Source organism: Chiloscyllium plagiosum, unplaced genomic scaffold, assembly GCF_037043375.1.
Source record: "Chiloscyllium plagiosum isolate Xiang-an unplaced genomic scaffold, Cpla_swu_hap1 HiC_scaffold_7, whole genome shotgun sequence".
NCBI classification, from domain to species: Eukaryota; Metazoa; Chordata; class Chondrichthyes; order Orectolobiformes; family Hemiscylliidae; genus Chiloscyllium; species Chiloscyllium plagiosum.
The window spans coordinates 20242028-20490158 of NW_028270145.1; the positions used below are offsets into that span (position 1 = coordinate 20242028).

Genomic DNA, 248131 nt, shown 5'->3' on the forward strand with positions numbered 1-248131 from the left:
TACAATCACAGCTAATTGAACACTCAATTCCTTTTTCCCAGCCCATTCTCATTATCCTGCACACCATTGGTAAATCAGTAATCTATCAATCTTTAGCTTAAACATACTCAAAGAATGAGATCCCACGGCCCACTGAGGTAGAGAATTCCAAAGGTTTGCAATATTCTGAAACTGCACCCCTGGTTCTAAACAACAAGCAGGAGAAACATTTTAGCTACACTCACCCTAGCTATTCCTGTAAGTTCAAACAAGATCACCTCTCATTCTTTGAAACTCTGTCATTTTATGACAACCTATTCACAATCACAATTCGGCTAATTTAATTCCACATTTTTAAAACTCAAATTTCACTACATCCCAGGGTGGGACTCAAACCCATGTCCTCAAACATTAGCCTGGGGCTCTAGATTGCTAAGACAACTCAATTTATAAAGCACACTGTTACTGTAGAATATATGGATACAGTACATTAAGTTATAGCAATGGTTTTATTATGCCACATTGTTTATGGGGTAATAGATCATAGTGTATATCTACTCCATGTTTTCTCATTGACCACTGCAACGATGATACAAACTGTCTCTCTTAGCTTAATCCTCTGCTTTTTCCTGTGCAAAGTCACTGGCTTACTTATCCTTCCTGTCTTCCTGATAAAGATGTGCCGATTGTTAAACAATCAGGTTTACTTAAGCTGTACAAACTGTTACTATAAACAAAATCAGCAAACATTCTAATATATCACTGACCACTGCCACATTAAAGGAGAGGAAGCTCACAACCATGATTGCTCATCCTGTGACACTACTGTGGGTCACAACCAAATTCTCTTCACACCTCAAGGCCACGTTTAAACATTGATCAGTACAAGTTCAAATAGCAACTCAGACCAGCAATCGGCATTGCCTTTCCTTTTGAGGTGTCTTCTTGCACCATACAAAAACTATAATATTGTAGGTGGTAGATAGAATCACGAAGTTAGATTATTATTTCAGTGAATAATGCCTCAAATAAAGTAGAACAGTGATGTGTATACCGTCTGCGTTGTTTCTATTTGTGTGTGTTTTTACATTGATTCTGTGGACCTCTTGATCAATTGGAATATTTGATCAGTCAGCACACTCCTGGTCTCATAGGTCCTGGTTAATAAAAAGTTTGCTGTCTTTATTCTTACAATGACTCGGTGGGTAGCACTCGTATTGAATTGAGGTTGTGGATTCGATGCAGAGATCTAGGCCTACACCAGGGTATAAGCAGGACCGAGTGAATGCTGCACTGTCAGAGATTCTATCTTTCAGACAAGTTGAAAATCGTACAACATCGGATTATAGTGTTCTTCTACAAAATCTCACCCTGGGATCTTTAATGCACAATTCGGGCCTTGATTTAGATGTCTTATCTGAAAGATGATGTGGCGGCGCTGGTGTTGGACTGGGGTTAAAAATACAAAGTTAAAAATCACAACACCAGGTTATAGTCCAACAGGTTTATTTGGAAGCACTCGCTTTTGGAGCGCAGGTCCTTCATCAGTTGGCTGTGTTGAAAGAGCAGCATTCCTAAAGCTAGTGTTTCCAAATAAACTTGTTGGACTATAATCCGATGTTGTACGATTTTCAACTTGTCTGAAAGATAGAATCTCTGACAGTGCAGCATTCACTCGGTCCTGCTTATACCCTGGTGTAGGCCTAGATCTCTGCATCGAATCCACAACCTCAATTCAATACGAGTGCTACCCACCGAGTCATTGTAAGAATAAAGACAGCAAACTTTTTATTAACCAGGACCTATGAGACCAGGAGTGTGCTGACTGATCAAATATTCCAATTGATCAAGAGGTCCACAGAATCAATGTAAAAACACACACAAATAGAAACAACGCAGACGGTATACACATCACTGTTCTACTTTATTTGAGGCATTATTCACTGAAATAATAATCTAACTTTGTCTTAAATAAAATTTACTGACAGCCTTCTCACTCGCATCCTCAACTGACTGCTCTAACATCATGAAAGTACAGTTAACTTCTGGTATAGGAGATATATAATTTTTGCTGGTTTATCAAGAATGCTGGTTCATAAGGTGCAGGTTAAAACAAAGTTTGCTGTATATGTTTAATTGTCTATCCGAGGGATAGTTAGCTTAGTTGGCTGGACAGCTAGCAAGTAGTTCTGAATAACACCAACAGCACAGGTTCAGTATTTGCTCCAACTAAGATTCACTCAAGGGTCTGGTCTCCACCCCCTGCCCCAGAGCGTGGGCACTGGTAAATCCACACTGACAAAGACCATCAAGCACACAGCCCAGGACAGAGCATCAATGGACAACAGCCAAGGATCAGGCAGACCATTCACGAGTTATTTTTACATAGAAAATATCCTTGTGTTGCATGGAAATTTGTGGAGGTTCTACAACTTGGGGGGGGGGGGGGGAAGCACCAATGAAACATGAAGATTGAAAATCTCCGATCTACTGTGCACAACTTCATAGAACCCCTATAATGTGGAAGCAGGCCATTCAGTCCATCGAGTCCACACTCGACCTCCAAAGAGCATCCCACCTAGACCCACCCATCCCTGTAACTCTGCATCTCCCATGGCCAATCCACCTAACCTACACGTCTTTGGATTGTGGGAGGAAACTAGAGCACCTGGAGGAAACCCAGACACGGGGAGATTGTGCAAACTCCACACAGACAGTTGCCTGAGACTGGAATCAAACTTGGGTCCCTAGCACTGTGAGGCATCAGCGCTAACCACTGATTCACGTTGCAATTTTCTTGAAAGAGAAAACAATAAGCAAAAACCTGGTAACCTATCATAAAGCAGTTGCTAAGCATACAGGTAGTGAGATAACAATTGACAAGGTATTATTAATGGAGGTATTGTTACGGTTAAGTTTAATAAATATGTATTTCATTAGCCACAAACTACATCTATGCTTTTGGTTAATAAAAGTTACATTCAGAAATGTTGCTGAGTCAGGAAATAAAGCTGAAACCCTGCTTTGTTGCAATGTTACCTTTAGCAGCCCTGAAGATCTGCAAGGCCTCTTCATTCACCTTCATCCGTCCCATTGTTTCTGCATCCAAACCCTCCCAATTAACCAGGTTCAAGTTAGCACCGAAGTCAATCAAAAGTTTTACAAACTGTGCGTCGCAGCCGTGACGTAGAACAGCATCGAGAACACAGACCGGCGATCCACGGGGAAAGGCCGTCACGTCTACCTGGCCCCAGTAGTTATAATCGGGGTTCGCCCCAGCTTTCAGCAACAACTTGAAACACTGGAGATGCTGATAGGCAGAACTGATGTAGAGAGGACACACGCCCAGTGATGTGAATCTCCTGGCAGCAGGCATTGAGACACGACTAGATACATGATGATTAACATCGACATCCGCACCGTGTCTGAAACATAAATGTAAACTGTGAAACGAACCATTCACTCATTCTGAAGTTGAATCTCAATGACATGCATGTCCACGGTGTAAATGCTTGAGTATGATGTGGGAAAATGGTGAACTTGTCCATTTTCTCAGGAAGGATAGAACAGCAGCACACTATTTCAATGGAGAGCAATTGCCTTACTCTTGAGGTGCATAAGGATGGATACCTTGCAACATGAATCACAAAATGTTACAGTGGAGGCACAGCAAGTGATCAGGAAGACAAAGGAAATGGAATATAAAAGCAAGGGTGTTTTATAACAGCTGTATAACATGCTGCTGAGGACACATCCATACCATTGTGTACAGTTTTGATCTCCTTATCTAAGGAAGAATGTAAATGCATTATAACCAGTTCAGAGAAGGTTCACTCGATTGATACATGGGACAGGCACCTTATTTTATGAGGAAAGACTGGAATCTGGGCCTGCAACCATTGCAGTTTGGAAGAATGAGAGGTAATCTTATCGAGACATACAAGGATCCAAGGGGGCTGAACAGAAAATAAGCTGACAAGATGTTTTGCCTTGTGAGGAAACTATATCTCGGGGACAGAGATTAAAAATAAAAGGTTTAAGATGGAGGTAACAAGGATTTTGCTCTCTCAGAGGGTCATGTTGTGAGGAGGGGTTGGTGGGAAAAACGGAATTCAGGCCACGATCTTGTTAAATGGTGGCGCAGACTAGACTGGCCTATTCCTGCTCCTAATTTGTATGTTGGTATTTATACATGAGATGGGATTGCAGCAAGTACAGCAGAGAATGCTAAATGGATGATTTAACAGAAATGTGCAACATCATGATATAGTAAAAAGGAGAGATTACTTCCACTGACAGGAAGGTCAGTAACCAAAGAACACGGATTTAAAACCATGAATCTAATTGGCAAAAGATCACGGGCAAAATGGATTTTTTTTTTCTCATGTTTGTTCAGATCTGAGATTTTACTTCTCATAGATGCAATGGAAGCAGATTAAAAATCTCACTTGCAAAAGAAAATTGGGTAAATACTCAACGAAGAAACATTTGTGGCATAATGACAGGGTGCGTGTAACTAAATGTATAGTTCTTTTTAAACAGCCAGCCCAGGCATAATAGGCTGTATGGTTTTCTTCAGTGCTGCTTCATTCTCTGTGATACAGTGTTAAACCACACAAAGAAAATTCCTGTCCTCCTGACACAGTGGTTTGAATGGTCTCAGTATTTTAGCTAGAAATAAGTGAAGGCGAGAAAGAGTCATTGTTCAAGATTTCCATTTGCATTCGTATCTGAATTAATTCTGCTGCAAGTGTGCAGCGTATGCACATTTGGTGGATTGTGTCTCTCACTGTTCACCATCAGGCTGAGGGATTAAGCATATCAGGAATGGAGGATCTGAGGTCTACAATACAATGGTCTCTATAACATGCAGGAGAGCTTGCAGTGAGAAGACTCAGGTGGGTGGGGGAAGAGGAAAAAATCATATAACACACCACAAAATAAAAATGAAAACATTATGAACGGACATGGAGCAGAGGGATCCTTAGAAAATAGACAACAGAGGATCTGGATCAGCGCAAGCTTGGAGGACCAAGGGCCCTAAGGGCCTGTTCCTGTGCTGTAATTTCCTTTATTCTTTGTAATATTAACAAATCCAAATCAGTCTATGAGGCAAACCTATGAAGCACTTGAGGTCAACATTCTACACTGAAGGTCAGAGTCACAGAGATGTACAGCATGGAAACAGACCCTTCGGTCCAACCCGTCCATGCCGACCAGATATCCTAACCCAATCTAGTCCCACCTGCCAGCACCCGGCCCATATCCCTCCAAACCCTTCTTATTCATATACCCATCCAAATGCCTCTTAAATGTTGCAATTGTACCAGCCTCCACCACACCCTCTGGCAGAGAGTATTCATAGCACAAGCTGATAACGGAATTATAGCATGGTCTGCACAGCAAGAGGTCTTTCGATACATCTTGTCTCCGTAAACTCTCTGCAGGAGCAATCCTCCTGGTGCCATTCCCCAAGCTTCATCATTTAAAATAATGCCCTGATTCCCTTGTGAAGGCCTCCACCAAACTCTCAGACAGTTCATTCCAGATCCTCGGTCCTCATTGCATGAAAACACTTCTCATTTTTTTTAAAAACCAAATTATCTTAAATCTGCGCATTATTATTCTCAATCCTCCCAGCAATGTAAACAGTTGTCCCCTCTCTCTACTCTGTCCAGATCCCTCAGGATTTTGAACACCTCTGTCAAATCTCCCCTCAAACTTTTCTGAGAAATCCTCTCCAATTTATCTCTATAACTAAAGTACCTCAACCCTGGAATCGTTTCTGAACTCTCGTCAACCCCTTCACATCCTAACTAAAGTGCTGCACCCACAAGTGAGCACAACTGAGGCCAAACTAGTGTTTTATAAAAGTTTTACATAACCTCCTCTCTCCTGAACTCCATGCTCCTACTAATAATGCCTTGACTGCTGCACGCTTTATTTATGTTGTAAAGTCGCGATAGTCCCAGAGGCTGCTCTCTCTCATTAGAGAGAGATGACTGCTGGTGAGTTCAACCTGAAGGTCACTATTCCTCAGGAAAGGTACAGGTTGAAAAGTCAAGACCTTCATGGTAGCCCAAATTAATCAGACTCTCAACAAATATCTATGGGGGACTAGCAAGGTACCATAGAGGACAGGCACTAATTATTTTCTAATATCCCACACCAGGGCAGGCTTTCCTTCCTTAACATTAGAACTGGGCCATTCAGTATCTCATTTTCTGCTTGGGGGGCCCTGCAGTGTTAAGAACTCATTATTGAGTTCAATAATGATGGAACCTGAACACCTACGTCTTTTACCCACACCCAGGCTCTGCATTCACATGGGCAGCTTTCAGCACAGCTTAACCCACTTACGCTTTCCTGTTATCAGCCTGGCTTACTATCATCAATCCCTTTGCCTGACTCTCATTCTCTTTCTCTGTAGGCTCACTCTTCATCTATCTGCTCACTCCCTCTTCTCTGCATCCCCACCCTCAACCCAAACGCCTGTCCTCAATGTACATAACAGTTTTTCCAAGCTACTATCAGTTCTGAAGAATGGTTTCTGGACTCGAAACATTAATTCTGCTCTCTCTCCACAGATTGGAATTAGATGAATTTAGGATACCTGGTTGGCATGGATGAGTGGTACCAAAGGGTCTGTTTCTGTACTGTATGACTCCACGCTGCCAGACCTGCTAAGTTTCTCCAGCAATTTGTTTTTGTTTCAGATGCCAGGAAACATTTCCTTACATAAAGGATAGAGGACATCCAGAACTCTCTCCACCATAAATCAGTTAAAGGGCAGGAGGTCAATTGAATACTTTTAATTGGTGATTGATAAGATTTTTTTTGTATGGTTAAGGGCGAGGTTAAGGGAGTTAAGACACATCAGCGACGTACCAAATCAACAGCAGAGCAGGTTTGAGGGGCAGAATGGCCTATTTTTCTTTTTATGGTCTTAGATAAGAGGGCAGAAAAAATCTATAAAACATATTTTTTTAAGTGAATAGTAGGGGGTTTTCATTGTCTTGATTGTACACTCAGCCAATGTATTTTGCAGCAGGGATCACTGATAAATGGTACAGAGAAGGGACCGTCCTTTTATCTGGGACATCTCAACCCATCCCAGAAAAGAAACAAGTGTTCACCGGGATTCAAACAGCTGACTCAAAACACACCGAAGACAGGGAAGGGAAATCTGCCTGGTGTATGATGGTGCGGTTCCACGACCACCCTCAGGTCAGATAGTGTAACCAACCCACAAATGGTATCCCACACCCCTGTTATTGTGTCCTACACCGAGCCTTCCCAAACTGAAAGTTTCCCAGGGTGCGATTCTGGTGGGGTGTGGCTTCTGAGCGCGGAGGGCTTGGACCGGCTTCTGAGGATTGCGAGGCCAGTTTTACATCCCTCGCACTTTTAGATTTAAAATTAGTTTGCATGGCCTGTGAAGCCTGACTGCCGCTGAGAGAAGATACCAGGCTGAGAGGGGAGACAGGTGCTCCCTCTTTCTTGGAGAAACCCCACCATTTCGTTGTCAACTTCCCCTGCCACTCAACCTCAGTCAAGAGGTAAAGTCCACTCTCTCCCCTCTACAACTCCCCCTGGCCAGTTGCCTCTGCCCTCCCCACCACCACTCCTACCCATCACCACACCCCCTCCCTGCCATCACCCTCCCCATCACCACAACCCTCCCCCCTACATCCCACCCCTCCCACTACATCCCACACCCTGACCGTACCCCGTCACCATCACTCTCCCTCCACCTCACACCCCCTCCCGCTCTTGCCTCGTCCGCCTCACACCTCGTTCCCACTCCCTCCCCACAAGCCCATTCCACTCCTTCCTCCTCCCCTTCACTACACCCCCACCCCACTCCATCCTGCTCCCTCTCACCACACCCCTTCCCATTCCTCCTCATCCTCACCACAACACCCTCCCCATCCCTCATTCTCACCACAGACCCCCCCATCCCTCCTCACCACACTCCCCTCGCCATTACCCCTCCACCTCAACACATCCCCTCCCCACTCCCTCCTCACCCCTCCGCATTTCTTCTCATTCACACCACAGACCCCTCCCCAGCCTGCCTCCTCCCCCTCACCAACCCCCTTCCCACTCCCTCACCACCCCCCTCTTCCTCACCACACTCTCCCCATTGCTCCTTCTCATCAACACACCCCTCCCCTCCTCCCCCCCCCCCCCCCCCCGCCGCCAACTTACTTGATGAGCTCTTTGAGGATGTCTGCTCGTCCCACTCGCGAGGCATGATAGACGGGCGTGCTGCGGTGGTGGGTACTTCCATTCGGGTCAGCCCCCGCCTGCACGAGAATCCTGGTGCAGTCCAAATGACCGTTCAGGACAGCCACATACAGCGCCGTCTGCCCCTTCACATCAACCAAGTCCACCTCAGCCCCTTGTTTGAGCAGGTAGTCCACGCAGTCAGCATGGCCAGCTGTAGCGGCAATCCGCAATGGCGTGCACGGTAACCAGCCGCAGCACCAGACCGATTTCTCATTGATTCGCCTGGAAAACAGAACAGTCCCTTTTTGAACACACCCCACCGAGTTTCCACTTGCTGAGATCGCTAAAGGACGTTGGTCGGTTTTTTTTTTTTGCTTCCCTTAGCATTCCTGTTAGACATTTGCTCAGTGAGTCTCTGCTCTTGTTGGCTTGTTACTCGTCAATAAAGTGTGCAAGGAAGGATGGGAAGAGGCATATAAGTCTAACAGCATGACCCATCCGGACAGGATGTAGCTGACATGCACAAACAACCCAATATCCTGACTCATAACCTCTTGCAAAAAGTAAAGCAAAAAATAAAAACCAAGGATTCTTGGATAAATTATGCTGAGAAATCTCATTGCTTTTAATTTTGGTTCCATCCACCTTCAGCTCTTCAATCCTCTTAAAAGATTGGACTCCTCCAATTCAGACCTTTTGAACATCCAGTATTCTAATGGATCTACCACTGTTGGCCATGCTTTCAAGTGCTCAGGCCCTAAACTCTGAAATCCCTCTCAAATCTCTTTCTTCATTTAAATTGCAACTTAAAATTTATATCTGATCAGTGCGCTACAGTATTGTGCTGGGAGTGTAACAGGCAGAGTGTTACAGTATTGGGCTGGCAGTGTATTACAGTATTGAGCAGGGAGTGTAATGTCTCCTGAAGTAGCTCCACGTTAAATATTAATTCTCCTGTGAGCACTTTGGGACGTTTTACTCTGTTGAAGATGCTAAATAATACAAATTAGTATTAGATTGTTGGCATAGAACTTGATTATTGCCGGGAAAAAAAAGGCATGCTGTCGACTCATCAGGACACACACAGGAATGCCAAATTCGAAAAGGAGGAACAACGTATATACACATGAGGATAAGGTGCTAATTGGTTGACAAATTGATTCTGATATTTTTTTTTTTAGGCATTGCTAAAATGCACTAGCAAACTAGTAATTCCCAAGCTTTTGGTTAATTCAACAAAAGGAGCAATGCCTGGACATATTCCTTTTGCCTGCAGAGGACAGGTCCCTACATATGAATACATACGTCAACACTGCCTCCTTTCTGCTCCCAATAATTTTCAGTTGATCTGAGGTTTGCACCTGACACTTAAGGTCTTCATCTCATTGGCAAGGCCACTCTGATTGCAAATCAAGGGGAAATTATGCATCGTACATGACTTGTTTTATCCTTATACCAAATGCTTCATGATGCTGTAACAGTGCTTGCGCTGAGCAGGAGGTCATTTAGTTTGAAGGATGTGGACTAGTAGTTGAGGTCCCTATGAGAATAGAAATGGAGTTGTAAAGTTGGTGAATTGTCACAGCTCGTAAGGAGTAGGCGACTGATAGTTCTGAGTAAGGCAGTGGGATGTGTTTTCTCAGCCTGATAACGCTGTTCAGTCAAAGCAGAGGCTGGAGACTTCACACTGAGGAGATGTAACCACCAGAAACCACTGCATTCATAGATGCTTATAACATCAGATCGTGTGCCGAGGTGATTCACAGAACTGTTATTCATCAAATCTGCAATCAAGCCAAATAATTAGGAATGGTCAGAAAAGAGGTAGATTTTTAAGCATTTTCTATTTAAGGAGAGATAGAGGTCAAGGAGAGGTTTATGAACAGACCTGCAGCATCTAGGGCCTGGATAGTTGTCATCATGGCCACCACCTGGGAGTCAAAGTAAATGGAGGATAGACAACAGAATTTGAGGAAAGCGCAATTTTGAGAAGGTTGCAGGATGGGGTGGGGTGGGGCACATGGTGGTCTCATTGGCGGGGAAAGGCTTGGTCACAAAGCAATTCATCCCAAACCTCTCCCCACCAGTGACCCTATTTTAAGCCTTAGGAATTGTCATGATCCCTCAGTGAGAACAGAGAGAGGGAGGGAGGGAGGGAGGGGGAGTACAGAGAACAGGGGAAGAGTCAGTAGGCACAAAGGTGATGGATCCATTACAGGTTAGAATACGAAGAACAGAACTTTGGACGAGGCTGCGTTTACACAGTGTGGGAAGTGGGAGAACTTGAAATTATCCTGTCCAAAGATGATAAAAAACACGGATGAGGCAACGACGTACTGGAGGTGGAAGGAGCCGGCTTCTGTGATAGGAAAGATTCAGAGTCAGAAGCTCAGCTCATGCACAAATAGGACATCAAACTTAAGAAACATGTGGCTCAATCTGACACAGTGGCAAGGGAAGGGATGAGTGTGAAAGAAATGGCTTTGTTGGAGCTCAGACAGGACATGAGGCAAGACACTAGAGAAACTGGAGACGGATGCAGATTCAAGGCTAGATCAGGGAAAAACATGAAATCAATAGGCCATTCAGACATTTATGTCTGTTCAGACATTCAATTAGATCGTGGCCAATCTGGACCTTCATTTCAGTTATTCAGCAAATTTCAGTCAACCTGGCTTAGTGGAGAAAGGAAATGAAGGGATGCGGCAGAGACAATGCAACAGCAGTTCTTAGGCTTAATGGCAAAGAAGTCCACAAGATTTTTGTTGGAGCTGAGAGTGGAAGGGGCAGAAGAGAAGGGTTTAAAGGGAAGTTTGATACTGGAGCCACACAACTAGAACAATACTAGAATGCAATGAGCATTTATGTGAGTGAAGAGCAAGGCCTCATGGGTGGTGCGATGGGGAACTCAAAACTGGAGAAGGTGCCATCATGGTCAGGTAGAGCGACCAAGGTAAGAATGAGGGTTACACTCCCATTGTGGTTGCTTGGGTGGGGCAGGTAATGGAACATGTAGCTGCATAGAGAGGTTTCAGGACAAAATAATATGTTATTGTCCACAGGCCAGGTTTCCATCAAAGTCATGACATCAACGCATTTATCCACAATAAGATCCAGGGTAGCTCACATACAAACATACATTCTCAAGCAAGAAGCGAAGTGCAGAAGGAGGAAAAGCCAGGACAGGTCAGAGAAAGTAACAAGGGAGGAGAACGGGGCAGTTTGGGTTGCAACTCACAACAAGGCCTCGATGGTCCCTTCAGAGAAAGCTGAGAGAGATACAGAGGGAAGCAACAGACTTTCATGCAAATTTAATATTGGATACAAGTCCAAGTTATTTACTAACAAAATTAGTGAAATGTGGTGTAGTTGTGTAGTCTTGTATATGAACAAGTTGCTCTACAATCAGGAAAACCCCAACTGCATTGACTCTCTGGTTCTTGAGCATATGTATTTGTAACAAACATGTTTAGTAGTTTATAACTGATATGTAGTTGACAGCATTTGTTGTCTTACAAGCCACAGACCATGAGAACAACAAACAACTCCACATCAATCAGTCTAGTGAATGATGACAGCAACAAGGATGACATCCCTTGCTAATAATGGTGCATTACCAGATACTTGTATCAAACTAACATTCCAGAATGCTATATAAGTGATTATTGTATAACTTGATGGGATTAATGAATTACCTCAGAATAAAAGGCAATCCTAGAAAATAGTGATTATAATATGATTACATTTTATATCTGGTTTGAGAAGGGAGAGGAGCGGGTCTACTATTTTAAAATTTAAAAAGGCAAATGTGTCTGCATGAAAACTAGAAAGAACTAGAATAATGTAGCCGATGGGTCAGTGAAGTAGCAGTGGCAGACTTTTACAGGGCTACTTCAGGATACTATGAATAAGTACAAGTACATTCTTACCAAAATTAAAGATTCCATGGGGAGGACTCACCTTCTATGGTTAACTAAAGGAGGTAAGGAGGACATAAAACTGAAGAAAAAAACATAACTGCACAAAGAATGGCAAGTTAAATGACTATTCAGAATACAAAGGACAGCATATAGTTTAATCAGGATTAATCAGTTAGAACAGGAGAGAAAGCTAGCTAGAAATGTAACAACAGATAGCAAGAGCTTCCACAGGTTTCAAAAAAAGTAAGCAAATTGAGTATTGGTCCTTTAAAGAGTATGAATGAGGAGTTAACAGTACATGGTAAAGAAATGTCATGAATAAATGTATTTTGTTTGTCTTCATAATAGTGATTATGAAGTAAATCCCACTAAAACCTAGAAATCGTGAGGTTGAAAGAAGAGAGAAACTTGGTTAAAAAAAAGTAATCACAAAGGAAATGGTACAGACTAAACTGATGGAACTGCAGGTTCCTGTCTCTGGGTCTTCATAGAGATGTACAGCATGGAAACACCCTTTGGTCCAACCCGTCCACGCTGACCAGATATCCTAACCCAATTTAGTCCCACCTGCCAGCACCTGGCCCATATCCCTCCAAACCCTTCCTATTCATATACCCATCCAAATGCCTCTTAAATGTTGCAATTGTACCAGTCTCCACCACATCCTCTGGCAGCTCATTCCATACCGTACCACTCTCTGCATGAAAAAGTTGCCCCTTAGGTCTCTTTTATATCTTTCCCCTCACCCTAAACCTATGCCCTATAGTTCTGGACTCCCCGACCCCAGGGAAAAGACTTTATCTGTTTATCCTATCCATGCCCCTCAATTTTGTAAACCTCTATAAGGTCACCCCTCAGCCTCCAACACTCCAGGGAAAACAACCCCAGCCTGTTCAGCATCTACCTATTACTCAGATCCTCCAACCCTAGCAACATCCTTCATCTTTGGACGCTAAAAGTAACAGCTAATGAGGTAGTAGTTGTATCGATGTTAATTTTCCAAAATTTGTTAATATTCTGGAAAGTTTCATTACAGCAGAAAATAATAATATAATCCCTCTATTCAAAAAGGAGACAGAAATTGGAACATTTGCAGTTAGCCTGACATCTACCACAGGGGAGCTGTTAGAATTGACCATTAAGGGAGCTTATAACTTGGCATATGGAAATACTCAAGGTAACTGGGAAGAGTCAGCAATGGTTTTGTGAATGGAAAATTGTGTTGAACCATTTTTTTGGAATTCTTTGAAGCAGTAACACAATGTGGATGAAGAGGAGCGAGCTGATGTACTGAATTGAATTTCCAGAAGGCATCTGATAAGGTGAATAGGAGCTCATGGCATAGGGAGTAACATGATTGGCTGGATGGCAGAAACTTGAGTCTGCAATAATGGACAGGATGTGGCAAACTGAGTCCTGCAGAGATCAGTGCTCAGCGTGGACCTAAGGAGGGAGTCGCGGAGGGAATCATCTCTGTGGAACGCAGATAGATGTGGGGAGGGAACTATATCTCTGGTGGTTGAGTCTGATGGTAAGTGGCAGAAACGGTGGAGGACGATGCATTGTGTCCCGAGATTGGTGGGGTGGAAGGTGAGGACGGTGGGGGGGGGGGGGGGGGGGGGTCTGTCCTTGTTACGATTGAAGGGGTGGAGTTCAAGGGCAGAGGTGTGGGAAGGGGAGGAGATGCACTGGAGGGCATTGGTGACCACAAGAAAGGGGAAATTGCAGTCCTTGAAGTAGGAGGCCATCTGGGATGTTCTGGTGTGGAATGGATTCTCTTGGGAGCAGACACGGCAGAGGATGCAGACAACATAGAAGTGTTACATGACTATAAACAAATCTGGCAGATGGAGTATAATAAAAGAGAAGATCTGAGGATGTTCAATTGGCAGGTGGGACAAAAAAGCTGAGTATTTGTTAAATGGTGAATGACTGTAGAATTCCAAGATGTAGCAGGATTGCAATGCTGTCATGTATGTGTCACATAAAAATAGTATGCAAGGCTAATGGGATGCAATCCTTAATTACTCTCAAATTCCATGCTCAAGTAAAGATGTCATCCTGCAGTATATAGGTATTGCAGAAACCACATTTCGAATACTGTGTACAGTTTTGATCTCCTTATTTAACAAAGGATGTAAATGCATTAGAGGCAGTTCACAGGAGGCTTACTGGATTGATTCCTGGAATGAACAGGTTGTCTTATGAGGAATGATTGGTGGAAACAAGCCTAGCTTGCACAGAGTTTGGAAAAGCAAGAAGCAATTTAACTGAAGAAATTGAAAGTTCTTGATAGGGTGGATGCGGAAGGGATTTTTTTCTCTAGGAGGTTGGTCCAGAACAAGGGGGATACTGTTCTAAAATTAGCAGCACCCCTTTAGGCAGATTTGAGGGGAGTTTTTTTTCCTCTCAGGAGCTGCACACCTCAAAACTCTCTGCCTTTGAAGGCAGTAGTGTCAGGGTCTTTGAATAATTTTAAGATGGAAGTGGATGGATTTTTATTAGATAAAGGAAGGGATGAATGTGAATATGGATTCAGAACACAAACAGGGCAGCCATTATCTTATTGAGTGGCGGAATAAACATGAAGGGCCGAATGACTTACTTCTGTTTGTAATTCATATGTCCATATCATTTTTTTTCCCCCACTGAATCTGATGGAAATATCAGATTAAACATTAAACCATGAAAGTGGATTTTCTTTCTAATGCTTGTCTGGATCCACAACTCGATGTCAGACAGTTCTGAAGAAGGGTCACCAGACCCGAAACACTAACTCTGCTTTCTATTCACAGATGTGATTTTCCAACAACTTCTGATTTTGTTTCTGATTTCCAGCATCCACACTTCGTTTTTTTTTATGTCAGGCTACAGTAAGTCCACATTCAGTCTACATGGCCTTTGTAAATAGTACCATATACTACATTAGCAAAAAGATCCTGCTTTACAAACTGTACTTATCATTGATTAGAATTATATCTGATGTTCTGCCACCTAATCTACAAAAGACATCAAAGGCCATGAGGAGGGCAAATTATGAGATTTACTAAAACTGATACCTGAGAAGATTTGAGTAATGAGGAAAGACTGGTTGGTTTGGTGCACAGTTGGAAACATTAGCTGCCCATCTTCTTACCTGTCATCCAGGCCAAGGGAGTAATTGGGAAGGGATCAGTAAAAATTGCTTCAAAAATGTAAAAAAAGCTAGTCTCTTAAAAAAAATGCATTAAAGAAAACAAAAGCCTTCCTCCAGACCAAAGGGGTAGCCATGGACACCCGTATGGGCCCCAGCTATGCCTCTTTGTTTGCTCCGTAGAACAGTCCATCTTCCGTAGTTACACCTAACCCCCCCCCCCAACCTCTTCCTCCGCTACATTGATGACTGCATTGGCGTCACCTCGTGCTCCTTTGGAGGTTGAGCAATTCATCAACTTCACCAACACATTCCACCCCGACCTTAAATTCACCTGGACCATCTCTGACACCTCCCACCCCTTCCTGGACCTCTGCATCTCCATTAATGACTGGACACTGACATTTTTTTTTTTTTACAAACCCACCAACTCCCACAGCTACCTGGGTTACACCTCTTCCCACCCTACCTCCTGCAAAAATGCCATCCTGTATTCCCAATTCCTCTGCCATATCTGCTCCCAGGAGGACCAGTTCCACCATTTAACACACCAGAAAGCCACCTCCTTTAGAGACACAATTTCCCTTCCCACGTGGTTAAAAATGCCCTCCAATGCATCTCATCCACATCCCGCACCTCCGCCCTCAGACCCCACCCCTTCAACCGTAACAAGGACAGACCCCCTGGTGCTCACCTTCCACCTTACCAACCTTCGCATAAACCAAATCATCCGCCGACATTTCCGCCACCTCCAAACAGACCCCACCACCAGGGATATATTTCCCCACCCATTTCCACCTTCCACAAAGACCATTCCCTCTGTGACTACCTGGTCAGGTCCACGCTCCCCTACAACCCAACCTCCCTTCCTGACACCGTCCCCTGCCACAGCAGGAATTGCAAAATCTGTACCCACGCCTCCTCCCTCACCTCCATCCAAGGCCCCAAAGGAGCCTTCCACATCCAAAGTTCTACCTACATATCCACCAATATCATTTATTGTATCCATTGCTCCCGATGCAGTCTCCTCTACATTGGGGAGAGTGGACGCCTCCTAGCAGAGCATTTTAGGGAACATCTCTGGGACACCTGCACCAATCAACCACCCTGTGGCCCAACACTTCAACTCCCCCTCCCACTCTGCCGAGGTCATGCAGGTCCTGGGCCTCCTCCACCACCGCTCCCTCACCACCCAACGCCTGGAGGAAGAATGCCTCATCTTCCGCCCTGGAACACTTCAACCCCAGGGCATCAATATGGATTTCACCAGTTTCCTCATTTCCCCTTTCCCCCACCTCACCTCACCCCAGCTCCAACCTTCCAGCTCAGCACCCATGACCTGTCCTATCTGCCTATCTTCTTTTCCACCTATCCACTCCATCCTCCTCTCTGACCCATCACCTCCATTCCCACCCCCATTCACCTATTGTACTCTATGCTACCTTCTCCCCACCCCCACCCTCCTCTCATTTATCTCTCCACCCTGCAGGCACCCTGCCTCTATTCCTGATGAAGGGCTTTTGCCCGAAACGTCGGTTTCCCTGCTCCTCGGATGCTGCCTGACCTGCTGTGCTTTTCCAGCACCACTCTAACCTAGAGTCTGGTTTCCAACATCTGCAGTCCTTGTTTTTACCCTTACATTTCTAATACCTTTGTCTTGCCCACTAATGTCGGCCAGGCCAGGAATGATGCGTGGAATATTATCAGCAACAACAGTGCCCTCACCTCCTGAAGTTGTCCTCTTGGAGGAGACTGGTGATGGTGTCCAGGTCGCCCACATAGGTGGCATCGTGCAGCCGGGTGTCCTCGCCCCCTTCCATGGGACTGTCACAGAATTGCTCCCGCAGCCACTCCTTGAGATCCCGGCCAGCCCTGGCTCCAGCCGCGGCAGCAGCTTCAGCCTCTTCCTGCTGCTGCTGCTGACATTCAGCGCCGCCGGGGAAGCGAATCCCGTCCACCGCATCCCGATCCGACATGCTAGCCGGCTTTCCCCCGCACTTATTGCCCGGAGAGGATTGCAGCCATTGCAAACTGAAGAAGAAAAAAAACTAATAATACAACAGGGCTACTTCCACACCCAGCACTGTCTTACTTTGCATTAACCCCGGTCCCAGGAACCTCCCATGTTGCTTGTGCATCCTGTCGAGTGGCTCAGCTCCTCTGTGGTCGAATACGGTGCCACTCAAGTCGGTACCGCTCCTCCTCCCCAGCAACGGAGCTAATGCACAATTCAAACCCATCGGCCTCGGCGAAGGTGCTGCTATTGCTTGCTGCAGGACATCAGAACCTGGAACTGATTGGAGCATCCCTTTGCAAATTTTTAGTAATCTATTACCAGACACCTCCAACAATTAAGCAACAGTGCTCAAATTCTGCATAATAAATTGTATTTTGAATTACCCTTTTAAAGAAACAAGAGAAGGCCATTCGTTATGATCATGGTTGGTCATTCAACTGTTCCGCTCTCCCGCCCCCAATACCCTTTGATCCCTTTTGTCCCTTGTGCTATATCCAACAGGTGATTGCAGATGTTTACTGGAAACAGTGATTTTCAACTGGAGTTCCCCAGGGCCCTTTGCTTTTAGAATACAGAAGAGTTTATCTCAGGTCAAAAGAACTAAATTGAAATAATTATGATATGCCAGCAAGCTATAATCCATAATAATATGTTACAACTATCTAAAATTTAAGACTATGATTTAGTTTTTCATTGTTTTAATAGAAGAGAGGGTTGGAATTGTATAGAAATTCACACTATATTTTCAAGATTTTTATCAATAAAGGTTGGAAACCATTAATTTAGAGGTTACTTGCATATATAGCAACTTTCATGAATCATAGGTGAGACAGACTGTCCTCTTTGCTTGCATCTTCCTTCTACCTAAACTGCATTGCCCACCCCCAAGACCAGCCAGTCCACACATCTACATTATTACTCAGAACGCTAGAAAGACACTGTGAGCCCCTGCTCGAGAATCACTGATCTCTATATGAATCGGGTCCTAAATAAAACGAAGATCTTTGTGCTCAGTGTGGGATTTTCATTAAATATAAATGTTGTTGCAAGTATATAGCTCATGACTCATGTTTTCAAGTTTAACTTTTGGCTGTGAATTATTTTAGGAAGTAAACATAAATTAAGTTGAAGACAAACAATAAACCCTGAGAGACAAATCCCGAGACTTCACCTGACCAAGGCTTGTGACTTTAAATAAACCTGTCGGATTATAACCTGATGTCATATGACTTCTGACTTTGTTCATCCCAGTCCAACATGGGCATCTCCATTTCTTGAGAGGTGCTAATGGCCATTAAGGATAATGAATCTACCAGTCAGTTTGAAGACAGCCCAGAGAAGGTCACAATGCTCTCTGGTTTCAATTTATCGGCTGGAAGAGGTTTGTGGTTCCTTTTTGGTGTTCATGTTATTTGCACCTCACTCAGAGAATTCAGCCAAATGAATGTGAGACAGACCTGCACGGTAAATAGAGTAAAATCCTAACTTCATCATTAACCGTGTGGAAGATGGGTGAGGTTTAATCTCAGTTTGAATCCTTTAGAAAGAAAAGCTGGAGAATTGTCTGGTTTGAAGCTAGTGAGAGAATCCACAGTAGACCTCATGCAAAAGAAAGTAGCCAGCAGGTTAGCTTGGAAGTATTGAAGAGTAACGAGAACAAGGGACTTGAGGCCTCCATTGCCAAGAGACTGTAAATGAAATTACTTATGGCTGGTTCCTACAGAAGTTTATAAACTTCAGAATTATGTGTCTTATAGGAAAATTCTTGGGAATGTAATTGACCTGTGTACTTAACATCTACAGCTAAAAGCCATAGTATCAAATTAATATTGCTGGATTTATTAAATTATTTTATACGTAATACAAGTTTTTGTTTAAAAGAAATACACTATCTTGTGGCATCATTTTAATGGGGCAAACAAAGTATTTGGATTTTTTTTCAAATGTTAATGGTCCTTAACCAGATTGTAACAATATATAATTTTAATATTGGTGGAAAGGAGAGCTATTTTAGAATTTCAATCACTCATTTTTCTTTTGCATTCCACATTACAGTGTTGCATTATAGCCAGTTCTCTAGCCTTGGTTATCTCTTTAGTATAATCCTTTGAAGATCAGTTGGGTGTTGTTGTAAAGCAATCTTACATTTATATAGCAACTTTCACAGTCATCAGTTGTCATGAAATATACTACAGCCAATGAATCCCTTTGCAACATAGGAACTGCAGAGGCCAATATGTACACAGCAAGCTTACAGAGCCAATGTAGAAAAAGTAAATTTTTTAGTTTGTATTTAGGTCTATAGATTTTTAAATACCTTTAAAGTATTCAATTAAAATTATGATTAATATTGGTATAAAAAATTACAGTAACACATAAACAAAGGGGATTCTTCAAGAGCAAAATGCAGGAATATAAGAGAAATTCATTCATAAAATTAAATAAGATAAATTAGTGGTGGCAGGACTGGTTATGTGTCGCTGCCATAGTATGTGGAAGCTGCTGGTCACCAAACTGATCAAGAGCAAACACATCTTCAGTAATTGTTTGCACCTCAAGAAAATTAGGATCCAATAAGGGAAAATTAGAATTAGTGGAGAATCAGGAATGTGAGCAGCAGGCCATGTGTCATATCGGGGAAGTAGCAAGTTACCTGGTCACTTTGTTCCATGAGGCAGTCACACCCCTCAGATTAGGTCATTCTAATTTGGCCAGTGAACAGGGACAGGAAGGTGTCACTGCAAGTGAAGCTAGTCTGAGACCTGAGGGTAGTGTTTGAAGAGCACTGATTCCTATGACTGTCCAATAGTTGCTGAGCTCTTGCAAATTATGTGGACAAGAGCACTGCAGGGAAGATGACCATGGTACAGGGAACTCAGGGGGAAGATATAGGAAGGCAGTAGTGTATAGTTAGGAGGATAGATAGTGTTCTCTACAGCTATGGGCATGAATCCTGAAGGCTATGTTGCCTGCCCAATTCCATGGTTAAAAATGCCTGCTCAGACACCTCAAGAAAAGGAATTCATGGAATGTCTACAAGATGGTTTTTGGAGCAGCTGTGGTATCTGCAGTCATTGTTTTTACCCCAATAAGGAACAGGCAATTCTGGATTTGGTGATGTGAAATGAGGCAAGATTGATTGGGGTGCTTCAGATGAAGGAACCCCTCAGGGGGCAATGACCTAAAAATGATAGAATTTGCCCTGCAGTCTGAGAGGGAGAAGCTGGAATCAGACGTAATGGTATTACAATTGAGTAAAGGTCACTACAAAGACATGGAGGAGGAGCTGGCCAGAGCTAATTAGAAGGGAATATTGCGGAGCAGCAATGGCAAGATCTTCTGAAGGTATTTTGAGAGGGCACAGCAGAAATTCACCACAAAGAAGAAGAAATATACCTAAGGGGAAGATGGGGCAACCATGGCTGACAAGAGAAATCAAAGACAGCACAAAAGCAAAAGAGAAAGTGTACAATGTGATGAAGATTAGTGGGAAGTCAGAGGATTGGGAAGCCTTTTAAACCCAGCATAGAAATGTGCGAGTATTTAGATGTACATCTGTGATGCCAAGATATATAAGGGTGTGGGCTAAGTGCTGGAAATCGGGATTAGAATAGTTAGATGGTTATTTTCACCAGTATAGGCACAATGGGCTGAAGGGCCTTTTTGTGTGCTGTAGATTTGTACAGATCTATGAATCTCAGAGCTGGAGTAGGCCGTTCAGCCCTTTAAGACTGCTCTGCCATTCAATATGAGCGTAACTGATCCTCTGGAGCTGTAGAGAGGGGTTTAAACTGAATAGGAGGGGAGGGGTCTGGAAAAGGGAGATTTCAGCTTACAAATCAATAAGATGTGGCAGCACTGCAGGGCAGGAAGGGACAGAGTGTACAAACATTAAAACAAATCAAATAGCATCAAAGGGGGTAAATGATTAAAAGACAAAATTAATAGCACTATATTTAAATGCATGTAATATTCAGAACAAAATAAATGATATAATGACACAAATAGAGGTCAATGGATATGATATTATAACTATTACAGAGACACAGTTACAAGGAGATCAATAAGTATTCAGCAGTAGTGATTGTTGGACAGGACAGACAGGAAGGCAAGGGTGGTGCGGTAGCTTTGTTAGTAAAAAATAAAATAAGTACAACAGCAAGGAATGAACCTGGGTTGAAAGATATAACATACATATGTGTTTTATAAAAATAACATAGAGAAGCTTATTCTGATGGAACAGACTACAGATTCTCTAACAGCAGCTATACTGATAACAGAGAATAAATCAAGTGATAATGGGGGTGTTTTTAAAAAAGCAGTATATTAATTATGGATAACTTTAAACTTTATATAGATTGTGAAAATCAAATGTAGTTACTTACGTTAATATCCTAGGATGCAGGGAATTCCTAGAGGCATGGCATTCATCCACAGATTCAATCAATAAGCACATCGACCTGGACCCAATATATCGGCCACCGCAGCGGACAGCTGGAACTGACAACCGGAAACGGCAGATACAAATCACTATAAATGCCGGAGGAAACATCACAGAAGCGCTTCACAGGAGGCTCCCAAGCTCTGAGGATGTCACATAGACAGGGGACGAAACGTCTGCAACACAAATTCCCAGCTCGGCGAGCAGAACCACAACAACTAGGATGCAATCCATCATGTCCAGGGAATCTATCGACCTTTAGCCCCATTAGTTTCCCAAGTATTTTTTCTCTAGTGATAATTATTGTATATATTCCTTTCCAACTTTTGCCCTTTGATTATTTACTATGTTTTGGAATGCTATTTGTGTCTTCTACTGTGAAGACAGATCTAAAATCTTCATTCAACTCTTCTGCCTTTTCTTGGTTCTCCTTATTATTTCCGTAGCTTCATTCTCTGCATTCCCTTTGGGGTGTATCTTTCTTTTTACAAATTTAAAGAAGATCTTACTGTCCATTTTAATATTACTTGCAAATTTATCTTCAAAGTTTAATTTCTCCCTTTTCAGTCATGTTTTGTTAAATTAACGTGTTCCCAATCTTCTGGCTTACCTTTGCTATATTCCATGTTTTTTTCCCTTTTGATTTAATACTATTCTTAACTTCATTGGTTCACCATAGTTAGTTTATCTCCTAATCAAGTTCAGCAGGTAATAGGGAAGGCAAATCAAATGTTGGTCTTCATTGCAAAGAGAACAGAGCTTCAACAGTTTCCTGATTTCCCCTTCCCCCACCTCACCCCAGTTCCAAACTTCCAGCTCAGCACTGTCCCCATGGCCTGTCCTACCTGCCTATCTTCTTTTCCACCTATCCACTCCACCCTCCTCCCTGACCTATCACCTTCATCCCCTCCCCCACTCACCTATTGTACTCTATGCTACTTTCTCCCCACCCCCACCCTCTTCTCATTTATCTCTCCACCCTGCGGGCACTCTGCCTGTATTCCTGATGAAGGGCTTTTGCCCGAAACGTCGATTTTACTGCTCCTCGGATGCTGCCTGAACTGCTGTGCTCTTCCAGCACCACTGATCCAGAATCTGGTTCCAGCATCTGCAGCCATTGTTTTTACCTATGAATATAGGGAAGTCCTGTTAAATCCATACAAGTCTCTAGTTGAACCAGAATACTGTAAAAAATGTTATTCCCCCTCTCTAAGGAAAGATCTGCTGGCATTGGATGCAGTCCAGAGAAGGTTCACTAGGTTGATCCCAGATATGGAGGAATTTTCTTATGAGAAGAGGTTGAGAAGATTGGGTTTATACTCATTGGTGTTCAGAAGAATGAGAGGCAGCCTTATAAACACACACAAGCTGAAATAGACAGATTTTTAATCAAGCAATGTGGGAATAAGGCAAATAAGTGGAGTTGATGATTATCAGATCAGCCATGATCTAATTGAAAGGCAGAGCATGGGCTGAATGACTCACATCTACACCTACATCTTATGGACTAAACAATATGTTATTTATTTTGTGCTGGTGACTAAGGCCTACCTATTGGCAAGACACCAGGGATAATTCTCCCGTTCTTCTTTGCAACTGTGATTTGTGTCGACCTGAGAGGGAACCTTACCTAAAAGGCAATGTGTCTGACAGTGCAGCACTCCTTCAGTGGCACACTGGAATGTCAGACTTGATATAAGGTCCTACCAAGTAAGCCCCACTGACACGCAGTAAACAAAGAGGTCAACTGACTGTAAAGTTGGTGTTCTCCATAATCCATTAATATTCTAATTTTCTGTGCAAGCAATGTTTGGATTAAAATCTTGAACAAATATAGAACTATTTTTTAAAACCCACATTTACTTGCATTTGCTTACTCAGCACCAATAATATTTTACAACATTCAATGGTAGTTTCAGGGTCACCATTGCTGACATTGAGTCTGAATTCCAGATCTTATTAATTGACTAAAATTCTATCAGCAGGTTTTCTGAGATTTGAACCCTCCCCCTCCAGAGCATTAGAGGTCGCTAGTCCAGTGACAGTTCCCCTGCAACATTATCACCTGTTTTGTTGGATAGTTAACAGTACATTCATAATACCACTTTCAGACAGAATAGAGCAGTATGACAATGGGACACAAATTCAGAGTTCTGGAAGGCAAATTTAAGACAGATGTTGGTAATTCTTTACAGAGTGAACAACAGCTGGAATAGTTGCTAGGAAACATGGGTGAGGCCGGGTACTACACTGATTTACAAAACAGTCAGCTGTTCCCTTGGGAAGTTGGCAGGACTGGTTTGTAGAACGATGAAACCCAGTAGGCTGGCACACCTTCATCGTCCAAAGCAACCCCATGAGTGTTGTAAATATTTAACACGCTGGAGACAGAAGAGTTGTGTAAAGTTTCTCAGATTGTGCCATTTTTCATAGTAGCAAGCGCCATCTGGCTTTTCAGTGTCTGGGCCTCTGCCCATTACAGATCTTGAATTCACAGTGAAGAAAACACTTACCTTAAGCATACGAAGTCTCCCACAAACTGAAATCTCTGCTTTTCTGCCTCCTGTAAACAACATAGGAGGTGTTTACTCTGAACATAGAAAATGTCCACATATCAGTGGATGGAATTTTATAAAGAGATGGCAAGCAGAACTCCGTTTGCCTATTTTGTTTTAATGGCTGTTAACTGGTTCAAGGCAAGATTTCCACCACCCTTTGGGAGTAAGTCTTGCCTCAACGAGCTGCCATCAATGAAAGAGCTGCAACTCCTGGACAGGCGGACAGACCCCAATGACAATCAATGCTGGAGCAGAATGAGAGGGTGAATGGAATACTGCGCCGGGGCCCAGGCTGTCTGACCCTGGTGAGGTGGGTGTAAGGGCACAGAACCATGAAGGGTATGGAGTTGGACACACAAGGGTTACAGTCATTTGTTTGGGGGTGGGGGGGGGGAGGCACTGCTGCGTCTCAAGGGTGACAAACAGGAGAGAATCCCACAGCTCCCAGCAAAACAAAATCTGGCCATGACGAGTGGACCTCGTCCACCACTACAGGTAAAATCCCAATGATGGTGACAAGTAGCACAAGGCTAGAGGCCAGGTGAAAGAAGAGTTGGACAAGAGCTCAGGAGATGAAGCAAGAAGACGAGAAGGCTGCATTGAAGGAGAAGGGATGGCAAAGACACGTAACAGACCAGAAGAAAGTTGGAGGCCATGGGAAATTAAACCAATACAGCACATGGGCCAGAGACTACACTTCAGACCAGCCAAGGGAAGGAGCTGTGGCAGGAAGAATGGGATACAGATCAGGGAACCAGGAGGTTTACAATAATAAGGAACAAAGGCAAGTAGAAACAGACCAAGGAAAGGTGTTTTATTTCTCTGCTGGGCAGGGAACAGCATGGTCCTAGGGTGCGCCTTGGACAGAGGGAACAAGAGCAGCAAAATTAAAGAGCAGGGGGTGTGGGTGCAACAAATGGAAATAATGCACATCAGCAAAGGTAGTGAAGAAGACACCTGGAAGAGACAGTGAGAAAACTTTGCAATACTCATATAAAAGACAATGGGGGAAACAGCACAGTCACAGGATAATCCAGAGAGAAATACAAAACAAAGGAGCCGGAGAAAGAAACACGTGATAAAGCCTAAAATTTATAATTAAAATAAAACATTTCAACTGAGGAGAAACATCACTGTGAAAATACTCATCAAGGGGATCCAAGATGGCGGCGATCTGAGCAGATCTGCCTTGCTGAGCTCTGCACCAAAGCCCTGCAGTGGTGATATTTTTACACCCCCACCTTACCTTTTTTTTGGAGAAAATTGATTTTAAACGATTGTGAAACCATTTGAATCCATTCGCAATGGAGCCTCGAGTGTCCAAATGAGATGGGCAGGAGTATTTTGTTTGGATGATTGGGCGGCTGGAAATAAGTGGTAATCTATGAGTGTCGGTTGTCCGAGTGTTTCTCAATTATCCGGCAATGCACCCCATAATGCCATTTAACTGATAACCGAATGCTGGGTTGCCTAGTGACCTTTTTGCAGATCTTGTTCGATGGTCCAGGATTTGGATTGTTGATGTTCAGATAGTCGAGGTTCTACTGTAAACCTTTTTGAGTGAGCGATGACGACAAAAGTTAGGCCAAGCCCCAACACATGGGACATTCACCAAAGGCATTGAGTGTGCCCATGACTGCGACTGTGGATGTGGCTGCAGCTGCAACTCCCTCAGCAGCTGTGAAAGAGATATCTGCGCAGCAGAATGTCACTGAAGAACTTGTGGAGATCCGAGGGACGATCAAGGAGTTGATGGAAGTCAATCATACTCAGCTGGAGCCGATCTCGGCCATGCTGCAAAAGCACAAGAAGGAGTCGGAAGGGCTCGGGAAGAGAGTTGAAGAGTTGGAGCAGCGGACTGTGGGGTCGGAGACAGAGGTCGAGTCCTTGGCGGGCGGATCCACGCCCTCGAAAAACAGGTCTGGACCTTGACTGAACAAATCGAGATCTGGAAAATTGAGGTCAGAGGAAAAATATCTGGGTCATTGGGCTGCCGGAGGGAGTGGACAGTGGGCAGCTAGCAAGCTTTCTTGAAGGCCGGCTGCCACTGTCTCTTGGCTGGGATGCCAAGGCAGACCGGGTGAAGGTTGACAGAGTTCACCAGGTTGTGGTGCACAGATCGCGGCCCCGCCTGGTCCTGGTAAGATTTCAAAGCTACAGGGACAAGCAGAGAGTCCTGGAATCTTCTAGGAGGATGGAGAAAGATCCACAGGTTCTGACTTATCAGGGAACTAAGACAATGTTTTTCCATGACTTTTCTGCAGTGGTAGATCCATAAAAGGAAACCGTTTGATGAGATCAAGAGAAAATTAAGGGACCTTGGTATTCAATATTCCATGAGATACCCAGCGGTGCCTCATATTACTCCTGAGGAGACAGTGCTGTCATTTGACTCCTTGGAACAAGTGAAAAATTTCTTAGCCACTTCAAAATAATTCGGATGGATATATAGCATGGACAATAATGTTTGGGTTTTTTTCTCTTGCTTTGTTTCTTGTATTGTTAACCTTTTCTTAAAGAAGCTGCTGTTGGTGTGTTTTTTTTCTCCGATTAGGATTGGTGTTGGTATATAGTTGGGGGTGGGCAGAGTGCTCACTATTTTGTCTGTTTCCTTCTATTGCTTGGGCCTGGGGTGCGGCTCGAGCTGGACAGGGGAATGGAGATGTGTGTGGGAGGTGTAAGTGCCATCTATGGGCAGGGGGTAGAGACCCCATTAAGTGCCTTTTATGTTTTGTAGTTAGTTTAGTTTTTTGGTTTTTCATAAATAGACTCCACAAGTCTCCTTTTGTATATGCTCAGCGTGCTGTTAGTTGAATTCTTCCTCTTGGCAGGTCTAAGGTGTTTGTAAAGGATCATGGCCGAGCAATGTTCGTACATGGTGCACCTGGAATATTAGAGGGATCCACTTGCCAGATAAAAGGGAAAAGGTGTTGTTGAGCCTCAAATAGGAGAGGATGGATGTTGCCCTTTTGCAAGAGACTCACTTTAATGACAAGTTAAGGTTGGGTTTGATTGGATGTTTTTCTCATCCTTTGACATTAAGAGCAGGGCTTGGCCACATTCGTCCGGAAGAATCTTCCATTTAATTTAACAGATTGTGTTAAAGATGAATATGGTCGGTTTGTTATTCTTAAAGCCCTAATACATAGCGAGGAATATGGTATTTTGAATGTCTATTGTCCTCTAGCCCATAAATTTCTGACAGATGCACTATCTAAGCTGATGGCCTTTGCATCGTGGCATATTATTATAGCGGGGGTACTTCAATTGCCTTATGGATCCTGTGCTGATAAAATGCCCAAAGGCCGCCCAAAGCTTTCTTCACAATCTAAACAGTTGGGTGATCTGTGTGTGGAACTGGGGTAGGTAGATGTTTGGAGACGTCTCCACCCTATGGGCAGGGACTTCACATTCTTTTCCAATCCTCATAAGGGCCATACAAGGATTGATTTTTTTCCTAACTCCCGCAGCTCTTCTAGATCTGATGGTCTTTTGTTCAGCTGGGAATATTGCCATCTCTGATCATGCAGCAGTATATTTAGTGGTCGAGATTAAGGGTAATGCAATGAGCTCTCGGTACTGGCGAGTGGATCCCTTCATCCTCAAGGACAGCAAACTCAGTGGGTACTTTTCCAGGGAATTTGAAGCATATCTGGCCACCAACTTGGGTACAGCTAGTAATCCATCCATTCTTTGGGAGACTGCTAAGGCCTATGCTAGAGGGATAATTATCTCATAGTCAGCCAGTCAGAAGGAACGGAATGGAGAGCAGCAGTGCCTGCTCAAGGCACAGTTGAAGGCAGCTGAGATGGCATATTACAGAAGACCGTCAGTGGCTAAGCTGCAGCTGATCACAACCCTTCGATCCACCTTAAACACCATGCTTACGCATACAGCCAGGAAGGAAGTTTACTTTGTGAAACAAAGAATGTTTGAGTACAGTGATAGGCTGGGTAAATACTTGGCATATCTGGTTAGGAAGAAGAAGGTCTCCCAGTCTATTGTTTGTATTAGGGGAGGGAATGGGACACTTACCAGTAATGCTAAAAAAGATCAAAGCAGTGTTTTGGAGGTTCTATTCTGAACTGTATCAATCTGAATGTTGTGAGGATAGGTGGGATATAATGGAATCTTTTTTTAGGACCTTGAATCTTCCGGAGGTGTCTGCTGAGCAGGCGTCGCTCCTTAGAGCTCCATTAACAGCACAAGAGATACAGGAGGCGGTGAGGCAACTTCAAAGTAGAAAGGCGCCTGGTCCCAATGGTCTTCCCAGTGAGTTTTATCAACAATTTGTAATCATCTTGTCAGGACCAATGCTGGACATTTATAACTATTCATACAGACGTGATCGCCTCCTGCCATCCTTGAGGCTAATATTTCTCTTAACCTCAAGAAAGGGAAAGCCCTGGGAGGACTGTGCTTATTATAGACCTATCTCACTCTTAAATTCTGATTATATAATTTTGTCTAAGACTTTGACATTGAGGTTGAAAGAAATGTTGCCTTTTATTGTTAAGGAAGATCAGACAGGCTTTATAAAGGGTCGCAGATCCTCTAATAATGTTAGGAGGTTGCTTAATATGATTCAAGTGTGCCAGCAGCGATTGGTTCAAGGGTTAGTGGTCTCGTTGGATGTGGAGAAGGCATTTGATCGGGTTGAATAGCTGTATTTTTAATATCCTGAAGCAGTTTGGTCTGGGTGCAGTGTTTATTAGATGGGTAAAGGGCCTTTACAGTGAACCTCTGGTGGTGGTTCTCACCAATGGTGTAAGGTTTGACGATTTTAACATTGGTAGAGGCAGTCGGCAAGGCTGTCCCTTTCACCTTTGCTTTTCACATTGGTGATTGAACCATTGGCAGAGGCCATTCATGGGGACCCTAATATAGCTGCCCCAAAGGTGGGGTCCAAGGTGCATAAGATTACATTATATGTGGATGGTGTTCTTATTTTTCTTTCGAACCTGTCAGTCTTGGTGCCCGAAGAGCAAGAGAACCGACGTTTCGGGCATAGGCCCATTCCTGATGAAGGGCTTATGCCCGAAACGTTGATTCTCCTGCTCCTCGGATGCTGCCTGACCTGCTGTGCTTTTCGAGCACTACACTCTCGACTCTGATCTCCAGTATCTGCAGTCCTCACTTTCTCGTAGTCTTGGTCCCCTGTTTGATATGGTGTATTAATTCATTTGGTTCTTTCTCAGGTTACATGATCAATTTTTCAAAGTCGGAGGCTATGCCTATTGGGGGGGGGGGGGGGCTTAGGGGAATACCTGATGTGGAACGTGGGTTCCCGTTAAGTGGGCACAAGGAGATTTTCTTTTCTTGGGCCCCTCTGTTACCCCTAGCTTTGATCAGTTATTCAAGGCTAATTTTGTTCACTTGTTTGACAAGACCTTCAAAGATGGAGGGCCTTCCAATATCATGGTTGAGTCAAGTCGCTCTTATCAAAGTGAATGTTCTTCCTCTCTTATTGTACTTTTTGCGGATGCTCCCTTTGCTCTTTCCTATGCAAACATTTTGGAAATTGAATGACGCTATAAGTGGCCCCTCATAGAGTTTGTGAAACTGCAATTGCCCCAGGGATTGGGGGAAGTGGACCTCCTGGACATTAGAAGACATCAACTGAGCTCCTTCATATCTTTTGTAAGTGACTGGGCCTGTGGGAACTTGGCATCGACATGGTTGGACATTGAGGCCTCCCAGACGAAGTGTCCTCTTATCAACCTCTTGTTTTTAGACAAATCAAGGATAGTTGTGCAACATGACTATAATCTAATAGTTACTAACATGGTCAAAGCATGGAGGGCAATGAGACAGACGGAGAGTAAGATGTCTAAAACATCTTTTCCTACTCTCTTAGTTGGTAGGGTTTCCGGCCAGGGACAATGGATCCCACGTTTAAACTTTGGGCGGATGGAGGAGTCTCTTGTTTGGGTGATCTGTTTGAGAGGGAAACATTGATGACATTTGATCAAATAACTCGGAAGTATGGATTGTTGAGTAGGGACCTCTTCCGTTTCTTTCAGATTAGAAATTTTATCCGAAAGGAGACCACGCTCTTGACTGAGTGTGATAGATCTGATACAGAAAAGAGGGTGCTTCAGGCAAAGAGCACTCTTCCGGTGAATACTCTCTATCATTTGTTTGTGGGGGGGTTTCTCGGGTAACACTGAGTGCCTACGTGAAGTCTTGGAGACAGAGTTAGGAGTTGAGATCGCTTCAGAAACATAGAAGGACATTTGTGAGAATGCGAGGGTTCCGATATGTAATAGGACCCAGGCTATGCAGGTAAAGGTTCTTCATAGGGCTTATCTGGCCCCAGATCATCTTGTGAAATTTAAGCAGGGTGTGTCTTCAATGTGCCCAAATATAAAATAAACTCAGATTCCCTTACTCATTGTCTGTGGTCCTGCCACAAGCTCTGTCTGTATTGGAGAGCTACGGTAGGAGTAATAGAGAGAGTCTTGGGGGCCAAAGTCAAGGTGGACCTGGTCTCTTTGTTCCTGGCTCTGCCGAATTTGCCTCCCTTAGGGGTACATGGGAAAAAGCTTTTTAACATTCACACTTTTTGTGTGAGGAAGTACATTCTGATGTGTTGTGTGTCTGATAGCCCCCTTTGGGTCTGTCGGGGTGGCGTAAGTTAATTGTGGAACACATTCCTTTAGACTCTGATACAAATATGGTGCACCAGAAAAACGGACAACTTTTACAAGATGTGGCAGCCCTTTTTGAGTTATTTGGAAGCAGATCTGTCTGCCATTTTGATTAGGGCTTTTGTCTAGCCATGAGGGAAAGAATTTCGAACAAATGTTGGTTTAATAATTGATGCTCTCGAAGGTTGAGAGCTCTGGTCTTGTTGCGCCGAGCAGTGTATTTATTGATTTGTAATAAGTATAGTTTTGATTTCTTTTATAGAGTAATATAGTAGTTGGTTTATTGTTTATTGTGGATTAGTGGTGCTGGAAGAGCACAGCAGTTCAGGCAGCATCCAAGGAGCTTCGAAATCGACGTTTCGGACAAAGCCCTTCATCGGGAATAAAGGCAGTGAGCCTGAAGCGTGGAGAGATAAGCTCGAGGAGGGTGGGGGTGGGGAGAAAGTAGCATAGAGTACAATGGGTGAGTGGGGAAGGGGATGAAGGTGATAGGTCAGGGAGGAGAGGGTGGAGTGGATAGGTGGAAAAGGAGATAGGCAGGTAGGACAAGTCCGGACAAGTCATGGGGACAGTGCTGAGCTGGAAGTTTAGAACTAGGGTGAGGTGGGGGTAGGGGAAATGAGGAAACTGTTGAAGTCCACATTGATGCCCTGGGGATGAAGTGTTCCGAGGCGGAAGATGAAGCGTTCTTCCTCCAGGCGTCTGGTGGTGAGGGAGCGGCGGTGAAGGAGGCCCAGGACCTCCATGTCCTCGGCAGAGTGGGAGGGGGAGTTGAAATGTTGGGCCACGGGGCGGTGTGGTTGATTGGTGCGGGTGTCCCGGAGATGTTCCCTAAAGTGCTCTGCTAGGAGGCGCCCAGTCTCCACAATGTAGAGGAGACCGCATCGGGAGCAACGGATACAATAGATGATATTAGTGGATGTGCAAGTAAAACTTTGATGGATGTGGAAGGCTCCTTTAGGGCCTTGGATAGAGGTGAGGGAGGAGGTGTGGGCACAGGTTTTGCAGTTCCTGCGGTGGCAGGGGAAAGTACCAGGATGGGAGGGTGGGTTGTAGGGGGGCGTGGACCTGACCAGGTAGTCATGGAGGGAATGGTCTTTGCGGAAGGCGGAAAGGGGTGGGGAGGGAAATATATCCCTGGTGGTGGGGTCTGTTTGGAGGTGGCGGAAATGTTGGCGGATGATTTGGTTTATGCGAAGGTTGGTAGGGTGGAAGGTGAGCACCAGGGACGTTCTGTCCTTGTTACGGTTGGAAGGGTGGGGTCTGAGGGCGGAGGTGCGGGATGTAGACAAGATGCGTTGGAGGGCATCTTTAACCACATGGGAAGGGAAATTGCGGTCTCTAAAGAAGGAGGCCATCTGGTGTGTTGTGTGGTGGAACTGGTCCTCCTGGGAGCAGATCCGGCAGAGACGGAGGAATTGGGAATACAGGATGGCATTTTTGCAAGAGGTAGGGTGGGAAGAGGTATTGTGTTTTTTGATGTTATGATGCTATATTTTCATGTTTTTGTAACTTTCCAATTATGCAAAGAAAATTTTTTAAAATAAAAGTATTTTAAAAATCTCATAAAATAAGGCAAGACATTTATTTCTCAACACCATCCAGTATTTACATATATAGGAATAACCTGCAGGATTCTGTCTCTCTCCTCCTCTCCTCTCCTCTCTCAGCACAGGGAAGGCAAGGTATAACACTTCTGCTCCATAAAATGTTGAGTCAACAAATTGAAATGCACCTCAGAGTATCCACGCCTGGAAGGAAAGGCCCAAAGTGCAAGTGATTTTAATCCCCAGGCCTCAATTATCACCTAACCTGTGCAGCTACACAAAGCTAATGCTAGTTCACTGATGAGGAATGAGACACTTGTATTTATATAATACTTTTCACACTCTCAGGGTGTCACTGCACACTTTCCAGCTGATGAGGGAGGAGTATAGCCGTAATATAAGAAAAGGAATGAAAGGGCTCCAACAGCAGTTCCAAGATAAAGTCGCCAATGGAAAGGGAGACAATTGGAAAGCCATTGGCTAACTCCTTGGGCCTGAAGGGAAGGCAACGAGGACAAACAGCACAATGGAGGCTGGAAATTCATTTGAAGCAGAGGCCTTGATTGGAGAGAGGACATTGCTAGGAGGAGCGATTAACCTCATGGTTTGAATGTGGATTTGGACAGAGAACCCATCGTTGCAGATGGGACTTCAAACTGACGCGAGAACCTTTATTTGACTGTACAGGGCATGCAATGACTTCTTGAAACCTGCACCAATATGGCAGAAAATGCATTCCTAAGCATGTGCAATGAACGCGTGCTTCCTTTTGTCATATTGGAAACTTAAGTGACCATTTAGTCCATGAATAATTGGAGGTTCTGTCAAGCATTTAAGCCCTAGTTTCAAGGCCAGGAGTAGAAAAATGTGAACACTTTATGAGCAGATTTCCTTAAAAAGATGATAACTAGGAACAGCAGTAGGTCACATGACCTATCAAGTCTGCTCTGTCTTTAAATAAAGCCTTGACTGATATTCTGCATTTGCACTACTTTCTCGCACCATCCCTATTCCTTTTGATTTGTTTTGCACCCAAATGTCTATCAATCTCCATCTCAAATATACTTAAAAGCTAAGCATCCATATGTCTCATGGGCAGAAGATTCTGAAGATTTTCTTTTCTAACTGACTGGGCCATGGTCCTGAGGTTGTGACAAATTGGTTTTCAACTGTCCAGCCAGAGGGAACAGCTTCTCAGCATCTACCCTGTCAAACCGTACTATGCATTTTATACATTTCAGTGAGATCACCTCTTATTCTTACAAACATCATTGGGTTTAGGCTGATTGTATTTAATCTCTCCTCATAGAATACACATTCCACATTCCAAATTTAAAATATAGGTAACTAGATTACTAGATATAATCCCGCTCATTCGGTTTTAATAGGACTTTTGCAGACTTGCACAAATTATTTACTATCCACTTACAATGAAAATATTCTTGTGTTTCACCCCTGAATACCAATGAAACAAGATTCCAGCTCAGTGAGAAATTACCATCTCTTGCTAAACCATGAAAATCTAATATTTCTTCTCAAAGACACACCTTTGTGATATGTTTCCGGGAGCAGTATCTGAATTCCAATCATTTCATGAATTCAGCAAACAGGTTTTCAGGGTTTGATACTGATGATGTATTTCACTGTAATTCAGACTAAAATTTAGTTCATTAAAACAAACAGAAGTGTTTAATCAGCCAGCTCCTAATTTAGCCAGGTCTTGACTTGCATAGCATATTTTACTATATAAGAACAGTGGGAAATTACACAAGGCAACGCAGTCTGAGTAATTGCTATTAGTTTGAACTGATGAGTATGACAGACAAATAACTCATAAAAATAACAATTATATTTCTATTCAATTTTTTGAACATCTACTCATTCCATGGTGTAATTTAATCATTGTATTTGTTACTATGTGTATTGTTTGCTAGCTATGTTGTGCCTCACTGCTTCCAGTGCCAGGGTCTCAGTGAAAATCCTTTATTATTATCATGTGAACACACTGGAGTGGTTTCATTTAGTTCTCAAGAAGCATCATACACAAAACGTCAACTGTGTTTCATCCTCTACAGATACTGCCAGACCTACTGAATTTCTCCAACATTCTCTGTGTCTGTTTCATATTTCCAATATTTTCAGTATTTTGCCTTTAATTATTTAGTTCTTAATTGTATTAGAAACTAGCATTACATGCAGACAGTGAACTCTATGCTAATCTGAAGAGGTTATGAAGGAGAAAATATACTCAACCAGCAAAAGGCTAAAGAGACAACCCGATAGTCACGTTTGACTTCAGATTTGGTCCCAGCTAGGAGGTTCTATTGTAAAGTTAAACCCTTCTGAAGCAAGCTTGCACTCAAGAATATTCATGTTTCCTTTCAAAACTGAACTATTACAGATGCCTGGAAAACTGAAACAAAAATGCAAAATGCTGGAACTCCTCAGCAGGCTTGACAGTACGTGTGAAGAGAGAAAAACAGAGTTTGAAGTCATAAAAGTTTGACAAGTACCAACAGACTTCAGAACAGCGTCTTCCCTGCTCTTATCAGACTTATGAACAGACCTCTCATATATTAAAGCTGATCTTTCCCTACACCTTCTCTGTAGCTGTAAAGCTATATTCTGCTTTCTGTTCTGTTACCCTGATGTACATATGTAAGGTCAGATGTCACTTCACCTGGCAAAGGAGCAGTGCTTTGAAAGCTTGTGATTTCAAATAAACCTGTTGGACTATAACATAGTGTGTTACCTTGTCTGACCTTGTCCATCCCAGTCCAACACTGGCACCTCCACATCATACTTAGTTAAGGTATGATCTGTTTGGTTAGCATGCATTACAATACTTTTCACTGTATCTCGGTAAATGTGACAACAATCAAATCAAACATACATTATGACAAACCAAATAATTTCTGTGTGTCTGTGGATATAGCTGGCAGACCTACAGGCAGGCAGAGTTGCAATGTTGTATATATACAGCACATTCAATCCTTACCAATGATTTTTCTTAAATCAAGGTACGCTGACGATGTCTCCATTTTTTCCAAAAGGAGGTTTAATTATTTACAATAACAAGTCAGTCGCTGAGTCTCTGTAACATACAGCAACTTCCTTATGTCCAAATTATGTGATGGTGACTTTGCCTGAAGATGTCATTAATTGCACACAGTTGTCAATAATATTGTCTGTTGTCAAGTTTTTGTGGCACGGATTTCAGTTGTTGTTCCAGAATTTGCTTATCCCAAAGCACTACAGCCAAACTTTGTTCCAGATCAGCCACTGACTGGTCGTGTTCCTCAAACTGTTCCAAGCTGTTCAAATTTTCTTGGCATTTACCGTTTTGTTCCCTAAGAGCTTCCAAATCATTTTGAAACTTCTGATTTTACACCCTGGATTCTTCCAAATTAAAGTTTAGCCTTTTGCTGGTTGAGTATATTTTCTCCTTCATAACCTGCTCCAATAACTGTCCAGCCTCTTCAACTTCTGTTTTTGTTTTCTTCAAAGCCTGCGCCTCCCCTTCCCTATTTGCTGCTTCGATGCCTGTTTGGCTTCCTTTGTGACCTGGTTTGAGTTCTTTCTCCTGATCATCATTGCCGGCATTTATTTCAGTAAGGCCAGAGACCTCATTGTTACATAAGTTTGTTTCATCCTGCCCTAGCTGTACAGCCTTTATTTTTGAACTTCTATTTTCCTCTCTACTGTACAGAGTTGAGATTGTAGATCCACTGATTCAAAAGAAAGTGAAGTGCTCCATTCTTATTGCATCATCAGTTCCACATGTATTTCTTGAATAATCTGCTGTAAATTCTATTATGTCTCTGGTGTTTGACTGATTCCCTAGGTTGTGACTAGTGTTGGGTCATGACATGCTGGTATACCTACAATTGCTGGTCCAGCAGTGTCTACATGTCAAATATTTGCTGCATTCAGGCAGATTGATTGTCCTTGCGTTCTAGCATCACTGATGCCCCAAATGGAATTGGCAAACTATTGTATGCTGAAAGTTTTACATTCGTAGGTTTCAAGCATTTTAGAATTCACAAGAGTGAATTGACACTTGCTTCTACGTTTGGGACACCACCCATGCCCTCCACCTGCTCCATGATTTTCGCTTCCCCGGTCCCCAACGCCTTATTTTCACCATGGACATCCAGTCCCTGTACACCTCCATCCCCCATCACGAAGGACTCAAAGCCCTCCGCTTCTTTCTTTCCCGCCGTACCGACCAGTACCCTTCCACTGACACCCTCCTTCGACTGACTGAACTGGTCCTCACCCTGAACAACTTCTCTTTCCAATCCTCCCACTTCCTCCAAACAAAAGGAGTAGCCATGGGCACCCGCATGAGCCCCAGCTATGCCTGCCTCTTCGTAGGATATGTGGAACAATCCATCTTCCGCAACTACACTGGCCTCACCCCCCACCTTTTCCTCCGCTACATCGATGACTGTATCGGCGCCGCCTCGTGCTCCCACGAGGAGGTTGAACAGTTCATCCACTACACCAACACCTTCCACCCCGACCTCAAATTCACCTGGACAGTCTCAGATTCCTCCCTCCCCTTCCTCGACCTTTCTATTTCTATCTCAGGCGACCGAATCAACACGGACATCTACTACAAACCGACCGACTCCCACAGCTACCTGGACTACACCTCCTCCCATCCTGCCCCCTGTAAAAACGCCATCCCATTCTCCCAATTCCTTCGACTCCGCCGCATCTGCTCCCAGGAGGACCAGTTCCAAAAACGCACAACCCAGATGGCCTCCTTCTTCAAGGACCGCAATTTTCCCCCCCGACGTGGTCGACGATGCCCTCCACCGCATCTCTTCCACTTCCCGCTCCTCCGCCCTTGAGCCCCGCCCCTCCAACCGCCACCAGGACAGAACCCCACTGGTCCTCACCTACCACCCCACCAATCTCCATGTACAGCGCATCATCCGCCGTCATTTCCGCTACCTCCAAACGGACCCCACCACCAAGGATATATTTCCCTCCCCTCCCCTATCAGCATTCCATAAAGACCACTCCCTCCGTGACTCCCTCATCAGATCCACACCCCCCACCAACCCAACCTCCACTCCCGGCACCTTCTCCTGCAACCGCAGGAGGTGCAAGACTTGCGCCCACACCTCCCCCCTCACCTCCCTCCAAGGCCCCAAAGGAAACTTCCATATCCGCCACAGATTCACCTGCACCTCCACACACATCATCTATTGCATCCTCTGCATCTGATGTGGCCTCCTCTATATTGGGGAGACAGGCCGGCTACTTGCGGAGCGTTTCAGAGAACACCTCTGGGACACCCGGACCAACCAACTCAACCACCCTGTAGCTCAACATTTCAATTCCCCCTCCCACTCCACCAAGGATATGCAGGTCTTTGGACTTCTCCATCGTCAGACCACAACAAAACGATGGTTGGAGGAAGAACGCCTCATCTTCCGCCTAGGAACCCTCCAACCACAAGGGATGAACTCGGATTTCACCAGTTTCCTCATTTCCCCACCCCCCACCCTGTCTCTGTCAAATCCATCGAATTCAGCACCGCCTTCCTAACCTGCAATCTTCTTCCCGACCTCTCCGCCCCCACCCCAGTCTGACCTTTCACCCTCACCTTGACCTCTTTCCACCTATCACATTTCCGACGCCCCTCCCCCAAGTCCCTCCTCCCTACCTTTTATCTTAGCCTGCTGGACAAACTTTCCTCATTCCTGAAGAAGGGCTTATGCCCGAAACGTCGATTCTCCTGTTCCCTGGATGCTGCCTGTCCTGCTGCCCTTTTCCAGCAACACATTTCCAGCTCTGATCTCCAGCATCTGCAGACCTCACTTTCTCCTCTCTGTTAACCTTAGCCAATATTGAGCAAACACCAATTTTCTGAGGACAGATAATCTGAAATTTAACAAACTCTTCAGATGGTGTGATTACATTAATATCTTTCCATGAAATTGACAATGTGAAACATGTGTTCAGCACCCTTTGTCTCATGGTTTACATTGTCAGTTTTTGGACTGTCAAATGCTTCATATATTTGGCTCTGGTGGGATACCATATGGTCTTTATTATCATTTGTGAAGATATTCCTCTTGTGTAGTTTATTTGGGTAGAGTGCACAGCTCTTTGTGCCTGCGTCATTCTTTACTCTGGTGCACTGCGTTTGGCAACGGCTTTTTCTGCTACATCTCTTGCAAAATTCAGTGAAAGCTTTGCATTGTCTTGATGTATGTCGAAGCTACCTACATGATTTATTGTGTTTGGGTATTCTAGTTATTGCATCAACCATTGAATTTTTATTTAGGACCTGGAAGCTTTATCAACCTGCTATGTCATACATAAGGTCCATCTTACAGCTACTTTTCCACGCTGTAAATCTTCAGTTGGTCTGGCAACATTTTCTAGAAAGTTCCCATGGGTGTGGATGTGACCTCCAACTCAACAATACATTTTCCTCATTCCACATCCGAAAATTCACATTTTCTTTCTCTGCATCTTTGGATTCTATAGGCTTCTGTCCAAATGACATGAATTCTGGTCAATGAATATGGAAGTTTAATTTGAATCTAAATTGGTCTTCTAATGTAGCCCAAAGCTTTTCTGGCTCTTTTAGCTCTTTGGTTGACAAGATAAGTCTGTGTAGAGATTTAATTCCAGTTGCTAAGCAAATCTTAATGGTTTGCTTTTTTGCATTGGACACAACCAAATTTAGCTTTGGATGCTGTCAAATAATTCAAGTTCTGTCAACTGCAAATTTGAAGTAAATTTAAAATGTCCTTCCCTTGCTTTCTAGTCATCCAACAGACATCCTCATCTCTTGCCTTTCTCAAGTGAGTCAAACTGGCCTCTCAATAAGGAATTGTCTATCTGCCAACAAGCTGTGTTTTCAGCACTTTCTACCGCTGTGATGAACAATGACATTGAGGGTTACCTCATGTAGGGTAGGACAGTGGCTCAGTGGTTAGCACTGTGGCCTCACAGCACCAGGACCCAAGTTCAATTCCACTCTCGGGCAACCATCTGTGTGGTGTTTGCCCATTCTCCCCATGTCTGCATGGGTTTGCTCTGGTTTTCTCCCACAGTCCAAAGATATGCAGATGAATTGGCCATGCTAAATTACACATAGCGTGTAGGGTAGGTGGGTTAGCCATGGAAATTGCAGGGTTACAGGGGTGGGGTGGGTCAGATTGGAATGCTCTTCAGAAAGTCGGTATGGACTGAATGGCCTGCTTCCACACTATAGGAAGTCCATTATATGCCAAGTCTATGATGATATGTACTTTAGACCACTCAATACTATTAACCATGTATTTGAACTGTGGATTAACTTTCTCGATAACTGTTGAAGCATGATTTGCTTCATCGACACAGTGTTTTCCACTGCTATTAATCACGATATGTTAATGATAATGGTGTAATAACCATTCTCTTGTCTAGACCTTTCCATGCCCCTAGCCAAGCTGGACCAGTACGGTTACAACACTGGTATTACCCAATAATGTGAAAAATTGCCCAGAATGCCCTGCACACAAAATGAAGAACAAATCCTACCCAAAAGGAGTAATCAAGCAGCAATAACTCCTTAGTGATGCTCAATTTGGGTTCCTCCACTGCAGTCAGATCTTGGCCTCATTCTAGCCTTGAACAAAAGAGCTGTAGGAAGTATCTTGAGTCAGAAAAATATATCATTTTGTGCACGGATAATAAAGTTGCCAATTGTTTTTATTTTAGGGTGGCACATTGGCTCAGTGGTTGGCACCAGGGTCCCAGGTTCAATTCCAGCCTCAAGTCACTTCTATGTGGAGTTTGCACATTCTCTCTGTGTCTGCGTGGGTTTCCTCCCACAGTCCAAAGATGTGCAGGTCAGGTGAATTGACCATGCTAAATTGCCCCTAGTGTTAGGTGCATTAGTCAGAGGGAAATGGGTCTGGGTGGGTTTCTCTTTGGAGGGTCGGTGTGGACTTGTTGGGCTGAAGAGCCTGTTTCCACACTGTAGGGATTATAATCTTTTCAATACTGTACTTTGAATAATTAATCAGGTGTTTTGCTGTTTGTTTTATACAACTCTGCTCACCACAACTGCTTTTCATCTGGGAATTTGTTTGTTTATTTATTTAATTTTTCTTGTTCATTCATGGCCTCCCATTTAATGCCTATCTCTAATTAGTTTAGTAAAGGCAGTAGAGAGCTGTCTTCTTGAATCACTGCAGTGCTTGGGTGATAGGGGACATCCACTGTGCTGTTAGTGAGAGATTTCTTGGACTTACATCGACCAACAGTGAAGAGAGGAAGATAGAGTTCCTAATCAGGATGTTGTGTGACTTGGAGGAAAACTTGCCAACATTGCAGTTCCCATGCATCTGCTGTCCTAGTTGGTAGAAATCACAGGTTTGAGTATACTGCTGAGGGAGCCTGAATCATTGCTCAAATGCCAATGTCTCTATTCTTGTCCTTTGAATTAGAAGAGGTTGAAGACATGGAAGATTCTATATTTAAATGAGGAATCATAGGTATATAAGAGGATGGACAGACCTTATTTGGTAACCTCTGTTTCAATACTTGCAGGATTCATAGAATTTGAAACTTTTCACCAATTCCTTTAAAGATTCTGGTATGTATCCATTATCCCAGATGAGTTGAGCTAAATTGGGACATAGATGGAATTATAGAATCCTTGCAGTGCAGAAGGGTGCCATTCAGCCCATCGAGTCTGCACCAATGCTCTTGGGAGCATCCCACCATAAACCATCTTCCCTCCATCCCTATAACGCCACATGATATTTTTTGCTAAGACAAATCCACATATCCTTGGACTCTACAGGGCATTTTTTTCTTTTACCATGGCTAATCCATTTAACCTGCACATCTTTGCACGGAGGAAGGAAACTGAAGCACACAGAGGAAGCCCAGATAGACACAGGGAGAATGTGCAAACTCACACACACAATGGCCAGAGGCTGGAATCGAACCCAAGTCCCTGGCGCTATGGGGCAGGAATGCTAACCACTGACCTACCCTAGAAGCAAACAGAGGATCTACCAGATCTAATGTGAATGAATCACACAAGGGAGGACACAATAATGTGAAGTAGACTTTGTATTCCAAGCTTCAGACAAGTTTAAAGGTACAGCAATCATGTTTGTGCAGACGCCTGGCTATATGGTCCTCTGTTTGAACTGGTAAGATTTTGATTATAACTGTGTGTAATTCATTAAGTTTTGAGTCCATTGAGAGAGAATAAGAAACATGAAATATCCATCTGAGAAACTTTGCAGCTGGTTTCACTCAGTTGAATTTGACAAGGAACAATTAGCCCTTCAGAGAGTGGGAACTGCTCAATTCAGCTCTTTGCTTTTGTGAAATTGTGTTTGGTTTCTCAAATCAAACCAAAATAAAAAGATGCCAGAGAGAATAGAATTAAAAGTCTGGCACATACGTCAATATGTCAACTCTGAAGTAGGTGGCACAGGATCTGAAAGATCCAGAAAGACGCAACCAGATGGCCACTTGCAGGACTGAGACAGTGACTTCTGCCACTAATGTCAACACGGACTTTTTCTGCCTTTTCTTCCTCAGTTGCTGCAAATCTTGCAGATCCCTGTAATTAACTTTCTTTTCTTCTAGAAGTGAACCTGCAGCTGTTGTGGTCAGCTAATTAATGGTACCTATTGCTATTGATTTGCAAGTAATGACAAAATGATTGCAATCCTCGGAGATCATAATATAACTTTTGTTTTATTTTAAAAATTCAGTTTCCCCAAAAGAGACTCCTTTGGTAATTTGAAAGAATTTGAATTTCAGAAGGCTGGTAAATGTGTCAGATAAACCTTGTCAAAGTTGACAAGATGTTACTGTGGCAAATACATTATTAATGTAATTCAAATTCAAATTGTATTCATTTACCACACTGCAGATGCTACCCTCTTAAAGGAAACCTATTAAAATATTGTGTTTGTTGCCTTTCTATAAAACTGTAGAGCAGGTTTTAGATACGAAGCTGTTTTTTTCTGTACTTTGCACCATTGTAACACAATTTCGTTTTTACACACGTCTCCACTATTTGTTATTTCTTCAATGCAGAAGAAAGGCTCCCAAAAGAGCCTATTAATATGATGTGCCTATCCTGCTCACATGTTGTTTTCAGAACTGACTCCAGTCTCCCAACCGAGTGCCTCCATTACACTCAGCTAGTCTTCTGGCTCCATGGCAACACCCATAGTTTGTCAGCCCAAGAGCAACTCGGCAAGTTCACTCCCCTGCCCTTCCCACACAAGCCAGCAATTTGTTTTCTCTTTAGGTGCTTATCTAATTTCCTTTTGAAAAATAAGAATTGAACCTGCCTCCACACCTTCTCAGGTAGTGCTTTCAGATCCTTGCCACCGCTGCATAACAATATATTCCATCACATTGAATTCTTGAAATTGCCCATTGAATTCCTCTGATAATTTCCTCAGGTGTGCACAGAAAGTTTCTGGAGGGAACAAATTTTCTTTGACTTTGACTTTTTTTCTCATATTTTCTCCAGACTCGGAAAGTGTTGCAGTATTTTATTTTTAATTGGGTGGACCACAGATCCAGTTTAAATCTGAATGCATTCTGAACACTAGGTGCTAAGTGTTTGTTTTTTCCCCTGCAATTCCCAGTTCAGCTCATTCAATTTCAATGGTACATCTATAAGGAACCTGAAGTCGAGCAACCACGCATAGTCTGACATCTCACTACACACTTCACTCCTTAAATTAAAGAATGTGACGATTTAAGACATCAGATCAAAAAAAAATATTGTGGGACTTTCCCTCAACTTAACCATTCCACAGCAACATGGAGGATTAATTCACTGTAGGCAGCATTGAGTCTGTTCAGTACGGATTTGAACAAGCAGTGTTGAAGGGCTCTTACTCAAATAGTTTACAATTTTAACAACAACTTTCATGATATGAGAAAAGTCTATGACTTTCCTCATTGATGCTTGCTGGTGGATTGTACAGTGGTAATTGTCAAAAGAGGGGAAAGCCAGGATCATTTCTGTGCAATGCAACAAAGCCCACATTTCCAAGTGTGGCTGGTGCACCCTTCCTTAGTTATGATGGAAACCAGTTTCTTGTTTGGAATGTTTTTCCTTAAGCATGTTCCTTTTGAATTTGTTGCAGATCTCCTTACCCTTGTTCTCTCGTTAAGGAGCAAAAGGAACTGCTTTAGTGATTATGTCTTTTAAAACCACGCACACATGTTGGTGGAGTCATTGAACTGCAGTGACAAGTGTTCACAGCCCTTCAGCTCCTGCTCTAGTTGCTTAATCTTCGGACAAAGATTCCACTCATCATGTTATGGTGGAAGTAGCAAGTGACATGTTCTGGATTGCCATTATTATTTCTTCTTTGTTCTCAACTGCAATCCTGGGTGACTTTAATGTATCTATAGATTGGACAAACAAAACTCGCAATGGTATAGTGGAGGATGATTTCCTGGAATGGGTTCGTGAAAGTTTTTTTTAGACCCGATATGTTAAAGAATTAGAGATCAGGCTATTCTAGACTGTGTACTGAGAAAGGATTCATTAACAATCTTGTTGTGTAGGTGTCCCTTGGGAAACAGCAATCATAATATGAAACCTTCCTTCATTAATGTGGAGAGGAAAGTAGGCACATCCAAAACTAGGGCCCTGAATCTAAATGAAGAGATCCTCAAGAGTATGAAGTGAAAGCTGGCAAGGATGGACTGGGGAGCTTACTTCAGGAGTTAATGGCGGACAGGCAATGGTTCATATTTAAAGAACATGTGCATGAATTACAACAGTTATTTATTTCTGTCTGGTGCAAAAACAAAAGGGTAAGGTGGCTCAATCATGGCTTACAAAAACAAAAAGAGACAGTACTAAATCCAAAGAGGTGACATATAAAATTACCAGAAAGTTGTTTTACGTCCTTGGTGGTTAATGCCCTATCCACAGAACTGTACAACTGTCTGTATTCACAGAAACCAAAGCTGCTTAAGAGTTTTAAACTCATTCTTTATCCAAATTCTCTATTGTCCAAAGTTGCTGTCCAGTTAGTCTTTAATTTGTTTTCCAAATATCTATCACCAAGCTATTGGAGTCTTATGTAGATGACTGCCACTGTTACTATGAGTGAGTTTGTCTCCAACACAGTGCTTTACCTACTGTGGTTTGGTTTAGGTAAGCACCAGCAACATACAAAACTGAGCATGGATATCATGGGATGAAAAATCCAACAGACATTTATTAGAATTAACTATTATGTACAAACATTTCATCCCTTAGCAATGTAAGTGTCTGGGATAACATTAAGCTACTAGGTTTACAACAGAGAAGCATGCTTCAAATAGAGTGTCATGCTTCAAGTGGTATGAAATAAGAGACATTTATAGCCTCAGGTCACATGCAGTGTTGATATACAGTGATAATATCATGACCATGTCTCTTAAAAGTCATACTGACCATGGAACCTAACACTAACAAGGGCTTTCCTTTAAAATGGGGGCTGACACTACTTGAGGAAAGGCAGGAACGTTTCCAAACATTTGTCCTGCAGTAACATTGTCTATTTGTTGGGTTTGGCTGTGAAACAGTGATACTATAGCACACAAATTACATTTGCAAAAAGCTTTTGGCAGATGAAGCAGTTTCACAAATAAAACCGGGATGCACATTTGAAGGCAAGATAAAATGTCACATCAGTGAATACTGAATCTTCATTCAATCCTCATTGCTGGCGGACAAGTCAATCTAAAGTATCCCTGAAGAATACTAAAACTTTTACCTTTGTTTAAACTTTTATAAATGAATGCGGTATATTATTGGGGAAGTTATATTTTCAAATTTAGACACTTGAGGGTGGTGTGGGGGTGGGGGTGGGAGATCATTTTAACAATAACTTGCTGGGCTGGAATCTTCCTTAAGTTGGGTGGGATGTTGGCTTTACACCTCATGAACAATTACTTGATTAAAATCAAAAATCACACAACACCAGGTTATAGTCCAACAGGTTTAATTGGAAGCACACTAGCTTTCGGAGCGACTCTCCTTCATCAAGTGATTGTCACCTGATGAAGGAGCGTCGCTCCAAAAGCTAGTGTGCTTCCAATTATACCTGTTGGACTATAACCTGGTGTTGTGTGATTTTTAACTTTGTACACCTCAGGCCAACACCGGTATCTCCAAATCTTGATTAAAATCAAGTGTTCTGTGAAACCAGTGCTGCACCCAAGCTGAGTAGTCTGACAGTGTTGTCTTGGTGCTCAGTGTAAACTGGTGTAAAATTTCAATGAATCTATCCTGGTGATATATATGTTACCCCTCTGCCCAGTCAGAGCAATATGTGAAAATTTCCACTTTACACAGTAGCCATTTCTACCATGTCCCATGTACCCATAATTGCAGAATTTTTTGATCAATCTCTAACACAAGAAAATATACAATCAACAGTTTCAAGTGTTTTCTTCCACACAATCATTTCTTTTATTTGCAACTGATAATGATAGGTGCACATTGGAAATGTTTACAAGGGCCAGCGTACAAACTGTAGGGAGAATCACTTTTTTCTACCCATTGGCTCTTACACAAATGTTTCAACTGTAGCAGGCAATGCATATTAAGAGAACACATTTTGCAGTGTTACTGTGAGATTTAAACGGATTGCTGCATTTAGCTCCTGCAGCTGCAGACACTTCAGAGTAAACCAACTCTTTTCATAAAACTCTGAGCACGAGCTGTTTAAAGCAAATTAACTTGTTTGTAAACCCTATTGGGGAAGGTAGTTCATTTGAACAATGTAGCATTAACAGAAGCAGTGCTACTGCAATAGCTGTTTTACATTTCAATCAGTCAACCTTTTGTGCTAACTTCTTGGACTTCACACAGGAGGTATGTGATTATGAAACTAATTATTACACTTTTTCAAACATAGTGCAACTTAAAATTCAATTACCTTTCATTTATTCAATGAATAATTCATTCCTCTTAAAATTCTATATTAACAAGTTTCTTTTTTGAGAGCAAAGAGGAGAAAATAAATACTTGTGTCCACCAAGCCCAGGAATGGAACACTACACCTGCACAGAACATCAGATAAAGTATGGTACCCCTGTATAACAGAAGTTCCCAGCTCAGTGGTACAACATCTTGAAGGTTGTCCACTGGAGATTAACCCCAAAGAAGTGTCTAGAATTTAAGACAGTGAATGTAGTGATCATGTTCAGTATTAAGAAAGGTAGTAAGGACAAATCAGGGAACTATAGACCAGTGAGCCTAACGTCGGTGGTGAGCAAGTTGTTGGAGGGAATCCTGAGGGACAGGATGTACATGTATTTGGATAAGTAAGGACTGATTAGGGATAATCAACATGGCTTTGTGCATGGGAAATCATGTCTCACAAACTTGATTGAGTTTTTTGAAGAAGTAACAAAGAGGATTGATGAGGACAGAGCAGTAGATGTGATCTATATGGACTTCAGTAAGGTGTTCGACAAAATTCCCCATGGGAGACTGGTGAGCAAAGTTAGATCTCAAGGAATATAGGGAGAACTAGCCATTTGGATACAGAACTGGCTCAAAGGTAGAAGACAGAGGGTGGAGGGTTGCTTTTCAGACTGGAGGCCTGTGACTAGTAGAGTGCCACAAGGATCAGTGCTGGGTCTACTTCTTTTCATCATTTATATAAGTGATTTGGATGTGAGCAAGAGGTATAGTTAGTAAGTTTACAGATGACACTAAAATTGGAGGTATGGTGGACAGTGAAGAAGGTTACCTCAGATTACAACAGGATCTGTACCAGATGGGCCAATGGGATGAGAAGTGGCAGATGGAGTTTAATTCAGATAAATGCGAGGTGCTGCATTTTGGGAAAGCAAATCTTAGCAGGACTTATACATTTAATGTTAAGGTCCTAGGGAGTGTTGCTGAACAAACAAACCTTGGAGTGCGGTCTCATAGATCCTTGAAAGTGGAGTCGCAGGTAGATAGGATAGTGAAAAAGGCGTTTGGTATGCTTTCCTCTACTGGTCAGAGTATTGAGTACAGGAATTGGGAGGTCATGTTGCGGCTGTACAGGACATTGGTTAGGCCACTGTTGGAATATTGCGTGCAATTCTGGTCTCCTTCCTATCGGAAAGATGTTGTGAAACTTGAAAGAGTTCAGAAAAGATTTACAAGGATGGTGCCAGGGTTGGAGGATTTGAGCTATAGGGAGAGGCTAAACAGGCTGGGGCTGTTTTCCCTGGAGTGTCGGAGGCTGAGGGGTGACCTTATTGAGGTTTACAAAATCATGAGGGGCAAGAATAGGAAAAATAGACAAAGTCTTTTCCCTGGGGTCGGGAAGTCCAGAACTAGAAGGCATAGGTTTAGGTTGAGAGGAGAAAGGTACAAAACAGACCGAAGGGGCAACTTTTTCACACTGAGGGTGGTGCATGTATGGAATGAGCTGCCAGAGGAAATGGTGGAAGCTAGTACAATTGCAACATTTAAGAGGCATTTGGGTGGGTATATGAATAGGAAGGGTTTGGAGGGATATGGGCCAGGTGCTGGTAGGCGGGACTAGATTGGGTTGGGATATCTGGTCGGCATGGACAGGTTGGACCAAAGGGTCTGTTTCCGTGCTGTACATCTATATGACTATGACACAAAAGAAGATGGTGTAAGTAAATGGACAGCAGCTTACATTCCGGCTTAGTGATTTTGATATTGGAATACCAAGTAAAACTTCAAAATTTGCTAATGATTCCAAACTTGGGAAATGAGAATGGTAATGACGGACTTAAGTTGGACAACAGAACAGGCTGATGTAGCGATGGAACTTAATATAGAGAAATATCTGATATTGCATTTTGGCAGAAGGAATAGGGAGAGACAATGTGGATGTGGTGGAACAGTTCTAAGGAGTTTTCAGGGAAAGATGGAACTGTGTGTTCATGTGAATGGTTCTTTGAAGGTGATATTGAAAAAATAAGTAGCAAATGTGCAAGTGGTAATGACCTTGAACTGGTCACCTTGAATGATGGCAGTAGAGGTCATGATGAAGGTATTTGCATGGATACCTGACAGAATTATAGTTGCAAGGTTACACGGATAGAACAGGGGAATGAGACTGTTTATGGAGGGCTATTGGCCAGGAGCAGGCAGGTGGGACTAGTTTAGTTTGGGATTATGTTCAGTATGCGCTGGTTGGACCGAAGGGTCTGTTTCCATGCTGTAGGACTCTAGGCCTGGGTTGCTGTACATAGACATGGTATGGACTTGGTGAGCTGTCATGACTCTCTGATTGTGGAAATGACAGGGTCTCAGCAGCTGGCTGGAATCCAAAGAGAGCCACATGTTGCTTCTTTTCAGGATGACCTCCTGGATCTTGTTCAGTTCAGGCACTTCACAAGTCAGCTGTGGGTCCTTCATGGGATTAAGGAATCTGGGGGTGGAGCCCCGCTGTCCAAGAGCCCCATCACCTGATGCCAACTCAAAGAAAATGGCTCAGAAACAGGACATTGTTGACAAACCAATGTGTTCACCACATTTATATACACGCTCAGCTGTCTTCATTTTTACTGTGTGTTCAGGTGAACTTAAAACCGGGTGCCAAATTATCCAAACTATCTTACTAAGCTTCTAAGGGGACAATGTGACATTTAAACAAAAACAGAAATTGATGGCAAACTCTGCAGGTCTGGAAGCAGCTGTGGGCAAAAATGCAGAGTTAATGCTTTGAGTCTGGCGACTGTTCATCAGACCTGATGGCAGCAAGGAAAAAGTGCGATTTGTGTTGAAGATGAGGATGGGGGAGTGTGTTGGTTAAGGTGGGGAAGCAGAGGGATGTGCAGGGGAATGGTGAGCGATAGAAATGGAACCCAAAGACAGAGCAATATGAAAGGTGTAGGTAGATGAGGGGATTATTGAAAGCAGGTCAGGACAGAAGAGAAGCTGACTAAGTGATAATGAGAGCTGAGAGTAGGAGAGAATGGGTAGGCCGAGCTGAAAGCAACCCATGCCATAACAAGGCCAGGATGTGGAGGTGGTTAAAAAAAAATGGAAGGATGGAATCAGGCTCTAAAATTATTGAGCTTGTGGTTGAGTCCTAGAGGCTTCAGGGTCGCCAAGCAGAAAATGCATTGCTGTCCATTGTGTTTGCGCTGAGGCTTGCAATGTGACATCGATCTGTTCTAAAAATATGTTCAATACCTTCAAGTTCCAGTATCTTATTGCATGCTTTTAATCCTCACTGAATATATTCATCTTCCTAAAGGTTTATGTGATGCATTTAAAACTTAACTCAAAGTCTCCAAAGTTATTTACGAACATCATTCCAGTTTGAATCTGGAGGACACGGAAATATTTTTACATTTTACCAACGTGCCTTTAAAGTTATGCAAAGTGATGAAAGAAAATGTGTCTTATTTTAACTTATGTATCAGCAGATGTAATGGTGATAGAAAATCAGCAAATTGAAATCCTGCCCATGTGGTTAATTTCTGTCGTGTTTAAGGATCAATCAAATAAACAATAGACAGAAGTGTGGAACTTAAACTTCCAAACAAATCAATATATATCAGCTAGTCCTCTTCAAATATACTTATGTAAAAATTGAAACGTTAATGTGCTGTATAACGTTCAAAATTTCAGCAAAAGAAACATTAATCTTGTAGAGGGAATTCTGAACTGCAGCTGTCACAGCATGTGTTTCACATGGGAGTGTTAGAAGCCAAGAAGAGTTTGTTTACCCTTTCCTTTGGTGCTTTCTGCTCTGTTCATGAGCAGGATTGATGATACTGGCAAATAATTCACTTCACAATAGTCTCACGATCTGGCACTCCCATGTCAGACATTGGAATTATTTGCGGTTTAAAGATTTGCTAATCTCCTCTAATCTTAAAGTCGGAACACTCCCATAAATGCTTCAAATCTTGCAACAGCCAGCCAGAAGGTCCAGGTTTGATCAGGTTTTAGACTAGGAAGATTCCATTCAATCAAATTCCTTATGGAATCTAATTGGCTAAACATTTGGATCATGGCCACAGTAGCCTTTTCAGACCCCACGTACTCCCTCCTTGAAGTTATTCAACATCCCTGCAACACGGATTATGAAATGTGTAACTTTAATCTAGTCATTTTCACAATCCAGACACCAAACCAGCCCTTCTCAAGCCAAGTTCAACACTGGTGCAATTGTCAGCTTACAACTCTTTTGGTCTGTTCATGCTTCTAGAGCTGTGGCCCTGAATGTCTGCAATAGCCTTGCTACATCATGAGGAAGTTAGAAAAAGAATTGATGGCCTCACTGGATAAAAATGTTTTGTTTAAAAAAATCATGGAATATTTATGGCCAATTGTTTAATTATAGGTCAGAGATGGGAAAGCTCTCTTATTGATGACACATTCAGGAAACTGTGTTGCACTGCTCTCAAGTTAACTTCAAAATCCACTAGGTGGAAAATAGAAGACAGTGCCCATTCTTTTCTGCATTTAGTGCATTGTAACGTTATGCAGTTGTGATTTTACTGTCACTAGTGACTTCTACTGGAAATACACAGTAATCTCACTGCAATAACTTAGTTTATTGAAAGACATTGATTTCCCATCCTATCAGCAGTAAATGTCTTTAGTCAGAATAAAGGACATGTTAAACATCAAAGAGATTAAACCTGCATCTTTGGAAAATTGCTGATGGGCTATATTTGATATCGTTTTTGTGTGCTGTTGAGACATGGTCAACAAACAGACAATTGTTATGGATCAGGCCAGACCCCTCAAAACATTTTAAGAAGGTAGCCCAGACCCTAACTTTGCTAGTTGTTTTAAGTAGGTGTAGCGTGGATATTCCAACAGAGAATCAGCTGGTCAAACCACTTCATTTTAAACAAAACAGAATTTATTTACAAGATTACTAATGAAACACAAAGAACAGAAAACAGAATACCAAATAACCTACCCTATCCAAAAACCCAACAGACTATCCCAACTTAATGACGCTGTTCCAAAATACTTGCAACAACCCCCATCAGCACCTTTTGGCACAAAAGGTAAAAGCAAACACAAGTTCATACAGAATAGACGTCAGAGAGAGAGAGTACAAGGCTGGACTTGCTTCTGGGTCCAGCAGCTTTTCCACATTACTGCTGAAATCCAAACCAAAACAGACAAAAGCTGAGCTGGGAGAATTGGCCACTCCCCTTTCATTGTATGTGTGTGTTTTGTTTTAACATGAAAGCCTTCTGCCTGAGGCAGTATCTGTTAACTATTATCAAATAGGCCCTAAAACCCATCCAAACTCAGACTTTTTGGAACCTGTGTTTTTACGACCTCCTGAAGAAAAAAAACAAGGACAGCATAACCTTGTTAAAGGAGCAGCATCATCACACCAATGATGGTGTTCCCTATAATCCACACCAAATGGTAAATGAGGAAGTGCTGGAAATGCCTGGAGACAAGAAGAAATATATTCACGATGTCAAAAAGAGGAAGATACAATACCTCAGTCACATCATTGGAGTAGACAGTAAACAGTGACAATTATTGGAAGGGAAAATGATTAGAAAACATAGGAAAGACAAGCAGAGGTGAAAATGGATGATGGACATAAGATCATCAGTATTTAAGATATTCTTATATTAAAGAAAGTGGTGTCCAGGAGGAGACAGCTAACTTATTATAGACCAATGGGATTGGATCTGGAACTTTTTTCAGTCAGTATCATGCAGCTTCTTGTTCTGTAAGGTTGCAGGAACACTGAACCCATTCGTACATTCTTCTAAAATGTGGATGGTATAGTCCACTGGTCACTTATGGACTCAACGCTCGTTCACCAACCCTTTCGTTGTTTTGTACTCTGACAAGTTCAGAATCCGATAGTTCATAGCGAGTACAAAAATGGCAGGTGATTGAAATTTCCATTTATTTCAGGCATAGTTCAATTTTGGGAAACATCAAGAATTGTTCAAAAAGATACCTCTTTTGTTTGTCAGATTTTAGTAGAATTGATGAAAGGACTCATTGTTTGTTGAAACTTGGGGCTTAGGCACCAAATCCCTAATTAGACATTAGACCAATTCCTTCTTACATTTGTGAATTTAGATCAAAGTTCTGCTCCATATTTTTGCAATGTATATCAGGAGAAAAGGCAGTGCTAAGTTTTGGAAGATGACATTTGCAACTAGTCTGGGTGAGCAAAACGGCTGAGTGCATGCATAAGACAAGTGAAAATAAAAGCAATCAACAATGCAACTACAGATGAATTCTGTGTTGTAGTACTGTACAGCACTTGTTGCTGCCTGCTGAGAGCAAAGATTGAAAACTTTTAAGTAGAAAGGTCACAGCACCTTCTGCAGGTTGCTTTAAGATGATGCAGCACGAACCTTACAAATCCAAAACTTCGAAGCAACATGGAGATACTGAAGTACATGAAACATGCAAAAAGAATTCGCATTGTTGATTGATTGCTCAGATAGACCCATTGCTGAATTTTTTACTTAATCCTTTTTTGATTTTTTTTAAAGCTTAGTTTCCCATTGCTTTTCAAATACCAGATTAAAATAAATGTCGAATAACACTATTATTGCACTTGGAATACATTTTGAAAGACACATTTTGTCCTTAAAAGCATATCATGTACTTGGTAAATTCACAGACACTATTGAGACTCCACAAGTGTTTCCCGTTACAATGTTGTAACAGTATTGTAATTCAACAAAACATGACAGTTTATGTAACCTCTGCCAATCCGATTCATTGTGTATTTCCACGTGCTACATATAAACATAGCTGTTTTTGTTGAACATTAAAGAAGAGTTACATTAGTGTATTCCCAAAATTAATCAAAGGCAGAAAACCCCATTACAAATTTTAACTGCAACATAATCTCTCCTCGTGGGTGGGCTAAATGACAACTAGGGAACTAAAGTTTTCTCAGGAGGTTGTTCCAGTAACTGAACCTGGCTGAAATTGCCATTAAAAAACAAACACACCCACGTATCCATTAATTTATGAATCTGCCAGTTTCTAATAGCTTTTTTTAAAAGTGGCTGTCTGATAAAACAAGATCAGTATCTGGCAAAATCCTGCACTGTGCCAATACTTTTTGTGGAGAGATTCATCAAACATATTCTACACTTAGTAGTTTCCATTTACAAAGGAAAATTGTGACTAATAACACCACTTAAATTGATTCTGGCCATGTAAATTGATGGTCAACACAAAGCTTCTTCCCCAGTAGAGAAGGGCTGCAGGTGAATAGTAGTCATGCTCACAACATCTAAGTGATTTGGGTATACAGTTGATCTGTTATACAGCACTTAATTTATTTTTCTACTTTACAGGCATTTTATAAATACAAGCTATTATGAACATCTTTCTCGATATATAAATGGACCACATTCAGCACAAAGGCAACTACTCTTTGGAAAGATTCCATTACGTAAAAAGGTATGTTGTCTTATCTCTAAGGAAAATGTGCGGGATGTTCATCCATGCACCTTTAACAGAATCCTAATCAAAGTTAATCTTCATCAGATATTGGAGCAATTGGTGTTATTGGAGCCATTTACTCTCCACATATCAACACCCTAACTGCTTTTAATGATTTGACATAAATACCATGAACACCCAATGCCCTATCATTAACTAGACATGGTCTGCAGAAACCATTTCCTCCCACTGAAATAATTAATGAAGGCTTATGGTCTGTGCAGTCCACTACCAAGCCTTCAAAGCTTTGGTATTTCCAAGCATCGGGCACAAGGGCCCTCCTCATTGGCTCATTGGGTCAGATGCAATATGAACAAGTGCTCTCTCAATCTTGAGGATCTGTTGGAGAAAGACGTGTCAATACGAGTGCATGACCAAAGAAAAGAGAATGTCACTCAATCTAGATGAAAGAACTGAGAGTTTTGTTGCTATGTTTACAGATGACACAAAGAGAAGTGGAGGGACAGGTAGCATTGAGGAAGTGGGGAGGCTGCTGAAGGACTTGGACAGGCTAGGAGAGTGGGAAAGTGTGAGGTTATGGACTTTTGTAGGAAGAATAGAGGTGTGGATTATTTTCTAAATGATGAAAGGCTTTTGAAATATGAAGCACAAAGGGACTTGGGAGTCACAATTCAAGATTCTCTTAAGATTAACATGCAGGTTCGGTTGGCAGTTAGGAAGGCAAACACGATGTTAATATATATTTCAAAAGGCCTAGAGTACAAAAGCAGAGATATACTACTGAGGATATATAAGGCTCTGGTCAGAGTGCATTTGGAATATTGTGAGCAGTTTTGGAGCCCATTTCTAAGGAAGGATGTCCTGCCTTTGCAGGAGGTCCAGAAGAGATTCACAAGAATGATTCTGGGAATGATGGACTTGTCATATGAGGAGCAGTTGAGGACTCTGGATCTATACTTGGAAATTAAAAGCATGAGGAAGGATCTCATTAAATCTTACAGAACACTGAGACACTTGGACAGAGTGGATTTGGAGAAGATGTTTTCACATGTAGGAGAGACTAGGACTCAAGGGCACACCATCAGAGTGAAGGGACAACCCTTTAGAACTGAGATGAGGAGGAATTTCTTCAGCCAGAGGGTGGTGAATCTGTGAAATTCAATGCAATGGTATGCCATGGAGGCTAAGTCATTGAATGTAAGAAATAGATAGGTTCTTGATTAGTAAGGGAATCAAAGGTTACAGAGAGAAGGAAAGAGAATTGGGTTGAGAAACATATCAGCCAGAACTGAATGACTCACTGGGCCGAATGGCCTAACTCTGCTCTGATATCTTATGAACACTTCAAGCCTGCTCTGCTGTTCAATATGATCATGACTGATCTGATTTTAACCTCAACTCTACATTCCTCAGTATTTCCAATATTTCAAGATGGTGGCATGGGAAAGGTAGGCAGTGTCCAGGCTCATGCGCCCATCCGCTCCAGACCAGCTACTTCTTTCTTTCTTCCTTACCTCTTTGGTCTTCCTTCTTTCTCTTCTTCATCTTCTTCCTTTGACAGTGGCAGAGAATGTGACATCTTCAGAGGAGAGCAACCGATTGAGACGCTTGGCATTTGTGGGGCAGTGGCTGCACCGGCAGCACTGTGGTATGCCCAGAGCAGGGGAGTCCTGGACTCAGAGGCAGCAGCAGAGCCAGGGACTCCTGGTGTGCTTGCAGTAGGTCTGGAGTGGTGACTCCCTGGTCATCAGTGCGGCGGCAGAGTCAGGGCCTCTTGGTGGTGGGGCAAGTGTGGTTCAGCACAGGATCCAGCATTGGCATCACTGAGGTAGGCCCAGCGGCAAAGAGATAGCACCTGAAGAGCAGTGATTCCTACCTTGGTAGTTCCAGCGCAAGCAGTTGGTGGGGGGGGTGGGAGCGGGGGCAGGACATGGTGACACAGGTGTCATTGGTGATCCAGCCCAGGACTCAGGGTAGTGGCAGTGGAATGAAGATAGACTCTCTGAATTTTTTTTCTTTTTGTTCTTTTTATTTTTAAACTATTCAAAATGGCGCCAGATTGTGGTGATAGTTGAAGCTTTTCACTATTATTAATTGTAAAATGCAAATGACAATAAATCATTCAAGTCAATTCTCTTTCATCTTCTTGGCAATCAAGAATCTATCTCTACCTTAGAAATATTTAAAGATTCTGCATCCCCGTTTCAGAGATTTTCAAAGACTGTTAATTCTCAAAGAATTTTTTTTTCCTTATCTGCTTAAATGTGTGAGCCTTTGTTTTTAAAAAATGATCCCTAGTGCTAAATTATTGGTGTTATTTTATGGCATAAACTCCAAACACTTACCTTTAAGTCAATTAGATGATGTTATCACATGACATTCCCATATAAAGGTATCCACCTTGCCTTCAATCATTCTCCCTGAGTAGTGGAGTTAATGTATACAGTCAGCTGTATGTGTTTAAAGTACGGAAACTGATAAGTATAGAACCCAGACTGTGCACGTAACAGACCCTGTGACATTGTAGCTTTGTAATTAATATTACACAGAACATAAAACATAACAGTGCAGTACAGACCTTCAGCCCTCAATGTTGCACCAACCTGTGGAACCAATCTGAAGCCCAACTATCCTAAATTATTCCATTTTCATCCATATGTTTATCCAATGACCATTTAAATGTCTTTAAAGTTGATGAGATTACTACTGTTGCAGGCAGTGTATTCAGGCCCTGACTACTCTGAGTAAAGAAACTACCTCTGAGGGATCTAAGATGGTGGCGATCTGAGAAGATCACACTGCAGAGCTTCGCATCGCAGCAGGAGCAGGACGGTCCTTTAACCCACCCAACCAAGGTCATCAGGATTTCTTGGGGTGTTGGAAAGATTGTGGAGCCCCAAGAAACATTTAAAAATTGACTTAACTGTATTTTCAGCTGTCCAGAAATGCCTAAAAAGGGAGAAGGAGGATCTGAGGCCGGGCCTGCAGCTCAGCCTGCAGCAGCCTCAGAGCAGATTACTCTCCAGGACCTGGTGAACCAGCTCTCGAAATCTCGCAAGATGTTGGGGAAACAGATTGAAGATAAGCTGACTCCAGTCTCTCTCATGCTGCAGAAGCATGAGCAGCAGCTGGGAGACCTGGAGAAGAGGACGGATGAGGTGGAGCACAGGGTCGCAGTGGTGGAAGCTGATGCCAGTTCATTCAAGGATGAGATCCAAGCCCTGAAGACGCAGGTTCGTAATTTGCATTACCAAGTGGATGATCTTGAAAACAGGGGCAGGAGAAAAAACATTCGGATCATCGGTCTGCCCGAGGGTAAGGAAGGTGAGCAGCCTGCGGAATTTGTTGAAGATTGGCTTCTGAAATTCCTTGACTTGGAGACTGGCATGAGAGGATTGAAGATAGAGAGGGCTCACCGGGTCACAGCACGGAGGTCAGGTCTGGGTCAACGCCCTCGTCCTTTCCTGGTGCGGTTCCATCATTACCGGGATAAGGAGAGAGTCATGGAGGCTTCCAGACTCCAGGGGAAGGATCCAAAGGCCCTAACTTACGAGGGGTCTAAGATCATGTTTTTTCAGGACTTTTCAGCGGCGGTGATCCAGAAACGAAAATCGTATGATGGTGTCAAGAGAAGATTGAAGGAGCTTGGGATTCAGTACTCCCTGAGATATCCAGCAGTGCTTCGGATCACCTTAGATGGATCCATGCATTTCTTTGACACATCGGAGAAGGCAAGAGACTTTGTGGACAAACTAACCTAAGTTAAACAATTGTAGTATGTATAAATATCGTTACTTAGGTATGCGTTTATCATTCTGTAAAAGAAATGGAGGAAATCCGGTTGGAGCTTTGTTTTTCCTCTTTTTTTACCTCTATTGATAATAATTTGGTTCAAACTATGTCTGGTGGTGGTTAAGATGTACATTTTAAATTTCTAAGTTAGGACATACCAAAGGATGGGTGGGGTATTTATTCCCCCTTTGTTTATTCTTTTTAGCTTGTGCTTGCGATGCGGCTCTCGCTGGGAGAAGTGAAGGTGGTTGAGATAGTTAGATGCCTATTTATGGGCAGTTCGGGACGGGTAGTTGCCCCTCCGGGCAAGGGGTAAGTTCCCCTACTCAGCGCTATTGGCGCTTTATATGTTGGTTTGTTTTCTGGTTTTTGTTGTTTTTTATTTTTAATAATTTTGTATGTTTGTTAAATGTAGTGTTTTTAGTTTATGTAGTTTTTATATTCGGTGGATCATGCAACACTAAGGCTCAGCAATTTGTGGTTCGGGTTCCTCCCCTCTGGAATTTAAATGCAATTGCAGAAGATTATGGCTAATGATTTGATTAAATGGTGTACCTGGAATATCAAGGGACGTCACTCACCAATTAAGAGGACGAAGGTACTCTTGAGTCTTAGAAAGGAGAAGGTGGATATTGCTTTGTTACAGGAGACACATTTGGATGAAAAGGAGCATCTGAAATTACAGCAGAATGGCTTTGACCGAGTTTATTTTTCATCATTTAATACCAGAAGTAGGGGAGTGGCTATATTGGTTAGGAAAAATCTCTCATTTAAATTGTTGGAATGTGTTAAAGACACATACGGGAAGTTTGTAATTCTTAAAGCCTTGATAAATGGGGAAGAATATGGCATTTTAAATGTTTATTGTCCCCCAGCTCATCCTCTTAAATTCTTGGTAGATGCTTTTTCTAAACTGATAAGTCTCAAGTCTCGGCACATCATTATAGGGGGAGATTTTAACTGCCTCATGGATGCCACAGTAGACAGGTTGCCTAAAGGTCCCTCGATACCCTCTGCACAAACTAAACTGTTATTGGGTTTGTGTGGGGAATTAGGATGGGTGGACGCCTGGAGGTGTCTCCACCCTACACGTAGGGATTTCACGCTTTTGTCCAATCCGCACAGATGTCACACGAGGATTGATTTTTTTCTGACCCCTGCTGTAATCCTGGATCTGGTGGCATCCTGTACAATTAGTAATATTGCTATCTCTGATCATGCTCCAGTGTACCTCATGGTTAAAATTAAGGATGTTACAATGGATTCAAGGTACTGGTGAATAGACCCCTTTATTCTCATGGACAGCAAGTTTGTGGAGTATTTCTCTAGGGAATTTCGGGCATTCCTAGACATCAACATACACTCGGTTGATAGCTCATCTGTTCTCTGGGAAACTGCCAAAGCTTATGCCAGAGGGTTAGTTATTTCATATTCCACAAGTAGGAAGCGGCAGAAGGGTGAGCAGCAACGTCTCCTTGAAGCACGGTTGAAGGCAGCCGAGAAGGCTTATTTTGACAGAGCCTCGTTGGTCAAACTACAGAGGATTACGGCACTGCGGTCTGCACTAAATTCCATGCTCACGCAGACGGCAAAGAAGGAGCTGCTTTTGCAAAGCAAAGGTTATACGGGCATGGTGACAAGCCAGGCAAATACTTAGCAAACCTTGCCAGAAAGAGAAGTGCCCCACAAACCATTACAGCGATTAGGGAAGGGTCTGGAACCTAACATGTGATTCTAAAAAGATTAATGTGGCGTTCCAGAGATTCTACTCTAAATTATATCAGTCTGAGAATTGTGAGGAGGGGCAGGCCAAAATGGAATCCTTTTCTTGAGATCTGAAGCTCCCTGGTGTGACTCCTGAACAACAGTCCTTTCTCAATGCCCCATTATCAGAGCAAGAAGTGCAGGAAGCTGTGAGGCAGCTTCAGAGTGGAAAGGCGCCCAGTCCTGATGGACTTCTCAGTGAATTCTATAAGGAATTTATAAGTATACTGTCAGGCCCGATGCTGAATATGTTTAATGATTCATACAGCCATGTTTGTCTCCCACCATCTCTGAGAGAGGCCAATATTTCACTTATCCTTAAAAAAGGGAAGGATCTGGAAATATGTGCTTCATAAAGGACCATCTCGCTCTTAAATGTGGACTTTAAGATCCTTTCTAAGGCTCTTGCGTTAAGGCTGAAGACTGTGTTACCTTCTATTATTAGAGAGGATTAGACGGGCTTCATAAAGGGTCGCAGATCCTCCAATAACGTTAGGAGGCTGCTTGACGTAATTCAAGCATGCCAACAGCAGTCAATACAGGGATTGGTGATTTCTTTAGATGCAGAGAAGGCATTTGACCGAGTTGAGTGGCCGTACCTTTTCTATACTCTAGAGGAGGGGTGGCACGGTGGCACAGTGGTTAGCACTGCTGCCTCACAGCGCCAGAGACCCGGGTTCAATTCCCGGCTCAGACGACTGACTGTGTGGAGTTTGCACGTTCTCCCCGTGTCTGCGTGAGTTTCCTCCGGGTGCTCCAGTTTCCTCCCACAGTCCAAAGATGTGCAGGTCAGGTGAATTGGCCATGCTAAATTGCCTGTAGTGTTAGGTAAGGGGTAAATGTAGGGGTATGGGTGGGTTACGCTTCGGTGGGTCGGTGTGGACTTATTGGGCCGAAGGGCCTGTTTCCACACTGTAATCTAATCTAAACCGGTTTGGTCTGGCCGAAGTTTTCATAAAATGGGTAAAGGTTCTCTACAGTGTACCTCTCGCTGCGGTCATTACCAATGGGGTACGATCAAGCAATTTTAATATTTCTAGGAGCAGCCGGCAGGGCTGTCCCCTTTCACCATTACTTTTTAAGTTGGTGATTGAACCGTTGGCAGAGGCCATTCATGGGGATCTCAATATATCAGAAGTGGGGTCAAAATTATGTAAGATCTCACTGTATGCAGATGATGTTCTAATTTTCTTGACAAATCCAGCAGTTTCAGTGCCTTGCCTGATGCAATGCATTCACCCAGTTGGCACTTTTTCAGGGTATAAGATTAATTTTGCTAAATCAGAGGCTATACCTATGGGTGGTCTTATGAAAGAGTTGGCTCTTGAGAGTGACTATAGATTCCCATTTAGGTGGTCACAGGGGGGTTTTGTGTATTTGGGCATATTCATTACTCCAGTTCTGGATTGGCTGTTCAAAGCCAATTTTACTCAATTATTTTAAAAAATTAAACAAGATCTCCAAAGATGGGAGGCACTTCCAGTCTCATGGTTGGGTCGGATAACGCTTATTAAGATGAATATTCTCCCTCGCTTGCTATGCCCTATACGGATGCTCCCCCTGATTTTCAATAAACAAACACTCAGGAGACTGAACACTTGGTTCAGCTCCTTTATCTGGCACTGTAAACGGCCCCTCATTAAATTAGCCAAACTGCAGTTGCCTCACAGATTGGGGGGAGTAGACCTTCCGGACATTAAAAATTACCAATTAAGCTCGCTTTTGACCTACGTAAGTGATTGGGTTTGTGGGGACCCTCTTTCAATATGGCTATATATCGAAGTCTCCCAGGCAAGGTGCCCCCTTACCAGTTTGCTGTTTTTGGACAAGGTGAGGACAGTTAGGGAATATTGCCATAACCCAATAGTCATCAATACTGTTAAAGCATGGAGGGCAATTCGGCAGAGGGAAGGTAATATTGGCAAAACATCTTTGTTTACACCTTTAGTGGGTATGTCGAGTTTTCAACCAGGTATGATAGATTCAGGATTTAAACGTTGGGCAGCTAGGGGTATATCTTGCATGGGTGATTTATTTGAGGGAGATGTAATGATGTCCTTCGATCAGTTAGTACGGAAGTACGAGTTACCTAATAGAGACCTCTTTCGTTTTTTCAAGTTAGGGATTTTATTCAAAAAAAGACCACACTTTTGACTGATCCCTACAAATCTGACATAGAAAGAGGGGTACTAAGGGCTAAGAGTACACTCTCTGTCAGTACTCTATATCACCAATTGGGGGGTGCCACCTCAGATGAGTCTGATCGACTCTGCAAGATGTGGGAAAGAGAGCTGTGTGTTGAAGTTTCTTCAGAGGCATGGGAGGATATTTGGGAGAATGCAAGGAAGATATCAATTTGCAATAGGACCCATGCTTTACAGTTGAAGATTCTCCACAGGGTCCACTTAGCCCCAGACCGTTTGTCAAAATTTAAACTCAGGGTATCTTCAGCATGCCCCAAGTGCAAGGTCTGTACGGGTACTCTTACCCATTGTCTTTGGTCTTGTGACAGGCTTCAAACATATTGGAGCGCTGTGGTGGGTGCAATGGAAAGGATTTTTGGTGTAGGGATGGAGAAGGACCCTATTTCGCTCCTTTTGGGCCTACCCATTGTATTTCCTGCAGACACGCATAAGGCAAAATCTTTCAGTATTCTTACATTCTGTGCAAGGAAGAATATCTTGCTAGGTTGGATATCAGAAAACCCCCCAGGCCTGTCAGGTTGGCAGATGATTGTTATGGAGCATATTCCTCTGGATTTTCTCTCAAATATGGTACACCACAAAACTGAGAATTTTTACAAGACATGGCAACCCTTTTTGAAATACCTGGACACAGATTTATCTGCCACACTAACAAGGGCTTTTATATAGCCGGAACTATTGTGTTTCATGAGTCCAATATCCAGGGAGGAGGAACTGTGAATGTAAGTGTTTTGTTTGGCTGGGCTGAGTTATTACTATTTATTTGTTTCTTGTTAGGTATTTATTTAGTTAGTTAAATAGCTAGTTTCGTTTTTTTTTTTAATTTTATACTTCTCTATATATGTTTATACATTCGTATAGGATGGTGGGTTAGGGAATTCTTTTTATTATTTGGGTTTAGTTTTATACTATTTTTGTACTGTTTTGAATTGCATTGTTTTGTATTTGTTGAAATATTTAAAAATCTATTTTTTCTTAATAAAAATATTATTAAAAAAAAATTTTAAAAAAAGCAACTACCTCTGACATCTGTCTTATATCTATCATCCCACAATTTAAAGCTATGTCTCCTCGTGCGAGCCATCATCATCTGAGGAAAAAGGCTCTCACTGTCCATCCCTATCTAACCCTCTGATTATCTTATATGTCTCAATTAAGTTACCTCTCAACCTTCTCTTGAACAAAAACAGCCTCAAGTCCCTCAGCATTTCCTCATAAAACCTGCCCTCCATACCAGGCAACATCCTAGTACATCTCCTCTGAACCCATTCCAATGCTTCCACATCCTTCCTATAATGCGGTGACCAGAACTGTAGGCAATACTCCAAGTGCGGCCACACCAGAGTTTTGTATGGTTGCAGCATGACCTCGTGGCTCTGAAACTCAATCCCTCTACCACTAAAAGCTAACACACCATATGCCTTCTTAACAACGCTATCAACCTGGGTGGCAACTTTCAGGGATCTATGTACATGGACATCAAGATCTCTCTGCTCATCTACACTACCAAGAATTTTACCATTAGCCCAGTAGTCTTTACTCCTCTTGCTCCTTCAAACAATGAATCACCTCACACTTTTGCTCATTAAACTCCATTTGCTATCTCTCAGACCAGCTCTGCAACGTATCTGTGTCCCTCTGTAACCTACAATATCCTTCAGCACTATCCACAACTCTAATGACCTCAGTGGCATCTGCAGATTTACTAACCCATCCTTCTACACCCTTATCTAGGTCATTTATAAAAATGACAAACACCAGTGGATCCAAAACAGATCCTTATGGTACACCGCTAGTAACTGAACTCCAGGATGAACATTTCCCAGCAAACACCACCCTCAGATAGCTTTCAGCCAGCCAATTTCTGATCCAAACTGCTAAATCACCCTCATTCCCATGCCTCCATATTTTGTGCAATAGCCTACCGTGGGGAACCTTATCATTTGCCTTACTGAAATCCATATACACCACATCAACTGCTTCACCCTCATCCATCTCAAAAAATTCAATAAGGTTTGGAGGCACGACCTACCCTTCACAAAATTGTGTTGATTATCCCTAATCAACTTATTCCTCTCTAGATGAGTAAGGCTCACTGGTTTATAATTACCAGGATTGTCTCTACTCCATTTCTTGAATCAAGGGACAACATTTGCTATCCTCCAGTCTTCTGGCACTATTCTTGAAGACAATGATGACATAAAGATCAAAGATAAAGGCTCTGCAATTTCCTCCCTGGCTTCCCAGAGAATCCAATGATAAATCCCATCTGGCCCAGGTGACTTATCTATTTTCACACTTTCCAGAATTTCTAACACCTCCTTCTTGTGTACCTCAATCCCGTCTAGACTAGTAGCCTGTATCTCAGTATTCTCCTCGACAACATTACATTGCATTCACACTGGAAAAAGATGAAAAATATTAATTTAGAGCTTCCCCTATCTCCTCTGACTCCACGCACAACCTCCCAATTATATCCTTGATTGGCTCTAATCTTTCTTTAGTCATTCTTTTATTCCTGATATACCTATAGAAAGCTTTAGGGTTTTTCTTGATCCTACCTGCCAATGACTTCTCATGTCCCCTTCTGGCTCTTTTTAGTTCACTCCTGGCTAACTTATAACTCTCAAGCTCCCTACTGAGCCTTCATGTCTCGTTCTCACATAAGCCTTCTTTGACCTGTTGACAAGAGATTCAACTTCCTTACTAAACCACGGCTCCCTCGCTCGATCACTACCTACCTGCCTGACAAGTACATACTTACCAAGGACACGCAGTAGCTGTTCCTTGAATAAGCTCTACATTGCAATTGTGCCCATCCCCTTTAGTTTCCTTCCCCATCCTATGCATCCTAAATCTTGCCGAATTGCATCACAATTGCCTTTCCCCTAGCGATAACCCTTGCCCTGCTTTATATACCTATCCCTTTCCATCACTAAAGTAAATGTAACCGAATTGTGGTCACCATCACCAAAGTGCTCACCTACCTCCAAATCTAACACCTGGCCGGGTTCATTACCCAGGACCAAATCCAATGTGGCCTCGCCCCTTGCTGGCTTGTCTACATACTGTGTCAGGAAATATCGTACCCGCATTGGACAAAAACTGGCCCATTTAAAATATGCAAACTAAAGTATTTCCAGTTAATATTTAGAAAATTAAAGTACCCCATATCAATTACCCTGTTACTCTTGCACCTATCCAGAATTATCTTTGCTATTCTTTCCTCTCCATGTCTCAAACTATTCAGAGGCCAATAGAAAACTCTCAACAGGGTGACCTCTCCTTTCCTGTTTCTAACTTTAGCCCATACTACCTCAGTAGATGAGTCCTCAAATGTCCTGCCACTGTAATACTGTCCTTGACTAATAATGCCACACTTCCCCCTCTTTTACCATCTCCGTTCTTTATGAAACATTTGAATCCCAGAACCTGCAACAACCATTCCTGACCCTGCTCTATCCATGTCTCCGAAATGGTCACAACATTGAAGTCCCAGGTACCAACCCACGCTACAAATTCACCCACCTTATTCCGGATGCTCCTAGCGTTGATGTAGACACACTTCAAACCGCCTTCCTGCTTGCCAGTGAACTCTTGCGACCTTGAAACTATATTTCTGACCTCACTACTCTCAACCTCCTGGACACTGGAACTACAATTTAGGTTCCCACCCCCTGCTGAATTAGTTTAAACCCTCCTGAATGGCATTAGCTAATTTCCTCCACCCTCAGAGTATTGGCACCCCTCTGGTTCAGGTATAGACCATCCTGTTTGTAGAGGTCCCACTTATCCAGGTATCCAAAACCCTCCCTCCTGCATCATCCCTGTAACTATGTGTTCAGCTCCTCTCTCTCTATTCCTTGCCTTATTAGCACTGGCAACAAACCAGACATAACAACTCAGTTTGTTCCAGTACTAAGCTTCCACCCTAGCTCTCTGAATTTCTGCCTTAAATCCCCATCCCTTTTCCCACCTATGTCGTTAGTACCTACGTGGACCACGACTTGGGGCTGCTCCCTCTCCCGAAAACACAATCCGAGACCTCATGAATCCCGGCACCTGGGAGGCAACACACCAACCGTGAGTCTCTCTCATTCCCACAGAACCTATCTGTCCCCCTAACAATGGTGTCCCCAATGACTAATGCTCTGCTCATCTCCCCCCTTCCTTTCTGAACAACAGGGACAGACTCTCCGCCTCCCGAATGATCCGAAGTTCATCCAGCTCCAGTTCTCTATTGTTTTTGAGGAGCTGGAGTTGGGTGCACTTCTGCAGATGAAATCAGCAGGGATATTAGTGGTGCCCCTTTACCTCCCACATTCTGCAGGGTAAACTTTCAACTGCCCTCAGCGCCATCCCCACTGTTCCAAATTCCCAAAGAGAATAATAAAGAAAGACAAGTTACCTTACCAATCCGGCTCAGAGAACCTTATTTTCTCGGTTAGAAGAGGAGGCTGGGTGGAAGACATTACCCAAGTAGTGTTTCGGGTAATGCAACCACCCAAATACATTAGTTCACTTATTTAGGAGTACCGTGTTCGCTCCTGCTCAGCATGTGCTCTCTGCCTATTCACGAGGAAATTTACCTTCCCAGCAAGCCAATGTGCAATCCAAGCTAGTGTTATTTAATGTTGTAAATAAACTTCAAGACATTTGTCTCACAAGAACCCAGCCTCCTTGTGGTATATGTTATGTGGAGTAAAATATTGTAACCCACAAATAATTTTAATTGACACCAGAGCAGAGGGATTCCTTTGTGATAGGAAAGAGACTTCAGCCACTAGAATAAGCTGCATCATCCTAAACAGTTCACTTTTTCTAATAGGGTCTGAATATACCTCATCAGGAGTGCTATCAATTTGCTACCTTTATCTTCACAAAGCAGAGAAATTGAGAGCTCTACAAATCTTTCCCTTTCAATAATGGGCTTTGCATCAAGGTGCAAATCATCTGGATACAGGAGAAAGAAAATTAGTGTCAGCTAGCATTACATTTTTAGGGAATTATAGTTAAAAAGAGGCAAGCTTTGATTTCAACTTGAAACATGTCTTTTACCTTTTTTATCACTCACATGGAAATTGCCAAGTTGGTCTGAATTTGACTCCCAGGAGCATGTTACATTGTCTTTTGTCGATAACACTGGTAGAAATTGGGCTTAAAAGGTATGATTTACTAACTCTCAATCCAGTATAGATGCTGGGCCTTCTGCAGGAACTACTTCTCTTCTACAGTGAACATCAACAGCAGAAGAAAAACAACTGGAGACCATGCAGATGGAGTGTAAAGGGGTACTTTAAAAAATGCACATGGCTTTGCAATGAAAAGTAGAATGATTGACTTGATCAGCACATTGCATCGTTTATACATCACATGTTGTGTATAAGATAAGTAATGGCACTGCCTTAGAGAAGGCTGAAAGGCGATTTGATAGAGGTGCTTAAAATTATTAGGCCTAGCTGGACAAAAACCAAAGGATACACTTTAAATCTGATTGGCAACAGAGCCAAAGGTGCATGACAATTTTTTTTTTAAAAAACACAACAAGTGATTGAGGTCTGGGGTGCACTGAATGGCAAAGGTAGTGGAAGCAGATTCAAATATGGCTTTCAAAAGAAATTATATGTTCACCTGAACATAAAGAAAACTGCAGGGTTAGGTGGAAAGGACAGGGGTGGGAGAATTCCTCTTCTAGAAGGTTTACATGGACTCGACAGGTCAAAGTCTTCTGTGCTGTAACCATTCTTAGATTTGTGTTTTAGTTCACGTTAAACCTAGCCAAATTAGAGTGCATAAGTTACAGCACTACATTTTCAATTTTCATGAATCAGAGCGAGAACAATGAGAATTTTGACAGCATGTTTTCCATCATTAATCCATATTGTTTTATTTGATAAAACCTTCATAAGAAGCAAATAACATAGCTAATGCAAAGTGGTTTTCAGTAAAGCCACACATTTTATTTCACTCCACTACAAAATTATTTTTTAACTATGTTACAGTGGACAAAATTTACATAACTGTACAATAGCGAGTTCACAATACATTAACACATTAAGTTCTGTAAAGCATTTCACGTAGCAGATAAAGCCAATGTGTAATCCAAGCTCGTGTTATTGCAAACTTGCAATCACCAGTAGTTCAGTCAAAAATGTTGGCTACAAAGTCAGTGACTTTGTTCAGTTAGAGCTGGAATTGTGTTGCTCTATTTAATTATCAAGTATTGTTTAAAGTTCCATTTATCTTCCAATCATCTTGAAAGTACTGGAAACCAACAATCATCTGAATACATGTCTTGAGGTAAAAAATAATCACTATCATTAATTCAGCTTTAGAAACATGCCAGTCATCGTTTTAACTTGTATCGGTCAATATCTGTACTATACTAATCTGGAAATAAACATAGCACATCTGTTTAGTTGTGAGAAAGAATACTTCACTATTTCACGTGTTGTAGAAATTACTTACAGTTACATAGTTTTTTTGGGGGGGGTTGGGATGGGGGAGGGATGTAGACCTCGATATTAAAATTTTAACTTGAAAACTGCTACTGCAGGAGATTGTACCAAAAACAACTTTAAAATGTGCTATTGTGCCAAACACTTAAAAACCCTTATTTAAAGCCAAACAAATACAAGTGGTTTTAATGTCTCCACAAACTCTCTTTTTCATCATTGACCCCAAGCAAATCTTCAAAATGTACATCTTGCTCTAGTTTAAAAACAGCCAAGAGATTTAACAAAGGTCAAATTATTTTTAAGTTTGTTTATTCCCCCTCCCAGAGGTGCAAATACTTTGCCATTTTTTGTGCACGAGTATAAACGTTTGCTCCAATTTTGTATAATTTTAAAAGTATAGGGGAAACAAAAAAGCAATTTATCAGAGCAGACTGAGGCAGTGGCATAGTACCAATAGATTTTTTAAAAAGTTCTTTGGAAATCATTATAGTTAATGTATTACACAGCTTACTTTAAACTGCAATTTTACACCAGCGAGGAAGTGAAGAAACAATTATCTTCAAGTAAGTTTATAGAAAAACGGCCACACCACATATGAATGGCATGAAGGTTCAGAACGAGTGGCATAATCTCTTCACCATAATAGATCTTTCTTTAAAAAAAACTCAGTAAAGTTGCTCAAATTCCTTCATGTTATGAATGTAATTTATAAAACGTGTGAAGTAAGCAAGCCTTACTACAATCATACAAGGCATTGGTAGGATCACACCTGCAGTAACGTGTGCACCTTTGGTCTCCTTATTGGCTACGGACATTTCTTTAACATTTCCCTCCAGGGTGTGTAATGAGGGTCGTCACAACACTGGTTCCTATGCTAAGATGATTTTCCTCACAGGAAAATAGCTAGTTGTCTGGGCCTCTATTTCATTTTGAAGTTTAGAAGCAAGTGAAATAAAACATTGAATTCTTCAAAGGCTTGGCAGGGTGGATGCCGAGAAAGTATTTCCCACAGCTGGGGAGTCTTGAATACAGAGATCATAGGATCAGAATAAAGGATCAGCCAATTAGGAGCAAGTAGAGGAGATACTTCTTTACACAAAAGGTTGTGAATATTATGAATTGTTGAGAATATTTGACAAATTCCTAGATTTTTGAGTACTAAGGGAATTAAGGGAAATAGGTTTCCAGTCATAATATTGCTGAACTATAGAGCAGGCTCAAAAGGTCAAATGGTTTCCTCTGGCTTCGATGAAGTAAAGAAGATTTTAAAGAAAACAAAAAAAAGTTGCAAACTACTAGATATCAAGTCATCTAACGATTAAAAGTTAGATGACTTGATATCTAGTAGTTTGTGTCATTGTCACAAAGAATGCATACACTGTACACTCAAAATTCAAAGTAAGACAGCCTTGTTGAAAATACTTGTTTTCCAAGCAGGAAAAGAAAACATTTTTCAAGCTTTAACTACGTTTAAACGGCTTTAAAAAAATTGTTGATTTTAAAGAGTTCTTATTGTTGGCTTGGAATGTTTGAGGGTTAAAAATCCTGTGCAACATTTCTACTCAGTTCAGCTACAAGATCAATTAAATTGCTCTGGATATACAATCAACTTACAACAATGCATTTCTGTTGAGACAGTGTCTGTAATCTTCAAATGGTAAAACTGGGTATGATCAACTAAGAGAAAGTGAGGACTGCAGATGCTGGAGATCAAAATCGGAAAGTGTGGTGCTGGAAAAGCACAGCCAGTCAGGCAGCATCCGAGGAGCAGAGAGTTGACGTTTTGAGCATGAACTCAATGAAGAGCTCATGCTTGAAACGCTGGCTCTCCTATTCCTCGAATGCTGCCTGACCGGCTGTGCTTTTCCAACACCATACTTTTCAAAACTAGAGATATGAGTGAAGGCAATCCAATAGAAAAAGTTATTGAGAAGCATTTGGCAATAAATAGTTGGGGCCTGATTAAGTGCCCAAATACTTAAGATAATTTATTTTTCAAACTGGCAAACAGATTGATCAACAAAACGTTTGCTTTTAAAGAAGTAAAACCCTTGGCACTGCTGTGATGTTCTAATGCTCTGACCCCATCCAAAATACCACTGTTAGCAGGAAAAAGGATAAAATGTAACTTCTATACACGTTTTCTTGGCATACACTGGTGGTTTTTGGGAATATGAAGGAATTTTGTGGTAACAGCATTTTTTACATGCTCACCTTTAAAAGTAAAAATAAACATGGTTTTTCATTTTGAAGAATACCACATCAATTCCAAATTTAGTCTTCAGTCTCATCATTATCCTTATTTCTCAACCATCCCATGTTTAACAAAAATTATCAACAGCTGAGGGCTGGAAATGTCAGTTATTGCTTTTATAGCTAAAGATGGGACTGAGAATACCTCATGTCTTCTATCAAGGAGATGTACTCAAGCTCTGCAAATCAAGGGGCTAAATCTCACCAACTAAAGCTCCCAAATAGAGTATTGTTAATGAAAGGCAATGTTTTCATCTGGAGTGCATTGCGCAGGGTTCTGTAATGCAAGTGGGCACCAAACTATTTCACTCTGTAATGAACCCATATACTTATACCAATGTAAATGAATTGGAACTATTTTCATTTAGCAGGTTGCCTCACTCCATTTGCTTCACAGAAACACGAATTCTTGTATTTTTAATCAGTGCATGGCTAAGAGTTGAGAGTTTTTGCCTGCACTTGACATTTTGCAACCAATAGAACATGGTTATATTTGTAACTCATCATGGCTCCACAATCAATTACAGTTTGCCACTTAAAAGATAACAGGTATTTCTTGGTGATTTAACTGAAATGATTACATAACACTTTAAATCATTGTGACAAAGTTCTGATCACCCAGATCAGACTGCTAGTTTCACTTCAAGCTTCCACTATTGTTATACAAACTATTAAAGTGCTCCATTTGCATTATTTACACATTAGAACCTGAGAGTAAATCAAACTTGTAAGAGCTATTGCCATATTATTAAATCCTAAACTGTAAATTACAAGAAAATTCATTCCCTTGGGTGACTTTTCAAATGATGCAAAGTATCAGTAATATCCAATTATTTTGTTATAAAAGTTTTCATATCTGTAATTGAAAAACATCCTATGTGCAGGGGGTCTAGTCCACCAGCTTTAAGTGATATGGATGAACACAAGTTCATCCTAGCCTCAAGCATAGGTATTGTCTAGTACCATGGGAATTGGCTAACAGGTTGGACTGTTGTATTGCCTTGGTGCCACAATGATATTCATTCCTGCAGAGAACACTGTAGCTCAGCAGAAAACATTCAGAGATTAATGGGAAGACTAACTATCAGTTAAACATTAAAGGGAGTAAAATTCCTCCAATTATATTATCATCCTGCTTTGTATTCACATTGACTATTTTGCTAAAATCACCATCAAGAATTTCAGCCCAAAGAAGGTAAGCAAGAAAGAAAATGATATAAATCCTGTATTCAGAACTGCAAGCTATTTATAAACATTGCTTTTATTTGATGTACATACTTGTAATCTTAAACATGCAAGATAATAAGCTCCCTGATGGAGAAATAGGAATGCAGAGAATTTTTAAAAAAAATCCATGTACACATTATTTGTCAGCCTGCTGTCACACAAGATTCCTCCCCCCTATCATTTCTTCACCTTATTTGCTGAACTGACTGTGCAACAGCCTTTCCTCCCTCATGATCTTGAGGAGAAGTTAATACTTGAAATCATCTTCTGGATCTTATCCTCATTTTTCAGTATATTTGCCTTGACAGCACAATTCTTATCCTGCTGATCCTTGATCAGTTGCTCCAGTTCAGCAAGTTCAGTCTTTAGTGGCTCCACAGCTGTGTCTGTGATGCTGAAAGGACAATAAATAAACTAACAGATTCAAATATGTAATACAGTTATATCCACAAAAATTGAAAAGCTAAACAGATTTCCACATTGAAGCTGGTGAAAGAAGAATAATCACAGTTTTATTAATGTGGCTCAGAGTCTAAGCAGCAATTGCTTTAAGGGTTATGTGGGATTGCTGTCCATCATACCACAGTACTGTACAGAGCTGGTGAGTGATTCTTTCATTTACATTTATCCTCCATATTCTGAAGATTCTGCCTATGTACCCTGTCTGGAAACTTAGTAAAAGAGAGGGGTCAATATTGTATTTTAGATCTGAAAATGCCCAATGGCTGCGAAAACATGGAATGCACAACTCCAGTATTACAAATGCAAAATCAATTAACATCTTTATTTGGAAAGCACATGAATGGATGTACAGAAATGGAAAGGAATTAGGAGCAAAAAGATGAAAAACCATCTTTCATATAAAAAAAAAAGCTTAACAGCTGTTCCCTATGGACCACAGGTATGTTTGAACAGTAAGTCAGCCAAGGGCCACAGGTGTACAATTCAGTGACAGAAATGTTTAAAAGGTAGAATTCTAGTCACACTATTATGAAGGTACCACTAACCACCACATCTAGTTTATAACACAAGACTTAAATGGAGGTATTTAATTACGCTTTGGAGGCAGTCTAGAGAAGAGTCACTTGACTGATCCCTTGTAATACAAGACTGAATTATGATATGGTTTTCATGTAGAAAATAACTGAATGTGGCCTTATAGAAGTATATAATTTTTTTTTAAAAACTGTTCAGAAAGTTATATCTAGAACAGGACGTCAAATATAATCATAACAAGCTTCAAATAATAAATGCATATTTAGGACTATCAGTACATGGAATAATCAACATGGAGAATGAAAGCACTTCCATGAAGAGTGATGGTGCATATGGTTTGAAATTATTGAAGAAACAGAGGACTGCAAAGTTTTACGATGACTCAACGTGGGCGAAAAGGTCTTTCTCTTCTACATAAAGCATACGACCTGGGAGAGAAGAATGAAAACCATTCAAATCCAAATCTATTCCGTATTAAGTGTAGATTAGAAGTATGAACAGGAGGCGAGTCTCCATTACCAATTTAACTGAAAAGGTTTGCTAATATGGAATATTTAAAAAAACATGAACAGGGCGTAAACCTTCTGGTCGCTCAAGCCTATTCCACCAACCAATAGGATCATGGCTGATCTGATGTGGCTTTAACTCTGCTTTCCGGCCTGGTCCCCATAAACTTTTACCCCCTTGTCAATTTTGTCAAAGTCAGCCTTGAGCATATTCAATGATCTTGTCAGCACTATGTGCTAGCGAGAGAATTCCAAAAAGTAACAACCCTCTGAGAATAAATTCCTCCTCATCATCTATTTAAGGGGAATCTCTTCAGATGTGGGTAGACTGGGCGTGGGGAGAAGATTACAGGCAGTAATGCTGATGAAAAGGAAGAGAGGAGAGTGTTCCTATGATCACTCAGCTAAGCAACAGGTAAAAGTTCAATGGAATGAGCAGCACAGTTATTGTTGCATTACCAACAATGTGATTAGGGCACTTTTTTCTTTTATTCCAGCTGAGCACGTGTAACATGAGTGCAAACATTTCTCTTGGCTAGTTTCTGAATGTCATTCACATCCACTGATAATTGATGCTTCGTTGAAATAGAAAACAAATTATTCTTTCTATACCCCATTCAAATTAAGATAATGACAAAATTGTATAGAGGCTGATTGAGTACAATGATTACTGGTTTTAAAATAGCCTCTATAGAGAATAATAGTCACACAGCGCCATCTGGAGCTCTTTTGTTTACTTTCTAGTTCCATACCAAACCCTATTTTACTTTCGAAATTCTAGCAGATCTTTTTGTCTTAAATGCAAAACCATTATGCAACTATTTATGAATATTCCACACAAAAGCAGCACAAACTCTACATAGTGTATGAATTTGTCCCCCCCCAGGAAGAAAAATTACCAGTAAGCTGCCCTTTAACGGAAACTTATGGCCTGCACAGTTATGTGATTGTCTTCTCCATTCTAACAGTTTTGACATCAAAAAGAGGATCAAAACAACAGAAAACAAGAGCAATCTTTGTTTCAGAAAGTCAATATTACAGATTTAAAGCATGATGGTCATAAGAAAACAAAGCAGGATGGAAACATAAGAAATAGAAGGACTTAAATAAAAACTCGAAGTGTTAGCATTCCTTTCTTCTCAGATACTGCCAGACCTGCTGAGTTTCATCAGCAATTTCTGTTTTTGTTTCAGTTCTCCAGCTTCTGCAGGTCTTTATTTTATTTGAGGTCATTTAAGCCACTTCTCCATTCAGTATCATCATAACTTTTATCTTCTTGCCCTATCCCAATATCTCTTACTTCTCTTGGTATCAATCTTTGTCTTGCATATTCTCAACAAACAAACATCCTCAGCTCTCTGGGGCAGAGAATAGCAAAGATCCGTAACAAAGATTTTGAACAAAGATAGGGAGCCTTCTGGTAAAAAAGTCATGTTCTTCAAAGAAAGAGGGCTCTATCAAACAAAGTAGCCAACATCTTTTCAATTCATTCATTATTAGATTGATGAAAGTGCATCAAGAACTGATGATGATGTCTAATTAGTGATTTCTTAAGCTCAGGTTGGATGATAGTACTGTCATAGCATGTATTATCCGGGATTATCAAGAAAGATCATTATTATGCTGAGGAAAGCATGTAGATTCATCCAGACCATTGCAAAGGATCCAAAGTCAGATATCAATATTTTTAAATGACAAATGGAATGCATCTGCCCCATTAAATGTGTCAGAACCTAAATTTAAATTGATGCCAAAGAAGCCCAGCTCATAAAATTTGCTGACATCCTCCCCTTAATACTAAGCAATAGGCAAGATGAGGAATGTGCAGAAATAATGTTAGAAATGAGATAAGGCAAGTGACACGTTGCTTGCCTCACCCAATAAACAAACACTATATTCTATGGCAGTGCATGAAAGAAAAGAGGACATAAGTTCTGTGTAATAGAATTCTGCTCAATTTGCCTATCTAGTTAGGAAATCAAGGTTTCACTAAGATGACTCATGCCAATGGAAAAGGAGATCTAAATATAAGGATGTGATTAAGACTTATTGTTATGGCTTATTGTTAGAACAGAAGGGAGCTTTATCTTGTATCTGGTAAAGGTAATATTTCATTGGAAGTATCTTTTTTGGAAACAAGAAACATATGCTTTAAAATCAGTCACATTAGTGAGTAAAAGTAATTTTACAAAAGTAAAAAATCAAAAACAAAGCTAGTTTCTGAACAGTTTGTAATAAGATCTTCAATCTATGCCAACAAAATAACCAAGTTCAAAATTTCTGATTCCCTGGTTAATATGTATCCCTTAGCCACCACTTCAAACAGTTCAACTGCTTATTTTCGCCATTGCTGTTTGTTGATCTGTTGCTGCTACATGTCTTCATGTTAGAGTGTCTACACAATTCAATGAGTTATTATTGACACATTCATTCAAATACTGTACTGAAGAATGATAGAACTACTGGAAAATTCAAAAGAGTAATTTTTAAATGCAGGATTAAACAAAAATATATTCTTAGAAAATATATTTTGTTCTCTTACTTTCCCTTTGCTAGATCATATATCAGTTGCAATGAGATTGGGAAAAATCTCCAATAATTATTGTAACTTTAATTACTCAATCAAAAATGGACAGAAATCAAAAATGGATGGAAATCAAAGAGCAAAGTTCTGTGGGTGCTGGGAATACTCTGATCAACCAGTATCTATATAGAGAGACACAGTTGATGTTTCAAGTCAGTGACCTTTCTTCAGAATTGGGAATATTTGGAAATGTTCTAAGTTTTGAGCAAGTGATGACAAGGACAAAAAGAAGGTCTGTAATAAGATGGAAGAACAGGAGAGATGGAATGGCGTGATGGGTAGTCCTCCAAATCCAAATAAAATGGCAAATGAGGAAGAAACAAAGAAAAAAATACGTGCCACTGATTAAAAGCAAAAAATTCAGAGAAAAAAATGAAAATAAATGCAGCAGAGACCATGATCTGAAATTGTTGAACTCAAGCCCGAGTCAACAAGACTGAAAAGTGCCTAACTGAAAGATAAAGTATTCTACCTCAAGTAGAAAGCAGATGGGCTCCAGTAGACTGATATTAAGATTTAGTTACCTGGGTTCAGGGTTTCAAATTCATCCATTTGCTCTAATAGTGGTGCTGTGTCAATACACTGATAATTTGTAATGTATAATTGAAAGCATAGGCTTCAATGGATTGAGAGAGTCAAAGATTCAGACGTTCGATAAAACCAAATTACAAGAGAGACAGTCTGTGCTTCTGGTGAGTCGATAATAACAAAACTGATAATAGAAACTTCAATAATCAAAAGATCATGTAGCAGCACATCACTGTGCTGAATTACAATTCAAGATCCTGGTTCCTTACAAATGACTTGTTTATATCTGATCACACTCAATGGCAACAAATCATTACAAATTTGAGAATGAAAGGGTGCTCACGTAAGGCAGAATGAAAATGTGCACAGCATGGGCAAAATTTTGAATAAATTCATCAAATATTGTCAGTGTAGTCGACCCTGCAAAATTAAAAATTTTAAGTTTTTGCTATCTACATCAGTAGACCATCTGGCCCTTCAAGCTTGCTCCCCTATTCAATAAAATGGCTGATCTTTTTGTGTACTCAGCTCCACTTACCCGCCCTCTCACCATATCCCTTAATTCTTTTATTGTTCAAAAAAAGTCTATCTTAGCTTTAAAAACATTTGCTGAAGTAGCGTCAACTACTTCACAGGGCAGGGAATTCCATGATTCACAACCCTCTGGGTAAGAAGTTCCTTCTCAATTCAGTCCTAAATCTGCTCCCCCTAATTTTGAGGCTATGCTTTCTTGTCCTAGTTTTACCTGCCAGTGGAAACATCCTCTCTATTTCTATCTTATCTATTCTCTTCATAATTTTATATGTTTCTATAAGATCTCCCCTCATTCTTCTAAGTTCTAATGAATATAATCAGAGTCTACTCTGTCTCTCCTCATAAGACAAAATGCTCAACTCCAGAATCGACCTAGTGAACCTCCTCTGCACCCCGTCTTGTGCTAGTACATCCTTTCTCAAGTAAGGAGACCCAAACTGCACACAGTACTTCAGGTGTGGCCTCACCAGTACCCTGTACAGCTGCAACATTAGCTCCCTGCTTTTAAACTCAATCCCTTTAGCAATGAAGGACAAAATTCCATTTGCCTTCCTAATTACTTGTTGTACCTGCAGACCAACCCTCTGTGATTCATGTACAAGGATACCCAGGTCCCTCAGCGTAGCAACACGCTGCAACTTTTTACCATTCAAGTAACAATCCTTTATACTGTTACTCCGACCAAAATGGATGATTTAACATTTATTAATGTTGTATTCCAACTGCCAGACCTTTGCCCACTCACTTAAACTATCTATGTCCCTTTGCAAAGTTTTACAGTCCTCTGCACACTTTGCTCTGCCATTCCTCTTAGTGTCATCCGCAAACTTTGACACACTACATGTGGTCCCCAACTCCAAATCATCTATATAAATTGTGAATAATTGAGGTTCCAACACTGATCCCTGAGGCACACCACTAGTTACTGATTGCCAACCAGAATAGCACTCATTTATCCCCACTCTGCTTCCTGTTAGTCAACCAATCCTCTATCCATGCTAATACTTTACCTGTAACACCATGCATGTTTACCTTATGCAGCAGCCTCTTGTGCAGCAGCATGTCAAAAGCCTTTTGGAAATCAAGGTACACCACATCTATGCAGTCCCCGTTGTCCACCTTGCTTGTAATGTCTTCATAGAATTCCAAGAGATTAGTTAAGCATGACCTGCCTTCATGAACCCATGCTGTATCTGCCCAAAGGGACAATTTTTATCTAGATGCCTTGCTATTTCTTTCTTGATAATAGGCTCAAGCATCTTCCCCACTACAGAAGTTAAGATAACCAGTCTATAATTCCCCATCTTTTGTCTACCTGCCTTTCTAAACAAGAGCATCACATTTGCAGTTTTACAATCTGCTGGAACTGCCCCAGAGTCCAGTGAATTTTGGAAAATTACAAGTGCACTTGCTATTTCTCCCGCCATCTCTTTTAGTACCCTAAGATGCATTTCATCAGACTTGTCTATCGTTAGCTCCATTAGCTTGCCCAACACTACCTCTTCCATAATATTGATTGTTTCCATAATAATGATTGTAGTGAAGGCCCTCACCTACCTTTGTCTCTTTGACAATTACAGGCATGTTATTCATGTCTCCACTGTGAAGACCAACACAAAATATCTATTCAATGCCTTGGCTATTTCATCATATCCTATAACTAAATGCCCCTCTCATCCTCTAAAGGACCAATGTTTACTTTAGCCACTCTTTTTTATTTTATGTATTTATGGAAACTTTTTGCTATCGGTCTTTATATTCTGTGCTAGTTTTTATCTCAAGTTCTATCTTACTTTTCTTTATAGTTCTTTTTGTGGCTTTCTGTTGACCGTTAAAGTTTTCCCAATCTTCTTGTTTCCCAGTGATCTTGGCCACTTTGTATGCCTACTCTTTGAACTTGACAGCCTCCCTTATTTCCTTGGACATCCATGGCAGATTACGCCTTTTCTTACAGTCCTTCCTTTTCACTGGAGTACACTTTTGCTGAGAATTCTGAAAAATTGCTTTGAAAGTGCTCCACTGCTTGTCAACTGTCCCACCATAAAATCTTTGCTTCCGGTCTACTTTAGCCAAGTCCTCCCTCATCCTACTGTAGTCTCCCTTGTTTAAGCACAGGACCCTGGTATTGGACTTTATCTTCACACTCTTCATCTGTATTCTAGATTCAACCATACTATGATCGTTACTTCCAAGAGGATCCCTAACTATGAGGTCGTTAATTATTCCTGTCCCATTACACAGGACCAGATCTAGGAATAACTTGCTCCCTTCTCAGTTCCATTACATACTACTTGGGTTCTGACTCCATTTTACTCATCAGTTTAATTAATGCTGTCACCATGTGTTGTATGGTAAGTGAAATCTGTTGAAAGCCACTAGAAATTAGTGTAGCAGGCAAACAGACAAACAGAAGTAAAAATAGAGAAGAAAGAAAGATTAGAGCAGCATCTTTCTAAGCTTTCCAATAAACTAGAAACTTATTCTTGGCAGGCTGGAGAGTAGAAGTTTCCAGCCTTGATGAGAAGATTAGTAAATAGGATCCTAAATAGAGTCATATTGAAAATATTTCATAGAACATTAACAAATTCTCAAATCAGGTCCAGATTCAAGAATTTGCAAATATTGTCAGATTTTAACCATTATAATCTCTGTTTGGACAGGAAATTTTGTTTATTTAATTCTTAGAGAGGTCAAAGCTAAAAGAACAACAGCCTAGAACCAGTTCTGACATTTTATGTCATAAAAGAATAGATCTTTGCTCTGCTATGTGCTTCAGTCCATGCCTTATAACTGACATTTGCTGCAATTTAATAAAAGGGTTGACTGTGTTAAAGAATTCCATTCAGGAAAATTTAGAAGGATGAACAACCCTATAACAGTAATTATCAGCTTTCTCCTGCAAATATTTTCACAGATATTCTGCAATTCCTAACCTTTGTTCTCTTAGAAGAGATTCTGCATGCATCTTGTTTTCTTTGCGCCACATTGACAATTCATTCTGCATGGAGTCCATGTCTTCCTGTATGTAGTCCATTATTTTTCCCAGAGGCAAGGCACTACGGCATAGGGTCTGAATGGATGTGCGTAGCTTCTCTATTTCCTTGGCCACAAGTTCCCTTTCCTTCTTTTTCGCTGTTTCAGAAATGATAGTTTTCTCCTGGAAAATAATTTTGCAGCAACATTACGAAACCTGCCTTCAACATTATTCCCAGTGATGTGAACTACTAACAAATTTAAAATTACGAAATGCAAAGAATCAAAAATAAGTAATATTCTTTTAAATTAAAGAGGATCACAACTAATAGTTTGCTTAATATTAGCCCCTAGGTTACAATATCAGGTGTCGCTGGTTTAGTACATCTATTCTTTCAATGTACAATATAATACAAAATGGGATAAGACAACTTGTAAGTTGGTTTTACAACACTTAATTGCTATGGAATTTTGATAACTATTATTTCTAATGTCACTCAGGATTTGCTAAGGAAGGAGCAAAAGGAACTGCAAAGGGGGTGCATGAGAAACTGAAAGCAAGGGGCAAAAGGGACCAAAAAATGTGGAGAAAAGGGGGAGAAGAAGGGGACTATGAAGGAATGGGGGAAAAAGGGATTGTAAAGGAAATGGGGCAAAAGGCTACAGGGTGGGGGAGGAGGATGAATCAGTAATTGGTGGTAATGGAGAAAGACTACAAGGTTGGGGTGGGTGAGGAAGAGACATTGCAAAAGGAGTTGGAGGTAGAAGAGGGACTGCAAAACAGGGGGATGAAGAGGGACTGCAAGGGGCTGGGGGGGTGGAGATGAGGTGCAGAGAAACTGTAAAAGGGGGGGTGGGGAAGAGGGACTACGACTACTATAAAAAACACAAATAGGAACAGGCATCACCACTTGGCCCCCTCTAGTCCTTCTCCACTATTCAATAAGATTACGTCTGATCTACTCCAGGCCACAACTCCTCGTGTGCCAGCTTATCATAGCTCTCAATTCACCAGTACTGCAAAAATCTATCTACTTCCTTTTTAAATACTTTCAGTAATTTAGCCTCCACAACTCTTTAGAGCAGTGAATTCTTTCACATCGCCCTTTCAAATGGGTGTTCCTTCATGACTATGTCCCCTAGTTCGAAGATCCCTCACTAATGGAAACAACTCGTCAACATTTACCTTCTCAGAATCTTGTATGTTTCAATGGAATCACTTTTTTTTTGTTCTAAACTCTAATGAATAAAGGCCTAGCTTGTTTAGCTGTTCTTGATAAGTCAATCCCTTCATCCCAGGAATCAGCCTAGTGAATCTCTTTTGAACTTCCTTCAATGTCAGTACAACCTTCCTTAAACACGAAGATCAAAAATGTACACAATACTCAAGGAGAGGTCTTACCAATGTCATGTACAAGTTGTAATAAACTCCTCTTTTTATACACTTCAACCACTCAGCAATAAATCTCTTAACTCCATTTGCCTTCTTAATTACTTGCTTCATCTATATGCTAACTTTGTGTTTCATGCACAAGAATACCCATGTTCCTTTGCGATGAACTTTTTTTGAGTTCCACTCTATTTAAATAGTGATCTGCCTTTTGATTTTTCCCATCAAAACGCATGAGCTCACACTTTCTGACATTAAACACCATCTGCCAAGTCTTTGCCCACTCTCTTAACCTATATATCCTTGCAGAATTCTTATGTCCTCATCACAACTTGCCTTCCCACTTGCATTGTCGGCAAATTTGATTTCATTATATTCTGCTCCCTCTTTTCCAAGTCATTGGTATAAACGGCAAATAATTGAAACACTAGGTCTGATCATTGTAGTACTCCACTAGTTACATCTTTCCAACCTGAAAAAGACCTATTAACCCTGATTCTCTGTCTTCCGTATTTATCAATCATCAATCCATGCTTATATATTACTATCAATACCGTGAACGTTTATCTTCTGCAATAACCTTTTATGTGGCATCTTATCAAATGCGTTCTGGAAATCTAAATAATTACATCTACGGATTCCCTTTATTAACTCTGCACGTGATATCGTCAAAAAATTCTAGCAAATTTGTCAAACATGACTTCCCTTTCACAAGACCATGCTAACTTTGTTTAATTCTGTTAAGCTTTTCCAAATGTTCTACTAGGTTTCTTTAATAATGGATTCTACCATTTTCCCAACAACAGACAACCACTGTTAATTGGATAATTTAATACTAATGGTTTTATTTCAAAAAGATTTACATAATATGTATTCACATCTTAAAGCCTCTACCCATACATTGTCAGAGACAAACATGCTACTGTTCAGCTGTGATCCCATTTCTCCATGAAGAACATGTTTATAATTAGTCATAGACTTATACAGCATGGAGACAGACCCTTCATTCCAACTTGTCCACACCAACCAGACATCCCAATCTGACCTAGTCCCATTTGCCAGCATTTGGCCCACATCCCTTTAAACCCTATACACGTATTTATCCAGGTGCCTTTTAAATGTTGTAATTGTACCTGCCTCCACGATTTCCTCTGGCAGCTCGTTCCATACACACATCACCCTCTACTTGAAAAAGTTACCCCTCAGGTTCTTTTTTAAATCTTTCCCCGCTCACCTTAAACCTATGCCCTCTGGTTTTGGATTTCCCCACCCTAGAAAAAAGACCTTGGCTATTTACCCTATCCATGCTCCTCTCAACTTTATAAACCTCTATAAGATCACTCCTCAGCCTTAGATAATTAGAAAAATTCAAGACAATTGGGAAAAGTCAGCATTGCTTTGTGAAAAGGAAATCATGCTTAACCAATTTACTGGAGCTCTTTGAAGGACTACAATGCAGCGGGGTAATGGGGACCTCATTGATGAACTGTATTTGAATTTCCAGAAGACATTTGACAAGGTACCATATAAAAAGCTATTGAGCAAAGTAGAAGCACATGGTAGGGGATACCTTACGAGCATAGATATAGAAACACATCAATCTCTAACAGCCAGCCAATCTGTTTCAGACTGGCCGGATGTGATGAGTGGGGGACCTGCAGGGCTCTATGCTGGGGCCTTACTTTTGATAATTTATATCAATGACTTAGATTAAAGGATCAAAGGCATGGTGGTTAAACTTGCAAAGGCAAAGATAGGTGGGACAATATATTGTGAGGTTGCAGATGAATACAGTTAGATTGAGTGAGTGAACAAAGAGAAATCTGGCAAATTAAATAGAATATGGAAAAATGCAAAATTGTTCATTTTGGCAGGAGGAATAATAAAAGCAGAGCACTACTTATTTCAGTAACAACTGCAGAATTCCAAGATACAGAAGGATCTAGATGTTCTAATACACAAGTTACAAAATGTTACCTTGTAGGCACAGCAAATAATTGAGGAGAATAATGGAAACTATCCTTTATTACAAGAGGAATTGAACACAATCAGGAAATTATGCCTCAATTATACAGAGCATTGGCAAGACCACATCTCAAATACCATGCAGTTTTGTCTTCCTTATTTAAGGAAGGATGAAAATGCATTGGAAGCCAAAAACAGTTCAGAGACAGTTTACTGGATTAGTTCCTGGAATCAGTGGGTTATCTTATGAGGAAAGGTTGGATAGATGGGGGTGTTTCCACTGGAATTTAAGAGTAAAGGATGATTTGATTGAAATATACAAGATCCTAAACTGTCTTTATAAGGTGGACCTGGAAATGAAGTTTTCTTGTGGGTGGATCCTTAACTCCGACAAAACTGTTTTAAAATTAAATTTAAAATTTAGGAAAAGGAGATAAGGAAATTTAGGATAAGGAGAATATTTTTTTCTTAAATGGGTTATATAAGTTTGAAACTCTACTTCAGAACATATTAGACGTAGAAGAGTAAAAAATTGAATATAGAATAGAATCCCTAGAGTGTGGAAACAGGCCCTTCAGCCCAACAAATACACACTGACCTCCGAAGAGTAACCCATCCAGACACATTCCCCTACTACTCTACATTTACCCCAGACTAATGCACCTAACCTAAACATCCCTGAAAACTATGGGCAATTTAGCGTGGCCAATTCATCTAACCTGCACATCTTTGGATTGTGGGAGGAAACCAGAGCACCCAGAGGAAATCCACACAGACACGGGGAGAATGTGCAAACTCCACACAGTCATCCGGGGCGGGAATCAAACCCAGGTCCCTGGCACTGTGAGGCAACAGTGCTGACCACTGAGCCACCATACTGCCCTTAATATTTTTAAGGTCGAGGAAATCAGAAGTTAGGAGTAGCTGAGAATACAGAATTCGAAACAGCTTCAAGTCTACCGTGACCTTAGTGAATGCGGAGTAGGCTCGAGACAGTCTGAATTTTACTCTTAATTCTTATGCTTATATGTCTATAACTAAATACGGAGTCTGTAACATTATGCGTCACATAAATATTCTTAGCAGAATTATTCTCCTCCCTTCATAATAGGAAGTTTAATCTCAGAAAGCACTGTAATCTTTTGTGGTGAATTTCTACACTGAGATGCACTACAGTTCATGTTCCCAGAAATGACAACATTAAAATGCAATTTACATTTTTAAACAAATGAAACCAAATGACATGGTCAGCATCAATTAGGTTACAATTTGCCTCAATGTAAAGTACACGTTCCAAGATATCTAATATGCTATTTTTAATAATTCAAATTGTATTACAGATAAACCTTAGTTGCACATTTTAACTCAATAGAAAACTACAATTTTTTGATGATGGTTCATCCATTTTTCACATTTCTTCCATAGTCAAGAACACATTTCATTTAATTATTCTAATATCAGACCCAAATCCAGAGAGACCACCATGTGATATTTTTTGTTACACCAATCAGTATCATCAATAAAATGTGAATAAGCAGATGACTAATATTTTGAGGCTTAGCCTGCCTCTCAGTGATGGCCTTTGCCAAGTCATGTCATTCTGTCATTCCTCCCTCCCCCTTTCCCCAACACCATTCCCTCGCCTTGGCCGTTTCCTACTCAAGCTCTGTACTATTTATACAGCTGTGTTTGTTGGCCCCAGGGAGACCTGCCAAGTGCACCCGGTGCTAAAGTTGCCTCCTGCCCATTACCACACTAAGACACACACACATTTCCATCAAGAAATGAAACAAACAGCAGTGCAGACAGTATCCAGACTGAAGTTTATTCGCTTGCCATCAATTTTATAAGCAATTCAGTGACACGCTATTTCTTTCCTCATTTTTATACAAATATGTGGGATCGCCATGAAGCTATTAACATGTACGGGGAGTACGTGGGTGGCTTTCTGTAGTGAATTCCAACGACAGACACCCATAAAAATAAATCACAGTACATCTCTTTCTTATAACAAGGGAATAGAAATAGTTCAGACCATTTATTCTCAGTCTATACCGCCTCCTTAAACCACCACTGTCCTGTCTGGACAGCAATAACTCAACCATTTATAGGTTCTCACCATGGCCTACAAATTCTGGGTTCCAATATTTTTATTATCTTTCAAGAGGCACCAAGAAAAATATTTATGTTCAATGCAGCAGAAACAGTCCAATTTCCCCCATTACCTCATTCAATGAGAAAAACACTGTTCCCAAAGGTGGCAGGTGGCTAACAGACAACTTTTCTTTTAGAAAAAGCTTCTAAGTGCCCCAATTTGCTTAATATGAACATATCCAGAACATTTGATTTTTAAAAATGAAACAAAATAGTTAGATGTTAAAAGCTCAGTGGGGAGCAGAAGATCAGACATGCTGATGTTAAATATTTTCATACAAATTTGTCTTTGACAATTTTGCAAAATGTTTTTCCATTAAAGTTCTTTCAGATAAGTATTGCAGTATTATTGCAATTTCTAGATAATTCAATTACTAAAACTCTTGTCCTACTTCCAAACCAACTGAAAATATTGTACCAGTCAATCAGCTATTCAGACTAACTACCATTAAAAGCACCAACCCAAACGTATCACTTGGTGATGCAAACTGCTGACACACATTAATTGATGAGAGAAAAATTATAGCCTTAATAATTGTACAGCCTTGAAAATCCTTTTGTTACCTTTAAGCACAAGCAGAAACGTTAAAAATAGGAAAGACGTAAGAAGTGGCAATGAATAAGGAACTTCACATCTTATGTTCATAATTCTGGATGTTAATACACTGCAGTATAGATGAATGTGAAGGTACCAATTCCAAACTGACAATAAAATTATACAACTTACATTCCTGCACATTGATCTGAATTAGCTGCTCATCACGTAGCACTACATTTGTTTTATTTTCCTCCAAATGATAAACAGGTTGAATGAGTTCTTTCCACTAGCAACATGGGTTCAGGTATCAATTCAGGTATTCTCATCTCAATTTTCACCAGAGATCCACAACTCTGTGTAAACTGGGAATTCAGTTCTGACAAGCTAAAAAGCCTGATTTATTTCAGAACTTGCAAGATCACACTGCTGAAAAGGAGGGAAACTTCTAAGGCTGGACATAAGCCAGAGAAAAAGGACTTTCATCTTTACACAGCCCGTAGAATATCTGAGCTAGAATAACCTGATGGTCACACCTGGTGGAAGAGTTTTCAGTTTCCCAGTATTGAAATTCTTCACCTTGAGATTTTTTTTTCATCAAATCATTGATACTCAGAAAAAAGCCAAAATGAACACAGCCCCTTAGAGCTTTAGAAATAATAATGGGAACCCAGAAATGGCAGAAAAGTTGGATTAATACTTTATATCAGTCTTCACAGTAGAAGACACTAATAGCATTTCAAAATTACAAACTAATTAAGGGGCAAAAGGAGAGGAAATAAATATAATAATCATCAATAGAGAAAACATGCTAGGGAAACTAATGGGGCTAAAGACTGATGGGAAATGATACATTGTAGGATATTAAAGGTAAGTAGCTACAAAGATAGTGGATGCACTTGTAGGAATCTTCCAGGAATCCTTAGGTTCCAGAATACTGTAGTCCCAAAAGACTGTTGCATTTGCAGTTTTCCATTGTTATTTATAAAGGGAAGGAGACTAAAATCAGGTAACAACAGGCCCCTTTGGCTTAACATCTGTTATTGGGAAAATGTTACAGACTCTAATAAAAGTTGTAATAACAGAATATTTAGAAGCACATAATATGAACAAGCAATCAATGAGTCAGAATGGCTTCATGAAGGGAAAACCATGCCAATCAACTTTACTGGAACTCTTTGTGAGGTTGTAAGAAGCAGAATAAAGAGGAAGCAATGCCTTTCAGAAGGCATTTGGTAAAGCAACACACTATATGTATATTAATAATACAAAACCCATGATGTTGGAGGTAGAATATTATCATTCAGAGAGGATTGGCTAACCAATAGAAGAAAAAGTGAGATTAGGGTGGCATTTTCAGGCAACTGCAACTAGTGCAGTGCCAGAGGGATCAGGGCTAAGGCCACAATTATTTACAATATATATTAATAACTTGAATGCAGAAAGTAAATGTACTACAGTCAAGTCTGCAGATGACACACAAATAGGTGAAACACAAGTGGTGAGGATGACATGAGTTTTCAGAACGATATAGACATGTTAAACAAGTGGGTCAAAACTTGTCAGATGGAATATAATGCAGGAAAAATGGGAGGTTATTTATACACTTTAGCATAAAGGTCTGAATATTAACTAAATGGAGAAAGACTGCTGGATGCTACAGCACAGAAGGATCTGGGAGTCCTCATCCATGAATCATAATTTTGCATCCAAATTCAGCAGATAATAGGGCAGGCAAATGGAATGTTGGCTGTTATTTCAAAGGAAATGGAGCATGAGAGGTTTTGCTAAAACTATACATTGCACTAATCAGACCACAGTTGGAATACTGTGAACAGTTTTGGTCTCCTTATTTAAGGGGCATTAGAGGCAGTCCAGAGAAGGTTCACTAGGCTGGTAACAGGTATGGAGGAGTGATTGTTTTACAAGGATTTTGAACATGTTGGGCCTATAATGAATGGAATTTAGAAGAATGAGAGGCAACATTGTTGCAAAATAAAAGATTTTGAGGACAGTTGAGAGGGGTAATGCAGAAAGGTTGATTCCTTTTGTGGGAGAGTCTAGGACTGGAGGGCATTATCTAAGAATAAAAGTTTGCATATTTAAGAGAGGAGGAATTTCTCCCATGTAGATGCTCCAGTCAAGACGGCACAACAATGCCTCTCCTTCCTCAGGAGGCTAAAAGGAAATTAGTCATATCCATAAGAACCCTCACCAACTTACAAGATGCACCATAGAAAGCATTCTACCTGGATGCATCACAGCTTAGCAACTGCTCGACCCAGGACAATAAGGAATTACATAGAAAGTTGTCAACACAGCCCAGGCCATCACGCAAGCCAACCGCCCATTCCTAGAGTCATGTACACTTCTCGTTGCCACGGAAGGGCAGCCAACATTATCAAAGACCCCTCCCACCCTGGCTCTACTCTCTTCCATCAGACAGAAGATACAGAAGCTTAAACACATGAACCAACAGGTTCAAGAACAGTTTCTTTCCCCATTGTTAGACTGCTGAATAGACCTCTCTAATTTCAAATCTCATGTTGATCTTGCTTTTGTGCACCTCTTGTGCAGCCATTACCTTGTATGCCTCACTCTATCAAAACACCCTATGATCTATTTCTCCTTGAAATTATGATTTGCCTGTACTGCCCACAAAACAAAACTTCTCACTGTACAGGGGAACCTCGATTATCTAAATGAGATGGGCAGGCACTATTTCATTCGGATTATCGATTTTTTGGTTAATCGATTAAATGCCCTTTCCTCTGGGGCTCAGAGTTTTTAAAGTCTGCTCCTCGTTCAGGAGGCAGGATCAGCACACTGCGTGTGAGGGCCCGCCCCCATCCAACCTTGCCCCCTGCTCCAAGACTGTCCCCCCACCCCCAACTCCGCCAACACTGCCCCCGGCCCACACCGCCCCCTGCACCCAAACCTGCCAACACCACCCCCAATCCCGTCCTCGCTCCTGTGCAACACCCCAATGCCCCCAACTCTGTCAACACCACCACCCCCGTCCGCCCCCCAACCCCATACACACCTGCCCCTCTCCGGGGTAGCCAGACTGGACACCAACAGCAAGAATGCTGCAGTTGCCTTTGTGGGGTAAGTTTCCAAATAATGTGCATGCACACACACACAAACTTTTTAACAGGTTCATCTGGTGGTGGTGGGGGGGGGGTGGTGGTCTAGCCTCTGTAAATCTGCAGGGAAAGTGTGGGGAGAGAGAGAGAGAGAGAGAGAGAGAGAGAGAGAGAGAGAGAGAGAGAGAGAGAAAAGGAGGTCAGTCATTTGGAGACGGTGCCTGTTTAATCACTTAAACAAAAGACGCGATCACTGTTGGAACCACGTCTTTGATGCAACGTTTCCATCGAGACCTAGAGATTACCTTCGGATCATCTGTTTTTCGGATAATTGGTATTCGGATAATTGAGGTTCCTCTGTATTTAGTTAAATATGACGACAATAAATCAAACCAAATCAAATCTTCTCTCAGAGGGTAGTGAATCAGTGGATTTTTATATAACCATAGATGGCTGTTGAAGTTGGGCTGTTAAGTATATTCAACATGAGATTAAAAATATATGTCTATCAGTAACGGCATCAAGGGTTATGGAGAAAAAGCAGAAAAGTGGAGTTCAGGATTATCAGATCAGCCAGGATTTCACTGAGCAGAAGCAATAAGCTGAATGGCCTATTTCTGCTCCTACGTCTTATGGTCATTAAGAAAGAAAGAAAGAAACAAAGCACTCAGTAAATTAGTCATTGGCAACTAAATTATGGACCTTTACCAATTGATGCTGACATATGATCAATTAATACAAATTTAAAACCTGGACAAATTATGCAGCAAAGGGAATCTGCTGAAACTCCAGATTTCTATGTAAAGGAGTAAAAGGCACCAAGATTAAGTAGCAAGAAGACAAACTTGACTGTGGGTATTGTAGCCAAATTTGCTGATCATGCATATGTGGAAAGCAAATTGTTAGGAGAAAAGAAGAGAGTCTGCGAAGTAATAAAGAGAGATGAAGTGAATGGACAAGAATTTGATAGATGGAGTTATCCATTCTGGCAGGAAGATCAAAAAAGCAGAATGTTATTTAAATGCTGTAGTACAAATAAATCAGACAGTTTTTGTATACAAAGTCATAAAAACTAGCATATAAGTATAGCAAGTAATTAAGGAGGCAATGGATTTTTGCAAAAGGAATGGATTATGAAAGTAGGGAAACCCTGTTGCAATTTTGCAGTGCGTTAAGACTGCACCTAGAATATTGTATGCTGTTTTGGTTCTTTATTTCAAGAGAGATGTTTTTGCATTGGAAGCAGTTCACAGAAGGTTAATTTGGCTGATTCCCGATATGAACAGATTGTTTCATGAGGAAAGGTTCAGCAAGCTGGCCGAATGTTCACTGGAGTTCAGAAAAATGAAGGATAATTGTATGAAAACACAGAAGATTTGTGTAGCATTCACAGTGTAGTTGCAGAGAGCATGTTTTCCCTCAGGGGAGAATCTAGAACTAGGGTTGCAATTTAAAAAGAGTGTCCCATTTAAAATTAAGACAAGGAGGAATTTCTTCTCTCAAAGAAATGTTAAATCTTAGAATCCTCTACTGAACATCCTCCAGTGAACATTGGAGGCTGAGTCATTGAACATATTCAAGGCTGAATTAGATGGATATTTGATCTCGAGTGAGTTAAGGATTATGAAGCAGGGAAGTAGCGTTGAGGCCACAATCAGAACAGCCATCTTTATGAATGGCAGTGCAAACTCAAGGAGACAAAGGTCCAGGCTACTCATATTTTTTGTTCCTATTGAAAACTCTCAATAGTTGAGCTCTGAATGTTCAAAACATCCTTCCCTGCTTTAGCTTAGTTACTTAATAACCTAGCAAGGCTAACAGTAATTAATGCTACACTACAGTGCTTGTTACTTTCAGTCCAATTACCATTTTATGTGATGCAACTAATGTGGAAATACACACAAAGTAGCATTTGTTGTTATGGTTAATAAGCATTGCATATAAAAGGGTTAAGGAGGGTCTCCACACTGGCATGTTCATTAACCAGCTACAAATTGTAATTATGTTCATTTGGTCTTCAAGAAACCTTCAAGCGTAATTTTACACATAGAAATGTCATATTAAGACATGTAGACTAAAGCATTTTCCGCAGCAATGTGAAAGCTACAATGAGAATGTAGTTTATGATAATATATTAAGTGTTTGAGTCACATTTTTTTTTAAAAATCACTCTTTAATTTAATATTGATTAGTTACACCAGGAAATAAGTTCCTTCAAATTTATAATGTCTAAATTTGTATCATAAAATACTAAGAACACATATGGCTATTACTTCCATGAAGTCATTTACTATATTTGGAGTTATAGATATCAAAAAAACTTTGGAAATTAATTTTAGTATCTGTTAATTATACAGTCACAGATGAGAAGGCCTGCATAAGCATGCAAATCACGTAGAAGTGGTCAGAATGTTTTGGATATCTTTTATTACAATATTTGCCATCCATAACACAGTTCGAAAGAACTAGTTATAACCATCAAAAAGCACCTGCAGCACTACATGCTGGGTATACACATAATTTTTGTGGGTAATTTATTGTCTCTGCCTCTTATTTTATTTATTAAAATGTTACAATCACACAGAAATTGTAAGAACACAATTAATATAAGAAGTAGGAACAATGGGTCATTTGGCCCCTTAAGCCTGTTCTGCCACTTAAGACCATGGCTGATCTGTCTCAAGCCTCAATTCCTCTTTTATGGCAGCTCCTCATAGCTCTCAACTCTGCAATGTATCAAAAAAGTATCTGTGTCCACTTTAAGTACTTTCAATGACCGAGACTCCACATCTTTGGGTCAGAGATTCCAGACATTCATTACCCACACAGAGAAGAAATACCTTCATCTTTGAGTTTTAAGTGTGTGCCCCCTTAGTCAAGATACTCTCACTGGTGAACAAAATCTTCTCAATATTGACTCTGTCAACCCCATCATTGTATGTGTCAATAAGATCCATAGAGTAAACAGCCTGTAGAATTAACAATCAGAAAGTAGTACAGGACAAAACATTATATAATTTCAAGAAGGAATTGAAGCACTTGGGACTAAAGGGGGTCAAAGGATAAGGAGAAAAAGCAGAAGAGGCTATGGGGTTGGATTATCAGCCATGATCATTATGAATGGTGGAGCACGTTCAAAATGCCGAATGCCTACAGCCAAGTCATATTCTGTGTTTTTATCTCCCTCATTCTTCTAAACTCTATTGAATAAAAGCCTAACCTGCATTGGTTTGGCTTGCTATCACTGTGTCATAACACCAACCAGAAAAACATTTATTAATGGCAACTGCCTTCTATGGGTTAACCAATTCTCAAATCATATTAATAATTAATTAAATAATAATTAATAATACTTATGCTATGCAATAACCTTTTATGTGGCACTTTACTGAATGTCATGTTGTGCCTCTGTCTCATCTGTGGGGTTACTACTGCAAGTGGTTTAAGTACTATAATCAAAGCATAAGTAAACAAATAACTTTCTACCATGCACACCATTGCCAAATTGCATGATGGCAATTAAACTCAACTTGCTCTAGATTTTTGCATGCTAGCAGAGTCGATGTGCTTTCAACCAATTCACTTTTTCCAAATTTAATGGCAATCCCAATTTCTTATTTATGCTTAGTCACACTAGAGAGTCGGCCTCAATTTTTCAGCTTATAAATGTATGTTTAGGAGTAAATTTGCCTTATAAGTTGGCAAATGGCATCAAGTAGGTGATAGATACAGTGCTGCCAAAAAGATGTGCAAAAGCTTAAGGCATGCTCACAAACAGTAAACTGCAAATGGTGACTGATGAACGAAATTGTTTTAGTTTTCAAAATGGTAATCACGGATTGTGTATAAATTGGTTTTTGGAAGCTTCAAAGATCAACTAACATGTTGCAATCTTTCCATCTTTTACAAATATTATAGGTCAACAATATCAGAAATTGCATGAAGATCTCACAAAGTAGTACTGCCTGCCTCCATATTAGAAAATCATTACATGACCAGGGAATAAGTTGAAACATTTGTATTGATTACTAGTTTGGTTTTAAAGTAGCTCTTCGGAAATATTTTCACAAATACTAGTTCAGAAGAACATAAACAAGGCTTCTCAATTTATTAGATTTTCCAAGTACTAGAATGACATTGTGTCCATTTTAAATCTTTTACTAGTATTACATTTCTTCATCCGTTGTTGGGAGGGAGTGGAGGAGGGAACGTAAGCACTTATTGGTGAAAGATGTGAGCAGTAATAATGTAATGTTAGGGTTGGCTTTTGGTGATAAAAAATGTTAAAAGTGATTAAGCATTGGACCACGGACTGCCAGGTGACATGCTGCTTTCATGATGTGGAGGAGGCGGTGTTGGACTGGGGTGGACAAAGTTAAAAATCACACAGGTTATAGTCCAAAAGGTTTATTTGGAAGCACTAGCTTTTGGAGCACTGCTCCTTCGTCAGGTGGCTGTGGAGTATAAAATAAGACATAGAATTTATAGCAGAAGATTACACTGTCATACACAGTGATATATTGAACAAACCTGGATTGTTAAGTTTTTCATCTTTTAGAATGGGTTGCAGGTTTTGGTTCATTAATATGTAAATCCCAGAACATTTTTGAAGTCACTTTCTCAAGATAACTTAGTTTTATAACAAAAAGGTGACATCTCAGCTCAGACAATGCATTCAAGTTGTGAGATCAGAGTCCCTCCGTATCTTAAAAAAAGACTTAACAACAATCTAGGTTTGTTCAATACAGTGTTTATCATTGTATGGCACTGTAATCTTTTGCTACAAATTCTGTCTCTTATGATCTTATACTCCACAACCACCTGAAGGAGCAGTGCTTTGAAAGCTAGTGATTCCAAATAATCCTGTTGGACTATAATATGGTGTTAAAAGCAAAATACTGCGGTTGCTGGAATCTGAAACCAAAACATTTTGAGTCTAACTGACCCTTTGTCAAAACTAAAAAAAGGGAGAAATAGGGAGTGCACTGTCATTATCACCTCTTTATTGCTACCTTTGCTTCTGGAGCCATGACTCACCTTCTCTCAGGAGAAAGTGAGGACTGCAGATGCTGGAGATTAGAGCTGAAAATGTGTTGCTGGAAAAGCGCAGCAGGTCAGGCAGCATCCAGGGAACAGGAGAATCGACGTTTCGGACATAAGCAAAAAAATAGCTTATAGTTTTGAAGGATCTGGTTACAAATTAATTACGTGTACTTCCATTTGCTCTTGCCTCTGTCAAATAGAGAGTTCTACCCTGTGGTGCATCTAAAGAAATAATTGCACAGAATTCAAAAAATGCGATTCGTAAAAGCAAATGAAATCTTCAATCTCTAAGTCAGGATGATCAGCAATGACTCTTTACTGAGAGGATATCAACACATGCATTAACATTTGTGGTTATAAGTGTCTTTTAATTTACAAAATGAAATCCACAAATTAAGTGCAAACCTATAGCGATTTACAATTCCTGAACATTATGTGAAAGTACGCAATGGGAAACAAAACATTTGCATTTTGTACAATCGAATAAATCATTTAATTCAATTTGATCATAATTAAAATGAGATTTATGAAAGACAACTACTATATACATAGATAATATTTGTAACCTATTACTATTTTTATATATATAATTTTGTGTAATGGTAATGCAGATGTAAAAAGTTGCATAATTGCACTACACTTTCTTGCTACTGCAGTGAAAAGAGGTGCAATTTGTCAGAAATTTTAAACTGAAGTCCCATGTTCAAATAGAAGTAAAATATCCCATCGTTCTATATAAAAAGTGCAGGAGTGTTCTGGTATTATGGGCAGGATTTACTGCTATATAAATACATATAAAAGTGCCCTTTTGTCTTCTCCCACTAACCCTTCCCAAATAAATTAGTTTAACAGTATACCATTATGTAGGATTAACACCAGGCTAACAATGCAAGAATTCCCTCAGCATCTGACACATAATACAACACAATCTTTTCCAACCTTGATGTGCACACACACATCTGAATTATACTCCTTGTACACAAATTGTACTTGAAAGCCAGAATGACCACTGAACATGTACATTGTGATATCCTGCTTCACAAGAACACAGAGCACCAAATATGATCTCAGCCAATACTATGGCCCAACTTTTTTCTCATTTACAACACAGTCATCCAGGTAGTTCACACCATAACAACACTTTCAATACCATTAAATATTTAGAGACTAATTTATTTAATCAGCTTACTTACATTCTTCTAAAATGGAGCTCATCAGGACAGACAACACTTGGTCAGTAAATGCATGAGTCTCTGTCATTAGTCCATTTTCCTCTAAAATTGAGTACTCCACAATTGGATTCATAAGTTTTGACATTTAGACAAGTTAAGGTGCTCATTAGTTCCTTGGGAAGTGTTATAGGCACATTGTGAATTGCTTTTTTATTGCTACTATTAATAAAATTGCATTTTAAACCTCCACTCGCCAGTTTCCATTAACAGGTAATAAATTAAGAAAATAAAGCATTTCTGTTTTTTATTTGAAGAGAAGAAAACCTAGCCTAGGCTATCATTTTTTTTAAGTTTATCAATGTCAACATATAGTATATTACTAGGAAACTCTAGGGTTGTAGATGCAAATCCAGATTTCTTTTACAAAATATTGTCTAGAATGTTTTATACACGTTTCTCTCCCAATTGCAACCAAGTGAGAAACTGAATTGAGATACAGAATATTTCAAGCAGAATTGAGAAACACAGATTTAGGTTTCTTTTGTTTAGAGAAAGGGCCATGATACCATTATATTGTAGCAGACTAATTTTATTCAATTACATTTTACATTGGATCCATTCAAATCAGGAAGGAAACAATTACAGCTGCCTTCAGCTGACTACACAAAATAACTCCTCCAAATTCTCTGAGAGTGTAATGATCTTAATGAGGACCAGTTGTTCCCAGCCACTGATCTGCTAAACTTCGTTTTACAACTTATTTAAAGCAGAGCAGTCTCACCTCTGACCAATGCACTTGTAAATGTTTCCCTGTTAAACTTCTGTTTGCTTGGGTCACAATTTTCAATACTAGAAGATTAACCCAGAGCAGGTGAATGGAGTCTACTCAATTTAGGCAAACAACCAACTACTGAATGTTGCAGCTGTATTAAATTCATAAGGTAAAAAATTATTGTTTATTCACAGTGAGATTATTTCTCACCATTATAAATAAAAAGTGAAATTATCCAAAATATGAACACTGATAATATATTTGGAGCATTAGGTAGAACAGAAAATAAGTGATTTAAAATGATAATGAGAAGAAAGGAATTAAAACAACAATTACGCGCATTAACTTTGTGATTCTCAGAACTTTTCACATTCTTCATTAATTCAGCATCCTTACCCTGCTCAGAATTTGGTAATTGCCAAATGTCAGTTTTTAAAATAGAAAAATGATTCATCAATATTAATCTTTAAAAAACATACAGAAGTATTAAAAAGGACAAGCTCATTCTACTCCATTTCCCAAGTTTTGGGAGTGGACAAAAAACTGCCAATCTTAGAAAAACTTTTGAGAAATTCCTCTCAGACCCCTAAAAACAATCAAGTAAGTTCCAGGTATTAAAACCATGAAGGAACGCATTAGTAATCGAACCCCACTGTTCCACTCATTACATCATTCATATCAATGTGTTGATTCAATTAGCAAAATGGAAAATTGCTTCTCTTTTGTTCTATTAACCAGAATGAGAGACTTACATGAGCTCAAACTATCTGTTTATTAGAACATAAAACATATTCTTAAAATAAATGGCACACACTGGTAAATATCTAAGTTTGAAAATAAATCTCGGAGTAGAACTATATCCTCTTAATCGCAACATACACAGGTACAACACAAAAGATAACCGTCTCTGTAGAAATGATTTGGAGATGCCGGTATTGGACTGGGGTGTATAAAGTTAAAAATCACACAACACCTGGTTATAGTCCAACAGGTTTATTTGGAAGCACTAGTTTTCAGAACGCTGCTCCTTCATCAGGTGATTGTGGAGAATAAGATTGTAAGACACAGAATTTATAGCAAAAGGTTACATTATGATGTAACTGAAATTATATATTGAAAAAGACATGATTGTTTGTTACGTCTCTCTTCTTTTAGAATGATCATGTTGGTATCAGTTCTTTCATATGTAAATCGTGAAATGTTTTTTTAAAAAAGTTACATTCTCAAGTGCACTTTAACAACTGGTGTCATGTCGGCCCAGATAAGGTATTGAAGATGTCAACTCCCTGTGAGGCTGTCTGTGCCACAATGGTCAAACTGATTCGAATCTAAAAAATAACAGATTTTCAGAATCTTACATGGATTCATGCAGTTTTTGAACAAAGTAAAATGTAATTCTGCAAGAACAAATTCATCCCACAAACTTTTGTTTGTGTGTGTGTGTGGGTGGGTGGGGGGAAATGAGTGTCTGTGAGAGTGTAAAGAACTTTAAGTCTGTGAGACGGTGTGTGTGGGAGTGTATGTATGAGTGTATGAGAGAGGGTGTGTGTGTGTCTCTGCGTGTATAGTGCAATGGGGTCATCTGTAGTGTGACATGAACCCAAAGTCCCAGTTGAGGCCATTCCCCTGGGTACTAAACTTGGCTATCAGCCTCTGCTCGGCCACTTTTCATTGTTGCCTGTCCCAAAGTCCGCCTTGGAAGAGGGTCACCCGAAGGTCCAAGGTCGAATGTCCCGGACCTCTTAAGTGTTTTCCAACTGGGAGGGAACACTTCTGGCTGTTAATTGCTCTGCGGCGTCCATTCAGCCATTGCAGTACCTCTGTTTGGTCTCGCCAATGTACCATGCCTCAAAGCATCCTTGTCTGCGGGCATATGAGATAGACAACATGGGCTGAGTCACATAAGTACCTGCCACATACATAATGGGAGGTGTCTCCATGCATAAAGGTGGTATCCGTGTCAAAATTCTGACACATCTTGCAGTGCCCACTGTGACAAGCTTGTATGGTATTGTCCTGAAAGCCGGACAATTTGCTATGAACAAACGATCTGTTTGAGGTTCGGTGGCTGTTTAAAAGGCGAGAAGGTGTGGGGAAGGTCTTGATGAGGTGCTCATCCTCAATGATAATGTGTTGCAGGCCGCAAAGAACAGGGTATAGTTTTTCGGCTCCTTGGAAGTACTGGACAACGAAGGTTACCCTGTCGATTGCACCTCATGTCTGTCTCCTGAGGAGGTCATTACGGTTCCTCAGACCTTTGGGTGACCGTCCTTCAAGGCGGACTTCGGGACAGGCAACAACGAAAAGTGGCAGAGCAGAGGCAGATAGCCAAGTTCGGTACCCATGGAAATGGCCTCAACTGAAACCTTGGGTTCACGTCACACTATAGGTGACCCCATTGCACCATGTGCGCGCGCGTGCACACACACGCGCGCACACACACACACACACTTAAACCCCTTTACACACACATACACACACCCTCTCACAGACACTCATAACATCCCGCCCCATGCACACATACACGTGTATGTTTGTGGGGTGAATTTGTACTTGCAGAATTACATTTTACTTTGCTCAAAACTGCATGAATCTGAAAATCTGTCTTTTAGATTAGAATCAGTCATAGAGTCGTAGAGATGTACAGCATGGAAACAGACCCTTCAGTCCAATTTGTCCATGCCAACCAGATATCCCAATCCAAGCTAGTCCCACCTGCCAGCACCTGGCCCATATCCCTCCAAACCCTTCCCAATCGTATACCCATCCAGATGCCTTTTAAATGTTGCAATTGTACTAGCCTCTACCCCTTCCTCTGGCAGCTCATTCCATACACATACCACCCTCTGAGTGAAAATGCTGCCCCTTAGGTCTCTTTTATATCTTTCCCCTCTCATCCTAAACCTATGTCCTCTAGTACTGGACTCCCACACTCAAGGGAAGAGACTTTGTCTATTTACCCTATCCATGCCCACCATGATTTTATAAAACTCTATAAGGTCACCCATCAGCCTCCAACGCTCCAGGGAAAACAGCCCCAGCCTATTCAACCTCTCTGAGCATTGTGGCACAGACAGCTTCATAGGGAGTTAACACCTTCAATACCTTACCTGGACCGACATGACACCAATTGTTAAAGTGCACTTCAGAACGTAACTTTTAAAAAAAGGTTTTGTGATTTACATAGGAAAGAACAGATACCAACATGGTCATTTAAAAGATGAGAGACTTAACAAACAATCGGGTCTTTTTCAATATATGATTTCAGTTACATCACACTGTAAACTTTTGCTATAAATTCTGTGTCTTACAGTCTTATTCTCCACAATCACCTGATGAAGAAGCAGCGCTCCGAAAGCTAGTGCTTCCAAATAAACCTGTTGGGCTATAACCAGGTGTTGTGATTTTTAACTCTGTAGAGATGATGCTTAAGAAAAAGGGCAGAAGGAAAACCACTTACGTGCAAGGATTTGAAACAAAAGATGAGATTTGATGATTTCACACTGTCCTAGGGCTTCTTGTCAACCAAGTCGAATTGCTGGCAACTGAAGACATCTTCAGTTCAGACTAAAGTCAAGAGGGATCAATATCTTTCAAAAATGGCCACAATACTTTTTTACAAGGAGTCAGAAAACCTGATATTTGGAAACTTTATTGGATGCTCAGAGACTTCTGCAGAGAGAGAAAGAGATTTGTAGCTTCTGGCATTTCTTCCTTACTGACAACGTTGGTTTTGATGTGGAGGTGCTGGTGTTAGACTGGGATGGACAAAGTCAAGAACCACATGACACCGGGTTATAGTCCAACAGGTTTATTTGAAACTACAAGCTTTCGGAGCCCCCGTTCCTTCCTTGGGCAGCTAGAGAGAGAGAATACTTTGGACACAGAACTTATAGCAAAAGATCAAAGGGTTTACAACTTATGGGAAGGTGTGTTCAATACACTTGCATAAGATGTATGACTCTTTGATATTTTACTATAAATTCTGTGTCCGATGTATTATTTCTTACTAGTTGCCTGAGGAAGATTGGGGGGGGGGGGGGGGGGGGGGGGGTTTAAGAAAGCTTGCGGTTTCAAATAAACCTGTTGGACTCCAGGATTAGAGAGAATGAGCTATAAGGAGGGCTAGAAAAACTCGGGTTGTTTTCTCTGGAGCAGTGAGGGTCTGTTAAATTATGAAATGAATAGATAGGATCAACAGTCAGAATCTTTTTCCCAGAGTTGAAATATATAAAACTAAGGGGAGAGGGGGCAAGTTTAAAGGAGCTGTGTTATGAAGATGTGGGTGTACTGTACCTTTAAGAGAGTTAAAAGCAACAGAACTACCTGATAGAACCAAGTGTTCTGAAAATAAAAAGTAACATTTGGTGGAACAACTTGATTAGCTGGTTGCCTGGAAACAACAAAATAGATTCAAAGTAGGCCAATCCATTTAAATTATACCCCCCAAAAAACAAACTCCAATCCAGTATGAATTTAGTATATTGACAATCTTAAACGCCAATGACATAATCTGATGTTTGGGGGGGGGAGGTGGTATAAGACCGGTGAAAATTGAACAGTCGAGAGGAGAACTGCCAAGCCAATGACATCTACACACTGCTCAGAAAATAGCTTTCTTAAAAGGTACCTTTATTGATCAGTAACCTGTGAAGCAGGATCCCCAAGGAGAAGAAAAGACTGAAATACCAAGAAGAATGAAAGCTGCCTGATTTTGAGATAAGACGTTTTGTTTTGTAAATTGTAATCGGGAGTTTTATCGGATGAATATTATAGAAGGAAAGGTAAAAGAAAGCTAAGAGTAAGGACTTGTAAGTAGTTGCTAGTTAATTATTCTCTGTTATAATTTAAGAAATAAAGTTGTTAATTTTTACCTTAAATAGTATTTGGCCACCCAAATTTTAACAGATTACTGCGCGGGATAAATCTTTTCTGTGTTGCTGGTTTTAAATTAAGTAGGAGGGTTTACCTCGTGTTGTATTGTTGTGAGGGGCAAGTCTTTTTGCACAGAATGGTAGGAGTCTGGAATATTCACCAGGGATGGTTGTGGAGGCAGATGCGATAGGGGCATTTAAGAGACTTTTAGATAAGAACATGAACATGGAAGGATATGGACCAAGGGCATGCAGAAGGGATTAGTTAATTTTGGTGTCATGTTTGGCACATCGTAGGCCGAAGGGCCTGTTCCTGTACTGTACTGTTCTATGTTCTACAACCTGGTGTCATGTGATTTTTACCTTGGTTTTGTGAAACAGAAGCTGAGACCAAAAAGGATGGTTATGCAGCCATTAGCGTAGAGGCCACCATCGTCTTCTCAAAGCCATGTTCCCTGAGTTGGGAGTGAGAGCTGATGCTCAGCAGTTATAAATAATAAAGCCAATGCAAGTCAGTGACGGGAACTAGTACTGCAGGTATTCTGGGAGGATCTATTTGCCTCAAATCATGCTTTGAGTTTTGTTCAACAAGTGGAAAAATCCACTGTACCAGGTAAACAAACAAAGATAGCAACTCTTTGATAACCAACCCGGAATGTCACTGCTAAGTGCACAGAACTGACAGCTGGTTGAAAACATGCTCAAGACAACTATGATTGACATGAAACTTGAGAGGGAAGTTATGTCAATGGTCAACCTATTAACAGACAAGGCTCACCAAGAATAGATCATTAACAGAAAGCATATATATTTACAATTTATAAAAAATGAGCAAGATGTAGACTTCAGTGTAAGAAACACCCCACAAACGCTTCAGGAAGTGTTCTCTCCATCAATCTTTCGGCTCAAATAGGGCCAGTTAATGCCATGAGTTTCTCTGCTACAATGCCAATTTCCACTTCAAAGGCAAAAGAGTTAGAGGAGCTTGACATCGCGTTTAGATGAACTCCAAGGCAAGATATCATTACCTGCTGGGTGTTTTCAATGCCAGAATTGATGTAGGCCATAAGACACGATCCAACTGCCTCAGACATAAGGGAATGGAATGATCAAGAAGAGCAGATGGAGACTACTTCAGCTTTACCACTACCACAATCTTTGTGTAACCAGTCCCTTCTCTCAAAGCAAACCAAGCCACACAGTGTCTGAAGATATACAAGATCAGCGCATGGCACCAGCTGGGTCTGGTCATGCCCAGACATAATTCTGAACAGTGTTCTCAACATGTACAACTACTGTAGTGCTGAAAGATTGCAGATCACCCCTTGGTGTGCACCAAGGTTAGCATGCAACCTTGAAGATTTCTCATTCAAAACAGAAATGGTATCCTCATATTAACATCGGCCATGTTTGTCTACCAAGATAAAGCCAACAAAGTTCCTCAAAGTGATTGAAAGAATGCTGTTTGGCATTCTCATAAAATTCAGATGCAAAATGGAACATACATGGACACTTACAAGTGAGTTATGAAGATGGCAGACATTGACAATTGGGAGACAGTTGATGATGGTCATGATCTCTGAATGCCAAATATTTGGAAGAGCATATATGAAAAGCCCAGCTTGTTGAGAAGAGGATGGAAAGTAAACAGAGCCCAATGAATTGTGCACTCTATCATCTCCCTCAGCAGCAAATATGGTAAAAACTGCTATGCCATTGTGGAACTTCTGAGCCACACCAACTGATGCTCAACAAAGTTGATGACCATAACACAAACAAAAAGTTGCCACCACTAATGGTACTATACATAAGGTTTTAATCTTATTTATTCACCAATCTTAAGCTTTGAATTAAGAACCTTAGACTAAATGTTTAAGCTGCAAGATAGTACAAAAAGGATTTTAAAATGAGAATTAAGCACAAAAACAGTTTTCAGCTCTTTTTAAAAATTATGTTCCTTAGTTCTGTTTCAGAGCTGAAAATGTGTTGCTGGAAAAGCGCAGCAGGTCAGGCAGCATCCAGGGAACAGGCTTATGCCCGAAACGTCGATTCTCCTGTTCCCTGGATGCTGCCTGACCTGCTGCGCTTTTCCAGCAACACATTTTCAGCTCTGATCTCCAGCATCTGCAGACCTCACTTTCTCCTCGGTTTCAGATATGAACAGCTCTTAGAGGGAATTGTCTCAGGTTTGTTTTCTGGTCATTATTTGCATCACAACATATATTTATGTGCGAAAAATTACAGAAATCTGCCTTCAACTTTCCAACTGTAACACTCCAACGGGCAATTTTATTTAAAAATCTCTGAGTTTGTTAAAAAAAAAACTATTTTCTTTGGTTCAAATGGTTTACAAACAGCTAAAACATCCTTGCTTTCAATTTCTTTTAGTTCTTGCTTTGAATTTCACTTCCTTCTTTAACAACAGCATCATCTAGAGGATAACCTATACGTTACAATATTCCTCCAGTAAATGTGAAAATCTGTAAATACATGCGACATACAGCACTAACTTCAACCTTTTCCAAGTATAGTATCCTTGTTTACATAGATAGGATCAAAACTATTTTATCTGCAAATCATCACTTATATAGCATCAAGAAAGCCTTAAAGTATGAATATATTTAATCAAAACAAATAGTTTTAGTATGAACATCTGTACTATAACATTAATAATTCGTAAAGCAAATAAATGTGGTAATTACTCCCTCATTATTCTGGTCATCAAAAGGATGAAGGAATATGTTTAAAAAGGAAACCTCTAGGCATCAGAATGTTCTGCCTTAGGAAGTTAGGCACAACACAAGAGAAAACTTGACAATGCAATCTCAGAGGACAAATCGCTTCCTGCATGGCTTACTTTCCCGACACAACCACAATCCTGGCTATCTCAGAATGCAAAAAGATTTGGATCAGACTTCTGGTACAGAACACATTACCAGAGACTTGAGTACAAAAGTTATTTGTTCCAGATAGATCTGTATCTCCTTTCTTTTGACTTGGAAGAATTCAGACCTGCTGCCCATAAGATGAATTTCACCATTAAGATAAGGTAGCATTTAGCAAAGCGCATATCACAGAACATTAATAACAAAGAAAGGGCACACACAAAACTATTGCTATTAGTTTGTTGGTTAAAAGTTATTTGGAGCAAGTTTTTATGCTGAGTAGCAACATTGAGCAAGACAATTTTACATTACCCCATTTAAACTCTACAGTATTCGTGTTACTTCGAGACACTGGCACATCTTAATTTCTTAGGTAGCTTAATCTGCCTGTTGTCTGGAGAAATGACTCGAACAGGTGAAAGAGGTAGTGATATATGGTGGGATATTGGCAGAATCTTAGTACTGCTTAGTCAGGCTATTGTGTTTGTAATAAATGGGTACATCAGCTGATTGGTTGGCCGTGAAAATTGAATGTTAGTGTGTTTCTTGAATGAGGACAGGCAGATGAAGAGAAGATCATGACATTAGGAACTGATGTGGTTTTGGGAGATGTACATGACCTCTCAATGATTCTATGTCCTCTTTTAATGAGAATGTTGGAAATCAAATGGAGTGTGAAGGGATGATGGAAAGATCAATAATTAATGACAACAACATCTTCCTCTATAGTAAAATCAATTGTTGGCAGTTAATATTCTGTAGAAAACTATGATGTTCTCTCCTGTTGTATTGAATGTTCTCAGAAAAGAACCCTAGATTATAAGGGAAGAAGTGAACATTCCCCAAATCCTGCTGGAAGCTTTTTGCTTTGACTGGTGACTTTGGAATTCAAACAAAATACAATGCTTTGTTCAAGGATTCCATAAAGGCCTCGTACTGATCCTTGAATCAGTTACTGAATTAATACATTACAACTTTTATTTTCTTTTTCATTCATCCCTTAACTATGTGTATCTATTTGCATGCATGAATGGGGGGTAATAATCAGTGAAAATCAATGAATTTAAATCATACACCTTAATTACCTTATCTTGCTGTTTAGTTTTGCTCTGTTCAAGTTACAAAAATAAATTGTTAATTTCTATGAGTTGTAACCTTGGTGTCTTATAACTGTTATTCTTAATGTCTGGTTAGGAATAACTGGGCAATTTTGAGGGTCACGAAACTTTTTAATTTCATGTTGTTGCAAATCCAATGTTGATGAGTCTATTTTGGTTTGGCTTGCTATCCCAGTGTCATAACAGAACTTTGTTTGGAAAATATAAACTGGAGGATAATTTCAGAGGATGGAACTCAATAATTAATGTTATTTCAGAAAAAGATCAAATAAAACTATATATGTGGAGTGAGTCACAAAATTAAATTTAAACCCGGATCACAAAATGAGAAAGTATACTGAAAGCAGATTTTCTTTCTAAACCATGTAGTACTCAATAAAAGGTTCATTATAACTGTATCCATATTATAAAATGGTTTCACAAGTACCATATTAGATTACAGTAGGTGTACAATTTTTCCTTACGTGGTCTTTGGATTTTGTTACAGACTTAGAAGATTCATAATCTTTCTTTGTTTCTAAAATCTTCCTGACAAGCACACCTGTAAGAAAAAAAGATTTTTCTTAATGTATCCTGTCAGAATGAAATTTACATTGTATAAAATTCTTCCAGCCGTTGTAAGATTTTTTTCAAATTTAAGTTGATGAGAAAACAAGACAGAGTAGAAGGAAATTGGATTTTATTTTTGCAGTCAGTACCAATACCATACAATACAAAAGCAGCTTAGATTTATATTGCACCTTTAACACATTAAAGCATCTCTAGGAGGCTTCGCAGGAGGTTAATCACACTTTTTTAAAAACCTAGGTGTCGCATTTAAAGCTCCCTCAGACTTTGAAAATGACATTCTATTTTCATGTTACTTAGCAGAAAGTTACAAATCTACCAAACTGTGATTTATTTTCTTTGTAGATTCACACCCATAGGGAACAAAGATATTGGACAAAGTCATTTTGTCTGACATGGATTAAGTCTACTATCAGATTGACATGACAAAATCAGATGAGATGGGAATTTGCCAGCAAACTGTGTAAGACAACCACTGAAGGTTCTTCTCCATTCCACTCACATACGCATGTTTAGATAGTCCAAAGTAAAACTCTATTAAAACTTATTTTGTTAAAAATCATTATTTAGTCAAAGCAAAGTGTTTTAAAAGCTATAAGTCACCATTATATGGCTGGAATTGCACTTGCTATTGCCAGCTACATGGTACTTGTAAGGCTGGAAGTCAGAACAATTATACTTTGGCTTTGGACCAAGAACTTTTCTCCCTTAGAATTTCAATAAGATCAAAAACAAGTTCCCTTAAAACTGTTGATGTCAAGGTGTTTGGATCCAGATGTACTCTGAAAAACTTCTCTGCTCCTCTTTGCCCAAAAAAGAATTTCATGAAGATCCCAAAGAAAACACAATATACCAGATAACTTCAAAACAAACCAAGAAAGACAGGAGGAGTCATAGAATGCAATAATTACTTTGTTTGAGACAGAAATTAGGGTTTTTCAAAAGGTTATCAGTCTTTGAAAATCATTTGCCTAGAGATTAACAGAGTCACTGATTATATTTAAGGCTGCGCAACACCGATTTTTGATTGATAAGGGAGCTCAAATCATCATAATCTTACTGAATGGATAGGTAGCCTTCTTAATGGGCCAAATTGGCAATTCCTACTTCTTATGACCTTGTGAAAACAAATACACATCAAAAAAGTAAAGTTTCCTTTTCATGCAGCAAGTTAAATTTAACACATATCTGGTATATTTACATGGGTTTTACCCAGTTTAGAATGACAAAAGCAGGAGGCCGAGCAATAAGCGTATCATGGATAGCATATAAAGAGTACTTTCCTTCTGAAACCTAGGGGGAAAATCCAATCATAAATTCATGATTCCCACAACAGTCTATGGATTAACATTGTCTAGTGGAAGCAGGACACTTTCCCACACACAGAAGCTATGGCAAACAGTGGCTACAAATATTGATACATTATGGTGGCATCTTGCTACTAAATCTGCACACATGGAATGATGCATTTTAACAAGTAATTACTATTTTACATCAAAACAGATTTAGAAAGGTATGAAACGTTTTTCTCTTTACTGTAGAAGATTCCCTGCAGCCTATTAACTAATCCCTGAGGTTTAGATGTGAAATATATTTTCACACATCTCTAACTCACTTACAACCATTCAAACAAAACAAAAAATTGGCAAATACGAGGAAGTAACAGATGTTTGGTGATTCAACTGCACTCTTGTTTTCTGGACTTCATCCATGAGAGTTAACAAGTTGTTCTGGAATGGAAACTAGTCACAACCATAGAATAAACAATGGTCTTCAATACATGGAATTTCAGCACACAAATATTTAAACTGCAGGGCTGGCAAAAATGGATGCATAAGTAGCAACTCCCAAATAATACAACATTTGCTATTGAAGTATTCCCCAACAAACATTCAACAGTTTAACTCTAATCATTACCAATCTGCAGCAACATCTTTTATGATCATGTCTACTCATACACAAAGGCAGAGTAATATGATTCATGATTGACTTATTGTTGTCACATGTACTGAGATACAGTGAAAAGTGTTTTGTGTGCTATACAGGTAGACCATACCATACAAAGCGCATGAGGGTAGCAGAACAGAGTGCAGAATACAGTGTTACAGCCACAGAGAAGGTGTAGAGAAAGAGATCAGAATTAACATTTGAGAAGTCCATTCAAAATTTAAAAACTTTTATAACAATAACAAAAGTAGGTTATTTGATTCGATCATGTGTGATCTGTTCCATTATTCCACCTACCTGCTTTGTTTCCATATGACTCTAACAAAAGTCTCTCAAATCTTGAAGCTTTTAACTGAACCCTCAACCACAGCCTTTTAGGAGTGTGTTCCAGATTCTTGATATTAGCCTACATAGCCAAATATTTAAGATTATGTCCCCTTACTCTGGACTAGTTTACCAGAGCAAATTGTTTCTCTGTACCTTACCAACTCCTTTGATCATCTCAAAGATCATCCTTTCAATGTCTATACTTAAGGAAATAGATGCCTGGTCCATATAACCATATTTATTCATTATTTAACCTTTTAGCTCTGACACTATTCTAGTGCATCAGACATGCAGTTCCTCCAAAGCCAACTTGTCTTTTCTGAGTTGAGATGCTGAGAACTGAAACTGGTTACTGCACATGAAGTCTAACCAGAGCTTTTCACAAAAGTACCAATCAAACTTTTTTTTGTATTCCAGATCTCTTTAAATACAAACAACATTTTATTAGCCTTATAATAATTTTTATACATATCCAAAAGTTTTTAATAGCTTCTGTTCTTGGGACAGTGTCTCTGCTCATCCATAGTTGCTTGTATTTTGATATTAAGAAAATACTCTGATCTGTCTTCATTAGATCCAAAAAGAATCATGTCACTGAGCTCCAGCAGCATTTGTTGCCCCTACACTTAATCTACCAATGTCCTTTTGCGATTTTCTTCTCCCAATTACTCACTCTACACACTGTGCCAGCTAATTTAATGTTGTCAGAAACTTAGATGTACAGCCATATACCTATATTCCTTTATCCAAGTCTTTTATAAATATAATGAAAAGCGGAAGCACACAACTAATACTAAAGAAAAAGAAATCGAAATATCAGATTCAGGAATGTATATTAGCTATACATACCATGGTCTTCACTGCCATGCAAATCCACTACTGTAGCCTGAAAGAAAAAGTAAAAACATTCAATTGATCATTGTAGTCTAAATACATTGCTGGAGATACATGTTGGAGATTATTCATGGTATAAAAAAATTAAAATGTCCAATATAACTGTCCATAAATGTCCAATGAGGAGAAAGTGAGGGCTGCAGATGCTGGAGATCAGAGCTGGAAATGTGTTGCTGGAAAAGCGCAGCAGGTCAGGCAGCATCCAGGGAAAAGGAGAATCGACGTTTCGGGCATAAGCCCTTCTTCATTCCTGACCTGCTGCCTGACCTGCTGCGCTTTTCCAGCAACACATTTCCAGCATAAATGTCCAATGGCTGATAACAGTCATTATTGTGAAACACATGTTTTCCCAGCTTTAAAGCTTAAAAACCTATTATTTTACAATCCTAGGAACAAATTGGTTGCTGTGGCAGCAATGAAAGGTAATTCTTAAATTTTCCTTCCAGAAAGAATGGATGACTAGCAAACATTCCTTGAGTTACATGAGGTTTATGAGGACACTACTGTCAAGGACAAGAGTAACCCAAGGTTTCCTTGTAGTCCAGAGGTGCAACTGGCTCACAAGGAATAAAAACAAACTTCATCTCACCTCCTTTTGCATCATGTTAACCTAAAATCGCTATCAGAACCCGATATTTGTATTTGAACAAAGACCTTACTCTCTTCTGCCCTATCCGCTTTCCATAAAGACTGTTCCTTATTCCATTCCTCGTCAGGTCCATGCCCCTCACCAACCCATGCTCCCCTCCCGGCACCTTTTCCTGTACACTCCCCCCTCACCTCTATCCAAGGCAGCTTTCCATATCCATCAAAGTTTCACTTGCACTTCCACACGTCATTTACTGTATTCGTTGCTTCAGATGCGGTCTCCTCTACATTGGGGCGACAGGACGCCTACTCGCAGAGCACTTCAGAGAACTTCTCCGGGACACCTGCGCCAATCAACTCCATCACTCTGTGGCCGAACACTTCAACACCCCTCCCACTCCGCCAAGGACATGTAGGTCCTGGGCCTCCTCCATCACTACTCTCTAACTACCTGACGCCTGGAGGGAGAATGCCTCATCTTCCACCTCCAACCCCATGGCATCAATGTGAATTTCACCAGTTTCAATATTTCCCCTCCCTTCTATCTATGATCCAACCTTCCAACTCAGCACCGCCCTCATGACCTGATCTACCTGTTCATCTTCCTTCCCACTTATCCGCTCCACCCTCTTCTCTGACCTATCACCATTACCTCCACCTACATCTACGTATTGCACTCTCAGCTACCTTCCCCCCAACCTCAGCCCTCCCATTTATCTCACCACCCCCTCAGCTCACAGCCTCATTCCTGATGAAGGGCTTTTGCCCAAAATGTTGACTCTCCTGGTCCTCAGATGCTGCCTGACCTGCTGTGCTTTTGCAGCACCACACTCTCAACTCTGTCACACATCATCCCAATTTTGCAAAGCAGCTTTTTAAATTGATCTAATCTGTTAATTAGCAAGTTGCAATAAGGGTGCTGTATGTGTGTACTTGTGATTAAATTACTGATGTATATTTAATACATTACAAATTTTAATTCGAAACGCACTTTGGAGATCAGTACTGACTAACCAGGAACATATTTTTAAATCTGCTCAAGACAGATCAATATAAGAGCTAAAAGAAAACTGCAAATAAAAATAATAATGTTAAGGTATAGACATTGTCCAGATTTTCTTTTTTTATTATTTCTGGCTGCAGCAGTAGGATTTTCCCCTTCCTCTCTTAATATTTTATTCCTAGCTGAACTGTTCAATAGATGATTCTCAGAATGTCTACTCTGTTTTATGAGTGAGGCCTTCATCAGTCCTTCATCTTTAACACTTTCTTATTCATGCTCATTTTAAATGGTAATTTCTCAAAATGACAGGAGATGTATATTCTGCTTCACTGAGATTAGCTCAACATTTTTCTATTAGAAAATGATTGTTTTTCAGGAATGTCTAGGGATTATCAAATGTGCCAAGGAAGTACTGTTGACCAGGAAACAATTCCACAATTCTGCAAGGCCCGCCAAGTGCCACTTGCTCTTGGGCAAAAGTAGAGACAGAAATCAGAAGACTGAAAGGTAAAGGAATCATCAAACCAGTCCAGTTTGTGGAGCGGGTAGCACCGATGTGAATCCCAATGTGTTGGTTTGCCTTTGCGGGGATTTTAAACAAATGGTAAAGTGCTGTCCACAGCTGGATACATACCCAATCCCTCACATACAGGATTTATACACAAAGCTGGCATAGCTGCTGTCCTTCGTGAAGCTGGATATGAGCCATGTATACTTGAAACTGTGATGATAGAGGAATTGAGCCATAGAGATGTACAGCACAGAAACAGACCCTTTGTCCAACTCATCCAAAATTAATCTAATGCTATGTGCCAGCATTTGGCCCTAATCCCTCTAAACATTTCCTACTCATATACTCATCCAGATGCCTTTTAAATGTTGTAATTGTACAATTGTACCACTTCCTCTGGCAGTTCATTCCATACATTCACCATCCTGTGTGTGAAAACGTTGCCCCTTAGGTATCTTTTAAATCTTTCCTCTCTCACCTTAAACCTATGCTCTCTAGTTTTGGACTCCCCCATCCTGGGGAAAAGACTTTAACTATTCTTCATATCCATGCCCCTAATCATTTCATAAACTTCTGTAAAGTCGCCCCTCAGCCTTTGACGTTCCAGGGAAAATAGCCCCAACCTATCCAGCTGCTCCCTATAGCTCAAACCTTCGATCCCTGGCAACATCCTTGTAATTTTTTTTCTGAACCATTTAAAATTTAACAGCATTTTTCTTACAGCAGGGAGACCAGATTTGAACACAGTATACCAGAATCCTTAGTATAAAGGCATACTTAAGAGAGAAATCAGGAGGGCAAAAAGGCGACATGAGATAGCTTTGGCAAATAGAGTTAAGGAGAATCCAAAGGGTTTTTTACAAATACATTAAAAACAAAAGGCTAACTAGGAAGAGAATAGGGCCCCTCAAAGATCAGCAAGGTTGCCTTTATGTGGAGCAGCAGGAGATGGGGGATATACTAAATGTGTATTTTGCATCAATATTTACTGTGGAAGAGGACATGCAAGACATAGAAATGTGGGGAAATAGATGTTGACATCTTGAAAAATGTCCATATTACAGAGAAGGAAGTGGTGGATGTCTTGAAACACATAAAAGTGGATAAATCCCCAGGACCTGATCAGGTGTACTCTAGAACTCTGTGGGAAGCTAGAGAAGTGATTGCTGGGCCCCTTGCTGAGATATTTGTATCATCAATAGTCACAGGTAAGGTGCCAGAAGACCGGAGGTTGGCTAACGTAGTGCCACTATTTAAGAAAGGTGGTAAGGATAAGGCAGGGAACTATAGACTGGTGAGCCTGACGTCGGTGGTAGGCAGGTTATTGGAGGGAATCCTGAGGTACAGGATGTACATGTATTTGGAAAGACAAGGACTGATTAGGGATAGTCAACATGGCTTTGTGCATGGGAAATCATGTCTCACAAACTTGATTGAGTTCTTTGAAGAAGTAACAAAGAGGATTGATGAGGGCAGAGTGGTGGACGTGATTTTTTGGACTTCAGTAAGGTGTTTGACAAGGTTCCCCATGGGAGACTGGTTAGCAAAGTTAGATCTCATGGAATACAAGGAGAATTAGCCATTTGGATACAGAACTAGCTCAAAGGTAGAAGACAGAGCGTGGTGGAGGAGGGTTATTTTTCAGACTGTAGACCTGCGACCAGTGGTGTGCCACAAGGATTAGTGCTCAGTCCAGTACTTTTCATCATTAATAAGTTTTCAGAAGACACCAAAATTGGAGGTGTAGTGAACAGTGAAAAAGGTTACCGCAGATTACAATGTGATCTTGATCAGATGGGCAGTGGCAGATGGAGTTTAATTTAGATAAATGCGAGGTGCTGCATTTTGGGAAAGCAAATCTTTGAAGGACTTAAGATACATTTAATGGTAAGGTCCGAGGGAGAGTTGCTGAACAAAGAGACCTCGAAGTGCAGGTTCATAACTCCTTGAAAGTAGAGTCACAGGTAGATAGGATAGTGAAGAAGGCGATTGGTATGCTTTCCTCTATTGGTCAGAGCATTGAATACAGGAGTTGGGAGGTCATGTTGTGGCTGTACAGGACATTGGTGAGGCCATTTTTGGAATATTGCGTGCAATTCTGATCTCCTTCCTATCGGAAAGATGTCGTGAAACTTGAAAGGGATCAGAAAAGATTTACAAGGATGTTGCCAGGGTTGGAGGATTTGAGCTATAGAGAGCATCGGAGGCTGATGGGTGACCTTATAGAGGTTTACAAAATCATGAGAGGCATGATAGGATAAATAGACAAAGTCTTTTCCTTGGGGTGGGCAAGTTCAGAACTAGAAGGCATAGGATTAGGGGGAGAGGGGAAAGACATGGAAAAGAGACCTAAGGGGCAACTTTTTCACGCAGAGGGTGGTATGTGTATGGAATGAGCTGCCACAGGAAGTGGTGGAGACTAGTATAACTGCAACATTTAGAAGGCATCTGAATGGGTATATGAATAGAAAGGATTTGGAAGGATAGGGGCTGGGTGCTAGCAGGTGGGATATCTGGTCGGCATGGATGAGTTGGACCCACGTGACTATGACTCTAAGTGATCGAACCAATGTCCTGTATAGCTATAACATGACCTCTCAACTCCTATATTCAACTACTAACCACGGAAGGCAAGCATACCAAACACCTTCTTCATAGCCCTATCTACTGCAACTCCAATTTCAAGGAATTATGAACATGCGCTCCAAGGTCTCTTTGTTCTGCAGCACTCCCCAGGATCTTATCATTAAGTGTATAAGCTCTGCAAGGATTTTCTTTACCAAAATGTAACAGCTCACATCTATCTAGATTAAACTCCATCACCCACTCACTGAAGCCAGACTTTCCTTGGTGCAAACTTACTTAATAGTTTGATAATTTATGATTCTATTGAAGGTGACTGTTCAGCTCTTCATGCCCATCTCCGTTCCCATCTGCTCCACCCTCCCCTCTGACCTATCACCTCCATCCCCACCTCCATTCACTTTTTGTACTCTTTGCTACCTTCTCCCCAGTTTCCCCCCACCCCCCCCACCATTTCTCTCTCCACCCTGGAGGCTCCCTGCCTCCATTCCTGATGAAGTGCTTTTGCCCAAAACGTCGATTTTCCTGCTCCTCAGATGCTGCCTGACCTGCTGTCCTTTTCCAGCACCACTCTAATCTAAACTCTGGTTGGCAGCATTTGCAGTCCTCACTTTTGCCTATCCACTACGCCACCGATTTTAATGTCATCTGCAAACTTACTAACTATACCATCTGTGTTCACATCAAAATCATTTATATAAATGACAAAAAGCAGTGGACCCAGCATCGATCCTTGTGGTACTCTGGTCTCCAGTCCAAAATGCAATCCTCCACCACCACCCTCTGTCTCCTACCTTCAAGCCAATTTTGTATCCAACTAGCTAGATGAGGATTCCTAGAAGTATGCTATAATTAATACCCATATATGAGACTGCCGTTTGGAATATTGTCAGCCTGTGAAATTTTTCAGTGGACGTTGGAGAACATTTTGCAAGGTCTAGCCCAGGTTGCCATTTATCCAGATGACATGCTACTAACAGGGAAGACCAATAATGAGCACTTAAGAGAACTTTGACACAATCCTAAGATGTTTCTCCCAAGCAAACATACACCCAAGGTAGGAAAAATGTATATTTCTGGCATCCCAAATGATGTACTTGGGCTACAGAGTTGACAAGACCGAGTTACATTCATTGGAATATAAAGTCACAGTGATTAAAGATGCCCCAGTTCCCACGTCTGTACCAGAGCTTAGATCTTTCCTTTGGTTGTGAATCATTATGGAAAATTCATCCATAGCCTGGCCTCTATCCTGGCGCCTTTGCATCCACTCTTAAAAAAAAAGTCAGCCTGGAAATGGTTACATAGCCAAGCCATAGCTTTCAGGGAAGTGAAGAAACAGATATCATTCTCTAAAGGTATGGGCACATTATGATCCCAAGCAAAATCTGATACTGATATGCAATGCCTTCCCATATGGCATCGGGGTGGTATTAGCTCATAGGTGGTTCAATGGAGAGGAATGTCCAAAAGCATGTTGTTCCAGCACCTTGGATAATGCAGAGCATAATTAAACCCAGATACAGGAGGAAGGTTTGGTGTCATATTTGGAGTTGGGGGGGTTCCACCAATACCTTTATGGACGTAACTTTGTAATAATAATAGGCCACAAACCTCTGCTTGGTCTATTTAAACCCATAGCTTCAAGCCGAATTCAGTGGCAGGCGCTAAGTGTGTACAATTACATGCTAGAACACCATCCAGGAGGCCAAGTAGCAAATGTGGATGCATTGAGCCACCTCCCGCTAGCAGATACAGATATGGTACTGCCACTAGAAAAGTCCGCAATGATTTTAAATTTTCTGGATACAGCAGACAATATCAGACTTTGGCAGCAGAAAGATCCATCCTGGCGAAACTGTAACAACTGGTGGTGATGGGGAAACCAAAAGAGCCCTCACAGCCAGAACTGAAACGTTTTAGGACCCAGAGAGACAAGATCACAATAAAGGATGGCATATTATTATAGGGAGCAAGAGTGAGTGTCCCGAGAAAAGGGTCACTGACAGATGCTGGCTGAACTCCATCAGGGTGATCCAGGATTTCCAAAATGAAGATGTTGGTGAGAAAATATGTCTGGTGGCCAGGATTGGATGCAGACATCGCCACATTGGTGGGGCAGTGCCCAGAATGTGAAAGACAAAAATTACCGCCAGCTCCCCCACATTCATGGGAATGGGCAGGTAAACCCTGAGCTTGGTTACACGTCGACTACGCAGATCCTTTCATGGACTCAATGTTCTTAGTCATTTTGGATCTCCACTCCACGTGCATGGAGTTTGTTTGTTAAAAAACGTGCTCGACGATAGAAAAACTGCGTATCTTTTGCAATATATGTACTCCCTGAAGTGTTGATCACAGATAACAGGTAATCGTTTACCAGCAGGGCATTTGAGTATTTCCTAAAGTCGTATGGTATTCAACATGTGAAGATAGCTCCATACCATCTATCATCCAATGGTCTGACAGAGAAATCAGTATAAACTTTGACAGCAGGTTGAAAGAAACAGCCTACAGATTTACTCGATACCAAACTGTCCCAGTTCCTATTTTAATACAGAACTGTTGCCTTTAACACAACTAAGGGAGTTGCTAATGGGGAGAAGACTCCCTGCCAGGTTAAATCTAATCTTCCTGCCAAGGGGAGGGTGCAATGGCATTAGGAATGCCAATGCCAGACACAAGACTCTGCTAAGTGAGACAGTTTACTTCAAGTGACCAAGGTTTGTGTAGGAACCTTGGGAATGGCCCCGGCATGGGTAAGAGACATGGTCGAAATGAGGTCAAGTCCAATGACGTATGAAGTTCAGGTAAGTGAGAGTGTCCTGAACAAGCACACAGATGATAACGAAAGCTGCAAATTCGTGGGAGCAAGACTTGTCTGGCTTTTCAACAGCCTTTCCGACTGCTCTAGACACCAGGAGAGACAATTCAAAAATGTTCTTGAGTAAGAGAGCGGAGTTTTACTATCAAAAATTAATGAAATGTGACACACCAAACATAAAAACAGAGGTAATGAGCTTAGAAAGAAAATTGGGGGTGGGGTGAAAGTAATGGGGCATCTCGTGCCAACTGGAAGATAAAATGCTGTAACAGTTCAGTTTTTTTTAAAGAGCATCTGAATTGAGAGAGTGAAACCTCCAAACTGCTATGCTGCTATCTTCTGCTCCTGTGGAAGCAACTTTTCAGGTACCCTTGGCTGCTCAGTCAAATGAAGTTTGTCCTGACTTGTTTCTTTCATTGGTTCTGGCTTGCAGAGATTGAGTTTGAGAAAGAGAGAAAGAGAGTATGAGGAAGAGAGGAGCTTCTCTTTGTTGCTCAAAGTAAGCTACTGAAATATGGTTTACTCTTAATTTCTTAGTCCAGTTCCATTGTCTTTTCCAATCAAATACTCTGCAGGTAACTTGTCATTTTTAATAAGGCCATAAGAGGTATGAGCAATATCTGACATTATCATACAAATGACTAAAACAAGAGCTGCAAATTTCTTGACAGCTCACAGAGTTTCCAGTGTTTCTTGATTAAAATGACAAATCTGAGGTTTTTGTACATTCTGCATGGGTTGATTGTATTTATCAAGTGATCGCAGCAGTCATTTTAGGTAAACAGTGTCCTTTCTACAAAAACAGACACTTGTAGTTCATGAAAGTCTCCATTATTAAAGTCAAATGTTGCAAGTTCAATATTAATAGTCTATTTTTAAACAGTCTATATTCGTAACATCTTCCACTACAAAAATAGGATACAGCATTTCACCATTTTCTTTACAGTGAGCATTTTGTTACAGGGTCAACATGAAAGAACAATACAAAAGTTGATATGAGACACAAAACTATTCCATATTCACTCACTTCAGCCTAATCCGGCTTCAAAACCTGTCTTAGGCTAGCTGTCGGACTTGTTAACTGGGCTGTGCCACATATCCAGTCTGAACCTTTCAATGTCTAGTTCTATAATCCATGTATGGCAGTCAAGCGCTTTTACAAATTTGATTTCCAGGAGGTTGCTGAATGGTATTTGAAGGTTTGCCTCTGCAGGTCTCTGAACCTGCATCCAGGACCTTACCCTCATTTTACTTCGATTAGCGACTGGACTAGTTGAGGTCTGAAACTTGGTTCTGTACCATAGATTTCCAAATGGGTAATTCTGTGTTTACTTGAATGCCAAAAAGGGCCTCAGAAGTGGTGTCTGCTGGAAGGTATGTTCCCCTCCCTTTTCCCTTTGTTTTTTCAAATGAGTTTACCCCTAAACTATTCAATTTGCACAGACACTGCTGCCATCAGTTCAGCTTCTACTAAACTCCCCTGCAGCTTTTCAACAAAGTTATGCTTCACCCTCACTTTCTCCTTACCCATTTGAGAAATAAAATGGCCCTCTTGTAATTTTACCGTGGAGGTATCCGTGAAAGAGAGCTATGGATCTGGTCTGTCGTCTATTGTCACTTTATCTGGCCCCAGCTGGCCTTCTTTTAGTCCTTCAGACCTCTATCTGTCCTCACCCTTTCTGACATGTATGGCTTGGCTGCAGCCCTGTGTAAACCAGATGATCCTTCCTTGGCGACCTGAAATCTTATGGGTTTTGTTGCCCCATTAAGGCTTCCAAACATAAGAACGTAAGAACTAGGAGCAGAAATTTAAGGGTGCATACCTGAGGATCAGTGGTCGGCACAACATCGTGGGCTAAAGGGCCTGTTCTGTGCTGTACTGTTCTATGTTCTATGTTCTAGGAGCAGGAATAGGCTATCTGGCCCTTCAAACCTGCTCTGCCATTCAATAAGATCATAGCTGATCTTTTCATGGCCTCAGCTCCACTTACTCACCATAACCCTTAATTTCTTTATTGTTCAAAAACATTATCTATCTTAGCTTTAAAAACATTTAGTACCTCAACTACTTCACTGGGCAGGAATTCCATAGATTCACAACCCTCTGGGTGAAAAAGCTCCTTCTCAATTCAGTCCTAAATCTGCTCCTCCTAATTTTGAGACTATGTCCTCTTGTCCTAGTTTCATCCGCCAGTGGAAACATTCTCTCTACTTCTATCTTATCTATTGCCTTCATAATTTTATATGTTTCTGTAAATCCCCCCTCATCCTTCTAAATTTCAATGAATATAATCCCAGTCTACTCAGTGTCTCCTTACAAGCTAACCCCCTCAACTCCAGAATCAACCTAGTGAACCTCCTCTGTACCCCTTCTAGTACCAGTACATCCGTTCTCAAGTAAGGAGGACAAAATTCACGCAGTACTCCAGGTGTGGCCTCACCAGCACCCTGTACAGCTGCAACATAGCCCCTCTGCTTTCAAACTCAATCTCTTTAGCAATGAAGGACAAAATTCTATTTACCTTCCTAATTACCTGTTGTACCGACAGACCAACCTTCTGTGATTCATACACAAGGACACCCAGGGCTCTCTGCATAGTAGTGTGCCGCAATTTCTTACCATTCAAGTAATAGTCCTTTTTACTGGTATTCCTACCAAAATGAATGACTTCACATTTATTAACATTGTCCTCCATCTGCCACACCTTAGCACACTCACTTAAACTATCTATGTCCCTTTGCAAAGTTTCACAGTCCTCTGCACACTTTTCTCTAACATTCATCTTCCGCAAACGTTGACACACTACATGTGGTCCCCAACTCCAAATCATCTATGTAAATTATGAATAATTGCAGTCCCAACACTAATCCCTGAGGCACACTACTAGTCACTGATTGACAACCAGAATAGCACTCATATATTCCCATTCTTTGCTCCCTGTTGGTTAACCAATCCTCTATCCTTGCTAATATATTGCCTGTAACGCCTTGCATCTTTATCTTATGCAGCAGCTTTTTGTGCAGCACCCTCTTGAAGGCCTTTTGGAAATATAGACACACCACATCTAATGGGTCCCTGATGTCACTGTGTTCGTTATGTCTTCATAGAATTCCAAAAGATTAGCTAAGTATGACCTGCCCTTCATGAACCCATGCTGTGTCTGCCCAACGGTACAATTTCTATCTAGATGCCTTGCTATTTCTTCTTTAATAACAGACTCAAGCATTTTCCCCACTACAGAAGTTAAGCCAATTGGTCTATAATTCCCCACCTTTTGTCTAACTCCCGTTTTAAACAGTGGAAAACAGCAAATGTGACGCCAATCTGCTGGAGCTTCCCCAGAGTCCAGTGAATTTTGGAAATTTACAAGTGCATTTGCTATTTCTCCTGCCATCACTTTTAGCATCAGGGCCAGGAGACTTGTCCCAGTTCTCAGCCTCTTTGCTGGTTCCTGCTGGTTTACTTCAGGTGACCTTCCTTTAGCCTCTCCAACGCTTGAAGGACTTGTTACCCCTGCAGGGTTTCCAAAGCTCCTAAGTCCCAGCATTCCTGTCACTTGCTTCTGGCTTTCTCAAGTCTTTAAAGGACTATTGCCTGACTTAGAGCAACAATACATTCCTTCATCTTGCAAAAACTCAAAAAAAGCTCAGCAAACCTGTGGATTGCAAGGTAGCAAGTGTTGCCTTACTATTTAAGGAGGAAACGAGAGAAAACAGGGAACTACAGAACCGGTAGCTTTATATCAAGAATAGGGGAAATGCTAGAATGTATTACAGAAGATAGGATAGACATTTGGTTGATGGTCTCTTTGGACATCGTCAGCATGCATTTCCAAAAACAAAACCATGTTTGCTCTAGTTGGATTTTTTGAAAATGTTACTAACAAAATTGATAAAGGAATGCTGATAGATGCAGTATACTTAGACTTTCAAAAAGGCTTCTGATAACCTCCGCCACAAGAGACGAGGTAGAAACATTAAAGAACATGGGATAGGATATAATGCACTGGCAAGAATAGAAAAAAAAGGGTCATTCTCATGTTAACAGGGAGACTAGTGGGGCATTGCAAGAATTAGTATTAGGGCCTCTACAGTTCCCCATATATATCAATAATTGGAGGTGGAGATCAAATGTAGTATTTTCAATTTGCAGATGTTGCAATGCTAAATGTAAATGTGTGTTGGGAGCAAGATGTACAGTGGATTCAGAAGAATTTGGATAAACATGAATGTGCAAGAACTTGGCAGATGGAATATAATATGGAAAAATGAGATTATCCACTTTGGTAGGAGAAACGGGTACGCAGAGTAGAAAAATGTAGATCTATAAAAGGGATCGAGATGGGCTTGTCAATAAGTCACTAAAGGCTAAAATACAGATGCAACAAGCTACTGAAATGTTATTTTATTGAATAGATGGCATTCCCAAACCACCTATATTGAAAAGAGAGTTAACTACAGGAGTTGTGAAGACTTGTTTCAATTGTGTAAGAGCTTGGTTCAACCATACCTAGAGTATGATGTGTAGTTTTGGTCTCCTTATCTCAGGAAAGATGATATTGCCATACAGGAAGTTCTCAGGATGGCAGGATTATCCAATGAAGACAAATTGGGCAAACTAGGCCCAATTCGAGAATTTCAAAGAATGAAAGGTGACATAATTGAAACCTACAAAATAGTTAAAGGGATAGACTGTGTAGATGTAAGTAAGACATTTCCCCTGATGGAGAGTCTAGAAGGGACACATCTTAAAAATAAAAGGAATGCCACTTAGGTCCCAGATGAGGAAAAACTATTTTCTCAGAAGGCTAAATACTAACCTCGTGACTCAGCAGAGCAAAGGCTGAACAGAAGCAGAAGCGGACACAGGGACTGCAGGGTAAGTGCTAACCCTGAAACACTACACGTGTAGTGTCTCCCATCCGTTCTGCTCCTCTAACTTTAAAAGAAAACTCCACATGGGAGGGTTGGTATGGTAAAGTTCTTGTTTTTAATCTCTTTGGCAATTTAGAGCAGAGGGGATAGAAGCTAGGGCAGTCGCATGCTCCTCTTGCAGGATGTGGGAAGTAAGGGTCACCAGTAGTGTCACTGCTGACTTCATCTGTGAGAAATGCACCCAACTACAGCTCCTCACAGGCTGCATTAGGGAACTGGAGGTGGACAAACTTCGGATCATTCGGGAAGCTGACGGGATGATAGAGAGGAGTTATAGGGAGGTAATCACACCCAAGTTACAGGATAAAGGTTGGTAAGTGTCGGTCAGGAAAGGAAAGGGAAAAGGCAGTCAAGGAATGTGGCAGTTCCTCTCAATATTAAGTATACAGCTTTGGATACTGTTGCCGGGGACGACCTACCAGGGGAAAGCCACAGCAGCCAGGTCTCTGGCACGGAGCCTGGCTCTGTGGCTCAGAAGGGAAGGAGGAAGAATAGGAGACTCAATGTTTAAAGGAACAGACAGGAGATTCTGTAGTCATGAGCAAGACTCCCAGAAGCTATGTTGCCTCCCGGGTGTCAGGTCAAGAATGTCTCAGATTGAGTCTACAGGCTTCTTAAGGGGGAGGGGGAGCAGCCAAAAATTGTGGTACATGTTGGTATTAATGACATGGATAGGAAAGGGAAGAGGATCTGAAAAGTGAATATAGGGAGTTAGGGTGGAAGCTAAAAGGCAGGACAAGCAGAGTACTAATCCCAGGACTGCGACCGATGCCATAGGCTAGTAAGGCTAGGAAGAGAGAGCAAGTGCAGCTGTGGGAGGGAGGGCTTCAGATATGTGGATCATTGAAATACCTTCTGGGGAAGGTGGGACCTGTATAAAGAGTAGCTGAATTGGAGGGGTACCAATATAATGGGCAGGAGGTTTGCTAGTACTCTTTGGGAGGGTTTAAACTAATTTGGCAGGGGGATAGGAACCAGAGCTACAGATCAGAGGATGGGGTAGCTGCTGACAGGCAAATACTGCGTGCAGAGTGTCTGTAAGGAAGGATAGACAGTTGATAGAGCAAAGATGCAGTCAGTGTTAAGGGTTGAAGTGTGTCTATTTTACCAAGAAGTGTCAGGAATAAGGGTGACGAACTTAGAGCACGGATCAGTACTTGGAGCTCCGATGTTGTGGCCATTATAGAGACTTCGATATCTCAGGGGCAGGAATGGTTATTGGATGTTCCATAAGACCATAAGACATAGGAGTGGAAGCAAGGCCATTCGGCCCATCGAGTCCACTCCGTATTTTAATCATGGCTGTTTGGTGTTTCAATTCCACTTACCTGCACTATCCCAATGTCCCTTAATTCCTTGCGAGATCAAGAATTTATCAATCTCTGCTTTGAAGACACCCAACATCCCTGCCTCCACTGCACTCTGTGGCAATGAATTCCAAGGGCCCACCACTCTCTGGTTGAAGAAATGTCTCTTCATTTCCATTCTAAATTTACCCCCTCTAATTTTAAGGCTATGCCCACGGGTCCTAGTCTCCCCATCTAATGGAAACAACTTCCACCCTTTCTAAGCCATGCATTATCTTGTAAGTTTCTATTAGATCTCCCCTCAACCTTCTAAACTCTAATGAATACAATACCAGGATCTTCAGCCAATCATATGTTAGGCCTACCATTCCAGGGATCATCCGTGTGAATCTCCACTGGACACGCTCCAGTGCCAGAATGTCTTTCCTGAGGTGTGGGGCCCAAAATTGGACACAGTATTCTAACTGGTGCCTAACTCAAGCTTTATAAAGTCTCAGAAGCACATCGCTGCTTTTATATTCCAACCCTCTTGAGATAAATGACAACATTACATTTGCTTTCTTAATCACGGACTCAACTTTTAGAGAATCCTGGACTAGCACTCCCAGATCCCTTTGTACTTTGGCTTTATGAATTTTCTCACAGTTTAAAAACATAGCCCATGTCTGTACTCTTTTTTCCAACCTTGCACTTGCTCACGTTGAATTTCATCAGCCATTTCCTGGACCACTCTTTTAAACTGTCTAAATCTTTCTGTAGCCTCCCCACCTCCTCAGAACTACCTGCCTGTCTGCCTAACTTTGTATCATTGGCAAACTTCACGGAATGTCTTCTGTCACCTTCATCCAGATCATTAATATATAAAGTGAACAGCTTTGGCCCCAATACTGAACCCTGAGGGACCACACTTGTCACCAGCTGCCATTCCGAAAAAGAACCTTTTATCCCAACTCTCTGCCTTCTGTCAGACAGCCAATCCCCAATCCATGCCAGTAGCTCACCTCGAACGTCATGCGCCCTCACCTTACTCAGCAGCCTCCCATAAGACACCTTATCAAAGGCCTTTTGGAAGTCTCGATAGATGACATCCACTGGGTTTCCCTGGTCTAACCTACTTGTTACCTCTTCAAAGAATTCTAACAGGTTTGTCAGACACGACCTCCCCTTACTAAATCCATGCTGACTTGTTCTAATGAGACACTGCACTTCGAAGAATTTTGAAATTTCACCCGTAATGATGGATTTTAGAATGTTACCTACAACTGAGGTTAGGCTAATCGACCTATAATTTTCCATCTTCTGTCTTGATCCTTTCTTGAACAAGTTTTGATGCTTCAAAAGGAATAGGGAGGGAGGTAAAAGAGGTGGGGGAGTGACATTGTTAATCAGGGACAGTAAACAGCTGCAGATAGGGAGGTCGAAGAGCATTTGTCTACTGAGTCCTTATGGGTGGAAGTCAGAAACAGGAAAGTGTCAGTCACTTTACTGGGAATTTTCTATAGATTCCTGACTCAATATGTAGATAGGCCAATTGGAGGGGAGGCCGTATTAGATTTGGTGCTTGGCAACGAACCAGGTCAGGTGTCAGATCTCTCTGTGGGAGAGCATTTCAGTGATAGTGTTCACAACTCCCTGACCTTTACTACAGTCATGGAAAGGGATAGGAGCAGATGGTACGGGAAAGTATTTAATTGGGGGAGGGAGTATTACAATGCTATTAGATAGGAACTGTGGAGCATAAATTGGGAACAGATATTCTCAGGGAAATGCACGACAGAAATGTGGAGGCTGTTTGGGGCACTTGCTGGCAAGTGCCGGATAGAATTGTCCCACTGAGGCAAGGAAGGGATGTTAGGGTGAAGGAACCTTGGATGACAGGAGATGTGGAACATCTCATCAAGAGGAAGAAGGATGCTTACTTTAGGTTGAGGAAGCAAGGATCACAGAGGGCTCTAGAGGATTACAAGGTAGCCAGAAAGGATCTGAATGGACTTAGAAGAGTTAGAAGTGGGCATGAGAAAGCCTTGGTGAGTAGGATGAAGGAAAACCCCAAGGCTTTCTACACTTATGTGAGGAATAACAGGATGTCAGAGTGAAGTAGGGCTGATCAGGGCCAGTGGAGGGAACTTGTGCCTTCAGTTGTGAATTCAGCATATGGCCAAAAATCAGATGTAAAAAGTATGAAATTTATTGTTAAAAAGTGCTTTTGTATACTAAAGGTGGCATATTTTCAGATTCATTCTGTACCAGGATTTTACAATTAATGACCTTGTCATCTATGGTACCATTATAAATAAAGCCTTCACTAATTGTTTCTTTGCAGATCTTTCTTCTCAAATCCCCTGTTCTGAAGCACTTTCAAAATAATCTCTCTTGGCCTTTAACCCTCTATTTATTAAGCAATTTCAGCTACATCTTCACTTTTGATAAAGCACTACCTTGTACTTTTCTGCTAAAACTGTTTGCTATGCTAGGATCACTTTGGAATGCAAAAATAACCCTTGCTGTTTTTTCTGCTGTACTCAACCTTCCTTATACTCTCTCCCACCTCCTCCACTCTCACCTCCATGACGTACGAGCTGATCGATAATGGATTTCTTTAACACTAAAATTGAAATTGTCAATTCAGTTGCTTTTATCAGTTACTTTGCATCTCCTAGCCAACCAAGTAAAATTTCCTTTAAAATTTCCCTGCCTTAACCCTGACTTTGTACCTTCCAGTTTCTCTCCTACTTCCCCTCATAGCTGCTTCAAGCTCTTGTTGTTCATGATGTCCACCTCCTGCTTCATCAATTCTAATTCTACTAAACTGCCAACCACTCAACCTCCATTACTGGATTCAGGGTCAGCTGGTTTGTTAACAGTTCCCACTCCTCAGTTACTACCCCTTCTCTTTGAAATCTTCAAGTCATCAATGCCCCTTCAAAAATAAAAGTTGTGAACCTTGTCTTGGAAAACAACATCCTGTTTCTCACATATCTCTTGAACATGCTGTTAACTCCCAAATCCATGCATATCTTTACTGTAGCTCCATGACGGAGTCCTCCAAACAGATTTCCAGCCCCAGCAAGTACTGAAATAGTTATCAAATTCATGTGATTGTGGCTATGGTAAAATATTCAAATACAACCAATAGTGTGAAAAAAGAAAAACTGTGGCAGATGTGTTAAGTGTCAGCAATGCTTATCCAAATATTTGCTGGCTGTACTTTAACTCACATGAAGTCTTATTAACACATCAATGTTTGCTAATCTGTATTGCTTTAGAACCAACTACATAATTTTAAAATTTTCATGCTTGTTTTCAAATCCATCAATGACTTTGCTACTCACTCCCTTGCTCCCTAATCTTTTCCAGCTCTACAATTTAGAATACTGTCTGAGAAAGAATCTGCATTTCTCCAATTCTGGTCTCTTTCCTATCTCCAATTTTCATTGCTCCATCATTGTTTTCAGCCACCAAGACCCAAAGCTCCAGATTTACTTCCTAAGCTTCTGGTCATCTGCTCTAGTATCACCCTACTTGGCTCAGTATTAAATTTTATAAATGAGGAGGACTGCCATTAATATAATACTTTTCACAACCACTCGAAGTGTCAAAATACTTTAAAGCCAATTAAGTACTTTTTAAAATTTAGCCACTGCTGTAATGTAGGAAATGCAGCAAATTTGTGCCCAGCAAACCCCCAAAAAGAAATGACCAGCTTTTATGTTGATGTTGGCCAAGAAACGGAGGTAATTCCTCGAGTCTTCTTTAAAATAGATCTCGGATCTTTTACATTTACTCAAAAAGGCAAGTGGGTTCTTGCCTGAAAATAACAACTGTAAAGTTGTGCTTAGAACAGTGTAGTGCTCTCTCAGTACTACACTAAGGGAAGAGGATTTGCAGACTTATGTTGCTTGTCTCCTCCCATAACCCACCTCCAGTCCGGTTATTAATATCAGTCTCAAACTGACTAACGTTTGGGCTGTTCCACGGTGACATTATGTGTGAACTGACAGTGGAGGAAGATCAAAATCCTTAAGTGGTCATTGATTAGCTACTTATGGACTACAACAGACTTAATGGCAGATGAGCTTGTCAGCCCTGTACCCACGGCCTATACTATCAGACCAGATGGGGCGGGGGTGGACAGCAAGGCAATGAGCTACTCATGTGTCATAACTTACATGTTCCCCCACTCCCACTACAGCACGCCAATGAGGACACTAAAATTTAGCCACAAGTGTTGGACTTAAATCCAGAAACTTGTGATTCAGAATGTGCTACAAAGAACAGCATGGCTAGCACCTTCCTTTATAACCCTTCCTTGAAATGACTTAGAAGAATACGTGAATGCTACGTGTTCTAAACATATAATTTTAGAACAGGAAATGTATAATTAACCTTTAGTATACTCCAATATTTCAACAAAGGCAAAGAAAAATAGTTATTGTGTTTGGAAGCTGTATCAAATTACTTTGCCAGATTATTAATATGTATCATTTGACTGTCACTTGTAAATGCTTCATAAGTTTTAAGACCTGTCAGAAAAAAAATCAGATACTTAAGTAAAAAAACCTTAAGAATCTGTTGAATCTGTAGCCTGATATCCAGAATTTGCAAGCCATTTTACTTTTGAAATAAATGTGGGGGAAAGACAAGCCGCTGAAAAATCTAATGAAACAAGTGTAAGCTTTCAAGCCTGTAAAAGACCACATATTTCATTTTCTGGGACTGTGAACTGAAATGGAAGTTGGACTGCTTTAATCAAAATAAAAGCAAAGTTTTGGAATTTGAAAATCTCATTTTGTATGTTGTTGAGCTGTGCAATACAACGTTAGCTTTAGGGAGCAAAAAGAAGAAAAAGTTGAGACTGAACGGTACCAAGAATTTTTCAGGTTAAGGAAATTCAGCTGGTATAAAGCTGATTGGTTGTGTTTTAAAAAAGACGAAGTGCCAAGAAGCAGAGTGAAAACATTGAAAACCTACAAATAGCATGTGCACACACGTATGCACAAGTTTGCTCATGCATGTCAGGGATAGGTAACAGAAAACCTCGAAAGCTTAAGGAAGAAAGAAATCATACTTGAAAAGACCTAAGTTCAACTGATCAAGTATCAAAGTGAAGGACATGCATCACGATATGGGCAATTGCATTGTCATTGCAAATTCAAAAGAACAGAAAAATAAATTACATTCTATCTTGTGGTCTTGTCTTTTGATCTCTGGATTCTTATTTTACACAACCTATAGTTGTTTTTCAGCCACGTTATGGATTAAACCATTTGTCTTTCATCAGTCTTAATTGTGATTCAGTATGTTTGGGATTTTGAAGGACTACAGTTTTTAAAAATGTCTTTTACGGATCTTGTGGAAGTTAAGTGTTATCGGTTTTGGTGGTCTCATTAGAAGTTTTACTCTCTTACATATTTTGTCACAACTTGTGGGAAAGTGGGACTTCATTATTGGTGCACTATTTCCAGGAAGTTCTTTATCTGCAACATTATATAAAATGAATAACAGGTTTGATGCTGGAAACAAGTCTAGCTTAAAGACAATAACCTTGGTAATTACTCAAATCATGGAAACATTTAGACAACCAGGGCATCAATGGACAGGCCTCAGGCTTCCTAAAGCTTAATGTTTGTTCCAAAAGCCAAGTTCAGCAAGTAAATAAATGAATATTATATTTGAATTCCTATATACAAGGAGAAGACTGACAGTTGAGAATATCAGGAATATAGTTCCATACGAGGATGTGACACATGAAGCTTTGACATTGACATTTTGTGCACATGGATTGATATCCAAATTGAAATTTGGTAATCAACTTCTAATGTACCCCAGAGAGTCTTATGACAGAGATGTCATAGCAGGGTCCTAAACGGCTTTAATTGTTTAAATCTCCCCATCTACAAAATAGTGATCATGTTGTTTCAGTTTTCTGCATTTTGATTGTGAAATGAACTAGAAGAAAAAACAGTTTTAAAAACCAAGGACTGCTGAATGATTACTGTATCTTTGGATAGCATGTAACCCGACACTTATTGTAAGTACCATTTACTGTATACAGCTGCTTGTTCAAGCAATAGCTGAAATGTAGTTTGCAGACAAGCTGGAACCAAGGAGAATACACAAAAGGAGATTCAGGCAGCAACAAGTAACTGATTAGTCTGTGCACCAGTTACTGATTCTTGTTTGTCAGATAGCTGATCAGTTTGAAGTTATGGATAAAATAGTGAAAAGCTATTAGATCCCCACCAGCTCAGGAGTGTTTTGCTCTCTGCAATTAAACCCACTTTAAGCCTGAAGAAAACAAGTTTATCTTTCCTCCAGCAGTTGCCATAAGCTGCAAATTCTTGCAAAGCTTGCAAACCAGTGCAAGAATCCAGAGAAAGAAGACTGAGAAGCAGCATTCTGATCAGCACAAGAACCATGTCAGCCAATTCCATGAAGAGAGCTTTCCCAGTTTTCCCTCCATCCATAACATGCTTTTTTCCTGTCTACATCTGTGGGTAAGATGGGGGAGTATATAAGGGGATAAGAGCTTAAGTGGCAGACTTTTATGCTGACGATTCATAATTACTTACCTACAGCTACAGTCTATCTACTTTTAATAGTTATTCTTGTCAAGTACAAGAACCTGGTTTGTGCTTTCTGTCAACGTGGGTCTGAAAAATAAGTAAACTGGGGAATTTTGTGGATTTTTAAAAATCTTTAACTTTACGACAACTCTGGGAACAGTGGTGCTTGTATCTACCATGACACCCCAGCAAGGTGTCAGCAAAAAACATTGTTGTGCTTCAGCATACCTACCTAGCACATGTAGGGTACAGTTTCTCTTTACTTTGTCTCAACACACTATAACCAAAATCTAAACAACATACAGCTGGAACAGAGCATACCAGCATGACCAGCAAGGCTATAAACAATATGGAAAGACAAGATGAGAGTTCAGTCAAACTAGCAGGGATATAGACAGTACACAGAAGGAAAGCAAGAGTTCAGTCAGACCAACACAAATCATTGGGCTCAGCGGGACAGTGACCAGTGCAGAAGAGGATGAGATTTTAGTTGCAACAGCATAAACTAGCGCGGATACACTACCAAGAGGACGACAAGAATCCCGAGACCTGTGACTAGCTGCTGCTTGTAATTAGTAACAGCTCCCAATCAAAAAGAGAATAAAAGAGGTGTAATGTCACAGTGAAGCAGATAGCTGATTGTGTATTTCAGCTCAGGGGTTGCATTTCAATAACTGGCAGATTAAAATTTAGAAAGAAAATGCTCAGTATAAGTAATAAAGAACAATGAGTAGAAGTTAGGCTTATATTAACTTGCGAATTATGTTGAGTCTAATATTTATCACTACTAATAAGATTTAGTAAAGAGTTGTCAAATATTTTAGTGTTGACAAGGTTTTTTTTAAGCAGTAGGAAAGGGTCTACTAATAAATAAAGCAACGGCAGAGTGCACATCTGGTGCTATGTGAGAGCTAAAAGGAGCTGAATTCAGAGTTTAGGAGCTAGGTAGACAATCAGGACTTCAAAAATAGTCATCTTTCGATTAGTCTCAGTGTCATCAGCAAATACAGAAATGAGGATAAGACTAATGAATGAGTAGCTGGAAAATCAATGCAGAGAGAAGGGATTTAGATTCTTAGGACAGGCTCTTGGGTAGACAGAAACTATACAATTCAACAGCTTGTACTTGAACAGAGCTGAAACAGAGTTCCTTGTTGGTCATTTTGTTGGTACTATTGAGGACAATTTGAACTAATAGAGCAGGGTGGGAGAGATGGATAGCACTGGAATAGAGAATAGATAAGGTAATAGTTAGAGTCAGAGTAAGGGAGAAAGGAGCAAAGTTACAAAAATACATGCAGAGTAATCCCAATTTAGACTGAGTGACTTTCTCCCTTACTCTGACCCTACCTATTAATAAAACCTATAGATTACAGAGAATAGTAAGTTTAGGAAGAATAACATTTTCAGTCAGCAAATAGTTAGGAAATAGAATGCACTGCCTGGAAGTGTGGTGGAGGCAAGTTCAACTGATATATATTAATGATCTAGACCTTGGTATGGAGCACAATTCCAAAACTGGTGAATGAATCAAAACTCAGAAGCATGGTAAACTAGGAGGAGGATAGTTTAGAACTACAAAAGGACACAGACAAGTTAGCAGACTGGGTACACAGATGTCAGATGAAGTTCAGCGCTGAGCAATGAAAGGTGATACATTTTAATGGAAGGTATATGAGAAATAGCACGGTGGCACAGTGGTTAGCACTGCTGCCTCAGCGCCAGAGACCCGGGTTCAAATCCCGCCTCGGGCAACTGTCTGTGTGGAGTTTGCACATTCTCTCCTTGTCTGCGTGGTTTCCTCCCACAGTCTAAAGATGTGCAGGTTAGGTGAATTAGCCATGCTAAATTGCCCATAGTATTAAGTGTAGGGGTGTGGACTTGTTGGGTCGAAGGGCCTGTTTCCACATTAAGTAATCTAATCTACAATGGATAATATTCTAAACGGGATACAAGATGAAGGATCCAGTTGTGTATGTACACAATTCATTAAAGATTGTTGGGATAAGTTGGGAAAGCTGTTAATAAAAATATCCTGGGCTTTTTAATAAGGGCATAGTGTATAAAAGCAAGGCGGTTACGTTGAACTTGTCTAACACACCAATCCGACCTCAACTAGAGTATGGCAACTAGTTACGCCCTGGTTTGCCTTACGAAAATGCAACACCACTTCATCTGCCCTTCCTCAGCCCACTAGCCCATCTTATCAAGGTCCCGTTGTACTGAGGTAACCTTCTTCACTGTCCACTACATCACCTATTTTAGTGTCATCTGCAAACTTACAAACTGTGCCTCCTATATTTATATCCAAATCATTTATATAAAATTATGAAAAGGAGTGGACCCAGCACCACTCCTTGTGGTCACAGGCCTCCAATCCAAAAGGCAACCCTCTACCATCACCCTCTGTCTCCTACATTTCAAGTCAATTTTGAGTCCAATTAGCTAGTGCCCGTTGGATCCAATGTGATCTAACCTTACTAGCCAGTATACCATGTGGAACCTTGTCAAACATTTTGCTTAGGTCCATATTGACAACATCTACCGTTCTGCTTTCACCAACCCTCTTCAAAAAACTCAATCAAGTTAGTGAGACAAGTTCCCATGCATAAAGCTATGTTGATGATCCCTAATCAGACCTTGCCTTTCCAAAAGCATGTTAATTTTGTACCTCAGAATGTGCACCAACAATTTATCCATTACTGACGTAAGGCTCATTGCTATATAGTGCCCTGGCTTTTCCTTACATCAGAACTACATCAGAAAAACCCTCATTCTTCCAGCACCTCACCTATGGCTATTGATGATACAAATATTACAGAAAGGGCCCAAGCAATCTCTTCCTACCAAGTTCTGGGAAACATCTGATCAGGGCATGGGGATTTGTCTACCATAATGCATTTTAAGACATCCAGGACCTCCTCTTCAGTAATATGAACTCTTTCCAAGACATCACTATATATTTCCCCAAGTTCCCTAGCTTCTATGTCCTTCTCCCCAGTAAATACTACTGCAAAATATTTGTTTAGTATCCGACCCATCTCATATGGTTCCACACATAGACGGCCACGTTGACCTTTAAGGTCTTGTTCTCTCCCTAGTTACTCTTCTGCCCTTAATAAACTTTTTAAGAAGATTTGTAGCTCACTTACTTACATACTTAATGAATCTTTTAAAAATTTTTCTTAACTCTATTTGCCAAAGCTATCTCATGCCCCCTTTTTACTCTCCTGATTTCCCTCAAGTATACACCTCTAAGGATTCTCTCGAACCCAGCTATCTATTCCTGACATAGGCTTCTTTCTTATTCTTGACCGAAACCTCAATTTCTCTAATCATCCAGCATTCCCTACATCTAAATGTCTTACCCTTCACATTAACAAGAATATACTAATCTCTGAACATTCGTCATTTAATTTTTAAAAACTTCCCATTTCCCAAACATATCTTTACTCGCATATAGTCTCCCCTCAACTTTTGGAAGTAAATTCCTGTGTAGTACTGTAAAAATTGGCCTTGCTCCAATTTAGAATGTTTTGATCAGTTCTATCCTTGTCCATAACGATTTTAAATATGATCACTTGCCCCAAAATGCTTCCCCCCTGATACGTTAGTCACTTGCCCTACCTTATTTCCCAACAGAAAGTTAAGTATTACTCCTCCTCTAGTAGGTACTAAAATAAAGTTTCCTTCTACACATTTGAATTTCCTTTCATTCAAGCCCTTAACACTAAGACAGTTTGGGTCTATGTTTGGAAATTTAAAATCCCCTACCATTACAACCCTATTATTCTAACAGGTACCTGAGATCTCCTTACATATTTGCTTCTCAATTTCCTGTTGACTATTGGATCGCCTGTAATACATTCCTAACAAGGTGATCATCCCTTTCTTATTTCTCAGTTCCACCCAAATATCTTCCTTGGATGTATTCCAAAAAATATCCTCTGTCAGTACAACCGTACTGTTATCCCTAACCAAAAATGCCAACCCCCCCCCCCCCCACCCCCGTCACCCTTTCTATCCCTCCTGCAGGATCTATACCCGGAATATTAAACTGCCAGTCCTATTCATCTCAGAGTCATGTTTCTATAATAGCTACAATACCCCACTCCCATGTTCCCAACCATGCCCTCAATTTAATCTGCCTTGCCTGTACTGCAGTAAATGAGGTTTAATTTATCAGTCTGACCTTGTTCTCCGCCAAGCTCACCAGGAGTAAATCAGATATTACTACCCTTGAAGACCTACATTTTAACCTCCTGCCTAGTTTCCTACATTTTCTGTGCAGAACTTCATCCCTTTCCCTGCTACATCATTGATATCAATATGCACTACGATGTTCTGCTGGTCACTCTCCCGTTTTGGACTATGCTGCACCCTCTGAGACATCATTGCCTCCCTGGTGCCAGGGTCAAGATCATCCTAATGTCTCGCTGACGGCCACAGAACATATGTTTGTGTTCCAGAGTCCCCTATTATAATTGATGGCTTGGAAACTGACATACTCCTCATTACAATAAAGCCAGTCATGGAGCCAGAAACCGGAGAGGCCATGCCCCCTACAGCATCCAAAACAGCATAACTGTTTGGGATGGGGATAACTACAGAAGACTCCTTCACTACCTGATTAACTCTCCCCCATTCCTAGCAGTCAACCATCTACCTGACTATATCTGTGATGTCTCCACCTTCCATATCTGCCATCCATCACACTCATTTGCCTTTGTAAACTCCTCAATGTCTCTAACTTGCATTCCAACCTATCCATGTGGACCAATTGGATTTGAAACCAAACACACTTCCTGCAGACAGAATGTTCACATTTTTCCTGATCTCCCACACCTGACAGGAAGAGCACATTGTCCGACTAAAAGCCATTTCTGTCCTTTTAACAATCTACAGAACCAGAAATTAACTAAAAACAAACACAACACACATTGCTCAAAAAAACAGCATTAGCAGTCTTACTGCTTGAAAACACTGCTCTGGGAATACCAAATAACAATTAAAAGTCAATCAAGAGCTAGATCTCAATACAAACATAATAAAAAAAACTCTCACTTTATTATTACAGATTTACAAAAAAAGACATTAAGATTTAGAAGTTTTATAAATCTGAAAATCAAACACTTAGCAGATCAGGCTCAAAAATCTGAAGGTCATCCTCTTCTCCTGCAGTTTCAGGCAGTGATTTTTTTAAGTCACTGATACATCTGTCAGTGCACATGAAGCTGGATATTAGCCCTCCCACATCAGCTACCTAACTACACTGCTTGTTTGTTGTTTCAGTAAAACCAGATCTCCAGAGCCCTTATGCAATTTCTCATTCTGACAGTTGTGAAACTACACTTGTTCGCTGCTTCATTAAAAAGTTGATCTCTGAGCTTTATGCAATTCTTCAGTGTCTGACCTATTCACATGATCGCTATCCCGAAACTCACTCTCTTTCCTCCCTTTTAAAGTATTTTTGTTTTTGATTTTATTTTCAGAAGTTCCAAAAATAATGTAAAATTTATAAAAACAGCAATTACTGCCCCAAGGAAGTGAGTAAATCCAGTGAAAAAAAAATTCTTGACTTACAGGTTCCGTCTCAGGCATTTCTGGCAGCTGTGAGACTGCTTCTTCCACCACAAACTGTTCATCATCATCCTCTTCCTCTTCAACATTCTTTCCTTTATCCACTATTAAATTAGTGACAGGTTTTGCACTACCAATTCTGGAAAAGCACAATAAAACCAGTCAAAAAAAACACATTAAAATGGAATTTAAGTTATGTGGGACACATTAGATACTAATTACCTATTTCTGTGGTATAAACTTCTGCAATGCTATGACAGCTGTCAAGACAATACATCGTTTATTTTTTCTTTAAAATGTGCAGCAATACAAAGTATCTTGAAACTTCTGAGGCTCACCCCTTTAATATACTCTTCCTGTCTATCAGAGTCAAAAAGTGTGGCACTAGAAAAGCATAGCATATCAACAGCATCCAAGGAGCAGGAGAATTAACATTTTGGGCATAAGCCCTTCATCAATTCTCCTGCTCCTTGGATGCTGCCTGACCTGCTGTGTTTTTCCAGTGCCACACTTTTCGACTCTAATTTCCAGCATCTGCCGTCCTCACTTCTTCCTTTTCCTGTTTATCATTCAATTAAATCATGAATGCCCCCTAAAATCTATTCATTTTTCTGACAAATTATGTAATAAAATGCATTACTCTTTTTTGAAAGAATTTGTTACTCTTAGTAATTGCTATAAACTTACATTTTTTTACTAATTTAAATTTGAGCAATCAGATTCCTTATTCCTTGCTTCCATTAAGATAATATTCCTGGTTTACCTCCTATCTGTCAATAACTCTACATACCTTGATGATTTTTCTTGATTAAAATTCTTTTCCCCTTCAGACTGGGCTTTTTCTCCATCATGTTTGGGATTAAAAGGGCTTATAAACTACATAACCATCATCACATAAAATATCTTACTACTATTTCAATAATATCACTCTTAAATCTAATTCCAACAACTTTCAAATGATTTTATGTCATATTTCTCATACTCGAAGTAGTTTACGTATTCTTTAATTTTGGGTGTGCCCAAGAGAAATTAATTACAATTTAACAATAAACAAACAAAACATTCCCAGCCTTACGTCAAGAGCGTTTTTGCTTTCATAATTTCAGTTGACAAATCTCACTGGTTGGAGCTGTTTATTCATTCAAGGGGCTCAAATAATTGCTATAAACTTAATTTTTTTACCAATTTAACTTCAAGCAATCAGATTCCTTATTCCTTGCTTGCTTCCTATCTGTCAATAACTCAACATACCTTGATGATCTTTCTTGATCGTTGAGGAAGCTAGAGTACAATCACATGAATCTTATTATTTAATTATCACCATGCAATTCACTGATAACATGTATTTTACCAGCAAAAACATCTTCAATTTATGATATAAGAACCCAATGAATTGCATGACATTGTTTTTGCTTAATACATAGCAAATTTCCAGGACATCCACTCAACAACAATAATCATAAAAGAAAAATCTACCTTTCTGAAGGGGAGTCTGGACTTTCCTGCTTCTTTACTCTGGGAGGTGCTGGTCTTGCACTGCCTGGTCGAGGTACTCGCTTGCTGTTCAAGAACACAATCTTTTATTTCAATCACATAATAATGAATAAAAGTTTAAAATGCAACAACTATGACATGAGGGCAAACTGTTCTACAGTGAATTGTTGGATGTGTAATACATTGCCTGAGAATTTTGTGAAGGCAGATTCAACTAAGGCATCAAACGAGAATTGAATAATTATCTTAAAAAAAAGGAATTACTGAGCTATGGAGAAGATGTGGAGGGGACAGTCAAGGTAAACTGTTCTCACAGGCAGTCAGCATGGACATGTCAGGCCAAATGGCATCCTTCTATGCTAAAATCATCATATTTCATTCAGTTTGAAATTAACTTACATCATGAACAGAATCTTAATTATCGAGAAATGAATCTCAAGCCAAAACCCAGAAAAGCAGCAACTATGTTTAATGTTGAAACATTCAAGCACTATCCAATTCAGAGATATGTAATAACATCTCTGAACAGGTTAAGTACAAAATATTTACCTTGAAGAGACCTTCTATGGCAATAGTATGTAAAGTTAGTAGATAGCGTACAGGAGGAGCAGATAGTGATGGGGACTGTCAGAGAAAACGGCAGAATATAGATAGATTGAAGAGCTGGGCAGAAAAATGGCAGCTGGCGTTCAATCCGACCAAATGCAAGGTGATGCTTTTTGGAAGATCCAATTCAAGAGAGAACTAGACAGTAACTGGAAAGTCCTGGGTAAAAAGGAGAGATCTGGGTGTTCAGGTCCATTGTTCTCTGAAGGTGGCAACATAGGTCAATAGAGTGGTCAAGAAGGCATATGGCATGCTTTCCTTCATCGGACTGGGTTTTGAATACAAGAGTTGGAAAGTCATGTTACATTTGAATAAGACTTTGGTTTGGCTACATTTGGAATACTGCATACAGTTCTGGTCGCCACATTACCAAAAGGATATGGATGCTTTGGAGAGGGTACAGAGGAGGTTCACCAGGAGGGTGCTGGCTATGAAGAAAAGTTGAGTAGATTAGGATTATTTTCATAAGGAAGACGGAGGTTATGGGGGCATCTGACTGAGGTCTACAAAATCATGAGAGGTATAGACAGGGTAGATAGCAAGAAACTTTTTCTCAGAATGGAGGACTCAATTACTAGGGGTCAGAGGTTTTGGGGAGATTTGCATGGTAAGTTTTTTACGCAGAAGGTGGTGGATGCCTGGAACGCGATGTCAGTGGAAGTGGTAGAGGCAGGTGCAATAGCTTCATTTAAGATGTATCTAGACAGATACATGAATGGGCAGGGAGCTGAAGGGTTCAGACATTTACAATATAGGCAACAGATTTAGATAGAGAGTCTGGATCAGCATAGGCTTGGAAGGCCAAAGGGACTGTTCCTGTGCAGTAACTTTCTTTGTTCTTTATACTCCACTCTGACCTCTTTCAGTGAAATATATTGAGAGGAAACGTGAACCTGTACATTTGTGCAGCAAGTATAGAAAACTGGTTTATCACTTAAATAGAGACTGCAGAACCCAGGTAGAGGGCTCTTGATGTCCTGGTACATGAATGACATCAGGTTTGCATGTCGATACAAGAAATTAAGAAGGCAAATAGATCATTGTCTATGGGAAATGGAATTATAAGATACGGAATTGCTTGCCACAACTGTTTAGAGCACTGATAAGGCAACACCTGGCAGCACTATGTACAATGTTACGATCTTCTTATTTAAAAGTGGGTGGAAATGCATTACAGGCATTTTAGAGAAGGCTCATTCAACTGATATCTGGCATGAGCTGGTTATCTTTGGGAAGAAGGGTTAGATAGGTAAGTCTGTACATATTGGAGTTAAGAAAAATGAGAGGTGATTTTATTGAAATATACAAGCTCCCAATGGGGCTTGATAGGGTGGATGCTGAAAGGATCCTTCCCCTTTTGGGTAAGTGGCTTCATTAAATACTTTTAAATTAAAAGATATTTAGTTTCTTTACTAACAATAGAGCCAATGTTTTTAGGGAGAAACATAGAAATCAGGTGCAGGCGTAGACCATTCAGTCCTTTCAGCCTGCACCACCAATCAATACAATGATGGCTGATCATGAATCCCATTATCTCATTCCCACCTCTCCCCATACCCCTTGATCCCTTTCGCTGCAAGGCTACATCCGGCTCCCTCTTGGATCTATGAAATGGCCCAAACAGCTTCCCGCAGGAAAGAATTCCACAGGTTCACAACACTTGAGTGAAGAAATTCTTCCTTACCTCAGTCCTGAGTGGCTTACCCTTATTCTTAGATTGTGACTCCTAGATCTGGACTTGCCCAACATTGGGAACATTATTTCCACATCTAGCCTGTCCAGTTCCATCAGAATTTTTATATGTTTCTATGAGATCCCACCTCATTCTTCGAAATACCAGCAAATACAAGCCCAATCGCTCCAGTCTTTCTTCACATGTTAGTCCTGCCATCCCAGAAATCAATCTGGTTAACCTTCGCTGGACTCCCTCAATAGCAAGCATGTCCTTCCTCAGACTAGGAGACCAGAACTGCACACAATTCCCAAGGTGTGGCCTCACCAAGGCCCTGTATAACTGCAGCAAGACATCCTACTCCAATACTCAAATCCTCTTGCAGTGAAGGAGTACATGCCATCAGACACGCAGGTTTCATTGCACCTCACCTTTTCCTATACTGCCACCATTCAGATAATAATCTGCATTCCTGTTTTGGTGACCGAAATGGATATCCTTACATTAATCCACATTATATTGCATTTGTCAAGTATTTGCCCACTCAGCCACAATCTGTCCTAATTACCCTGCAACCTCTTAGAATCGTTCTCACAGCACACACTGCCACCCAGCTTAGTGTCACCTGCAAATTTGGAGATATAGCATTCAATTCCTTCGTTCAAATCTTTAATGTATTATGGTGAACACCTGAGGCCCCAGCAGTGAACCCTGCGGCACCCCACACATCACCGCCTGCCACTCTGAAAAGGACCTGTTTATTCCAACTCTCCGCTTTCTATCTACCAACCATTTCACTATCCAAGTCAATACATTACCTCCGATACCATGAGCTTTAAATTACCTAACTAATCTCCTGTGTGGAACTTATGAAAGTCTAGATACACAACATCTACTCATTTACCATTGTCTATCCTACTGGTCACATTTTCAAAAAATTGCAGAAAGTCTGTCAAGCAAGATTTCCCTATAGTGAATCCATGCCGACTAGGACCAATTCTGTCCACTGCTTTCCAAATATTCAATTATTACATCCTTAAGGACTGACTCCAACATTTTCCCCACCATCAATGTCAGGCTAAGTGGCCTATAATTTCCCATTTTCTCTCCCTTATTTTATAAAGACGATTTACATTAGCTACCCTCCAGTCCAATGGAACTCTACAGAATGCTGGAAAATGATCACCAACGCATCTGTTATTTCGAAGGTCACTTCCTTACGTACTCGGGACGGAAATCATCCCCTGGAGGCTTTTTGGGTTTTAATCCCATCAATTTCCCCAATACAATTTCCTAACTAATAAGGATTTCCATCCGTTCCTCCTTCATGCTTAACTCTCTGTCCCTAGCAAGCCCAAAGATTATTTGTCTCCTCCTTAAAGATAGATCCAAAGTATTTGTTCGACTGGTCTGCCCTTTCTTTGTTGTCCATTATGAATTCACCTGATCCTAATTGCAAGGGACCTATATTTGTCTTCACCAGTCTTTTTCCCTTCACATAACTATAGAAGCTTTTGCAGTCAGTTTTTATGCTTTCCACAAGCTTACTTTCAATTCTATTTTCCCTTTCTGAATTAAACCCTTTGTCCTCTTCTGCTGAATTTAAAAGTTTAAAAAATTCTCCCATTCCTCAGGTTTGCTGCTTTTTCTGGCCAATTTATGTGCATCCTCTTTGACTTTTAACACCGTTCCTGATTTCTCTTGTTAGCCATAAATGAGTCACCTTCCCTGTTTTACTCTTACACCAGACAGGGGTGCACAGTTGTTGAAGAGAAGATGGGAACATGGAATTAAGGCCACAATCAGATCAACCATGATCTCAATAAAACGGCAAAGCAGAGGTGCTGAATGGCCTATACCTGCTCCTAATTTATACATTCATAAGTCAGGCCACAAACAAACCTTCCATAACAACCCGAAGAAAACAACAGTCAAGGTAAAGACAAGGGTCAATCTGGTCCAGATACTAGAAGGCACAGTGCTTCAGACATCAGTGATGAAGTGTAGTTGTGCAGACCAAAAAGGAGCCACACGCCACTTGTTGATGTGTAACTGAACACAGAAAGGCAATGCATCACTGGTACCTTTGAAAGCAACTTCAACAGCCGGGTTAACCATGATATTGCACATCACTCCCCCACCCATTCACCATAGAACAATACAGTGCAGAACAGGTCTTTCAGCCCTCGATGTTGCGCCAACCTGTAAACTAATCTAAGACCATCACTCTATACTATCCCATCATCATCCATATGCTTACCCAAGGACTGTTTAAATGCCCCTAATGTGGCTGAGTTAACTACATTGGCAGGCAAGGCATTCCACGTCCTTACCACTCTGAGTAAAGAACCTGCCTGTGACATCTGTCTTAAATCTATCACCTCTCAATTTGCAGCTATAGCCCCTCGTACAAGCAGATGTCATCATCCTCAGAAAAAGACTCTCACTGCCCATCCTACCTAATCCTCTGATCATCTTGTATGTCTCTAGTAAATCCCCTCTTAGCCTTCTCTCCAATGAGAACAGACCCAAGTCCCTCAGCCTTCCCTCATAAGAACTTCCCTCCAGAGCAGGCAACATGCTGGCAAATCTCCTCTGCACTTTTTCCAAAGCTTCCACATCCTTCCAAAGCTTCCACATCTGGGGCGAGCAGAATTGCACACAATACTCCAAGTGAGGCCGCATGAGCGTTTTGTACAGTTACATGACATCACGGCTCCAGAACTCAATCCCTCTACCAATAAAACCTAACACACCGTATGCCTTCTTAACAGCACTATCAACCTGGGTGGCAACTTTCAGGGATCTATGTACATGGACACCAAAATCCCTCAGCACATCCACACTACGAAGAACCTTTCCATTGACCCACTATTCTGTCTTCCTGTTATTTGTTCCAAAGTGAATCACCTCACATTTATCTGCATTGAACTCCATTTGCCACCTCTTAGCCCAATTCTGCAGTTTATCCAAGTCTCCCTGCAACCTGCAACATTCTTCCACACTGTCCACTGACTTTAGTATCATCTGCAAACTTACTAACCCATCCACACATGTCTGCGTCCTGGTAGTTTATAAAAATGACAAACAGCAATGGTCCCAAAACATATCATTGTGATGCACCACTAGTAACCGGAATCCAGGCTGAATATTTTCCATCAACCACTACTCATTGCCTTCTGACAGAAAGCCAGTTTCTAACCCAAACTGCTAAATCACCTTCAATCCCATGCCTCCGCTTTTTCTCCAATAGCCTACCATGTGGGACATTATCAAAGGCTTTACTGAAGTCCATGTACAGCACGTCAACTGCCTTACCCTCTTCTACATGCTTGGTCACCTTCTCAGAAAACCCAATGAGGTTTGTGAGATACGACCTGCCCTTGATGAATCTATGTTGACTATTTCCAATCAAATTGTTGCTTGCTAGATGATTATAAATCCTACCTCTTACAATCTTTTGCAAAACTTTTCCTACAAAAGACGTAAGGTTCACTGGTCTATAATTACGTGGGTCAGCCCTCCTACCCTTCTTGAACAAGGGCACAACTTGCAATCTTCCAGTCCTCTGGTACTAAACCTGCAAATCAAGGCCAAAGGCTCGCCATCTCCTCCCTAGCTTCCCAGAGAATTCTTGGAAAAATCCCAGCCGGCCCAGGGGACTTATCTACCTTCACACCTCCTCCTTACTAAACTCAATCCTTACAAGTCTAATAGCCTGTATCTCAGTTTTCTCCCCTACAATATTCTCCTTTTCTTGTGTGAAAACAGACGAGAAATATTTGTTTAGCACCTCTCCAATCTCCACAGGGTCCACACACAACTTACCACTTCTGTCTTTCACACGCCCTATTCGTACCCTAGTTATCAATTTATTCCTCATATATTAATAGAAAGCTTTAGGGTTCACCTTTATTCTAACCTGCTAAAGACTGCTCATGTACCCTCCTTGCTCTTATTAATTCTATCTTTAAATTCCTCCTAGATACTCTAACTCTCTATCGCCTCAACTGAACCATCTCACTTAAACATTACATAAGCCTCCCTCTTCCGCTTAACAAGAGATACAATTTCTTTAATAAACCACGGTTCCCTTACCTTATAGCTTCCTCCCTGCCTGACAGGGACATACCCATCAAAGACACACAATATCTGTTCCATAAACCAGCTCCGCATTTCGACTGTCCCCATCCCCTGTATTTTGCTGCCCCATCCTATGCCTCCTAATCTTGCCTAATTGCATTATAATTGCCCTTTCCCCATCTATAACTCTTACCCTGTGGCATGTACTATCCATTTCGATCACTAAACTAAACGTAACTGAATTATAGTCACTCTCTCCAAAATGCTCACTTATCACTAATTAAACACGGCCTGATTCATTACCAAGTACCAGATCCAGTGTGGCCTTCCTCTTGTTGACCTGTCGACATGCTGTGTCAGAAAACCCTCTTGCACACATTGGACAAAAACCGATCCATCCGACGTACTCGAGTTATAGCATTCCCAGTCAATATTGGGGAAGTTAAACTCCCTCATAATGACCACCCTGTTCCTTTCCCTCTTGCCCAGAATCAATTTGCCAATCCTCTCCTCCACATTCTGGAACTTGGCGGAGGCCTATAAAAAACTCCCAGCAGTGTGACCTGTCCTCTCCTATTTCTAACCTCAGTCCATACCACCTCAGTAGACGAGTCCTCGTCAAAAGTTCTTTCAGTCACCGTTATACCATCCTTGACTAACAAAGCCACACCTCCCCCTCTTTTTCCACCTTCCCTGATCTTAATGAAAGACTAAACCATGGAACCTCTAACATCCATTCCTGACCTTGCTCTATCTATGTCTCCGAAATGGCCACAGTTACCTATCCATGCTGCAAGCTCACCCAACCTTATTCCGGATATTCCTGATGCTGAAATAGACACACTTCAACCCAGCCTGCTGTCTGCCAGCACACTCCTGTGACAGTGAAATCCTATCCTTGTCCTCCCTACTCTCATCCTCCTGTGTACTGGAACTACAACACAGGTTCCCACCCCACTGCTGAGCTAGTTTAAACCCACCCAAATAGCACTAGCAAACTTTCACCCAGGATATTAGTACCCCTCTGGTTCAAGTGAAGACCGTCCTGTTTGTAGAGGTCCCACCATCCCCAGAACGTGCCCCAATTATACATAAACTTGAAACCTTCCCTCCTGCACCATCCCTGCAGCCACATGTTCAGCTGATACCTCTACCTGTTCTTTGCCTCGCTATCACGTGGCATGGATAACAATCCAGAGATAACAACTCTGGATAACATCATGTATAATTAGGTTAGTACTTCCCAGTTTATTCACACATATCTCCCCATGTGATAGTAGTAACTCTTTCAGGTTATTGGGATTCAATAATTTATCCCAATTTTTGACAACTTCCTCATTGTCCAATTTAATTGGAGGAATGTCCAATTCAGAATCCTGTGAATTTGGTTCTTCCTTCTATGTTGTAATCATTCACACCTTCTCCTCTTGCTTTCCTTCCCTGTCAAAATACCTTTTTGAGCATATTCACATGACACACTCTGAGATTTCTTCCTGTCTGGAATTCCTATCAAGTAGTTCACCTCACTCAATTTCCTCTCAATTTGATAAGGTCCACTAAACCTTGCTTTTAAAGGTTCACGTACTACTGGAAGTAGTAACACCAGGAAGGAAGTAACACCAATACCTTATCCGCAATAGCAAAATTGTGAATTTTTGATTTTTTTTATCCGCTTCTTGTTTTATTGTATGCTGCAATACTTTTAAGTGCCGTCCAGCCAATTCCCCAGTTTTATTTAGTTGTTCTCTAAAATTTGACACATAGTCCAAATGGGTTGTCTCTGAATTCTGATTTATTAATTTCTCCTTAATCAATTTTAAAGGTCCTCTTACTTCATGCCCAAAAATTAATTCAAATGGAATGAATTTGATTGATTCATTTGGTGCATCTCTGATCGTAAAAAGCACAAACTGTACTCCCTTAGCCCAATCATCTGGATAGTCCTGACTATAAGCCCTCAACATGGTCTTTAGTGTTTGATGCCACCTTTCTAGTGCTCACTGCGATTCTGGATGGTATGTAGTAGATTTAAATTGTTTTATTCTTAAGCTATGAATAGTTTGGACGTGAAGTTTGACCCTTGATCTGACTGTATCTCTACTCGTAGTCCATATCTAGTAAAAAATATGAGTAATTCTTCTACAACCCTTTTAGCTGGGATGTTGCATAATGGGATTGCCTCAGGAAATCTAGCTGATACATCCATTATTGTTAATAAATACTTATTCCCACTTTTTGAGGTAGGGGACCTACGCAATCAATCAAGACTCTTGTGAAAGGTTCCTCAAATGCTGGAATAGGTATTAAAAGTGCAGGTTTTATTACTGCCTGTGGTTTTCTGATTAGCTGACATGTATGACATGTCTGGCAAAATTGAACTATATCCTTGTGCAGTCCAGGCCAGTAAAAATGTCTTTGTATTTTAGCATGTGTTTTCCTCACTCCTAAATGATCTCTTAGTGGTAGCTCATGCTCCACTCGCAGCACCTCCTTTCTATACCCTACTGGCAAAACAGTTTGATGAACTTCTGCCCATTTCTCATTTGCTTGAATGTGTGATGATCTTCATTTCCTCATGAAGACATCATTTGTTAAGTAATAACACATAGGGATGCATTCATTCTCCTTCCATGTATATGCTTTTGATACAACTGCTTTAAATTCTCATCTTTCTGCTGTAACTCAATAAGCTTAGCAGAGCTAAAGATACTTGCATTTTTAACATTTGGCTCCTGCTCTGTCTCACTTATCTGATCAAAAAAAAAGTTTTTGATAAAGCTATTTCAGCTTCCTTATCTGTGCCTTTTGATCTCTCCTGCTTCAGCTTGTGACTCCTATCTTATCCACATGAATGCTAAAATTCTAAACAGGAACAGAAATTGCTCAAGGAACTCATCTGGTCTGGCAGCATCTGCAGAGACAAAGCAGAATTAATGTTTCAGGTCTGCTGACTGTTTTTAAGAACTACTGGTAGCTAGGAAAAGGTGATACATATGCAGAAGACATGGAGGTAGGTGGGGTAAGGAATAAGTGACTAGGTGGAGATCTCCACCTATTCACTTGCTTACTCCTCTCTGTGTTCCCCTCCCCCCTGCTGTCTTCAGAAAATGTACTGCCTTTTCATAGAAACCCTACAGCGTGCTTTGGCCCAACAAGTCCACACTGATCCTTCTAAGAGTAACCCATACAGACCATTCTCCTACCTTATTATCTTATATTTACCCCTGACTCATGCACCTAACCTACACATCCTGAACACTATGAGCAATTTAGCATGGCCAATTCACCTAAACTGCACATCTTTGGATTGTGGGAGGAAACCAGAGCACCCAGACGAAATTCACACAGACACTGGGAGAATATACAAACTCCACACAAACAGTTGCTCGAGGCATCTATTAGCTATTATTAGTCCAAAAGAATGGCCACCAGATCAGAAATGTTAACTTTGCTTTCTCTCCAACAGACACTGCCAGACCCACTCAGTTTCTCCAGCAATTGCTGCTTTTGTTTCAGTTTCCAGCATCAGTAGTCCTTAGTTTTATTTTAGTTTAAAATTACACTTGTGCTAGATATCTAGTAGAATCAGGAAATAATCATCTTGAACAAGAATGAATCTGACCATCTTCCTTTGACATTCACTGGCATTACCATTGCTGAAAGCCTCACTATTCAGTATCATGGGGGTTACCATTAACTAGAAATTGAACTAATTCAGCTGTATAAATACTGCAGATACAAGAACAATTCAGAAGCTAGGAAGTGAGAGGCATGGAACTCAACTCGCAACTCTCCAAAGTCTGCCCATGATTTACAAGGCATATGCCAGGAGACAGAAGGAATATTCATCTGCCTAGATGAGTGCAGCTCCAACAACACTCAAGAAGCCAAACACCATCCAAGACAAAGGAGCCTACTTGAAGGCACCTTATTCACCACATTCAATGTTCACTCCCTTCACTACCAATGCACAGTGGTAGCAGTGTGTACCATCTACAAGATGAACTGCAGCAGCTCACCATGGTTTCTTTGACAGCACCTTCCAAACCCATAACCTCTCTCCACTTAGAAGGGAAAGACCCCCCAGATGCATGAGAACATCACTACCTGCAAGTTCCCCTTCAAGTCACACATTGTCCTGATTGAAAATATACCACTGTTCCTTCACTGACTTTGAGTCAAATTCCTGGAACTTCCTCCATAACAGGATTAGGCATGCACCTAATGGACAGCAGCAGATGAAGAAGGCAGCTGACCATCACCTTAACAACAATTAAGGATGGGCAATAAATGCTGGTTTAACTAGCAATCCCCACATCCCATTAATTAAATTTTTAAAAACTGTACATGCCACATGAAAGAGGATTTATCAGCTATGCTAACAATAATTAAATGTAAAGACATCAAACCTTTGTGCAACTTGGGTGGAAAGTTCATCAAGAATCTCTCCATTCACCTCTGCTGTATGTTTCCTCTCAATGGAATTGTGGGCAGCTTCAAGTTCTGAAAATATTGACGCAATCATGAGGATGTGTAATATTGGTAAAAGAATGAGTCAAAACATTATCTTCAACAGACAAAGTGCTGAAACAAAAGCTACTGTTGTACGAAAACATTACTGCATCTATCCAGTCTGTATGGATTGGTGAATGGGATGTTTTAAAATAAATGCAGTGGAAAAAATTTAAGGATTTAGCCCTCTGAGAACAGAGTGATGTATGCTTAAAGACTAGTCTAACAATTTTAGCACAGACATTTCTATTCCTTTGTATGAAAAACATAAAAATGGAGAAATACATAGCCAGTGGTTGAGACCTTTAGCTGTATTCAAAAGGGATCTTTTGACACAATGATAGCGTCTTTACCCCTGGACAGGTTCAACTCCCACCTCCTCCAGAGATGTGTTACTACATCTCTGAACAGATTGATTAGAAAATATCTTATATCAGAGCAAAATATACCTATCCATGCTTTGTACGGAACGCATATTTATTTGCTTTTATTTTTAAAAAATCAATTAAGTACACATGGACATATCTCCAAAAAAGTTGGAAGAATGACATAAGCTATAGTACAATTAAGGGATTTTCTTATATCGCAATTCTCTGATTACTGGCAAACTGTAGATAGCTTGCCAGGGCACAAACCTATCAATTTAAGAGATTTTTGAACTATCATAGGCCTCAATAGTAGAGTCCCTCTGGCCAGAAGATTGTTGGAAGCATAATCTTCAGTAAGTGTTTGTTTTGCTTCTTTATGGGGGGGGGGGGGGGGGGGGGGGGTGTGGAAATCATAGCAGACAGGAGGTGGGTGGAGGCAATGGGAAGGGAGGTGGCTTTTAGAGGCCAATGCCTTGCGATCTTCCATGTCACCTATTTCCTGCAAATGAAGGTTGTACAATCAAGCTCCAAGAAAAGACACCCTGATTTTTCTAGCTTGCAGGGAAGTCAGGTGATCTTGGCAGTGGCAAATTGAGATTAAATGGCTATTCATTGACAACCTAAAGGCCTTAACCACTGGAATGTTGAATGAGGCCCCAGAGGACCTTCTTGCCTAGAATTTAATCAGTGAGGTAATGAAAAGGGATATCTCACTACAGCCAGTTAATTCCCCTTTTCACCACCTGAAGGGATGGGAAAATTCCACCTTTAGTCACATCAATACAATGACTGTATTATATTGTTACAGCTACAAATTTAATTCTATTAACAATTTATAATATTGATTTTCATTTAATTTTTAGAACTTTTGCATTAGGACTCTGACTGGCATTCAGAGCTTATTATTGTTACCTTATGGCAACTGAGAATTAATGTAGTATCGCTTGGATGCCATTATGAGAAACATTCAAAGAAAGTTGAGCGCAAAGAATGGATCCAGCTTCTTTAAAGTTTAAGGCACATAAAATCCCTATGCAACTTTCAAAAGGATCACCTTTTCTGGAGTGCATTTTATGGTGATCTTAGGGTTAGTCCAAATAATGTATATTTATTAATAAACAAAATATTTCTCTCAACTTAAAATCTGTGAAAATGTTATAAAATTTGCATTACTAACATTGGAGAGATAATAGTGGAACCAAGCAAGGAGAGCTCCTCACAGCTGGGAGAGATATACACAAAGAAGGCAGTAGCTGAGCATGAAAACATCTGCTGAGAGCTCAAAAAAAATGAGCACCAATTTTCATATGCACAGCAGACACAGAAGTTGCTATATTGGTTAAACACAGAAACTTGAATAGAAAGCGGAAAAGTGAAGATGAATACAGATTTTACAGACAACAAACACACAGGCAAGGACTGGAGAATAAAGAAAATTTACAAATGGGTGGATGCTTTGCAAGGCCAGAGATTGAAGGTTTTCTTTTGAGGAATAGAGATGATGGCATTTGAAAGCAAGCAGCAAAGTACTTGAGGAGAGGGAACCATTTCAAATGTTAGCAAGAATGGAGGTCGAGTAGTCATCAGTTAAGTGCAAAAAAGCAGTAGGTCTTGGTCTGGCAAACATGAGCTTGAGGAAGCCAAGAGGAGAAAATAGAAAGAAGGTGAAGAAATATGTAGTTTGAGCTAAGGCAGGTGGGAACTTGTTGAAGGTGTTTGTGCATGCTCTGGGGGAGGAAAGGGAACAGAATGCATTACAGGCTCATCATGTGCAGCCCCTCGCAGATGAAGATGATTCTTCACTCTCAGTGTGAGACCATAGGTGGATATACAGACTTATTCAGCTTCTCCAGGCTCTGTTTCATTTGGGGCAGGTGGTAGGCATGGGAAGAGGTGGATCAGATGTTGGTGTGGCAGTACAGTCCTTTTGCTGTTTTTATCTGGCTTCCCCATTTTCCTGATAGCAAGTCTCGAGGTTCTCAATGCCTTCCTGGATGCTCTTCCTCCACTTTGGATGATTTTGAGCCAGTAATACCCAGGTGTCGGTGGGAATGCTGCACTTCGCTAGTGAGGTCTTGAAGGTATCACTTCCTCTGTCCACCTGGGGCTCACCAGGGAGCTGGGAGTAGAACACCTGCTTTAGAGGGGTCTCATGTCAATCATGTGGATGTTGTGTCCAGCCCATTGTAGCCAATTGAGAGTGCTCAGTGCCTCGATGTTGGGGATGTTGGCCTGGTCAAGGACGTTGATGTTGGCATGTCTTTCTTTCTAGCGGATTCGCAGGATCTTGTGCAGGCAACATTGGTCCAGCGTCTTGAGGTGTCTGCTGTAGACAGTCCACCTCTCACAGCCATGTCGGAGGGTGGGAACCACTACAGCTGTTTATCCACAATCTTGGTGTCAGATCTGATGTTGGTGTCCTCGATCATAGCTATGATCAGAAAATCATAGGTAAAGACAGAATCAGTGATGCATGAATCCCACTATGGTGGTGATGTGGGTGGAGGAGGTGGCATAGTAGCAATGTCACTGTTCATCAAATTTTAAAATTAGTTGCACGGTAAACACTATTCAAGAAAATTACTTTTTCTCATGAGTTAAATGAGAGAGAGAAGACAGAAGAGATAATTCATTGATAACCCTTAAAGAAATTTCATTGCTGGGCAGAATGTCAAAAGCACGAATGTTTTCTATCAATTCACTTTCAGAAATGTAAAGAAACTAATTGTATTTCAATAGTCTCTCATCACATCTACAAGAAATATGTCTAATGCTTCATATACAATGAATTACTTCTGGAGATGGAATTTCTGTATTAGAAATCAAGGTGCAACTTATGCTTGAAATTGAATGAGTTTTCACAAGTGAAGTTACACTTCAAATTTCTGTTCAAACCAATTTGCATAATAGTTTCATGACATAATAGTTTCCATCAACCAGTACAATAAATAGAAAATAATTGCTTACTTTTTCCCTTGCATTAAAAGTACTCCAAGATGCATTTAATAATTGCTAAGCAGGTCCAGTTTTATTAATACAGCTAAAAATGGATTTGTCACAAACAAAACCTTTCTAACAAATGTTCAACTCTCCACCTGTAAGGTAACTTGATATGTTCGAATAAAAATTACTTGAAAAAGCTATACCAAACCAGCATACGCTAGTTAATTAAATCATACTGCCCAAGTTCTCTTTTTAATTCATCTTCTCCAGTGCCTTTGCATCCATATTTAATTTTGAGCCAAACTGAGCCAAACGAACCATTGGGAAAATCCAACAAGGAAACCAGAGCAGGTAACAAGTAGATTCAGCACATCACTTCCTCCAAACAACTTGCATGGTGCCCATAACCAATTTTCTCCTGGTAACACAGACTTGTCTACCAGGCTGCATCAGCTGCAGTTACCATACAGGGTCAGGCATCCAGCCCAGACTTGGACCAAGCTGCTCACTTGCTGTCTTAATGAGCATTCATCTGACATCTATTGGTATGCCTGCATGTTTTTGCAGTCCAGAACCAGTTGGTGCAGTCAGCATCATAGGTGAACCATGTGACAGCAGCCTATAGGGCGAACACACTGCATATGTATCAAACAGCAAGCCATGTCCCAAAGCCCTTGTGAAGTTCATAGTAGCAGCCGTCAGTCGGGGGTCCGATATGATTAGTCAAGCAGGCTCCAATACCAGTCCTGGACTCTGACCACAGTCAGTCATACTGTCAATGCAGTTTCACACATCGGGGTCAGTGCCTCTACATCCCAGTGAGTGGGTAACAGTCAGTCCTTTGTCTCCACTGAGGCCGGTCAAGTCGCTTGAGGAGATGAGGCACAATAATCCAGTGGAAGGGGTAGGTGAGGGAGGAGGATAGACAGGAGAGAAAAAAAAGAGGAGAAAAAAAAAGAGTAGAGCCAGTAAATATGGGAGGGTGGTGGATGGAGAGACAGAAGAGAGAGATATGACACTTGTACATGCATGTGGCTGGCTTGGGTTGGGACTCAAGGATGTGCGAAACTTTGTGGAGGTTCGGGCATCTAGGAAGGGGATGGTAATGTTTGGGCACTGACTAGCATATTCAGGCTGAAGCTGTAGGACACCAGCTGTAGACTCCTTGCTGTCACCTTATGTAGCAAATGGGAAGTGCATACTGGGGAAGCAAACGGCAACCACTACATTCACTGTGGACAGTGAATGTACCAAAGTGTGGAGGACTGGACTGTAGCAACCACCAGTCACTGGGTTTTCACAGGGAGGAACATGCACTACTCGCAACACAGTCATGCTGGATGCCTACTCAATGGCTGTCCTGCGGGATTGACTGCGTGTGTGTTGTACCTCCCTGACAGTGACTATCAGAGATTTCAACAAGGTCTAACTTCCTGCGCCCACAGCCACCTAAACAGTAGGAAATGTTGAACAAGAGGCCGAATGTGGCGGAATGACTCAATGCCATACATACGCATTACTCCCATGGTCTAACATAATGAATTAGGCACTTAGTGAACACCCCAGTCTTTTAATATTGTCCAAGAAGAAGTGATGCTGGATGATGCAATGAAGCATCTGGACCCTATGCAGAGACATGAACAACCACATGAATGGTGAAAACCAAACATCTGTAATGCACCCGTGAATTCGTTACAAAAGTGTGGCTTATGCCACTGACATGCTCTCAGCATATTTTTCTCTTCCTTTCCCTCCTGCTGCATTTCAGTCAGCTCCCCAGTTGTGTATATGGGTGGAGGAAGTTTTCTCGGTAGTGACATTAACGTCTTTAACGTCCAAAGGTCGAAGCAGGACAGGCAGGGTGGATGTGGACATCTAAGCCACCTTTGCAGTGTCCTGATTGGAAAGTATAGAGGAGCCACAGTACAGATTCCAGCATCTGCAGTAATTTGCTCCTACATTAAGTTTGAAGTTAGCCTGCTTCCAATCAGAATTGGAAGAAAGACCAGAGACTCTGTCAACTTACACCCTAAGCTGAACCAGAACACAAGATCAGTAGTACTCCTGTATAGTGCTACCCTATTTTCATTTGTATTATTTATACTCTAAGGAAAGCTTCCGGAGTTACTCCATGTTCTCCTGTTCCATTATTGGTTAAAGTTTCAAATAAAGAAATTAACATTGTGACTTGAGTTTAAATTATAAGACTTCAAATTTAAAACAGTGAAACTTAAAAGGCCAATTTGTTTTCATTAAGGTTGTGTTTCCTTTGGTCTATTCAAATAGCAAGATATTAGACATTTGGATCAATGACCTCATTTACCAGTTCAGAAGTCACATGACACCAGGTTATAGTCCAACAGATTTATTTGAAATCAAGCTTTTGGAATGCTGCTCCTTCGTCTGGTTATCAGTTCACCATTTACTTTCAGTTCTAAAGCAGACAGTAGCAGCCAATGCTGAAACATTAGTACTTACCCGCTTCGGCATCCGACTCATCTGCAAATAAAAAACATTATACACTACAATGAGATGTTTGAATCACCGGTTACACTTTCAATTTCAAATCCAAAATCAGAATTACAGCTAATTTATTGAAAATCCATATTTTAAATAATGTATGAGTTTTAAAAGCACCCAGAAGGACAAGATGTCACATCAAATTGTGAATGATTTATAGATTTTGGGGTATCTGACAGCATTCTGTATAGAATTAAAAACATTGACCGTTTTCTCAAATGTAAAAGAACCCACAAAAATGATTTCCATTTTCCTGACAAAAGTGGAGAAGATCACCATGGCTCATCAAAGTGTGATGCACTTTATTTTTATGCAAATTACCAACTTCTATCACTGCCATATCCAAGAGCTAAGAAAGTGAGGACTGTAGATGCTGGAGATCAGAGTCAAAGAATGTGGTGCTGCTGGTTCCCCAGCTTTTCCTCTGCTATATCAATGACTGAGCAGTTCATCAACTTCACCAACACCTTCCACTCTGACCTAGAGTTCACCTGGACCATCTCAGATGCCTCCCTCCGCTTCCTGGACCTCTCCTTCTCCATTTCCTGCGACTGACTCAACACAGACATTCACAACAAACCCACCAACTCCCACAGCTACTTGGACTACACCTCCTCCCGCCAAGCCTCCTGTGAAAAAGACTCTCCCTCATTGCCAATTCCTCCGCCTCAACTGCTCCCAGGAGGGCCAATTCCAGCATAGAATGTCAAAGATGGCCTCCTTCTCCAAAGGTCGCAATTTCCCCTCCCATGTGGTCGACGATGCCCTCAGCACATCTCCTCCACTTCTCGCACCTCCGCCCTTGAACCCCACCCCTGGTCCTCACCTTTCACTCCTCCAAGTTCCAGATACAACGCATCATCCTCCGCCATTACCGCAACTGACAAACAGATCCCACCACCAGAGATATACTTCCCTCCCCACCTTTATCTGCGTTTCAGAAAGACCATTCCCTCCACGGGTCCAACACCCCCGACCAATTCACCCTCCCCTGCCATCGCAAGAAGTGCAAAGCCTGCGCCCACACCTCCCCCGTCACCTCCAAGGCCCCAAAGATCCTTCCACATCCGACCGAAATTTACCTGTATTTCCACACACGCCATCTACTGCATCCATTGCACCCAATGTGGTGTCCTCTACATTGAGGAGACAGTGCCAACTTGCAGATCATTTCAGAGAACATCTCTGGGACACCCGCAGTGACAACTTCGTCACCCTGTGGCTGAAGACTAACTCCACCTCCCACTCCGCCAAAGACATGCAGATCCTGGGGTTCCTTCATCGCTAAACCCTAACCACCCAATGCCTGGGAGAAAAACGCCTCATTTTCCACCTTGGGACCCTCCAACCACACAGGATCAATGTGGATTTCACCAGTTTCCCCATTTCCCTCCCCCCCCCACCTTATCCCAGTCCTAACCTTCCAACTCAGCATCACCCTCTTGAATGATCCTACCTGTCTATCTTCCTTCCCACCTATCTGCTCTACCCTCCTCTCCGACCTATCACTTTCATCGACCTGTCACATCCCCAACTGCCTTCCCCCCCCAGTCCCATCTCTTCCCAATTATCTCTCAGCTCCCTTGGACCCCTTGGCCCACAAGCCTCATTCCTGATGAAGGGTTTATGCCTGAAACATCGATTCACCTGCTGCCTGACCAGCACCACGCTCTTCGATTCTGCCGTATCCAAGAGACTGAAAACAAAGGTTGCAATCTTCTGTGTAAGACTTCTTCAAAAAAATGTTTGTTCTACTCTCATGTAAGGCAATTCATTGTTTAAAAAAGACAATGCACATACAGTAAACAACTCCATTTTAGATGGGGGTCTTCATATGGTGTACATTTGTTGATGGCCGAAGAGGCCAACTCTCAAGAAGTATCACACATGAAGCTATGAAGTGTCGCTATTTTGGCTCTGTGTCAGAGTCTGTTCCCAATTTGCTATAGCATCAGTCATTGTGGGGGTGCATGCGAACCCTTAGGAGATGTCACCATTTCACTCAGTGGTCAACTGCTGACTTCCAGCCACAATAATCGATACCACACCTGAAAGCATCTAAAATAAATCTTTGGGCATTCTACTGAATCTCTAGCTCCAAACACGAACTATGGGATATGGGCCAAGTTCTGGCAAATGGGACTAGATTAGGTTAGAATATCTGGTCGGCATGGGCAAGTTGGACCGAAGGGTCTATTTCCGTGCTGTACATCTCTATGACTTAACAGGAAGTCTTTGGTATGCAATTGTCTTTCATCTTGCAGAAGTATCCAAGCCAATTAAGCTGCCTGTCTTAAATAATGCCAGGCTACTTGGGAACACTGCCTTTGAAAAAATTGCTACACTCTCAATTTTATCCTGCCAAGATATCGCCATAATATACAATAGACAGCAAAGGTGAAACCTCTTTTCTTAAATAAATCATCCAGTTTGCACACTGTCATGGCAAGGTGCTGAGAAGACAGGATCAAGCTGAAAGTTTATAAGGCCCATGAGTCAGCAATAACCATTCCCAATAAAACAAACAATCTAACTGCCTCTTGATATTCCCTGTGCAAACTATTCCAATACAATTACAATATTGGCAGCTACCCAACAATGTGGAAAATTGTCTAGATATAGCCTGTACACAAAACAGGACAAGTCTCACCCAGCCAATATCACCCATCAGTGTACTCTTGATCATCAGTAAAGTGACGGATGGTGACATCAATAGTGCTATCAAGCAGCATCTGCCTCAACAATAACCAAACCAGTGTTGCCAAATTTGGGATCCGCCATCTAGCTGCTAACTTTATTATAGCCTTGATTCAAACACTGATAAAAAGCTGAATTTCAGAGGTTAGGTGAGAGTGGCAGCCTTGACATTGAGGCTGCATTCAAACAAATGTGGCATCAAGGAACCTTAGCAAAACTTGATTCAGAGGAAATCGGGACAAACTCTCTGTTGGTTGGAGTCAAATCTGGTACATAGAAAGATGGTCATGATTGTTGGATGTCAGTCATCTAAGCTCCAGGACATCGCTGCAAGTATTCTTCAGGGTAGGTACAGAGGCCCAACCACCTTCAGCTGCTTCATCAAGTACGTTTCCTCCATTATAAGGTCAGGAGTGGAGATGTTTGCTGATAAATGCACAATGTTCAGCACCAATCACAGTTCCTCAGATACTGAAGCTGCCCATATTCAAATGCAAGATAATGTGGACAATATTCAGGCTTCGGTTGACAAATGGTAAGTAACAGCCATGCCACACAAAAGCTATTCAATAACCACCTCCAATAAGAAACAAACAATCTAACCATCTCCCCATGACATTCAATGGGGTTATCATCATTGAATCACCCACTATCAATATCCTGGGAAAGGTTACCATTGACCAGAAACTCAACTAGACTTGACAATAGCTACAAGAGCAGGTCAAAGGACAGGAATACTGTAGCAAATAATTCACCTCCTGACTCCCCAGAGCCTGTCCACCATCTACAAGGCACAAGTCAAGACTGTGATAGAATATTTCCCACTTGCCTGAATGGGTTCAGCTCCAACAACATTCATGAAGCTTTACACCATCCAAGATAAAGCAGCCTTCTTGACTGGCACCACATGTCAAGATCCTCTCCTTCCACCACTCAGTGCACACTGCTATTATGACAACATGCACTGCAAAAATTTACCAAAGATCCTTACAGAGCAATAGAACTGCAATTCTTTGCCCCATGATCATGGTTACAACGGTTACTAAGAAAAAAATATTTTAAAACATACTTGATACAATGAGTCAAGACATTGTGGCAGTAGCAACATTTTGAGCATTTGATTAATACATGACAGCCACAATGTGGGTAGAGGAGCAGACATGTTGCCGAAGCTTTTTGTCTTGGACAATTTACACTATAGCAGAAAACGTTGTTTGTTTGGCAAGTTGATTCAAATTGACAGAGGCGTTGGTAAGTAGAAAGCAACAGGCAACTATAATCTCCCCCACCGTCCAGTTATTTCAAAATAAATATAAGATTTAAATATATTCCTTCTCTTTGTTGAAAATGGGGTCCCTGCAAACGGATGCTGTGTCTGGCAAGTGTAAATAAGTTACATTACAAGTCAGGCTGATCATCTTAATTGGTGGATATTGTAGGCATTGGCACATTCAGGATTGTTCAGCAAGTGTTGCTCAGTCGTTGAATTGTGCATGCATGTCTTGAGATCAAATTCAGGGTTGCCCTGCCAGAGTGCCCAAAACATGGTGACCACTGTAGTCTCAGAATTTGTGATACACAATTTAGAAACCCATAATTCATATGGAGAGATGTCAATGTTTTTATAAATACAGGCTTTTTATTTTGCTGTTCATACACGTTGACGACATACATACCAAACTGTTTATTTTAATCAGGTTGCAACCTCTGCTAAAATATCCAAAGAATTAACATCATGAAAATCAAAACTTTAGTAGTGAGAAAATTAAACATTCATGGAGTAAATTTCCAAAACATAATTTGGAGACCAAATTTTGTATTTTAGCCTCATTTAAGTCGACAACAATATATCGAGAACAGTAGAAATAAGAAATTACCATTCATTAGGTTGCTTATTTTATCTATAATGTAGTGACATTGCAAAATTATACACTAGTATCTAGGTGTTGATTGCTACTTGTATAATCTAGTTAGAGGTCAATCTATCCAATTAACCTTACCTAACTGGTTTATAATGGTGTCTTTCTCAGGGTTTTGCTCTAACACCTCTTGCTGACTAACTGATGTTTTAGATTCTCTTTCTTCCTCTGACAGGTCGTGGCAGAAAGAATAAATTAGTGTTACAAGTTGTTGAAAAAAACCATTGATTGATCTTAACACTTAAAAAAGTCATTGCCTAATTATCAAAACATTTTGTTCGGCAAAGGTTGGGCAAACACAGTACATGACAAGGCATGCAACTAAAATAAAATGGTTAATGCTTGATTTAAAACAACTATTTTCTCCTTTATGGAGTTTGCAATTATGCAAAGTTGGCACACACACCTCAAGTAGTAAGTTTTCAATTTTAGCCAGGCTTTCCAGGGAAAACACTCCTGCCTCGGAATGGAAACATTTCAGTTATGCAAGCAAACTCCTAAAAATGTATTCAATGGCTTAGGCTTAAGCGAGGTATCAGTAAGCTTTCTTAACCTCTCGATCAAAATGCAGTATGTGCCTTAGGATACAGTATGCTCAACGTACAAGCACAAAAATATATAGATTGAGAACACTAAGCTTTGCACAGCAGTATAATCACCTTTGTAAAGTGGAAGGCATAATCCAGAGTTCACAGCTGAGAAAGGTGTTGAATTCTGGAGGATGCTGTATGCACTTGACAAAGTGTCACAAATAGGCCATAAGACCATATGAAATAGGAACAAGTGCAGGCTTTTTGGCCCCTTCAGACATTCAGCAGGATCATGACTGATCTGACACTCAAGTCCACTTTCCTTCGCTTTCCCCATAATACTTGATAAGTAGGAGAACCAAAGGTTATCAGTGGAGCATTAAGTATACACAAGGAGTCTGCCTATATTCCGTGAGATCTAACCTTGCCAACCAGTCTCCCTTGAGGAACTTTGTTGAATGCCTTACTGAAGTCCATATAGATCACGTCTATCACTCTGCCCTCATCAATCCTCTTTGTTACTTCTTCAAAAAAGCTCAATCAATAATTTCCTACGCACAAAGCCATGCTGACTATACCTAATCAGTCCTTGCCTTTCCAAATACATGTAAATCCTGTCCCTCAGAAGTCTCTCCAACAACCTGTCACCACTGACGTCAGGCTCACTGGTCTATAGTTTCCTGGCTTGTCCTTACCACCTTTCTTAAACAGTGGCACCACGTTAGCCAACCTCTGGTCTTCCGGCACCTCACCGGTCACTATTCATGATACAAATATCTCACCAAGGGGCCCAGCAATCTCTTCCCTAGCCTCCCACAGAGGTCTAGGGTACATTTGATCAGGTCCTGGGGTTTTATCCACTTTTAACCGTTTCAAGACATCCAGCACTTCCCCCTCTGTAGTATCGACATTTTTCAAGATGTCACCATTTATTTCCCCACATTCTATATCTTCCATGTCCTTCTCCACAGTAAACACTGATGCAAAAGACTCATTTAGTATCACCCCATCCACTGGGCTCCACACACAGGCTTCCTTGCTGATCTTTGAGGGGCCCTATTCTCTCCATAGTTACCCTTTTGTCCTTAATGCATTTATAAAATTCCTTTGGATTCTCCTTAATCCTATTTGTCAAAGCTATCTCATGTCCCATTTTTGCCCTCCTGATTTCCCTCTTAAGTATACTCCTACCGTCTTTATAGTCTAAGGATTCGTTCAATCTGTCCTGTCTATACCTGACATATGCTTCCTTCTTTTTCTTAACCAAAAACTCAATTTCTCTAGTCATCCAATAATCCCTACACCTATTAGCCTTTCCTTTCACTCTAACAGGAATATAGTTTCTCTGGACTCTCGTTATTTCATTTCTGAAGACTTCCCATTTTCCAGCTGTCCCCTTACCTGCGAACATCTGCCCCCAATCAGCATTTGAAAGTTCTTGCCTAATACCATCAAAATTAGCCTTTCTCCAATCTAGAACTTCGACTGTTGGACCCAGTCTATTCTATTCCATCACTATTTCAAAACCATTAGAATCATGGTTGCTGGCTCCAAAGTGCTCCCCCAATGACACCTCAGTCACCTGCCCTGCCTTATTTTCCAAGAGTAGGTCAAGTTTTGCACGTTCTTTATTAAGTACATCCACACACTGACTCAGAAAATTTTCTTGTCTGCATTTAACAAATTCCTATCCATCTAAACCCTTAACACTATGGTAGTTCCAGTCTATGTTTGGAAAGTTAAACTCCCCTCCGTAACACCTTATTATTCTTACAGATAACTGACATCTCATTACAAATTTGTTTCTCAATTTCCCGCTGACTATTATGGGGTCTATAATACAATCGATCATCCCTTTCTTATTTCTAAGTTCCACCCAAATAGCTTCCCTGGATGTATTCCCAGGAATATCCTACCTAAGTATAGCAGTAATGCTATCCCTTATCAAAAATGCCACTCACCCTCCTCTCTTGTCCCCCCACCCCTATCCTTCCTATAGCATTTGTATCCTGGAACATTAAGCTGTCTGTCCTGTACATCCCTGAACCATGTTTCTGTAATTGCTATGATATCCCAGTCCCATGTTACGAACCTTGCCCTGAGTTCATCTGCCTTCCCTGTTAGCCTCTTGCATTGAAATAAATCAGTCCTATCTTGTTCTCTGCTTTGTTTCTGCCTGCGCTGACTGTTTGACTCACTCCTTTTCCCCACTGTACCAGTCTCAGATTGATTTCTTTCCTCACTATCTCCCTGGTTTAAATCCTCCCGAGCAGCCATAGCAAATCTCCCTGCCAGTACATTAGTCCCCTTCCAATTTAGGTGCAATCCGTCCTTCTTGTACAGGTCACTTCTACCCCAGAACAGATTCCAATGATCTAAAAATGTGAACCCTTCTCCCCTGCATCAGCTCCTCAACCACACATATCCTCCTATCTCAGGAGTAATCCAGATATTACTACCCTAGAGGACGTCCTTTTTAAATTCCTACCTAACCTTCTATATTCTCTCTTCAGAATCTCCTCCTTTTCCCTTTCTATGTCATTAGTTCCAATGTGTACAATGACCTCCTCTGCTGGTCCCTCTCCCCTTTGAGAACATTCTGCACCCTCGCGGAGGTATTCTTGATCCTGGCACCAGGGAGGCAACACGTCATTCTAATTTTTCACTGCTGGCTGCAGAAACGTCTGTCTATTTCTCTCAACTGTTTGTACCCCTCTCAACCTTCCTTTTAGCCTATTTTTATGTCATCTACGAATCTGGCTACAGTATATTTGCTTCTTTCCTCCACGGCATTAATGTGTATTGTAAACAGTTGCAGTCCCAGCACTGATCTGTGTCAAATTCCACTGGTCGCAGGTCTCCACCCTGAAAAAGAATTTGTCATAACCACTCACCATTTCCTGCCCATTTGCCAATTCTCTATCCATGCCAACATACTACCTCCAATACTGTGGGCTCATATCACATAACCTTTTGCGAGGTACCTTCTGGAAGTCCAAATATAACACAAGCTTCCATTTGTCACACTTGAAGCAGGTAACAGTGTGTTCTGGATCTCAGAACAAAACAAAACTTCACGAAATCTACAAGGTGAATCAAAATCCAGCATAAACCCAGTGAAGAACTGAGACACACATAGACCATAAAGCTGAATTGGTAGATACAAGCTGACATGGCAGAGATGAAGAAACAACTGGCTTCAGTGTCCTCCTCCTCCTCCTCCAACCCTGTTGTCCCCCATTCTCCCCCACCACCAGATTGGAACTGAGGAGAAAACTAGCCAGAGAATCCTACTATGATTAAGCTACTCTAGACATTAGTGGAGGGCAGAATTGGCCTCAACTAAGATGATGCTCAATTGCTTCTTTCCATTCACTATTTACATTTGCACTTTAAGCATGAAAACTTGGGTAAGGTCATAGAGATGTGCAGCACGGAAACAGACCCTTCGGTCCAACTCATCCATGCCGACCAGATATCCCAACCCAATCTCGTCCCAACTGCCAGCACCCAGCCCATATCCCTTCAAACCCTTCCTATTCATGTACTTATCCAGATAACTTTTAAATGTTGCAATTATACCAGCCTCCACCACTTCCTCTGGCAGCTCATTTCATTCATGCACCATCCTCTGCATGAAAACGTTGCCCATTAGGTCTCTTTTATATCTTTCTCCTCTCACCCGAAACCTATCCCCTCTAGTTCTGGACTCCGCCACTCCAGGGAAAAGACCTTGTCTATTTATCCTAACTATGCCTCATGATTTTATAAACCTCTTATAAAAGGTCATCCCTCAGCCTCCTTTGATGCTCCAGGGAAAACAACCCCAACCTATTCAACCTCTCCCTAGAGCCCAACTCCTTCAACCCTGGCAACATCCTTGTAAATTTTTTCTGAACCTCTCCAAGTTTCACAACATCCTTCTGATAGAAACATCCCCGCCTCAAAGAATTGTAATAACTTAGGTAAACACTATTTTCCCATCACAAAACCACACTGACTTTGTCCAACTGCATTAAGATTTTCTAACCACTCTGCTATAGCATCCACGTTAATAGATTCTAATAGATTTTCCTTATGACAGATGTTCGGCTTTCTAGTTCCTCCTTTCTCAAACTGCATGTTCACTATTTTCCAATCTGATGGGACCTTTCCAGAAGCTAGACCATTTTAGAAAATTAAAACTAATGCATCTGCTGTTTAAAAACCACTTCTTTCAAGACCCTAGAATTAAGTCTATCAGGACCAGGAGATTTATGAGCATTTAGATTTAATAATACTTTCAGTAACTTTTCCCTACTTCTTTCTTTTTACCTCTTGATGTACCATTATGTTTGCAAGTTATCTGTCTTTACAGTGCACACACGTTGACTGTTTCTTCATTTACCATTAATTTTCCAGACTTTCTTTCTGGATGACCAATGCTCATTTTAGGTACTCTTTCAGTTAAAGATACAGAGTTACAAATCAATGTTTTGTTTGGCTGAACTGCATTTTGAAAAAAGGAACCTATTAGCATAGAATGAATTTATGAGTAAACATACTTGTTTAAATCTTCCTCTTCATTTCACACATCCGCTCTCCAGAGCTCTCAGTCAAACAGCTTATACAATATATTATAGAGTGCACACATATCTTTGCTATTATATCTTTCAGTAACCTGCAATTCTCCTTTTAAAGCAGAAAGTGGGTTCGCTAAAACAGTTTCAATAAAGACACCAATTATATTCAAAGGTGACCGTTTTGAAAAGTAGCATGACAACACTGGCATCATCTTATAAATTTGGTATACCCAAAGGCACCAAGGGATGTGGTCATAAAGTCAACTCATTGATATCGGCCCAGTAGCCTGGCAGAAATAAAGCAAAGGGAGGGGAAGACATATGCACATCCACTGTGGCATACTTCTCAATGTTTGTTTCAGCCACAGATTGGTATGGTCTTGCCTAGATAAACACCTTCAAACATTGTCAAGTGGAAAGATGTGCAATGTAATATTTAAAACCATCCCGCTAGCTCTTACCATTATGAACTTCTATGTCCATATTTATAATGGAAAACATCAATGTAAATGAGTCACAGAATAACGTTCACATCCCACAGGAAGTGCTATTACAGATCCTCAGTTTTGCTTTTCCCAAAACTCTTTAGCCTAAGTTGCAAGGAAACATTTCTTGCTTCAAAACTTGCCAAAACATTTTTGTTATTTAATTATAAAGTTATTTAAATCAAAGTGCTATTAAAATAAAAGACTGACTGCAGGATTTCAACATGGATATTAAATTATGCCTGTATGCCCCAGTCCAATAATCTACCACCCTCTAACTGCACTTCATTTTAATAGCTAATCTAGAATTTAATTGACAACATCACTGAACATTAACATTTAAAACTTTTGTGTTGAAGTTTTAAGAGACCACTGAACAGAAAATTGAAATATAATATATTCACTACTGATTATGAAAATGTGTCAGCAATATACATTCAGGTCACAAACTGTTATGGACTAGGACAGACCCCCTCAAAACATTTCAAGCAAATAGCCCAGAGCCTAACTTTGCGAGTTGTTTTAAGCAGGTGTAACACAGATATTCCAGGAGGGATACAGCTGGTCAAACCACTTTGTTTTACATAAAACAGAATTTATTTACAAGATTACCAAATGAAACACAAACAAAAAAGGACAGAATACCCTAACATATCTGAAAACCCAACAGATTAGATCAACTTAATGATGCTATTCCCTATACTTACAACAATCCCCAAAAACACCCCTTGGCACAAAATCAAACACAGGGTCTTACAGGAAAGAAGTCAGAAAGAGAAGAGGATTAGCATGGACCTGCTTCTTTGGATCCAGCAACAATCGTGCCTGACTGCTTTCACTGAATAGCCAGGCCAAACCAAACCAGTGCAAAGCTGAGCTGGGAGAACTGGCCACTCATGTTTCATTGTACAAGTGTTTTTTTTGACTTGGAAGACTTTTTTACCTGGAAGACTTTTTTACCAAGGCAGTATCTGTTAGCTATAATCAAACAGGCGCTAAAACCCTTCAAAATTAATGCTTTTCAGAGTCTGTGTCTTTTACAATCTCTCTGAAAAAAAATGCCAAGGATATCATAACTGTGTTAAAGGAACAGCATCATCACACAAACAAATCATGTATCATCACATTCTTAATAATATAACTTGAAATGATTTTCAAATTATTCCAAGCTTCCATGATTTGAAACTAGCATGTTCAAGAAGACATTTAATAAAGCAGATTTAAAAACAGTAGGCCACTACAATTTATATAGTTCCAGTATATAAACACAAATTTATTCTCTCCCAAAATCAGTTTTAATATCCATGCCTGTTACAATAAACACTTTTTTAATAACAGAAGCTACTTGAAATGTACTGTTCCAACTCTCATTTTCAGCAAAATAAGATAAGGGAGGCCGCTCAACCCATTTCATCAAGCAACATCCACTTTCATGAAGGATTCCAGACATTTTGCTTCTTCTACTCCTACTCAAAGACTGAATAGGTGACTGATTACTTGCATGAAACATCTGTATTCCAATGAATTGTCAAATATGGAATGTATTTTCTTTCTCAAGGTGAGAGGTTGTTTAGTATAAAATTTAGTACCTTCAATTCCTGATTTTGGTTTTCGTCTTTGGCCTTTTGCTGATGAAGGTCTGGGTATCCTCACTGGGTTCTCAGCCTTCAAAATAAAAAGCACCTATAAATTCACAAACACTGCAGAAAATGCTAATCATACAAGTAGTGCTGCCGTCAATTATTTATTGCAAGTCTAATTCTGGACACTTGCAATACATATCAGTGATGAAAAATTATTCAAAGACACATTTGAATCAACGGTGTAACATCTAAGGTCAGTTTCTAAATCAGCTTTGTGAGTGGAATATTAATCATGCCACAATGATTAAAATATATAGGTGATTAAGTTAAGTTTCACAATTTTGTTTTGGTGCTCTGCATCCTAACACTCAATAACGAAATCTGAGATGGTCGTGCACACTTCTGACAGAATATATGCAGGATGCCACCCAGAAAAGGGTTTGTGCCTAACAACAGCAATTTGCATTTGTGTAGCACCACTTTCTAGTAAAATATCATGGGTCTGTGAAGCCTTGTGATAAGACAGAATATGACAGAGGGACATAAAGAGACACTAGGAAAATGTGACCAAATTTTAAACTGGCGATGGATTTTATTAGCATCTTACTGCTTCTGGACTTATGAGGATCACCTTGTAGTACATTGATATATAAGGGACATCTTGGAGAGCCTAAATAAAGACAGTCAGCTTCATGTCTCTCCCTTGTGCCAGAGACAAGTGTAAAAGACAGATTCCAGGTTTCCTCAATATTCAGCCTATCACTGTCTGAAGACACATCATCTTGAAGACAGCTCATTTGTTTCTTAAAGGGTTGGATGTCTGAGGAAAGCACAATCCTCAAAATCATTTTTAAGGTGGAGGTAGAGATATTCTTATCAGCAAGAATGTGAGAGGTTATGGGGGTAGGGAAGAATGAGGAGTAATCAGATCAGACATGATCTTCCTGAATGGTGGTGAAGGATCAGGAAGCCTTGTAGCCTACTCCTGTTCCTATATCATATATCCATGTGTTGTTCGTGTAAACTCTGGCCATTTTATGAATCAAAAAATGATTTAGCTCCCTCAGTGTGCAACCACAGTAAGTGAATTCATGTTATTCTGCTAGTAGTCATTATCCCTTTATTCTGTGGCAGTCTATTATACAGTCCATATGTGACCAAATGACTGACCTTCACCCTTGCAGATAAAACTTAGATTTGTCTGGCAACAATGCCATATCAAAGAACACCACCAGGAACTCTTCACTGCATTCATCGACATTACCAAAGCATTTGATTCAGTAAATCGTGAAGCATTGTGGATTGTGCTCCAAAGATTGAGATCTCTAAGAAACTTCCATCATAAACCTGCAATTATTTCATGATAATTTCACTGCAATGTGTTCTACAAGTGAATGAATGCCTGATTCTTCTTCAGTGGGAAACCAGGAACAGATGGCCCTCAAAATCCAGAGTGAAGTAAAGCTGTCTGATAGCCCCAATATTATTTTTAATTCAGCTGACAGTGGCTGTGCCCCTCATGAAAGATAATTACTCTCTGGTATACCCTCACTATTAAGCTCTAATTTTAATTATCATCATGCCAAACCCAACTCAACACTCCAGACATAGGTAATTTACAACTGCAGATGACTGAACTGTCATTTCAAGCCATTCTCAATTTCTTTAATTCTCCACACAAGAACAGCAGACAGTTGTTCTTGTTCTTTTGCTAAAACAAAAATCATTCATCAAATCATATCTGGTCAGCCAATATTCCACCATCAAGAATGCCAAAGGAAACATTCAGGAATGTGTCGAGCACTGCCCAAATCTTGACAGCCACCACTCTCAAAAAATTAATAATTTTTGACGAAATCCATCAGCTCAGGACTGTACAAACTACAACACAAACTGCTCGATAATAAAGATCTCCGAAGCTCAACAAATGTCTGTATTGCACCACAACCTAGACCTTACATCAGCAACAAATAAGAGCTCAGGAGAAATTCCATCAGCAATGCCTCTGCTGCATCTTCACAATTCAATGGGAAGACGGTCTTTCTTGAACAGCAAGTTCATTCTCGACAGTGTGAAAAATTTCCCAAACATCCTGTACACAAAAAGCAGGGCAAGTCTAACGCAAACAATTACTGCTCTCACATCATATTCTTGGTCAGCAGTAAACTGATGGCAGGTGTCACCAACAATATTATCAAGGAGCACCTGCTCACCAACACCTAGTCGGGGTTCGGCCAGGTCAACTCAGCTCCTGACTTCATTGCATCTTTGGTGCAAACACAGACAGAAGAGTTGAATTCCAGATTAAGGTGAAAGTGACAGCCCTTGACATCAATGCCACATTGAACTCTAAATTGACATACCGGCACACAGAAGGATTGTTGTGATTGTGGGAGATGAGTCATCCCAGCTTCAGGTCATCTCTGCGAGAGTTCCTCAGGGTAGTGTTCTATGCCCAACCATCTTCAGCTGCTTCATCAATTATCTGCCCTCCATCATAAGATCAAAAGTGAGAATGTTTGCCAATAATTGCACAATTTTGGTTAGATACAAAGAAACTGCAGATACAGGAATCCAAGGTAGACAAGCAGGAAGCTGAAAAAACACAGCAGGCCAGGCAGCATCAGGAGATGGGGGAAAATCAATGTTTCAGGTGTAACCCTTCTGCAGGGCTGCACAATGTTCAGCCCCATTCGTAACTCCTCAGATACAGAAGCAGTCCATGTTCAAATGCAAAAAGATCTGGACATTATCCAGGCCTGGGATGAAAACTGGTAAGTAACATTCATACCATATAAATGCCAGGCAGTGATCATCTCCAATAAAAGACAATATAACCCTTGACTTCCAATGACATTACCATTTCCCCACTATCAACACTCCAGAGGTTATCATTGACCAGAAACTCAACTGGACTCATCATATAAATGCAGTAGCTCCAAAAGAAGGTCAGAGGCCGGGAGTGTTGCAGCAAGTAACTCACCACCTGACTACCAAAGCTAGCCACAATCTATAAGACGAAGTCAGGAGTGTGACACAACACTCCTCACTTGTCTGGATGGATGCAGCTCCAACAATACTGAAGAAGCCTTACACCATCCAAAATAAAGTAGTCTACTTGATTGGCACCACATCCAGAAATATTCACTCCCTCCGCCACTAACACTCAGTAAAAGCAGTGTGTACCATCTACAGGGTGCACTGCAAGAATTCACCAAAGATCTTTCAACAGAATCTTCCAATCCCATCTAGAAAGACAGGCAGTAGATACATGGAAACACCACCACCTGAAAGTTCCCTCTAAGTCACTCTTTATCCTGACTTGGTAATATGTCGCTGTTCATTCATTGTCGCTGGGTCAAATCCTGGAAATCCCTCTCCAAAGGCATTGTGGGCCTACCTAGAACACATGGCTTCCAGTATTGCCACCACTTTCTCAAGGGCAACAATGGGTAAGATATAACTGTTGGCCAGCCAGAGACAACCTCGTCCAATGGGTGAATTAAAAAAAGAAACATAATCACTCTCTTGGAGAGGTATGTCCACAATCCTCTGACCCATTAGCTAAACATATAGACAGACTGTTATGATGGTCTGTAAACCCCTTTCAAAGTGATAACCAGATCCATGACAGCAGTCTGAGCTTCACTATTTCACTCAAATTAATGATGGAAGTGGTTGGTGTTGCAACGGAAGCTGCAACATTGATTCATGATCTGATGCACATTGTGGTTCTGCAGTTGTGTTAATGCAGGTGAACACGGTTCCTTGCTAGAAAGGAAAGATTCCAAGCTCCTCTGTGCTCTCTGTCACTCAGCACAGGTTTTTCCAGAAGATTTCCCTCTGCACCAAATGTAGGTGTAAATTTAAACTCCAACAAGCTGGCACCTGCACCATCTGTCCTGCAAAATCTTGCCTGGTGTCTTCCTGTATGTAGATTTGTCTTCAAAACCTAGCTATCAAAATAACTGATACTTGAAGAATAAATCGATGGTGTCATGACTGCTACTTCTTTCTCTTCCTTCACTGGCAGAGATTTTTGAATTTTTACATACAGTGTGAAAAATGACAAGATTAAAGTGAAAGGAAGCAAGCAAAAGGACAGTGAGTGAAGAGGATTAGATATGTAGTTACCCTAATCAAGGACACCTCCAGCAGCTTTGGTCACTGTCTTCACAATGTTACTTCGCATGACAGCCAGGACTGTCTTGTCCATAAACTTAAAGGCTTGCAGCCTTGCCTCTCTTCCTTTAGTTCTTTATTACTGCCTTCGGTTACATGCCAACTTCTCCAGCAAAGAAATACATCAGTGACTATCTTACAAGATATATGTAGTGGGACTATTATAGTTCAATGTATCTAATGTGTGTGAGATGAGAGTTGTGGTTATGAGATTTGTAACAGCATGAGGCAAAGTATATGATTAATGGATTGAATGGATTTCTAAAGATTAATGCCAAGATGGGTGATGGGGTTGTAGTGAATTCAGCAACGGATGGAGTTGGTGATGAACTATGTCATTTGAAGATGAACTCAGTCACTTTGAAACCTGGCACAAAATTGTTAAACTTCTTCCTTTATGGCATTCATGTTGTTGAACCTACATTCCTAGCATTGAGCTCAGTCATTATTTCATCCTTTTATTTCCACATGCTAATTAGAGCTCCACTGCAGTGTTTATAAACTTACACTCTCACATTCAGCTCGAGTTCAAAGTAACAGACCATAGACTGAGTTTTAAGTGACTCCCACCACACCTTGCAGCCACCATGTTGTCCATTATAAGTAGTACAGGATGTATTTAAGTAAGCAGCACTGGCCATTTGGGATATTGAGCCCCTCTAGTGACATTTGCAGCCAATGAACAATGTGAATGTCACAGGTGTCAGATACAATCATTAAACACAGCAGACAGCATAGTTTCATTGTGCTGCCCACAACACAATGTACGGAGTGAGTAAATCACATACCATAATCCCCACGTTTTTTTCTGAAGGAGGAGTGGGAATGTTAGCTAAATTTATCTTCCATTGTTTAAACGATTGGGCCAATATTTTCCCCAAGTAAAAGTTTGAGAAATACATTGTATTTCACCAATAGTTTAAAATTATAATGTAATATTTCAGATGGAAGTGAAGTGATTTATGTCAACATAAGTCATTGTATAAAACTTGGAACTGCACAATTCAAGCTTCCTCCACGTATATCACCATTTGATGCCCACTCATTCTGTATCTAACGAGTACATATCCAGAGAAAAAAACAATAATCAAACTCCTCTACCTATTTTAGTCACAGCTCTTGTTGACAGGTTAAAGACTCCTATCGAATATGGTCCAACATGCAAGGCCATGCTGAAGTAATGAGCGCACCAACATGGATAATTTGAGCTAAGTTTACCAAAATTAATTGAAACCTTATTTAAAAATGGCAATCTTACTTATCAAATAAATATTCTAATAAACATCTGAAGGAATTATGTAAACTGTGCAATACCTTTGGTCCAGGAATCTCAACTACTTTAACCTGCTTGCAGTAAATAAATAGCGAGCATACAGAAAATTTGCAAAACTACTTAATTTACAAGCTGCAACACTACAAGTATTAAAATAAATATATTTCCAGAAAGAAAACCTTGCAAATCGTTTAAAGTATACAATGAAGGAAAATTTCAAGGAAGTAAATTAAACTTTAGTCCACCATTAAATGCTGCAGATAATCAAAACCCAAAAGTCAAAATAAATCTGATTTCACAAATAATGATCCAATCATAATTGGACAATTCATTAAAGGACTTCTACAAATCACAAATCCCTAATGGCAACAATCTTCAGCACCTAATCTCAATGTTTCTCATTGTGTACTGTAGGTACGAGTTGTGAATACTCCAATACTATAGCTTTTAGCAACAATATGTAAAAGGACATGAAAGGACCAGCTGATCTATCAAGCCTGTCCCATCCCACATAATACAACCCTCACCTGCCCACTCTGTTACCCTCTCTGCAGCCACACAATCATCTGGAAGACTTAGTGCAGGATTTCCCAAAGATGGGGTCAGCACCTTAAGTGAAGTCGCCATCTAAAGTTTTGGAGTCATGAGACCTAAGGAAGTAATGGTCAAGATGGAGCTCCAACCAAGGTACAACAGGCCCTTACTCTCACATCTCCCATGGGGGTGGGATGGGGAAGCAGTGACAATCTACAAGCCTCAGAGTACTATGGAATCTTGATCAAATGGGCCAATGGGCCGAGGAATGGCAAACAGAGTTTAATTTAGATAAATGTATGGTGCTACATTTTGGAAAGGCAAATCTTAGCAGGACTTATACACTTAATGATAAGGTCCTGGGGAATGTTGCTGAACAAACAGACGTTGGAGTGCAGGTTCATAGTTCCTTGAAAGTGGAGTTGCACGTAGATAGGTTAGAGAAGAAGATATTTGTTTTTTTTTTAATTAGATTAGATTTCCTAGAGTATGGAAACAGGCCCTTCAGCCCAAAAAGTCCACACCAACCATCCGAAGAGTAACCCATCCAGACCCATTCCTCATATTTACCCCTGACTAATGCACCTAACACTATAGGCAAATTACACCTAACCTGCACATGATTGGATTGTGGGAGAAAATTGGAGCACCCGGAGGAAACCCACGCAGACATGGGGAGAACATGCAAACTCCATACAGATACTCACCCAAGGTGGGAATTGAACCCGGGTCCCTGGCGCTGTTCTGCAGCAGTGCTAACCACTGAGCCACCATGCCACACCGAATGCTTGCCTTTGTTGGTCACTGCATTGAGTATAGGAATGGGGAGGTCATGTTGCAGCTGTACAGGACATTGGATACGCCACTATTGAAATACAGTGTTCAATTTTGGTCTCCCTGCTATAGGAAGAATGTTGCGAAACTTGAAAGGGTTCAGAAAAGATTTACAATGGTGTTGCCAGGAATGGAGAGCTTGACCAATAGAGAGAGGCTGAATAGGCTGGAGCTGTTTCCCCGCAGCGTTAGAGGCTGAGAGATGACCTTTTAGAGGTTTATAAAATCATGAGGGACATGGATAGGGTCTTTTCCCTGGGGTGGGACAGTCCAAACCCAGAGGGCATAGGTTTAAGGTTAGAAGGGAAAAGATTTTAAAGGACCTAATGGACAACTTTTTCTTGCAGAGGGTGGTGCATGTATGGTCGTAACTACCAGAGGAAATGGTGGAGGCTGATATAATTACAACATTTAAAAGGGGCCAAATGCTGGAAAAATGGACTAGATTTATTTAGGATATCTGGTCGCCACAGTTAAGTTGGACCGAAGGGTCTGTTTCAGTGCTGGATATCTCTCTGGCTAAAACTCATGCCTATTTCAGAAAAAAAGTCTTTTCTCCATGACCCCAGCCCTCGTGTAAGCAAGAAAGCTCTGGAAAACCATAGTGGTTGACACCACTATATTTGTAAATCTTGCTACCTTTAATATCTCAAGATGTGTTCTGCTTACAGAAATATATTCACCTCTGTTTGAATAGTATACATATCCTTTGATGTTTATGGATTTAATACCAACTGTTTCTGTCGTGATTGTAAGGAAATCAGCCAGCTTGACCTCAGAATATGAGTTCCATAATTGGGGCTGTTAATCTAGTCCAAACAGGGAGCCCAGGCTGACATATAAGAGTGTCAGTGATACTGACTCTGAAAGAGACTGTGCTAAAGTCAAGGACTGTTCATATGTAAATAAAGGATGACTTGGTGATGGAATACCAGACTCAGAATTATTTCAGTTTCTGTGTGAAGGGAGTAAAACTACATGATGCAGCACTACTGTTACTGACCCAATCTTACAAATTCCTTTACTGCTCATCAGTCAACAACACAAACTTGGGTATGATGCCAAATGAATTCCTTTACATTATGACTATTAGTGCACTCTGTCCAACCAGTGAACTTCTGAAGGTTTACTCGCCTTCTTCAAGACATCAGTAGTGTTTAAATGGGCAGGACTCCCAAATCTGTTTGAATACGCTGAAAATTAAGCACATAATTTAACCTTATACTCCAATGTAAAACTTAGGGAGTGTCAGAGATCTGGTCTTTCATATGAGACTTCAAACCAAAATCTTGCTTGCCCTCTTAAGTTAATGTAAAATATTCCATCACCCTATTTAAAGAAAAGCAGTGTTCACCTTAGTGTGCTGGCATAGCCAGTAGATTCACTCACATCAGGTTCAGTGTAGAAATCCTCATTTTCCCCTACCTCAACCCAACAGTGACACTTCAAACATACTTCACCAAAACAGGTGCCTGCCTTTAATAGGACAGATCACATCATACGTATTAGTTCAGTGTCCGGCCAACTATGGAACAGGATATTTCTAGATGATCTCAAATCTTAGATTTAGATTATGTCTACCAAGCAGTGGTCAGCCCATTCGCCTTTAGGCTTTGGAGATGTTAAGAACCAAAAGCAAGCACCTCAAATCATTGGAGAAGTACCATTGACACTGCCTTCGTAAGATCCTCCAAATCCGGTGGTAAGAAAGGCGGCTCACCAATAGCATTCTCTCCAAAACCAACATGGCCAGTAAGGTGGTACTAATCACTCAAAACCAGATCCATTGGGCTGGTTAGGTTGCTTATATGCCTGATACCTGATTCCAGAAAAACTATTCCATGTGGAACTCAGTTGTGGCAGAAGATGCCAGAACAACAGAAATGCTTTAGGGAAGTTCTCAATGCTTATTTGAAAAGGTCAAAGAACACCACAACCAATTCCATCATTGGAATCCCGAACAACTAAAATGCAGAAGCTTCATAAATACATTAGGAGACTTCATCAGGTACATAGATGCCAAGTCGGGGCATTGGATAGAGTCTACACATTTCCAAACAATTCATCTACTCAACCCTTCAGACACTGTTTGCCCCATCTGTCAGGGTCTGTCAATATCAGAACTCATTAATTCAGAGTGGAATCAAGTCATCCTTGATCCTGGGGAAGCTGTGTATAAATGTGTATCAAGTTTGTTCCACTAAGATTGATCCATTCTGCTCATATTTTCAAAGGAAGTTCAAAATGGTCTCAATTTGTTCACAGAAGTATTCCTGATTGCATAATTCCCAACATGTAAACTATCTTCAATTTTTGTTTTCCAAAATTAACCTGTGATTTAATTTGTGACACTTAACAAAGAAACAAGTGAGGTCATAAGACATAGGAGCAGAGAATAGGCCATTCAATTCATCAAGTCTGCTCCATCATTCAATCATGGCTGATATGTTTCTCAACCCCATTCTCCTGCTTCCTCCCCATAACCCTTGATCAAGGACCTATTTATCTCAGTCTTAAATATACTGGCCTCCACAACATTCTAAAGAAGGGTTACACCCAAAAAGTTGACCTTTCCACCTCCTGATGCTGTCCGGCTTGCTGTGTTCTGTCAGCCTCCTGCTTGTCTACCTTGGATTCCAGCATCTGCAGTTTTGTCGTCTCAACAGCATTCTTTGGCAATGAATTCCATAGATTCATCACTCTCTGGCTAGAGACATTTCTCCTTATCTCCATTCTAAATGGTCTTCCCTTTACTCTAAGGCTGTGCTCTCGGGTCCTAATCTCTCCTACGAATGGAAACATCTTCCCATCTTCCCAACTTCAACTTTGTCCAGGCCACTCAGTATTCTGTATGTTTCAATTAGATTCCCCCCTCATCCTTCTAAACTCCATTGAGTATAAACCCAGAATCCTCAAATGTTCGCCTGGGACCATCCTCATGAACCTCCTCTAAACAAGCTCCAGGTCTAGAACATCCTCCCCAAAACTGCACACAATACTCCAAATGTGATCTGACCAAAACCTTATAGACCCTCAAAAGTACATCCCTGCTTTTATATTCAAGTCCTGTCAAAATAAATGCTATTATTGCATTTGCCTTCCTAACTACTGACTCAACCTGCCAATTTACCTTGAGAGAATCCTGGGACTAGAACTCCCAAGTCTCTTTCACTTCAGACTTCTGAATTTTCTCCCCATTTAGAAAATAGTCCTCTATTCTTCCTAACAAAGTGCATGACCTCACAATTCCCCACGATGTACTCCACCTGCCACTTCTTTGCCTACTCTCCTAACCTGTCCAAATCCTTCTGTACCTTCCCTGCCTCAATTCTACCTGTACTTCTACCTATCTTTGTATTGTCTGCAAATATAGCTAGAATGCCCTCAATTCCTTCATATAAATCGTTAATGTAAAAGGCCAGTGCTTTCCAAACTTCTTTCCCACTGCAATCCCAGAGTGAGAGCAAGGGGAGTTGTCGAACAGAGTTTTTGCCCTAAATCTTTTTGCAGAGTACCAATTTGCTTGCACCTGCAACCAATGTAACCTGACTACAAATCCCATTCAGCATAGCATATGTTCAAAGAATCTCTTCCATTACAAGTATGCCAAGAAGTCCCCTTGTAGCCAGAGCACTGAAATCATGAACAAGAGCGGCACAGTGGCTAGCACTGCTGCTTCGCAGTGCCAGGGACCTGGGTTCAATTCCACCCTTGGGCAACTGTCCATGCAGACTTTGCACACTTTCTCGAAGAAAGTGAGGACTGCAGATGCTGGAGACCAGAGTTGAAAAGTGTGGAGCTGGAAAAACACAGCAGGCCAGGCAGCATCCGAGGAGCAGGAGAATCGATGATTCGGGCATGAGCCCTTCTTCAGGAATGAGTCTCCCAGAGTCCAAAGATATGCAGGTGAGGTGGATTGACCATAGAGTGCAGGCTACATGAACTAGCCATGGGAAATGCAGGATTACAGGGATATGATAGAGGGTGGGTCTGGGTCTTCGGAAGGTCGGTGAGGATTCGATGAGCTGAAATGGTCTGCTTCCATGCTGTAGGGATTCGGTGACTCTGTGAACAATCAGGGCAGGGAAAAGCTGTCCCCTTGATAAATCTTCTGGGGAAAAAAAATATTCATAAGACATGGCCCCAATGCTGATTGAGGAAATTGCCAATCTTGTTCAAGTCTAATCCTGTACTCCACGAATGACCAAGCAAGTACATTTCCAAAAAAATGTTGTTAGTGAGCTTGAACCTCTGCTAACCTCAGATAAACGGAGGCCGACTGCAGTACCACTACTGCCATTTGGGCAGGATCTATTATTCAGCGTCATTCAAGGACCATCCTGATCACAAAAGCCAACAGAACAATCTGTCTGATCTTTCTAACAAATGTTGTTACATTGATGTTGATAAGCTGTCTTTCCAATGGTGGCTATCCTCCCTCATGCTTCTACTTGGACCTCTATCTAGGATCTTTTATATCTTGGTGGCTAAAGGCAAAAAAAACATTGTCTTCAATTGAAATGTTCTGAAGTAATGATACATTATACAAAACATATATATTAGCACACAAAAGGATAATGAGAAAATATCAAAAGACCCAAACCAGAGGATGGCCAGAGTGAAGATAGGGCCAATCAGGGATAGTAGAGGGAACTTGTCCCTGGAGTCAGAGGAGATAGGGGAGGTTCTTAATGAGGACTTTGCTTCAATAGTCACTACTGAGAGGGACCTCACAGGTTGATGTCAAGAAGGAGGATGTGTTGGGAATTTTGAAAAAGATAAGGATAGATGAGTTCCCTGAGCTAGACAGGATATACCCAAAGTTACTATAGGAAGCAAGGGAGATCTTTGCATCCTCGCTGTCCGCTGGAGTAGTACCAGATGATTGGAGGGTGGCAAATGTTCAAGAAAGGGAATAGGGATAACTCTGGGAATTACAGACCAGTCAGTCTTACGTCAATTGTGGGCAAATTACTGGAGAGGATTCTGAGAGACAGGATTTACGATTACTTGGAAAAGTTTGATTAGAGATAGTCAGTATGACTTTGTGAGGGGCAGGTCATGCCTCACAGCCTTATTGAATTCTTTGAGGATGTGACAAAACACATTGATGAAGGTAAAGCAATGGATATGGCATACATGGATTTTAGCAAGGTGTTTGATAAGGTTCCCGATGGTAGGCTTATTCAGAAAATAAGGAGGCATGGGATTCAGGGAAATTTGCCTGCTTGGATACAGAATTTGATACAGAATTGGCTGGCCCATAGAAGACAGATGGTGGTAGCTCAGTGACCAGTGGTGTTATGCAGGGATCTATTCTGAGACCTCTACTCTGTAATTCTTATAAATGATTTGGATTAGGAAGTGGAAGAGTGGGTCAGTAAATTTGCCGTTGACAACAAAGGTTGGTGGGGTTTTGAATTGTGTGGAGGGCTGTTGTAGTTTGCAACTGAACATTGACAGGATGCAGACCTGGGCTGTGAAGTGGCAGATGGAATTCTACCTGAAAAGTGTGAAGGGATTCATTTTGGAAGGTCAGATTTGAATGCAGAGTACAGATTTTAAGGATTTTTGGCAGTGTGAAGGAACAGAGGCATCTTGGGGTCCATGTCCATAGATCCCTCAAAGTTGCCACTCAAGTTGATAGGGTTGTTAAGAAGGCATATGGTGTGTTGGCTTTTATTAGCAGTGGAACTGAGTTTAAGAGGCACAAAGTTATGCTGCAGCTCTATAAAGCCCTGGTTAGATCACATTTGGTATATTGTGTTCAGTTCTGGTCCCCTCATTACAGGAAGGATGTGGAAGCATTGGAGAGGGCACAGAGGAGACTTATCAGGATGCTGCATGGACTGGAGGGCATGTCTTATGAAGAAACGTTGAGGGAGCTAGGGCTTTTCTCACTGGAGCGACGAAGGATGAGTGGTGACTTGACAGAGGTGTACAAGATGATGAGAGGCATAGAGTGGATAGCTAGAGACTTTTTCTCAGGTTGGAAATGACTATCACAAGGGGGCATAATTTTAAGGTGATTGGAGGAAGGTTTAGGGCAGATGTCAGAGGTAGGCTCTTCACACAGAGTGGTGGGTATGTGGAATGCATTGCCAACAGTGGGAGTAGAGTCAGATACATTAGGGACATTTAAGCAACTTTTGGATAGGCACATGGATGATAGTAAAATGAAGGGTATGTAGGTTAGTTTGATCTTAGTGTAAGATAAAAAGTTGGCACAACATTGAGGACCGAAGGGCCTGTACTGTGCTGTACTGTTCTATGTTCAAACAGTTCAAGTAATATGAAATTTTATATGACATTCACCTGTCCCTAATTAATTACTGCCTGACAGTTACATTACAATTAAGGAGAAAACTTACACCCAATTCAGAAAAAAATATCTGGGAAACTGCAGACTCTCTTTAAGCAAAGAAGCAAGAGCCAGATAAGTATCATTGGCCCCAGACACATCAGAACAATTTCTGGGAACAGACATTCCTCCTATAACTGAATACATCCTCAATAGGCATTAAAAGCTGCATTCTCCAGCTTTTAGTTTTGAACTGCAACATATCTGCAAGAAATCTCAATCAGATGCTGAGTAAACGGAACAGAAACCTCGAAGCTATTTATGTTTGCTCTGGTGTTAGAGCAAACACATGGTTTTACTATGCTTTTGCCATTGGAATTTGGAATACATTGGTGCCACCTATAGTCCAAAACAGTCAGCGAGATAGAGTATGTGTAGAGCAAGTCCATATAAAAATAGCAATTAAAAATCTATTTCTTTTGTTGTGCTGTGTAAAATGATATACGTATATTGTAGTCATATTTTCATTTTGAGAATAACGGTAAATCATTTTTGCCTGGTTCAACTCCCTAACTGCATTTTTTGGAAACACCACAAGATTTTCTTATAGGTAGAGCTAGCTCAAAGCGTATATTCATCTGTGATAATAGTTGTTAGGCACACAAAACATTTTCTCCCATGTTAAGCACAAATTACGTACCTCTTGGTCGACATCAACTTTGTTGTCTTTCTTCATCACCTCTGGAGGCTGCTTATAGGGTTTTTCCTCAGCTGCAACTTTAGGCTACAGATATAAAAAGCAGCACTAAGGTTATCACAACCGTAGTTGTATGCAAACATCTTATCAAGGAAAATCATGGATGAACAATAAATATCAGCCTCACAAGCAGCATTCCCAAGAACATTTTTTTTAAAATTTCAAACAAAAACAATAATCAATGTCATTACACAATGTTTTTCTTAAGAATTTTTACTGAAGAATCTGTACCTAGGTACTGTTGTACCTAAGATGGCGCAGTAAGTGGTGATTTGCAAACTTTTCACTGGACTCACGTGAATACATGTGACAATAAAGCTAATTCTAAGTTCTTCAGTCTATTTTCTCTCATGCTTCTAAGGTACCAGCACCTGGTTAAATACCTTTCCATTACAGTATCTTGCATTTTCTTGCATCAATCCATTTTTCTGGCCTCAACCACCTTTCCTGGCAACGTGTTCTAGTTATTGTTACTTCATGTGAAAAAAACTTTGTGATTTCTGCTATAGGCTTACTCCAATGTTAGCTGTGGCTCAGTTATTTTTGGTTCCAAAACAGACATTTTTGGATTTTCACCCAACTCTAGGACTTCAGCACAAAAATTCAAAATTAGCACTCCATTTCAGTACTAAGTCAGCATTGCATTCTGGATATGCTACCTTTTGAATGAGAGGTTAAATCGCGACACCATATCTGCCTCAATTTGTATGTATTTAAAAGATCCCACAGTACCACTTTGAATAAGAGCAGACTTCATGGCCCCACTACCCTGGTTAACAATTATCCCTCAATCAACAACACAACAAAACAAATCATTCGATAATTATCATATTGCTGCTTGAGCAGGTTTACTGAGTGCAAATTAGCTGCCTGATTTTCTACATTTCATCTGTGACTACACTTCAAATAGAACTTAAATGGCTATAAAGTGCTTTGAGGGGTTTGGAGTCGTGGAAAGCATAACAGAAATGCTTGTATTTCTTTTGTACCTGCAGCTTACAATATCACTGCTTTGTGACATTTAAAATAATTATTTGGGTTCATTATTTACTATATTCCATTTTGTACCTTTAAAAATTGCTCATGGGATGTGGGTGTTGCTGGCTAAGCCAGCATTTTACTGAAGTAAACATTGTTGCCAGGTTAAAAAAAGTTGCATTAAGAAGAAAATCATCAAGCAGGGTATTCTAAATCCCCTTCAGGCTCCATGATGCATAGTGAATTTCTCACTTAATACCAAACAAGATACAGTTAAAGGGTATTACAGATCATTTTCTGGACTGATTAGTGGCAATTGAAGTTTACTGTGAGCAAATAAATTTAAGGCGGCAATGGTGACCTGCCTCCTTGAACTGCTGCAATGCATGGGAGTGTATAACATCCACAATGCTATTAGGAGGAAAGTTTCAAGATTTTTGACTCAGTGACAGTGCAGGAATGGCAACAAATCTAAGGCAAGATAGTAATCTGGAGATGAATCTGGGTGATATTCCAAAACATCTGTTCAGTGTTGTCCGATATTCCAAAACATCTGTTCAGTGTTGTCCTTTTTAAGTAGTAGAGGGGGTAACAATTGACTGAATGACTAGTGTGGATCAGACTTGTACCAATAGAACAGGCTGTAATCCCTGTTCTGGTTGTGTTAGATTCAGGACCTGCCTCGTTGGCCTTGCTCGAATTTATGGCACTATGAATTGGACATACCTTTGGGTGGAGAATTCAAAATGACGACAATTATGGGGAGCAATGAATCAGCTAAACACATTTTAGGCTTCTTTAAACTTTCACAAATGCATTCTCCCATGTCCACAATGAAACAAAAATAGAGATTGCTGCTGAATTCTATTCTGAAGAGTCATCACCAGACTAACTCTGTCCTCTTTTCTCCAAGCCACTGCTGTCACAGCAAGTTCTGTTTCAGAATCTCCACAGATCTTTGATTTATTTTACTGTCCATAATGAATGTTTATCTGCTCCCAATGAACTTCAATTATCACTAATCGGTCCAGCAAACCGTTTCTAATGCCAGTTGAAAAAATCTTAGCAACAATCCTGATTATTGTCAGTTCCTTTTTAGTATTGAGAGAAACTAACAATCCATATTGAGATTGAAGGGGATTTAGAATACCCTGCACAATGATGTTCCACCTAGTGCAACCCTTCCTTTTACCTGACAACAATGTTTTACTTTCTTCCCTTTGCCTAGATACTTATTCACATTCATGCATTTTTCTTGATACCCACTTCCAAAACTGCTAAAGGAGCACACAATTCAATACAACAAAGACCTCTGAAAGTTGAGGTGAACTACATCACATGACTTAGCGATTAATTTGGGATGTCATTTTCTCTGAAATATTCAGCAAATTGGGTAGACGATTCATACTCAATAAACCTCCATTTTGAACAGAGCGTCGAAGAGAGAGGGCGAAAAGAAACAAGGGCTGCCTGAAGGTCAATTTTTCCCAGTTAGAAAGGGACTTAACTCGAGAGTTGGGCCTCCATTTTGAACTCAGCCGCTCTCTCAGCGGCTGAGAGAGGAGAGGGCTGCCAGGAAGTTTTTAATTGGCTCAGAAGGGAGGGGGAAAGAATAGAAAAGTACTAGTGGTAGGGGACTCAATAGTTAGATGCATTGACAGGAGATCTGTAGTCAGGAATGGGACTCCCGGAAGGTATGTTGGCTCCCTGATGCTTGGGTCTGGGATGAAGCTGATCAGGTTTACAGGATTCTGAAGGGGGAGGGGGAGCAGCCAGAAACTGTGCTACATATTGGCACCAATTATACAACCAGGAAAGGGATTGAGGATCTGAAAAGTGAATGCAGAGAGCTAGGTTGGAAGCTGAAGAGCAGGATGAGTAGAGTAGTGATCCCAGGTTTGCTACCAGTGCCACAAGATAGTGAAGTGAGGAACAGTCAGCAAGTGCAGCTTAACACGTGGTACAGGAGGGAGGGCTTCAGATACTTAGACCATTGGGATGCCTTCTGGGAAAGGTGGGACCTGTCACGAAGGACAGCTTGCACCTGAACTGGAGGGGCTCAAATGTCCTGGGTGGGAGATTTGCTCATGTAGTTCAGGAGGGTTTAAACTAGTTTGGCAGGGGGATGGGAACCAGAGCTACACATCTGAGAGGGGGGTAGTTGCAGATGGGGCATTGACAAGATGTAGTGAATCTATCGGGAAGGTTTTTCATGTGATGAAATAAAGGGATCAGTTAAAGTGTGTCTGCTTTAACACAAGGAGTGTCAGACATAACAGCGTGAACTTAGAATGGATCAGTACTTGGGAATATGATGATGTGGCCATAATGGAAACGTGGGTTTCACAGGGGCAGGAATGGTTGCTAAATATTCTATTGTTTAGAACATTCAAAAAGAACAGGGAAAGTGGAAAAAGAGGAGAGGGTGAAGCATTGCTAATCAGAGAGTGCATCACAACTACAGAAACAAAGGTTGTTGAGGAAGGTATGAGTGGAAGTTAGGAACAGCAAAGGTGCAGCCACCTCATTGGGGTTTTCTACAGACCCTTTAATAGCAGTAGGGAGATCGAAGAACTCATAGGCAGGCAGATTTTGGAAAAATGCAGATGTAGCAGGTTTGTTGTTATGGATGACTTCAACTTTCTCAATGTTGACTGGAACCTCCTTAGTGCAGATGTTTTGGATAGAGCTGTTTTTGTGAGGTGTGTTCAGGAGGGTTTCCTTACTCAGTATGCAGACAGGCCAACGAGGGGAGAGGCCATTTTGGATTTGGTGCTTGGCAATGAGCCAGGACAGGTGTCAGAACACTTTGGCGACAGAGACCATAACTGCCTCACGTTTACCATAGTCATGGATAGGGAAAGAAGCAGTTACCACGGGAAGATATTTAATTGGGGAAAAGGAAATTATGACGCTATCAGACAGGAGTTAGAAATTACAGATTGGGAGCAATTGTTCCACAGAAAGGGCACAACAAACATGTGGAGAATGTTTATAGAGCAGTTATTGCGAGTGATGCACAAATTTGTTTCCCTGAGACAGGCAAGAAGGGGTAAGATTAAGGAGCCTTGAATAATGAGAACAGAGGAGCTTCTCATCAAGGGGAAGAAGGCAGCTTATGTAAGGTGGAGGAAACAAAGGTCTAGCACAGCTTTACAGGATTATAGGTTTGCTAGAAAGGAGCTCAGAAATGGACTGAGAAGAGCCAGGAAGGGGCATGAAAAAAGTTTGGCAGGAAGGATTAGGGAGAACCCAAAGGCATTTTACACTAAGTGAGGAATAAGAGAACCATCAGGGAGAAGGTACGGCCAGTCAGGGATAGCATAGGGAACTTGTGTGTGGTGTCTGAGCAGATAAGGGAAGCCCTAAATGAGTTTTTTGCTTCGGTTTTCACTAAGAAAATGGACCTTGTTGTGAATGAGAACTTTGAGGAGCAGGAAAACAGGCTTGAACAGATCAAGATTGATGAAGTTGATGTACTCGAAATTTTTTGCATACATTAAGATTGATAAGTGCCCACGGAAGTGAGAAAGGAGGTTGCTAAGCTGCTGGTGAAGATCTTTGCTTCTCACTCTCCACAGGAATCATACCAGATGACTAGAGGAAGGTAAATGTTGTTTACTTTTCAAGATGGAGAATAGGGAAATTCCTGGCAATTACAGACCAGTCAGTCTTAAATCTGTGGTCAGCAAGGTTTTGAAAAGAATTCTGAAGGATATATGGAAAAGCATAGCGTGAGTAAAGGCAGTCAGCACAGCTTAGTGAGAGGCAGGTCATGCTTCACAAATCTTATTGAGTCCTTTGAGGAGGTGATGAGACAGGTCGACAAAGGTCGAGCAGTGGATGTGATGGAAATGGACTTCAGCAAGGCATTTGATAAGTCCCCACAGTAGGCTCATTCATAAAGTCAAGAGGTATGTGATACAGGGAGATTTGGCTGTCTGGATTCAGAATTGATCGGCTGATAGAAGGCAGAGAGTGGCTATAGATGGAAAGTATTCTGCCTGGAGGTCAGTGGTGAGTGGTGTCCCACAAGGCTCTGTTCTTGGGCCTCTGCTCTTTGTAGTTTTTATAGATGACTTGGATGAGAAGGTTGACAGGTGGGTTAGTAAATTTGCTGATGACACAAAAGTTGGAAGTACTATTGATAGTATCGAGGGCTATTGTAAGCTGCAGAGCGACATAGACAGGATGTAGAGCTGGGCTGAGAAATGGCAGATGGAGTTCAACCTGGATAAATGTGAAGTGATGCATTTTGGAAGGTCAAACTTGAATGCTGAATATAGGATTAAAAATAGGATTCTTGGCAGTGTGGAGGAACACAGGGATCTGGATTGTGGGTAATCCAAGATGGAAGACTGGAAAAGTTTCTGGCTATAACTGCTGCTCCTTTTTTGAGGTATTTTAGGCGGTGGAGGTGATTTCCTAGAATTCCAGGAGCAGCAATTACTGTTTTCTATGCTGTTGCATTGTTTTGGAACTTTGAGAAAAAAAAGTCAAAACAACAGCAGTTTTAAAAGGGAGAGAAAGAGACAAAGGAAGCACATGGTGAGGTCAGTGCAGGAGAGAGAGAGAGAGAGAGAGAGAGAGAGAGAGAGAGAGAGAGACAACTGACAGAGCAGTGAACCTGCACAGTTATTGCCTTTGCTGTTTGAATTCATGTATCGCTGGACATAGAAGTGCATCTGGGAAAATTAACAAACAGTGAAATTCACAACTAATCTTGGAGAAACCTGTTTGGGAGAGGTCACAGCACAGAAACCAGAAACAGAGGTGAATATTTAAGTGTGGCCTTACAGTAAGTCTGCAGTAGTGGGTAGACGGGGTTCTTTCTTTATTATATTTTTTATTGAGATTTGTCTCTTGATTAAACTTAAAATATAAGCCATAACTATTAATTTAACCTGGAGCAGTGTCTTGTAGAGGAATAAGACTGTTCTATTTTCTGGGTCTGCAGATTGTGAAGGAGCAAAGCTGGCCTTTAGTAGAGTGATATGCTCTTCTTATCGGATGTGACAGTTTAGGGAGCGTTTACGGGTTGCCGAGGATCATATCTGCAATAAATACCGTTGGTTCCGAATCCTATCAGATCGAATGGATCGGTTGGAGAGACAGTTAGAGGCAATGAGGAATTTACAAGAGCAAGCGGATGTGATGGATGGCAGTTATAAGAAGGGGGAAAAGTCGCAGATACAATCACATAGATGATTTAACTCCAGGAAAGGCAAGTGAGGTAGGCAGTTGGTGCAGGAGTCTTCTGTGGCTATTCCCATTTCAAATAAGTATGCGGTTTTGGAAAAGGTAGGGGGTGACAGAGTCTCAGGGAAACGTGGTACGAACAGCCAAGTTTCTGGTACTGAGACTGGCTCTAATGCAACGAGGGGTACATCGGGTTCCAAGAGATCAATTGTGTTAGGGGACTCTCTAGTCCGAGCTAGAAACAGACGTTTCTGTGGCCAGCAGCAAAACTTCAGAATAATGTGTTGCTTCCTTGGTGCCAGGATCAAGGATGACTCAGAGAGGATGCAGTATGTTCTAAAGGGGGAGAGGGGCCAGCAGGAGGTCAATGTACACATTGGAACCAACGACATAGGAAGGGAAAAGGTTGAGATTCTGAAGGGAGATTACAGAGTTAGGCAGGAATTTGAAAAGGAGGTGGTAGAGAATAATAATATCTGAATTACTCCCGATGCTACGAGCTAGTGAGGGCAGGAATAGGAGAATTGAGCAGATGAATGCATGGCTGAGGAGCTGGTGTATGGGAGAAGGATTCACATTTGAGGATGATTGGAATCTCTTTTGGGGTAGAAGTGACCTGTACAACAAGGACGGATTGCACCTAAATTGGAAGGGGACTAATATACTGGCAGGGAGATTTGCTACAGCTGAACGGGAGGATTAAAACTAGTAAGATTGGGGGGAGGCACCCAGGGAGATAGTGAAAAAAGAGATCCATTTGAGAACAGAAGCGAGTCAAGCAGTCAGGGCAGGCAGGGACAAAGCAGAGAACAAGGTAGGACTGATAAATTAAACTGCATTTATTTCAAGAGGCCTAAGAGGGAAGGCAGATGAACTGAGGGCATGGTTAGGAACATGGGACTGGGACATCATAGCAATCACAGAAACATGGCTCAGGGATGGACAGGATAGCAGCTTAACATTCCAGGATACACATGCTACAGGAAGGACAGAAAGGGAGGCAAGAGAGGAGGGGGGGCATTTTTGATAAGGGATAGCATTACAATTTTACTGAGGGAGGATATTCCCGACAAAACATCCAGGGAGGTTATTTGGGTGGAACTGAGAAATGAGAAAGGGATGATCACCTTATTGGGATTGTATTATAGACCCTCTAATAGTCAGAGGGAAATTGAGAAACAAATTTGTAAGGAGATCTCAGTTATCTGTAAGAATAATAGGGTGGTTACGGTAGGGGATTATAACTTTGCAAACATAGACTGGGACTGCCATAGTGTTAAAGGTTTAGGTGGAGAGGAATTTAATTGTGCACAAGAACATTTAAGTGTGCACAAGGACTGATTAGGGATAGTCAACACGGCTTTGTGCGTGGGAAATCATGTCTCACAAACTTGATTGAGTTTTTTTTGAAGAAGTAACACAGAGGATTGATGAGGGCAGAGCGGTAGATGTGATCTATATGAACTTCAGTAAGGCGTTCGACAAGGTTCCCCATTGGGGACTGGCGAGCAAGGTTAGATCTCACGGAATACAGGGAGAACTAGCCATTTGGATACAGAACTGGCTCAAAGGTAGAAGACAGTGGGTGGTGGTGGAGGCCTGTGACCAGTGGAGTGATATAAGGATCGGTGCTGGGTCCACTTCTTTTCATCATTGATATAAATGATTTGGATGTGAACATAACAGGTATAGTTAGTAAGTTTGCAGATGACACCAAAATTGGAGGTGTAGTGGACAACAAAGAAGGTTACCTCAGATTACAACGGGATATTGATCAGACGGGCCAATGGGCTGAGAAGTGGCAGATGGAGTTTAATTTAGATAAATGTGAGGTGCTGCATTTTGGGAAAGCAAATCTTAGCAGGACTTATACACTTAATGGTAAGGTCCTAGGGAGTATTGCTGAACAAACAGACCTTGGAGTGCAGGTTCATAGCTCCTTGAAAGTGGAGTTGCAGGTAGATAGAATAGTGAAGGCGGCATTTGGTTTGCTTTCCTTTACTGATCAAAGTATTGAGTACAGGAGTTGGGAGGTCATGTTGCGGCTGTACAGGACATTGGTTATGCCACTGTTGGAATATTGCGTGTGATTCTGGTCTCCTTCCTATTGGAAAGATGTTGTGAAACTTGAAAGGATTCAGACAAGATTTACAAGAATGTTGTCAGGGTTGGAAGATTTGAGCTATGGGGAGAGGCTGAACAGGCTGGGGCTGCTTTCCCTGGAGCATCGGAGGCTGAGGGGTGACCTTATTGCGGTTTACAAAATCATGAGGGGCATGGATAGGATAAATAGACAAAGTCTTTTCCCTGGGGTGGGGGAGTCCAGAACTAGAGGGCAAAGGTTTAGGGTTAGAGGGGAAAGATATAAAAGAGACCTAAGGGGCAGCTTTTTCATGCAGAGGGTGATAAGTGTATGGAATGAGCTGCCAGATGAAGTGGTGTAGGCTAGTACAATTGCAACATTTAAAAGGCATTTTAATGGGTATATGAACAGGAAGGGTTTGGAGGGATAAGGTGATGGCAGGTGGTACTAGATTGGGTTGGGATATCTGATCAGCAGGGACGGTTTGGACCAAAAGGTCTGTTTCTGTGCTGTATGTCTCTATGACTCTATGACTGTAAATGCATAGATCCCTCAAAGCTGCCACCCAAGTGGATAGGATTATTAAGAAAGCATATGGTGTTTTGGATTTCTTTAAAAGGAGATCAAATTTAAGAGCCTCGAGGTTTTGCTGCAGACCTACAAGTCCCTGGTGAGACCACACCTGGAATATTGTGTCCAGTTCAGGTGGTTCTATAATCGGAAATATACAGAGGCTTTGGAGAGGGTGCAAAGAAGGTTTACCAGGATGCTGCCTGGACGGGAAGGCTTGTCTTACGAAGAGAGGTTGACTAAGTTCGGACTCCAGAGAGAAGAGAGGTGACCTGTTCAAGAGATACAAGATAATGAGAGGCATAGATACAGTCAATAGCCAGAGACTTTTCCTCAGGGCAGGATTGACTGGCACGTGTGGTCATAGTTTTAAAGGTGTTAGGAGGAAGATATCGAGGAGACTTCAGGAGGTAGGTTCTTTACACAGAGAGTTGTGAATGCATGGAATGGTGGTGGTGGAAACGGAGTCATTAGGGACATGTAAGCGACTACTTGACATGCAAATGGACAGCAGTGAATTGAGGGGTGCGTACGTAAGGAATAATCCTCAGCACAATATAATGGGCAGGAGGGCCTGTTCTGTGCTGTACTTTTCTACGTTCTATGTTCTAAACCTATTTGATAGTTATTTCTTTAAAGCAGTTTGCAAATTTAAATGTACTCCATCATAGTGAGGTCATTTTAGCAAAGACTTATTAAATTTACAATAATAGAATGGTTAAAACAACTTCACAACTTTACTGTCTAAAACTTCCAGGCTAAACACGTTAAATACGGCATTCAGTTCTGGGAATAACAGCATGACTTGCAAGCTCATTAACACAACCAATAATTGTCAGAAATGCTTCAGCGGAAATGATTTTTATAATAGTCATTCATGATATGTGGGTGTTGCTGGGAAAGACAGCATTCATTGCCCATCCCTAATGAGTTGGCATTATTGGAACTTAATTCCTTTGCAGAATGCCAAATACCACATTAAGTTGTTTTGTACTTTTCTGCACACATTCTTTTAACATCTGCAAAACATCTGCTAAAAATGTAATTGTATGTTGTACTGTAAACATATTAACATATTCCAATAACAAAAACAAAGTCATGCAACTTATAATTACCTTTCTCTCAGTTTTTTCCTGTTCTTTGGCTCTTTCCCTTTCCACTTCCTGATCTCTACTATGGTCTTTCAAATGCTCACGGTCCTTGTCTCGCTGTCGTTTTTCTCTCACTTTTTCTCTATTTCTTTCCCTTTCTTTGCTTCGTTCTTTGTCCTTTTCTCCATCTCCTCTAATCTTGTCTTTTTCCATTTTTTCTCCTTCTCGATTCTTGTCCTTTTCTACCTTTTCTCCATCCCCTCGATTCTTTTGGATTTCCTGATCTCTCTCTTTTGTTCTTGCTCGATCCTTTTCCTGATCCTTTACTTTTTCTCGTCTATCACCATCTTTGTGTCGGTCCCTTTCTTTGTCCATTGGTTTCCCTTGTTCCTTTTCTTTTCGATCTCCACCGATGTGCTTAATTGCATTCTCATCCCTTTCCTTCAAACAAAGATTGGAAAAAAAAGTTCATAAATGCAAAGGTGGTTGAAATATAATACATAGAAACCCAAAGATTAAAAGATTGTGGTTGTTTAGAAACTGCAGTTGTCCACAGGCTATTTTTTACTCAATTTGCAACTAACTTAATCAATACATAAAACTGTTTTAATGAAATCTTTAAATTTTCAACCAGAATGCAATACTCTACTTCAACGAGGAAAAGTTCCAGAACAAATCTCAAAGCAGGACACTTGGTCAATACCAAATATTACTGGTTTACTAAAATCCACACTCACAAAAACAGAGTTCACAATAAGTACCAAATTACTTGCTGAGAAGTTATACAGCCACCTTAGTAATTTCCTGTTTTTATCAACTATTCTTTCTCATTTCAGTCCACAGTTTTTGAACAGAAAAATAAAAATGGTCCTGACAAGAATTCATTAAATTTCACCACAGCTATTTAAAACTATTTAAAGTCGTAGATGACAAGGGGTTTGCTACCTTGGTAGTTACAGGCAAAATTCTGCTTTCTTTCTATGCAGTGAGAAAAAGAAACATGCAACACCTATAAGATGACACAACTGGAGGTAATGCAGGAAGAAAACAACATGAACATTACATCATCACATGGAACGCCCAGAAACAACAAAATAAAAGCTTTATGCAAATGGTACTGTTGAGAATCTGTTAATAAAGTTAATTTCTTATTTGCAAAATGCACAATAGGGTAATTAAAGACAGAAAATGCTGGAGAAACTCAACAGACCTATAAAGAGAGAAAGAGAATTAACATTTCAAGCACAATGTGACTCTTCTTCAGAATGAGAGCTTTCAATTTCTGAATAAGAGCCATATCAGACTCAAAAAATTTACTGTTTCTCTATGATGCTGTTAGACTTGCTGAGTTTCTCCAGCATTTTCAGTGTTTCTTCCAGATGTCCATAATCACGGTATTTTGCTTTTATACAACTTGCAGCATTGCAAACTGCAAAACATCAAATAGACAGTAGAATGATTTCAGTAGGTTAACAACTAGACAACAGATGTAACCCAACACAGAAACATGTGAAACAGTACATTTTGGAAAAGCACGATGAACTGAACTAGATCTTAAATGGCACAATATTTACAAGAATAGAGGTAAAAAGTTATTTGACCCAACCACCAGTCCCCAGTTCAGATAAATGGGGTGAGTTAGTGGCAAGAAGGGTATACAGTAGTAAATACGTTGGCCAAGTCCAAAAATTATAGATGATATGAAGGAGTGATCAACCAACATTGTGGAGGCCACATGTAACAAACACAGAAAAAATTGAAAGAGAAAAAGAAAGGAAGGTGGAAGATTGAGGTTTGATGGTGAAAACCTTTTCTAAAAATGTATTATTTCATGGGATGTGAACGGTGCTGACAACAGTCTCTAATTTTCCTTGAACAGAGTGGTTTGCTGAGCCATTTCAGAGAGCTATTAAGAGTCAAAACAGATTACTCTGTGTCTGAAGTCATATCTAGGCTAGTGGACTTCCCTCCCAAGTGGACATTGTTAAAATACAGTTACTTTCTAGTGTATAACAATGTCCACACTGCCAGTGAAAGCTTTATTTCCATTAATCACATTCCATAAAACTCAAAACCCATAATTACCTGTTCTCCCCATTTATGCAACAAAATCATACTAAATTAATCCTTAATTAATATATCTATCACTTGTTACCCATTCCAAAATGTCTCAGGCATTCTTTCAGGCCATATTAGACAACAACAGATATCTTTAAAAAATACAATTTAAAAAAACAAAATTATAACATACTATTTTCCTTTTTTCTTTGCATTTTGAAGCTCCAAGCATCCTTTACCAACAGTATACCTGTATCCAATAGTTTCTTTGAACTTGTGTCTTTCTTTGTAAAACAATCAAGTAGCTGACTGCTAAAATCAACCCATTTCAAGTTGAAAATTAAAGTAGTAATTAGAATTCTGCAAACTATTTCAAGCATTTAAATACAGGAAGGATATTAAGGGTATTGCTGGGTAATGGTAGTGCCTCTACCTTTAGCCTTGAAGGCCTGGGTTCAAGTCCTACCTGTTCCAGAAGTGTGCATCTGACAAGTTGATTCAAAATATCTATTGAAAGGATATCAAAAACGATGAAAAGTTTGCAGCAGAAACTCATTTGAACTGCACATGGTCAGGAAGGAGAGGTCACATTTGCAGTGTTATGCAGCCAAAGTAATTATACAATTTGAGTAATCTGACGGTAGCATAGAAATTTGGGGAAGAGGTAATTTTTTGGTTCATGGTTTGTAAGATGTTTTTTCCAGGAGGAAATGAAGCCCAGGATCAGGGGTCCAGCACAAAAGAAAGAGTGAACTACAGGAAAACTGCAAGTTCATTGAATAAAAACTGAAATAACTGCAGATGCTGTAAATCAGAAACAAAAACAGAGATTGTTGGAAAAGCTCAGCAGGTTTCGCAGCATCTGTGAAGAGAAATCAAAGTTAACATTTTGGGTCTGGTGACTCTTCCTTGAAACTGATGGTAGCTAGGAAAATGTTGTTTTTTATGCAGAAAGTAAGATGCAGAAAGGGGTACAGAGTAAACAATAGGAATTCATGGAATGTCTAAGAGATGGTTTTTTGGAGCAGCTTGTGGTACAGCCCATAGGAACACTTGGAGGTGCATTGTAAAATAGGGCTGAGTCAGCACAGCTTCATCAAGCAGTGGTCATGTCTGAAAAATCTGTCAGAATTCTTTGTGTAACTTACTCATTATGTCCTCAAAGTAGAGTCAGTGAATGTGATCCATTTGGATTTCCAGAAAGCCTTTAAAAGGTGCTATACAGGAAGCTCCTAAGTGAGAGCCCAAGGTATTAGGAACAAGGTACTAGCACAGATCGAGGATTTCCTGACTGACAGAAAACAGAATGGGGATAAGGGGCTCCTTTTCAGGATGGCAGCCAGTGAGTGGTGGAGTTCCGCAAGGGTTAATGTTGATACCACACCCATTCACATTATACATTAATAATCTAGACAAAGGAACTGAGGATACTATTGCTACGTTTGCAGGTGACAAAAGATAGGTGGAGGTCAGACAGTGATGAAAAAGCCGGAAGGCTACAGAAGGACTTGGATAGGCTATGAGGATGTGCAAAGAAGTGGCAAATGGAATATAAGGTGGAATAAGTGTGACGTTATGCACTTTGGTAGGAAGAACACAGCGGTAGACTACTTTCTAAATGGAGAAAGGCTTTGGAAATCTGAAGCACAAATGGTGTTAGGAAACCTAGTTCATGATTCAGGATTCTCTTAAGGTTAACATGCAGTTTCAGTTGGCAGTTCGGAAGGTAAAATGCAATGAATTTCAAGAGAGCTGGAATCCATGAGCAATGGATCCAGGAATGTACTGCTGAGGCTGTATAAGGCTCTGGTAAAACTGCATTTGGAATATTGTGAGCAGTTTTAGGCCCCGTAAGAAAGGATGTGCTTACTTTGGAAGGGATCTAGAGTAGATTCACAAGAATGATCCCAGAAATGAAGGACTTGTCATAAGAAGAGATGTTGAGGACTCAGGCTCTGTACTCAATGGAGTTTAGAAAGATGAGGGGGGATTTTGTTGAAACGTGCAGAATACTGAGAGGTCTAGATAGGGTGGACTTGGAGATGATGTTTCCACAAGGAGACAAGCCCTGAGGGCACAGCCTCATAGAGAAGAAACAAGACTTTAGAACTGAGATGAGGAGAAATTCCTTCAGCATGAGGGTGGTGAATCTGTGGAATGTATTGCTGCAGTGGGTTGTGGAGGCTCAGTTTCTTCTGGGGAGAAGGCAGGAGAATGGTGTTGAGAAACACATCAGCAATGATTGAATGACAGAGCAGACTCAATAGGCTAATAGGCCTAAATCTGCTCCTATATTCTATGGTCTTAATACAAAGGAAGAAACTGCTAATAATGAAGAATCTTTCCACTGATTACAGGATTGACAATATAGGATCAAGAATGGAATTAAGAATGTAAGACAAAGTTTTAAAAAACATTTTATCTCTGGAGTTTGTGGCTTTGAGATAGAAATTTTACATTGGAAAGGAAACTACGCAAGTATTTTGGCAATGATGCAATGCAAATAGGGAATAGGCACAGAAATAGCATTAAAGTGGATAGCTTCAGTGGACGAGAAGAGGTGAAAATGGGCGTGGTGGCCCAAATCATCTCCGGTGCACTAACCATGATTTTCAGTTTATATGCACTCTCAGTGTGGAAATCCCTTATTTTTACAAGATTCCTGACAGAAACATGAAGATGGGAAAAACTCCAATCCGTTACTTATATTCTTCTTTGTAAACCATTCTCCATATCCTCCAAGATATAATAAAATCCTTCATCTATCAAGCAGCATTGAAGACGTGATGAACGCTGAGTTGAGCGAAAAAACAAGTAATATGGTTGATTGGCAATATCCAGTGCGAGATTAAATAAAATTCATTATTTACAGAGAGCTATGAAGCAGGAGGCAAAAGCAAACTTAGGATATAAAAGTCAGTTTAAACATCAAGATGTTTTAAAAAAAGACAGAACTAGTAACACTTTGAACAATTCAGATAATGTGCATAAACAGACCCGCATTAAAAGGCATGGATTTTTGCTCTGTTTGAGGCCCATTGAAATCAAACTATCCCAAATCAATTTCACTTTTGGCTCAAATAAATAAGCTACACAAATAATCTCTTCTATAAAGTAGATATTAGGTGGAAGCAAAAATTTAATTAATGCTGTATACTGTCTATGGGTTATTGTGAAAAACTGCACATTCAACAGGTTACCTCTTGTTCTTTGTCCTTCTGCCTCTTTCGCTCATCATCTTTTTTTTCTCTGTTTTCTTTGCCCTGTGATTTGGAACTGGATAGTGCTTTTGATTTAAGATCTACCTTTTCACCAGCAAGGACCTTCCTCACAGATTCATCACTGGAAAACTGGAGATCAGAAAATTAAATGCATCAATATTTCTCTTAATTCTGCTTCACTATGCAAAACTAACTGCACAGATTAGATTAGATTACTTACAGTGTGAAACAGGCCCTTCGGCCCAACAAGTCCACACCGACCCTCCGAAGGGCAACCCACCCAGACCCATTCCCCTACGTTTACCCCTTCACCTAATACTATGGGCAATTCACCTAACCTGCACATTTTTGCACTGTGGGAGGAAACTGGAGTACCCGGAGGAAACCCACGCAGACACGGGGAGAATGTGCAAACTCCACACAGACAGTTGCCTGAGGCGGGAATTGAACCCGGGGTCTCTGGCGCTTGTGAGGCAGCAGTGCTAAATACTGTGCCACTGTGCCGCCCGCTAACGGCCAGTGATTTACTGTGAACAATATACTAAAAATTTACAAGCTTGGAGAGGAAACATTTCTTGATGGCAACGTGTTTACATTCCATTGGAAATGCATGTCCAATGTATTTTGCCAATGTGTTTTCTCTCCCCACCAAGGCAGTGGTACAGGCAAGGCCAAAGGTGTTGAACATAACTGGCATCTTGCTAAAGTATTATTTCACTACAAATTCCAAAAACAAATTGGAGCAGTTACATCAAATGTGACACTATTAATTCTTTAAGAAACCACCAAGATGTAGTAAGCAAATTGAGAACTAAATACGAATGCAGGAAATAATCAGCAGATCTAGCAACATCCATGGTGAGAAAAACCAACTTAATCACTTGGTCCACCATGTCCCATTTTTTTCACACAATCTTCCTCTTTTTGCCTCATTATTTGTGTTATCAATCTCGTTAGCACCTATCTCATAGAATCATAGGGCAAGAGAAGTACAAGTGTTCACTGCTGCCAGGACTTTGCAATGTTCACACCACAGGCACCAAATTTAAACGCCAACTCCAAAGTAATTCAGAATCTGCAAGTCAGGAACTGCAATTCACAGCTCAGTCCTCATAGAATTGCCTGAGAAAGGCTAGAGACCACATTTCATCCAAATGGATCTTGAGGTAATAGAAAGAAAGGCAGAGTGATTCCGTGCAGACTGGCAAAGGAGGTCATATTACTGCATGCATTATGTCCGCTTCACCTGCTCTCATGCACCTGACCTTTCCAGACTGAATCACAGAAATGTTACAATGTGGAAGGAGACCAGATGGCCCATTTTGCCTGCTCCGGCTCAAGAAATGAGCATCATTATCGCGCACCAATCTCTTGCTCTTTGCTTATAATCTTGCACACTATTTTTATTCAAATAATCATCCAATGCCCTCTTGAATGCCTCAATCAAATCTACCTCCACCATACTACCAGGCAGTGCATCCCATGCCCTATCTGCTTAGTGAAAAACATTCTCCTCACTTCACTTTAGTTTCTTTTCCAATCACTTTAAATCTATGCCCTCTTGTTTTTGCTCCTTTTAAGGGAACAGCTTCTCCTTACCAAATTCTATCTAGCATGCTTTATGAGTTTGAAAATCTCCTCTTGGCCACCTTCTCATCAAGAAGAGCACTCCCAATTTCAAACTATCCTAATGGATGAAGATCCTCATCTCTGCAACCATTCTTGTAAATCACTTTTGCACATTCTCCAACATGTTCACATTCTTTCTATAATATACACAATATTCCAGCTGAGATCTAACAAGTGTCTTTTACAAGTTCACATCACCACCTTGCTTTTGTACTCTCAATCCTTATTAATAAAGCTGAGGACACTATACGCTTTACTTCATGCTATCTCTACCTGTCCTGCCACCTTCAATGATCTGGGCACAATTACAGCTCCATCTGCTCTTGCCACCCCCTTGGAATTGTACCCCCATTTTATATTGTCTTTCAATATTCTTCCTCACAAAATGCTCATTTCACACTTCTCTGCACTGGAACTGCTCTGCGACTAATCTTGATTTTATCTTTCTGGAGTTCTACACTGTTCTCCTCACAGACACAGATAACCCTTCCCATCTTGCTGAGTACCTAAAATATGAGTGCATACCTATCCAATTTTTGGTTCTTTCACATACTCAGTTTGTTTCCTCCCAAAGATAATTTACCTTATTAAGGCAACATTTTGCAATAGTTTGCAAGAGTTCATTTGTTTTCTCAGGTTCATGACCAGCCACTACACGGGCAGGTTTCACAGACAAAGAATCACCAGAAACCATCATCACGACATCAATAGCCTTCTGCAGGAATGCGATTTTTGCATCCTTATCCTGACAAGAAAATAGAGGAAAATAAGTTAGCTAGCAATCCGAAATGATGATTTCTAATTTATATTATCTGTACCCTGCACATTAAAATAACTACTTTGCATTTATGTAGTGCCTTTTACAGCATGTAAAATTTCACACTAACAATTTTCACACAGCAACTAAAATAAATAAATCATTTTTTGATGGCATTAGTGAGAGATAAATGAAAGCTAGGATGCAAAGAAAACACACTTCTTTTCATATTGTGCTTTTCTTTTAGTGAGTCTTCTCAAACAAAGTGATTAAGCTCAATTTAATGTTTTGTGTAAAAGTATTCCTCCTATTAAGCATACTTCTTCATTACTGGACTGAAATATCAGCCTAAATTGTATGCTCAAATCTTTGTGCACAATCTATTCAAAGTCATGGTATCACTAAGTCAAGATTGCATTTAGGTTAAATTAGTAACTGTCTGGAAGCAAAAAATTCTCGAATATATGGAATTTTTAATTCAAAGCTTAACTTAAGGACCAAAACCAAACCTAAAGTCCAGGTTTAAAGAGAAAAAAGGAATCAAAATTGTACAACTTAAAGAGGGAACAAAAGAAGAAGAAACATTTTAAAATAAGTGTAATTTCAAGATCAATAATGTTAAAGAACAGAAAAGTGTACGAGTTAGGATATCAGAAGCTCTGAAGGAACAAAGGAGGAAAGATCAAAGGAACAATAACCACAAAGTGCAAGACAAAAGAACTGAAATTATGGGCTGTATTTTAGCCTTGGACATGGTATTAGCCATTACAATAACATAACAAAAATAGGAGGTACGCCCAGTGTTAGAGAAGGTTCTAGCTCTTTCAGTTCCCACAAAGTCAGAAGTGACACAACACCAGGTTATAGTCCAACATGTTTGTTTGAGATCGCAAGCTTTCAGAGCGCCTTCGCTTCATCAGGTGAAGCGTCAACTTCACCTGTTGAAGGAACAGCGCCCCAAAAGCTTGTGATTTCAAAAAACACTTGTTGGACTATAACTTGGCATAGTGTGACTCCTGATCTTGTCCATCCCAACCCAACACCAGCACCTCCACATCATCAGTTCCCACAGGCAAAGGAGGTTTGAGCCACTTTGGGAAACTGCTAGAAACAACAATGGAAATTAATTTTCCATTTTTGGAGTTAAATGTCCAAAGTAAATATTGTTTCCATTAAACTTTTCCAATACTGTCAGATGCTACTATAAATTAAAAATAACAACTATCTCACCATAAGTAAACAGATATACGGAGGAACCTCAATTATCCAAATAGTGGATTATCTTGAGGTCCTGATAGAAACATTACATCAAAGACGTAATTCCAACACTGATCGTGTCTTTTGTTTACAAAGATTAAAAACAAACCTGGCTTACTGAAATGCTGCCGAGAACAGTCCTGGACATCGATGGGAGTCCGGACACCATCTCCAAATGACTGACCTCCCGCCCTCTCTCTTTCCCTCCACCCTTTCCCTAGACTTCTACACAGACGTGTACCCTAAACCCCCCTTCCCCAGATAATCTCTCCAACATTGTCCCGTACAGGGCAAAGTTGGAGTAAAGGGGTGTGTATGTGTGTAATATATATACACGTGTGTGTGTGCGTTTGTGTGCGCGTGCACACGCGCGCTATTTGGAGACTCACCCCCAAAAGGCGGCAGCATCATCTGCAGTAGACTTGTTGCAGGTGGTCAGTCTGGCTGCCCCGGAGAGGGGGCGGAGGCGGATGGGAGGCGGGCGTGGACGGGTGGGCAGTGTTGTACAGGGTTGGGGGGATATGCGGGGGGGCGGGTGTTGAACAGGGTTAGGGGGAGGGCAGGGGGAGGGGTGGTGGTGGGCATGGGGCGGTGTTGGACGAGGTGGGGTCGGGCAGGGGGACAGAGTGGGATGGGATTTTGGGGCGGGTGGGAGCTATGTTGGACAGGGGGTTGGGAGGGCGGGTGAGGGGCAATGCTGGATGGGTTTGAGGGCAGATGGGGGCTGTGGGCTCATGCTCAGTGTACGGCTGCCTTGTCTCCTCAACAGGAAGCGGACCTAACAGAAAACTCCAAGCCCCAGAAAAAAGGCATTGAATCAATTAACTGAATAGTGCCCACCTATCTCATTTGGATAATCGAGGTTCCTTTGCACTTAAATGTAATAAAGTTGACCCTGTAACCAGTTGTTAGAACAGATGCAACCAATTTGTTTATTTAGTTATATTCTCGCTACATCTTGTTTGAAATCATTACACTGTTCCTATGTAATGAGATACCTAGTCTGGAATGATTAGCTCAGTTGACTAAACAGATGGTGTGCATTTCAAAATAATACCAAGAAGGTCGTGTTTAGTTCCCACTTTAGCCAAGGAATAATTTGAGGCCCACTGCCTCACTTTGTCCCATATTAAAATCACAATGCAAGCTTAAGTGAAATGACTTTCAAATCATAAATCATTTTTCCATGGAGAAAATGATCCTAGCTAATCTGATTATAACCAAAAATATACATTTCCATCTACTCTCAAAAACATTCATCCCCTTTCTTAACAAGAATCCATCCACCTTTGCCTTTAAAAATGTTCAAAGGCTCTGCTTCCACATTTTTAGAGAGTTTCCAAGAGTCACGACACTCTGAAAAAAGGACTTCACCTCATCTTCATCTTAAATGGTCCACCAATGATCAAACCCTTAGTTTTAGGTGAGAAACATCCTCTCCACATTTATCTTGTCATGACTCAGGAGGATCTTGTAAATTTCAATTAAGTCATGTCTTATTCTTCTAAATCACCAGATACAACATTCTCTGTCTCACCTTCCCTCACAGGACAACCTCTGCATTCCTGGTATTAGTCTGGCAAAATTTTTGTAAGCTGCTATTTATTCCAAAACAGGTTAGTTTCTTAAGACATGTGCTGGATTCTGTGGGACAGAGTATCGTTTGTTCATCACAGAACTGTTACAAATATATTCAGAATATCAGGACTAACCAACCTCCTCCTCCCTCTCACATTAAAAACTCATTTACGTATGGACAAGTAAACATACATTTGGATTCACATTCTCCTAACTGCATGCTACTTGTAGATAGATGTGTGTAGGCCATACAGCCCTTTGAGCGTCTTCCAAGATTCAAAATGCATCATCCGCCGTCACTTCCGCCACCTCCAAACAGACCCCAGCACCAAGGATATATTTCCCTCCCCTCCCCTATCAGCTTTCCGTAGAGACCACTCCCTCCGCGACTCCCTTGTCAGATCCACACCCCCCACCGACCCAACCTCCACTCCCGGCACCTTCCCTTGCAACCGCAGGAGGTGCAACACTTGCGCCCACACCTCCCCCCTCACTTCTCTCCAAGGCCCCAAAGGAAACTTCCATATCCGCCACAGATTCACCTGCACCTCCACCCACATCATCTACTGCATCCGCTGCAGCCGGTGTGGCCTCCTCTATATTGGGGAGACAGGCCGCCTACTTGCGGAGCGATTCAGAGAGCACCTCTGGGCCACCCGGACGAACCAACCCAACCACCCTGTAGCACAGCATTTCAACTCCCCCTCCCACTCCACCGAGGATATGCAGGTCATTGGACTCATCCACCGCCAAACCAAAACAACCCGACGGTCGGAGGAGGAGCGTCTTATCTTCCGACTGGGAACCCTCCAACCACAGGGGATGAACTTGGACTTCACCAGTTTCTTCATCCCCCCTCCCCCCACCTTGTCTCAGCCGAATCCCTCCAGCCCGGCACCGCCTTCCTGACCTGCAGTCTTCTTCTTGACCTCTCCGCCTCCATCCTACTCCGACCTATCACCCTCACCTTGACCTCTTTCCACCTATCACATTTCCAACGCCCCTCCTCCAAGTCCCTCCTCCCTACCTTTTATCTTCTCCTGCTGAACACTCTCTGCTCATTCCTGAAGAAGGGCCTGTGCCCGAAACGTCGAATCTCCTGTTCCCTGGATGCTGCCTGACCTGCTGTGCTGTTCCAGCAATAAAGTTTCAACTTTGATCTCCAGCATCTGCAGACCTCACTTTCTCCTCAAAATGATCATGACCATCCTACAACTCAATTCCATTTAGCTATCTGGCTCTATCTTCCTTGATAGCTCAAGGCAATAAAAATATACAGAATTGTATTATTTTGTTATTTTAACAGGCTAGTTTATGCCACTCATCAATTATTTTCAACTTAAGAAAATATAAAGCAAGTTAATTCTGCCTGTCCTCAAAGATTTAACCTCTATGCACAAGCATCATTATTATACATTGTTCCCCTGTCAAACCCAATATATTCTACTCCTTGTGGGAGGCCCAAATTGAACTCCAGATGAGATCGACAAACTGAAGCTGGACTGGAGACAAAGCCAACATTCCATTAGCTTTTCTGATTCATTCATGTACTTGTATACTTTGTGCATGGATTCCAAATTCCTTTTGTTTCTTCACAGTTCTTAACTTCTCAACATTTAGAAAATTTTATAATTTACTGTTCTTAGTTCCAAAGGAACTTAGCCATATCAAACCTCCACTCAATCGACCTTAAATGCCTTTGAAACATCCTGCTTTTACACCTCTCCTTATTCAGTGCCATCTATAAACATGGATATTCAACTCTTTATTACTTAAAAGTCATTAATAACACTGGTGAAAAGTTGTGTCCTTGGCATAGATTCTGAGGGAAACCACTTTCCCTCATCCTGCCAATTGCACATGTCCTTCATCCACACACTGTTTGCTAACTTCCAAACAATTTCTAAATAACTTTAAAGGGTCATTCATCTCCAATTCATTGTGCTCTAATTTTTCAAAACATTTTGTGTTTGGAATACAAATGAAGAGATCAAGTTTACAGTGTTATAGCCATGCCTCTTCCCACGCAGCTACCCACTGGGAAAGCAAGATTTGTGAATTCTCTCTCATCAATTATACTGCGCTAGGGACAGTCTAGGGTGTCATGGTAGTGATGCACTGCTGCCTCAAGGTCCCAGGGACTCGGATTTGATTCCAGTCTTAGGTGACTGTCTTGTGTGGAACTTGTACATTCTCCCCATGTCAGCATGGGTTTCCTCCAGGTGCTCCAGTTTCCTCCCACAGCCCAAAGATGTGCAGGTAGATGGATTGGCCTTGGTAACTGTGGGATTATGGGGATAGTGTGGGCGTGGGTGGGATGCTCTTTAGAGGATCGATGCAGACTTGATGGGCCAAATGGCCTCTTTCTACACTGTTGGGATTCTATCATGCTCTGATTTTTAAAAATGATTTCATCTAAACAGTCTAGCATATAAACTCTGTGCATGCAATCACTTTTCACTTACCTTGACATTGTCAGATTTCATCTCAAACTCTGTATACAGACCTTTCAAAAATCCAGTGGTTCTAATCACCTGAAAATAGAAAAGAACAGTAATCTGAACACATTTATTCAACTATCAATGGTTCATTCTCTGAAGGCACCAGCCCCTTTCCCTTTCAAAACTGCTGCCATTACTCCATCTTCAATAGTCACACTCTCAATTATTATAAACATGTTGTTCTAATGTATCATTTTGTAAAGAAAGTTAACCTGTTATGATCAGCACAAGGAGTCACACAAAATACCCAACCCCAAAGCCACACGACTTCTTTTGTGCCTTCAAATGCAGCCAACAGCAGATAGACAATTGGACTGTGTTACCTTAGCAGTAAATCACAAAAAGTCATTAAATAATTCAAGGTTTCCAGGACTGTCCATTTAACCCTCAGCAAATGCAAAGACTCAAAAGCTTCTTCTGCAGTGCTGAACATGAGAAGGTCATGACAAGAAATTCTGGCATAAATGACTTTGTTTTGTAGAAAAATATTCAGCAAAATTAACCATTGCAAGCATTTTGTCTGGTTGTGATAAAGTTGGCAAGAGACAGCCATTCTGAGGAGAATCATCTGGCCACTTTCGGACAGACTTTGCAAAAGTGCAAGTGTTTCTCAACATAGAGACAGGAAGAGGCATCCAGGACTGCTATTGTAGTTACTGCAATGAGGTCAGCAAGGTAGCCCTCATAGGATGAAAGAATTCTCTAACTGGGGTTGTTAATCTGGTGCAATCAGGAGGCCCTGGCTGACAGGCATGGACAGGAGTGTCAGACATCCTGTTGTCAGAGTTGGCTCCAAGGGAGCTTCATCAGTGTCAAGGATTCTCCATATGTAGATAAATGGTGGTTTGCTAATAGGAGTGGATAAATAACTTCTGTGGAGTTATTCTAATGGTGACCAAAGAAAAGCATGATCCTGTAGAAATTTGCTTACAACAGTCATTTTTGATTTGGGGCAAGCATTTCTGGCATGCTGTTATTTGGGAAGCTTGACTTGTTTGATCCTGCCATTGAAGACTGGATCCAGTATGTGGAAAGAATGCATTTGTTTCTCAGGCAAATGATAAAAGGCAGATGAAAGGCAACGTGTAATTATCCTGATAGCTTGTGGACCTGCAGCTTTTTCGGGTATGAGGAGCCTAACTTTCCCCGCGGCACCAGATACTAAAACCTTTCAACAGTTGACATATTTATTAAGGAATATTACAACTCCAAGCTGCCTCTAATTCTGAGACACTATTTCTTTTACTTGACAATTCAAGAACCTGGGGAATCCATATCAGAATTTCTGATTAGGGTAATGTGACTTCCAGAGGCATTTAACTTTGGTTTCACCCTTAATGAGATGCTGAGGGACTGTTTGGTATGCGGGATTAATGATGTAACCATGCAAAAGCACCTATTAGCTGAAGCCTAACTGAACTTCAGGCAGGCACTACAACTGGCTTTACTGTTTGAAAATACGGAGAATGAGTTGCAGGGTGTTCTGATGAAAGTGGAGATCCTCACCAGTCCGACTGAGCTTCGGGAACACCACTCGAGTGAAGGCAATTGCACAGCCTCACTTAGGACATTTCCTGAAAAGAGGGACTCTACGGCAACCCACAGCAAGAAGCCAAGCCTTGGCCAAACGGGTTAAAGTTTTCTTCAGAATCCAAGCCAGCAAGCCAGTTGCTGCTGGTACGTGGAATTGAGACAGCAAAGTCGTCCCACTGGACCTAAATTGAGTAAGAGTAGGCCAGTATCCTGAAGAGTGCACACCCTGGTAAGTCCACCTACATCTGGTTTACACAATTAAATTGCTTAGCCATTTCGAAATCAAAACCAATCAAAATAAACAACTGGTTCAAATGGAGGTCGAAACCAGCGCGGCCATTTCAGTGATTGCAGAACCAATCTTTAACAAAATTCACTCTGGACTCCAACCCTTAAGTTTGCACAAAACGTCAGCTAGACTGAGAACTTTTACCGAGGAACCTTTACAGAATAAGAGTACAACTTTGGTTTCAATCTCTTATAAGAAGTATCTGGTTCAGTTGCCACTGGTTCTAGTAAAAGGCTCAGGTCCAAGCTTGATGGGGCAAAATTGGTTGAGAAAGATTCACCTAGAATGACTCAACATTTTTCAATTAGAAAATGGCTGCCTGAGTGAAGTCCTAATTAAACACTCGGACCTTTTTCAGGCCATCTTGTATATTGACCAGAAAACAATTCCATGGTTCTGTAAGGTCTGCCCAGTGCCATTTACCTTCCAGGCAAAATTAGAGGCAGAAATCAGGAGGCTGGAAAGCAAATGATTAACCAAACCAGTACAGTTTGCAGAATGGGCAGCACTTGTCAGACCAACTGTGAAGCCAGAGGTCAAGATTCACATTTGTAGGGATTTTAAACAAACAGTAAACCACTTTTCACAGCCGGATAAATACCAATTCGTCACATACAGGATTTATATGTGAAGCTGGAAAGGAGGCTGTCCTTCACAAAGCTGGACATATAATACAATAATACCCATGGGGCTTTTAACAATTTACGAGACTGCCATTTGGGGTATCATCAGCCTGCAAACTTTTTCAGCAGATGACAGAGAAAATTTTACAAAGTCTACCCCAGGTTCTCATTTATCTATATGACATGCTAAAAACAGGGAAGACCAATAATAAGCATTTGAAGAACTTGGACACAGTCCTTGGATGTTTCTCCCAGGCAAGTGTATATGTGAGGTAGGAAAAATGTGTGTTCCAGGCACCCTAAGTGACCCACTTGAGCTACAGAGTCAATAAGATCAGGTTACACCCGTTGGGGTGATCAAAGGTGTCCCAGCTCCCATGTCTGTACCAGAGCTTAAGTCTTTCCTTGCGTTGGTAAATTATGATGGAATTATACATAACCTGGCCTCTGTCCTGGCACCTTTGCATCCACTCTTAAAAAGGGGTCCTCCCGGAAATGGTTACGTAGCCAAGCCATTGCTTTCAGGGAAGTGAAGAATCATCCCAGCTCATCAATATTTCCAACTGTTCTGGAACCCTTGTGTTCTTCCTCTCCATCATGCATTGAAGTTACCGCTGAATCTGATATGGACACAGCAGATGTCGCCACCTCAAAACCTTTGCCACCTGAAGTGGAGAATGAATTTCTTCTGAGATGCTCCAGGCAGAAGAGATAAGCTACTATGTGTTACATGCCACACATATCAAAGGCAAAGTTGGAAGAACCCGAACCAGTGTTAAAATGCCCAGGAGGAGCTACAAAAATAAAGAATCAGCCTATGTCCTCGGACTCAGAGGGGAGGAATGTAGTGATTGTAATGAGATCAGCCTGGTGGACATCATAGGAGTTCCCTGATTGGTGCCGTTAATCTGGTCCAATCAGGGAGGTCTGGCTAACAGATAAGCATGGGAGTTGTTTTTTTCTTTTTTGTTTATTGAGATTGTTTGTTTGTTTTCTGGCTTTTCTTTTCTTTTTTGCTAACTTGAAGCTGTGTTCATCTGCACAGGTAGTTTATACTATCACTGCTGCAAAAAAGAAAAAGGAAGAAAAAATAAGCATGGGAGTGTCCGACATCCTGTTCACTCAGAGCTGGCTCAGAGGGAGCTGGATCATGTCAAGGACTCTCCACGTGTAAATAAAGGGTGAATTGGTGATGGGATATCTGCCTCTGTGGAGTTATTTCAGCTATACTGAACAAGGCTATCAAAAGCCACAGTCTGCAGTGCTGTAAAAGTGAAACAAAAGGAGGTTTTACTCACTGTCATGACCTGTCTTGCTCAATCCCTCTGTAAGAGAGCAACTTCCAACTTTTCAACTACACAGGCCATTGAATCTGACTTCACATTTTCAACTCTTCTCTTTGGAAAAAGAATCCTCAAACAAGCCAAGCCTGCAAAGTTAGCAAAAAGTGACCTCCTTTTCACTTGCAAATATAACTTTTATCTGTACTAACTTCAAATTGTTGTATCTGCATGCTGATTTATAATGTTGTCACTTTTTACTTGAGTAGTTTTCAATAAAGGTTAAAAAATTAATAAATTAAATTTCATATTGATTAACATGTAAAGCTGTGCTGCTGAGTATTTTTTAAATTCTCAAAAACTGCAAAAGGACTACATATAAGCTTATAGAAATTTTAGTTCACAGGCCACACAGAGAACGCGCTAAGTATGTATATGGTTATGATACAACCCTTTAATTCACCAAACATCCCTCATCAAAAATCTCCCAAGGTCCTTCAATGTGTTGTCACCTCCCAGTAGTATACCTTCGTCTTGAAAATCCAGGTTCAAATCCTTCAGAAACAAGACCAAACCAAAATCATGAGCGACATCCAATAATGCTCTGTATCCTTTGTTCACCTCTCAACATGCCGCCCATAGGATTATTTTCCTATAATACTCCTCCAGTGCTTAGTTTGATGGACTGCCCTCAGTTAGATTATTTCACTCCTAAATTCAAAAGATAGCTCAAACACTTCAGTCATTTTAGCCTGATTGGCACAGCATCCACTATCATAAACGTTTACTCCTTCTGCCATGGTCACACAGCAGCATTGTGTATCACCTACAGGACGGACTGCAGCAACTCACTAACACTCCATCAATAGCACTGTCCATTGCCATTTCTTCTACAACTTAGAAGCACAAATGTAATGGATACATGGAAACACTATCACCTGTAAATTCCTCTCCAAGCTACACACTATTCTGTCTTGGAGCTATATTACCATTCCTTTACTGTAGTTGGGTCAAGTCCTCGGACTCTCTTCCTACCAGCACTTGGGTGTACCCATGGAAGGCAGCAATACAAAGTAGCTGCCTATCACTTTCTCAAGAGCAACAAACACTGCTCACGCTGGCACTGCCCACATCCCATGAATAAATAAATTACCACTTTTATGCTTTTAATTCAATTATTATCTGAAGATCTATTCTTCTTCTCTTTTTTTATCTATCCACTTCTCTTCGTAACATCATCAACAAAGGATCATAGCTTCGCCCTGTATGCCAACAATTATTGTAGCCCAGCTGTCAGTCTCAGTTTCTCAACTCCGTGTGAATGCTTACAAAAGATTCAACATGCTCCAGCTCAAAAACAAAACCATAAACCATCTTTTATCCTTTATCAGTTCCATTCCATCCTGCTCTTTCACTATTAACTTTTTAAAAACCTTCTCAAAACCTATTCTGTCAGGCCAAGCCTTTTGTTGTCCCTCTGGATCCACTCTTAATTTCATGCATTTTTCTCTGACAGATCTTGAGATGTATTTTATGTCACTCTTTTAATACAAATCAAAGTTAAGATTCTTCTGCAAATGGAGAATTACTTTATCCAGACTATAAAGTAAAATATCCATTTACAATGATTTAAAAAAGCCTAAAACCGTTCAGTAATTCGCCATCCTCTGCAAAAGATAAATGAATAAATAACGTAAGCTGAAGGAGAAACATTCACAGATTTCCAAATGACTGAAAAGAATCTTCTGAGAATTTGAAATTGGACTTCTCACTTACTATGTCCCAAATTTTCAATTCAGATCTCTTGAGACATGCAAACTGCATTTGTTCAGGAAGCCTTTCAATGTAGTTCAGAACCAGCACTGGAGGCCAAACCATACTCCCTTTATACAGCATAAGTTAAAGGTACAAAGTTTCTTTGACTAGGAGAGAAGGTAAGATTGTCAAGTAAGATTCTGGGTAATCCAAAATGGAGGACAGGAAATATTTTGGCTCCAAGAGGCTGCTCCTTTTTTTGAGGTATTTTAGGTAATGGAAGTGACATCCTTGAAATCCAGGATCAGCAATGACTATTTTATATGTTGTCACATTGTTTTGGAACTTTGGATTAAAAAAAAAGTCAAAAGAACAGCACTTTTAAAAGGGAGAGCTACAGACAAAGGCAGCAACTGGTGAGGTCAGCGCAGGACAGAGAGAGACAGAGAGTGTCATAATTGTCGTAAACCCTTCTGCTTAATTTAAGCCAGCAACACAGAACAGGTTTATCCTGTGCCATCATCTGCGAAACTTCGAGAAGCCAAGAATTATTTAAAGTAAAAATTAACAACTTTATTTCTTAAAGTATAACAGAGAATAATTAACTAACAACTATTTACAACTCCTCCTTCTAACATATCTTTTACTCTCCCCTTTACAATACTGGTCCGATAAAAATCCTGATTAAGATTTACAAAATAAAACTTCTTATCTCAAAACCAGGCAGCTTTCAGTTCTTCTCTGTATTCTTTTCTTCTTCTTGGGGATTCTGCTTCACAGGTTATTGATCACTAAAAGTATCTTGAAGAGAGCTATTTTTCAGGCAGTCTCTACATACTGATGGTGTGGCAGTTCTCCTCTCAACTGTTCGATTTTCCCTCGTCTCATACCCCTAAAGCATCAGATTGTGTCACTGGCTTTTAAGCTTGTCAATTTACTAAATTCAAACTTGATTGGAATTTGATATTTTTCAGGGTACAATTTAAACTGATTGGCCGAATTCAAATTTGCTTTTGTCTCCAGGCAATCAGCTAATCGAGTTGTTCGACCAAATGTTCCTTTTTTTTCAAAACACTTGATGCTGTCAGGTAGTTCTACTAGCTTTTAACTTCCTTACAGGTACAGTACACCTACATTTTCATAACAGTTAAAATATGCACAAACTTGAAAACATTGGTTTCCATATGTTAAAACTGAACCTACAGATGAAACAATAAGTATATTTGATTTATATCAAATCCTTTGAGCATTACTGGAAGCTTTTCCATACTTGGTATCAAATGCCTGGTTACATCAATTGAAACAAACCGAGTTCAAATATAACTCATGTAAATACAGTATTGGATCAAACAGATAATTTAATATTCTGTAATGCATCTTTTAAATAAGTGGATTTGAAAATAGTATTAAAAACACACTCCACAGGTTCAGAGCAGACTAAAACAAATAAAAGCTCAAAAACTACTGGCTTTTTAATTAAATCAAATTTTCAACGTATACTTTTCACTAATTCCATACAACCCCAAACAATATCATCCAAAATTATTGATCCTGATTTTGTGTGGATAATAATGTTGAGACTAACAAGGGAGACTAACAAATCACAAACGAGGGAGTTGGATATTTAGGCTTGAGATCAGGAAATTTTTCTTCACTCAAATGATTTTAGGTCTATGCTCCAAGATATTTGTATTTTCATTATTCATTCATGGGATTGTTGGTGTCACTGGCTAAGCCAGTACTTATTCCTATCCCTAATAATCCAAAGGGCAGCTAAAATCAACCATATTACAATGGGTCTGGAGTCTGAAAGCTGTGAATGCTCAGTTGTTAAGTACAAAGACTGACAAACCTTTCCAGATTATGGGAATTCGAGGTATGGTGTAGGAAGGTGGAGTTAAGACAGAATATTAACCAAAATCATACTGATTGGTATGTTGGCTTGAAGATCTGAATAGTCTACTCCTACGTTTTGTGCTCTTAGTATTCAGTTATGATCCTGGAAGGTAAGCATCAATACGCTATTTCAGCTTGGGTGCATTTTAATCAACTTCAATTCTCCATGGATATTCACAAGTGTACACTTGCTAGATAATTAACAGTTGTTACAAAATTCCCTTCACTAACCCAAAGGCAGACTTATCATATACTGTCTCAGCTGCTTTCAACCGAATCCACCAAGGATGAAAAATTGACATGTTACAATTTTCAGGAAGAAAAACAGCATTGGTCTCCCTTGAAAATCAATATCCCAGAATATTATCTTGACATAGCTTTAAATTTAGTGGTCCCAAAGGGCTTCCTTTCTTTTATTGCTCTTTGATGCAAGTCTATTGCACAGGCTTTTATACTGCAAATAAATTTGCTCAAATGTCAGCATTTCCTTTGTTATCTTCAACTTGAAATTATAAACTATTGCTCTTTATTTTTACCACATGCCTAAAAAAACTAAATCCACATGAAGCTACTAAACAGGACTACTTGTGTACCAAACAACATAAGCAGCAAGTTACAGACAGCCACAATCAATGGATCAGATCTATGTTCTGCAGTCCCACCTCATCCAGAAGTCAATGGTGATGGACAATTAAACAATTCATTGAAGGAGGAGTTTCTACATATCCCCATTCTCAATGATGGGAGACTTCAGCATATCAGTGAAAAAGAGAAGGGTGAAGCTTTCGCAATAACCTTCAGCCAAAAGTGCTGAATGGATAATCCATCTCAACCTCCTCCAGTTGCCCCCAGTAAGACAGGTGTCAGTCGATAACAAGAAATGCTTGGATGCACTGGATACTACAAAAGTGAGAGGCCCTTGCAGATAGTTGGACTCTCCACTGGTTGGAGCCACACCTTCCCAAAAGCAACCATAGAAATAAATGTTGGCCAGTCCGCAATACCCATATTCGATGAATGAATAAAAAACCTCTAGACACTTCAATTTCAAATATTTGGATTACATTACTAACTTTTTTTCTGAAGAAAAGTACCAAGGAGTTAATGTCTCTCAAAAGCTGTGTTGTACGGATCATTTGATCTTGGAACTAAAATGATAGAAAGCTTTCAATATTGAACACAACCTGTTTTCCAGCCACTGACTTCTTTTCCGTCATTGCTAACTGTCTGAAGTTGAGCCAAGACTTTGCCCTTCTCCCAACTCTGTAGCTTCCTCCAGCCCAATAAGTGTTTGAGATCACTTCACTTCTCTAATTATTCATGTTTAATGTGTTAATTCCACCACTAACAGTGATGCCTTCAGCTGACTAGTCTCTAAATTCTGGACTTTCTACTCTAAAGTGAGTTCAAAAAAGAAACAAGTGTTTCAAGTCAATGCATAATTAAAACTCCACCTAAAACAACTCATGGATGAATCACATGGAAGTTATTGCTACAGAACTGACAACCCATTATTTCAAATATAACCACAGAAAATCCACTAAAATTGATATTCTTGACTGGGCCTGAGTCTTAAAAAATAACAAGTGTTAACAACCATGAATATTTGGTTATGACCAAGGTATAAACAACAGTCACTCCAAAATTTATATTCCCCAGTCTACAAATAATGCAACTGGAAAAGGAGGTACACAAGGGGGCTGTTTATCACCAGTCCTCTTCAATATATAAGCAGAAACAAGGATCAAAGAAGGTTTTCAAGACACAGAATCTGGTGTTAAGATTGGGGTGGGTTAATGTTATCAGTTAGATGTATAGATGGCAGAGTGTTTGCAGCAGGCACAGAAGGAGGATTACAAGAACTAGCAAACAGATGAGCAACAGTAGGCATGAACCTAGGAATGAAACGGAATACTGACAAATCAAAGTAATTCATATCTCAAAAGAACAAGAAATGTTCATATATTCATAGAAAACTGAATAGAACAGGTAGAAAAATTTTAGTACTTTAACTTACAGGTACAAGATGCAACAAAAAATAAACAAGATAGGAGAAGCGCTACATAAATATTTTACATCGGTATTCACACTGGGAAAAAAAACAACATTGTGGAGGAGAATACTGAGATACAGGCTACTAGACTAGATGGGTTTGAGGTTCACAAGGATGCAACGTTAGCAATTCTGGAAGGTATGGAAATAGATTAGTCCCCTGGACCAGATGAGATTTATCCTTGGATTCTCTGGGAAGCCAGGGAGAAGATTGCAGAGCCTTCGGCTTCGATCTTTATGTCGTCAAGGAAAGACTGTATGAGTTTAAAAAAAGCTACAAACTAAAAGATGAATAAACAACTCAAAAAGCAAATTGTAATCAGTATTACGGTGGCAGAAAGGACATTTGAGGACTTGTCTACTGAGGTAGTATGGGCTGAGGGTTAAAAAGAGGAAAGGAGAGATCACCCTGTTGGGAGTTTTCAATAAGCCTCAGATTAGTTCCAGAGATGTAGAGGTAAGGATTGCAAAGATGACTCTGGATCGGAGAAAGAGTAACAGGGTAGTTGTTATGGGGGATTTTAACTTTCCAGTGTGAATGCCAATGTACTTTCGATGGGTCAGTTTTTGTCCAATGTGTGCAGGAGGCTTTCCTGACACAGTATGTAGACAAGTCAACAAGGGGGCGAGGCCACATTGGATTTGGTAAAGGGTAATGAACCTGGCCAGGTGTTAGATTTGGAAGTAGGTGAACACCTTGGTGATGGTGACCACAATTTGATTATTTTTACTTCAGCATTGGAAAGGGATATGCAGGGCAAGAGTGATAACTGGGGAAAAGGCAATCATGATGCAATTAGGCAAGACTTAGGATGCATAGGATGGGGAAGGAAACTGCAGGGGATGGGCACAATTGGAATGTGGAGCTTATTCAAGGAACAGCTACTGCATGCCCCTGTCAGGCAGGGAGGAAGTGATCGAGTGAGGGAGTCGTAGTTTACTAAGAAGGTTGAATCTCTTGACAAAAGGAAGAAGCAGCTTATGTTAGGATGAGACATGAAAGCTCAGTTAGGACGCTTGAGAGTTACAAGCTAGCCAGGAAAGACCTAAAGAGAGAACTAAGAGGAGCTAGGAGGGGACATGAGCAGTTGTTGGCAGATAGGGTCAAGGAAAACCCGAAAGCTTTCTATAGGTATATCAGGAATAAAAGAATGACTAGTGTAAGATTAGGGCCAATCAAGGACAATAGTGGGGGGTTATGCATGGAGTCCGAGGAGATAGGAAAAACGTTAAATAAATATTTTACATCAGCATTCACACTGGAAAAAAAACATTGCTGTGGAGGAGAATACTAGACTAGATGGGTTTGAGGTTCACAAGGATGAGGTGTTAGCAATACTGGAAAGTGTGAAAATAGATAAAACCTCTGGGCCGGATGGGATTTATCCTTGGATTGTCTGGGAAGCCAGGAAGGAGGTTGCAGAGCCTTTGGCTTCGATCGTCACTGTCTATAGGAATAGTACCAGAAGACTGGAGGACAGCAAATGTTGTCCCCTTGTTCAAGAAGGGGAGTAGAGACAAGCCTGTAATTATAGACCAGTGAGCCTTACTTTGGTTGTGGGTAAAGTGTTGGAAAAGGTTATAAGAAATAGGATTTATAATCATCTAGAGAGGAATAAGTTAATTAGGGATGGTCAGCATGACTGTGTGAAGGGTAGGTCATGCCTCACAAACCTTATTGTGTTCTCTGAGATGGTGACCAAACAGGTGGATGAGGGTGAAGCAGTTGATGTGGTGTATATGGATTTCAGTAAGGCATTTGATAAGGTTCCCCATGGTAGGCTATTGCACAGAATATGGAGGCATGGGATTGAGGGCGATTTAGTGGTTTGGATAAGAAATTGGTTAGCTGAAAAAAGACAGAGGTTGGTAATTGTGGGAAATATTCATCCTGGAGTTCAATTACAAGTGTTATACAGCAAGGATCTGTTTTGGGGCCACTGCTGTTTGTCATTTTTATAAATGACCTAGATGAGAGCATAGAAGGATGGGTTAGTAAATTTGCAGGTAACACTAAGATCAATGGAGTTGTGGATTGTGCTGAAGGATGTTGCAGGTTACAGAGGGACATAGATAAGCTGCAGACCTGAGCTGAGAGTGCAAATGGGAGCTTAATGCTGAAAAGTGAGGTGATTCACTTTGGAAGGTTTAACAGGAATAAAGAGTACTGGGCTAATGGCAAGATTCTTGGTAGTATAGATGAGCAGAGAGATCTGAGTCCATGTACATATATCCCTTAAAGTTGCCACCCAGGTTGATAGGGTTGTTAAGAAGGCATACAGTGTATTAGTTTTTATTGGTAGAGGGATTGAGTTTCGGAAGTCATGCTGCAGCTGTACAAAACTCTGACGCAGCCGCACTTGGAGTATTGCGTACAGTTCTGATCACCGCATTAGGAAGGTGTGGAAACTTTGGAGAGGGTACAGAATAGATTTACTAGGATGTTGCCTCATATGGAGGGAATGTCTTATGGAGGAAAGGCTGAGGGACTTGCGGCTGTTTTCATTCAGGAGAAGAAGATTGAGAGGTGACTTAATTGAGACATACAAGATAATCAAAGGCTTAGATTGGGTGGACAGTGAGAGCCTTTTTCCTCGGATAGTGATGACTAGCACGAGAGGACATAGCTTTAAATTGATAGGTGATAGATATAGGACAGATATCGGACAGATATCAGAGGTGGTTTCCTTACTCGGAGTAGTAGGGGAGTGGAACATACTGCCTGCAACAGTAGTAGAGTCGCCAATTTTAGGGGCATTTAAATGGTCATTGGATAGACATATGGATGAAAATGGAATAGTGTAGGATAGAAGGGCTTCAGATTGGTTCCACACGTCGGCGCAACATCACGGTCCAAAGGGCCTGTATTGTACTGTAATGTTCTCTGTTCAAAAATAGGGGGTTGACTTTTACAAGAGATCGACTATTACTCGAGTATATACGGTAGATAGTTTTTTTTAAAAACAAAACGACACAGCTGGCATTGACACCAGGTTATCCAATATGATCTCACACTTTTACACAACTATACCCAAGTAATATGTGTGGTATTACTGACTTACAAATACTTAGGCAAGCTATATGCATTTTAATCCTGAAAGTATATTAAATTATTTCTATTAATAAGTGCTGGTTGGTTTTGTTGACTGCCTTATCTCAATACATATATCATACATATACTGTACATATGTATTACTTCTGAGATACATTTTTGGCTTTAACTGTCAAATTGTGAATATTCCTGTCATTGATATTTAATAGTCATTATAAATTAAAGAGGAAACCAAGGAATTACTTTTGTGGAAACAGTAGGAATTCAAACATGACAATCAACAAATGAGATGGTGGTGTGGTAATCCAGAACCTCAGATTAATCTTCTGAGGCCATGGGTTTGAATCCCACCATGAGAGATGCTGAAACAATGAAAATCTAGTATAAAAGTTAGCAAACATGAAACCACTCAAGATTGTCATAAAAACACATCTAGTTCATTAATATCCTTTATGGAAGGATACCTGCTGTCCTTATCTAGTTTGGCCGAGACATGGCTCCAGACCCCAGCAATGTGGTTAAATCTTATCTGCCCTCTGGGAAATAAATGCTGGCCAAGCCAGCGATTCCCACATCTCTTCATAGTATTATATTTACCTTTTTTATTCTAACTGCTAGAAAGAAATTAATAAGTGAACATGAACTAACTTCACAAGTTCAAAAGGGATAGGAACATAAAAAATAAGAGGAGTAGGCCATCTGGCCTATCAAGCCTGCTCCACATTCAATAGATCATAGTTGATCTTTCAGTGGTCTCAGCTTCACTTACCTGCCCATTCACCATAGCCCTTCATTCCTTTACTGTTCAAAGATCTATCTATCTTTGCCTTAAAAACATTCAACAAGGTAGTCTCAACTGTTTCACTGAGCAGGGAATTCCACAGATTCATAAACCTTTGGGTAAAGAGGTTTCTCCTCAACTTAGTCCTAAAATATTAATACATTGACCACTCTAGTTGACCATTATCCCCATCGCATGCATCTTGTGTACTGCCAGTTAAAATGCACAAGGTGAGCTTACAAACTGCAGGCTTTATTTTGTAACAAACAAAACATCTATAGATAAAGCCTCCACATTTCAAAAGTTAATAACAAGCCTGTGAGACAGAAGAGATTGGGAACTGTAAGCATATCAATATGACATTGGTGGGCTAATAAAATAATACTGTTACGAGTATGTGTAATGCAAAAGCATAAATCGGTCTTTCTTCTGCTTTTACAATATTTGATAAAGGTGCAAGCCTGATCATCTAGGACATTGTGGAGGAAATTTGTAGTATTAACTGATTGATGAATGGGTCTGATCAAAGATCATCTTGACCTGAAATGCATATTTTGCTCCACTGATGCTGCCTGATTTGCTGAATATTTCCAGTACTTATAGCTTTAATTTCAGAATTCCAGGATATATTTTCTTAATATTAGCTGCTTGCTATTTAGTGTCACATTTCAAAATACTTATCCAAGTACCAGTACTGTTATTAATGAATACAGATTAAAAATTCTGTTTGAAAATAAATAACTGTATTATGCAGAGGCTATTGAAATAAAAGTAAAATACTGCGGATGTTGGAATTCTGAAATAAGAACAGTAAATGTTGGAAATACTCAGCACATCATACAATATCTGTGGAGATAGAAACAGTTAATGTTTCAGGCAGTGAAGGGGCATTATAACCTAACAGGTTAACTCGGTTTCTCTCTGCAAATGCTGTCTGACCTACTGCATACAGTTCATTATTGCAGCACCAAAAGCCCTTTGGTGTCATCTAACCATGGGAAATTCACTAATAGGTGTTCTGTCTACTGTTTTAATGACAATCCCCTTGATATCTTTCTATCACAGGGTTTTAATCCTATACATGTAACCTTTCCACTTCATTCAGTGAATAAAAACTGTTCAAGAGCCACGGATGAAAAACTGGCTTCCCATATTTGCAATCAATACAATTTTTTACACTTGGGGTGAATTTATTCCAGTTTCTTTGAACTGTCACAGGAAATTTCTAATTCATAATTCAATTCACAGAAGTAATAGTCCAAATTTTACTATCACCATGTACACATTAGAAAATGGTGGGTAGATTTTACTTCCTGAAGCCCTTTTGGAAATCATCCACACCACCTTTTATCAGTGATCTAGATGATATTTCATACAGTCTTTATTGGATCAGTAGCCCCATTTGTTTAAATTATTCAGTGCTTGACATTTCATTTTTCAAAAATTACATGCAAGCTATTTCCTTAAAATACATGGGCAACTTTGAATCATTATCTGGGAGCATGCAGAACAGCATTTTTGGATTGTAGAAGACATGATTCTCCTGCAATTACTGAAATTTATTTAACACTGCAAGTAGAGGGAAATAAAAGCAATTAAAAAGGAATGGTAAAGACCTAAATGAAAAACATTTGCAGAGTTTTCAGAAATGTCTTAGTTGTGTTCATTTCCATGTAACATAGTGACAGCGGAAACATTATAACACCCATTCAACACAAACATTTGTAACGTCAATTGTTCATTAGCTCAAATTGATTTTGAAATAGGCATTGTTCCTTTTGAAGTACATCAAGATTTACGCCCTGGTAACAAAATGACTAGCTGACTACTTTGAAATCACTGTTCTATAGCGAGCATCAATAATGTTGTGCTTTCTTCACAAAATCATATTGACCTGTCCACAGCCAGGACACATTACCATAAATTCATTACGGTCAATTCCTCAAAAATAAGAACTCCAAATAAACAGCTCCACCTTCTGGAATTGAGGAAAAGCAAAGGATCTTGAGTTTGATTTTAACCCAAACCTGATTATGCAGACCAACATATAGATTAGATTACTTACAGTGTGGAAACAGGCCCTTCGGCCCGACAAGTCCACATCGATGCGCAACCCACCCATTCCCCTACATTTACGCCTTCACCTAACACTACGGGCAATTTAGCATGGCCAATTCACCTGACCAGCACATCTTTGGACTGTGCGAGGAAACCGGAGCAAACCCACGCAGACACGGGAGAATGTGCAAATTCCATACAGTCAGTCACCTGAGGCAGGAATTGAACCCAGGTCTCTGGCGCTGTGAGGCAACAGTGCTAACCACTGTGCCACCGTGCCGCCCAAGTATGATTTCAATGCAGAAGTACAGCTCAATTTGCCTTGCAATTTAATTTTCTTACAAAAATAAGTGTTTTGACTATTTTGCAATTTGTTGATTTGGTTACTAATCATTCCCAACTGAAATAAATGAAAAACTGCAGATATCAGAATTGTGATATAAAGACAAAAATTGCTGAAATTCTCTGTAGGCAGCATCTGTGGAGTGAGAAACAGAGCAAACATCAAGTTGAATATGATTCTTCTTTCGAACTCTGACATGTTATATTTGACTCAAAACAATGGCACAGATATTACAATAGCAAAATGTTGCTGAAGCAGGATAGGCCAGAGGTTGCATGTCAGAACTACGCATAATTTATAATCAACTGTTTTGAGCAAATTACTTGGCTATTTCAAAATTCTGATGGGAAATTCCCTCTGTCTGGAACGCTGCAAAAGATGGAAAATTCTAAAGGTTCCAACTCATGCAAGCTTAATTGTTACCGAGAAAAAGTTCGCCCACATAGCACCCTTCTCCGCTCAACCAATTGGCATCCTCACTTACATATACTTACCCTTTCACAGTCACTATCAAAATGTTGCTGAACATTTAAAATACAGACTGCCTCTCTGCGTCCTCCTCACAGTACACCCCTCCCCCCCGCCCCCTCAGTTTTGTGTCATCTGCAAATTTTGATATATTACATTTAGTTCCTTCATCTAAATCATTAATCTGTATAATGAATAGCTGGAGTCCGAGTGCCAATCTCTACAGTACCCTTCTAGTCACTGTTTGCCATTCAGAAATAGATGCATTTATTCTTCCTATGTTCCTATCTGCTGACCAATTTTCTATCCATCTCAATACAGTACCCGCAAACTTAAATTTTAAATATTAATCTCTCATTTGAGACCATATCGAAAGCCTTCTGTAAGTTCAGATAAACCGCATCCACTGTCTCCCCTGATCAATTGTACTAGTTACATCCTCAAAGAATTCCAATAGATTTGTCAAGCATGACTTCCCTTGTGTAAATCCATGCTGATTGTGCCTGATTCTACTAGTTTTCTAAGTGATCTGCGGTAAATTCCTTGATAATGGACTCTAGCATCTTCCCCACTACTGAAGTCAGACTCGCTGGTCTATAATTCCCAGTTTTCTCTCTACCTCCCTATGAAAAAAAAAGGGTTATGTTAGCTATCCCCCAATCTGTACGAACTATTCCAAAGTCTAAAGAATCTTGGAAGATGACCACCAATGCACCCACTATTTCTGGGGTCACTTCCTTAAATAATTTGAGATGTAAATTATCACGTCCTGGGGATTTATCAGACTTCATTCCTATCAGTTTATCAGACACCATTTCTCTATGAATAGAGATTTCCTTCACTTCCTTCCTCTCACTAAACCCTGTATTTCCCATCATTATGTTACTCATGTCTTCTTTTGTGAAGGCAGAAGTAAAGTATAAATTTAGCTCATCAGCCATTTCTCCCATTTCTGGCTGTAAAGGATCTGCATTAGTTTTCACAAATCGTTTTTTCTTTACATACCTGTAAAAACGTTTACAGTTAGTTCTCACGTTAATCACAAACTTACTCTCATACCTCTATTTTGCTCTTCTCATTCAATCCCTTGGGCCTCCTTTGCTGACTTCTGAATGTACCGATTCCTCGATACTGCTGTTTTTTTCTTGCCATTCTGTCTGCTTCTTTTCATCTCATACTACTGCTAACTTCCTTTGTAAGCCCTAGTATGGCCACTGTTCTCTTTGCACTCACATCAGACAGGAATAAACAATTTTTGTAATTCAATCATTCACTCTCTGAATGCTTGGCGTTGCCTATCCACAGTCATCCTTTCCAAATTCCCAATCCATTACAGACAATTCATGCCTCATACCACTGCAGTTTCCCTTATTAAAATTCAATACCCTCATCTCAGAACTAACTACATCACTCTCCATCTTGATTAAGAATTCTATCATATTATTGTTGCTTATGCCCAACAGGTCTCTCACAACTACATTACTAATTATTTCTTTCTCATTGTATAAAACCCAGTCGAAAATGACAGTCTCTAGTTGGTTCCTCAAAGAATTGGTCCAGAAAACCAATCCTGTATACATTCCAGGAACTCCTCTTCGATGGCATTAAGATTCATTTGATTTGCCTAATCTATATGCAAATTAAAGCCACCGATAATTACAAACATTCTTTTACCACATGCATTTCTGATTTTCTGTTTAATGCCATTTCCAACATCACCACTAGTTTGGTGATCTTTATACCATCCCTAAAGTTTTTTTGCCCCTGGGTATTCTTCAATTCTACCCACTCAGATTCAACACTGTCTAAGCTAATAATGATGTCTATATCCTCTTTAGCCAGTAATGCCGCTCCACCACTTTTCCCTTTGTATCTGTCCGTCCTAAATACTGAACACTTCTGGATGTTCAATTCCCATCCCTCGTCATGCTGCAAAATGTCTCCATAATCCTGACTATATCATACCAGTTTACATCTATTTGTGCGATTAATACATCCACTTTATTTCAACTGCTCCATGTGTTCAGGCTCAAAGCCTTAAGTCTCATCTTTCTAACATCTCTCATCCCATTCCCATTACTTTTCTTTTTACTGTGGCCTCTGCCTACCACTTTTCTTGTTCTCCTTTCTGTTGTTGTTGTTGTCCTTGATCCCCATTCTGACTCCTCGCATAGGTTCCTATTCCCCTGCCAATTTAGTTTAAACTCCCCTCAACCATTCATATTTGTCCAAGAGCATCAGTCTTGGTCCTGCCCAAGCGTAACCAATCTAGTTTATACTGGTTCGTCCTCTCCCAGTACATTTGGATCGGCTCAGGCTTGGAGAGCAGGAGGGCCTGTTCCTGGCTGCAAATTTTCTTTGTTCTTTGTTCTAGTCCCAATGTCCCAGGAATTGGAAGTTCTTCCCTTTTTAGCCATATTTTCATTTGCTACTTCTACTCAGACTAGCATATGCCACTGGTAGTAATCCTTAGATCACTACCTTTGAGATCCTTCATTTCAGCTTGCTTCCCAAATCCCTATCTTCTGCTTTTAGGACTTCAGCTCTTTCTGTTTTACCAATGTCATTGGTCTCATAGTGACTGGCTGTTCACCTTCCCCCTTCCAAATGTCCTGCAGCTGCTTTTATACATTCTTAACCCTCACACCACTTTGTTTGCATCAAAACATCATTATGAAAGAATCTCCAGCACAAGAGTAATCTAAAGGTAATTGGACATTTTCTATCTGAAATAGGGTTTCCAATCCTGATTGGAATTTCCAAGCCATTACTGTTTCTCTCTCTGCAAAGACTGCAGACCTGAGTATTTCAACACTTTCTGTTTTTACCCTAATAACTATATTAGAATTTGTCAACCTTATTGTCTAAGATTGCTGTTAAATGGCAACTTACTAACATTATTTTCTATAAAATTATTGACTGTAGAAAAATGTTGGGATGTAAATTTTCAAACTGGTACCACCTCTTCTTTGTTCCAAAACCACCCGCGAGTGGGCCTTTAAATTGAAGAAATGATTTATTCGCTGGGTGGCATTGTTTAAAAGTATCAGGCACACCACTGAAAGGATTCACAAATAGAAGCAAGACACTAAACAGTTTTCTTAGATTAAAAAAAACTCTTTTTTTTGACTAATCTATAATAGTATAGACGTTGGCACTACTCAAAGAAAAAGTACATTTTGAGATAGGAGGGTTAAGGCATTGTAACAATAAGCTTTGTTTAGCTGATTGGTCGAAATGCCTTGAACAAGTGTTTTAAAAAAAAAAGCAGGCTAAACCATGTGATAAAAAATGATCACAACATGTGTTCAGCCTACTTTTACTCATGTTTCACAGGAAAGATTTTTTTTTAAAATATGCATAAAAAGAATTGGTTAATCCAGAATAGCACTGAACAGATTTTCTCAGTCTCAAAGAACTACATTTCCATTCAAATTCCATGTCTTTTAAAGCTTGTACTTTCTTTTATATTCTGTCAAAAATTACTATCCAATGAGAGCCTTTGCTCGCAGAACTACATAGGAACATTTCCCAGGCAAACATTATCCTGTATAAAACTTGCAGAGGCTTGCTGTGAGACAGCAGTTTAAATCTAGGGACATAAATTTAAGGTGGTGTTTTTATTTTGTGTTTTATACAACATTTTAACATAAATACCAGGATACAATCAGACATACATGGATATCAAGCCAAGAGATGATACATTAGAAGGTCTAAACAAATGATTAGTCAAAGAAGTGGGTTTTAAGGAAGATTGCAAATTAAGACAGGCAAATATATCTGGTTGGTATGGACGGGTTGGACCGAAGAGTCTGTTTCCATGCTGTACATCTCTATGACTCTATAAATGGCTATAAGGAGGGAATGCTGAAACATAAGGCAGAGACTAAAAGACAAGGTTGTTAATAATTGACTATAATAGGACGGGAATCAGTTGGCTACATAGGAAGCAGTAAGACCATGAAAGAAAGAACAAATTAGGTGAGAATTTCAAACAGGAAGGCATAGATGCAGAGATGATACTTAATATACAGATGCACTTGATATAACCTGGAATGTCACTGTGACCTCAGTTAATGTCACAGAGACGTACAGCACAGAAAAAGACCCTTTGGTCCAACTTGTCCATGCCAGATATCCTAAATTAATCAAATTCCATTTAACAGCACTTGGCCCATATCCCTCTAAACCCTTCCTATTCATATACCCATCCAGATGCCTTTTATAAATTGTAATTGTATCAGCCTCCACTACTTCCTCTGGCAGCTCATTCCATCCATGCACCACCCTCTGCATGAAAAAGTTGCCCCTTAAGTCTCTTCCAAATCTTTCCCATCTCACCCTAAACCTATGCCCTCTAGTTCTGGACACCCCCACTCCAGTAAAAAAGACCTTGTCTATTTACCTTATCCATGCCCCTCAATTTTATAAACCTCTGTAAGGTCACCCCTCAGTCTCCAATGCTCCAGGGAAAACAGTCCCAGCCTATTCAGCCTCTCCCAATAGCTCAAACCCTCCAATCCTGGCAACATCCTTGTAAATCTTGTTGTGATTTAGTATTCTGATACAAAATTATAATCTGTATAGCATTCTGCTATGTAGTCTAGCCACCATGTACATACAATGTTAACAAACACTTTTTAATAATAACATCAAAGCCTGGTCTAAGCACATATAAAAAAGCAAACTTTAGAATATAGTAGCAGCAGTGAAACACCAGTCCAAGATAAGCCATTTATCTCTCAGAAAGCTGAAGAACCTCAAGCAACATTGATTGACCAAGAGACAAAATTGAGGAATCATGAGCCAAAAATCATCAGAAATCTCCCCAAATTCAGTGAATTGAGAAGTGAAGTAAAGTAAAGCATAAAGGGAGTCCTCGCTTTAAGTCTACCCTCGAAAAGGTTTTACTTCACTTTTAAAGTTGGACTTTTATGTCCTCCTTCCTCACTGAAAGTGACATCTCACAATATTACCCTTTTCACATCATCAGTGAGGCCCCCCGAATTGTGTTGGTAGAATTGGCATTGTGTCGATGTCCTACAGTAAACCATTGTTTTGTTTTAAACAGTTCTCCACTCAGATACAGAAGTAAACTTTGATTTTTTTAAATTTCTCTGCTTTTCTACTTGTACTGGGACAGAAATTACTGTGGACTTTCTTTTTAAGTAATTCTTTACTTTAATAAATACAAGGACAGTATTGAGGAATTTGTACTGTGCCTATACTACAAATTTCTTTAAAGACTTCTCTACAAGCCTGAAGCCTGCTTTCCCCACTAAAGTTTTTTGGTCTTGCAAATTATTTCAGCTAGGAATGCACCTATATAACACAGTATTTCAACTTTTAAATTATTTTTCTGAGCCAATGTTTCCTCAGGAACGTAATGTTACCTTTTATATTGTTACTTATGGGAAAACCATGGGTCAGGTAAGGTTATTTCATCGAAAATAAAACTTGAATAATTAAATGCTTGTTTTAGACCAATGCAAATTTGATAGGTCAAAGGGTCTTTTTCTGTACAATATACCTCAAACTCTAAAATTGCAGTTTTCAGGAATGTAACACCAGCTAACATTGCATTCAGAAGTGGCAGTACATCATGTTAGACACATAGACCCTCTCTTTCCAAAGCCATTCACAGTGCTGTTCAAGGACCATCACAGACACTATAATCAGATTTCTGAAAGATATACTTTCAGAGATACTGAACAGCCTCAAGTCTGTACTTTCTTATATACAGTGAGTCCAATTTCCAAAGAGATCCCAATCAAGTGAGGTGATGATAAATTTTCAATCACTCTTGACAGCATTCATAGCTTTTATACTTCTGATAATTTTGATATTGTATGCGAGTATTCTGAAGAAGGGCTCATGCCCGAAACGTCGATTCTCCTGCTCCTTGGATGCTGCCTGACCTGCTGCGCTTTTCCAGCAACACATTTTCAGCTGCGAGTATTCTAACCAGGTTTCCCAACAGCCAGCAGTCTGGGGACATTTTAGTTAGGATTTATATAGCACTACCAATCATGTGATGATGCGGCATTGAGGGATGAACATTTGCAAATTCTCCTTTGTGTACTACAGTCTAAACAGGGCTGCAAGGGGGGGCTGTGTGCAAAGTGTGACAGCAAGTGGGAGACTTAAAGGAAGCCCAATGTTAAGTCCAAAACTGTTGGGTTAGATCCAAAAATGTGTAACCTGCTCAGCCAGAAGCCCATCAAAAATAAGGAAAAGATGGGAACCACACTTTGAAATGTGGCGCCAGGAAGCATAGCGAGCAACAAGATCACCGGGGGAGTGGGAGCATCCAAAACCTTCAATAAGGCAGATTTGGCTACTTTCCCTAGTTCTGCAGTTCAAGATGAGCTCTTAAGCTTACGTATTACAAATTATCCTAAGGGAAAAAAGGAATTCAGCAAATTGAACACAAAAAGTTTGGATATTTTGCAATTTCTTGGTCAAGTGGATATTATTAGATATACAAAAGATAATGATTTAGATCAGGGTTATTGGTCAGTAACATCGAAAATCAAACATTGATTTTTTTTAAAATTCAACTGGTACTGCCCAGTCAGATAATTTGAGGCAGTTTCATACTGCACACCTCTGAGCATCAGACGTGAAGATCCAAGGTCTGAGAATCCATTGAAATATCATTTTGAAGTTATATTCAGCTGCAATTCTAAAATTATTAAAGGAAAATATTTATATCTTGCAGAATCAGAACAAAGTTTGCTGAATTAGCCAGTATATATTATATATATATAACTAGGTATTTTACAGTATCTACGAGATGCTCCAGCACAGTAAAAAAATACTTCATGCCAAGGTGATGTCTATATTTGTTTCTTTGGGGAGTTGCCATGTCAAGATGATAACTAATTTCTATTTTGTGAGCAACTACCTCAGCGAGTCCAGGAAAATGACCCTGCATCTAAGGAAGACTGGACAACAGTGAAGATTTCCCACAGGCTCTCTGCATGAAATTTCGTGATAAGATTAATTGAACGTTTGTGAAGAACTTTCTCAGCTATTCCTAGAGTCTGATTAGCTTCATGACTCTCAAGTTGTATTAGATGAGGACGAGCCTCTTTCTTCAGAGACAGCTAACTATGACACACACCCAAAACTGAATCTACATGCTATTATCAAACTCAATTTTATCATTTCAAGAAAAACATTTTATTTTACCAGATTGTTCAGTCGGTGATGCAATACATCAAGATCCCTCTGATTCTCTTATATATCAGAATGTGGTCTCCAGATTTTCAACTACTCCTATATGATGCCAATTTGTGTCCAATAGTGTTCATAACATACATGTAGCATTTCTTCATCAAGATGAAATAAATTCTCCAGGACTGAAATTACTAGCTAGACAGGAAAAGTCTTCAGCACAACTGAAACACAAGAATGATGATCATCTTTTGTATAAAAGCCCAGAAAACTCTTCTTTTTAATCTCATGCTCCAGGGGTACTATTTAAAATCACAACCGTTAATGTTGATTTATTTTATCTCAGCTTTTCTCCAGAGTATTGCACACTAATTTCAGATGCTGAATTGAGCGTCCTGATTGCAAAGCTTCCAACATAAGCAGCAATTGCCAAAACAATTTGTTTGTTTGCAATCCTTGCAATTCCTTGAAGTGAATCCACACTCTGCAGTATTGACTCCTCCCTTCATCCGAAATCTGAGAATACTGTGCATGACCTCAAGATGTCACAACCTTAATTCTGCAGTTTGATATTTGTCAGCTGTTTTTAGATGGTGCAATTTCACCAGTGGTCTTTCATGGTCAGATCATCTCTTCAACTGAAAGTACTGAGAAAGAGATAGTCCGGTGATGCAGAGCTGGTACCATATCAATAAGCACTGATCTGCTGGTATTCTGATGCTGCAGCCACTGGCAACTTTTTCTTTCAGTACAATGAGCTTTAGGCTACAGACACCAATTATTTCAGCTTCTGAAACTCTGGTCCAAGACAGCTTTATGCCATCAGTCTCCTAATTCATTTCAAACAACCAGATCACGGCCGAAATCTATGAATAATGGACTTCTTAGCCGGAGTTGGTGTGTGTGCGTGCGTGTATACGCGCGTTGGGTGAGGGGTGGTGAAGAAGTTGGAAATACAGTCAATTAAAGGGGAGAACTTTTAGTTGAATGTTTCAGCCAAGTTTAAGAATACATGCTTTGTTAATAATGCTGGAAGCTGAGAAAGTACATGGGGTAAATGTAGAGGATTTACTGAATTATGACCTTGAAAGTCTCACCATTATGTTGCTAAATGTCATTTAAAATTAACCTAGAAGTCTGGCCTGAGCATATATAAAGAAACAGGAAGATCACAATGCATAAAGGATTTTGGGTAAACAGAGCTTGGCAAAGGGCAGAATGCTTGCATTGAATCAGCTGAAATTTACAAAATACCAGGGATGGAAAACCAAGACAGTATTAACATAGTGGAGTCTGGAACTAAGAATACACAAGCTTTCAAAACAGATAAATTGCAGTAAGAGCAGAGGAGGGGCAATGTTCCAGAGAAAATAACAAGTGATCATGTTGAAAATTTTACAGGATAAAGGTTTACAAATTCATCAGAATCAAAAAGGTCAATGAACAGTTTGTTCAAACAGAAAGAGGAAAGCAGAATTAGTGGTAAGTTTACAAAACATGCGGTATGGTTCAAGGTCAATGATTTTGTTTTATTCAATGTTTAAGTCAAGGAAATTGCAGCTTCCGTCAGACAGGTAACCCCATACAATGGATGGCACAACACGAGGCAGTGGAGAGATCAAATTGGTGTCCTCAGTATACCTACAAGAGCATATCTCACATATTTTCAAATGATGTCATGAAAGGAGAGCATATAGTTGAGGAAGTTGCTACATCAGTTTAAGGGGAGAGGTGAAAGACTTAAAAGGGACCCAAGGAGCAACTTTGTCACACAGAAAGTTGTGCATGCATGGAATGAGCTGCCAGAAGAAGTGGTAGAGACTGGTATAATTGCAATATTTAAAAGGCATTTGGATGGGTATATAAATAGGAAGGCTTTACAGAAATATGGGCCCAATGCTGGTAAATGGGAGTAGATTAATTTAGGATATCTGGTTGGCATGGACAAATTGGACTGAAGGGTCTGTTTCCTTGCTGTACATCTCTATGACTCTAATTCATAGATTATGTGATTAACTCACTTTTCAGTCTGCCCATGCAAACCTGGACATGCTTGTTGACCAAAATTCTGTCCAGTCCAGGTGAGAAAGTGTGTAACCTTAGATGTGACACATTTGCTGCAGAGAATGCAGCTCTTTGAGGAGGTATCAAGACAGGTCGACGACAGTCGAGCAGTGGATGTAGTGTAAATGGATTTCATCAAGGCATTTCCCATGGTAGGTTCATTCATAAAGTCAGGAAGTATGGGATACAGGAAGATTTGGCTATCTGGATTCAGAATTGGCTGGCTGACAGAAGACAGAGAATGGTTGTAGATGGAAAGTATTCTGCCTGGAGGACAGTGTTGAGTGGGGTCCCGCAGGGCTCTGTACTTGGGCCTCTGCTCTTTGTAGTTTTTATAAATGACTTGGTTGAGGAGGTTGAGGGATGAGTTAGTAAATTTGCAGATGACACAAAGTTTGGAGGTGTCGTCGATAGTATAGAGGGCTACTGCAGGCTGCAGTGCTACATAGACAGAATGCAGAGTGGGCTGATAAATGGCAGATGGAGTTCAACCTGGATAAATGTGAAATGATGCATTTTGGAAGGTCGAACTTGAATGCTGAATATAGGATTAAAGACAGGATTCTTGGCAGTGTGGAGGAACAGAGGGATCTGGGTGTGCAAGTACATCGATCCCTCAAAGTTGCCACCCAAATGCATAGGGTTGTTAAGAAAGCATATGGTATTTTGGCTGTCATCAACAGGGGGAGAGAGTTTAAGAGCCGTGAGGTTTTGCTGCAGCTGTACAAGTCCCTGGTGAGGCCACGCTTGGAATATTGTTCTAGTCGCCCTACAATAGGAAAGATACAGAGGCTTTGGAGAGGGTGCAAAGAAGGTTTACCAGGATGCTGCCTGGACTGGAGGGCTTGCCTTATGAAGAAAGGTTGAATAGGCTCGGACTTTTCTCTTTGGAGAGAAGGAGGAAGAGAGGAGACCTGATAGAGGTGTACAAAATGATGAGAGGAATAGATAGAGTCAATAGCCAGAGACTTTTCCCCAGGGCAGGATTGACTGGTACGAGAAGTCATAGTTTGAAGATATTAGGAGGAAGGTGCAAAGGAGACGTCAGAGGTAGGTTCTTTTACACAGAGTTGTGAATGCATGGAGTGCATTCAGTGAGTTGAGGGGTGCGTAGGTTGTTACTATATTTTACATTAGGATTAAATCTCGGCACAACATCGTGGGCCAAAGGATCTGTTCTGTGCTGTACTTTTCTATGTTCTATGTTTTAATGCAGGCAAGTGTTTATTCAGAAGAATTAAGGATATCTGTTCTTAGTGTCAATGGATCGGTGTAAATAAGGTGATAATATTTGTTCACTTGTGGAATGTGTGGCAGTACTTCCTTCTGTCATGAAACTGGTTTCTTTTTTCTAAAAGTTGTTTCATTTCTTAAGAATACTATGTCTTTGGATTTTTTTCAGAGGGATAATAAACCGCTCTCGGTTATGATTAGTATGATTTAGTACAAAGATTGAAGGATATTGAGAGGCCTTTCTGTTTATATGTAAACAGATGTGACTTCAGGCCAAAGTGTTCATGTTTTAGAAGTGACCTGTATCATGAAAGGGGAGTGGTCAGCTCTCGAGCTGAGCAGTTTAGTTCAATGCAGAGCTAGTTGAGAGTACAACAGTAAGCTGTATGGAAACAAACTCTCTCTCTCTCTCTCTCTGCCCTTCTAACTTCAACTTGTGAGCACGTGTTCCATTTGTACTGGTTTTTAAGGGGGTTGCTTATAGCGACTGTTGTATATATTCGGAAGAGCATAATTAAGTTTAGTTTGAATAGATTAAGTTCTGTAGGGGCTCTTTATTCTGTTCTTTGTGATTCATTGTGTAAGTCTGTGAATAAATTTTTGTCTCTTTTAAAACCTGGTAGTCAACCTAGCTAAAAATGTGTTGCTGGAAAAGCGCAGCAGGTCAGGCAGCATCCAAGGAACAGGAGAATCGACGTTTCGGGCATAAGCCCTTCTTCAGGAATCTGTATTCGGGCTTATGCCCGAAACGTCGATTCTCCTGTTCCTTGGATGCTGCCTGACCTGCTGCGCTTTTCCAGCAACACATTTTCAGCTCTGATCTCCAGCATCTGCAGCCCTCACTTTCTCCAGTCAATCTAGCTACCTCACTACGGGTAATTTTCACTGGACACTTACTGAAACAAATTCCAAAGTTATGGTCTGGGCTGCCTGCTTAAGAATGTTGAGTGGTCTGCCCTAGTTCAAAACAGATTGGCAGCTCTTTGCAGGATTTTAAACAGTAAGTGGTAGGTGCTAGTGTCTTTATTTCAGGTGTTGGTTTGGTTGGGTAGGCAAAGCTTGGGATAGTAATGGCGTTTTCAGTCGCCAAAACTTTTCTGGAAGTGGATGCTGTGACTTTGGAAGTTTTGCAAGAAGTGAATAAGACCAAGCTGCAGGAATTAGCAAATACGTGGAATTGGAACTGCCTACTTCTGTGAGGATAGGAGAGATAATTACAGAAATAGCTCAGCATTTAAACTTGCTGGAGAAACCATCAGAATCTACAGAGATGGCAAGAATTCGATTGCAAATGAAGCAGCTTGAGTTAGAGGCGAGGGATAAGGGCAGTAGAAATGAAACAGTTTGAGTTACGAATAAAAGCAGAAGAGAGGGAAAAAGAGAGAGCAGCAGAACAGATAGAAAAAGAGAAAGCTTTTGAATTTCAAAAACTGGCACTTAAAAAGGAAAGCCAGCTTAAAAGGCTGGAGGTAAAGTCTGAGGGTAGGATGAGTGAGGAAGAGAGTGAGGAGAAGCAGGCCCCTGGTAGACAGAAAAACCTGGTGCTGGAAAAACACAGCAGGTCAGGCAGCATCCAAGGAGCAGGAGAATCGACGTTTAAGCCCTTCCTGAAGAAGGGCTTATAACTGAAACATCAATTCTCCTGCTCCTCGGATGCTGCCTGGCCTGCTGTGTTTTTCCAGCACCACATTTTTCAACTCTGGTCTCCAGCATCTGCAGTCCTCACTTTCTCCTGGTAGTCAGAAGCCCAGTGAGAAACTGGTTAACTATGTTCAAGCATTGCCTAAAACTTGATGAGAAGGACGTGCAAGCTTTTTTCATCTCATTTGAAAAAGTGGCTAAACAAATGCAGTAGCCTGTGGCAATGTGGGTTGTGTTGATCCAAATGAAACTTGTAGGTAGGGCTAGTGAGGTATTATCATCACTATCAGAGGAAGTATCTGGGGAGTACGTGAAGTTGCAAAAAGCCATTTTAAGTGTATATGAGCTTGTACCAGAAGCACAAAGACAATGTTTCAAGAATCTAAGGTGGGACACTGGTCAAACCTATATTGAGTTTGAAAGGATCAAACAGAGTAATTTCAAAAGAGGGATAAGAACTTTAAAAATCAAGCAAACCTATGTTGCCCTTAGGGATGTAATTATTTTGGAGAAATTCAAAAATTCACTGCCTGAAGCAGTGCAAACTCATGAGGAAGAGCAGAGAATTAAAATGGCCAGGTTAGCAGCTGAAGTGACTGATAACTATGAGCTGGCCCATGAAACACAGTTTGGCTTCCAGAATCAATTTCAGTCTTTGAGGGATAGAAATTGGAGCAAAGAGAAATCCTCATGTAGAAAGGGAAAGATAGATCTCAGTGATGATCATAAGGATGATTTACCACAGGGTAAAGAAAAGACCCTTGAGGGGGAAAAAGAAGTTAAAAAGCTCCGGTATTTTCACTGTAATAAAGTGGGCCACACCAATTCACAATGTTGGTGGACAAATAGAAAGCCAGATATAGAAAAACCAGACAAGCCTGGAAGTTTTGTTGGACTAGTAACAAAAAACACAAGGGAAGTTAGACAATTGCCTCAGAGTGTTCAAGATGATCAGAGGTTGATTAAGGAGGAAGTGCCAGATCTGCTTTAAAAAATAAACATGCAAGGGTAAAGTTTATTCACATAGGACAGGAGCAGTAGGTAAAGAGATTACAATATTAAGGGACACAGGATCCTCTCAGCCTGCAATGCTGAAGGATGAGGAGATATGTACTTCTGAGGGACTATTGCCAAAGAAGGTACTGGTAACAGGAATTCATGGTGAGACAAAAAAAACTCAATTATGTAAAGTGGGGCTAGAGAATCCAGAGAAGAGTGGAGAATTTGTGGTAGGAGTACTAGACAAATTCTCAGCACCAGGAATACAATTTGTCCTTGCAAATGATACAGCTGATTCACCGGTAGGCATGCTGCCTACTCTAGTTGAAAAGTCAGTGGAGACACAGGCAACTGAAGACATGAAGGATGTTTATCAAGGAATTTTCCCCGATTGCGTGGTCACAAGATCACAGAGGCACAAGTTGAAGCAGGAGAGTTCAAAAGGCACAGATAAGGAAGCTGACACAGCTTTATCAGAAACTTTCTTCAGTTAGCTAAATGGCACAGAGAAGGACCAAACAGGTAAATATGCAAGTATCTATAGCTCTGCTAAGATGTTTGAATTACAGCAGAAAGATGAGAACTTATGACAGTTATATCAAAAGACATTTACAGAGAAGGAAAGTGAATGCATCCCTGTGTGTTATTACTTAACAAATGATGTCTTAATGAGGACATGGAGACCATCACACATTCAAGCAGATGAGAAATGGGCAGAGGTTCATCAAACTGTTTTGCCAGTAGGGTATAGAAAGGAGGTGCTGCAAGTGGCACATGAGCTACCACTTGGAGGTCATTTAGGGGTGAGGAAAAAAGTCTAAAATACAAAGACATTTTTACTGGCCTGAACTACACAAGGATGTAGTTGAATTTTGCCAGTCGCATCATATATGTCAACTAATTGGAAAACCACAGGCAGTAATAAAATCTGCACCTTTAATACCTATTCCAACATTTGAGGAACCTTTCACAAGAGTCTTGATTGATTGCATAGGTCTCCTACCTCAAACAAAAAGTATTTATTAACAATAATGAATGTGTCAACTGGATTTCCAGAGGCAATCCTATTATGCCACATCATAGCTAAAAGGATTGTAGAAGAATTACTTAAATTTTTTCACTCGATACAGACTGCCAATACAGGTCCAGTCAGATCAAGGATCAAACTTCACATCCAAACTATTCAAGGAGGTTTATGGTAAACTTGGGAAGAAAGCAATTCAAATCTACTGCGTACCATCCAGAATCGCAGGGAGCACTAGAATGGTGGCACCAAACACTAAAGACCATGTTGAGGTCTTATGGTCAGGATTATCCAGATGATTGGGATAAGGCAGTTCAGTTTGTGCTTTTTGTGATCAGCGATGCACCGAATTAAGTGACCAAAATTCAGTCCATTTGAATTAATTTTTGGGCATGAAGTAAGAGGACCATTAAAATTCATTAAGGATAAATTAATGCGTCAGAATTCAGAGACCACCATTTGGACTATTTGTCAAATTTTAGAGAACAATTAAATGGAGCTGAAGAGTTGGCTAAACAGCATTTAAAAGTATCACATCATACAATGAAACAGGAAGCAGATAAGAAATCACAAATTTGCAATTGGTGATAAGGTATTGGTGTTACTTCCAGTACAGGTGAGTCTTTAAAAGCAAGGTTTAGTGGACCTTAAAAAATTGAGAAGAAATTGAGTGAGGTGAACTACTTGATAAGGACTCCAAACAGGAAGAAATTTCACAGAGTGTTTCAGGTGAATATGCTCAAAAGTATTTTGATAGGGAAGGAAAGCAAGAGGAGAACGTGTTAATGATTACAGCACAGAAGGAAAAACCAAGTTCAGAGGATTCTGAATTGGACATTCCTCCAATCAAATTGGACAATGAGGAAGTTGTCAAAAGTTGGGATAAATTATTGAGTTACCTTCCACAAGAAAATTAAAATTACCTGAAAGGGTTATTACTATCACATGGGGAGATAGGTGGAAATAAACTGGGAAGTACTAACCTAATTGTGCATGATGTAGAGATAGGAGATGCTGTTCTGATTAAGCAACATCCTTATAGGCATAACCCTCTAAAGTTGGCACAGGTTCAGAAAGGAGAAAGTGAGGTCTGCAGATGCTGGAGATCAGAGATGGAAATGTGTTGCTGGAAAAGCGCAGCAGGTCAGGCAGCATCTAGGGAACAGGAGAATCGACGTTTCGGGCATAAGCCCTTCTTCAGGAATGAGGAAAGTTGGTCCAGCAGGCGAAGATAAAAGATAGGGAGGAGGGACTTGGGGGAGGGGCGTCGGAAATGTGATAGGTGGAAAGAGGTCAAGGTGAGGGTGATAGGTCAGACTGGGGTGGGGGCGGAGAGGTCGGGAAGAAGATTGCAGGTTAGGAAGGCGGTGCTGAATTTGATGGATTTGACAGAGACAGGCTGGGGGGAGGGGAAATGAGGAAACTGGTGAAATCTGAGTTCATCCCTTGTGGTTGGAGGGTTCCTAGCCGGAAGATGAGGCGTTCTTCCTCCAACCGTCGTTTCGCTGTGGTCTGACGATGGAGGAGTCCAAAGACCTGCATATCCTTGGTGGAATGGGAGGGGGAATTGAAATGTTGAGCTACAGGGTGGTTGGGTTGGTTGGTCTGGGCGTCCCAGAGGTGTTCCCTGAAACGCTCCGCAAGTAGACGGCCCGTCTCCCCAATATAGAGGAGGCCACATCGGGTGCAAAGGATGCAATAGATGATATGTGTGGAGGTACAGGTGAATCTGTGGCGGATATGGAAGTTTCCTTTGGGGCCTTGGAGGGAGGTGAGGGGGGAGGTGTGGGCGCAAGTCTTGCACCTCCTGCGGTTGCAGGGGAAGGTGCCGGGAGTGGAGGTTGGGTTGGTGGGGGGTGTGGATCTGACGAGGGAGTCACGGAGGGAGTGGTCTTTACGGAATGCTGATAGGGGAGGGGAGGGAAATATATCCTTGGTGGTGGGGTCCGTTTGGAGGTGGCGGAAATGGCGGCGGATGATGCGCTGTACATGGAGGTTAGTGGGGTGGTGATGATGCGCTGTACATGGAGTACAAAGGAGTAGCCATGGGCACCCGCATGGGCCCCAGCTATGCCTGCCTCTTCGTAGGATATGTGGAACAATCCATCTTCCGCAACTACACTGGCCCCACCCCCCACCTTTTCCTCCGCTACATCGATGACTGTATCGGCGCCGCCTCGTGCTCCCACGAGGAGGTTGAACAGTTCATCCACTTCACCAACACCTTCCACCCCGACCTCAAATTCACCTGGACAGTCTCAGATTCCTCCCTCCCCTTCCTCGACCTTTCTATTTCTATCTCAGGCGACCGAATCAACACGGACATCTACTACAAACCAACCGACTCCCACAGCTACCTGGACTACACCTCCTCCCATCCTGCCCCCTGTAAAAACGCCATCCCATTCTCCCAATTCCTTCGACTCCGCCGCATCTGCTCCCAGGAGGACCAGTTCCAAAAACGCACATCCCAGATGGCCTCCTTCTTCAAGGACCGCAATTTCCCCCCCGACGTGGTCGACGATGCCCTCCACCGCATCTCTTCCACTTCCCGATCCTCCGCCCTTGAACCCCGCCCCTCCAACCGCCACCAGGACAGAACCCCACTGGTCCTCACCTACCACCCCACTAACCTCCATGTACAGCGCATCATCCGCCGCCATTTCCGCCACCTCCAAACGGACCCCACCACCAAGGATATATTTCCCTCCCCTCCCCTATTAGCATTCCGTAAAGATCACTCCCTCCGTGACTCCCTCGTCAGATCCACACCCCCCACCAACCCAACCTCCACTCCCGGCACCTTCCCCTGCAACCGCAGGAGGTGCAAGACTTGCGCCCACACCTCCCCCCTCACCTCCCTCCAAGGCCCCAAAGGAAACTTCCATATCCGCCACAGATTCACCTGTACCTCCACACATATTATCTATTGCATCCTTTGCACCCGATGTGGCCTCCTCTATATTGGGGAGACGGGCCGCCTACTTGCGGAGCGTTTCAGGGAACACCTCTGGGACGCCCGGACCAACCAACCCAACCACCCTGTAGCTCAACATTTCAATTCCCCCTCCCACTCCACCAAGGATATGCAGGTCTTTGGACTCCTCCATCGTCAGACCACAGCGAAACGACGGTTGGAGGAAGAACGCCTCATCTTCCAGCTAGGAACCCTCCAACCACAAGGGATGAACTCAGATTTCACCAGTTTCCTCATTTCCCCTCCCCCCAGCCTGTCTCAGTCAAATCCATCAAATTCAGCACCGCCTTCCTAACCTGCAATCTTCTTCCCGACCTCTCCGCCCCCACCCCAGTCTGACCTATCACCCTCACCTTGACCTCTTTCCACCTATCACATTTCCGACGCCCCTCCCCCAAGTCCCTCCTCCCTATCTTTTATCTTAGCCTGCTGGACCAACTTTCCTCATTCCTGAAGAAGGGCTAATGCCCGAAACGTCGATTCTCCTGTTCCCTAGATGCTGCCTGACCTGCTGCGCTTTTCCAGCAACACATTTCCATCACAGGTTCAGAAAGACATAGAGCGCATGCTCCAAGATGGCATAATCAAAGTGAGTTACAGTGATTGGAGCTCACCCTTAGTCATGGTGCCAAAGCCAGATGGTACCCAACACAAAGTCAACACTGTTACAAAGACTAATGCACATTCAATCGCACGGTTGGAGGACTGTGTCAAAAAAGTGGGACAAATAACTTACATTTCTAAGTTGGACTTGCTCTGAGGCTACTGGCAAGTACTGTCAGAGACAGCAAAGGTAATTTCAGCCTTCGTAACGCCAAACAAGCTATATCAATTCAAAGTCATGCTATTTGGTATGAAAAACGCTCCAGCCACATTTCACAGACTGACTAATAAGGTCATTGCTGGATTACCCAACTGTGTGGTGCATAGCGATGACCTAGTAATTTTTAGTCACTCATGGGAGGAATACTTACAGCATTTATCGGTCTTGTTCTATTGACTTCGGAAGGCAGGCTTGGTGGTAAACCTAGTTAAAAGTGAATTTGCCAAAGCCCAAGTCACCTTCCTGGACCATATTATTGGAAATGGACAAATGACCCACGGGATGTAAAAACGAAAGTAATTGGGGAATTTCCCAAACAGTCGACAAAAAAAGCAGTACTATAGTTCCTGGGATTGAGTGGATTTTACCTAAAGTTTGTGCCGAACTTTAGCAGTGTAGCTGCTCCACTCAACAAATTGTTAAAAAAGGGCAAGAAGTTTCTGTGGACAGCAGACTGTCAAAACACATTTGACAGCCTAAAAACTGTGCTAACCACTTCCCCAGTATTAGCCACACCGGATTACACAAAGCCTTTCAAGGTGGCTATTGATGCCAGTGATGTGGGTATCGGTGAGGTGCTCCTGCAGGAGGATGATGAGAGGATAGAAAGACCCATCGGATATTTTTCCAGGAAGTTGAACATTCATCAACAGAAATGTTCAATGGTGGAGAAAGGAGAGATTAAGCTTGGTGTTGACATTAGAACAATTTAGTGTTTATATTACCAGCAACGCATCTGAGTCAATCGTACAAACCGATCATAACCCATGGACATTTGTGGAAAAATTTCAGGACAAAAATGCCAAACTGTTTAGATGGAGCTTGTTGCAGCCATTCAATTTGACAATTGTGCACGTGGCAGGTCGCGAAAACGTGATTGCCGATGCGTTAACAAGGCTCAAATGGGATACGGGGGTGTTCAGTGGCGGGTGTGCCGCAACCTGAATTTGCATGTGGTTATGCATGTTTGCATGTTTATAGTTAGTATGGTTTATGCATGTGTTTAGGATACTAACCTGCTTTTTGATGGGTTAAAGAGTGAAGCCATCTTTTAGGATTGATAGTTCTTTTATTTTAATGGGAGAGGTGTCACAAAGCTGGTTTCTTTTTTCTAAAAGCTGTTTCTTTTCTCAAGGATACTATGTCCTTGGTTTCTTCAGAGGGGTAATGAACTGCTCTTGATTCTGATTAGTCTGGTTTAGTACAGAGGATATTGAAAGGCCTTTTTGTCTATATGTAAATAGATGTGACTTCAGGCCAAAGTGGTCATGTTTTAGAAGTGACCTGTATCATGAAAGGGGAGTGGTCAGCTCTTGAGCTGAGCAGTTTAGTTCAATCCAGAGCAAGTTGTGAGCACAACAGTGAGGTGTATGGAAACAAACTCTCTCTCTCTGCCCTTCTAACTTCAACTTGTAAGCAAGTGTTCCATTTCTACTGGTTTTAAGGAGGTTCCTTACAGTGTTGGGTATATTCGGAACAGCATAATTAAGTCTAATTTGGATAGACTAAGTTCTGTAGGGGCTCTTTATTCTGTTTTGTGTTTCATCGTGTAACTTTGTGAATAAATTTTTCTCTCTTTTAAAACCTGGTAGTCAACCTAGCTACCTCACTCCTGGTAATTTTCACTGGACACTTATCGAAACAAATCCAAACATTCACTGACCAAAGGATTTAAGGGACATATACAGAGTGAGAAGAGAGAGAGATAGAGAGAACGGAAGCTGGTGGAAAATTAATCCTTTATGGTCTGATTCGAGTGACCACTGGCTTGTCATGGATTGAATGTTTGTGTGTTGTTCACTGCAGCTCGAGATCTGGGAATGTTCCGAATTTAATTTGCATTCTGGGAATTTAAGATGATTTTAAAAGAAAAAGCCACTTTGTAGGACAATGATATTGCACGGTAGCACAGTGGTTAGCACTGCTGCCTCACAGCTCCAGAGACCCGGGTTCAATTCCCGCCTCGGGTGACTGTCTATGTGCAGTTTGCACATTCTCCGCGTGTCTGCGTGGGTTTCCTCTGGGTGCTCCAGTTTCCTCCGACAGTCCAAAGATGTGCAGGTTAGGTGAATTGGCCATGCTAAATTACCCGTAGTGTTAGGTGAAGAGGTAAATGGGTCTGGGTGGGTTGCTCTTCGGCGGGTCGGTGTGGACCTGTTTCCACACTGTAAGCAATCTAATCTAATCTAATATTAGCTGGGTGGTGACCCCATGACCTTTCCATATAGAGTCATAGAGATGTACAGCAGGGAAACAGAAACTTCGGTCAAACCCGTCCAGATATCCCAACCCAATCTAGTCCCACCTGCCAGCATCCGGCCCATATCTCTCCAAACCCTTCCTATTCATATACCCATCCAAATGCCTCTTAAATGTTGCAATTATACGAGCCTCCACCACATCCTCTGGCAGCTCATTCCATGCATGTACCACCTTCTGCATGAAAAAGTTGCCCCGTAGGTCTCTTTTATATCTTCCCCCTCTCACCCTAAACCTATACCCTCTAGTTCTGGACTCCCCCACCCCAGGGAAAAGACTTTGTCTATTTATCCTATCCATGCCCCTCATGATTTTGTAAACCTCTATAAGGTCACCATTCAGCCTCCGACACTCCAGGGAAAACAGCCCCAGCCTGTTCAGCCTCACCCTGTAGCTCAGATCCTCCATGCCTGGCAAAATACTTGTAAGTCTTTTCTGAACCCTTTCAAGTTTCACAACATCTTTCTAATAGGAAGGAGACCAGAATTGCACACAATATTCCAACAATGGCCTAACCAATGTCCTGTACAGCGCAACATGACCCCCCAACTCCTGTACTCAATACTCTGACCAATAAAGGAAAGCATATCAAATGCCTTCTTCACTATCCTATCTACCTGCGACTCCACTTTCAAGGTGCTATGAACCTGCACTCCAAGGTCTCTTTGTTCAGCAACACTCCCTAGGACCTTACCATTAAGTGTATAAATCCTGCTAAGATTTGCTTTCCCAAAGTGCAGCACCTCGCATTTATCTGAATTAAACCCCATCTGGTCCAGATCCTGGTGTAATCTGAGGTAACCCTCTTCGCTGTCCACTACACCTCCAAATTTGGTGTCATCTGTAAACTTACTAACTGTACCTCTTTTGCTCGCATCCAAATCATTTATGTAAATGACAAAACGTAGAGGGCCCAGCACCAATCCTTGTGGCACTCCACTGGTCACAGGCCTCCAGTCTGAAAAACAACCCTCCACCAACACCCTCTGTCTTCTACCTTTGAGCCAGTTCTGTATCCAAATAGCTAGTTCTCCCTGTATTCCATGAGATCTAACTTTGCTAGTCAGTCTCCCATGGAGAACCTTGTCAAATGCCTTACTGAAGTCCATATAGATCACATATACTGCTCTGCCCTCATCAATCTTCTTTGTTACTTCTTCAAAGAACTCAATCAAGTTTTTGAGACATGATTTCCCATGCACAAAGCCATGTTGACTATCCCGAATCAGTCCTTGCCTTTCCAAATACATGTACATCCTGTCCCTCAGGATTCCCTCCAACAACTTGCCCACCACCGAGGTCAGGCTCACCGGTCTATAGTTCCCTGGCTTGTCTTTACCACCCTTCTTAAACAGTGGCACCACGTTTGCCAATCTCCAGTCTTCCGGCACCTCACCTGTGACTATCGATGATACAAATACCTCAGCAAGAGGCCCAGCAATCACTTCTCTTCTCTCGTGATGATGCACTAGCCAAAGCAATGACCATCTGGCCTGGCTCGATCCAGGCTTCCCATTTTGATGTGCATAGCTTAACTAGTTAAGCATACTCAAACCTGTCAATGAGCTTCTCTTCCTCTGCAAACTTTTGCCATTTTATTGCTGCTTATCTGATTAAGGATATGTGGCATTTTTGAAAATTTAATACCAAATTCTGTATGAAGAGAGGGGAGTTGTCTGAGAGAGCTCTTCGGGGCAACAGCTGGCTCCGCTACTCTGCAAATGGTTTTAGAACCTTAGCTCAAGGTTCTTACAACCTGGCTTGTAAGTATTTATGTTGTAGTGTAACGTTGATGCCATTGGTAAATAAAGGTAATAATTTAAACTAAACTGTCTGAAAGAGTTTTATATTCCAGGCTACCACAGAGTACGATCTCTGGGACGAACCAAGAGAGGCTACAGGTCGAGTCCACCTGGGATTCCCTGAGCCAACTCGAATAGGTACTTTAACACAGGCTTGATTACATTCAACAACTCAGCCTCCACTGCTTACAGGTAAATAAAGTTCCAAACATTACAACCCTTGGCTTAGATGAGTGGGATCGAAATTCACCTTCACCTCTGTCTTAATTGCGGGACTCCTCTTTTTAAAACGTCCCCTCCCCCAGTTCTAGACTTCCTCAAGAGGGAAATCATCCTCTCAGTATTTATCCTGTCAAGCTCTTCAGAATTTTATGTTTTAACAATATTGTAAGCCTTTATATATTGCTGCCTTCAGATTGGAATGGAAACTTATTTACTAGAATATTGAGAAGTATTTGCTGCAGCAATATCAGAAAGATGTGACAGCACTGGAGAGGGTGCAGAAGAGATTCTCCATGATGTTGCCTGAGATGAAAAGTCTCTGTTATAAAGGAGAGACTGGATGGGCTGGGTTTGTTTTCCTTGAAGCAGATGAAGCTAGGAGGGATCGGATTGAGGTATAGACACCAGATTGTGAGAATCTTTTCCCCATGGCAGATGTGCCCAAAACCAGAGGGCATGAATTTAAGGTGAGGGTAGGTGTGGTTTAGAGGAGATCTGAACATTATTTTCATCCACAGAGTGGTAGAAAAATGGAACACGCTGTCTGAAAAAGTGGTGGAAACAGATACTTTCGCAATATTTAAGAACTGTCTGGATGAGCACTTGAAATACTAGGGCATAGTAAGCTATGGAGCAAGTGCTGGTAAATGGGATTAGTATAAATATGGGATGGGTACTTGTTAGTCAGCATAGACATGGTGGGCCAAAGGGTCATTCTATGTTGAATGACTCTATGACGCTATAGTAAGTGATATGTTAGTAGCTTAACATGTAATATAGCTGTTAGAGTTGCATTCTGCTTAAAAACTATTATTTGTTGTTGCAGTGTGCCTTCAAGGCTTTTGTTTAAACTTTTTTTTAAATAGTTTGACATATATTCATTCAATCTGAGTTCACTAGCATACAGAATTAATCAGCAGTGCTGTGCACTGTAAATCAGGGAATAACTTTCTATCAAGAGTCAATACAGAATCTTATTGCTCTGAAATGTTGATTTTGTTAAGAACTATTTAATAGTAAAATCTTGCATTAAATAATGTCAAATAAATGCATTTGGTAGTTAATAATCTGTGCCCTGTTGAATAGTGTATATCACCACACCTTCCAAATTTGCATATTGATGGGACAGAGCAATGTTAAGATGGTCTGCTATGATTAACAATACATTGGGCAAAGACATACTCCTGTCAATAAAGAACATGGGGTCCACTTATTCCAGTGACAAAGAATCCAAAGGAATATCTAACCTTAACAAGCCACAGTAAATGCATATCCTGATTACGGAGATGCAAAGTGTTAGGGGTAAAGTGAAATAAATAGTTCTTACAAGGTAAGTTTCTGAGAAATATACACGGAAAGAACACGACATGGGCAAAGATCAACCTTCAGTCATCATTTTCATCGCTGATGAGGAACAAGCACATGTACTTATACATCGCATTTAAAGAAATGATACATCTCAAGGTGCATCATGAGAACACTTTAAAGCAAAACTTAATGCTGAGCCACATAAGAAAATATTAGGGCAGTGGGCAAAAATGTGGTCCGAGAGTTAGGTTTCAAGAAAGAAAGAAAGTAAGTAAGGTCTCTTACTGAATGACATACAAAACCCTAAAAGGTCTTAATAGGGGTGATATTGAAAGGATGCTTGTCTTTGTGGGAGAGCCTAGAACTAAGGGGTATAATTTAAAAATATGGAGCCCTCCCATTTTAGACAGAGATGACGAGAATTTTGTTTTTCTGACGGTTAAGTCTTTGCAATTCTCTTTCCCAAAAAGCACCTGAGGCAGAATCTTTAAGTATGCTTAAAGCAGGAGTAGATAGATTTTAGACTAATAAGCGGGTCAAAAGTTATCAGGTATGAAGATACAGGTCCATATGGAGTTGGTACCACAACCAAATTAATTTTGATGTTATTGAATGTTGGAGTAGACTTGAGGAGCCAAATGACCAACTCAAATATTCACAAAGGTGCAAAAGATGAATGAGGGTTTTCCAGAACCCACGGTTATGGCGCAACCGCTAATGGTTGAGCAATCAACATCAGAGCTGTTGAAAGGGCAGAGAACAAAACTAAAGGAGCACAGAGGGCTGTGCATCCTGAGGCAGGAGGAGACCACGGAGAGAAGCACAGGCAATTCCACGAGTAAACCCGAAAGAATGAGAATGTTAGAATTGTGGCGCTGTTTGTGCAGGAGGCAAAGTAGATCAGCAAGCACAAAGGAAATAGAGGAACGGGGCTTGACCTGATCTCATGAACAGGGAAAACGGTTTTTCGGGTAGTCTTAACTGTGAAGAGGGTAGACTTCGAATACAGCCAGATCTGTTGGGTTTGGCTGTTGTCATGTGCAACCATATGTTTGAGGGGAAACACACTGCCGTGGTCCAGAACTACTGAAAGATGCCACAAAATGTCCCTGTCCACAGGAGGCAGGGGTTTGACCGTCCACACAGGAAGGGTACCTCTGAAACTGAACCGCGCACAAGCTTCTCAAGAATAACTAATCTTCCCTGCTGGCTGTTTTGTGATCGAGGCGGGTCCGGGGGCGATTGCGTGCGACAACCGAGGATCGGCCCGGGCGACTGAGTCCTTAGCAACCAGGCTCGCCGCCACCAGGCCTTGCGTCGGAGCCCGCGGAACTCCACGGCGCTCACCTCAGTGAAGATGTCGTGCAGATAGCGGAAAGGCGGCTTGCTCAGCAGCTTCTCGGTCAACGGCGGCTTCTTGATCACTTTTCCCAGGGTGTCCTGGGTCCGTTTGACGAACGAGCTGCTCATGGCGCTGGCTCGCCCTTCTCCGAGTCGGGATGGGACTGATCTCGTCGCTCAGGCCAGTCTCGGGGCCGCTCCACCAACCGCCGCGGCGCGTGCCGACGTCACTGCACGTGCCACCTTCGGCGTGACGCGGCTGCCTAGCAACCGCCGCAACAGCGCGGTCAGCTGACACACTGCGTTCTCTTCGCCCTCACCACCTCCCATTCATTCTCCGCTAAACGCGTCTCCTCGCTGTTTCATCAATATTCATTGAGGAGCCAAAGCGATCGCTTAATCCCGAATTAACTTGGCGACAGCGGAAATGGACAAAAAGAAATAAAACGTTCAAGAAATCAACAGTAAGAAAGTAGTGAAGAGGTGACAGCCGACTCGAGTTTTAAGAGTTCTGACGATGCAGAAAATATTTGAGAGATGGCATCTCGAAAAATAATATTCTCCTGGAATTAATTGAAGAGTGCACAAAAAAGATGCTGGAAGATTTACAGGATCAGTTTTGCAGCGTCGGACTGCGTTGAATTTCCACAGAATATTAAGTTATTGATCGGAAGATACCATTTCGTTCAAATTGAGAAACCAACTGAGGCAGCTGTAATAGTGAAGATGTAGATATTTAAGGGAAAAGTAGAGGAAATAATGATCTTGGATGATAGCTGTTGGCTCAACTCGCTCATATTTTGAGAGCTGAACTCGGCATATTGAGCTGAGAGGCCCTGATATTAAAATTCTCGTCTTTCAGTTTAAGTCCTTCTCTGACCACGGCACTTCCGATCTCTGTAATCTGCCTCAATTACGATCTTCTGAAATATATGCCTTCCCCTAGCTTTGGTATCTTGAAGATCACTCAGTCCATTCACCTTGCCAGTGATAGCCATGCCTTCAGATACCTAGTACCAAAGCTGTTGAAGTCCCTCCCGAAACCACCTGCCGGCTCCCCACTTTTTGCCTCTCTTCTAAAACATTCTTTATCATTTTAGCCAGATTTTTAGTCATCTGTGATATTATTCTCAGAATCAATATTAACCTGTATAATATTGTGAAGCATCTTGAGATGTTTTGCTGTTAAAGGTTCTCATAAAATGCAAGTTATCGTCGTTCATTTACGATTTAGTGAACGTGTTTGGTAATTAAAGACTGATGTAAGGTGGACTAATTAAGTAATGTAATTACGTAATTAAGGACCATGTATGTGAAATATAAATAATCTGGAGATGGCATATCATTTTGAATATTGATACATGAGAAATACCTTATTAGCTAACTGAACAGCATAATTATTTTCAAGAAGGAGGAAGATATAGCTCTTGTGGCTAAAGAGATCAAAGGATTTGTGGGAGAGAGTGGTATTAGGCTACTGAGTTCAATAATCAGCCCATGAGGGGTTCAGTGCCCTACTCCTCGCTTCTACATCCCTATAATCTCATGTGGTCAAGAAAAAAAATTAATATTAATCAGTATTTTAACTGGAGTTGCTCACCAAGAGAAATTACTAAGTGTACAACTAAAAGCTTCAAGGGAAATTTGTTGCCTCAAGGATGTTTGATTTTCCACCCAAAACAAAATGCCATTGATGTAAACCTGGTCAACAACAGAAAATGCTGGAAATACTCAGCATGTCTCGAAGCATCTGTGGAGAGAGAAACATTTAACAGATTAGATTGTGACCTTTCGTCAGAACTGGAAAAGTTAGAAATGGTACAAGTAAAAATAATGTCCAGAGGATATGTGAATGTATGTCTGTCAAAGTTCTGATCCAATATTCTGCAATACCACAACAGAAAGCTCAAATTGTAGTTTTGAATCCAAAATAATTTTGACAATGAACTCAAACCTGAAAAATTAATCTGTGATTCCTCCTACCACATATTGATAAACTGGCTGTGTTTTTTCTAATCTTACCTGCAGGCAGTTTAGAATTCTGGAATGGAAGTTTTTGCAAAGATGACATGTGCTCAATGATTGCAATAACTGATCAACTGCATTTTGGAAAGGCAAATCAGGGCATGACTTATACATTGAATGGTAATGTTGCTGAACAAACAGTCCTTGGAGTGCAGGTTCATAGTTCCTTGAAAGTGGAATCCCAGGTAGATAGGATTGTGAAGAAGGCATTTAGTATGTTTTCCTTTATTGGTAAGAGCATTGAGTATAGGAGTTGGGAGATCATGTCGCAGCTGTACGGGACATTGGTTGGGCCATTTTTGGAATATTGTGTGCAACTCTGGTCTCCATCCTATAGGAAGGATATTGTGAAATTTGAAAGGGTTCAGAAAATATTTACAAGTATGTTGCCAGGAGTGGAGGTTTTGAGCTATATAGAAAGGCTAAGTAGGCTGGTTTCCCTGGAGCATTGGACGCTGAGAGGTGACCTTATAGAGGTTTATAAAATCATGAGGGGCATGGATAGGGTAAATAGACAAGGTCTTTTCCCTGGGCTGGTGGAGTCCAGAACTAGAGGGCATAGGTTTAGGGTGAGAGGGGAAAGATTTAAAAGGGTCCTAAGGGGCAACTTTTTCACACAGAGGGTGGTGAATAGGAAGGGTTTAAAGGAATATGGGCCAAGTCCTGACAAATGCAACTAGATTAATTTAGGATATCTGGTTGGCATGGATGAGTTGGACTGAAGAATCTGTTTCCATGCTATACGTCTCTATCACTCTAAGTCCAAAATTACTCAAAATTAACTATTTTTCTCATCAAAGATACTTCCAGATATGCTAAGTTTCTCCAGAGCTTTGTTTTACTTCAGATTTCTGGCATCTGCAGCATTTTACTTTTACCTAGTTTTACTTTGGCCAATTCCCCCACAATTCACAGTTGTACCGCCATATTTAAAACAAAATACTTGCCTCTTGCTGTTCGCCCAGTACCAGTTGTTCAAGGCAGTTTTCACCAATTGGCTGTGCAGTACCTGACTCAAGGATATACAAACCAGAACACAGTGATGATGGCCCTAACCTCTGAAATTTCCACCCTAAGCGAAAGTTGTTGTGAGAAAGCAAGAAGTAGGAAACAAAAACTGAAGAGAGTGGGGCGGGAAGAAGTTGAGAGACTGGTAAGCATCTGCAAACTGCTTTACTAATCAGAAATTGAGAGTTGAAAAGTATGAACATTATTACAGTCATAGAGATGTACAGTATGGAAACAGACCCTTCGGTCCAACCCGTCCATGCCGACCAAATATCCCAACCCAATCTAGTCCCACCTGCCAGCACCCGGCCCATATTCCTCCAAAACCCTTCATATTCATATACCCATCCAAATGCCTCTTAAATGTTGCAATTGTACCAGCCTCCATCACATCCTCTGGCAGCTCATTCCATACACGTACCACTCTCTGCGTGAAAAAGTTGCCACTTAGGTATTTTTTATATCTTTCCCCTCTCACCCTAAACCTATGCCCTCTAGTTCTGGACTCTCTAACACCAGGGAAAAGACTTTGCCTATTTATCCTATCCATGCCCTTCATAAATTTTGTAAACCTCTGTAAGGTCACCCCTCTGTCTCCGACGCTCCAGGGAAAACAGCCCCAGCCTGATCAGCCTCTCCCTGTAGCTCAATTCCTCCAGTCCTGGCAACGTCCTTGTAAATCTTTTCTGAACCCTTTCAAGTTTCACAACATCTTTCCGATAAAAATGGAGTCCAGAATTGCACACAATATTCCAACAGTGGCCTAACCAATGTCCTGTACAGTGCAACATGACCTCCCAACTCCTGTACTCAATACTCTGACCAATAAAGGAAAGCATACCAAATGCCTTCTTCACTATCCTATCTACCTGCGACTCCACTTTCAAGGAGCTATGAACCTGCACTCCAAGGTCTCTTTGTTCAGCAACACTCCCTAGGACCTTACCATTAAGTGTATAAATCCTGCTAAGATTTGCTTTCCCAAAGTGCAGCACCTCGCATTTATCTGAATTAAACCCCATCTGGTCCAGATCCTGGTGTAATCTGAGGTAACCCTCTTCGCTGTCCACTATACCTCCAATTTTGGTGTCATCTGCAAACTTACTAACTGTACCCCTTATGCTCGCATCCAAATCATTTATGTAAATGACAAAACGTAGAGGGCCCAGCACCAATCCTTGGCACTCCACTGGTCACAGGCCTCCAGTCTGTAAAAACAACCCTCCACCAACACCCTCTGTCTTCTACCTTTGAGCCAGTTCTGTATCCAAATGGCTAGTTCTCCCTGTATTCCATGAGATCTAACCTTGCTAGTCAGTCTCCCATGGGGAACCTTGTCGAATGCCTTACTGAAGTCCTTATAGATCACATATACTGCTCTGTCCTCATCAATCTTCTTTGTTACTTCTTCAAAAAACTCAATCAAGTTTTTGAGACATGATTTCCCACACACAAAGCCATGTTGACTATCCCAAATTAGTCCTTGCCTTTCCAAATACATGTACATCCTGTCCCTCAGGATTCCCTCCAACAACTTGCCCACCACCGAGGTCAGGCTCACCGGTCTATAGTTCCCTGGCTTGTCTTTACCAACCTCCAGTCTTCCGGCACCTCACCTGTGACTATCAATGATACAAGTATCTCAGCAAGAGGCTCAGCAATCACTTCTCTAGCTTCCCACAGAGATCTCGGGTACACCTAATCAGGTCCTGGGGATTTATCCACTTTTAACCATTTCACGACATCCAGCACTTCCTCCTCTGTAATCTGGATATTTTGCAAGATGTCACCATCTATTTCCCTACAGTCTATATCTTCCATATCCTTTTCCACAGTAAATACTGATGCAAAATATTCATTTAGTATCTCCCCCATTTTCTGTGGCTCCACACAAAGGCCACCTTGCTGATCTTTGAGGGGCCCTATTCTCTCCCTAGTTACCCTTTTGTCCTTAATACATTTGTAAAAACCCTTTGGATTCTCCTTAATTCTATTTGCCAAAGCTATCTCATGTCCCCATTTTGCCCTCCTGATTTCCCTCTTAAGTATACTCCTACTTTCTTTATACTCTTCTAAGGATTCACTCAATCTATCCTGTCTATACCTGACATATGCTTCCTTCTTTTTCTTACCAAACGCTCAATTTCTTTAGTCATCCAGCATTCTCTATACCTACCAGCCTTCTCTTTCACCCTGACAGGAGAATACTTTCTCTGGATTCTTGCTATTTCATTTCTGAAGGCTTCCCATTTTCCAGCCGTCCCTTTACCTGCAAACATCTGCCTCCAATCAGCTTTCGAAAGTTCTTGCCTAATACCGTCAAAATTGGCCTTTCTCCAATTTAGAACTTCACCTTTTAAATCTGGTCTATCCTTTTCCATGACTATTTTAAAACAAATAGAATTATGGTCGCTGGCCGCAAAGTGCTCCCCCACTGACACCTCAGTCACCTGCCCTGCTTTATTTCCCAAGAGTAGGTCAAGTTTTGCACCTTCTCTAGTAGGTACATCCACATACTGAATCAGAAAATTGTCTTGTACACACTTAAGAAATTCCTCTCCATCTAAACCTTTAACACTATGGCAGTCCCAGTCGATGTTTGGAAAGTTAAAATCCCCTACCATAACTACCCTATTATTCTTACAGATAGCTGAGATCTCCTTACAAATTTGTTTCTCAATTTCCCTCTGACTATTAGGGGGTCTATAATACAATCCCAATAAGGTGATCATCCCTTTCTTATTTCTCAGTTCCACCCAAATAACTTCCCTGGATGTATTTCCGGGAATATCCTCCCTTAGCACAGCTGTAATGCTATCCCTTATCAAAAATGCCACTCCCCCTCCTCTTTTGCCTCCCTTTCTATCCTTCCTGTAGCATTTATATCCTGGAACATTAAGCTGCCAGTCCTGCCCATCCTTGAGCCATGTTTCCGTAATTGCTATGATGTCCCAGTCCCATGTTCCTAACCATGCC

The 248131-nt window shown here is 40.9% G+C and overlaps 2 protein-coding genes across 4 annotated transcripts in view; both read right to left on the bottom strand.

Moving 5' to 3' along the window:
• Positions 1–17352, bottom strand: part of asb1 (ankyrin repeat and SOCS box containing 1) — a 21906-nt gene extending 4554 nt beyond the window's left edge. Inside the window, exons 1-3 of the mRNA XM_043693116.2 lie at positions 16990–17352; positions 8191–8493; positions 3019–3404 (exon numbers count right to left, since the gene is read on the bottom strand). Coding sequence (XP_043549051.1) covers positions 3019–3404; positions 8191–8493; positions 16990–17240 — 940 coding nt within the window. The 5' untranslated portion in view covers positions 17241–17352. The remainder of the gene's footprint in view (positions 1–3018; positions 3405–8190; positions 8494–16989) is intronic.
• Positions 17353–67596: 50244 nt separating this feature from the next.
• On the bottom strand, positions 67597–242320 carry ift54 (intraflagellar transport 54). Of its 3 annotated transcripts, XM_043693118.2 has the most exons (16): positions 242129–242320; positions 201085–201153; positions 195611–195772; positions 193378–193527; positions 188144–188560; positions 178142–178225; positions 164324–164399; positions 157239–157325; positions 152500–152520; positions 146608–146701; positions 135820–135903; positions 134347–134482; positions 108402–108438; positions 105176–105252; positions 79678–79901; positions 67597–71990 (listed from the first exon to the last, which is right to left on the bottom strand). In XM_043693118.2, the coding sequence occupies exons 1-16, from the start codon at positions 242249–242251 to the stop codon at positions 71825–71827; spliced, it is 2007 nt and encodes a 668-aa protein (XP_043549053.1). In that variant the 5' UTR covers positions 242252–242320; the 3' UTR covers positions 67597–71824. The 3 variants fall into 3 exon arrangements, with proteins under 3 accessions (XP_043549053.1, XP_043549054.1, XP_043549055.1); XM_043693119.2 differs by lacking the exon at positions 157239–157325 and having other exon boundaries at positions 242129–242319; XM_043693120.2 differs by lacking the exons at positions 152500–152520; positions 157239–157325.
• Between the last annotated feature and the right edge of the window lie 5811 nt (positions 242321–248131).

Coding starts and splice junctions, on each gene's coding strand:
- ift54 (XM_043693118.2), bottom strand. CDS start 242,251: ATGAGCAGCTCGTTCGTCAAACGGACCCAGGACACCCTGGGAAAAGTG. Junction 195,773..201,084: donor TGAAATCTGACAATGTCAAG/GTAAGTGAAAAG, acceptor TTTTCTTGTCAG/GATAAGGATGCAAAAATCGC. Junction 152,521..157,238: donor CACCATTATAAACCAGTTAG/GTAAGGTTAATT, acceptor TTTTATTTGCAG/ATGAGTCGGATGCCGAAGCG.